Genomic DNA, 288358 nt, shown 5'->3' with positions numbered 1-288358 from the left:
GCCTTTGGTTTTAATAGAGGAGGTGCCACGATTCATTTCTCAGTGCGAGCTGTGTAATTTATTTGGAATGCATTGTGTGTTTTTCATCAAGTGCTTGCTCAGCCAGACCTTCCTGTGTCCTGTCTTTGCCTTGGCGCCTGGGCCCCAGCCCCCATCTTGCAGCCACTGAAGAAAGTGCACCCAGCCACCCCTGGAGAGCCTGGTGAGGGCTTGGGGCCACAGAAGCTATGTCTGGGTGGGATCGTGCGACCCATGGGCCTGGCACTGTCCCCAGGCAGTATGGCTGGGAGCTGGACACCCCACAGTGTGCTGGGAGCAGGGGTGTAGCCACAGCCCCGGGGGTGGGGGGGCTCCTGTTCAGTCTGAGCCTAGAAAGAACTGGACTCGGGTGGGGGGGCCTCTCCAGGTGACGCCTGCCCAGACCCTCTGCCCGCATACCCAGGAGCACATGTGCAGGAGGAGCCGGCGTGGAGTGTCAGCCCTGCTCCCCGGGCAGCGTGGCTTCTCCCTGGTCTCTGACCTCACAGAGCTTCGGATGCCGGTTTCCCCATGTACCGAGAGGGGCAGGGGTGTGGGGGCTTGTAGAGCCAGCAAGGCACGGAGCAGGTTCTCTGTGATCCGGGCAGACGGGTAGAGAGTCCTGGAGCCCTCGGCAGCTTTTCAGGCTTTTATTGAGCTTTTTCCACCATTTGTAGTGTGGCACCCAGGTACACGGCAGGCAGGGGGCCCAGGAGGCTGGCAGGCTCCCAAGCCCTGGCGAATCTTCACTCTTTCTGGCCTCTGGCGTTCTGTCGCGGCCTCTTCTCTGCTTCTCCTTTGCTGCTCTGCTGGCTCTGCGCCTCTCCCGGCGTCCCCGTGATGCCGCCCATATAAGCCCAGCCTCTCAGCCCAGGTGCACCCACTTACGGTGCCCGCACCCTATTCCAGGAGCCCGCCACCAGGCATGCATGTAGGACCGCAGGGATCCGTCATTAATGCTATTGGCAGGAGGGCGGAAAAGCCTGATACTTTTCACTCACCCTACTGGGCTGTTTGTTGGATACCCAGGCCAGAAACAATAGATTGGCCCAGGATTGCGGTCATTTTCCTCCCATTTTCAGTTTTTTTTTTTTTTTTTTTCTTTTTATAAACAATTAGCTAGAGTAGGTCTGCAGGGGCAGGAACAGGCCACAGGGCAGGTTTTCTGACCCAGCAGACCGGGTGAAGGAGGAGTCAGAGTCCTCAGTGGCTTCTGCAGGTCTTTTATTTAGATTTACCAGGCATAGGGCAGGCAGGGGTGCTGGGGGCCCCGGAGGCTGGCAGCCCCCAGCAAATCCTCACTCTCTCTGGGCTTTCTGGTGTGCTCTCGGCTTCTGCTTGTTCTTGGCTTCTGCTGGCGTCCCCGTGACGCCGCCCTTGTAAACTCCGTCTCTCAGCCCAGGTGTACCCACTTCAGGTGCCGCCATCAGGCATGCGCTCAGGAGCGCAGGGTTCCCTCATCCATCCTAATGGCAGGAGGGCAGGAAAGCCGGATACTTTTCACCCTACAAGGCCCTATTTCAACCATCCCCAGAAAGTTGACTTGGGCTGCTGGTACTGGGATCCCTGACGTTGCAGAACAGTGTTAGGAAGACTCGTAGACGGTTGGCATCGTAGGCCTAGACATTGAAGCGCCTTGGATTTAACGCTTTGTTCTATTTTTGTCAGATGTTGTGGAACAGTTACTCAGACGGGCTGAGATGCGCGTCTGCTGTGGGGGAGATGCGTTCCCTTAATTGTGAACAGCTAAAGCATCGCGGGTAGACGGGTTGCCGACCGCCCTCCGCAGAGGGGGTGTTCGCCCCGGGACAGGTGGGGGGGACTCTCCTCCAGGTGATTAGGCTGTTTGCCGTCCTGGGGAGGAAAACCCGTGTCTGTAAACCTGTAGCTTGGGCTCAGATTCGAACACAGTCTTTCATCAGGAAGCGTGGAATGAGGCTTTAGTGTATTTGAGGATTGGGAAAGATCTGTCAATTCTTTGAGCTAACTGGAGACAGTTGCTGTTTGAGGACATGCACCTGATGAATAAAGGTTTGGAGATCTTAAACCAGCCCCAAATGAACTAGTGTATATGCACACCCCCTTGGGGACGAGAGGCACAGAACTGGTGTGCGGGGCCGGTTACTAGGTGGCTGCAGTTGGGGGGCAGGGAAGGATGGCAAAGGTTCCCCCGGGGCACAGCATCAGCCTCGTCCCTGTGCTCTGGGAGAGCGAGGCCCTGTGGCTGGGGTGCCGCGAGCAGCTCCTGGGATCTGGCTTCTCTTGGTTCAGAGAGCTGTGAACAGAAAAGACATCCTTGGCGCCCCCGCCCCCCATCGTGGCCAGAGAGGAGCGAGGTAACTGGTGTGAGGATCCTGTTTCAGGTGGGAAAGCACGAAGCCAAGCAGGAGCTGCTCCCTGTGGTTCCCAGGCAGCCTGGTACCCCTGTCAGGGCCTTGGGGGGACAGCCCCTGCCTCTAGGCATCACTTGAGGTCCATGGCCTGTTGGTAAATTGGACAGTTGTTCTGGGAAGAGGAAGACTCAGTCCTTGTGTCCGGCACTGGGGTGTAGAGGTGAGGAGACGTGGTCCTCAGTGCCCTCGGCCTGCCACCCAGCAGAGAGGTCAGCGGCGGGGGCTGGCCAGTTCAGCAGGGCGGGGGGGCCTTCCGGTGCAGCATGTTGACCTTGTGAGTGAGAATTCAAGAGGCAGGACTGGAGCAGACATTATCAGTAGTTGCCACATACGCAGTAATTTGAGCTGTTTTCCCTCCAGTGTCTGTTCATCAGCATCAGTTGGGTTTTTGAAAAATGTGGGTTATGCCCCACCCATGTGTCTGCAAGTGTTTTGGGGTGACTGCTTAAGTGTCCCAGGTGTTTCTGATCAGCCAGGATGATCAGAACGTGGCCCCAGACCATGGAACTGTCTGGTGAGTGACGACCCTGGGAGTGGAGCAGAGAGAGGGCGGGCGGCTGAGCCTGGAACTGGGCCTCGGTTCCCTTGAAGACCGGGGCTCGGGCAGCACAGCTGGGGTAGCCTGGAGACTCTGGGCCTCAGGGACTGAAGATGAGCAACAGCAGGTTGCAGATGCTGAGGCTGGGCACTCAGGAGGGGCTGGTGTGGCTGCCGAGGAGCTGCTGCAGGGCGCTACCCAGTTGGCCTGGGGCTGCAGGCCACTGCAGAGGCCGGTGAGAGGCTGGACAGGGGGCAGGTCTCGTGCTGTCTGGGCTCTTTGAAGGAGGAGGTGGCCTGGGTGCACGCAGCGGGTGCTTTTGTGTGTTCAGATGGGGGAGAACTGAGCACACTGTCCCAGGCAGGGGCAGCTTGGACGAGGGGCCCAGAAGAGATTATTGATAAAGTCACATCCCAAAGCACAGGATGGATTCAAAAGCCCAGTTTTTAGGACTGTCCTTGAAGAAGAGGAGGGTGCCTCCCTCCTCCTGCGCAGGGAGGTCAGGACACAGGGTATGAAAGGCCTTTCTGAGCCTGCTGAAGACGCACGTGGTCTTTTCTTCCGTGTGCTTTTGTCCCGGGAGCCCCAGGGCGCATTTCTCACTGTGGATAGACCACAGCCGGCCTGGCACACAGCCCTTGCTCTGTTCATTTTTGCTGACAGTGTTGGTGGGGTGCCTGTGTGCGGTCTCAGAACAGGGCCTCTTGCATTGCTGGGCCCCCAACTCAGCCAGGTATCTGGGCTTTCTGGGATTTGTGCTGGGGCGCCCCAGCACGACCCAAATATCGCAGTGGCTGACAGTCCCAGCGTGTAGGGCGCTGTTTGGGGCTGGTGGTTTCCACCCTGAGAGCAAGTCAGTGCTCGCCTGGGTTAGCCCCCGGCTCGGGACGCAGGACGCTGCCCGCGGCACAGCTCGTGACTGTGGGTCTTCACGGACCGGCGGGTCCCTCCTCTTCCTGCACCTGCTGTTCCTCCTCCTTTTCAACTCTCTTCCTCCTGCCTCTACTCGCTCCTTTTCCTGTAACAATTTCAGTTTCTTTTTTTTTTTTTTTTTTACAAGAATCGGGATACAGGCAGAGGCGCAGGAGAGTGAGAGGATTCACCAGAGACAGAGCGGGGAACAGAACAGGCAGACAGACCAAAAGCACTGCTGAGGAGAGCAGCGGGCGCAACAGGAGAGGTCTCCCGCGCCATGTGGGGATCTCCCTGGGCAGCTGGGAATGGAACCCGCGCTGCAGAGGCTGCAGACAGCTTCATAGTGCTGCGCTCAACCTGCTGCACCACCCGGGAGGCCCACAATTTCAGTTTCTTCATGGAACTAGCAGACTTTGTGGACTGGCCCCTTTTCTGTGGGGTCAGCGGCTTCCAGGCTTCTCACTCTGGGGGTTCCAGGCGGAGCCTTTGGCCGCATCTCCTCCCAGTGAGATGGGGAGCATCCTCGGCTGCTCATTGTTGGTGTCATCCCTTGGTATTTGTGAGCAGCACCCAAACACCACTTCTGGAGGCCCCTGAGGTTTGTCAGTTTGTGACTGAGGGGTACCCAGGGACCCCAAACTGAAGGGATGCTGTCTGTATACAAGGACAAAGGAAGCAGGCTGTGAGTGTGGAAGGTGTTTAGTAGCACTGTTGAGGGGGCTTAGTAGGTAGAGCAGAGAAGAGAAAGGATTTCAAACAATAGATTCCCTGTAGAACCCTCAAAATTACGCCTCGTAGGCGAGTGACCAGACAAGCAGGCTTGGTCTGCAGCAGGGCCACTCAGTCCTGAAGCTTGCCACACGTCTAAGCACCTTCTGGTGGAGAACCACAAGAAAGGGGTTTGGGGGGAGGGTCCCAGATAGCAGGGACAAAATTAAAAAATATACCACAGAATCCACTGCAAGGTCAAGACTACAGCTTCCGTTGTGTCTGCCAAGGACCGGAGCAGCCTCCCATGTGTCTTTTTGCCAAGTGCCACTACCTGTCTTCTCCACTTGGCTCCTCCAGTCCCCTCTTCACGTGTGTCTCCTCTCTATATATCCATCGTGCTCCTGCCCAGCTGTGCTCTCCACGCAGGAGGTTGGGTTCATAGCCGGCTGGCACTTGCAATCCAAGGGGGCTGCCTGTAAGTGTGGGGGGGGAAATGGCGGCTCCCCTTCAAGGAACTGGGTCTGTACTAGGATGGCAGGTGAGGCCCACTGAGAATTCAGGGTTCACTCACTTCTCTGGTCAGGGAGCCCTTAGGATGGGGGGCCCTCTGGTGTGTGCTGTTGCATGTTCAACTGCTCAGGTTGGTGGTCAAGAACTTGCAGAAGTTGCTAAGACATTGACACGACGAAAGGAGGCAGCTGCGGCTTCTCTGGGACCTGGTTGGAATTTGGGCCAAGACAGTGGCTCTCGTTAAGATGCTTAGGACAGTATTTGTTGGACTTTAAAACAGGGCCTGCTAAGGAAGTTAAGTTTGGGGTATAATTTCCCCCTGTTAAAAGAGAGGTAGCTGGTTAACCTATGTTTTAGTATAGACCATCTTAAATTTAGAAAATTTGTGGGGGAGGAGAGAATAGGTAGATTTATTACTTGGCTGGATTAGAGTGATTTTTCTGCTGGAAAATTAATATCTTTTATAACACATTCAAATAGATGTTTTGATATTTGTTTACTTTCACAAATGCTGGCGCCTTACCCAGTTTGTATATCCCAGCTGGGTCCTTCCTCTTGTTCTGTCACTTGCTGTGTTTTGTGGTCTAAAGCACACACGAAGGGGAGCCTTGGAAGTCTCTCCATCCTGCCCAAAGCCCCAGGCTCACTGCCAGCCTGTCCCTAGGTGGGAGCACACCAGCCTTAGCATACCATGGTCTGGACCCTAAGACAGGGAATAACAGTCACGGTACTGGATTATTGAAGTAAACCTCCTTTTTCTCTCTCCTACAGAACCTGAAAGCGGATCCAGAAGAGCTTTTTACAAAACTGGAGAAAATTGGAAAGGGCTCTTTTGGCGAGGTGTTCAAAGGCATTGACAATCGGACTCAGAAAGTGGTTGCCATAAAAATCATTGATCTGGAAGAAGCTGAGGATGAGATAGAGGACATCCAGCAAGAAATCACAGTGCTGAGTCAGTGTGACAGCCCATACGTGACCAAATATTACGGGTCCTACCTGAAGGTAAGGCTTAAAAATAACGCCGTGAATTTCCATGATGCGGCACTTGAAGGAGAAGGCTTCAGTGCACGGCAGGTTTTCAAAAGGAAGGAGAAAGGTTTTGACCTTTGCAATCAATAGAACCTGGCTTTGATGGTTTCCCTCATCTGAAAGGTCACCTACAGAAATTTATTTTTGGTAAAAGTATTTGATGTTGAAATTCCATTTTAAATAGGAGTGTCTCCGATAGGACATTGTCATCAAAAATGCATTTAAGTTGTTGTAAAGATAACCATTAGTCACCTAGTCTTGACATGAGTTATGAAAACTCACGCCAACCTAAGAATATTGATCTTTGGATATTTTGAGTCTTCAAATATAGCTTAATTTAATGCTCTTAAAAAAAAAAAAAACTGCTGGCAAGAATTGATGTTGATTTTTGAGAGTAGTTTGCCTACATTTGATTTTTAAGAATTCTAGCTAAGTAAATGATTGTTGAAGTGAAATACTAGTTACTGTGCAAACTACAAATTGTCTGTGATCTTCACCAGTTCCTTAAGAGGAAAGAATAGTATTAAAAAGGGTTTTCCATCCCTTCCTGAACCATGCCACCATTGTTGATGTAGGTTGAACATGTTATTCCACTGACACTATGCCTGTGTTTCAATTTCCTTGACATACACTTGTTTCACTGAACTTAGAAATGCGGTATCTTTCAAAATGAACATTTAGAAATCATAAGACTTGGTAAAAAAAAAAAGAAATAATTCTTGTGGAAACAAAAGCATCATAGGTAAAAAGAACTATTTATTTTCCTGAGGGAGGCAGCAGTCAGCCCAGATCTTGTAAGAGTGGGGCCCTTCCTGTCCTGGGTTTCTGCTCTAAATTCTCGGCATTGCAGCTCAAAACCCACTGTCATGTCAAGGGGATAATGCAGATGTTGATCTTGCGGAAATGTGACAGTAGTGGAGGGATGGGAAACTTGAGAACCGTAGAGTCACTAAAATGGATATTTGGGGGACATAAAAATTGTGTCGGGTGCAAAAAGAAACTACCCCCACCCCTCTGGGTTCCTTCTTGGGCTGGGCAGGTCATTAAAACAGCATCAGGCAGGTTTGCAAGGAAAACAATGACTCCAGTATCCTCGGGAACTCACATGGTTGTAAATTCCAAAGAATAGTGGAGGGGACCAGGAATATTTATCCTGGGTTTTAGAACCTGGGGTGTCAAGGATGAGATGGAAGACTCCACATGACAGACAGATAAGAAGAGGCTGACCTTATCCTTCCTCTGAGAGTAAAGGTGAGGTTCTTAGAGAGGACATGTTCACTGATAAACCTGGAATTGGATGGAGCCCCCAAACTACATCCTCCCAGCTCGTCAAAGGGGAAGCAGTGATTGATGCTTATCCAGTTAAGAAGAAGGCAGACTCTTAAGACTTGGTCTCCATTAAGGGAGGGATGAAGGACCTGGGCAAAAACTGAAGCTTCTGCTCAATTTCAGGGCTCACTGCTCTCTAGCAAAACACTACACGCCCTTTAAGTTATGGTATTGACCTCCAGCTCCCACCAAGTCACAGGAGGCCGAGCTGTACCACTGAGAAAAGTTTGTCTGACTTTTGGTGGAGGCGACCCCGCAGGTGGTAATTCCTTTCCCCCTTTGCTCATCGATGAACCGTGGCAACCTCTCATGGATCACACATAGCATTTTGCAATGGAAAGTCTTAAATTCCGGAGTCAGATGTCTTGCGCTGGGATCTTGGTTGTCTGGCTCTGTTGTTGCCTCGAATCCTTTGCGAGGATTTTAAACCTCTCTCCTCCCTTATTTGCAAAATAGGAAATTATGGTGCCGACCTCCTTGTTGCAGAGCTTAAGTGGAACGAAGTAGGTGAAAGTAGCCCGGCAAGTAGTAGGTACTTAAAGTGTTAATTTCTTTTATTAATTGACTGAATTCATTCCTACTTCGTCCCTGTCATTACTTTGCACGGAAGGACATTATCCGTTGAGATCCAGCAAGCACAGCGGAGCAGGAGAGGGACATGCCAGCAGTGACAGCTGCTGCTGCTGGGGTGGGGGGATGTGCGTCCACTTTGGGTCTTTTTTTTTTTTTTTTTTAAAGATTTATTTATTTATACAAGCACTGGGTACAGTCAGGAGCGTGGGAGGGTGAGAGAATTCACCAGAGCCAGAGCCGGGAGCAGAGCAGGCAGAAGGACCGAAGGACACTGCTGAGGGGAGCAGCGGGCGGCAGGAGAGGTCTGCGCGCCCTGCGGGACCCTCCTCCGGTGGCCGGGGAGCAGCCGGGGATTGAACCGGTGCTGCAGAGGCTGCGGGCAGCTTCGCAACCCAGCGCTCAACCGCTGCGCCACCGGGGAGGCCCCACTTTGGGTCTTGATTGAGCAAAAAGGGAAGTGCCCCGTCTGTCCTGTTGTCTTCATACGACGAGTGGACACACGCCACTTCCGTAGGGGAAAGCGGAGCTCGAGTTCTACCGAGGGAAGACAGACAGCTGAGGAAGCTGGGCTCGCGCCCCGCCTGCCCATCACTCACTGTCCTCTGCGAGGCGACTCCATGACAGCTTCCTAGTCCCTCTGAGACGGCCTCCTAGTCCCTCCGAGACAGCTTCCTGTGCCGGCGTCGCGCTTTCCAGTGAATTATGGTGCCTTTGGTAAAGGAAGTGTGGGAGCTCCTCGCACACTTTTGGGGATTTATACCAGCTAATATTTTATGGTGGGGATTAATGGTGGTTCACAAGTAACCTTCCTCAACCCCAGTCCTAGTTCCGCCGGAGCAGACCGCTCCAGAGACTCCAAGTCCTCCTGCCACTGAGCAGGAGTGGCCCACGGAATCCATGGTGTCAGCTGCTGGAAAACTCTCCTCGCTTCCCGACGGCTCAGACTCCGCGGCTGGAGCTCACTGCTCCCCTGCCCTGAGGGCCGTTTCCTCCCAGTAGGGACTCGGGAGCCAGCTTGCTTTTCTCTCCTGCGCCTCCTCCTTGCACCTGTCTATCCTATGTCTTGGTGGGGGCAAAAAGTGAGGCTCCTGGGCCAGTTTCCATGAGCCCAGGCTGCCCCTGATATGGAGCCCACAGTCTTCCTGGCCAGAACTCGGTTATTGCACACCTGGCCGGGAGGCCGAGCCCCATGTTGGCCCCGAGCTCCATGGCAGAGGGTGTGGGTTCCGCTCAGCCAGCCGTGCCGTCCCGACGCCGCTTGGTCTGTGGGGCCCCTGGCTTGGCTTCTCTACCGCCTGCCCTCTGTGGTGAAGACCACCGATGGTTTTGTCTACAGTGCCTGACAGGCGTTGTCCATGTGACCGTCTCCAGAAGGTTGGGTGGTCCCCACCATTGTGCTGAAAGGTCACCCTGAATTTATTAGTTACAGCAAAGATGGTTCTAACTGGCCAGAAAACTCACCAGGTGGCTCTTGCCCAAGGACATGAACAGTTACATGTAGTCAGGACAGCCCAGACCGTGATCCCAGCTGCCTGTTCTTGTCTAATGGAGTTTCCTGGCGCCCTCGGCCTGGAAGGAGCGTCCTGCGTGCTGAGCCAGGGCTGATCCTCTCTGTGCAAGGACATGCAGTCAGTCACGGAGTCCCTCTGTCCAGGGGGGTCGGAGGGAGGAGACTGTGAGGCCACGGGGCTTTGGCACGAAGATGAGAATGACTCTGCTTTGTGTGGTTTTCATTGCCCTTTTAAAATGGCCTGTAAGGTTCGATGTTGAGTGGTGATGGAAAAGGGCTGAGGGTTTCACCTTATTTGAGGGACTTTTCCAGAAGGGAGGGGCAAAGAGGAAATGAGCAGAAATGGGTTCTACATCTCTGGGTTTGTGTTAGAAGGCCTCGTAATTGTGTTTTGGTTTTGATGACCTAGTCTAGAAAAAGTGATTAAAAACAATCGGTATGTGGTCTAAGTAAAATGTCGCTGAAGGTGGATTACAGACTTGTTTTGTAGCATGTTCCCTCTCTCCCCCATCTAAAAACTAAGACAGCAATGATTTAGGGTGGAGCTGGGGTGCGGGGGGCGGGGGGAGACACAACATTTGTTTATCCTGGTGAATCTGAGACTTGAAGAATTTTATTCGTTGTTTTTTAGTCATTTAAGTCTTGGGAAATCAAACCAGCTGGAATATTTAACCCAAAGCATCCATATCCTAAACATCCCACTGGAGTTTTCTACCACACAAACATCACCTGCAAGGTCCTAATAAAACCGCGAGGGTGCAGGCTGTGTGCAGAGAAGAGAACTTTGGGGATTTATGTTTCTGTTGGCAGCGAAGGCCTCGCAAGGCCTGGCGTGGTCAGGCCGTGTCCAGAGGATTCTGCGCCCGCTTGTTCTTTATGCTGCATCCATTCACAAGCACTGCTTATTCTCCCTCTCGTGTGTGTGAGTATGGGAGGTTGCCAGCCTGTTAGAATCTCCACTTTGAGATTCACTTAGAGTTACAACCAGGATTTAATTCAGGTTCTTAGTACAGGCACTTAACTGGGTGTTTCTAGGCCTATCAACTTCCTCATGGACAGGTGCAGGCGGCTCTATTGGGCTTGCCCTGTGACTTTAAAGACTGAGCTCACAGGTACCTGATGTGGGAGATTGCTAGCAAATGATAATTTAAAAGGCATTTATTTAAACGGGACAAGTTATCTGCACCAAATGAGTCACAACTCATGCGTCTTAAAGGCAGATTATTGAAATACCAAACATGAGGTTTGTCATTTTCTCGTACAGTTTTGTTATTTTCAGACATCAGGCCAGCTTTTCCAGAGCAAATTGGGGCCAGGCAGGACACCAGAAAGGGCTGTTCTGGTGGTTTCTGTCATGGCATCAGTTTTCAGGACAGCAACCCACGGAGCCTCCCGGCTTCTGTGTACGTGTTCTTCAGTTCCTAGAACTCTGCGGGGTAGTTCTGCCTCTTGGGTTCACCAGAAAACTGGTGCAAGAAAGTCCCTGGGTGAGGTTTAGAGAGGGAGGGGCTGTGTGCAGGGGATTGCTGCCTGCCAGTGTCACAGGCACACCGCGGGCCGTCCTGGAAGCTTTGTTCTTTGGACCTCAGATGTTTGTCTTCCTTCCCCAAAGGGGAAATTCCATCGGGAGTATTTCCTGATGGAAATAGAAAAACCGATCCTTGTACCCTTGCGGAAAGCTGTAAGGAAATAGTTATCCCAGCGGCCGGCACCTCTGAATGAGGCTGCAGGTCACCACTCGCTCACCCGCCCACCTGCTCCCCGCTCACCAGCCCCTTCCAGCTAGAGACTGTGCTCAGCGCTGAAGATCCATTCTAGACCCCCCTCGGCTTTCAGAAGCATCTTCCTTTGGACCAGAGAACCTAATCAGCCTGTGATGTTTTAACTCCAGAAAATACTAGCATGTTCTCGTGGAGATGGCGTGAGCTTCAGGTAGAGCGTGTGGAGAGACCACCTGCCGCTTATGGACCGGAAACAAGCCAAGTTCAGAGGGCAGAGAAGGAAGAGCTCTCCCCACTGGCCACGTCCACGGGCACTGCGGTGCTGGGGGGCTCGGTGGTTCTAAGAGAGCACGTGACTTGGGGCCGAGCCCCAGTGCAGTACCTGTGCCCCTCTGTACCTCCTGTGAGGAGGGGACAGGGGAGAGGAAAGCTACCCGCATGCACCGCAGAGGTGATCACCTGAGGCCGCCGGGGAGAAAGCTCTGCCCTGGGCAGCAGCTGAGGTCTCCGGCTGTGTTTCTCGGGCTGGTGTTTGGGACTGTGGGAATACCCCGAAGGGTATTTTGGGCAGGGCGTCTGGAAGCCTGTGGTTGTGGTTCTGCCCACTTGATTTTCGTGGCTGGTGCAAGGACGAGCTGCTGGGCGGGGAGGCACTGCGCAGCCCAGGTCCTGTCCGTCCTGTCTGCCAGGCTCTGAGCTTGCGACGACTCAGACAACATTCTGGGGATTTGATGTTGCTTTCCTTCTGAGACAAGATAAAGCAGAGGCTGCGGGCTCCCCCGAAGGGCAGGGCCGGAGAGGCTGGCTCACAGCACAGCTTGTGTGGCTCCGTGACCCTCTCTAGTCCACGCGCACGACAAAGCCAGCTTTCCCGAGTAGCGTGGGAGAAGCAAGGCCGGTCTGCTTTCCCAGGGACGTGGTCGCCAGTGAGAGCGCGGGGGTGCACCCCTCACCGGGGCACTGCATGGGAAGAACCCGGGTGTTTGATGCTTTCCAGCAAAGTGACGCTGACCAAGGTCAGAATAATGACCTGGTTTTAATTTGAGTGGGCTCTAGAGTGCTGCTAATGAATGATAAAGCAGGTGAGATGTTGCTACCTTAATTTTTTTTTTTTGGTGTATGTGTGTTAAATGTATGCGTTTTAAATTTGTTGTTAAACAAGGTGCTAAAGCAGAGTGAGTCCCTCTGCAAAAATTCTGAGGTGTGGGCCATCCGCCTAGCCAGGACAGTGGCCTGTGTTATCCTGTTCAAGCAAATGTTGGTTGTTTCCTTCTTGTATTTCCCCCATTTGTGGACCTCGGGCAAGGGAGGTCAGCCCCCCCCTAGATTCTGAATCTTTGTTCTCAGCTGTGGGCTTGTAAGAGCTTCCCAGGGGATTCTCACGAGGCCCGGGAAGGAAGGCCACCCAGAGACGCACCACAGAAGGTGGCTGTCCCTAGGGATGGTCACTGCTGGAGAAAATGGGTATTTCCCTACGTTTGGAACTTCCCAGGAGGATGGCAGCCCTAGCTGGCAGTTGCACTGTCACTGAGGATCCAGGCTCTTCTTCCTCTTTTTCATTTTCAGTCAGATTTTGTTGGTTTGCTGTCCTTCACAAAACTGTGATTTCACTGGTCACCCAAGGTCTAGTGCCACCACCACACTGTCAGACGAGCCCTGACCTCCCCTCCGGGAACCACCCTGTCTGTTGGAGTCTAAGGGTGGTTTTTGTTGTCCGCCTTTCTTTTCATATTGTCGTCCTGGGGTCTTGGCTTTTTCCGTGGGCAGATAAAGTGCCTTTTGGTTTTCTTTGAAGGTTTGGGAACCTTTTTTCAGAAACGTCCCTTGCCCTCCTGTGGCGGTCGCAGGCTAATTCCTTAACCAGCCCCTGCCTGGGGGTGATGGGGACCCCTAAGTGTCCTTTTAGAGTGTCTGCTCTCTAGTCAGCACCTGCTCACGAGTCAGCACTTTACAGGTGCCGGTTGAGACCCCACCTGGCCCCAGTAGCTTCCTGGCTCGTGGTCACATTTCACGCCACCTTGGATGGCGGCTGTTCAGTATCACCTGCATTTGCTCATGTGGTTGTAGTGCTGGGTTTTCATTTACTGCCGCCTTCTTGGGTGGTTCTTCTGGATAAGTTCCTGCCTAACGTGCACGTGGTATAATCCATTCTTGAATGCTGGGGTGCCACTCCCCTCTGAGGCGCCTGTGTGCTGGCATCGATCTAGAAGTCTCCCCAGCATCTGAACCTCTGAAAGTCTTGCTGGGGCTGGGAAATTGGACTCCCTCGAGATAATGGGGGCCAGCTTCAGCTGTCACAGGAGTGCAGCGGGCTGTCCCCCTCCTTTGCTCATCCAGTGTCTGCCACGAGTCCACTTTTGCTTCGTGGTCTTGTAATTTTCCTGTTGGCGTCTCCTTCCTGGCCCTGACCCAGGATGGCCCTGGGGTGGCCCTAAAGTACTGCCCCCTCCCGGCAGGTCAGTGTGCCCTGACCTGCTGTCTGCAGACCCGTCCTCCCCACAGCGGGACTTCTGCTGGGCCCTGGCCGCCTCGCCGGCCCTGTGCGGTCACGTTGCTCTCCGTCCGGCAGCTGAGCCCCGCGGCTGACCTGCTGGGCCGTGCATTCTTGCTCAGCACGGGAGGGGTGAGTGGCTTACGTGTTTGCCTTTTGAAAACCTACCAGACTTAAAGTTTATTTTGGACGTGTTGTGATGATTCATCTTTAGAGAATAATTCGTAGGTGACTCTTTTCCCTCCTCTCTGATTGAGTATTTAAAGCCCATTTGAATCAAACTTATAACTCAGTCCCCTCCCTCACACGCTGAGTTGATTTCTCTTCCCCTCCATGTGCTTCATGCGCAGGTAGCTGGGTCTGGGTCTTGTGATTTCTGTCACGCACATGACACTAGCATGGGATGGCTTCAGGCGTGTCTTTGCCCAAAGGAGGATTATTTTTTTAAAAGCAACTGGGAGACGCAGGAGGTGTATGCACACAGCGGGGCGGGCACAGGTGGCATTGCTGGCTGTGGCTTGGGGGGAACGTACTGATGTTTGGCCCTGGGTGGCTGTTGGCCTGGGGAAGATTCAGTGGCTAAGAGTAACTTACACAACCTGGGAAGCAGACCAAGCCTAGTTACCCTGGAATAGGTACTCGGCGTACGGAATTTTGACGCTGGTCCGTGACTTAGCACGAGGTTGGCCTTCTGGTGCTAGGCTTCCGGCGGGCCTGGCGACTCATTACAAATCGAACAGCGGAGCTGGGGCAGGGGAAAGGTCGATTGCAGACCAGTGCTGTCGGGGCGAACCTCACGCAGGGTCCATGTACCTACATGCCTTTCCTCCTTTCCAGCCCGGGCTGGTGGAGAGTGGCTCGCGGCCTCTAGGCAGACGTGAGGAGGCGCAATCTCGTGTTGAAAGGTCTGGTCTTGAAAAGGAGCCTTTCCTGCATGGCGCAGGAGCTGCTCTGGACTTCTTTCTGCACCGAGGAATGGCAGCAAGAGCCTTGCCCTTCGGCCTCCTTCACAGCTGGGTGGAGCTCTCCACTGGTTCACTCCACTTTCCTTTTTGAACGTGAGCGCCATTCAGAGGCCCCGCCCTGGCTCCTTCCTGGGCCACGGGGGCATTCACGCGGGGCATGCAAATCCACACTGATCTCTGTGATTGCAGGGACCTTGGGGCAGCGTGCAGCCAGACCTTGCCTGCTGCACCTCCCCCTGCGGCCTCATTGTCTACTGCTGTGCTGGTCCGTGGCACTTGCCTCTAGAAGGTGCTTGGTTCCCTTCAGTGTCTGGCTCTCCGCAAGGGCGTGGCAAGCCTGTCAGACAGTGGGCACGTGACCCTGGCTTCCGGGAGGTAAGCGCGCCCCAGTGCCGCCCACTAGAGTGCACCTTCCTGGTCCTGGCCTGGCTCCTGTCAGCCTCTCGTAGGCGTCCTCAGAGGCCCTGGAGCCTCTTCTCTTGCTTCCGACGTAGCGTTCACTCACCCAGGTAACAAGTAGCCCTTCTTCCGAGGAGCTTAGATGAGCAAGTGAAAGAGCTGTCACTTTTTCCCAGCTGAGGATGGGAATCCCCCGACATGGTGCTCTTGAATCAGGGCCCACCTTTGGCTTTGAGTGTGTCCTGCTGTGTGGTGGGCGTCATCTGGCCACTGGGGACCTCTGCCGCCTTGTTGTGGACACGTAGGGAGAGTCCTGCTCTTCCCCCACCCCTTGCTGCCCCTACTCTCTGTGGAGGGTGGCTGGGAACTGCTGTGGCAGGCACTCCCTTCTGAGTCTGGTGCTCGTGTGTGCAGATTTCTGATACCAAGTTCTGAATGTTCTGGAAGGTGTTGCTCCAGATCTTGAGCTGGAGGAGGCGGGACAGACCAGAGACCTCCATGTCCCTGGAGAGAGCATTGCAGCCTGCACAAGCTTGATTGTCTTGGGCAGAATCTGTGCCCTTCTGTGATACTGCTTTTATTCTTGAAGGAATAGGTACATCGATAAACTAGTGTGTTTCGTAGCCATTTCTGTTACTGTTTTAAATGTTTTTTTTGTTTGTTTTTTTAACATTTATTTATTTATGCATACAAGAGCTGGGGTACATGTCAGAGGTGTAGGGGCATGAGAGGATTCACCAGAGACAGAGTGGGGAGCAGAACAGGCAGACTGACTGAAATACACTGCTGAGGGGGCAGCAGGTGAGACAGAAGAGGTCTGCTGTGGCATGTGGGTAGCTCCCTGGCTGGTTGGTAATTGAACTCATGCTGCAGAGGCTGTGGACAGCTTCATAGTGCTGAGACTTAACCCCTTGAGGCCCCTTGGGGTTCACTCTTGATTTGCACATTCTATAGGTTTGGCCAAATGGAGAATGACACATAGCCACCATTAGAGTTTACAGAGTCGTTTCACTGCTCTGAAAATCCTTTGTGCCCCACCTAATCGTCCCTCCTTCCCCCAACCCCTGGCAACCACTGACCTTTTTTTTTTTTTTTATGAATACATATCTATTTTAAAAATAACACAATACTAGCCTCTAAATGCATTTTATACAAGGAATTTTCACATCAATTAAATGTTTTTTTTTTTTAAAAGATGGTTTTCTTTTTATTTTTTAAAAGCATTCATTCATTCATTTATGCAAGCACTGGGTACAGTCAGAAGCGCGGGAGGGTGAGAGAATTCACCAGAGCCAGAGCAGGGAGCAGAGCAGGCAGAAGGACCGAAGTACACTGCTGAGGGGAGCAGCGGGTGGCAGGAGGGGTCTGTGCACCATGTGGGACCCTCCTCCGGTGACCGGGGAGCAGCCGGGGATTGAACCTGCGCCCCAGAGCAGCTTCGCAACCCAGCGCTCAACCGCTGCGCCACCGGGGAGGCCCGAGGATAAATATATTTTTAAGATTTTTTTTTAATTTATGCATACAAGACCTGGGGTGCAAGCCAGAGATGTGGAGGGTGAGAGGATTCACCAGAGACAGAGTGGGGAACAGAACAGGCAGATCGATGAAGTACACTGCTGAGGGGAGCAGCGGGCACGGCAGGAGAGGTCTGCGCACCATGTGGGACCCTCGCCGGTGGCCGGGGATCGAACCAGCTCTACAGAGGCTGCGGGCAGCTTCGCAACCCAGCGCTCAACCGCTGCGCCACCGGGGAGGCCCTACTGTTTTAAATGTTTTAATGGCTTCCGCTGAAAACATGAGAAAATTTAATTTGTCTCCTGGGGAGGAAAGTCTGCTGGAAGGGAAATGTCCCTGTTAATGTTAACTTGAAAGTTTGGAAGGTGAGGTAGGACGGCCTAGAGAAACTGACTTCCCCCCAGGGCTGGTCCCGGAGGTGTCCAGTGGGAGGAGCAAGCGCTTGGGTGGGGCAGACGCCCCCCCGCCGCCGGAGTTTTGGGCCTCATTGGGGCTGTCCCTGAATGTGGTTCAGGGGCGACAAAGTTCAGTTTGTGCCATGTCTGATCACACAGGCCGGCTCTGTACACGCTCCCCATTTTCAGAGTTTACTATTCTGGTAACTTTTTCTGCTCTAAATTAAAAAAAAAAAAAAAAAAAAAAAAACCTACCGAAAGGTTGACAGGCTCCGGTTGCTTCTCCTGGTCTCCCCAGGACCCCCTCCAGGGCTCTCTACTCCCTGGGCATGCGGGGGCTGGGGAGGGACGGTCCCTTGGCTCCAGCCCCCCTCCTCAGGGACTGTGGGCCTGTGCAAATGAACCCCGCTTCAGTCCTGAACACTGACCCGTTTTTAATCACTTTGGTTAATTAGAGGCCCAGGAGTTTCAAACCACACCCGGGAGGTGTGAATAATGTGATATAAATACTGTTGGGGCCGTCTGTTGTGGTTTCCTTTTTTTTTTTTTTCTTTTTCCCTTTCTCTTCCTCTCGTGTATTTTCACTTCAGAGTTTAAACAGAAACTTGAATGACCAGATTGGTTCTAGAAGGAGTGTGTTGGCTGCTCTGATGTGGAAATTTGTTCTACCTACCACGTGTGGTAAGGACATTGTGGGCCCGAGGCCACCGAGGTGTGCGGCTCTGAAGGTCCAGATGTGTGATGAGACACACACGAGCAGCTCATGGGTCTCTTAAATGATCACCTTTGCCGTGAATAGCCTCAGGCTGTATTTAAGTTGGGCCTGCCCCGCCGCTGTTGCAGGCTTTTCTCTCAGGCACAGAAATGGGCTCCTTCCCCATGGGGTGGGAGGGATCTGTCCCATGGAGGGTCTCAGGCTGGTGAGCTGATGGACGGCGCCGGAGGTCGGTCTGAGCTGAGGTCCCGTTTCTGAGGGGCTCTCGCTGATGAAGACACTGGTAGGTGTGAGCTGATGAAGTGAGTGTGGACATGTTGGGGTCAGCAGGTGTCTGTGTTCTCAGCGCTGTTGGGTCTCAAAGGGAGGTTTAATACGCAGCGTTTCCCCAAGGTGTTTCATCAGGGACCCTGCTCTCTCTCTCTAATGGTTCTCTTCAGTCCTACCGCCAAGTCCCCGGTGGTCCCTCATGAAGTGGCTTCTCCAGCCAGCACTGCTGGGAAAGTGACGTCAGCGGGCTAAGCACCTGCGTCTGGAGACGCCAAGTTCCCACTGCAGGCTCGCTTTCTGCGCGTCTCCTGCTGCGTTGCTGTCTCTTGAAAAGCATTCCTAAAAGTGTTTGTTTCTAAAACTGGATAAATTGACAGAGGACCATGAAGCATTAAATGAGAGGCAATTACTGAAATAGCATGTTCGAGTTTTAAAACCTTTTCCGTTTCAGTACATAGTTTCAGAGAGATGCTGTGGGGTGGAGGGCAAAGGAGCCGGGAGGGCCCTGCAGGTCCTGCTCCTGCAGACAGTGATGTCAGCGCGGGTACAGGAGCAGCAGCCTCGGCAGGTGAAGCCCCGGGATGAGGATCGTGGGGGCCCAAGGGCGTTGTGATTCATACCATGTCACCCTGAAATCTTTCCTTCAGTGTTTCTCAGAATCCTCCTCAAGGTTATTCCCAAGGTTCCTCATGCCCCAGGTCAGTGTGATTTGATATTTCTTCATTTCATGAACCATTGAATATTAGTATTAATAAACATTCTGGGTTAGGCCCTGTGGGGGCCCTGAGGAGTGTGGCCGTGGGCAGGCTGGAGGGGCTCCTGCCTTCTGGTCTGGGGACCAGGACAACTTTCCCGAGTCTCTGGCCTCCACTCTTTACTGTGGCTGCTGCCCGTGGTCGGCTGGTCGGCCCGCGTTTCCTGCTCCTCCTTCCCATGCTCACCCAGTGCGAGCGTTTGCCTGCTGCCTAGGTTCAAACCTCAGTGCCTGTCCTGGCCCCCACGGGCCTCAGATCCACTCACGCAGGTGTGGGGACCTCACTCCATGGGAGTGTTCCTGAGAACCTCACCGTCAGCTTCCCAAAGCCGTCGGTGCTCCGATGAGATGAGCTGGCCCTTGGTGCCCCAGAAGCGCCCCTGTGCAGGGTGGTTAGAAAGCGCGGGTTTGATCCAGGTCAGGGACTGAAGGGTGGGGGCTGAACTACAGCTGCCCTGCCCCTCCAGGGCTGCGGACTGCAGCCTGATTGTGGATAAAGCCAGGCCAGATTTAAGCCCCCCAGGAGGGGCAGGGCCCCTTGGGCAAAGGCAGCGGGGCTCTGAGATTCGTTTGTGCTTTGTCAGCAGGAACAGGCTGAGAACATTGGGGCTTTTCTGAAGCTGTTTTCAAGGGAACCCTGTTTCAGGCCCTCATGAAATGATCTCTGGTTTCTTGGAGACAGAGTTACCAGAACATTCTCCTCCAGGGGCTGTCTGGGGTGCCTCTGCTGTCCTTCACTGCCGCTGCCCGTGGGGTCCTGGCCCATCCTCCTGTGCCACATGCCGTCTCTGTGGCTCCCGGGCCTGGGATCGTGGGTGCTGCGGCCCTTGATCCCGGGAGGGGGGCGGTGGCGAGGTGGCCCTCTGCCCTTCACCCCATGCCCGCCGCTCAGTGCTCCGGCCTGCTGCTGAGCCATGCTGCCCACCAGGGGGGCTGGACTCGGTCAGCACCCTCTGCATGGCTCTTGGGATTGAGGATGGAGCTGATGCTAGGGGGAGCAGAGTCACCCAGCTCCACCCTGTCCTTGAACCTGCCCAGTGGCAGCAGCTTTTTTATCTAATATTCATAATTATTAGAATCTACCAATAAAGACAGTGATAACAATAAACGTTTGTGGTGTTCTCGGGCCACCCCGGTGCCAGCTGGTCTCTACATCTCAGTCCCCACTTCTCCTGGGACAGGGAATGCCGCCTGCTCTCCTGTCTGCCAAAGTCGGGCAAGCCGGCAGGCGGGGTGAGGGCCAGGGGCTTGGGGTTCTGTGGAATCTCAGGGCTGTGGCCGCAGGCCCTGGTGGTGTGCTGGGGCTCTCCCTGCACCTCAAAGCTCTTCTGCACTTTGGCTGGGGTGTGGCAGTGGAGGTGTGTGCTGCGAGGCTTCTACCTCTCCCGTGTGGATTTCTGTGGGGTCCCCACTGTGTTTTGTGGCCTGGGAAGTTAAGAGGACAGAAAGTCCCGGGTGTCTTGCCGCATCATCCACCTGGTGGGAGCGGGAAGCAAGGATGATGTGCTTTATGAATTTTGTTGATGGTCCTCATGGGACCAGAAGGGAGCCCATGAACTGTCCCCGGAGCACAGCCCCACAGGGGAGGTGGTTTTCGAGCAGAGTCTGAGGGGGAAGCCAGGGACCGCCAGACTGCTGGGAGCAAGGGTGCTGAGAGCAGAGCATGCAGGAGAGGGCTCCCCGTGCTCCCAGAGGCCTTTGCCCGTCTGCCAGTGCAGTCGGGAGGCTCCAGACGATGCCGTAGCTTGTAGAAGCTCAGGGCCTAACCTTGTGGGACTTTGAGGATGTGGAAACTTGGAGGGGCAGAGACTCGGGTGCTGGGAAACCAGATGACCTGTGCATCCTGCATCCGTTTGTGATTTCTCTGGGCTGTTTTCTTAGGTTTTCGGCTGGCTGTTGTAAACGCAGTTGATTTTAAAGATACTTCCACACATCTGTCTTACTTCCATGCTGCTTATTTCTATTTCTTGCTATTTGTTGGCTTCATTTAATCTACTCACAAGAAAATGGACTTGGACTGGGTCCCACTTAACGCAGAGGAAGTTCTTGCATATTTTAATAAACAGGATCAGATGCACAGCCCTTGAGACCTCCTCCTTGAGGATTTCCCAGATGTTTGTGAGTTGGGTTTTTATTTGGGGGTGGGCGGGCGGGCGGGGGGCACAGTATTGTTCCAGAACAGCCACCACATTGGTCAAGTTATGGATCCCCACCCAGAGGGAAGCACAGCCTCATCCCCTCCCTTGATGGGGGCGGAGGGTGGGGTTTTGTCCCTGTGCCTTCTGTCTGGCAGTGCAGGTGTAGGTGACTTCTCTTTCTTCCACGAGAATTTCCTTTCTCTGAGCAATAAACATATGCCTTTATTCTCGTGATTTAAGTTAGGATTTGAACAGTTCTCTCTTCTGCTTTTGTTGCCTGGTCCAGGCTGAGAGGTCATCCTTGACTCCAGGTTTCCTTGCAGAGAGAAGGTCTTGCAGTCCTTGCAGCAGCAGACTTGTCAGTTCCCGGCCTTAATGGGCCTCATCTGCTCAGCCACGCAGCCCAATGGGCTCCTGGGTGGGATAGCAGAGTCTCCCCCCGCAGGCGCCCACGCAGCGGCAGCCGCCCTGCTGGGCTTCCCGAGGCGTTTGGAAGCCATCGGCTGCCTTCTGCATTGGCCGGGAGCAGCTGCGGCTTCTGGGACGGGGAGAAGCACATCTGTGTTCTCTGGGAGTGGTTTTTAGTCCGCAAGTGTCTGTCCCCATGTTTCTGGGAAAAGCAGAAACAATACCCTGAGCTCGTATGGTCAGGCTGCTGGGGGGACCCTGGGTGGAAGCAAAGCTACTTACTTTTCTTCGGGGTGATCTAGAGATCCCCGCCAGCAGATCTTGCTTTGAAATCACAAGGGAATGCATTTTATTTCGCAATCGATCATGGGAAAAACATCGCAGGCTCACAGCCAAAGATTATATAAAAGACGTGCTTTGAAATGTTTCCTCGCATGGGGACTGTGGATTCCTGTCTCTCTCGAACACACTGTCCTAGTGTAATTGAAGAAAGTCCCTGGAGGCGGGTGGCCGCTCCAGCTCGTGTCTTTCTAGCCAGAAAGTTGAAATGAATTAAAATTCCGATGAGGCTAAATATTTTACTTCCCCATAAAGCAGCTCAATTCTGTTTTCTGGCAGCCGTTACCTGTAGCGTCAGGTGTCGGCTGCTGTTTGCAGTTCCCGAGGCCCCGCGCGGGCCTGCACGTGCACACTGTCGGCGCAGCTCCGCGCGGCGGTGTCCTTGGGGAGGACTGTGCCCTTGCTCCCTCTTCGAAACTTCCGAGTGTCGGAGCCCTTTTCTAGGGGGTAAAAAAACTTGTGACATAGTAAATGTCAATTATGTAATGAACCGCTGGATGTACAATTGATGAGAAGACTCTTCCCGGGGGGGGGGGGGAGCGGGGAGCTCTTTCCAGACCACTAGCTTGTGTAGCACAGTGTCCCCTTCAGGCGTGCGGGTCGAGACCTCTGCTCCCGAGTCCGATGACGAGAACCAGGCCTTTCGCCGCGTCTCTGTGGTGGCGGGACGTCGTCACGGCTGCGGCTGCCTGCGGTTCTCCAGGTGCCCGACTGAGCAGTCAGGTGCCACGGGGTGGGAGTCGGGCTCTCGCGTGTGGTCTTATATCCCACGCCAGAGTCTTTCTCACGAGGCAGAAGCAAAGCCAGGGCTGCCCACCCAGGCCTGGGCCTGACCTCGGCACCCAGGGCTGCCCCGGGTTTGCATGTCTAATCCAAGTGTAGCGCAGCTGTTTTCAGAAGCTCTTCATTAAGAGACCTCAGGTAAATGAGAGCGTGTGCGGGCATCAGACGGTTCACTCTAGACTAGAACTGCGGAAGGTCAAGGTTAGCAAAGTGGCCAAACGGACGGAAGGAAGAGAGGCAGAGAGTTCAAATAGAAGCATTTCCCTAGTGCACAGGGAGAGTCCTCACGAGCATCTTGGAAAGCCCCATCCTTCGGAAGTCTGTTGCCCCGAAGCTACCTTCCACCTCCGACAATAGAAGCATGAAGAGGAGCCGCCACCCACGCGCTGAAGCACAGTGTTTGTCTGGTTGGTGAAGCTGCAGGTCGCCTTACAGTGCTCCGGGCGCCTCTGCACTTTTTGCAAAATGCAGCTGTCAGCCTGCCCATCCTCGGATGTGTCTCCTCTCATCTCTTGGGCCGAGGGTTTAGCCTCCGTAATGAATGTCGTGACATTTCTGACTTGCTGTTTCCTGACCACGGAGATCTTCACGGGGGTGCCAGAGAGCCCGGGCGCTGGAGGAGAGAGCACGTCGTTGGGGTTGGTGCTAGGTCAGGGCCCAGACCTACTCCTGACTCCAGGTCAGGAGACTGATGGGTGGTCTGAAGTGAAGATCGATGCAAGGGAGGAGAGAGAAATCCTCTACCACCCTGGGCATGTTAAAGAGAATTTTATTCATCTGAGTTTCAACCAACTTTTAGCATAGAAACTTTTTTCCATTAACAGATTTATTATTGGCTTGTGCCAAATTTGTGCCGAATCAAGAGAGGAGCTCTCCGCATCCCCCGGGGGACTTGGTCATTGAAGCACACACATGCAGGCATGAGAGGACACACGTCCGAGGAGGGTGGGCCGACAGAGAGCAGACTGCACTGCATTTTGCACAAACTGCAGAGGCGCCCTGAGCATTGTAAGGCGACCTGCAGCGTCACCAGCCAGACAAACACCGTGCTTCAAGCGTGGGTGGCGGGTTCCTCTTCATGCTTTTATTGTTGTAGGTGGAATTTAGCTTCAGGGCAACAGGCTTCTGAAGGAAGGGACTTTCCAAGATGCTCCTCAGAAGGAGCACATGGTGCCTCGCTCCCCCGGAATGTAGGGCTGGGGGGGCCCTCCAGAGCAGGGCTCCTGAAATTCCCGGCTGTTCTCCCCTCCTTGGTATCAACCTGAAGAATGAAAAAAAACACTGATCTGAGGGAGTGTCTGCACTCCAGTCTTCACTGCAGCAGTGTCCAGGCTCCAGAAACAACCCTAGTGCCCAAGGACTGAGTGGGTGGGGGAGACGTGGTCCGTGTACACAGTGGAGTGTTACTGAGCTGTGGAAAACATGAGATCTTGCCGTTTGTGACAACATCAGTAGAGGCGGAGGGCGTGATGCTAAGCAAATTAAGTCATAAGGAGAAAGAAAATGCCGATTTCACTTGCATATGGGATACAGGAAAACAAAGGAACAGAAAATGAAAACAAAGCAGCCCCTGAAAATGTGAACTCCTAACTGTGCATCTGGAGCAGACCTGCATGGGCTAAAGATGAATGAAGTGGCTGAAAGTTAGCACTGAGGCTGTGGCATGGGGGAGAGTTGGGAGGGGCTGATGGGTGCTTGTGTGTGTGTGTGTGGGGGGGGGGGTGTAGTCACAAGCAATTGGAGAGATGTGAACCTATATCCCTAAATCATATACTGGGTTGTAACCTGGGTTCCCATATACTGGGTTGTTACTTCAATAAAAATACACAAAAAGTAGTTGCTAGAATATGCTCTTCTCTCAGAACTGGTAAATCTTTTGATTTCTTTCCCCCTCCCTTCTCATCTCCCCCTTCCTTTAATTTTTTTTTTGGGGGGGAGACTCATTGATCTATCTTCATCCTTTTCTGCTTGTAGTTCTTGTTCTTTCTAGAGTACATTTTAATTCATACTTTACAAAGGCATTGTCTTTTTCATTCTAGATTTTAAAATTTACTATCTTAAAAGATACTGTGGTTTTTTTCCATTTGCTGTTTGAGGATCTTCCCTGTCATAATGTTCTTTGTGTTGCTGAATTTGCAAATCAGCATGCCTCTCAGTGGGCTGCAAACGGGGGACACTCTGCAGAGACTGTAGTCATAGCAGCCAAAGTTCATGGCACCGACTGCCTGGCATGCCCGCTGACCCGGTGCACAGAAGGAAACTGAGGCTGAACGTGCCCGCGGCACTGCTGAGGGCCACAGAGCTGGAGCGAGGCAGGCTGCACACCTGTGCTCATGCACACCCTCGTAGCAGAAAGGCATCTTTGCTTTAAAAACCGTTTGTGTGTGTGTGTTTTGTCATTGTGGTAACATTGCTTTTATAACACTATGTATGATTTAGGGGTAAAAGTACACACCCTGAGATGTCTGTTACCACAGAGGCACCCACAATCCCTTGGAACCCCTCTCCACATTGCTCCCCTTCCCTGACCTTCCCCTTTTGGAAGCCTCAGATTTGCAGTCACATTTCTGGGGTTTATAAAAACTAGATTTGCACGAATGTCTATGACCCCAAGTTGCTTTAATAAAATCTTGTGCCTTGTCGATGCCTCTTGGGTAATAGGATGGAGACCTGCAGGCAGTACAGAGGTGAGGCAGCGCTTACCTTGACAGAAGCTTAGAGCAGAAGAATTTAGGATGGAGGAAATATTAGTCGTTTACATAACACCGACCCCACTCCAAAGTAATTGCATCAGAAAGCCATATATACAAGGGACCTTTTGCTCTGGAAAGTGAACCTCGTTGCTCTCCTGTGGTCTGTGCAGGTGTCTCTCAATAGACTCGCTCTGTGCCAGGCAGCACTTTGCCTGCTCGTGCCCACGGCTTTGCTCCAGCAGCTCCCCGAAAGGCACGCGTGTGAGGTTCTTCACTGATAGCAGAAGAATGGAAACAGCTTACTGTTGTTTGACCTGTGTGCCCTCACCCACCTCGGCAGCCTCCCCTCAGGCTCGCAGGGTCTTGTGCAGAGTTTATTTTGCTCAGAAACCCCCATGCAGGGTAGTGCTGTTTCACCTGTTAATTGGGCTATTGGGCTTTACCATGTGATTCTAAGGCATGTCTGGGTGATGATGCTGATGAAGCTCATTGCCTGCTGCTTGTGTTGGTGCCTCCAGCGGAACTTCGCAGAGTGCTTTCGCGTTCATTATCCCATTTTATAGGCAATTGACCTGTGAGTTGTAGAAGCCCAGAGATTATTACCATCTCGCTATGGATGAGAGGAATCTGGGCCTCAGGTGTCTCCCTGCGAATCAGTGCCAGTCTTCAGGTGACGTTTCAGGGCAATCCCCAGACTGGCTCTGCTGAGAATCAGGACAGGCCTGTCGGCACCCCCAGCTTACCAGTTAAATATGTAATTCCATGTTTCCCAGCGGGCGTGGCTTTGGGCTCCAGACGGCATTGGTTATATTGTCGATGATTATCTGCCACTGGGTCACTGTCCATTGCCAGCCACCTCCGTTACCAATGGTTCCCCCACCCTTTGCTAGTGACCCACCACTGCGTTACTGAAGGGTCACCCCCTCACGAGTTGTCCCCTTGCTTGTTTCCTGTGGCCAGGCCCGTCAGACACCCAGTTACTTTGAGAGGAAGTAACTTCCGGTCCATCAGGCTGTCAGGAGTCTGGCCTGGCCGGTCCCCTGCTGTGGCCCTGCACTCCGTGTGGGCATCGGCCTGGGCAGCGTCGGCTTGCTGGCCGGCTTTCCGTGAGGAATGTATTTAAAAAGTGAACTCTGGAAGTCAGAGGTGCTGAGTGGCCTCATAAGAGACGGGAGAGGTTGTCACAAGGGCACTGAATGCAGTTTGTGAGGTGGGACTGAGCAGACACAGACACGAGGCTTTAGCTGGACTCATTTTTCTGGAAACCCCCTGAAGAGAGTGCGGAGGCCTTTGGGGTGTCTGGAGCGTCATTGCCCGCCCTCTGCTCAGAGGGGTGGGTGGAATGGTGACCCTCACAGCTGTGGCCCCAGGATGGCTACTGACCTGTCCCTGTGGCTGCAGGCACCTCCGCTGACCAGGCCCAGGACAGGCTGTGTATGGCCGCTGCTGGCCTAGGCTGGGACACTGGTTCCCAAGGTCCCCTGGGCCCTGTTAGAGGTGCTGGTTGAGTAGATCTGGAGCCCAAGCGCTTTGATGCAGGGACCTTGGCCAGGCCGCCAACACGGCGTGGTTTCCTGCGCAGAACAATCCAGATGCACTTTCCTGCTGACACGTACTTTCAAAATCTAGTTTCAAAATAATATGAAAACCACCCTTGGATTATTAAAAGAGGAATTTTTTTTCTGGTTTTGTTTGCTTTGAATATAATTTCCTTTTCTTTTTGCAGGATACTAAATTATGGATAATAATGGAATATCTTGGTGGCGGCTCTGCACTGGACCTGGTAAGTATTACTTTGCATGCCTGCCCTGCACCAAAGCTCTTCTCAGTCAGTTTTGGTGTTAAAGATAATTCTGTGTTTATCCGTTTCTCTTTCCTCTTAAGTTGCATGAAAAAGGGGCTGAGCTCTCCCTTGTAAGAGTATTTCGGCTTGCCGGAGTGTTGAGAACTGCAGGTCTGCTGCTGAGAACACCTTTGTTGTTCCATGGAGACCAGCGAGTCCGTCCCCATCTGACCTGGGAGCGCTCAGCCTGTTCTCCCCAGCTGGCTTTGTTAAGCTGTTGTCCCGTCATTGTATATATTTCCCATGGTCACTCAGCTTGTAAAATATATTTACAGTATTTCCATTTACAGTTAGAATTTTTAAACTTCAGATTTTGATGGCGGCTCCCAGAGACAGGTGAGGGGTGTGAGTGTAGTTGGGGTCACAAGCAGCGGTCAGGCCCCGCAGCGGGGCAGCCTCTCTGAGGAAGGCCCATAGCCAGGGCCTGCGAGCCAGGATGGGGTGGCCGCTGTCATCTGTGAGCTCAGCTGAATCGGCACTTTCCTGCCCAGCCTACGGCCTGGACTCCAGGTGGGAGGTGATTTCCCAGACGGGCCCGCCCTCCATCTTCATGGTCAGGGGGTCCTGCTTGTGGGGAGTTGTCAGGATGTAGGGCTGGCACTTCCACTGCCCCGGCAGCCGGAGTGGAAGAGGCCACGTGCAGGGGTTGTGTCAACACAGGTGCTGGTCACTGAGACTTGCTCGCAGTGACGGAAGAGGTGGCGGGTGTTCTGGAAGGTAGGCTGCTAAGTCTGCACGTATCTCTGAAAGGCTGTGGGTGCCCACTTTAAAAAAAAAAATGTCTTTCTGTCATAAGCTGTAAAAGCAGTGGGTCAGATTGGTGTTCAAAAAGGAAATGCCCAGGAAAAAAAAAATTAATGTGGTATAAACAATTCTATTAAAATGAAGCAGCAGCAGAACAGCTGGATACGCTTTCTGACTAGATTAGCTTCCTTCCCATAAGTATACACATTACAAGCATCTAATTTTTTTTTTCCTTTTGGGAAATACCACAGGAGTGTAGAAAATGGTCTCATTTTGTGAAATTAGATTTACTGTTATCCTAAGTGAATTTCATTTGTGGCATAAAGTGGTTCGCGGGAGCCGTCCTCTCTGGCCGTGGGTCCCTCAGAGCCGCAGCGCTCGTCTCTGAATACCTTAGTTTGTTCTTTCTTACTGCCACGGCAATGTAATTTATTTGCTGATCGCTGTCCGTGGGACTTTGAATTTTTAGACATTACACTTGGAAAGAAGTTTAGAACTCACCACTTAAAAAAAAAAACAACAACAAACAAACAAAAAACCATACAGTGTGAGTGCCAGCAAGCCGCCTCCGCATCAGTAGCTCCTGGGCGAGAACCCGCCGACCCTGCTTGGGAATCGCTGACCCCCTCGTTTAGCCCCTGCGTGTGTGGAGACCACCCAGCAGTGAGGTGTCCGGGCCTGCTGGACCTTGGACCTATTCTCTAGCAGCTGCAAAGCCTGTGACCTCCCCTGACCCCACACTGCTGGCTTCCCCCAGCCATCCAGGAAAGGGCAAGCTTAAATAATGGGATCCAAGTATTCTTTTTGAGTGTTGGAGGCTATTGAGATGATTTTCAGTGTCTATCATATGTTTATAAAAGATTTTAAAAATCAAGGTGTTGTGACATGAAAATTCAATACCATGTTGCTGAATAACACAGACTCGGGGCATTTCCTTGGAAAATTCTACCTGGCTCTATGGACTGTCTCCCTGTTAAGCTAAAATTCACTGTGGGTGTAGCTAACAGGTCCATATGTGACAGCCCCCGGCTGGAGGGAAAAGGTTGGGGTGTCTTGTTCAGGGAGTGAGCCCTCCCCGACATCTCACCATGCTCATTTCTTCACTTTCTTCTCTCTAGATTCACATTTCTCTCTACACACTCAGTAATTGTCTTCGTCCCCTGGAGCTGCTGTAACAAAATAGCATAGGCGGGTGACTTCCGCCACAGACATTGATTCTCACAGTTCTGGGAGCTGGGAAGTCCAAGGTCAAGTTGCTGGCGGGTCTGGCGAGGTTCCTGTTGGTAGATGGTGGCCTTGTTTCCTTGTGTGAGGGAGAGCCGAGGACCCAGCACACGTTCCAACCTCTGCTCGCTGGACCTCCAGCCCTCAGGACTCAGTTGCTTCCTAAAGGCTCCACGTCCTGACACCATCCTCTTGAGCGTTAGGATTCCAACCTCTGAATTTATGGACCAAATATTTGGTCTGTAAGAGAAATGAGAATTCTCCAAGCTTTCAGTCTTCTCGGTGATAGCAGCGCTCTCTCTACCCCATGCCCTGCCCCGTTCCTGATCACAGAGCTCATGCCGTTTCACCCTACCCTGTGGGGTCACGTCTTCTACGAAGGCTGTGAGATTCTTCCCACTGAGTCAGAGGACACCTTCGATGGGATGGGAAGGTGGCCGCTGTCCCTCACCTGAAATTGAGCTCACATGGCGGTAGGCTGCAGGTGGGGTGTGGATAGAGGTAGGATGCCTGGATGTCCACCTGGGAGGGCAGAGTTGTACAGGATGTAGCTGGCGAACTGCCTGGTGTCCCGTCCTTTCTCATGCCCTCACTGCCGAACCCTCCTGAGGCGCCTGCAGTACTTAGAGTCTGATCTGGAGATACCTGAGAGTCTGTCACCCCCGCCCCCCCCCCCACCACACACACACACACACACTTTACACATGCAAGGTAGCCTCAGAGAGGTGTGACTATGTCCCAGGATTAGGGATCTAAATCTGATCGGAATTCTGGACTTTCTGTTTCATAACATGAAAAAAATACGGGGCCCCATGAAAATCAGACAGAATGAGGGACACGACAGGAAAGTTTTAATCCTTCAATTTTGGAATTAGCCCAGATTTGCTTTTTGTGAATGACCGAGACACAGTGGCATGGATGCCCTTCTAGCTCTGCCTTCTGGGCGCAGGCATCCCGTAGCTGGCTGGACGCCCGACCCTTGGGAGGGGGAGTGTCCTGGCAGCCCCCACTTCTCTTTGCTGGGGATGTTTCCTTTTTGACTTCCAAAAAATGCAATTGAGGGGCTGGGGGCTGACCAGTGAAATGGGTAAAGGTGGTCAATTATAAGGGGATAGATAGAAACTAGAATTTTGGGGGTGATCACATTGTGGGATATACAGCTAGCAAATTATAATGTACTTAAACTTACAAATTATAATGTCTTATGTCATAAACCAGTCCGCTCTCAAAAAAGAAATCACAGTTGCAACAAAAATAAGTCAGAGCTGGGCTTAAGCCATTTGTGGACAGGGAGAGTGGAAACAATTGTCGATTTTATTTAATTTCACTTAACTTACATGTGTATCATGTATTAAAAAATTAACCTGTGTGATTCAGTTAGCAAAAATTTTAGGTTGGTTTGCAACAGTTTGGTTATGTCGATCTAGTCTTTCAAGTATGTTGATCTGTTTTAATTTTATGAAGTCTAAATACAGAACAAGTATTTGCCATGCATAGATGGCACACCAGGTTTTAAAGTCTTAATACCAAAAAGAAAAGTATGTGAAATAGCTCAAGAATTCTTTTCATATGGGTTATGTATGAAGTAACATTGGCCATATTGACTTATTAAAATATATAAAGTTAAATAATGCAAAGGATACCTCTAACTGCAGTTGGTGCTGTAACCCATGAGATTTAGTATGAAGAATAGATAACTTGGTTGTTCACAGCCACAAAAATTAGTGTAAAATAGGCATATTTTATATTCAACATGCACCTTTTTTTTTTTAGTTTGAAAGAAAATTAATGAATACATTGAAATGAAATTGCATGCAGGACCCCCAAGGCCACTCTGAGGAGACACTGGGTTCTCTGGAATACAGTTTGAACACCTGTAATTTCTCCAGGTCTACCTTTTGGGGGTGCCAAACTCAAGAATGCTAAGGTAGCATGCGTGCAGACTTACTTGAATGCTTTGAATGCGATAAACTTTGGCTGGATTCACACCTCATGCAGAGGATGCTGGCTCATGCTGTCTGCTACGCATCAGGTGCTTTCTGGCCCTGGGGAGTTAGCGTTTGCAGCGCAGGGCCTGGGACTTAAGTAGTTTATCCAACTGGAAGGTCTCATTGAGGGTTGCCAGAGAGTCTCAGGGACCACTGTGGAATGTGATAAGGACCAACCAGGCTTAGCAGTCCTGGACTCAGGCAGAACATCTGACAAGCTTCCAAATGAATCTACAACGTGGTTTTTAAGGCGGGGCCGCATTTTCTTGAACATCGAGGTGAAGCTGCCACTGCGGTGGTCCCAGGTGTGTCTGCACCTGAGGCAGGAATGCACTTTTGTCCTGTTTGTGGGGCCGGTGCTCTGTGGCCCACAGGGTCACCTGGGCCTAGCACTGGAGGTGGCTGCCTGCTCCGCCTGTCGCCCCAGCCTCCCATCTTTTCAGTCATTGTCCTCACCTGCCAGGAAGCTGTGTCCCTGCTCACGTTCCGTGGGCGCGAGCTGACGTCTCCACCAGGCGAGCTGCTTCAGGGGCCGGCGGCTGCGGCCTCCAGATGGTGGCGGTGGACCAGGCTGAGCCTCCCCAGTACAGAGGAAGGCAGAGGAGTGGATTTGGGGGAGTAGGGCCAGAAGGCACCCTGAGATGAGGTGCGCTCTGAATTTATTTTAGGAAGATTTTGGACGATGCCATAGTCCTCTAAGCCAGAAGGCCCCCTTCTCGCACTGCTCACAAGGGGTGGCTGTGGGGAAAGCTTGCGTGTGACCCAGAGAGCGCGCTCGGCTCCTGCGAGGAACAGCGGACGCCCTTTTAGCTTTTACAGGGAATTTTGACACCAGCAAGGCCCCGGCGTGAAAGACCTTCCTTTCCTTCCCGCGCGGTCCCTTCCATGGCCCGTGAATCCCTGGTGGGCGGCGTTTAAGCCGGATTTGAGAGGACGCAGCCATACATTTCTTAACCAGCTGCTGCCCTTAATTATCCAGGGGAGACATGGAGTGCGTTTCCTCTGCTCTCTCTTATCTCCCCGTGCGGATGACACCAGGCCGCCCCGCTGTTTCTTCCCAGACTCGATAATAGAAGGGAGGCGGTGACTAAGCGCGGCCTGGCCAGCTATCGCTGATTATCCGCTTGGCGAAGCCTTGCTGGAGCCTGTGCTCTGTGATAAGGTTTTGGGGGCTGGATCCTTGCGTCCTGGTGGTGGGAGCGAGATAGGCCAGCCTCTCGCCGCCTCTCTCTCCTCCCCCACGTGGTGGGAAAAGCGTGTTTTCCTCATTTTGAACCTTGAAATTCCTAGCCCAGAAACACTCAAAGGTAGACGTGGAAGAGGCGGGCAAGGCAGGCGTCCTGGATGTTCTTTGGAGCATTAGTTGAGTCTGTGTTCCTTGGAAATGAGGCCGTTGGTCAGGTAACGGGAAAATCTGGCTTCTGCAGAGCCTGAGTCTGAGGTGATGTTGGGACAGTGTCTTCATTGGAATTTGGGCTAATTCCTGGCAAGTTAGCTGACCAAGCAGTCGTCTGGCTTTCTCTACATGTCCTGCACCGTGGGCAGCCCCTGCTTACACCTGTGTCCTGGGTGTGAGAAGCAGACAAGCCTGAAGCCCCGAGGCCAGCGTGTGAGGGGGAGACCCCTGGCTCCCTGCCCACCCGGCCCCTTTGTACACTCTCCTGTCACACTGGGAGGAGCCCAGCCCTCAGGAAGTGTGTGTGTGTGTGTGTGTGTGTGTTGGGGGGTGGGGTGTTGGCTGTACCCACGTGGACCCCAGTAAACAACTGCTCTGCCACCATCCAGCTGAGCCTGGAGCCCCAAGCAGGCCCCTCTGCCTGAGGGTCGCATAAGGTGGGGACTCTCCCCTGGGGTGCCTGTGTTCCACCCCCCCCCCCCCCCCGCCCTCCGGCTTAAAACACACTCATCTTTTCAAAGGTCCTTGGTGGGCGTCTGGGGCGCGGGGTCTGCCTTGCTCTTCCCTGAAGTGTGTGACCTGGGGCTGCAGTGGCTTTCACTGTCAGACTGGAAACATAATTAATACCTGGGATCGCTGTTCAGGTGAAAAATCAGTCTGATTTATCAGTGTTTCACCCCCTCCCTGGTGGATCCCTTACAAGTCCTTTAGGGAATGTCCTTCAGGGAGCGCGGCGTTGTTTCTGCTGAAGTGATTTATGTGATTATTAGTTGTGACTGGATTCCCTGTCCTGCAAGTGAATGTGGGCTTGAATCGAGCTCCAGAGCCTAATTCTTTTAAAGTAGGGAGTCCGTATTGATGTTTCTCCTTACCACGTTGTACAGTTAAGAAGATTAGGAAGTCAGGAGTAACTGCTCTGCATTTCTCAGAATCAAAGTTGGTAGAGGCAATTAGTATCTCATTTGGGAGGATACAATGCTAGCATCTTTATTATATAACACACGCTTTCTATATTATATAACAAAAAAGCTTCTGGGCCATCAGGAATTGAGCTCTGTCAACTCCCCACCTCCCCACCCCCAGCTTTCAGGATTCTGATTGTAGCAGTTCTGCCAGAGCGGCCCCAGGAAGCTCTTGGCTCCCAGCCTCTCTCTGTGGCTCCTTGTGTTCCCGTAACCACACGTGTGTCTCACAGGACCTGGTGGCCCTGTCCTGCCTGGCTGGCGCTGGGCTTGCTGGGCATTGGTTTTCCTGCCTGAAACCCTCCTGGGCCCGGCTGCAGGCATGTGGGGCTGCCTGAGGGCTTACTCGTCAGCCCCTCGGAGACCCTTAGCCAGCTCTGCTTCACCCAGCAAAATCATTTCCTCTGGTGCTTTGTTTTTTATTTTTATTATTTATTTATTTATTTTTAATTAATAAATTTTATTTTTATATTCCCCATACAATTGCAATCCCCCCATTCTGACCCCAATCCCTCCCCTCCCGCCCCCCACCCCCCAAAAAGTGTCTCTGGTTCATAGTTTTTGTTGATTTTGATTTTCACTTTCTTACTTATACAAGAACCAGGGTACAGGCCAGATGCGTGGGAGGGTGAGAGGCTCACCAGAGACAGAGCAGGGAGCAGAACAGGCAGACTGACAAATAACACCACTGAGGGGAGCAGCGGGCGAGACAGGAGAGGTCTGCGCACCGTGTGGGACCCTCGCCAGCCTGCCGGGAGGAAACCCGCACTGTAGAGGCTGCGGACAGCTTCACAGCGCTTGTGCTTAACCACCTGTGCCACCAGGGAGGCCCCTTTGTTTTTTATTTTTTAAGGGCCCTTTAAGTAGGTCTCCATTGTTCGGGCAACATGTGTTCTTTGGAGTGAAGTAAATTTTCTATTTTAATTCTTGTCCATTTGATTTGACATCGCTATCGACTGTTTCATCAGCTCAGCTTTCTTGAGCGCACTGAAGTAACGGCAACGTTTTCTTTGTTTCTCGTTAGTTAGAACCTGGCCCCTTAGATGAAACTCAGATTGCGACTATATTAAGAGAGATACTGAAAGGACTGGATTATTTGCATTCGGAGAAGAAAATTCACAGAGATATTAAAGGTAAGAGAGCACCTTGATTTACTCCCCAGAAAGACCATTCGGTGGGGAGGAATGTGCTGAGGAGCGGAATTCCTGCTCTCAGGGTGGGGGGCGGGGGTGGTGCAGGCATTGTGGAACAACGTCCACAGGCCCGGGGGTGTGCTGTCTCTGGGAGCATGGACAGCACAGCTGAGCCCAGCATCCCGCGGCCCCCTCCGGTTCTGTTCGCAGCTGCCAACGTTCTGCTCTCCGAGCATGGGGAGGTGAAGCTGGCCGACTTTGGAGTGGCAGGCCAACTGACGGATACCCAGATCAAAAGGAACACCTTCGTGGGCACCCCTTTCTGGATGGCGCCCGAAGTCATCAAGCAGTCGGCCTACGACTCAAAGGTAAGGGTTGCCGCACGCACGCGGGGCCGGGGGCGCCTTTCAGAGCCTCTAAGCTGGTACCTCGGAGTAGGTCATAGGGGTCAGGCGGGACTTTGGTTAAAAGCAGCGTCCTTTGTTCATTTTACCTTTCATCTGTCCAGGCCACAGTTGTGGGGGTTTCCAGCTTCAACAGTGTATGTTTGGTGGTGCTGGGGTCCCCAGGAGGAGGAGCGGCGTGTGGGGAGGGTGTGGAGCCAGAGGAGTCAGGTGGCGCGGGCGGTTCAGGGCCCTGTTGAGCCCTGTGGCAGGAGGGGGCAGGAGAACTCCACAAGAGTAACTGTTGAATCTGTGCGATGGGTCCATGGGGGTGCAGCCCATTAAAGCCTCCACTCTAAGCGGTGTGTGTTTGAACGTTTCCGTGAGAAAGTTCTGGCACATGAAGGCGCTTGACACAGCTCCGTGTCACAGACGGGACGAGACAGGGCAGGCGGCCTGTGAGTGTCGGTGGGAGAGCTGCCGTTAGACCCCCGCTCTCTGTGCCAGGTGCCTGCTGCCGAGCATGGGGACGGGTGCCTCTGCCTCCTGCCGGCCCCCTGCTCCCTCTCGTCACCCCTCTGCCAACTCAGCTGCTTAGCAGCATGGGACACCTTCTGCCCACAGCAACATGTGGGACAGGTGGCCTCGGGAGCCACCCTCGGTATAGAGCTAGATGATTCGTCTAGTGAACGTTCTCCTGTGTGTTGGAAGTTAAACCCAAGGTGTAGCTTGTTAATTTTCAGTCTTTGCCAAAACCTTCGGGGCACCGTGAGGATTCTCTCTCCCTGGGGGTCCTTTGGCTTGGCTCTCTAAAGACGCTTTGTTGTTGCAGGCAGACATCTGGTCCCTGGGCATAACGGCCATAGAGCTCGCCAGAGGGGAGCCACCCCATTCGGAGCTGCATCCCATGAAGGTTTTATTCCTCATTCCAAAGAACAACCCCCCGACGCTGGAAGGGAACTACAGCAAGCCCCTCAAGGAGTTTGTGGAGGCCTGTTTGAACAAGGAGCCCAGCTTTGTGAGTTTCACCAGTTTCGAGTTTACCAGCTGTCTTCATGACCTCGGTGCTTTCTCTTTTTCTTTTCTTTTATTTATTTTTTTTTTATAGAGGCATGTTTATTTCTTTATTTATTTGTTTTGTTTGTTTGTTCTGTTTACACATGCACTGGGTACAGTCAGAAGCGCGGGAGGGTGAGAGAATTCACCAGAGCCAGAGCGGGGAGCAGAGCAGGCAGAAGGACCAAAGCACACTGCTGAGGGGAGCAGCGGGCGGCAGGAGAGGTCTGCGCGCCATGTGGGACCCTCCTCAGGTGGCCGGGGAGCAGCCGGGGATCGAACCGGCGCCGCAGAGGCCGCGGGCAGCTTCTTAACCCAGCGCTCAACCGCTGCGCCACCGGGGAGGCCCTCTCTCTCTTTTTCTTTTAAATGGGTGTTGCTAATTTCTCTGAATGTCAAACTTCTTTGCATTGTCCTTTCGTCTTTTAAGTAAAGACCTATTTATTTTCTTTCAGCTTTCTTAGTGTCTCGTATCTTTTTGAGCTTGAAAACTACTCTCCTTAGTATTGTATGTGGGAACATAAGTGTTCGGTATTTATAGTGGGGGGTCAGGCTGTAGACGGTGAAGCTGTTTTTAGTAATCGCAAAGTCTGGCCTGAAAAGTCACAGCTAAGTATGCCTGTAAATGTTTTCAGTTCCTTCCTGGCAAGTGTTGGGAAAGAATAGACAAATATAATACAAAGGCGCCACCACCTTCCCGCACCGCCCCTTCTAACGACTGGCAGGGCTCCCCCGGTTGTGACGACAAAGCTTTGGCGTAATGTCTCTGCACGGGGATGTTTGAAATTCACCTTGTGTTGAGCCGGCGCCCTGTGTCCTGGTTCTGTTTTGACTTTTCCAGCCAGGTTAGCTGAAGGCAAAGCCTCTCCATTTTTATGAACTTTTATCTAAAAATGCGTGATTTTAAAATGGTTTTCTAAATGATGCCCGTTCTGGTTAAGTGGGGGATGCAACATTTTCTCAGAACCTCTAGGGGTACCCCTGTGGCTCTGCTGGCATCATGTTAGCCCACCAGGCATCTGGGGCTGCTGTCCCACATGTCCGTCCATCGGGAGGTTGTCTGTCCAGGGTGCACCCGCGGGTGAGTGCTTCCCCCCACTCGGACTTGGTTCTGGTATCGGGTCCTGCTGAGATGGTGAACACTGCCCCGGCCCGGGGCACCCACCTGCGCCCCCACCTTGACCTCAGACTCTCTGAGCAGGAGAACAAGAAGCTGGGCCGGGGCACCTCTGAGGTCTCAGGGTTCACAGTTAAGTGCACAGGGAGTGAGGAGCCCCCGAGCTGACCCAGGGTTTCACAGGCTTGACTTTGAGAGACGGGCCTGACCCTTGAACAGAGCTTTCGGCGTTGGGAGGGCGCCCAGCCCAGCCCGGCCCAGCCTGTGTGACGCTCCTGCCGCCAGCTCCAGTTGGACACGCTTGTTCGCGCTCCCTCTAGCTGGGTTTGCCATCCGCTGGGGCCAGGTTCAGAACCTGCCGCGTGGCTATGGCCGCGCCGAGCCCCGGCTTAGGTGACGTCCTCGCCCGCTCACAGGAAGCAGGGTGGGGCGGGGAATCCGCGCTGCTAAACTGGGGAAGCGGCTGCAGGAGAGAAGGCAGGGACTGGGCCGCCGAGGGGAGGGCCTCTCCAGGCTCCTTTCTGGCTTCTTCTGGGCAAATCCAGACTAACATTTATCTCACTATTTTTTGGGTGGGACCAGACATTTATGTAGAAAGTTAGCAAGACAACACAGGACAAACATGTTTCCTCTCCTGCCACCAGCGTAATAACGTGTATTTAGCAGTGAGGCAGCGTCTGCTGGTCTCCAGTGAGTTCTAGGGAATCTCTGCCACGTCTGCTGCGTGAGCAGTCTTTCCAGGGACGTTTGGCCAGGTGCTCGCTGCCACCCACAGGTGCCCAGGGAGTCAGTCTCAGGGGACGTGGAGGGGAGATCTTGACCTTCCCCGGTCGGTGTGGCTGGCTGAGGGTTTGAGGTGGACGTCCCTGGGGTTGCCTCGGGGAACGTGGGGACCTGCATCTCACACTCATCGTTCTGTCTGGCGGCTTTGTTCTCAGAGACCCACAGCTAAGGAGCTGCTGAAGCACAAGTTTATAATACGCAACGCCAAGAAGACATCCTACCTGACAGAGCTCATCGACAGGTATAAGAGGTGGAAGGCTGAGCAGAGCCACGAGGACTCCAGCTCTGAGGACTCAGACACGTAAGGCTACCCCCGAGACTTTGGGGCACACACGTGGGGGTGTGAGTGTGCACAAGGGTGTGAGTGTGCATGCTTGCAGGTGTGAGTGCACGTGAAGGTGCTTCCTGCAAGGGACTGTTGGGGTATCTTCTAGCAACAGCGTTTCTCCAAGTTAAATGGTATGACAGGACTGTGCATAAAGACCTTGACCTGGTTTCTGTTTCTCCTCTTGTACTTCCTGCTCTTAAAATACCAATCTGTTGAAACTACTAACTTAAATGTGCTTTTAAAAAGATTTTCCTGTATGGTTTCGTGACTCTTTGTTGGTTCTGCTTGGCTGCTTGGCACTAGACAAGCCGTGCACCAGGAGGTGCTCATAAAAAGTGGTGTTAGGTTAAGCTTGGGGAGTCCTGCTTGTGACAGAGACGTGTGAGGTCCAGCAGCCTCGTCTGTACCGGGGGCCAGGCAGCCGGCATGGAAGCATCTGTGATGGAGGTTCCCACAGGTGTTACCATGTCTCTTCCCCCGTTGGCTTTGAATTCAAGCTGCTCACAGCCAGGTCCACACGCCAGGGCAGCTGGATCAGAATTCCTGGGCAGGAGACCCAGAGTGTTGTTTTAAGGTCCCCAGGCCATTCCATTGTAAAGCCAAGAGTGGGAACCCCTGACGGGAAGTTGCTTAGAGTTGAGGGGGGACAGCCTTGGGGATGGAAGATGCTCAGGGAGGTCAAATGGGGCTGTGCATTTGGGTAGAGGGGCGGGCACAGCCCGGCTTCAGCAGTGTGGCAGCTGCCGTGGGGATGATACGGGAGGAGCAGCTGGTCTGGGGCGGCCAAGGTACAGGAAGCTCAGCTTGACAGGGGACAGCAGGTGTCCATTGTGAGTGGCATCGAGGTTGGGCGTTCAGGCACCACTTCCAGGAGTACCACACACATTAGAGCCACCACTCTGTAAGGGTCGTTGGCGCCACGAGAATGAAAGATGTCAGACTTTGAGCTTCTCTGCAGTGAGATGGGGCCGAGGACCAAGTCCTGGAGACAGCAGGGAGAGGGATGCCCCGGTGCAGCGTGAGCCCTGGAGTCAAGTCTCGGCGGAGGGGCGGGGTCAGCTGAGGGCTCCGCCAGATCTGCCAGACCAGTCATGCCCTGGTGCAGGGCCTGGGGTTCCCCACAGCAGCTGGGGAAGCGGAGTGAGTGCGAGTTGTGAAATGGAACACGAGTGTAGTGATGCACCTGGGAGCTGGGAGGGAGCTGAAGGGTCTCCTTTGACATGTTGGGCGGTGGGGGACAGGTGGCTGTCCCGGAGCAGCGGACCTCTGGGGGATGGAGATTATTCTGCAGGATTGTTCTCATTCCCCTGGAGGTGGTGGGAGTGAAGGGCGGGAGCCCGTTCCGATGTCCTCTGAGGCAGAAGGATGGGAAGGGGCGCTTGGTGGGTGCAGGAAGCTGAAGCTGGCAGGGGCAGGGTTTGGGGAGATGGACAGAGCCTGCTAGGGTGGCCTGCAGGTGTCGGTGCCTGGATGGGGTTGGAGAGTGGAGATTCAGAGGCTGCTGGTGGGTCCCCCTGAAGTCTCGGCCCCCCTCACAACAGTCACCCACATTTCTGTGTTCAGGGAGACAGACACAGATGGCCAGGCCTCCGGAGGCAGTGACTCTGGGGACTGGATTTTCACCATCCGGGAGAAAGATCCAAAGAATCTCGAGAACGGAGCTCTTCAGCCTTCGGATTTGGAGAGGAACAAGGTGCGTCCCCCCACACCAGAGAGACTGACATCCCCCACCACCAGGGCCTTTTCTGAGCCCTGTGTGTGAGGCCTGCCACAGTAGGGAGCCACCTGCGCGCCCGGCCGCCTGGCATGAGCTCTGCTGTCAGAGGGTGGCCAGATCACCCCGTCTCAGGTTCTGTGGCTCCCGGGGATTCTGGCCTCGGATCTCTCTGCCCCGCAGCTCACTTCTGAGGCCTGCTGCTGCCAGAGAGCCGGTGCGTCCTCGTACCTGGACATGCGGCGGTGTCGGGTGGGGTGAAATCCACGTGGGACATGACTTTTTAGCGGTTTTCTCCTCATTGGGGTTGTTCGGATAAATTCCCATAGTTTGGGGATTCTTTTAACGATCTTAAATACATTACTTTTGGTACTTAAAAAAACTTTATTTTGGTTAATTGGGTTCATGCCTGTGGAAGTTAATGAAAAGCTGCCTTTTAGGATCTTTTTAAAGCAGAACACTGGCAGTTCTTGGGCAGTGTGGGCCGGTGGCTGTCCCCCGGGGGGACCGACGGCCTCTCTGCGAGGCAGAGGGACAGGAGAGGCTCCTTGGTGGGCGGGAAAGGCTGAAGTCAGCATGGGGAGTGTAGAGGCCAGTCCCGCTTGGGTAAGCAGAGGGGAGAGGCTCAGTGATCAGAGCCAGCTGTAAAAATAGGACTGAGGGCACCATCACGGCAGTGGCCCCCTGGAGTCGGCGCCGCTCAGGGCTGCCCCCGAGAGGCCCCTACACAGAGGGCCTAGGGGAGCCAGGAGGCGCTGTCCACTCGCATGGAGCACCCTCCCGGCCTGCGTGCTGCCATCGCGGAAGCCCAGCTGGCGGTTTTGCACGTGGCTGCGAGTGGCTTGCTGCGGTCGCCTATGGGTGGGCAATGCAGACAGCACTGAGATATGTGTTGGGGTCCAGTGGGATTGTGGGAAACATGATTGCTGAGTGCTTCTGACTGATGTTTTTTCTCCCCCCCAGATGAAAGACATCCCAAAGAGGCCTTTCTCTCAGTGTTTATCGACAATTATTTCTCCTCTGTTTGCAGAGGTAAGACCCCCATTTCACTTTTGTGGGGAGGTGAAACGGGAGGGGGGGTAGAGCTAGGCACAGCTGTGACGGTGGGACTAGCAGTTTGGGGGTCTGCGAACCGGCAGGCGGGGTACCACCAGGGGTGCTGGCCCATCACAGACAGGCCTTCAGGGAAGCCCAGGTGCAGGTGTGATAGGCTCTTCCCCTTCCCCCGAACTGCCTCCTGCTTGGTGCAGGTGGATCCCTTGGCCTCAGGTGATGCGAGATTTCATTTGAAAGATGTCGGACTCTTGCCGACACAGAACATTTACAGAGCAATCCGGACCACAATGGCGGTTTGCCAGAGTCTGAAGAGCCAGGCTGTGGCTCCCATGAGGAGCTAAGCTTTTGCTGGTCCACACAAGTCATGTGAAATTGCTTTTCTGGTGAAAGGGGGAGGTTGAAATGGACTGACCGCCACAGTGGGTTCAGGAATGTGCCCTCTGCTCTCCCGCGGGGAAGGCACACGGTGTTCTCAGCACCCAGAGGCCGTCCGGCAGCAGGAGTCAGTGAGGGTCCCCCGGGGTACCCCTTGTTCACGCACATCACACTCTTGTGTGTTTTCAGTTGAAAGAGAAGAGCCAGGCCTGCGGGGGCAACATGGGGTCCATAGAGGAGCTGCGAGGGGCCATCTACCTGGCAGAGGAGGCCTGCCCCGGCATCTCGGACACCATGGTGGCCCAGCTGGTGCAGCGGCTCCAGAGGTAACGGCTCCCACTCCAGGGCGACGGCTCCCCACGGGCATCTGGCCTTGCTCATTCTGCTTCCTTTGTCGATTTGGTGCTTCCGCCCAGTTCTGCCACCCTCCAGGCCTTGGGGGTGAAGCAGAATCAGGTCAGACTCAGCAGGAACAGGGCTGGGGCCTGGATCCACTGGTCGGTGAGGACCCAGCGCTGCACACAGTTGTGGCTCTTGTGTGTCTGCTGAATGCCCCTCGATCCCAGCCTGTTCTTTGTGATGCAGCCTCATTAATTACCCTCCAGATGTTTCGGACTTTCCCTTTGGTTTTACGCTTTCAAGTCAAGTGTCCAGAAACACCAGGTGTTTTAGCTGGGAGCTCACTGGGAGGGGACACGGGCATCTCGAGTGGCTGAGCTGTCTTGACTCTGCCTCGGCTTTGCTGGGGCTCAGGGTCCCTGCAGTGGCCTTGGGGCGGAGCAGGTGGAGGTGATGATTGTCGTCCCCGTGCCTGTCCGCCGCCCCCCCTCCCCCCGGTTCCCAGCTTGTGTTGGGAGTTTCCTTGTGGAGGGTTTACTTGAATTGCCCTCCAGCATAAGTGTAGTCATTGGGGGGGAGCCATCTTTCTGCCCTGTGCCCCCAGTGCTACTCCACACTGCCAACCTTCGTCACTCACTGAAGCACCAGCTGGGTGGCGTGGAATTCTCCTTCCATTGTGCAGGCAGCAGCCCCTCCCAGGAGGCTGAGGCCTGACGGGGTGCGTGCTGGAGTCTTCCCGGGTCTGCACTCTTGGGCCTGTGAAGCAGTTTGGGGCATGTGGGTTCACTTTGGCCGCTTTGCTGCCCTGTGATGAGTGCCTCGAAAGAGGGGGTTGAGAAGACCCATTCCAACACACGAGGGCCGTTCTCCTGAATTCGGGCTCCTTCGTAAAAGACACCCCAGCTCTCCAGTTCAGGCTGGAGACAAACTGTTCACTTGGCTGCCTTCTGCTTTGAGGCAACAGGAGGAGTCTGTTGTTACCTTCTACTTCTCCTCCCTTAGGTGCTAAGGAATCACGGGAATAAAGTTGACAGGATAGAAACGTCGCCCTGTGCCCCCAGACAGATGTGGCCATCTGTCCAGGGCGTCTGCGGCCACGTTCCCAGCACAGTTCACTGCTTGTTGGACTCTAGTTTTGTCACACCAGCCTTTCCTCGGTTACTTAACGGTCCACTTTTCTGATTTCTCAAAAAACAAAAAAACAAAAATCATTTAGCGCCGTTCTACCTTCCTCCAGTGGCATTTGTTTCTCATTGGAAAGAACCTTTGACCCAAGCAGATAGCGCTGAGCCAGAGCCGGCAGTTCTGGTGTCTTGTTTGGCTTTCTTTCCTGCTTTGGAGTGTCACTTTCCCCCATTCTGTCCCTAATTTTCTGAAATTATTCCCGGTGATTGGTGTGCCTGACTGGTCTCCCCGCAACTCTGGGGCCTGGTAGAAGGACAGCGTGAGCCCCTCCACGACTTTCTGAAAGTAATCACATCAAATAAAGGAAACAACAGAGCCGATGAAATTCTGTATATTTTAATCCTCTTTATCCAAAATGTCTCCATTTTGGAGACATGTAAGCAACACAGACAGTTGTCAGCTAGGCCTTTGCATTGTTTCGGCGTCGGGTCCTTGCCATGGTGTCCGTGACACTCGCAGCCTTGTCGGTGTGAACTCACTGTGTCAGGGGGTGTTCCCTCACCTCGGCGTGCAAGTGACCCTCCCCTCCTCCCTGGCCATCCTGGCCATCAGCATCCTGGGTCCTGACCTGGTCTCCGCAGGGCGTCCATGTAGCCCTGGGGGCCCCAGAGCATTGCCTGTGTGTCCCCATCGGAAGCTTCCACCGCGGGCAATGTGACCTATACCTGGGCCTGTTTTTCTCCCAGCATGTTGTTTCGGTGGATGGTCTCAGCTGGGCGCGGCCGGGCCGCTGTCTGTGTCCGAGCTGCGAGGGGGGCGGGTCCTCACATGAGGCGCCAGCTCGCCCCGGGATCGGGCGTCTGTGTTTCTTGAAAAGTGAATCCCAGCACCTGTGACTCGAGTGAGTGAACCTTGGACCACGTTTCTGAGACAGTTTTCAGAAGCAGATCAGTTGAACACGCGTCGGTGTTTCTGTGGTCAGCAGGGGTTTTTCTGCAGTCACTCTGGACCCAGCCGGTGTGTCTGTCCCTAGAATCTGTCACTGGGTGTTGAAGATTGTTTACTTCTGACTGTATGAAAAGTTGTGTTGGAATTAGAATTTTTCTTAAATTTCATGAATTCTTCCAGGAACCCATGTGAAATTTGCTCCACTTTTTATGGCTTTTTCATGTCTGTGAAAAGGGATTTGGGCTGTTGTGTGGGATTTCTGCACTGGGTTTAGAGAACTGACATTTACATTCTTCTTCTTTCTCTTTTTGTTTTTTCCTAGATATTCTCTAAGTGGTGGAGGAACTTCAACCCACTGAAATTCCTTTGGCATTTGGGGTTTTGTTTTTCCTTTTTTCTTTTCATCTTCCTCCTTTTTAAAAGTCAACGAGAGCCTTTGCCGACTCCGCTGAAGAGGCAGGCGTGCCGCTGGGGGGGCAGCCCCCAGCCGGGACCCTCAGGGTCTTCCTCGCCGGCCGGGCCGAGGCCAGATGATGTCTCCAGGCCGGATGGCCTGGGAGGGTTGGCCCCTTGAAGCGATCATTTTATTTTATTATTCCTGTTTTTAATTTTAACCATAGTGCACATATCAAGGAAAGTGTCTTTTAAAAACAAAAGCAAACCCTGAAATGTATATTTGGGATCATGATACGGCAACTGAAGAATCGAAACCTCAGGTACCCTGCTTTAAGTTGACCCCTCCCCCCGGGGAGGTGGAGCGTCACCCCGGTGGATCTGTGTACAGATTTGTATATAGCGTCATTTTTACAGAACCTTTTGGCGTGCGTAAGGAATCACTGTGTACAAACTGGCCAAGTGCTTCTGTAGATACTGTCGGTGGAGTAAATATTTGACAGGCCATAACTTGAGTCTATCGCCTTGCCTTTATTACCTGTAAATTTTGAATTATGTGACCAGTGATTTGGGTTTATTTTGTATTTGCAGGGTTTGCCATTCATAATAATTCATGTCCCTCTCCTGGAACACTCCTATTTGTACCTCAGCAGATGCACAGCTCCCCTCTCGTTTGCCCTGCAGCCCTTTCGGTACACTTAGAAGTTGGTTTCCGCTCCCTCGATGGTACTGTTTCTTTGTGTTTTCAATTGGAACATATCTTGCCTCATGAAGCTTTAAATTATTGTTTCAAGTTCCCCCTCAATGACGAGCTGTCGTCCAGCGTTTGTTTGGAGCCGTGCCACCCCCGCGCCCCACCCCCCTTCTGTCCGTACCATCTTCTGTTGCGCCTCGTAGTGAAATCTGCATATCATCTTGCCCACCTAAAAACTGTCTGAAATGCTTACACGAATAAATTTTATAACACACTCATTTCGCATACTCTCCTTGAAGCGTGTCGAGGGCAGCGCCTGGCTGCGTGTGCACGCTCACGTGTGCTGGACGCCTGGGAAGGCCCCGGGACAAGTGTCCATGCTCACGGAGCAGCGCTCACGTAGCAGGTGTTGTACGGCGCTGCCCGGTGCAGCCGCCCTCCTGTCCAGGACCTCGACCGAGCTTGGTTTTGTTCTCAGAGCGGCCCATCGGGTGGCCTGTCCACCAGGTGTGTGTTTCTGGGCCTCTGCTGGGGCCTTGCTGGCCAAGGGGGCCGTGGTCTCTGGGTTTCTGGGCCGGCCAGCACGGGTCTTCTTGCAGCGAGGCTCAAATCCACCACCGGTGTGTCCCCAGGGTCTGTGCAGCGGCGTGGCCGTGGGGCCGGAGTTCCTGCAGCAAACCCAGGCTGATCTGAGGGCAGGTGGCGGTCTCTCGTATTCGTGGAGGCTCATTTGTGCATGTGTTGTGGAGTACAGTCTCTGAGGGGGGAGACAAAGGACTTTGGAACGCGAGCACATTACTGGGTGACTTGGGTCAGCCCGCCTGGGGCCTGGAAGGTGCAGGGGGAGGGGCAGAGGCCTGTGCATGCCAGGTGTTATTGAGACTTGTTCATGGAGGCTAATTTTCTACTCTAAAATGTTTTTTTTCACCTTTATTTTTAAACAGAAGTAGATTTGGGTTGAATTACTGATTTCTCTAAGGGATCCATTTTTGATTAGGCGGCTAGCTCGCATGGGACGGCTCATTCCTAGCGCACGTGTTGTTCTGCAGCAAGAATGTGAAGCCAGTGAAATCCAAGGCGCTCACCCTGTTACTGCGTGTTCTGCGTCAGGTGTGGAGGCCGGAGATGGCTGCTGCGCCCAGCGCAGGAGGGGAACCGCTAGAGCAGTGAAGCAGCGTCGCCTGCTTGGGCTGCTGCTGACTCTAAGAGCAGATTCCTTCAGTTTGCCAGTGGGTAGCAGCGTGAGGACTAGATGCAGAAACCACGAGCAGAGGTCGTGCCGGTAGCTGGAGGGCCCTGGTGACAGGCCAGTGTGAACCGCCAGCAGACACTGCTGCCACAGGGCCCCCAAGCCGAGGCCCTCTCAGGTTGGCAGAGGTCAGTGCAGACCCTTCCAGGGCGTATCGGAAATGTCTTCTGTGGCGTTAGCTTCCTGGGGCGGAGGTGGTGGGGCTGGATTTTAAAAGTGGATCGCTGCGTCCTGCCATCACTTCCAGTTTGTCCTTTCTGTGGAGACACGTTCAGCTGTTGCTGTGTTACGAGCAGCTCTGTGCTTAGCTGAGGAGCTCAGTCCATCCAGGAACAGTCCTTGGTGAAGGAGGCCTGTGCCTGGGCTTCAGACCCTGCCTCAGTGGCGACCCCTGTTGGCGGCCAGCAGGCCCAGCCGTTGAGATGGAGTGGGCTTACCTGCGCCTGGTCTCTGGGTCCCAGCCTGAGGGTCCGGGCTTGTCTCCCTGGGGGCTGCAGGCAGTTGGTGAGTCTGGGGGGAGACGGTTCTCCAGGGGGCGGGCTGGCTGCCTGGTGGTTTGTGTCTTTCTGAAATCCCCACCAGTGGCACTAAGGGAGGCGGCCCCCGTGGGCTCTGCCCCCTGGTCTCGGGAACCAAAGGCCACATAACTGCCCAGGGCTGATGGTTTTGTTCTCAAGCTGGTTTCGTGATGTGTCTAACTCAGTTCTTTGTTGTAGTATTTTGTACCTTTTGTTTTGGCAAAAATACATGGTCTGTTTTATAAGCTTTTTATATATTCCCTTCCCTTAAAAATACGGCTTCTGTATTTTGGCTATAAACTATGGCAATAAACGGGCAGTGCCGCACGGCGTGTTCTGAGGCACAGGTACTGTAACGTGCAGGGTCAATAAAATTCACAGAAAAGTGATTTTTTTTTTGGTAATGTCATTTCATGTGTAGAAGGTACCAGAAGTGGGGGGTTTCTCAGTTTGTGATGACCCCCAAATTTAGGTTGCGGTCTTGACCCCAGTGTGATTGATCATGGGAGGGGGCCGGGGGTGGAGCTGAGACCTTATGAAGGTGAGGGCCGCCCCCCTTCCACTTTAGGACAGAGATGCAGGGAGAGGGTCTACCTGGGGCCTGGACTCCAGCCTCCAAAACTGTGAGGTAAGTTTGTCATTTGCAAGTGCTCAGTCTGTGGGGTTCTGTTGTGACCTGCAGGGCCTGGGGCAGGGGTGTCGCCGAAGCCCCATTTGTTCCTGGCGGCTCGGGAGTGCTCCCCGCTGCCCACGTGACTGGGACTTGGGTGTCTTGACGTTACGGAAATGGGTGCTGGCCACAGGTAGGCATGGCTTGGTGGCCTTCAGAGACATGGAGCTGCCCGGCGCGGGCCACAGGATTTAGGGACAGGTGATTCTGGGAGTCTTCCCGCCCCTGGGGTCCAGTGCATCCTGCACCCCTGATGTGGGAGAAGCCCTGCCGTCTCTGCTTCACTCGCGGCCCTGGGGCTTAAATGTTTTAAACGTCCAGCCTCCCCAGTACCGAGGCGGCCAGGAGCAAGCTTCCCCGAGGGTGGTGCTGGCCTGGTCTCCGCGAGCAGGCGATGCCGCTCTCATCTGGTCTCACCGCTGCCCCCACCCCTGGTGAACGACCCCCACCCCCACCCCATTAGAGGGAAAGAAAGACAGGAGACAAGGTGGCTTGTTTTGCCTTTAAACTTCAATATGCTGGATTGTGGCGTGAGGTATTTTTATTCCCTTTTGTTAGTACTTAAAACCATCTGGTACATGTTGTAAGGCAAATGATTAACACATCTCAAGCTACTGGTCCATTTGTACACTGTTTCCATGGTCACCAGCCACAGCTCCACAGCCGTCGGGGTCAGGCCTTCCCACCCGAGGCCCCGGGCACTGCAAGAGGACCGCGGGGCCGGCCGCCCCTCGGAGGGGCCTCGGGCAGGAAGGGTGTGGTAGCCGCCCGGTCACCGGGGGCAGGTGGCCTTGGAGTCCTGGGCCCTGCAGGTCCTAGAAACCGTGTCCCCTGCGGAGCCGGCGGCCACGATGTGCAACCCCATGCACGGAGGAATGAGTTTACAGGAGAGAGGAAGGTAGCTCTGAACAGGCACGATATACACTACTACTGAACGAGCCGTGTCGAGCCGCGGCCGCCCGCACGCCTCGGTCGGCTCACAACTACTCCCTGGAACGAAACACCACAAATGGCCCTGATTACTGACATACAGGATTTCATGCTTGTGAAACAGACAGCAACACACCACAGCTCAATATCGTCCCACTGTCTACACCACGCATGGCACGGCGGCGGCCCCCCGTGGCCCTGGACTTCGCTTCTCTGCACAGAAAACCGCCCGCTACAGTTTGCAAATAGGAATCACGGCAACAAATTTGGTCAACTTGCACCAAGAAGTAGGGCTGTCACCAGCGTTGGGTGGGAACACAAAACCCCAAAGTGGAGTGTCGGGGCTGCAAATTGCTTATTCGTCAAGGAAGTCAGTCCCACTAACCTAGTATTATAAAAGTAGAAAGATTGAAAAAAACGAAATCTGAAAATGATCTCAGTTGCGTTAAGACTGTGCCAGGTGTATTGCCAACACTGCAAAGTCCAGTTTTTAAAACGCAGCAGCCTATAAATGAAAATAGGAGTCTCTTTAAGAAAAAGGGAGCACTTGCCCTGTGTCTCGGGTGAACGGACGTGTCTGCAGGCTCCGGGGGCAGCCGGGGAGGAGCCGCTGTCATTTGGCACTAGATCGAGGACCACGTTTTAACACTGGCACAAGCTAAAAACAGCCGGCCGCGGGGCGACGGCCGGACGCCGCCAGGACGGCGGGGGGAGCACGGTTCCTTCAGAGGCGGCGGGAACAGCGGGACAGGCAAGGTGAGAACACGTTCTGCGGAGACGGGCGCGCGTGGCTGTGGAGCCCGGACAGGCGGTCATTTTACTAGGCCGTGGTAACACAGAAGGCAGGCCACGTCTCCCGGGAAAGCCGCCGCGCCCGTGCCGTGCATCCCGCCATCAGTACCCGTGCGACTCTTTGTGACTCAGCATGTGGGCCCGGGTGGCCGAGCTGGTGGCACTTCGGATCACCTCCATCCACCTGAAACGAGAGCGCGCGGTGACGGCCCCCGCCCGCCTCTTCTGGTTTGTGACAGAGCTTTTAGCACCCACGCCGGGTCCCGTGCAGCAGGGCTGAGGGTTCTTCTGGGGTGCTTGAGGAACCGCCTGAGGACCACAGTGGTGCTCTCTACTGAGGAAACTGCTCCCCGATCTGTCTCACAGACAAGGGTGTGGCCCGACATCTTCGCAGGACCTCCGTTTTATGCCTTTGAGTACCTGGGGACCCTGGGGCTATCTAGCATCGCCACAGTAGAGGGTGCATGTACTGGGTGGAGGCCCAGGGGGCTGCTGCACACCCTACAGTCAGTGCACAGGCAGAACTCCCCCCTCCAACTTTCTGGTCTCATTGTATGGAGCTGAGAAAGGCTGGGGTGTCCCCAGCTCCCTGCTTTAGTTACAGAGTCCCTAATCACAGTTCTTTCTAGGTAACAAGAACCCCACTTAGATGAACCCTCAAGTTCAGTCCTGAGCAGACCAGAGAATGGCTCCTGGGCTCACTGGTCCAGCAGTGAGTCTTCGAAGTACTTGGGGTGCCGTGGGAGGCGCTACTGGTTTTTACCAACCCTGTCCATGGAACAGACTCCACTCGGAATTGCGCCCGGCTCAGAAGCGGCCCATCCGTGAGAAACCCTGGTGGTGGGGTCAGTAGCAGTGAGGCCTGTCCTGCAGCGTGGCCAGGAGAGAGCACCTCCCTGGGGGTGGCAGCCCCCCACCACCCCGCGGTGGTCAGTGACACCTGCCACAGGAGAGCACTTCCCAGGGGCCCTGAGTTTCTACTTGAAATTTCAGACTGGAAGAATTACTCGGTGATAGCCCGGCTCTGTCCACTTCACCGCATGGCTGCGTGGACACAGCTGCCCCTGGGCCTGCCCCTGCCTGCAGCAGCCCCTCGACCAAGGGCGCCCGATGGGGCTTCCCGCATGCGCACGGTCACGAGCACAGTGGCTCCGCAGCTGCCACGGGCGGCAGAGCACACAGGTTAGGCGCTGGGGGGCTCCCCCACCTCAGTACACCTAAAACATGGACGTCACCCCAGGTCTCGGCGCACATTTTCTTCCCCGCATCTGGCGGGGCTAGCAGGGGCAGCGTCCAGGCCCTCGGCGGGGAGCACTGCCAGGGGCCTTTGCCACCCGCTGAGGCGAGAGGGACACTCACCTCTCGAACGTGTATTCGCTCTCGGCCCTGAAGTAGTACACGTGGGACTTGAAATGCAGCTTGAACACGTAATCTTTGTGGATCTCCTCCGACTCCGAGGGAATGGTGAGCGAGTACCCGAGCAGAGGCAGGCTGGCGAGGGGGTGATTGTCCTGCCAGGGAGGGCCACAGACCCTGGTGAGCCCCGGCCATCGCTACAGTCGCCCGGTCCCCCCCGCGGATGCAAGCCCCCCCCTTTCCAACTGAGGGGCTCCCCAAGGCCCATAGCAGGACCCTCCGGACAGGTGATTCAAGGGAGGGGGGTACCAGGAGGGGGTCGCCCTGCCCGCCCGGCCCTCACCTGGTGCGACTTGTAGAAGAACAGGCAGAAGTTGGTGAACACCACCCACAGCTTCTGCCACCCGTTGCTGTTTTTGAATTTCCTCAGCAGGTTTCCCGACAGCTGATTCTGAAAGACAAATAGGCCCGTGAGGAACATGACACCGGCACGGGGTACCCCTGCGTCCCTCACTGTGGTGCCTGGGTGGCTCCCCACCTGCGCTGGGCCCACAGGTGCTTCTGGGAAGAGGTTGCCTGTGACGGACAGGAAAACGCATAAGGAGAAACCCTGGAGTTCCTGTCGTCTGGTCGGGCTGAGCGGCCCCCGCAGAGGTCCTGTTGAGAGGACATCCTGCTGGAGAAGGGTGGGCCCTTGGGACAGACGGCCGGGGGGAAGGCCACTGTGGACACGGAGAGGGCAGAGCGCTGCGTGTGCAAGGCCCGTGTGCACGCCCAGGGCGGTGGCATCACCGCGGCAAGGAGCCTCCCCAGAGGGTTCTGCAGGTGGTGGTGTCAGCAGGGAGACGTCTGCGCCCTGAGTGCTGCTCCCAGCAGGGAGGGGAGGAGCCCCTGGAGGAGCCGCTCTGGGTACCCCAGCCCCGCCTGCAGCTCCTGGCCGCCATCTAGTGGCCCTGGCGGGACGCTGCGGGCTGCTCCTCCCCGGGACAGAAAGCCGCGCGCTCGGCTCAGACAGGCCCTCCCGGGAGCTGCTGGCGCCCGCACTCCCAGGCAGCCGAGAAGGGGAGAAGGGGCTCTCCAGCCAGGAAGACAACACGGGGGCGGCCACTCCCCGAGGGCCTGGTGGTGAGGGCCAGCCTCCACGTGCCTACTTGTTCACGGTAACGAAATTGTTTGCTAAATGGGCAACTTCACCGCAGTAAAAAAGCTTGAAATCCTTCCTGAGTCTACTTTATTCTGTCCCACTTGGTGCTGTCACAAGAACTACAAGTGCTTGTTGGGTCAGTCCTCGGTGCCCCCACCTAAGCCGGACCGCTAGGCCAGGAAGACGGTCCATGTCTGCCCCTGCGCCGCTCAGTCCGCCGGGACGACACGGACTAGGCTGGAAAGCGGCTGGGAGCAGACACGGGCCGTGGGGACTCGGCTGCGCCCCGCCTGCCTCTCCCACTCTCTCAGAAGGGGCCAGGAAAAGGGGTGTCCTGACAGTGAAACGGGGGGGGGGGCACCTCTGCAGCATCGTGAGAGTCCACGTCACATGAGGCCAGGTGAGCGCAAGGCTCCCTCCCCACACTTGGGGGCCTACTCCCCCCAGCACACGCCAAATACACCAGGGGCTCCCCCCGGGGACTGAGCGCCCCGCCCGCCTACCTCCACGGCCACGCTGAAGTCCACCATGGAGACGCTGGTGTTGCGGTGCCAGCACACGTGCACCATGGTGTTGCCGCGGTGCGGGGCCTGGCGCTCCAGCGACGTGCGCGAGGCGCTCAGGTCGTCCTCCGACTCCTGGTCAGCCACCCCCGCCTCCTCGGGGGACTCTGGAGGCGCAAGGGCGACACATGGGGTCTCTGCTCACCAGGAAAGGGCCCTGTGCCGGCCCCTCCTGGAGCTGGAAGGTTTGGGGGCTCAGATTGGCCCTGGGGGACACCGGGTACCCAGGGAGCAGGAAATCGCACTGCCCTCTGCTTGGTCAGGGCCCACCCAGGGGTGCCCCCACCCCAGCCCTTCTGCCGGGACCCCCTAATGCCCCCAGGCCCAGTGCTGGTCTGTGAGTGGGCGCCCTTGCTGTCTCCCAGACGCTGCCGTCCTGTACGACAGGTGCCGGCGCTGGCCCCCAAGCAGGACTTCCCCGCGCCCGCACGCTGTCTCGGTGCTTTTTATTTGTTAGGAAAAAAGTTCCTGATGTTCGGCTTTAAACACAGCGTAGGCCCCGGGTAACAGGCCTGCAGTGAGCGGCGCGTGGGCCCATGGAGCCCCCTGGGGACTGGCCCCCCACTCACTGTTGTCAGGGGGGCTGCCAGCGAGGAATTCGGGGGTGGGGCTGCTGCTCTTCTCCGCCAGGTCGATGGCCATCTCGATGTCCTCCACCCACTTCTCCATCTCGGACCGAGAACTGAGGAGATACGGGTGTCAGTCAGGTCTTGGGGCGGCAGGTCAAAGGGTCAGGGGCGGAGGGGGCGGTGAGAGGTACCTGGCGGCCACGATGATGGACTGCCGCTGGCCGCGGAGGGTGAGGCAGTGGGGGACACCCCACTCGTCTTCCGTCTTCTCGATCTGTGGGGCAAGTGTTCATAGTGTGAACGGGACGCCCAGTGCGTTTACACGTGTCCACTAGGCCGCCTACAGGCCCAGGCTGCGGAGAAGTGGTTACTGGGGGGGTGGGGGGGGGCAGGAGCCCCTGCTGAGGACAGCAGCAAGTCAGAAGTTTGGGGGGACGAACAGAAGTTCAGCACGTTGAACGGTTCTGACAGTCCCCAGCTCCCCTCTGCTTCTCCTGTGGAGTGTGGGGTGCGCTAGGCCAGCAGCCCTGTGCCCGTGGCCCCTTGTGTGCAGCAGCCAACCAGAGGCCGCAGAAGAGCCCTGTGCGCCAGCACACTCGGAGGAACCCCCCAACCCCCCAGTCCCTTGTGCAAGGTGAGGAATATCTTCCTGGCCCCGCATTGTGATGCAAATTCACAGCACAGGCCCTGTCCGGCTTCCTCTTCACCTGCTTCTAGAAGGAACATGCCTACATGCTCCTCCCTCGTGCTGGAGGAGAAACCAGGTCTGGGAGGGGGCCCAGGGGAGCCCCAGCACCCCCAGGTTTCCTGGAGCACCTGCAAGGCCCCCACTGCCATATTTATCCCCACTGTTCTTGTCACTGGCCCTAGTCCCTGCAGGCACCCCGAGGGGAAGGGCCCCCAACGTGCCTGCCAAGTACTTACCGTCATGCCATAGAGGGGGAGCTGCCCGTGGACTTTGAACTGATTGGAGGCCGTCAGCCCCCTGCTCGTGTACAGCAGCACGTCGTTGAACTGCGGGAGCAAGGACAGGCGCTGAGACCAGCGGCTCGTTTGCAACCACCAAGTGCAGAAAGTGTTTGCAACAGTATCTCAACCCGTGCAGCCGGCTCCTGCCCGCCCCCTGCCAGGCCCCGGCCCAGCGGCCAGGCCCGCAGTCACGATGAGTACAAGCTCCGGCCACTCACCAGGAAAAACATGCGCTGCTGCAGCCCCTTCCCCGAGAGCTTGCTGAGGCTTCCCAGGCGGATGAACTCCTGCGGGGACAAGAGACCCAGAGGTGGCCGGTGCCGGGCAGTGCCGCGCTCACACCTGCTCACACCTGCGTGCTGCGCTCGCCGAGAGGGCGGGATCATGTGCGCAGTCACTGCTCGTTTGTGCTCTGCCTCCAGGCGCCTCTTCGCCCTTCAAGGCAGCTGCTCCCACCGGCTCCAGTCACAGGAAACACTCAGAGGCCACAGACCAAGCAGTCGGGCCTAGCACTGTGCCAGCGGCTAGTGCCACCAGGGCACACTAGCCCTGGCAGGAGTTAGCGGGGTTCTGCCTGGAAGGCAGCGAGGGCTTCGGCGGCAGGTCACAGGGGCCCTGGTCCGCTCAGCTCTGCTCTCAGCATTGTAATTCCCTGTCAGAGCCGGCCTCTGCCCACCAGAGCCTTCGTCTGCCCGCCAGGGCCTTCCTCTGCCCACCAGAGTGCCTGGTAGTTTAAAATCCTTCCATGAAAGCTGTAATCAATGAAGCCTGCGTCATGCTGTCAGCCACATGCCAGTCTCCGTGAAAAGAAAGAAGATGAATGCGTGGGAATCCCTTGGCCGAGGGGTGTGAAGTGTCCCTTCCCCAGCACTCACTCCCTGGGGGTCTCAGACCCCTCCTCCCCATTTTATTCCAGGTTGACTTGACCAAAAAAACAAAAACACAATGGAGGTGAAGCAGGTTGATGAGTCAGATTTTGGAAATGCGTCAAATCTGCTGTGAGGAACCAGCACCCCAAGTCTGATAGCCCCTTAATAAATAATAATGCCCCCCACTTGATTTAGCACGTGGGTGAACTGGGCACATCCTGGGTGCTGATCCTGCGTGCGTGAGCTGAATGGACATGGTCCCCATGTTACAGAAAAGGAAACTGAGGAGCAAGATGACTTAAGAAACTCGCCCAGGTAGATGGTGGGTGGCAGGGCCCGTGTTTGGCTACATGCGTATGAGGCCTAGAATATGCTGTGACCCATAACCTGCTGAGAACCGTTAGTCGAAGCTGCACATGAGGGGCGGGGGAAGGGCAGCCACACTTGCTGTGTCCGCTGGATACAGAACATTTCGATTGATCCTTACACCCAGCAGGGAAGGGATCAGGTCCCCATGTTGCAGAAGGGAAAGAATATTCTAGTAGGTGGGAATGAGCCCAGGCCCCCCTTCCTTAGGTCCGATATGCTTTCCACAGGACCGTGGAAACCTTCCTCGAAGCAAGGAGCTCCTTACAGGTGCTGTGAGCCCCGCAGCATAATAGCTAAATATTTCCTCACGCCCAAAGGGAAGCGGAGATGACACTCAAGCCTCCGCAGGGCTGGGGCTGGAGGAAAGGCGGCGGCCATGGGCTCTTGCCTACGGCATTTCTACCAGCAAGGCCCAAGCAAGCCCCAGCTGCCATGTACACCCAGCGCCTACCACGTAACTCCTGACAACCCCAACACACAGGGTAGGTCCCCATCTTCCCGAGTTACACAGATCGGGGTTCTGGGGCAGCTGCCGCAGGTAAGACCGAGTGGCCCCCACGACGAGATACTTGTCTGAAGGAGGTGGCGGGGATCAGGGATCAGGAGGTCGAGCGCATGCTAAACCTGGGCGGTGTATACAGCTGACGCTCGGCAGTGCAGGGGGAGGGCTGCAGCTCCTGGAAGCCAGGAGTGCCCATGTAACTCTGGCTTCCCCTAAGACTTAGCTACCAGGAGCCTCCTTGCCATGACGTCTGCTTTACCAGGAGCCTCCTTGCCATGACGTCTGCTCTCATCTCTCCACTTCGCGGCTCAGCCTCGCCTGGCCTGGAAGTGGTGACTGTCGCCTGCATGGATTTCGGGTGCTCATGGCTTTTTTTTTTTTTTTTTTTTGGTATTTCTAGGCTATGAGGTTCATCAAGTTATGTATAAATTGTGGCAAATCTTCAAAAAGGTTTTCCAACCTAAGTTACTGAAAACAATTCACACAGAAGTGAGCTCACTTCGTTCTGCCCTGTGTTGTTCAAAGGTCAGCTGCCGTGTGAAATGGGGGTGCCGGAGGAGACGGATCCCAGAGAGCGAGCGAGATGCGGCAACTCATCTGAGTCCCTGGCAATGGCAGCGGCTTCGCAAGCACCGGGAGAGGTCCCTGGTGCCTCTGCTGGGCTGCGTGCCCCCAGCGGCTGGCAGCGGGGTATGCGGGTCCCCAAGAAGGAGCGCTGCCCGCTGACGGTGCTGGGAGGGTCAGCGCTCAAGTAAACCAGCATCTCTCCAGGAATCCTTTTGTGGCTACATGTTATTTTAGTTCCTAAAAAAAACTATGACCAGAAAACTGCATCTTTGGGCCTCCCCGGTGGCGCAGCGGTTGAGCGCTGGGTTGCGAAGCTGCCCGCGGCCTCTGCGGTGCCGGTTCGATCCCCGGCTGCTCCCCGGCCACCGGAGGAGGGTCCCCCATGGCGCGCAGACCTCTCCTGCCGCCCGCTGCTCCCCTCAGCAGTGTCCTTCGGTCCTTCTGCCTGCTCTGCTCCCCGCTCTGGCTCTGGTGAATTCTCTCACCCTCCCGCGCGTCTGACTGTGCCCAGTGCGTGTATAAATAAACAAATCTTTAAAAAAAAAAAAAAAGAAAACTGCATCTTTGAAAAACACATTTTGCACGCACTGTTGAAATCACCATTTTACCCAAATCTTAAAAAAAAAAATTAATCTTCTGTCTCCATTCACCTCAACTTAAAAGAAGCTACCTCGAATCCTCAGAAGAAAAGAATAAGCAGATCAGCCAATGAAGAGGAAAAGGCGGCAGCGGGGGGCGCTCCGCGGGTCTCCTAACACGGTCGGGCGAGGCTAGGCTGGGGCCCTCGCCGGGCTGCCCTCCGGATGGAAGGCCCCTGTGGGGGGGGGATGGTGACTCCAAAGGTACTGAAGTGTCACCTGTGTGGCTTCCCGTAAACGCACACGAGAGAGCAGGCTACTCACCCGCCCCGGGACCACAAGATTGTCGATGCCAATCAAATCCTTCTTGAGTTCATGCAGCTTCTGGAAATTCTCCATCTTGATCATCGTACCGTGAAGCTGGGCCACCATTTCCGTGATCTCTGCCAAGGCCGCTGATGGAGGGAACACACGCGGGGTCTCTGAGCACTAACAGCGAGCAAAGGTCACTCTTTTCCCTGGGTTCTCCAGGTCCCGCCCCCCCCCCAGCCCCCCGCCGCCCCCCAGCCGCACTGTTAGACGCTGTCGGTCTAAAGGACACAGTTCTGCTTCTCCATAGCGTTGAGTGATTCAATCAGTTTGCTTTGCTTTGATTTCCCAAAAGCATCTTCCGCTGTACATGACCCCGTCCCAGCCACAGGGCTCAGCTGTCCTGCCACAACAGCCCCTTCTTGGCAGACAGGAGAGGAAGCAGGAAGATCCACTGCCTGGAGGGTGTCCCCTCCCCGGGCAGATCTTTTTCTGCTCCCTGCTGTTACCTGGAAGGAGCAGAGCCCAGCGAGCACCAAGTAGCCACAAAAGAATCTGAGGCAAAGAAGGGCTTCTTTTTTGGGGAGGCTCTAGTTGGGATCAGGCCGGGCCAGAGAGCGCAGGCGACAGACCACGTATGACCTGAGACAGCAGCTCAGGTTCAAGCCCCCGGTGCGCGGGGAAGCGCGGTCTAACAGGCCAGCTCTTGCCTTCTGCTAACTGAGGACACCCCTGACCCCTCTGACTCTCAGTCTTCTTGGCTGTAAAATGGGACAACTCTTACCTCGTGGGGTTGTGACAGGAGTAAAGCGCTGACATTAGGTGCCTGGCCAGTGCACGGCCCTGGGGCTAGATGCTCACCACAGCACCCTGGGGTGGGGGTGGTCAAGCACTTGGGCTCTGGGGGTGGGTCCCAAGTTACTTGCTCTTCTGCTGTGACCCTGGGCAGGTTCTTTAACCCCTCTGTTCCCAGCTGTCCCCCTCTGTGAAATGATGTCACCCCTGCCTCCTGGGTTGTCAGGAAGATTAAGCCTAAACACCAGGGAAGGGCTTATGAGCAGGGCTGGCATGGGGCCAGCACCCAGCAGCCACACGCAGGGGCACGGACAGGTCATTTCCCTGCCGGTGCCCGGAGGGTGATGGTTTTCCATCATGAGGGCAGAGGAAGCTTTCCTGGAGGGGATGTTTCTTAGGGAGCTCCTCCAGGTTCCGTGCACCGAACCACCCAGGACCAACGGGGGAAATGGATGTGAAGCGGAAGGAGAGAGGCGGAGGACCTGGTGAGCCTGGGGAGCCATCAAGAGGTCACAAACACAAGGCAGGGCTGCCCCGTCCGGGCCCGCGCTCACCTCGGCAGTCCCGGAAGTCGGCCTGGCTGGGCACCTGGTGCTTGCACAGCCGCTCCAGCACCTGCTTGTAGTGCATGAGCCGGTGCAGCGGGCGCAGGAGGAAGGTGTTGAGCGGCAGGTAGCACACCTTCTGCAGCTCGAAGTCCCTGCACACGTTCTCCAGCCGCCGCGAGCTCCGGATGCTGGTCTCCAGCACCTCCAGGGCCTCGCTGTGCTTCCACAGGTGAGCCACCAGTTGCTGGGGGGAGAACACAGGACGGGGAGCCACTCAGTGACCCGAAGGCCTGGGCCCCACACCGCCTGCCTGCGGGGGGCCCCTTTGCTTTCACCATTTCATCCCGTCACTTTCAGGCCGGTTCTCAGGGTGCAAGAGGCAGCTCCGCGCAGGCGCTGGGCAGCGGGGAGACTCGGGGAGACTTGGAACAGGGGAGGTGTGGACAGCGTGCGGCCTCCCGGAGCCGCGACTTGAAGGGGAACGAGGTAAAAGGAAAGCGGGCCCTGGAGGAGTCCTCTCGCTCCCCGGGGCCAAGACTGTGTCTCTCGCCAGCGCTCTCAGGAGCCAGCGTCGTCGGGCGCCGCCGCACGTGCTGGTGAGGCACGAGCTTTCTGAAAACACCAGCGAGGCGGAGGGAGCACGAACAGGAGCTCCCGGGTGGCTTCCTCCACATGGCACGCGGCCTCCAGCAGGCCAGCGCCCCCCGCACCCCTCACAGAGTGCGCGCCCCGTCTAGAAAGCCCCGCACAGCAGCTGCCGTCTGCACGCGCCTCCTGCCCGCCGGCTCCCGGCAGCGGGGTAGAAGAGACGGGCCCGGGGCCGCTGGGGTCAGAGCAAGAGCCTTCGCTTGACTAGACTGGCTTCAGCCCGGAGCCTTCTCCCAGGCCGGCTGTGCAGGCCTCGCCCAGTCCAGCTTCGGCAAGAACGCGGCTAGGTCAGCCTAGCCGGAGCCTCCCCCCGTGGATATCCGGTCACCCTCGAAACTGGGGTCCTCATCCCTCGGGCTCCACCCCCGATCCCCCTGAAGTGTCGAAATACCCTGGCCTGCCTTCAGCAAAGCCTCCTGCTGGAGCCCTTAGCCAGAGCCTCCCCGGCCCCTGCTGTTTTCTCTTAGTAATTTTCCATCCACTGACCCCTGCTCCTGCCCCTGCATTTTGGCTGCACATTCTCACGTGTCCGCTGCGTTTGCAGCCGAGCCCACCTCTCTCCCCCATAGTAAAATCCTGTTGCAGGGACTCCACACCTACAATTTCCCCCCATCTCTAGGTCACGAGGGACAGACACAGGAGCGGGCGTCCAGTGAGGGCGGCAAGAGAAGGCTTGAGATGGAAGGGGGGCCCTTCTCTCCGTGCGTTTTGAGCCTTTGTGCCTCTGGGCAGATGTTTGTAGCTGGAGTTGCACAGCGTGGGCGAGAGCTCATGACCTGGGTATCTAACTTCAGGCAGGGATCGGGGTCCCCAGCCCAGAAGGCAGGCCAGGTATTCAGACACCTTGCGGGTGGGGGTGGAGCGTGGAGGGATGAGGACCCAGTTTCAAGGGTGACGGGATATCCATGGGGGGAGGTTCTGGTTCAACTGACTTAGCAGTGTTCTTGCCAAAAGTGGATTTCAGGCAGGGATTGGAGTCCTCCGTCCCCCTTGGGGGAGGGCCTGGAACAGCCAGTGGGGCTGAAGCTACTGACAGCTCCCCTTCAGGGCCCCTGGAGCTTCGGGCGGTGCAGAGGTGGGGGTGGGGGTGGGGAAGGCACTGCAAGATCACTCAGCCTTGTGGACAGAAGCGCTCACCTGGCTTTCTACATCTCTAGAACTTTCTGCTGTTCCCCTTTACACCTCATAAAAATTCTTTAAAACCAACACGAACAACCACAATTAAAACAAAACAAAAAACAAAACAATTTGCAAAAGGCTTTCAGCGGCCCTCCAAGCCTCTCTATTTTTATTTTGCTCACACAGAGCTTCATGCTATAAATGCTCGTGGCGTCAGCTCAGTAACTAAAATGCCAGCACTGAATGCAAAAATGCCAACTCATTAGACCAAGTAGAAAGACGTGCTCACAGCAGAAATCAGGTGTATTTTTAGGAGCCCGGGGCGCTGGGTACCAGCGAGGGGCCGGGAGTGCGGCACGTGGCACACGGTCCAGAGAAGACCTTGAAAGCAGCTGGGACACCTCTGGGGACCGTCCCCAAGGGCGGAACTGCTGGTGGGTGTCCCAGGTGTCTCCAGAGGAATCGCAGGCTCTTTGAGGGGAACAGAGCAGATGGGAGCCCCCACCGCAGCCTCTCACGTGAAGGGACCCCATGAGACGGGGTGAGAAGCCAGTGGGGCGGAGAGGAAGTGCAGGAGGCGGGAAGAGGGGCTCGTTATGCGGGAGATCACTTGGGAAGTGACACGAGCACGTCACAGAAGAGAAGGAAAGGGGCATTTTTAACAGCGGAGAGGTTACATAGCACAGGATCCCCACTCTGTGCCGTTCTGGAAAAGGCAAAACTAGGGGGAGAGGGACGAGAGGATGCCAGGGCCTGGGGGAAGGAGGGAGGCTGGGGCGAGCCGGGGTGATGCCCAGGACCCTGCCCTGGGCCACGGTGCACGCGTCGCCAGGCACACAGAATGCCGGGCACCAAGCGTGACTCCCTGTGGGGCCCCGATTGGCTGAGACACGCACGGAGAAGGGTTTATCACGTGTGACGTGTCCCGCACCCGCGCAGATGTCCGCGCCGGGGGTGCGGGGCGGGGCATGGCTTCCTGTTCCGTTTCTCTGTGAACCTAATATTGCTCTAAAATAGATCAGTTAATAAAAACATTAATAAACATTATAGCGTGTAATTAAGTGTAAGGTTAATAAACGCCATGGAAAGTAAAATGACGCCTACTACTGTCAGATCTGAGTTTTGTGCCTCAGCCTTTCTGATGGCATTAAAAATACTCATGTGCGGAACATCTTAGATAATTCCTGCGCCACCTCCGCATCTGCATAGGATCCACAGCCCCACTGGCCCCCAGGCGTCTCTCTGATCTGGCCCTAAGAGGGGAGTTTTGCTTTTTGGATACAGTGAAAAAAGCAAGTGAGAGCCAGAGGGCTTGGTCTTTGTTAAGGGGAGAGACGGACAGGCAACCTCCTGAGTCGCCTCAGGTTCCAGCTTTCCCAGTAGCAGCCACCCCCCCACCTCCTCCTTGTCCTGCCTCTGTTCTCAGGGGAAACAATGAAATGCCCAACAACTTAGCCAAGTTCTTGGGAACTGCTTCAAACCCCTATGGTGATTTTTATTCTGCAAGTGCCATATATGTGGCAGGTGCTCAGCAAGTACTAGATGGATGGACAGACGGACGGACAGATGAATGGATGGACAGAATGAAATAGTGGCAGTATGAGCAAGTGACCTCCAGGGGGGTATTACCTTGCTCTTAACTTACCAGTTAAGAAAATTAAGCCCTGGACAGTTGAGAGACGAAAGATAAATTGTGCGAATTAAAACTTTCTAGAGGAAAGCAATTATGAATGAATGAACAATGAAAACTTCAGATAAGGCCCCCCCAGTGGCGCAGCGGGTTGAGCTCAGCACTGTGAAGCTATCCACAGCCTCTGCAGCGCAGGTTCGATCCCCGGCCAGCCAGGGAGAAATCCACATGGCAAAGCAGACCTCTCCTGTCTTGCCCGCTGCTCCCCTCAGCAGTGTGTTTCATCAGTCTGCCTGTTCTGCTCCCCACTCTGTCTCTGGTGAATCCTCTCACCCTCCCATGCCTCTAGCCTGTACCCTGGCTCTTGTATAAATAAATAAATCTTTAAAAAAAAAACCAACTTCAAATAAAAGAAATGGGCAGATTTAAAAAAATGAGGTAGAGCATCATCTCAACACGCTGGATTCTCTGGTAGCTTGGCGAGGTGGCTGGATGGTTAAAAATACACACACTGTGCGCTCACTTAGGGTCATAGAACCAACTGGAATCCCCACACACCTCCAAGCTTGCCAGAAGCCAAAGGTGAAATATTTCTTGTACCAAAAAATGTTTTGTTTGCATAATTTTAAAGTTTTAAATGACCTGGTCACAGAAAACACCTACTGCTTGGGTTACAACACAGAACTTTTGAAGAGAAAAAGTACTAAAACTGCTTCCCCCACAGTGAGTGGATTTTCCTTTATGCTTCCCAATAAAATCATCAGGGGGGACAGGTGTGTCCTGGCTGTGTTGGGTGCCCAGCCCTGGCCGCCCCACCCAGGCCCCGCGCTCACCTTCATGCCCTGGATGTTTTTCAGCATGACGTCCCCGATTCTTTGGTAATCTTTGAGCTGGGCATTGGATCGGCCTTCCCTGGGGGCAAAGCACAGCATTAGCAGCGAAAACTGCAGGGAAATGTCCCCCCCACCCCCTCCCGTGTCACACGGCATCGCCCCTCACGACCCCTCTGCACCCTCACAGCATCTCAGTGCCGGAAGGAGACTTGGAAATCACCCCAGTCGTGCTGCAGACAAAGAACTCGATTTGTGTTTTGTAAGAGACGAAGAGGAACATTTTCTGATCTTTTTAGTTTGGTCTCATGTTTTCTTTCTGCCCCGTCCACGCGCAGGATCTTCGTGTCGTGCCATCAGCACAGGGACACTAGCAGTGGGAGGCCCATATAACCCGTTCTGCCCACAAACACTTGTGAGGAGCCAGACTCAGCCTCAAAATCAAGGTTTCTGCTCCCGAGAGCCCAGAGCCTGAAACGAAGATTTTGTGGGAAGTTCTTGAGAAGAGAAAATGTGATTGACGAAGTCCAGGAGATCCGGGCATGGGGGGCGGGGATGGGACCGTGACCCAGAGGGCAGAACGGCTGACCCAGGCACACAGGGGAGGGCCAGAGCCTCCCAGACCCGCCGGCAAAGATGCGTGTGCTTCCCCCAGAGCATGGGGGTTCACACTCATATTCCTCACAGCTCAGGGCTCAAGCCGATGTCTCAGCCACGTCTGAGCCCCTGTCTGAGCCAGAACAGCCTGATTCGGACTATGCACCACACGTCTGCACAAGGAGACAGGACACCGTCTCGACTGGGTGTGTGGGTACGTGGCTCTGATCTGGTACTGTAACAAGGGACCCCCAAACTTTCAAAAGGGAATGCTGCTCAGCACACAAAGGCCTTTGGTTCATTCAAAGGGTGCAATGTAGATATTTTCGAGTCGGCAAGGGGAGACCTGGGGACCTCCCACTTCCACTGGCAGTGAGGGAGGGACTTCCTCCCCACAGATGAGGGCGCAGGGACTTCCTCCCCACAGATGAGGGCGCGAGGGCCAAGAAACACTTTCACAGCTGCAGGCGCAGGTGGGGCAAGATCACCAGGATGAACCCCCGCTCACCCCCACCCCAGGGCCAACATGAAGTCCACGAGTGGATTTCCAGTGGGCAGACGGCCTTGCTGTAGAGACAGGCCCTAACCACGGCTGACAGTGCCGGGCACCCCAGCTAGGGAGGGACTTCCTTCTCCCCACAGATGACGCCCTGACTCCAGGGGACAACAGAGTCCTGGAGACACAGGGGACTGGAAGCAGGTTCCGCTGGCCTCGCTTCCCTTTTTCTGTTGTCAACTATTTATTAAAAGAAAATGCACTGATGTTAAAACCCCAAATTCCAGGGGCCATTCTTTCCTGCACTGGCTTGTGAGTACAGCCCCATCTCTTCCTGCAAGTCTGTTACCTGAGAAATGGCGCTGGTTAGAAACTGCTCAACAGTCCCCCATGCCAGACACACAATATAAAGGGGACCCACTCTGGGGGCCTGGTGAAGCCAGGGAGTGCTGGGAAGTGAATGCAACCTGTACAGGCAGCTCCACCCCCTCTGTCCCCTTCCCTTCTTGGTTCTAGAACATTGAGCCAGTCCTTCCTTGAAAACAGGGACAAAACCCAAAATCCCTCCTGCCTCAAAAAGAAACACTAGAAATACTGTGGAGTTTTTCCTCCACATTTTAATGCTACTAAATCTACAAATGCAAACCATCTGCTTGAAGAGCCAAAAGGTCATTTTATTATCAAGAACATGAAAAAGTAATTATGACTCTTCCGGAACATCCTCTGGATGTTAACCTCATGAGAAAAGGGTCCTTCCTTGCTTGGAGGATGGCCACGTATTTGTTGTCTGTGTAATTCCAGAGGGAACAAAGCTGGAAAGTCTTGTGACAGTTTTTCAGAAAACCATGTTCTAAGAGGCCTTCTCAATGCGAAATTCAGGAGCCAGTGCACGTTATTACACATGAACACAGTCTTCAAGTCTCACACGGTCCTCAAATCACACACAAACACACACACACACACACACACACACACGTGTCCCTGAGTCTTCTGGAACCCGTGTGAACGCTTCATCCACCACTACTTGACCTGTCAGCGACTCAGCAGATAGGGCAGAAAAGGACCAAAGGCTGTGAGGTCTAAGGCCAGGCCTACTGGGGGAGGGGCTGATGCGCCACAAGACAAGTCCACTAGGCCTGCACCCAGCAGCTTCAGGAGGGCCAAGAAACACTTTCACAGCTGGAGGCGCAGGTGGGGCAAGGTCACCAGGATGAACCCCCGCTCACCCCCACCCCAGGGCCAACACGAAGTCCACGGGTGGATTTCCACTGGGCAGATGACCTTGCTGTAGAGACAGGCCCTAACCACGGCTGACAGTGCCGGGCACCCCAGGCCGCCCCTCAGCAGGACGCAGACCTGGCTCTGGTCGGGGCCAGGAGATCCCTTCCCAGAGAAGCAGGCGGATGGGGCCGTTGGTTGGTCCGGCAGCCCTGAGCTACGCCAGGCTCAGTTACTCAACACCCAGCCTCCCCTGCCCCCCCAACGAAATGGGGGCTCATCTCATTAGACTGAGACACAAAGACCAACTGAAGCTCAGAGCCAGACGGGACGCGTCCACCTGGTCTACCTGGGCATTCTGACCCCGGGAGGCGGAACGAGGCCCGGGAGCCTGTCGCTGTGTGCGTGTAAGAACAAGAACAATGTGTGGCTCAGTAAACTCCGGGACATCAACCTCCTGTTAATACGTGGGGTGGTGAGATTCAAAAACAAACTAGCCAGAGTAACAGGTTATACTAACATATGCTGACATACAACCTCATATGTATATGTGCACACATTTACTATATTAATATCTATACAAATATAGTGTGTATCTGATGTAATTATACATGTTGTAAGGCTATGTTAATATGTATTTATACATATTTATATTTTTAAAATGCTTTCCCTTACATGCCATGTTTACATATTATTTAACAGTTGTGTATATTTAATGTACTCGACACACAGTCTAGGCATCTGTAATATGATCTATGCACGCACGTACTCTACACATCAGCAAGACGTACTGTGTGGATTCTGCCTCCCTTGCTGGACTTCCGCATCCTTGGGAATTCCGGAAGGGGAAAATCCACGCATTAAACACTGACTCGGCCACTAGAGGGCAGGAGTGGGTGAGAGGCGCCTCCAGGGCAGGGGACTGGGGTGCGTCCGCAGCTACAGGTTGGAGGACTCATGCTTAGGGCTGAGACTGGGGGGAAGGATCCGGTGGGGGAGGCAGGAAGTTGTTCTCCTGTTACAAGCGAACGGCTCTGAGGCTGCTGTTTTGAGTCCTTTCTTGTTAAACGTTAGTCCTAAAGCTCCTAGAATCACAAGCAGAGAGACAGCCAGACAGTCCAGATTTCAAAAACCACTTGGTGTCTGGAACCCACTGAGTTTGCCAACTTACCCTCTGTAGGGTAAGGAAAAATGTCAGGCTTTTCTGCCCTCCCGCCATCAGGATAGACGATGGATCCTTGCGGTCCTGAGTGCATGCCTGATGGCGGCACCTGGAGTGGGGTGTGGGCAGAGGTAGATGGGATTCACCTGGGCTGAGACTGGGCTTTTAAGGGCGGCGTCACGGGGACGCCTGCAGCAGCCGAAAGAGAAGCTGAGAAAGCAGCAGCAGAAGCCAAGAGAAGCAGAGAGAGCCCAGATAGAGTGAGGATTTGCTGGGGGCTGGCAGGCCTGCCAGCCTCCCGGCCCCCCAGCACCCCTGCCTGCCATATGCCTGGTGAACCCCAATAAAAAACCTGCAAAACCACTGAGGACTCCGATTCCTCCTTTACCCGGTCTGCTGGATATCAGAAAACCTGCACCGTGTCCAGTCCTGCCTCTACACCCTCCCTAAGCCTCGTCTCCCTACCTGTGAGTTGAGAAAACAGCAAGAACAACGATCACCTAACGGTGTTCCGTAAGGATGAACAGTACGAAACACGAACCACAGTGCTGGGCACAGAAGACATTCACAGGAACCAAAATTGCACCCATCAAATCCTAAAGCCACTCCTCTTCCAACACGGGAGGGTACCATAGAGGTCCTCCTTACCGCTGTGCCCACAGAAGGGGCTGGGGTCAGGCGCACTGGTCCTGGCATCTTTGGGGTCCAGCTACGGTGAGACAGCCCAGCTCCCCCAGGCCAGGAGCCCTGTGCCTCCGCTGGAGGCGGAACTATTACTGTTCAAGAATTTCCCCCTCCTGGGGGGGTGGGTAGCAGGGCAGGGGGAGGGATCAAAACGGGAGGGAAGAGCACACAGGACAGCAGACATGGATCCCGGGTGCTGTGATTGTGCGAGAACTACGCGGATAACACGGAGGGGAGAAATCAGATTCTTTCTAAAAGTTAAGAAAGATGTAATAAAATGAATATTAAAAAAGAACTCTCCCTCCCCCCAGACACTACAGGGATGTGAAGGAAACAGACAGGAACTGTGGCTGCGCAGACGCTCCTAAGACAGCACACCTGGGCCAAAAAGCCAGCGAGGCAGGACACAAGCGCCTCCCCCCTGCAGGGGAGAGAGAAGAGGGCACAGCTGACCCTCCTTAACGGCGTGATGGCCGCCTGCTCCTGCAGCAAACACTCAGTGGATGCGGCTTCCAAACGAAAACTAAAACAGGTGGCAGAGCAGCCCTGGCCAGGGGCCGAGTGGGCAAACCCCAGTGTTTGACGATCAAATGGGACAAGCATAGCGGTCATTTTCATTTTGATCAATAAGCCAGCTTTGCCAAGGTCTATTGTACACAGAGTTCGCACACAATAGCGTAGCTTGTACTCGTGCCACGTATGATTTCCGTGCAAAAGCACGGGGCATCGTTGGCCAGTCACCTCCCTGCCCTGCTTTATAAAAGCCTTGAGCCTTGGAAACATGACAGAAGCACACTTAGTGCTTCAAGATTTGCCCTGGAGAAAAGCAAGGCATTTTGCTGCATGTTTTGTGGTATTTTGAGCAGCTCTTGTAGGAGCAGCTGTGTGTGTGTGTGTGTGTGTTGGGATAATTCTGTGACGACGGCAGTGCGTCCTCTATTGCTAGCCATGCTGAAAACCAGCCGCACGTGGCTGACGAGCCCTTGTTACAGGGAAAAATCTCAACTTAAATGATTTTAAATTGAAGTCGCCACAGGTAGCCAGGTGTCCTTACTTAACCTCCTCTTGCTGTTTTGCATTTGTGAATGGTCTCTGAACTGCTTGAGAGAGAGAGGAGGCATCAAAGGATGTAAAGCCACAACAAAATGAATCTTAACAAGAGCTGTGAGGCTGTTGACAAAGGAGAAATCACGCAAACAAGCAGACCTCAGACAGAGCACCCATCTAGAATAAGGGGAGCAGGCAGACATGGGCCCCCAAAGGCATCTAGTGTCTGCAGAACGTTAACAGGTGTGGAAGGCACTGAGCTTCCAGGTGGAAAGTGATTAGTGATCAGAAGGTTAGCTAGTAACCGTGGCGGGAATTCTGGGAGCTGGCGGGGAGAGGGGTAGGAGGCGGGAGGCAGGGATCAGGGCTTCCACTGGGCTAACTCCACCTGACAGGTAGAAAAATCAATGCAGTTAATTGACTTTGCGGGATTAAAAAGTGGCTCAGGATTCCAAACACGCGGCCGTCACCCTGGCTTCCTCGTCACGTCTGAATTCATGGCTGGGGCGCAGAGAGCATTTCAAGTCAGCGAGGCACTGGGATTCCTCACACAAGAAGTTCCAGAAGGGGGTTGGGGAAAGGAGGGTTGGGGTCAAAATAAGGGGGTTGCAATTGTATGGGGAATACAAAAATAAATTAAAAAAAAAAAGAAGTTCCAGAAGAAAAGGCACCGTGGCTGATTTACTCCAAACCAGTCAAACGCCCTCACTGCTTGCCGGTGAGCGCACCGCGGTGGGACGGGAGGCCTCAGACGCTCCCACGTCTGCTAGGAATTATCCATCTTGACCAAGTATGTGGGGCCGCGATTATTCCCCCATGGAGTAATTACAGATCTTTCCAGTCAGCCTCCACAAACATTCTCATCTCGGCAACAGCAAAATAATGGAGTGGTCGGATCCTTTCCTTATGGAGACGTAGTCCACCACATCAACCTTTCGGGGGGACCAGAGCTTACGGCCAAGCACGCACCTGTGCAGGCAACGCCGGCCTGGAGCTGAGAGTCTGCCACCTACAGCCATGGACGACCTTTCAAAAGTTCGGTGCCGGGGTTCCGAGGTGACATAAGGAAGCCATTTTATAAAAGGGGCCCCTGGCGGCCATCACGGCCACAAGATGGTGCTTGTTGTTTAGACCGGGCTGGCCGGACCCTTTGGACGGGCCCAAACCAGCAGATGAAGAAACCAGCAAGAACGAGGTCTGCTCCGCCAGGAGGACGTTCACTGACTTGAGACCCCGCCTGCCCGTTTGACCTTTGATTCCATCTGTTCATCACCAGCCCCGTGACCTCGTTCTACTTCTTCTCTATAAAAAATCCTGACTTGTCCCTCTCTTCAGGACATGTATTAGGTTTCTTCCTCCAGCTTTGTACCCCGAATTGCTGTTCTCTATCTCCAAGTGAATGCGCTCTGGCGTGCTGGCTGACCTTGCTACTTTTATTGAAGGTTAACAGGGGTGCAGAGATGAAGTGGGGTGTTGGCGACTCCCAAAGCCCAGGGGGTGGGGGGAAGGGGTGGGGAACAGGGCAGGTGCTCAGGCCTGGTTTGAACCCCTGGCCACCAGGGGACACGGCCTCTTTGGAGAGCAGACATTTTAGGAGAAATTGCTTCCAGTTTAAGGGGGAACCACTTTGTGGAGTGATGTGGGGAGGTCCGGGTGGCCCTCAGGGGCCTGTAAGGAGAGAAGCAGCCATTGCCCACCCCACATAGGGGGAGCTCAGGTGTGCGGCCCACTCAGGACCACAGTGTCCAAGCTCAGGAGCCCTTCTGGGCGTTTCCCACAGTGGCCCCATGTGCACAAAATGGCCGGCGCAGCCATGAGTTTTAACATCAACAGGGCCAGCAATTGACCGATGGGGATGGCTGCCCACCACACCCCCTTCTGGCCCCACTAGCCAGGTAAACAGCCTGCTTTTACTTCCCCCCCGTTTTCTGTAAAGCCCCTTCCACCTCAGAGCTGTTGGGCAATAATAGAGGTGGGAAGACAGCCTTCCCGAGAGCCAGGAACCTGGTAGAGTGAAATGCAGCCACTGTGAGGTCTGCCGGCAGATGAAAAGCACACGGGGAAAGGGAACCCCTACCTTCCCCCACCCCACAGGGTTTCAATCAGGTGTTAAGAGCTGAGCTCTCCTCTGCGGGATATGGCTTCAGCCTGAATGGGGCGCCTCCCTCCCATTTAACTGTCCAGGCCCGGCAATGTGCACCTGGGTGAGAATGGGGGTGATCCAACCCCCAAACACACTGCCCTGCTCCCTGGCCACGGCCCGGGGTTCATTCAGGAGCCCGGGCTGTGCCTGAGGCCTCCCGTGCCCAGTGCCATTTTGATGCTGCTCGTCTTTATCCAGCACTGGATTCCCCAGGCCTTTCCAGTTTAAAAAAAACTGTTAAGGGCCTCCCTAGTGGCACAAGGGGTTGAGACGCAATCTATGAAGCAATCCACAGCCACTGCAGCACGAGTTCGATCCCCGGCCAGGGAGCTACCCATATGGGGCAGCAGACATCTCCTGACTCGGCCGCTGCTCCCCTCAGCAGTGTGTTTCAGTCAGTCTGCCTGTTCTGCTCCCCACTCTGTCTCTGGTGGATCCTCTCACACCCCCTCCACACACCTCTGGCCTGTACCCCAGTTCTTGTATGCATAAATAAATCTTAAATCTTTAAAAAAAGCTGTTAAACCAATTTAGCATCTTAAGCATCTATTTTTTTTCAGCTTCACCACATCTTGGGGGTGTGTGTATGTGTGTATAGACCATCCCCAGGCCTGTAACAGTTCTAAGCGCATAGCCTGGCGACATGAAGAACATGCCCACTGCGTGAACCCAGCCCACCCTCCACCCCCGGACTGTGCCACCTTCCCCACTTGAAACTCCAAGTCCTTAGACACAAACCTCCCACCCCAGGACGCTCTATTTGAGTTCCTGTCTCCGTGAATTTGCTGTCACAGAAGTGGGGTCACATAGCATCTCTTCCTGGCTATTGTCTCCCTTAGCTTAATGTCTTTAAGGTCTGCCCCTGTCGCAGCGGGTGTCAGAAGTCGCCTCCCTTTCAAGGCTCGGACCCCGGGGTGCGGCTGCACTGCACACTCAGCCCCTCACTTGTCAGAGCACGTTGGCGATGCCTCCACCTGCTGGCATCGCGGGTAATGCTGCTCTGAGCCGCGAATGTCCAAGTGTCCGAGTCCCTTTGAATTTTTTTGGCTGTCTACCTAGGAGCGCAATGACTAGGTTGCACGGTAATTCCACGTTTGTTTGCGAAGAATATTTCACTTATTTTTGTTCTCTGATTGCTCACTAACGCTACTCTAAACATGCTCCACTTCGGGGAGGGAGGGCTGTAAAGGAAAAGCCTTGTTTTTTCCTTCCTCCTATACAGGAAAGTCCAGTTCTTCCTCTGTGTCTCCTCCACTTTCACACAGAACACCTCACCCCGGAGCTTCTGGCCCCCAAACATGGAGCTCTCTCCCCACACCAAGCAATTCTCCCAGCACCGGGTGGGTGTCCGACACTGAACTAGGTTCTAACACCATCACCTGGAGCCAGAGTCAGAGCCCACGGGCGAGGCTCCCCCCAGACTGCCCCCCACTCCCGCTTCACATGCCAGTGGCAAGCTCAGGTTGTCAAGCTGTGCTTCTGAGTAACCGGTTACGGATGGGGGATCCCGAAGGGTAAATGAAGTCATCAGGCTTCCCCCCTCCACCGATGGGGCCAGCATGACGCCCCGGGGCCAAGGGCGTGTGCCTGATTGAGGACCCCTGGGTCCACAGAGCATGGGCACGCGCAGGTGTCACTGCTCTCCTGAGCCTAAGGAGGGGTAAAGGCAGTACTGACAGCACCATGACAGGAAATGAGACAGAATGCCAGAGAGTGTGAAGATTTGCCGTGGGCTGGGAGGCTGGACCCCTGCCTACCTCCCAGGCCCCTGCGGCCGAGCCTGCCTCCTTGCCTGGTTCTGGAACTGGGGCTGAAGCCAAAGATGTTACAGGTGGCACCCCCTGGAGGCGGGATGAGGATGAAGAGCCCCCCGAGAAACAGGAGCACAGTATCACTGGCGTGGAGACTCTGGCAAGAAATTGAAGGGACTGCAGAAGCAGCCCTGGGATCGAGTGTCCGGGTTTCAGCCTTCTCCGGTCTCCAGAAATTCTGGGGTTAGCGACTTCTGCCCTCACCAAGCCTATCTTGCAGAAGGCTGTTGTGGGCCTCAGAAGGACGTGGAAAGGCTCCCAGCAGCCAATCTCAGAGAAGAAACGTTCAGAGGCTTTGCAAGTGGCTGAGCGACTAACACTGTTCCCAGCTTTGCTGCTGTTACAGCCTGGAAGGGAAGGACCCGGAGTTGGCCCCTCGCTGAGCTGCGCGAGTGGAGCTGTTCGTCGTGTGGATCGGCAGCTGCAGCTGCTGTTTTGAGCACTGATTGCCTGGAGCTGTGCTGGGGCATCTCGGCAGCTCTGGTGAGCATCTCCTGTTGTGTCTCCTGCTATGCTGGTGAGTTGGATCTTGGCCTGTATTCCGGCTGCCGCTTGCGCCAGGCCCTCAGCGGCAGGAAAACGCAATCTGGGGAGTGCGGCCTTTGTGTTTAGGACTATAGAACACTGCACACTGCTTTGGCGGAGGTATGGGGCCATTTGGGGCCTCAGTGACTGTTTTTTCTTGTTTGTTAAATAAATCCCATTATTGTTGTCCCCTAAACCTGAGTAGTCTTGCAATTGTGCATGCGGGTGAAGAACTCTCATCGTAAACTACTTGGGCACGTCCTTGGCCAGTTCGAGCGCCCCTTACTGCCCTGTGTCAGGTCTCTGGGAGGGCAGTGAAGGCCTGTGAAAATCCACTGAAGCCCCAAGATTCCTTTACCCGTCTGCCCGCTGCCTGGTTTGCCGCTACGGGTCCCAACGACCCCCTTGAGTTCAATTCATTTATTCAGGACTCAGGGAAACGCTTGTGTTTACTAGTTTAAAGGCTATGACGTAGGATACAGATGAACCCCAATGGAACAGATGCACAGGGCGAGATGTGTGGGCAGGAGGGCCGAGTATCCGTGCCTCATGGGAGGCACCACCCTCCCAGCACCTCCAGGTGCTCACCAGCCCAGAAGCTCTCAACCCCACGCCACTGGGGTGTTCACAGAGAAGTCACCCCATAGCCACGCTAGATCATGAACTCCACTTTCAGGCCTTCTCCCATCTCAAGAGGATGACGAACAGGGCAGAAAATTCCATGAGGCTTGTTCTGCTAACCAGTGTCCATCCAGAAGCCACCTACCCGGAGCCAACACAGAACAAACCACGCTCCTGCCACCCAGGACCGCAGGGTTTTAGGAGCCCTCTGCCAGGAACTTGGGTCAGAGACCAAGCGTTAGAACAAAAGATGGTCCTTGTGCTTTTATTACTTAGGACTTCACCAGAATTTTAGGAGGGCTGTGTTGAGAACTGGGGGCAGAGACACATATGCCTACTCTTATTATAAATCACAATTATCAGGGAGTGAAACAATCTTTGGACACACATGGCTGTCCCCTCCGATTCAGACACCGGAGCACGAGGTTGCTACAAAACTGCACCCTCCCCCACCCCACACCCCTATGAAATCCTTGATCACAACCTGCAAGAGGGCCACAGCCTAAAAGGGCCTCCTCCTGCCCTTGAGGGGCCTCTGATCCCTGTTGGCTGCACCCCTTGCTCCCTTTGTCCTGCAGAGTTTGCTCCCACCTTGAGCCCCCCACACCCAGGGAGCCTCATCTCTACACCACCTCCGGCCCCTGAGCTCACGCTCCACGGCACACTCTGCCTGGGCACCCTCCAGCTCCGCTGTTTTCCACTCTGATGGCTTCCTCGATTTCCTGCGCCGCTCCTGCTGCACCTTCGCCTACATTTATAGAAAGGAGTATTCAAAGAGACGCCGCCCCTGGTTCTTGTCTCAACATGCTCTTCCGTGAGGATTTCATTCTTGCGGCTACTTTCTAAATCCACATCATTATCTGGAGTTCTGGCCCTGGCCTGAGACGGGCATTGCCTATGGCCTGGGGGGCTTCACTGTCACCCCTCAAAACTGACGTGCCCAGAGTCAGCACATCTTCCTCCTGTCGTAGTTACGTCTTTAATTTCTCCAATTCAGGTTCTTCCTCCCAGTAAACCAGGCACAAAGATGGCTTCCCTCCGCCTTCCCTAGCACCACGGAGCCCCACTTGTTGGCTGCCTTCTTGGAAGCTGTGTTTGCCCCTGGCCCATCCTGAGTGCCCATGGGCATCTCGCCCTGGCCTCCTGGCTCCCGCCAGCTGCAGCCAAATCCCATACACTGGTGTAGGGTAAGGGAAAATGGCAGGCTTTTCTGCCCTCCCGCCATCAGGAGAGATGACGGATCCTTGCGGTCCTGAGTGCATGCCTGATGGCGGGCACTGGACTGGGGGGTGGGCACACAGAGGGGGGATACACCTGGGCTGAGACTGGTCTTATAAGGGTGGCGTCTTGGGGACGCCAGCAGAGCGAAGGAGAGAACCAGGAGAACCAGCAGAGAAGCAGAGGCCACGAGAGAACACCAGAGAGCCCAGAAAGAGTGAAGACTTGCTGGGGGCTGGGACGCCTGCCAGCCTCCCGGCCCCCCGGCACCCCTGCCTGCCGTGTACCTGGTAAACGCGCAGTAAAAGCCACCAAGGGCTCCAGGACTCCTCCTTCACCCATCTGCTTGAATCACAGAGCTCTGCCCTGTGCCATCCTGCTGCGACAACATATGAATTCAAGGCTGGCCTCTTCCGAGCCGGCATTCATGGCTGACAAGTCCTCCAAGGCAGGACTGACCAGTGACACCCTGTGCCCATACGACATGGTACGAATGCCCACGAGCAGGCCCGGCCCTGCTCACTCCATGTGCCTGGCCCCCTGAGACTGCAAAATCCCAGCAGACAAAGCCTGACACTCCTTCCCTACGCACGCGCGCGCGCGGCCTGTAGACTGAAGCAGCGAGCTGTGCCCGGCTGTGAAGTGCAAGTCAAGGGCTCGCGGACATTTAGGCTGTCGGGAGCCCTCCACATCAGTTGTTCCAGAAACCATCACAATCATCCCATAAAAGCGCTTTGAAACACACATTCCTGAGCCTCAGCCCAATGATCTGACTTAGGGCCGGTGGAGCCCTGGCCCGCGCCACCCAGGAGGCCACCCAACGGCGAGGTACGGGGTTTCCCCCAATAAAGAAGTACCTTCTAGAAATGGGCAGCCAACCCCATCTCGAGACCCCGAGGGGGTACTTCACTGCGGCGAGAGGCAGCTCTCCCGCGCCAGGAAACCCTCTCCCGCGTCCCGACACACGCGTCTTTTTGGAAACTCACCCTTGGACCCGAGCCATCCCCCGGGACAACTAAGCCGGGGCCCTCCACCTCGCCCCCCCCACTCTCCATTCCCAAAGGGACACTCGGAACTGGGGAGTCTCTGCAGGAGAGCAGGGCTGAGGTCCCCGCCGGAGGGTCATTTGCCGGGCCCTGGCCTCCCCCTACAGGGGCAGCCAACCACCCGGCCTGGCCCGAGCGCTGGCACCAGCGGGGAGGCCTTAGAAAACACCGACTCCGAGGTCCCGCCGCTCGGGAATTCTGACGTGGTTCCGTCAACAATCCCGGCTAAGGGTCTTCAAAGATTCCAGGTGGTTTTTTTAATGAGCGGCGAATGTGGAGAGAGACAGGTGGTGGCCGGCGCCTGTCCGGGTTAGCCTGCCGCCTCGGACTCCGCTCCTTCTCCCTCAGCCGTCCTGCCCCCAGTGCCCGCCAAGACGGGCCCTCCTCACCACTCACTAGAGGGAGCGATCGGCTGGGCTTAGACGCAGACTTTGACCTTTATTCCCTAACGTCACCAGCCTGGCCTGGGCTGATGGAGCCTCAGGCTGACTACCTGCTCTCGATCAGGCTTTCACATGCTTCTGGAACCTGCATGTAAGGCCTGAGTAAAATGATTGATTTTGTGAGACTATGTGGGAAACAAATGACGTCAGTTACTTTTTAAAGCAACTGCTAAGAGCCGGATGTGACAGCATGATGGAGAGCCTGGCGTGCGTCCCGAGAGTGACACGCTCACTCTGGCGGCAGGAGGAGCCTCCACGCTGGGCTGTCAGGTCTCTGCCAGTCAGTGACACTGCCCAGGTGTGCCCTTGCCAACGTCATGTGGGCCCGCAGCCACGTGGACTGAGCTGCTGTGGAGGTAACGGCTCGAGGGGCCCAGCCCACTGGACATCTGCTTAAATCCGTGCGCAGCTCACTGGGCAGAAAGCAACCTGCGCGATGATCCTCGGGAGTCGTAAGGCCTTGGACCCCACCCCGAGGCCACGACATGCACCTTTGTATGAACGAGGCCACTAGGCAGGTCACAACCGGGAGTTTCCAGGGAAAGTTTAGGAAGGTAAAATAAAGTTGGATTTTGTCAAAGGTTTTTTTTTTTTTTTTTTTTTAAACGTTGATAAAAGTTCTTCCTCTTACATTCACAGCACCCAGCCAGAGGCAGACTCGGAAGGGGCATGTCCAATTGCCCCCCTTTGCAGTGAGGCTGACGTCATACCTGTTATCTCTCAATCCTGGCTGTATCTCCTCTCTGAGGCAATACAGTAAAGCCTCCCCTCCTATCCTAGGAAGGAGAACTGCACGTGAACGGCCTCCCATGAATTTTAAAGCACACAGAGCCACCTCAGCAGCTGCTGTACCCCAGGGAGCAGCCCCGCTAACATGGCGCTGAGCCCCCGGGCCAGGGTCTCCAGGGGCATGAACACCTGTCAGGTCTCCTTCCATCCCGAGAGGCCCCAAATGCCTCTGAGACTTCCTGAAATCAAATTCCAACCAGCAGTGGAGATACATTAAGTGGTTTTCATTTCTGTCAAAAACCCAGTGGAAGTCTTTTGCTATTTTTCTCCTGGTATTTTCACATTCATATTTAGTACAGTCAACTCCCCCTGTGTTGCTCTACAATGGTCTTTAAAAATTCCGTAAGAATTTCCTGTAAAAGGTTCTATTTTAAGCAAGGGTATGGCAGATTCTGCGTTTGACAGGAGACGCATTCTCCTTCTCACAGGTTAAAGTTTCATTTTGAGTTTGCTGGGCATGCTCGACACCGTGTTTAACCAACCTGCTATGCACAGCATTTAGGTCATTTCCAACCTTTGGGTATCTTTGATACATGTCATGTCACATATTAAAGTATACCCTCTTAAGGTAAATTTCTACACATCAAAGCCAGTGCATGCATGTGGGGTACAGGGCACGGTATTGTTTAAAGCACTGTTGCAACACTGAAATGCAGCTCCGAACACTGCAGGAGACGCATGCTTCACGAGTGACTACAAAGCAACTGCGAGTGAAATATTACCAACACCTCAAAGAGTCTCTTATCTGCCCCGACTCTTTATAACCCTCACCGTCACCTCAGAGGTATGTACTATCTTTATTGGGTGACACCCATTTAATTATCAGAAGGAAATGCGCTTTGAGAATGGTAAGCCAAAGGGAAAGAAGCTGGCGATCTAAATACATGTTGAGTTTAACTGAAAGTCATTTGTAGGCTGACTTGTCTTAAGCCAGTTTCTTGACTGCTGCGTGTCAGTAGTTACAGCAGGAGAGGAGCGGCTGGGCGTAGGACACCGTCTAGACACAATGGTTATACTCACCACATGGCTAGTCGCTGCTCGATTTCCTTGAGAAAATTTGTATGAAATTTGTGCAAAGGTTCAAAATTCGGGAATATGAGACTCTTCAAAGTTTCGGGCATGGAGTCCTCTTTGCTCACTGTGCTTTGGAACCACTGGGAAGAAAAGGGGACATGCTCAGAGGTGGGAAAGAGGCGGGGCTGCAGCCTGCCGTGCAGAGAGAAGCTGGGGCCTCCCTGGGCTGGAGGGCAGGGCTTGGGCTGTATGGGGGAGCCGGGGCTTCCTGCCGGTGCCTGCTTCTGCACCCACCTCTGTTCCTGCGTCCTGCAATCTATTATTAATCAGTGGTGGAAGCCACCAGAAATCTGTTAACGGGGCAGCCGAAACTCCCAGAGAAACCCACCCTGGCCACGTCCCCAGTGCTCACTGAGTCACTCCCCCTGGCTCGTCCTGCAGACACCTGCCATCTTGGCTCCTCTGTCACAACGCTGAGCACAAAGGTGGCTGTGCAGGAGGGAGGAAGCCAGAGCAGTCACTCCCGTCCCTGAGAGGAGGCTAAGTTACACCTGCGGGTCACGTGCACCCACACCCGAGGCAGAAGCCAATGACCTCCTGGGGGCTCCTCTCTCCCAGACTCCAGCGGGCAGAGACAGCTGCGAGGCTCTGAAGTCGTTTCCAGGACTGATGAAAATGATACAAAGCCGTCTTCTGGCAGGTTTGCCGACGCGGCTCCACTTATTAGCCAAGAGGAAGGAGGCTTCTTTCTATCTGCGAGGGCTCCCCCGGACCACGGCAGGCCTGAGCCCCACGCGCGGGTGCCCGCCGGCAGGAACACTTAATTTTAACTGCCTCCACTCTAGACGCTTCCTCCCTTTGCACTTAAAAGCACAATCATAAAAAAAATCTTACATATTCTGAATCAAATACACGGTGACTGTCTAATTTTATCGCCGAGGACCAAAACCCCCGTCTAATTGGAGTCTGAGAAGCCGGCATTTAATTAGATTCAGCTTCTCCCCTAACGCGGAGCATTAATTAAGAAAAACGAGGTGATGTGCTGCTCCAGGGGAAATACGACACGTACCGAGGTGATAACTTCAAGGTCCTTCAGGTAAGTCCTCTCGGTGGTGGACACCTCCTTGGCGATGAAGTACGCCTTGTCCGTGGGGAATCTCTGCAGGGCACCGGACAAGGAGACAAGACATGATGATCGCGTTTGCGCGCGAGGCGCCGGGAAGCCCTGGCTCTAAGAAACCGCTGCCCACGGCCATACACTGCTGGCTTCTGGCCCCGTATCAGCTGGGGCTGGGGCTAAATCAGCTCTTATTTATTCTCCTATTGTGTGGAGAGGGTGCAGACTAGGGATGGACTGCAATGAGGAGAAAGTCGTCTAGTTTCTTGCAGGTCAATCTCACCAGCGGATCAAGGGTCCTGAGGAGTCACCTCATCAGCCCCCACTGAGAATGAGCCCCCCCAAACTGGGCCTGTGCAGCATCAGAGGGAAGCAGTCTGGAAGGAAGTAGCTGCAAGACCAAACCACAGCGGCCTTTGCCCCGGAGCAGGGGGCTGAGGGAGTGGGTGCCCGGGGCATGGAGCAGTGTGGTGGGGAGCAGGAGGGGCCCCCACCTTGCGGCGGCCCTCCTCCTCGTCGTCCGTCCGGGGGCACGCCTGGTCGTTCAGCAGCGGGCTGACCAGGGGCGACGCCTGCTTGGTGTCGGGGCTCAGGTTGGGAGACAGGATGACGTGGGGGGGCAGAGCTCCTCCCTGCGAGTTGATGGACAGCTCTGAAAGGTGAGGACTACCGGTCTGGGAGCCTGTGTGGGGATGAGAAGTATTAAAGAAAAAGAAAGTAATCTCTGCCGGGACCTGATTTCTACTGCCAACGTTGACCTTTTCAAATCTTTACAGCCTTGACTGCCAGAGAGCAAACGGAATGCATTCACCGTGGTCTAGCTAGCTGGTGTGGGGGCGGCAGCCTGACTGCTAGAGACACCCGGCTGGCACTAACTCAACGGAGCCTCGGTCACGTAATGAAGGACGAGGTAGCGACGGCTGCCGAGAGAACAATGACGACAGTTAGAAGCACATGGAAGCCCCAACAGCATCTTCATCTCCTAACTAGTGCTTCGCTGCTAAGAATGACTGGAGAATGACACAGAGTCGCTATCACAGGAGACGTGGGGAATGACTAGAAAACAGAACTAGACACTAACAGAAGCTACAGGTCAGGAGCACGCAGGCCAACTAGGTCTTGGGGAGCACGGGCCCCCGCTAAGGAAAGCGCTACCTCCCCACTCTACAAAGGACAGAAGCGAGCCGGTGAGTACCTGGTGGTGTCACTCCACGCGTGTCTCGCTGTTTGGAACAGAAACACTCGCGTCACATTTACATGCAAAGTGATGATTTAAAAATGCAAAGCTGGAGGCAATTATGTCATCACAACTCCCCTTGATGAGTCAGAAAGTGACAGGTCCTTCATCACTCCTCTGAAAAGGACACCATATTCAATCACGTGAACATGTGCAACACCCAAAGGTGAACATGGGCGACGGTCAACGCAGACATGCACATGAAACTCTTGGCCGACAGAATTTTGCAAATATCGATACCTCGATCCATGAGAGCTAAGTGGGATGCTTCAAAGCAGACTTCTACCCGCTGCGTTTTGACCTAAGCCTTCTGCCAGATTTGCCACCACTAGGGTAACCAAGTGCCAGCAGGCTCCCGCCCTGTTTCTGTGACCATCCTAAAAGAAGACGACGTAAATGCCTTCTCCATTCTCCACAGTTTCAGGCTCCTTGCTACTCGGCACGCTAGCAAGGATCTCTGAGAGGAAGGTGAAGTGAGGTGTTGCAGTGTGACCCCATTTTCTGGATCTCTATCCTCTCCCTTGGGATTCACTCCGATCCATTTTGAACCACAAGATAGGACAGCGTAGAATGGCACCGGAGAAGTGGGGTGGTGACCTTGGTCCTGGTCTGAACGGGGAAGGACAAACCACCGCCAGCCCCGGCCCCAGCCCCCGCGTGATCAGCTGCCTGGGTCACTAACACAGGCGTGAAAATCCACCACTCCTGGAGAAACAACAAGCAGATGTCCTGCCCCCCGACGATGGGTCAGTGCAATGATCCTTGAAGAACAGGTTAGAAATAGTAAGCAAAGGGCAAATCTAAGAAGTTAGTGCTTTAAAAACCCATTTTTAAATCCTCATTTTTCACATACATATGCCACTGACATGAAGCCCTGGTGTTAGCAGAGACCCAGTCACCCCACACACCACCAGACCCAGCACCGCCCGGAGAAAAAGGCCAGAAATTGCTTCACAAATGTCAATTTTATTGACACTAGTGCACAACTGAATACAATGATTTTGCAAAATCGGAACTCGTCAAATAGAGTTGACAACAATAAGAACTGCAATTGTTTCAAGGTGCTACACTAGTCTCTCTTTTTTTTATAAAAAAGTCACAAAAGAGACAAATGTTATCACTACAAATAGGAATTAGAAAAGAGAAATTCTGGCAGTCTGTCTGGAGGTGAAAACACGTCATGCATCTGTGAGGTGCTTCGGGAGAGGCATCTTTAGTTGTTCAGCGCAGCCTGGCAACCCCGGGGCTTACCTTCAGCTCTCACACTGCGTGCGGCCAGGGGAGGCTGTTTTAAGGGAGCTCATGCTCGGCCTTGACTTTGCAGTGATGTGGAACAAAGTAGTCACCTCATCATGGAAAGAGATGGAGCCAGGAATAAAAAGCAGTTAGAGGCTAGACGAAAGGAGTGGGGGGTGAGCACACAGTGCCTGTCAGGCCCCGGACAGCACTAAACAGGGGGCCACACACTCAAGGATCACCCCTCCCACCTCCCGAAGGTCAAAAGCTACTACCCTTGGGAAGTCCTGGGGGCACTTCTTTGCGGAGCAGACAGAGGATGAGAGAGCAGAGCCAGGAGAGGTGCCGCCTGCTAAGAAGGCAGGACACATGTCAAAGACACTAACAACCTCGAAGAAGCCCCCTACACCACGTGGAGAACGAGCGGCAACGTGGGGGGACATGAAAGTGAACTTCATGACAAGCCTTGGCCCTGGGGACAGTTTCGGGAGAGCCTAGATGCGTGCAAGCCCTGACTTAGTACGAGCAGCGCATGACAACTTCAGCTGGGTTTGTGTCCTCCCTGGGCCTAAGAAAGGAAGGGGGTGGTTGATGTAAACAGTTGAGGCCACGAAAGCCCTACACACCAAGCAGCCCGGCCTCAACACCCATCAGCAATTCACAGAAAAGAAAGGTCTGAAACCCTGAAGCTCAAGTTTGCTAATTTGAGCTGCATTCATGCAAAAACAGCTGTCTTCTTCCCTGGTGAGAGAATCTACTCCAGGCTGAGAAAATGCATAGGTGACGTGATGCAAACAAAAACCTGTGACTCGTTTACCATCCAGTCATGAACAAGATGTGCTGAGGAGGGTAACGAGGAGAGTTTGGCAGTTTGATAATTAAAATTCTTCTGACTTTGCGCCACAGTGTGTGACGTGGTTCATAGCGACTGGGGTCTGCTTGGGGCCTGCTCTCGGCAAGTGCGCAGAGCGGGGCCTAAAGCCAGTGGCTAAGGAAATTGCATGTAGTAATTTTCACTGGAGTTGTCCATGTCACAAAAATGTCAACAGACAGGATAGTGGTTCAGAGAAAACGTATCCACTTGATTTATAGGGTCTCAGAAAGCCCGTTCACCTCATGCAGCCTGTCACAGGCTTTAGCCACACAGCCCGGATTGATGGAGAGAAGAAATGGTGACTCCTACTCGATGAACTTATTCATGGCGGGGTATGTTTATCCTTTTTTTCCCCTTGGTGACAAATGAACACAAAAGTTTCTTTCAGCAAGGGACTCTAGGTAAACAATTTTGGAAGGATCTTTTGAGAAAGCACCTGGACATTAAGGCAATAGGTAGAAAGAAATTCAAAGAGATTAGAAAAAGATCACTCATACCCTGAAAGTCTGGAAGCTTCTGATTTTTTTAAAAAAAATGACTTTTCCTATTTCAATAAGTCTTTTTTTTTTTTTAGGCATTCAGTTGTATTTACAGATATCAACTCTCAAAAACCTCTTCCAAATGATTTCAAGACCCACCCCTCCCGACCACTCATCTGTCTCAAGAAAATTGAGTTTATGACACCCCCCGGGCCTGGAGATGCTCTCAGCGGCACTGCTCACAAGGGAGGCATTTCTGATAATTGCTTTTTAGAATCTCTTTAAACGTGCACATTCTTGTGGCACAAACAATTATGGGACTTCAAATGAGCATGGCCATATTTATGGATTTCAATTTATCACCCAGCCCAGAAACTGGTGGTGCTTCTCTGTTGTTCTAAGATACATTTGTAATGCTTTTCTCCTGCCAGCTCTGGGGGGCTGAATCTGCAGGATCAGCCAGGTTGCGTCCTCTGGGCCAGCCCCTCAGTGGAGGTCCCAGTGCCGGGGCGCAGAGGTCGAGATAGACAAGCCAAATCAGGCCCCTCTACTCCCTTGGGGGTGGGGGGCGCTGCAGAGCAGCAGCCCACCTCTTCCATTGTATGGAAGGTTAACAAACTCATGCAAATCTGGGAAGACAGAATTTCTAATGCATTTTTCAAGGGAAAATAAAAAAGGCTTTTCCAACACTTGTTTGTTGCTGTTTTGTATTTTCAATGGGTCAATAAATTGGTCATTTCCATCTTTTAAAATTAAGTTTTCTGCCTGTTAAGGAGGGAACTAGAAAATCTGACCCAAAAAATAGCAATCCACAGTTGGTTTCCGAAGTATTTAAATATTTGAGAATGAGAGTATTGATGAAAATGAGACTATAGATTGCTTTCTCAAGTATGGTTTTTAAAAATGTCAAAAGTGCAATTATTAAGAATTACCTAAGCTGATTCTACAACAGTCCCCAAATAAAGCTATTTATTTGGCAAATGTCTAGATGCCACTTAGCGATCACGATCCGTCTCCCTTTATTTGGTTCTGAAATGGGAGGTTTTTATCTTTATGTACCCGGAACATGCTCTGAGGGCATGTGCAGAAAAGATATTACAGATGTGGGTTTTAACTGTTGTTTTAAAAGGCTCTTTTTAAATCCATAATCACCTCTTAAAAGAGAACACAATGAATTCTCTTGGGACTGTCAGGTTTTGAAAACCGGTTGTCAGAAAGGCCGGTATCACATTGAAACCGGGTGTTCCACAGGGGTGGGCGGAGTCCGCTCCGGCCTGGAAACTAAGCTAGGCCCACCCTACGGACTACGTGAAAAAAAGCAACGACGTTTCATTGCATTGACGACATTCCACAGAAAACCAGGCCACAGGGCTCCCAGCACAGCGATGCTATCCTCTTCTGGAAAATTTAGGTTGGTGAAGGTAACGCACACGTGCTTCTGAGACCAAGTTCCTTCAAGAAAAGCTTTACAAGCAACTAAACACCAACTTCGCCGCTCATCATCAAGCAATTCAGAAACAACAGCGGTGCAAACTGGCAGAAAAATAAAAGGAAATGCTATGAATGGGGAAAAGGATGGCAAATGCACTAACTTGTTCTCACGTATGGGGAAAAGACAAAGGAGGATTCTCCTTTGTCTGAACACAGTGATGGTGGTGGCGGCAGGCTCTGGGGTGGGGAACACGGTGCTTCGTACCAATGAAAAATACCATCTTGTACTCGGGGCAAAGCTTCGGCCATCAGTGGGAAAGAACAGTTACAATGGACAGTTTTTACAGCAAGATACCTGTTAGGACAAGTAAAAGCCTCTTCAGTTTAAGATCAACAAGAGACATTAGTACCATGCACACGGTTACATGAGCGGGGCCTTCCATGCTGCAGGGAGCACCGAGCTCACTGTCGCTGGAGAAGCCAGAACATTCCCGGGGTGTAAATCCATGCTTTATTGAGACCCTGCACTCGGGCCGTGGGAGAAGGGGAAACTGGACAGCATCCGAGGGAGCCTATATTCTGGGTCCCCATCCAAGGTAAAGCAGCTACTGGCCGTGAGAAGCCACCGAGCTGGGCGAGGTCTTCTCTATTCCCGTCCTCTGCCTTCACCTACCCTCCCCGACTACAAAACAAAAGGGCTATGCAAAGTTTTCTATTCCTGCTGGAACAGATAGTCCGAATCAAAACAGGAAGCCAAGCCCCTGGCTAGGTGTCTGAGCTCCCCATATATGCTCCCGCCACGGATGCCCTCCGTTTCCACAAGCCTCCTCCCCACTACAGTGATCCTGCTCGCTTCCCCGGGTGCCCGAGCCCCTGGCACTGCCCAAAGTGTCAAGGGCAGCACGTGAGAAGGTGAAATCAGAAGCGCCAGCACCCCAGGCACCTTCTGCGTCCCCGCCCCTGTGTCCCCAGCTGGCATGGCCTCCTGGGAGGCCTGTGTGGACACGTGCTGCTGAGTGACCAGGATCACTATATTCTAGAGGAAACGGGTATTCCCAGTACAAATTGGTATTTAGCAGTATAAAAAAAAAAGACATCAGACAGTGCTCCAACAATGCAGGGAACAGAAAGGACACCATGCTTTGAGGGTAAAGACAGAATGTTGGAAAAAAGCTCTTCGTCCTAGAGATACATGCTGACAAAAGTGCATACAATGGAACAACAGAAAAATGTTTTCTCAAATTTATTAAACAAATGACAAAAATGAGCATGAAGTCCCCAGTCTTTCTATTTGAAAATTGATTTGGTGTATTAGAAATTTTTAATAAAATATTTTATCTATAGTATTAATTATACACACAGAGAGAACAGAAAGGAATCGGATTAATAATATAGGCCAAGCTTGTGAGATTTGGTTAGTGAGGGTTTCACGGCAACTTTCCAGGCAGAAAGGGGTGAGCATGAGGGGCTGGATCCTCGGCCAGGGCAGTGCATGTGGAGCGAGCAGGTGCGCGTTCTTCACTCAGGAAAGCCTATCTTTGGTCTTTCTAGAAATCACTGCAGGCAGATGGCAAGTGCTTTTTTTCTTACAAAGGAACTTTCAGCTCAGGGGAAAGGAGTCATTAGTTCAGTTTCATGAACCAGGGAGTTCATGTGAGTAATGACAAGCCTGCCACCAGGCCACCGCCAGCTCCCAAAGACCCTTGTAGTATATCTACTTGGGAGCCAGTTAACAAACCAGCCTCATGTTTGAGTAGAAGCACCAGCCTCGAAACTCTGACCACTACACCACTTCAGCTCTTGCTCAAAAGTAGAGGGCTCACTGTTCAATCCTCTCTCTCTCTGTCCCTATCCCTCTCTCTCTCTCTCTCTCTCTCTCTCTCTCTCACACACACACACACACACACACACACACGCACAAACACACCCCCCACCCCCCACCCCTGCTCCTCCTCCCACCTAGAGTCCCTGCTTTCAGTTGCATCTTGCAGCAACGTCTAACCAGGCTGCAATATTCTGAGAGGTCGCACCTGGCCCCCAAGCTCAAGTATCTTCCAGAACCATTTCCATGATTGCATTAAAAGCTCCCGCCTGGCCCTTAACCTCTTCTACCGGCTTTTAACTACCCATTAGATCAGATATCTGTGTCAACAGCTGACCTGTAATCCTTCCTATTTTCAAATATGAAGTCACCCCAAGACATCAGAGTAACCAGATCTGGAAGCCGCACAAAGATGCAAAATGAGCTGCCTCCCCCAAAGTTAGAATCCAACACCAAGAGCCAAGAACACTAACGAAGGCTGTTCCCGGCTGAGCTGTGACGTCTGTGTCGTTCAGTCAACCCGCACTGAACTGATCCTGAACAAATCACAGGCTAGTTAATGTCTCAAACCTGCAAGAATAGAAGGTTTTCTAATGCTTCCCTAATTTCCACCAGGACATTTCATTGCTTTCACTGGAAAAGATGAAAAAGTTCCTCAAGAGAGGAGTCATCTATGCTTTTTGGAGAGACGCGCTGTTTATTCAATGAAGCAAGGCTTTAAAACACACTCCTCCCAGCTACCTCCTCCAGCATTTACCTGGCATAAAATCAACATTTACAGATTTTTTGCTCAGAGGGAAAACTACTCGGAAATCGCAAGGAACCATCAAATAGTCCTTTTCAAGCACATCCCCCAGCAGCTCGCTCACTTCTGATCTTTGATGCCCACAATGCTAGGCCAGATCATCATGGAGAGATATATATATATATATATAGCTTTTTATCATTATAGTTTTAATAAAAACAATTGCTACATTAAGTGGCAGGCTTATTTTGGTCTAAAATCATGGCTTCATTTTAAGTCCCAACAACTGGTGTTAGAAGTATGTACAAGTGTACATTAGAGGATCTGGTTCCCTGGATTAAGTTTCACTCAGCTGAACAGAAACAGATGGAATTAAACTAACAAGGAAAAAGCAGCGCCAGTAAATTCTTCTCATGTCGCCAAAGTTCTTTAATCACTCACTGCTCAGAGAAGTTGGTTCCCTCGTACCTCTGCTTCCAAATGTCCTCATGGATCCGCCTAACCCGGCTGAGGGTAAAACTCTTTAAGAGTGAGCAGCAGTGGGTTACCTACAGAGGCTCACCTCTTTAAGGTTCAGAGAAGCGTTTGCAGGGATTGCATAGAAAGGCTTTGTGTCTGACTTGTAAACTCTCAGCATTATGCTGGTACTTAAAACTAGAGACCAGTCAGAGGGTAATGAAACCCAACTGCTGAAGACTGCAGGGGGAAGATCCAGAAAACAGTGTATTTCTTGGGAATACAACTCCAAGATCACTTTAGGTATCGGTTAATGAGAAGAACGGTCTAGGCAAAGAGGTGTGACCAAGATGGCAGCAAATACAGTCCCAGGTGACCTAAGGATGAAGGGCGCCCCAAATTTCTTACTCTACGGCTAGGTCTACCTGCAGCCCAGCGACACAAATGGTGACAGCCAGCCTGGACCCATTCTGTGTTGAAATGTGGAATAACATTTGAAATGGAAAAGCTGGTGAAAGCATGTGCACTCAGACTACAGACATGAAGACGAGAGCTGGAGACATGTGCACACCATTTTAAACACTTTTTAAAAAAGAGCACTGAATATTTAAATTTCTTCCTCTTAGGAACTACTGGGCAAGACAAATCTAAGTGATCCGAGGGCTAACAGGCTAGTGTGGTTTCTCATTCATTGGACCCAGACTGGATTATTTTGTCAACATGAAGTTTTCACCACGAGGCTCTCGCTGTATTTTAGTTCTGTGGGCCGAGCAGACCTAAAATTTTTAGCACTGCATGATTTGAATCTTCAGAAAAGTTCTTGAGAATAAAGTCAGAATCATTCCCATTTTAAGGGCAAGCCACGTGGCACAATTTAGTGAGATGAATCTGAGAAATTCCCCAAGATGAATCACATGTGTGGGAAGAATCTGGCCCACAGACTTCCTTTAATTAAATGCCTGTCTAATAAAAATAACGGCAATGGCCTACAGATGACCGTTAATGGGGCCGGAACGGTAAGTTTTTAAGTTCTGGAACTCATTAAATGTATTTCTTCATGCTCAAAGAATTTCTTGCATTTTCATTTTGTCCTGAACAAGTGGCAACAAAATCAACCACAGAAGGGTCTACAATTTATATATTTTGAAATACTATCTAGCAAGAAGAAATATTAATGCAAGGAGCCCTGGGCAGTCCTGAGTAGCTCAATAATTTTTGTTTCTATTTATGGTTTGTCTTCTAGCCTTGGCCTGAAAACACCATTTCCCAGAGCAGTCACCAGCTGATGACCGGGGTGCTGGGTGATGTGGGAGACTTTTCCACTAGCTACTGAACTAGAGATATTTGGGGGACAGGTCTGGGAAACACGTTTGGAAATCTGAAAGACGCATCAGCCTCTATTCTCTGCTACCTATTCCTTACACCAACTCCAGTCCTTGGTATCCCTGCAGGCTTTGTTTACCTTCACGCACCTGCGTGCCCTTCGATGAGACTATGAGGCCGGTGAAGACCTGAGGATGTGAGTCTCACCTGAATGAGTGGGTGTGGAAGGTGGGATGGTGAAGGCTGGTCATTTCCCCGAGCCCTGCACAGGGAAATCATGGCGCCTCCACAAACCAGACTCTACGAACGCTTACATCAATCTGCCACAAGTGCTGGGAATCCTTGCTCCCCTAGAAACAATCAGTGCAGGTTCTCAGCCCTTTAGGACATGCGGTATTTGAACAAACTCTATCCCCTTGCTTTAAAGCACCATTCATCACACCGAGGCTGCTGCTTTCCTAAATACTGGCCAAGCGGCAGAAATGCAGGCGCTTGGCTGGTATGAGAACCTCTGTGAGCAATGCTGGACGTGGAGCATCTAGGACTAAGTCCGCCACCACTGATCAGCTGCTTTTTAAAACACTTTTGATAAAAATCATTCCTTTAGGGAAAAGCAGAACAAACCACTGGAGCCTGCTTTGCTCTGGAGGTTGACAATTGATTTGCATCCTGCACTGGGTAAGTTAATATGCATCACTCACTCATACTTTATTATCAGACTGCTGTATAATTAGAGATAAAAAAAGTCATCTGAATAAATCACCTTCACAAGCAAACCACAGAATTTCAAATGTGACTCTAGTTAACTCACATTTGACTAAATAGACAGTAAATAGACATCTTTTTCTAACTCCAAAACAGAAATTGCAAATGCGTTATAACTGCAAAAACCCCACGATGTAAAAAACAGTAGTACTCCCTACCTATCAAGAACTGTAATTGCCTAATTCAAGTCTACAGGAATTCGGTATCCACAAGACTTTACTTATTAATCCATATAAGAGTCTCAACAATTAAAATATTGAATCAAAAATGATCCTATTGCATACAGTGTCACAGAGTAAAAAGCTGACGTCTAGAGAGGAAGCTTCTAGCTATAACTTTGTCATGCACTAGTTGCGAATCTCTTCGTCAGAACAGGATTTCTCATCCATAAAAATCAACGTAGAGGAGCTCCAAGATCTTTCTACTTTTAAAATTCTATGATTCTGGGCAATATAGAAATCTAAAGCAAGACATAAATAGATGACTTCAATGAACATCTCAAAACTACACGATAATCGTTTTGATTCATCAATCATGCACTGAATCAAATGACTAAGAAAAGTCAAAAAAGTCTATAGAAAAGTGGATTAAGTTGTCATAATCTATAAAACCAACTTCTTGATTTCATGTGAACAGATAAACATTTGTGAACTGCAAGGTCAGTCAATGCTTCCACTCGTGACACCCACTGCCAAGTTCCACTCAGTTTCCTCAGCGTGGTTTGCTCTCCCCGCGAGAACGTATCGTGGTGAGTTGAGGGAGGCCCCGCACGGCTGCCGATCAGGGTTTTATCATTGTTACAACTCTTTTCAAAAACTTTGCAGTTATCTGGGATCTAAAAGTGTCATTCTACAATTTTTCCTTTTTAAAAAAAGTACCAAAGACCGAAAAGTACCAAATAATAGTCACTAAAGAAAGCATTTCATTTGTGATACTTTTCTTCCTCAGTAAGCAAGCCCAATAATTAGCTATCATTTTCAACATCTACTAGATTCTAGAAAGGCAATTATGCCTGACTGAGAATTGGGCCTGGCTGCCCAGCAGATCCATCTGGGTAATCGACGTGGCACTAATTAGATTCAAATTTCTAGGGTCAGGACCCAGGCATCACGAAGTGTGAGAATGTCCCAGGAGATTCCAATGTGCAGCTAAGGCCAAGAAACAATGAAAGTTACACTGGATTCTTCTAAATTGCAGAAACGTTAGGTGAATACACTAGCACAATTGGGTTAGATTTCAAAAGAAATCAAACCTCTCCCTGCTTACACCTTCATTTTTCCTGAACAGGGAAACATCTGGAAGTCACCATTCACAAGAGTGCGAAAATTAAGAACGTGTGCGCATAAATGTACATACAAACCAAAAAACGATCCTTCTCTGTGCTAGGCATGATTCAAAGGCAGGCACTTAGCATGCTCACCTCCTGGACAAGAGTGCTTATTGCAAGGTCTTACTTACTTTCCTCGCATCATTGCTCGAAGCATTTCTGTGTTTCACTGAGATCCTGGTCACCCGAGTTAACATTTCTCAAAACAAAACTACTAACTTGACTCACCAAGACAAACCCAAAGCACACCAGCCATCCCATGCAAATTCAGATCACAAAGATTTGACAACCTTTAGCTCTTTCATATGAAATCTGGAGAGAAGAAATAACTTCAAATTCTTCCCATTAAAGTATTCATTATTTTTGACTACGATTTCACCCATACTTGATCTCAGCAAACAATCAGCTGACATTTGGCCTTGAATTTTGTCAAGTTCTCACTTGAGGCACAGAAAAGCAGCCCTCCTTTTAAAGAGAGGGGGAAAAGTCAAACCAACACCTTTCCCGGAATCTCAATGATACTCAGCCCAAACGCCCGGCCAACAAGGAGGGTCATGGACAGAATCAAACACAACAGAAATGCCCGTGTGAACACCACAGACCAGACAAGTGATCAGGTTCGTCATAAAGACTGTCTTCCCAGTCTTCACCCTGAAAGACAAACCAGCTCCTGGCATTTTATCATGACGTTTATCTTGTCCACCTTTTTTTGGAAAGCAAGCTTTGTTTTTCTTGAACATTTTCGTAGTCAGGCAGGCCCTCTAGAACCAAACACGTGCCTGTTCCAAACTTTTTCACAAACATTGACTAAAAATTAGTAAGTCACTACAACATAGCATCTCTATTGAAACCCTGGACTCCTGACTCCCGGTGGCCAACACTTCAAGACCCAACGTCTAATCTCACTCATCCTCCGCTGGTTCCTCACGCAGACGCAGGCCACCCAAGGGTTTCTTACTTCTGGGCATGGAAGGGGAGCTCAGCGCCCCAGGGTTACAGAACATCAGATGCAGGTTCGATGGGTTCACCATCTCACAGTCTGAATCGCTGGATTCAGTGCCACTGCTGGTGGAGTCCTCGGTCACCTGCAAGGGCACCGGCTGGTCCCCCGTGCTGCGGGCACACGCTGACGGCAGGGAGGGCATCTTTGAGATCGGACCCACAAGGGCATCCCCGTTAGCCAGCACCCGACCTTCCAAACCAGCCAGGCTGCCCAGCTCCGCCCTTCCGTGGCCATCCAGGTGACCCAGGGCCTCTGGGGTTGCTGCTGCCTGGCTGAGGATGAGTGGATCTGTCTCGGACTTATTGTACCTACTGGGAAGGTTCCGTAAGTATGGCCTTTGAAAGGTGGGGGAACAGTTTTCGTAGAGAGGACTCTGGCTTGGGAGATTGTCTTCCCCCAGGTTTCTCTCTCTCGGGTCCTGCCCGTTTTCAGAAATATAGCCTTGAGACCCGGTCCTGTCCCAACTCATATTTGGACTTGAACTTCTGCTGCTGGGAGACAATGGGGTGGCCAGGGGGCTGCGACTACCCGAGGCCCGGAACATCTCGTCTATCAGAGAGCTATGTCTGGGGAGCCGGGGGCTCCCGCTACTATCAAAGGTGATGTCTGCTGAGTCATCATCGAGGAATTCTCTGGAAGCAGGCCGGGAGGACTTCACAGATGGGGGGGAAGCCCTGCGCCTGGCCTCTACTCGCCTCTCCTCCCTGGAGAGCAGATAAACACCACTGGTCAAATCACCCTCATAATTGTCATTTGTTTGGGAGCGCGACCGGGACGTGGGCTCCCTGAGCAGGTCGTATTCGCTATCTACGTCACTGCAGTCAATGAAAGGAATGGAGGTGCTGCTGCCCCGAGCAGCCCGGGATGCTGGACCTGTGCTTGGCTGCGGGGGCTGAGCTTTACTCTGCTGGGTCCTATCCTTAACGACCTCCTCCTCTTCCTCCGTCGTGGCCGGGGCGGCTCCGTCGGCCGTCTTGTTACCCCCTGGGCTGTGGCGTGCAGCGGGGCTGGCGGGCGGCCCGCCCTGGTCCTGGGACACGTGCGGCTCCGTGGCCCGCCGGCCGCTCTGGCCCCCCGGGGACTCGGCTCCGTCTCGGAGTGTGGGGCTGGCGCTCTGCAGGGCCTGGGGGTGGGCAGGAAGGGCGAAGGGAAGGGGAGAGAAGAGGGAGGCGGTTATGCCAGAGCTGCAGAGAGAGCACAGAGTCTGAGCTAGCGGCATCTTCCCTGTCAGGTGCAAGTGGCCCAGAAGATGGTCAAGGAAAGGCTCCCCACGCCGCACGGCACCAGTGGCCAGGAAAGTCCTTCCAGGGTGTGGAAGCTCTTTGGCAATGCAGGTCCCCACAGCAGCAGTGAGGGACCATCTGCTTCCCAGGACCCACCACTTCCAGTTTCTAATGAACAAGGGAGCACCTGTAGCCCAAGGTGGGGCTTCCTGAGGCAGGAGCGGCAGGGCGAGGGACAGAACCCACCCCAAAGCCCCCTCCCTCCTCCAAATACCAGTTGACACAGATTTCAGACAAATGACAAAAAGCTGCTTTGTTTAAACTTCCGAGGGCAGAACAGACAGGTTAAGGGCTCTGTCTTTGGACTCACACAGTGAAACCTGCTTCACGTTCTTCCCCCACAAAGTTCTTATTCTCTGGTCAAGAAAACCCTGACAACTCAGGCAGAGACCAGCTCCAGGGAATACAAGCTCCTGGGAGCAATAGTGATAAGGTCTCTGAGGTCGCTGTGTTGTAACACAAACCCTGGGAACTCACCACCCAGCTCTGCCAGCAGGAGGCCTTGATCTTGGCCCAGGGCAGGAGCTGCACCCATAGGTGGCACAGCAGGTCCCCCTCACTTAGCACAAACACACTCATTTAACTGGAGGGTGGACTCAGCTCTGCTGGTTCCCAACCAGCTTCCACCACTATGCAGAGTTCGGGCCAAGAGAGCACAGTTCTTGTGGCACAGAGCAGGGGATAGAAGACGGGCGGTCAGCTGACAAAGGACATGGTGTTCAGCTCAGCTGAGCCCAGGCTGGGGTGCACCGGGGACAGGGCGTATGTCTGGTCAAAGCCAGGGGCACGCAGCTCGACTGTCCTCTCTTAAAACCCCTGTAAAGGGGAAGGCCCAAGAGCTGCAAAGCATATTATGAACACAGAGCTCAGCAGAGGACACTGGGGGAAAAGCAGAGCTGTAATGTCAGCGTGCACGGCCGCTACTGACTTGCTTTGGCACTTCTGAGTTCAGCTCCATAGGCTGCGCTGCCAGGCTTCGGATGGAGTGGATCTTGCTGTGTTTCCTGGGGACATTGCAGAAGATTGTTGAAGTTAGCGGAGTGGGTTGTTTTCTTTAAATGAAAAATAACAGCATTAGGCCCCTTACTCAATCATAAAGACACCCAGAGCCGTTTTTATAAACATTGCCAATGGAAAGTCCCACAGTGTGGGAATCTTTTTACGATGCGGATGGCTGAGGCATGACCTAAACCTCGAGAAAGTTCTCAGCAAGGCCCTTTCCCAGGCACAGCGGGTGAGGACAGGTGTGAGGTGCTGTGCTAGCTCTCCAGGCGGAGGGCAGGCACGGATGGGGCGAGCTGCCCCACATACTCTCTGAATCACAAACAATGGCCCATGACACGGAGTCATGTATTGAGGGTAGTGATTTTCTAGACTGATTCTACAATGCAGACAAGCACCACTGGCAATTGAGCTAACTCACAGCACCGTCCAGAGGACAAGCTCTGCTGGAGGAGGGATTTAGAGACTCAACAGCAGAAGGAAGTGGCTTTAATGCCAATGACCCTCTCTTTTACCTGCTCTTCTTTCATCTGTGTCCCCCTCCACCCCAGTGAATAAGCACAAGAAACTTTTCAGGTTCTCAAACTCGTAGACTAAATTGCAATGTACATCTAGCTTTTCTTCAAAATTCCCCAAAAGCTTGGGAGCACCACCTGCTGAACCAGAGAACGTACTAGAGCCACTTCTATGAGCCTCAGAAAGCAGCATTCCTGGATCACCAGGTGTATCATTGGTTGGTTATAACTAAATAAATACACACCAAAAAAAAACACCCCCAAAACTCTACACTTCACATTTTTGGATCCACTGTCATTCCTTCTGCATCGGTATCAGGAGGAACAGACAAGGGTGGTCACAGCCAAGGCCTGTTTCAGCAAAATGATTACCAAACACCAAACAGCCTGTTGACCAGTAGGAACTCAGATAAATAAATTATAATTCTTGCATATCACAGGACGCTTAAGAGAGATGGCTACGGCAGAATGGGGCTTAAAAAGCACGATGTCCAAAATGGAAATGCATACATTGCTCAAAAATGAAAAATGATGGAAGACATATAAAATAATTTAAAAAAAAAAACAAGGTGTGGAATTACGGACAGGATGGTTCTACTTATATAAATGAAGACCCCACCCACCCTGCCCAGTAATGCTATGTATTGTTTTTGGAGGTGCAGGCATGTAATAGGAGGGACAGGAATCGGGGATGTTGCCTTTGGGGAGTGAGGAGGAAAACACAAGGGCTGTTGGTAAAAAAGGAATGAGGCCCATCTGTAACAAAGGAAAAAGGAAAAAAATCCAGTAGAAAAAAAAAAATCCAGTAGCTAATTTGCTTGGTTGATCGAGTTATTCACGTCAAGGAGTAGCAGCGCAGGTGTCTGCTGTATTCCCTGTACATCACTGTAATTTATAAATGTATTCAAATGAAAAAGAGGTTGGTTTAAAAAAAAACAAAAACAAAAACCAACCCACATGCACCCCCATGGGACTCGCCCCCCACCGTCTTCTTTAATTCTTTTACCTTGGCCCCCTTGGGGAAGGCCAGGTGACCAGCGCCCACTGACCAGCCCGCCGCTCAACCCCTCCGAGCTGCAGGGCGCCATCTTTAAAAACGGACTCCCACAGCACCAGAGCTGGGTGAAGACTGAGTTAATATATAGATAAACTCATAAATACACTCTTACATACACATACACATTCTATATGCATGCATAGAGCTTGGAACAGGGCCTAGCAGGGAGTACGAACTGTAAACATGAGCCCACGGCAACAAGGCATCCTGCTTGGTGTTTTATGATTTTGCTGATACAACACATCTTTTCATCCCCGCCTTCTTTCATTACAAAGTTTATAGAAATACTTTCAAGTCCAATGCCCAAATACTTAAGGCCTCAGGGCCTCCCTGGTGGTGCAGGGGTTAAGTGTCAGCGCTATCAGGCTATTGCAGGTCACTGCAACATGAGCTCGATCCCTGGCCAGCGAGCAGCCCACATGGCGCGGCAGACCTCTCCTGTCTCGCCCGCTGCTCCCCTCAGCAGTGTATTTCAGTAGCTCCGCTTGTTCTGCTCCCCACTGTCTCTGGGGAATCCTCTCGCCTCCCCCCACCTCTGGCCTACACCCCAGTTCTTGCATGCATAAATAAAAAAAAATAAATCTTAAAAAATGCTTTAGGCCTCACCAATGAGCAATCTACATGCCTTCACCCCACTGATCTCCAGCTGCTCTCCCTTCCCTGTCCCTGGCAGGTTTCCTTGATGGCTTGGTCCTCTTTGTCCACCCTTCTCATCGCAGACCCTGGCCAGGGCCCCCAGCTCACCAGGCTCCTTGCCCAGACTGAGGGTGCAGCAGTGACTCTCTCACAGGGCCTGGACTGGGTGGCCACACCTTGGTACATGGCAAGAACGACTCTTCTCACATGAGAAATGGCAGCAAAATGACCCTTACCTTTCAAACTGCACTTTCTTATGTCCTCCTTCTTTAACGTAGTCGAGAACCTGCTTCTGGGTCCGGCCACTGAAAGCAGCACCACGTGGGGGCAGGGGAGAAGACACCAAGGCTTTCTTACTTATACACACAGCGAGTGCGCCATCATTTCAAGCCCCTCCTGCCCTCCCTTGGAGATGTGGGTTTTCCCAGGAAGGAAGGTCGCCTAAGGGAACCTGAATTTAGTCTCTCTTTTGATATTTCCTTCTGAATAACAGACGATGTTCAACTCACTGAACCCCGTCACCACTGTATGTTTGTGCATTCAGCAGCACCCCCACCCTGACCCCAAGTGACAGCGGGGAGTACTCTGTTTGTCTTCGATGCCTTAGAGGGTACTGGACACGCAGACACTTCGATATTTGTTGAATGAATGAGTGAAAAAGCAAAGCAATCACAAGTCCATGCAGCATTTTGTGAAGACACAACCCAATGTCAGTGAGGCACTTTTGCATCTACAGAATCTTTCTGAATGAGAACTGTTAGGAGCTACTGGGGCTGTGTAGATGGCCCTGTGGCTAAGGATGTTCCTAAAGAGCCAGGTCTGCCAGGGACCTATTGGGTGGGCCCAGCCAGCACTACTCCAACCGCCATTTCTACCTCACCAACTCACGTGAGGCAAACGCAGAGCCAGAGGGGGAATCCTCACCTGAATCGGAACGATGACCCTCGACTGAAGAGGACGGGCTTTGGTTTGGGTTTGGGCTCTTCAAACAGTCTAAAAAAAGCATGATGTTCAACACAGATCTTCCAGAAGGACTTGCACAAGTCTCGACTGGCCATGAGGAATTCCAAGGTATCCTGGTACGAGCTCTAGAAAGAGAAAATTCCACTCACTTTTTTTTTTCCATGACCTCCCCTAACATTCATGAAGTAAGAGATAAGGAACAGAGAAGAAATTTGTCCAATAAGATTTCAGCTGTCTATTTTATTACAGCATGACCACAATTTCACAGACTGAGTAAAATGAACGGGGCTGTTCCTCATGATAAAATACAGCAATCATTCAATGATTCTTCCCACAGAATTCCTGAGAGGAACTAACAGAAAACAGGGTACTAAGCAGAAGTCAAAACATTTCTCTTGACAGAATTCATAAACAAATTGTGTTTATTTGGCTTACATTTCCCTGTTAAAAAAAAAAAGTGCAAATACTGAAATTTTCTTTTTTTTTTTTTGCCTCCTTAAAATCACAAACACAATTCTTCTTTCTGTTTTCTCCTTCATGACTCATGCCAACTTTGAATCTTGGCCTTGAGTCTTTTCATTATCAAAAAGCATATGGTCGGGCCTCCCCAGGTGGCGCAGCAGTTGAGCACTGGGTTGCGAAGCTGCCTGCAGCCTCTGCAGCACCGGTTCGATCCCCGGCTACTGGGCGAGGGTCCTACATGGCGCGCAGACCTCTCCTGCTGCGCCCTCTGCTCCCCTCAGCAGTGTACTTCGTCAGTCTGCCTGTTCTGTTCCCCACTCTGGCTCTGGTGAATTCTCTCACCCTCCCATGCTTCTGACTGTACCCTGTGCTTGTGTAAATAAATAAATAAATCTTAAAAAAAAAAAAAAAAAAGCATATGGTCCCCCCACTCCAACCCCCGGTGGCTCCAGGGACCATACAGGAAATGAACATACACTGGGGAGCCTAAAACTGTCACTCAAAGTGGAAAATTTCATGTCCTTTGATTCTGGAAAGGGATTCTGGGATGTTTCTACTCCCAGCCTGAATGCTCCCAATTTAGGCAGCTATATATATAATAAACAGAAGTGACCACAGGCCTTAACAGTCCCAGCAGTTCCTACTATTTTAGGGGCCCTGCACTGCTTCCGGCAGAACAGTCCCAATGCACAATTCCCGCTGCAATTCTTTACTTGCAATCCGGTCCTCTGGAACGCAAAAGCATTTCTCACGGAAAACCACTCATAATGGGTGTCTGATTGCCAGGCCAGAAAAGTCTATTCAATCCACACGGAAGTGAAAATTTCAGCCTGAACTGCCATTTACAATCTCTTTTCCATGGGAAAAGGTACTCTAAGTTCTGGCTGAGGACCCCTGGGGCACAGGAGCCGTCTCCCTCACTGCTATGTCTAGCAGACGAAGATCCTGCTGTTCTTCTTTGACCCACTTTTGGCGGGAGTGGCGTCCAAATTTAGGGCTTTCTGGGGGATGGGGGAAGGGCTTGATAAGGCTCTGACCAAGTGCTGTCATGGGAGCGGGGACAAGAGCAGGGATGGCTACTGCTTGGACAGGGGCACACTGGAAGAGTGTGGAATGTTCTATAGGGCCTCCACGTGGGCCAGAGGCTGGAGATGCAGTGGGGGGTGGGCGGGAGGGGCTGATCTGCAGTCAGTGACCTCCCCTGGCATACAAGGTGCACCTGTCCTTTGTCTTCCTGTTATCTAAGGTGACAGTCACGCAGCTACTTAGACATGTCTCTCCCCATAGACACCGGTGACACCCAAACAGCTGCCAGCCACCTCCAGGGGCCGCCCTTTCAGCCCAGGCCTTCCAGGGGCCCCTCACCCCTGGGAGCTACTTACATTTGCATCCGGGCGCAGCTTGATGAGAAAGCGCTTTCTCTTGAAGCTCAGCTTCCGCACTTTGGCCCAGTTGAAGGCGTTAATCTTAGTGAAACCCTAGGAAGAAAGGGAGCAGCCGCTGAGCTGCTGCTGGGGGGCAGCGCGGCTTGGTGGGCTGTGCTGTGGGGAGGGCAGGGAGGGCTGGCGCTGGGAGGAAAGGCCTCTGCTGGAGAACCACAGACCCGGTGGCTGTGGGACGGTTCCAGTTCCCGGATCACGGTTTCTCACTCACGATACACTGGCGTTCAAACCAAGCTGGTCTCCAGGGAGAAAAGAGGCAGCTCAAGGTGATGGTAGAAAGATTCCCAGAAATAAAGACCACAGCCACCGGCACACTAACAGCGCCCGGGGTGCAGGGTGCCAGGCGCTGTCCTTATCCAACCTTAGCGCAAAACTCAGCAAGAGGGATTCATTATCGTCATTTTACAGACGTGTTAATGGCAGCACGGATGCTTTAACCTGCCCAAGGTCATTTGGGGCATGTGGCAGAACTAGGCTCCGAGCATGGGCCTTAACCAGTAGCTATTGTTAAACCCTCAGAAGCAACACACAGGTCAGTTATCAAGCCCCATATCCACACTGGCCAGGCTGCTGGTCCACGCCTGCAAGGGCACAGGCCTGTGGTGTGTCTTCCGACTGGAGAACCGCCGTGGGACAGATTTCTGTAGCTTCCTATGATAGTGAGGTTTGTCCCAGGGGAGAACTATTTGCCAGACCCCAGCTTCCATCTGTCCTGTCAACTCACCTGAAAATGAGGATTCTTCGAGGATTCACTAGGACACTGGAGCCACTTATTTAAGTGAGAAGGAAACCCTAGGGGGGCACTGGCGCAAAGACTCATTCCAAGATTGGCCGCTGTATGTGATTAAGTCACAGAGCCACGCTCAGCAGCGAGATGGCATTAGACATGATCCAAGCCAGCGTTCAAGTGTGAGGCGCTTCTTCCTCCCTGGATGATTTTTAGGGGTGCTTGAGGGCCCTGATGTTGACTTTCAGTGGTCAGACTGAGAACCACGTTTGGTGTGACGTTTTTCTCACAGAGGCCCATAGAGTTGGTGCTGGTCAAACACCGGCTCCCAGTGACGCCCAGTGACGCCCGCCTTCACCGCTCTGGGGCGGGAGACGTCCTCTCAGTGGCAGCACAAACACCTGATGCGCCAGCACAGGCTCCCAGGACTATCTGCAGAACGTGCAGGGAGTGTAACCACACCTGGCAGTGCTCAAGAAAGAGCTTTAGGTCAGGATGGTCCCCTCCAAAATGGGTAGAATCTGAGCCTATTTCGTGAGAAAGTCCGCTCCTTTCTTCACACCCTTTTGAAACCAAAACACAGATTAGCCCCCTGCTGCTTCGAAGAAAAGGAAAGTTTGGGAATGGGGTCCAGACACTGACTGGCTATTGCGCTGTGGGCTTCGCAGGATGTAGACATACAGGAACAGGCAAACCTCACATCCCTCACATGGGCATAACCTGTGAGTCAACCATCCTGCCATGAACCTGCTGGGGAAGGAGATGCCGGGGCCGACAGCTAGGTGGCCGAGAGAACATGTCTCAGATCACTGCATCCTTCGGGAAGACACAGGCAACGACCCAGTTCAGCGTTCGCTTTGCTACAAAACTGTTGCGGCACATGGACATGCACTGATGACTTTCTACCTCAGCCATAACTTCAAAGATCACCGACGCTTCTCTTGCTCACTTAGGCAGAGCTGAGTCATGAATAAGCTGGCTAGGTAAGACCTAAATTAGGTTAAAAATACACCCAACTAAGAAAGCTGTTTATGTGGGGGTTTGAAATCTTGATTCCATTATACTTTGTTCTAAGCCTGGGCCCGTGGAGAGAGACAGATTTCTATCATGTTACATAGTCACTAAATGCAAACAAAACTATAATGAGGGAGTCCCCCAACTAGAGCAAGAGCAGATGGAATGGAATCTGGACGCTGAGGGCCTGGAAAGCAACACGTCCTGAGATGAGGTGAGATTTCCCTGTTCAATCACCATCTGAGGCCTGAACTGGGCCATCCAGCCTGGGAACCAGAGTCGAAGGACGGTGCTATCGCTCCCTCACCAAGGGGACTGGGCTGTGTTCTCACCTGAAAGACTAGAATCCCAGTGTTGGCAACGGCCAGGTTGATCTTAGTGCCTTCCCTGTCCTTGGCCGGGTGCAACCGGATCCCGTACATCTCCAGCCGGCGGGCAATCTCCAGGAGCTGGAAATCCGATTCTGCTGGTGTTTGTCCACTGACAAAATGAAAATTAAAGCCAAAGGCCAGAAGATTTGAATTCCCTGTGTCTATTAATTTGAGTTTAAGCAGCTTCTCTTAGGAAATAAAGAGGCACTTCATGACAAACAATGGGGCGCCCTGATCAGATGACACCCAACCTTTCATTCATCACAACCCAGAGTTAAGGGGCTGGGTCCAAAGCTTTATTGCTCGTGTAACACAAAACCCAAAAGTCTATCTAAACTTGCCCAGTTTTTTTGAATCTCAGAGTTGCCTTTAATGTCATACAAAAGCAAAACACTGTCATGTTCAAACAAGTTTTCAATCGCTGACAATAGACCTAAACCTTCAAGCCACATTCAAGGTGCACTCTTTCACACTGTCTCCAGGCCTCGCACGCCTTCCTTAAAACAACAAAAACAAAGGCAGAGAGAATCCTGGGACCATCTTCTTTATTGATCAAAGTAAAAAAAAGGCAACTTTTAGCTGTACAAAAATTCACAATTTTCACAAAATCCTAACTATGTCCCCAGCTTACTTCTGATGTTTTCTTTCTGTATTTCCTGTTAATTGGCCTTATGCTCTCCCTTCGATTCCACAGCATGAGTTTCCTCAAATTCCAGGCTTACCTGGAATCACAGGGAAGTGAGGAAGGAGCGCAGAGCTCGGGACTTGAGTGGCTAAGCTGTGACTCCACGGTGAGTAACTACCCCGAGAGCCCCTGGTCTCTTTCACCCAGTATGTATTTCTTTCCAACAGTGTGTGTGTGTGTGTGTGTGTGTGCGCGTGCGTGCATGAGAGTGTGTGGGTGTGGGTGTGTGTTTGAATGTGCTCGTGTAACAGGGTGGTCCCCAGGAAAGGGGGAGGTTCCCTGCCCCACCCAAGGGAGGGTGGAGCAGAGCAGGGAGAGGAGAAGTTGCAGAAGAGACTGAGGAAGGAAGCAGGATGGAGCCAGGAGCCCTGGAGGAGGCGCATGGAGCCTAGAGACACGTGAAGAATCTGCGCTTGTCTTTTGGTCGTAGACTGGGTGACACAGATGTGGGTGAGACCCGTGGGGAGGTGACCATGGCGGCTTTTATCTTGATGTTGATTTTGCTCTTTTCCTTCCGGGCTTGTCCGGTTGTTTGTGACCCTTTTCTGTGGGTCCCCACTGGAAGGTGCTTTAGACTTGGGGCAGGCTTTGGGGCCTTGCTCTGGGCCAATCCCATTTGGATGGAGTTTTACCCACGAGGGGACGGGTAACTTTGGGTGCTTGAATTAGAAACTAGATTCTTTGCCTTTCCTGTATTGTTTCCTAATTGTATTAAAGCTTCTTCCCATTAAAGTCTCCTATGTTTTGTGTTGATGCGGCGGATGGTAGAACCCATTTAGAACAGGCAGGTTTGCAGGGTTTGGGCTGCCCCTCTCCCTGCCCCATAACACTTGCACCTATGCATCAAAAGAATAGAGAGAAAGGTTCAGAGGAACTGGAACCTGCGCATGAGACTTACATGTGGTTATGGTGAAATTCCACGATTTTGTCTTCTAGAGCGTCTTGCTGAGGTACATACTTATTTTTTGCTAAGTGCTCTCTGTCAGATGCTTCATCAAAATCCCCAATCTCAGCTACAAAGAAACAGAGGAGGAAGCACATATAATTCATTCAATTTACTACATTCCCAGTGGACTATTCCCCAGCTAACCGGAAGCAAGCTGAGGACAAGAGGCCACCCCAGCTGGAGGGAATCACATGGGTTAGAGGTCGGGAGACATGGATGTGAGGATTTACTTATTTATAAACCATATTATATTTAAATTGAGGTAATGCTGGTTTACAACCCCGCATATGTAGGGATATAGGTACATGTCTCTTCAGATGCATGTCACCTCACCACACCCACCACCTAAATCCCATAAGCGAGACCATATTTAACAACCGTAACAATGTAAGATGAAGGGTCCACTCATCTTTAACAGTTGGAAAGAAAGCTTCGGAATCACCCAGCTTTTGCTTCCTCCACGCTCCTGGATTGCTTTTTTCTTTCCTACCCAAGTTGGGGTCATTTCTGTTCTAGCCAGAAAATTCTGTATCTGAGGACTTTACAAAATCAGCTTATGAAACTCTTCGCTAGAACAATTAATTATTAGTCACACCTCAAAAGCTCTGTCATGTACAGATAAGATGATTGTAAATGAGTGTAAAGGAACCTAATCTAATTTGGTTTAAAATAATTATTAAGTTTCTTGTAGTCCTGTTGTCAGTAACGACAGGTCAGATGGCAAATTCTTATCAGTGTTTATTAGAAACTGGAAGCATGTTTTTCTCATGTAGTCTCATCAGTCTCCAAATTGCTATAATCTGGATAGTCAAAGGCTAGAGCTTTAAAATAGTGGCTGCACCTTCCCAACATGAGCCAGTTCGGTTTCTATCGGCGCAACACCCTGGCATGGCAGCCCTTTTTTATATCATAAAGCCTGTGTGACAAGCTTAATAAAGAGTACCCCGGCGCAGCTGTTCTGAGTAAAAACAAGTGAACTGTTACTGTGACACTTGTCATTCTGTCATATGCAGCAGGCGGCCACACTCTGGCAAGGCACTTCCAGCTACCATGAGGGATGCGGCCTCGATGTGTCACCGATCACACCCCTGGTGAATATTCTCTCTGCACAAAACAGGGCTCACTCACCTGCCCCCCTGCTTGGCCACTGGAATAATCACCCACTCACTAGCTTCCTGTGCTGATCAATAACAGGCCAGGAATGCTATTCTAGAACTGTCTTTTCTGGATTAACCTCTCTCTCCCTAAATAAGTAAAGTTGCCACAATTTATCACAGAAAACAGTGCAAAAGTGGGGCCTCATCGTCACTGGTCCCCTTGATTACGGTGGCACTGATTTGACTGCAATTCCTTCATTCTGGACCCAAGAAAGCATAGCTCGTTTTCATCATTTGCAGTAGCTGTACTTCCTAAAGTTGCCCTGATACTGAACAAACAAATCCTAAACCCTGTCCTGGGGGAACACAGGGCGGTGGGTTTCTGCCAGACTCCCGAAGCACCCCCTTTGCTGGGTTTCTGCCAGATTCCTGAAGCACCCCTTTTTTGCCAGTCGGCCTTTCTGCATTCCTACTGAGAGACAATGCATTTCACATCCTTTGTCGGTCCATTCCACAGACTATGGCCAATAGCACTATCGCTCATGCCTGAAGGAAGCTCCCCCAACACCCAATACATGTTTACCTGCCCTGAAGGCATGTCACAGCCTTCTTGCTCTCAGAGAGCACTCAGGAGCCCTCCGCCTGGGGCCACCACAAGCAGGGAAATCACCACCGAAAGCATAAAAACACAAAAAGCATGGAACTAAATAGACCACAAAGGACATCTGTTTACCTAGGAAAGCTGCAATGGAGGATGTTCCATGTCAGTGGGAAGGTGTGTGTGGATCACTGACCAACAAAGCATCCCAAGTGCTGGTTTGGTGGGGGTTACAAATGACTGTGGCAGATACAGACACAGCCTGCAGACGGCAGCCCTGCTGGGCTCCAAGCTATTTTAACATCAAGGCTCCTAGTGCTTTGTGCTCCTGTTCAGCTTGTCCAGCTTAACTGAGACATAGTCAGAGAAAAAGAAAAGTTTGAAATACTATACATGAGCAGCAATAGAGGAGCAAGTGAAGAAATATAGATGCCTGGAAAATGGCTCCATAAATTCCAATGAAAGAGAGAGAAACTGAATCAAACAAATGGATAATGAATATACAGGTGAGAAGAACAAGCTCATCTGGAAATAATGTTCCATCCGTGTCCACAGAGCAGGAAAAGGGAGACAAGGGGAACCCCTCCTGCCTTAGTATAACAGAAATAGTTATTAATCATTTAAATCAACACCTATTCAAAGAGGACTCTGTGAAATCCCCCCTTCTGTGGCTGGGTATATGGGAAGCTTAAAATGCAGAAATGGGGATTTATAAATATCTTTTTTTAAAAGATTTATTTATTTATGCATACAAGAGCTGGGGTATGGGTCAGAGATGCGAGGGGTGAGAGGATACATCAAAGACAGAGCAGGTACAGAACAGGCAGACAGACTGAAATACACTGCTGAGGGGAGCAGCGGGCGAGACAGGAGAGGTCTGCTTTGCCATGTGGGTTTCTCTCTGGCTGGCCGGGGATCAAACTCATGCTGCAGAGCCTGCAGATTGCTTCATAGTGCATTGCTTAACCCCTTGCACCACCAGGGAGCCCCTTATAAATATCTTAAGCATATAAAAATATTGTGTGTCTCAGGACTGAGTCTCCAATACCATGTGAACAGCAGGGGTACTTCTGGCTAAGTCTTTGGAGGGCACATTCTCAGGGCCTCTCGGGCCCTTGTTGGTGTCTGGGGAAGCAGGAGCTATTAGATGGGGCACATAGTTTTCTGGGAACTTGTGACCCTGCGCTCCCCATATGTGTGAGAGCCACTGTGTTAAAAGATGAAAGGAAGAAAAAAGAAAGAAAAGAAAGAAAGAAAAGAAAGAAAGAAAAGAAAGAAAGAAAAGAAAGAAAGAAAAGAAAGAAAGAAAAGAAAGAAAAGAAAGAAAGAAAAGAAAGAAAGAAAAGAAAGAAAGAAAAGAAAGAAAGAAAAGAAAGGGGCGCATCTACACGGAATCAGGAATATTTGGGCCACATCAATTTCTCTTCTTATGCTGGCCAGAGACATTTTAGCAAGTTCTACTCCAAAAAGGAAGCTTCAGACTTAAGTTTTCCATTATTTGGAAACGGAGGCTACAGGTAAGCAATGATAAAGGAATGAGAGTAATGTTTATTCAACACCTGACAGGTCTTGGTATTATACTATCATTTAATTTTCAAGGTCTTATGGAAAAAATCCCATTATCCTCAAGTTCTAAAAAGAGATTGAGTTAGAAACCTGCCATGATCATCAATTGACTAGTAGATCTCAGGTCTGCCTGATTCAAAGGCCTCCTCTTCTTCCCACTATCACCATGTGAGGTGAGGAGACCCTACACGAAAAGGCAAATGGTAGGTGACTTTTTGTCCCATAGCTTTCTCATTTGTGAAATGAGCTAATAACAACACTGAGCTCATGAGGTTGCTTTGAGGATTAAATGAGATAATATGCAGTGCTGGAACACAGGTTTAATAATGGATACCTCTATGTGGACTGCTTTCTCTTTCTCACATCATTTTTCCAAATTGATAAGAAAATATCCATCTGCTAAGTCTGTCACACATTCAGTAATTCCCATACACAAAAAACAAGATGCTAAGCAGCATATATAGAAATGCCTCATCCTATCAGACTAAGGTAATTGCTGAATACCAGCAGTGACACTTCCTATAAACCTCTGGAAGTTTTGTCAACTGGGTAGGTATCAGATGGTGGGGACTGCTTAGCACGTGATGGAAATTTGAAAATGGTAGGCCAGCACAACACTTTCTTTTATACTTGAGTTTATATATGCTGAGCAGGGTCTATACATAGACTTACTCTCCTTGAAATGTAATGTGTATATTCCACTTCAAGTGACTTCTGCTGTGGCTAACTGGGAAAACAAATGTGCAGGTATGTGGGCAGCCTTAGAATTGACATCATCTAAGTTAGTCTAGACTGAGAAAGTTAAAATATCTAGTTTCAAAGACCACTAGGATTCAGACCAGCCTCCTGCGTCTTGGTTCACTGAACTCTACAGAGAAGACAAGAAGTGAAACCTTCAATAGGTGTATGTCTTACGGCTAAAGTGCACATTCACTGAAGACAGTTAAACCCAAGAACAGGGCTTGATCTACTTGACTGTCATCCATCCCAGCTCCTCCTTTGAGACAAGTAGGCATCAACAATGTGTACCCGACCTTGGGAGGAGCAGAAGACCAGAGGGCAGAATGCACGGGTTAAAGTTGGGGGGTACCCCCACTACAGAAAGCTAGGAGCCTCACTTTCCACCCAGAGGCACCCACACCAAAACAACCATCATGTCCTTGTGTAAATAACACAAGGACATGATGGTTGTTTTTAGAGGGTGTGACTGATCCCCTTTCAATCCAGTCGTGGTGTTATTTCCAGCATGACGTGTGACGGGAGCTAGGAGGACTTACACTGTACAATGTGCGAGATCAAAAGAGCAGCGCTGGTGTCGTTACACGTCAGCCGGCCCTGAGCCAGGTCCTGCTTCACCTGAAGAGCAAACAGGTACCTGCAACACAAGCAGAGAGGGGCATCAGTGGAGGGCGGGGCGGTCCTGGCAGCCTGTCTGCAGGGAGGAGCTGAGAGCAGGCGGGGACCAGAACTCCCATGGCAGGGAGTTCCTGCAGCCACTGACTGAGGTGTTAACACTCACTCCACTGAAAATAAAATGAGACACAAGCCATTGTCTTTTCACACAACAAATAATACACTTCACTTTATATGCAGATATATCAACCTAAGCACCTAAGACTATAACTTACCCCTACATATTTTTGCAGGATACAGCAAACATTGAAATTAAAAATATTTTCCCCTGGTTTTATTGTATCATGAGGCACTGAAACATCTGAACAAATCAAATTCTGGGCAGTGAGGCAGCTGCTTTCCCCTTCACCTCTCTGGGTTGCCAGAGCAACTTGTCAGGAGATTAAAAAAGAAAGAGAGAGGCAACCTTTTGCACCACTTGAGTCTTTCCAAAGTGGGCACTGGTACAATGCAGGCATCTCCTGTCGGATGCAATTGGTCCAGCATCCAAACACCATGCACAGTCCCTGCGGGGCGGCAGCACACACACCCACTCCCAGCAAGGCTCTGCCAGGTGTCTGGAGCATCTGGAGGCGTGTGAACAGCACCAGGAATTGGAGCGCGGAGCAAAGAGTATGAGCACTGGGCTGGGAGGGGGTCAGCCTAAGTCGTGCCCAGCAAGCCTGAGCATGTGGGTGATGCGCCCCAGGCACGGTCTATGTTCTTTAATTGGAACATCTGGTGGGACCCCAGGATGGGGTCTTCATTGGCCCTGAGCTGGCTCACAATCACGCTGACGATCTGCTGTGGGCTAATGGTCCTGAGCTGTGCTGCTGTGCTGGATTTTCTGGAACAGAAGGCTAGACAACTTCATCGCCTTGACAGCTCCCCCTGGAATTGTTGCTCTGCCCACGTAAGGCGTGATGTTTCAGTGCAAGTCACGTCTAGTTGGGTCTGGTCATTGTTGAATAACTGGTACTGATGCTAAATGAAGCTGGAGCCAGTCTGCTCGCACACTGGCTGGTGTCCATTCTGGAGTGCTGCTTGGCCTCGGTGAGACCTGAGGGACTTCCACAAAGGTGGCAGCTGTGGCGGCAACCAGCACCCATTTAATTTTTTTTAACAGTTTAAATATACTCAAAAATGGCTTTATGGCTCAGACAATAACAGTATTTTATTGTGATAGGAAGAGCTTTGTCAGTGGAATAGGAAAGGCAAAGATACCTTTCGGTGTGTAATATTTACTTAGCCTCTTTCATAAGCCCCAGGCACCAGAGCTGCAAAAACCAATTTATTAACAATTTTTCCCCTTCATATTGTAAGAAAAAGGAAACATTTTTGGTGAAAGAAAAAAAGGATTCCTAAATTAGAGAAATAAAGTGAAACAGTGTGATGTTATGACCAATTCAAAAATATCAAAATGAGCACAAATTTTTAGAAAGATATTTACTTGTTTTGTTCAATGCCAAGAGCAGGTCTCAGAAGCAACCTTTAGTGACCTGACTTTTGGCTTTTCCAATTACCGCTGGAGGGACACAGACATAAATCCTTGGAGGAATGGCAGATGTGCATGTGTGGCAGGAAAGGCAAAACACGAACCTACACTATCTAGCTATGCAGAAAGCAAGGCAACTTTCCAGAGTAAATGGGCTGTATTAAAAAAGCAAAAGAAACGTATCAAAAGGGGTATCCACTGGCCAATGTGGTCACTGCTGGGTAGTAACAGGAATGATTAAATTGATTCAAAACACAAGGAATGATGAAAATTCATGAGTCTACAAGCAGTACTCAAAAGAAGAGAAAGCAGGAAGAAGGGAATGCATTACTGCACGAGAATACTAGTCAAGCAATTTCATACTCAAAAACTAGAAACCCAAGTGAAAAATTGGGTACATCACCTGCCACCTGCTGTGCAGCAGGAAGGGCCACATGGCCAGGCAGTCCACGTGGCTGAAGCCAAGGACTATTTTACAGGGATGGGCCAACTCGTGCCAGAGCAGGAATAACAGAATTAGAAAATCCTGACTCCACAGCCTTCCAAGAAATGATTCATTCGACCAAGGTTCTCCCTTGGTGTGAGACCACGGAGAAGCGGGGCATTCGCAGAGACAAAGCAGCAGGGCTCCACTTCACCGTGGAAAGGTCGGAAAGTCACCGTGTGGACTCCATGATGAGCCCCAGCATCATGAATGAAACATTAAGCACTCAACAGGTGAGGGCTCCAGCCAAATACATTTAACTGAAATTCCCCCAGCCTTCAGAACTAACTTCTAGTTTTCATGAAATACAGGACAGAGGAGTAAACAAGAGAGGACAAGGAGGCCATCCCCCAAATCCTGGAGTTAGAATGGGTCTAGTTTCTGCAACAAGGTGGCATCATAAATTAAAAAAATGAGGAACTCTGCTGGATTCAAAGCGCCCACGAGCACAGTAACTAGACACACGACAGGGACCTCCAGGGGGGTCTCATTTCAGATGAGCTGGTCTAAATGGCATGTGGGGGACAAATGGAGAAATTGGAGTTTGGCCAGGGAGTAAGATGAGATTAAAAGTACATGGAGAGGCCCAGAAAAAAAAGCAGAGGGGAAGTCACACTGACGTGTTAACAATGATGTCATCTCTGGGTAAGAGGAAAACAGTCTATTTTGTGTATGTATTTCATAGCCTGCCCCAAATGTTTTTTTTTTTAATTAAAAACAAAAAGGGCTTAATTAAACAAGACCAACCGCAGAGGTTTTCATAAGAATGAAATGAGGTGGCATATGGAAAGCACATAGATTAGAACAAAAACATTCAAGAGTTAGCAGTTTTTTAAATGAAAGTAAAAAAAAAAATGCATCCCTTCCAAATGACCTTTCAAGTCATTTAGAAAATGCCATTATTAAGAACTAAAAAAACTACAGCAGCAATTCTGTAACCAGCAAACAAACAGAAAAACAAAACCTAAACCCAAAGAAAACCACCCCCAGATCTACCAGCGGAAAAAAGTGGACCTTTGTCTAACCCCCTGGGTTAGGACAGCCACAGGCTCCCACCTTATGATGGGGTTAGCTCTTTGAGAAGCAGGAGCATTACTGCTTCTGTTGCAGGAGCAGTATGTTTCCACGAGCTGGTCCAAGAGCAGGGTGCTGTGTTCACAAAGCAGCCACTAGGGACACGCTCGAGACTGGAGTCTGACAGCCTCTGGGCGGTCCCTGCTGACCTTTCCCGTGGGCTTCAGGAATGTGCTGTTCAGAGAGCCATAAGTTTATGTCGAGGAAAAGTGCCACTGACAAGCACTCAGGGGGTGCTAGTGGACGACGGGTGATTTGGAGGTGGGTGTGCACCATGGAGGTAATACCTGGTTGGGGTGGGGGGGGTCCTCAATGTTACCGCAGTTAAAAAAATAAACTTATAAAAATAAATTGAAAAATAAATGCCTATTTTATTTCATTAAACACCATTTGGATGGGCAATGCACATTATTTACAACTCCTCTTCTAGCCTAAGGAAGCGGTCCCACAAATTCTGAAGGGGGGTGTCCACCTCCAAGAGCAATACAGTTAAGTAGACATTGGACCTGGTTAAAGACAGGGGGCCTAGAGGGAGGGGTGCCTGAACACAGCAGTGCAAGAAAAGTTATTCCGGGCTCTGCCATCAGAAAATGGGTAATTTCTTTCCCAAAGCCCCTCTCCGCAGCTGTTCTCACCCTGCACCTAAAAATCAGTACTTTTCCTTTTCCAGGCCTGGGCTGTGGTGTCAACAGGACAGAGTCCCACCAAAAGTGCAGACCAGTAAAGAGAATGGAATTCAGCGCCTGGTTTGAAGGACAAAGTGCAATTTAATCTTCTATCTGCATGAATAGGAAGCTGAAGCCATTCCTGGAGGCCCAGGATTAGCCACAGAGATGGTCACTCACTCCCTGCTACACGACAGGTCAGAGTTGGCCTCGCTCTAGTCCATGCCACCTCGCCTGAAGAACCACAGACATCTGCCCCGGGCCTGCCTGCCCTCACCATCTGCTGAGAAAACTGCCTGGAACCTCAAGGGCCTCATCATTAAATTTCTGCTTACACAGGAACTTGAGAGCATGGAGTGAACCCTGTGGATCTGGGAGGTCCCCTTCACGGGAAACCTTGTGACAACGTGGAAAGCGACGGGGAGCTTCTGAATTTCCTATCAATTTAATTCACCCTCGAGCCAGAAGAATTCTCCTCTTTGAAAAGATTTTGTAAATGTCAGTGAATACTGGAGCCAGAAAATAAAAACAACAAAAACCCAAGCCTGCTGTGTCCAGCTGAGCTTGTGTAACTTGAGGAAGTCATCAGATTGGATGGGGCGGCTGGCCTGATGCCAGGCCCACTTGGCAGGCAGCTAACAAGTTGTATGGAATTTTATAACCAGGACCAGGACGGGAAAGAACTAGAAACCTCTAGAGACAATGATTCACAAAAACAGAAAAGGTGCAAAACTCAGTTGCAAAGTAAGATGGGGAGAATGAAATGAAGGGGAAAAAAAGATTTATGCTTCCAACTTCCTAAGCAGGAAAGAGGCCCAGGAGGACCAGTCACTGATCTGTGTTTAGATTTATTTCAATACTGTGAGCTGGGAACAATGCATGTTCCAACAGGAGGAAAATCAGCCCCGGAAACTGAGACACAGTGGCCCAACAGCGACAGAGCATAAGCCCTGGGCTCCCCACCTCCTGCAGCTCCTCCTGCACGTGAGGCCTTTCAGCAAACCGCACGGGGCCCCCAGGACACAGCGGCTTCTGCCACTCCTGGCCACCTTCCACTGCTTCACCGATGGGAGGGCTGAAGTGGAGACAGACTATTAGTGGCAACTCATTGAAAAATAACAGGGCCAGGGAAAAAGCTTGGCCTTCCCTTCACCTTGGAATGCGAGTTCATGTCCCCAGTGGCCCGGCGGACTCAGCCAGGTGATGTCTAGGGGCATCTCAAATGCGGGACCCATCCTTGACATTCCACCCCTTCCCAGTCCTCTGCTTCCCGCTACCCCATCCCAGTTTCACTGTCGCATCATCACCACTCCAGCTGCTCAAGTGAAAAATCTAAGCCTCCCCCTTGGAGTGTTCTCAGGCCCCTAACCCATCACCAAGACAGACCAAGCCCACCTCCAGCACATTCCCAATGCAACCCCTTGGCTGCACTTTCCCTCCTGCCATCTTCTTAGCGTCAGCTGGGCCTGGACGACTATCCTATCTTCTTCACTGGGTTCCCCGCGCCCCACAGGGCACTCGGTCTTCCAACACTACATACCACGCGCCTCGCCCCACTCATTGCACCCGCCTTGCCTGCACTCTTACAGGACTTGCACATGGAAGAGGCTTGCTCCTGCCCTGGAAACAGCATGAACTGGTCCTTCTTCCAGGAAAGCTCTTCCTCAGACAATGACTGACATATCCCAGTCACATCCTCAGAGGGCCCCTCAGCTGGCCAAGGTAAAGCCACCATCCGATCCCCTTCGACCACAGTGCCCCCTTTCAATTATCCAAAAGCTCCAGGCACAATGTGATTTCTTTTATGTCATCTCATCATTTTATCTGTCCCCGAGGGTCTGGCCTTGTCTTCACCACGCTGGGTCCAGGAGCAGGAATAAATGCTGGCACACTGAACAAACACTGTGGGTGGGACGTCTTTACCCATCTGACAGATGACGGTCACGACCCCAGACCCTGGTCTGTAGTGAGAGGCAGGAGAAAGCCATTGGTCATCCTCAGGAGACAGCCTCAGTCTTCAGCAGCTACTGCTTGAATGACACGGGTGGTAAAAACTGGTGGCCAGGCCCAGGGACTCTTGAGAGGCATTAACCTTCACACGTTCTCACAGCATCTGTCTGGCTGTGAGTTGTAAAGGAACAGTGACGGTGCTGTGGACGGCTGTCACAGCTCCCCGTGGGCATCCAGTGGCTCATGTGTCACCATGCTGATCCGGAAAACACCCCGGGAAGCACAGGGCCGCACTGACCCAGGAATGCAGAAAGGTGTGGGGAGCATGAGTCAGGCCAGTCTGACCCGAGGCTCCTGCATCGCCCACTTGGCCACATGTCCAAAAGACAGCCTGACCCGTCTGTGTCCACTACCCACAGGGCAGCAGCCAAGAGAAACTGAGTTGAAATCTTGATTTCACAAAGTGCTTCCCTTCTCAAAACTGTCTGGGGTTGTGCAAGATAGAAGAGGGGAAATCTGACCTTGATGCTTATAAGCCCAGTTCGCTTCCTAGCATAGCCTTGAAGAAACCAGGATCCAGGAGACACGTCTGCCATGTCTCTGACCCACACAGGGGCTGGGCTGAGATTCCTGAGCACAGACAAATGCTGGTCATGGAACCAGTGCGCGCATGCCCAGTCTGCTCCTCTCAGCACCCCACACAGTACACCCCCAGTCTCGCAGCCACTCACCTGGTGAGCTCTTCTTGGAGTTGTGTATGGTCAGGTGGAAAGAACTTCACCACAAACTTAACAACAACATGCTTTGGCCCTGAGGAAGAAAAGAAGCAGTAGAACATTCATGGATTAGCGTTTCCAATACCATTAAAGAAAACAACCTTACAGGGTCTGTTCTACACCAGATAAGGAATCTGATCCCAAGCTGCCAGGAGTACATTTGTTGCTCAGTTACTGATGCACACATACAGTGGGGAGACACGTGTCTGTTTCAGAAATACACCCCAACAAGGGCCTTATATTGAGGTCGTAAATACATTTTCTTGATATTTGTGTCCAGGTTTTTAAAAAGCATAATTGCCTTCGAAATAGATTTAATTGCCTACTTTGTCCAAATAGTAACTTTAGATGATGTATGAAAGTGATAACTGGAAATGTAACTCTGTTATGTTTGATTAAAAAATACAGCTGTTGATGTTTTCCTCAAATATCCATCTACGTGCCAGGTGCTCTCCTGAGCTCTGGAGAGAAAATATAAACAGATGTGGCCCTGTCACCATCAGTGGAAGTCTTACATGTGTCTTAGGGACCATCGTACAGATGAGTTCAGACACAATCGGGAAGCAGATCTGGGAGGGTATAGGCAGGAACAGACCAAATGAAATAGTTTTCCTTCAGAATTAAAAAAGAAATAAATAGAATAGAAAATAATCATAATGCTCCAAGTCAGAGTTGACTTTTTAGAGCAATCTTACAATAAAGGAGCAGTTCTGCCATTTGGAATGACAACAAGTTTGCATTCTACAAAATGAAAGGTGCTACAATGACACCCATATTCTAGCAGTAGTTGATCTAAGCAGAAAACGTCCTTTGCTCTACCTCTCACTGTCGTATAAAAACAGACGTTGAAGTATAACTTCCAGGATGGCACATTCAAGTGAAGAACCCCAAAATGATACATCTTAAGGTGAAGATATTGACACTGATACAAAAAAAAGGGGGGGGGAAACTGAAGGCACAGAAATAATTGAAGCCAAGAGAAGCGGAGCTTCTTTTCCATAATCACTAAAAATTAACTGAAACCCTTGCATGTCCCTCCTGGGTCACAAAATTAGCGGTAGCAAAATTGGGGAAGATGAGGAGACATGTTATCTCCTCTCACCAAAACGTTCACAGAGAGGAATTAAGCAAAGATGACTCAGGCCCTGGACAAACCACGGGACTAAGGGCCTGAAGAAGGCAGGACTAAGGGCCACGGGACAGCTTTGCCATAGGCCAGGGACAGCAGCACCTGGGGCCGGAAGGGAGAAACATGCAGCACAGACCTGATCCCCACAGACGCTGTCCCTCCCTCTGTCTCTGGTACCCGGCAAGAGGCACCACTGACACTTTCCAGGCATCTCAGGGGGACAAGTCATCGTTTAAACATGAGTCACCTCCACCCATCACCATGGGGACTTCTCTTACCAAAGCACTTTGCCCCACCTGGGCACTGGCCAGCCACCCACCGAAAGTTTTACCAAACAATGGCCATTTCATTTTCAGCATCAATAATTGCTTAATTAATTAATTAATTGATTTTAGATTTATTTGTTTGTTTGTTTGTTTATACAAGAACCAGGGTACAGGCCAGATGCACAGGAGGGTGAGAGGATTCGTCAGAGACAGAGTGGGGAACAGAACAGGCAGACTGACAAAATACACTGCTGAGGGGAGCAGTGGGTGAGACAGGAGAGGTCTGCTGTGTCATGTGGGGCCCTTGTGGGCCGGCTGGCCAGCCAGGATCAAACCCACGCTGCAGAGGCTGCAGAGAGCTTCACAGCGCTGCGCTCAACCGCCTTCGCCAGCTGGGGAGGCCCGATTGCTTAATTTAAATGGCAGAAGAGTGACACCCACTTCAATCGCTTAAGGGCCTACAGACGCTGAGGCCCCTTTATTACATCTACATAAATTGCCACAAGTGGCCCAGAGGGGTTTCCTAATCAGACATAAAAATGATCCCTGAGGTATCCTTTGCTTCATGTTGAACTAGAGAAACTCTATTTTGCTGCAGTGAGGGGCCATTTGGGATGACTTTGACACCAGAGTTTGACCCTGAACTCGACCTCAGAGCAGAGAAAGGAGAGGGATGGTCCAATGCTGAGGCAGGATGAGAAGGAAGACAAAAAGCAAGCATTCTCTTGACTTTCTAACTCCTCTCCCAGATCCTCCTTAATCTTTTTTCCAACACAGGGTCTAAATGCAAGTCAGAGCCCTTCAGTTCTACATGCTATTCATAAACACTCAGAAACACACACACACAGTCTCTCTCTCTCTCACTCTCTCTCACGGGAACTGTATTTTTCCAGACCACAATTACATTCTGATTTGCACAGGCTCTGAGGAGGTAGGACAGAAAACCTAATGCCAATTTTTATGAATAAACGTTTCCCCTTCTCCCTTCAAAAGTGACAGCAAGACACATGGGCAGACATGATGAGCCCAATTATTCTGGGGTTTAATAGCATGCTCTGGTTGTTAATCAAAATGATATTTGATTTCTCCAGCAAGGTTTTGATTACAAATTGTTCTACGTTAAAATTGCAAAAGACAGACTGCAATAGTGTGTGGAATTAGAGGATGATGGAAAGCAATCATCGGGGTTAAAAAAAAGATTCAAAGCCCCATGCTTGATGGCACAGGGCAGGCAAAGCCTTCAAGATGAAAATGTGAGGTTTTCTATTTAAAACACACCATCTATACTTACTTCTAATCTGCTTGACAATAGGTTTTAAGAGATCCAGCCACACCTACAAAGGAAAAAAGAACAAATTAAGACATAAATTCTCAATGAAAGGGAACAAGTTATCTTGAGACTATTTGGAGCTGCTTCAAATCAAAATAGTTTTGAGTATTTGCAGTTGTCTGTTCCTTTTATTCCTCCAGAATGCCAAATCTTACGTCATCTACCACTTTTATAAAACACATCTGAATTTACTAACAGTATCTCTGAACTTCAAAATTAAAATCTTTGAGAAGGAAATGGTTAATTCAGTTAATTATTTTTCTACATTCACTTTATCATTGTTATCTGCTCAGCAAATATTAATGAATAACTGTTCATCGGACTATGAACCGAGTGAAGTATACACGCTCCATCTTGAAACAGCACCCTTAGGTGCATGTATTTACAGACCAGCACCTCTGTGAGGGAGAGGGAAAGGGAGTGAATATTGACAGAATACCACCATCAACTCTACCCTCTGAAAACAAGGCCAGAAGGATTCCTGTTTCCTGGGAGAAAAACTGGGGCATAAGTTTAGTAACTTGACCCAGGTCCCTCAGCTCAAGGGTGCAAGAGTTAGAGCTGAAATCAGATTGTCCAAAGTCAAGTCCAGACTCTTCATCCACATGCACTTCAGCATGTAAATTCAGTAGAAAATTTTCAGGGGGTGGAGGGGAGCGGAGGAAGGAACCAGCCACCCTTATTAATAAAGCACAAGTTAACATATCAACCCATTTCACAACATGCTTTTCTTCAACCTCCCCTTGAACTTGTAATCATTTAGAGAGGATTCTACTCAAGCTCATAGTTGCAGGTTTCATAGTTGTAACCAAGGTTGATGTGCTTAATATAAACAGGGTTTTATAGATAAAAAGCCAAGAATGAGGGTTTTATAGGTATACATTAAAAAGAAAAACACACCTACAGAAAACTCTGCAAAGACCAGGTAATTGATGATGAAATAAATCCATGACTAACTGGTAAGTGTTCAAAATCAGTAGTAATTTACACAACATGTACAGATTTCAATTATCAAATATTATCATCCACTAAATTTGCTTCTAGGTAAGACTGTAGGCTAGTACATGTGTGTCTGTACAAGCCAGCAAGGGTGCAGGGAAGCTGGCTCTGTCTTACTCCAGCGGTGGACGGATGAACTGGTACAGCATTTCTGGACAGTAACCAGGGAATAATTAAAACCCAAAAAGTATGTGTACTCTCGCATTCAGCAATTCAACTTTGGTAGACTCTGCATTTAAGCACACAAAAATTAATGTACAAGCAGTGTTGATCGTGGTATTTTCTTTAACAATAGTAACAAATTTTAAATAACCTACTTAAAATAAACAAGTAATAGTCTTCCGTACATCTGTATGACATTATCAGGCATGCATTAAAAATTACATTTTTTTATAGATTTATTTTATTTATGCATACAAGAACTGGAGTGTAGGCCAGAGGTCCGGGGTGGTGGGCTGAGAGGATTCACTAGAGACAAAGTGGGGATCAGAACAAGTAGAGCTACTGAAACACACTGCTGAGAGGAGCAGTGGGCGAGACAGGAGAGGTCTGCTGCGCCATGTGGGTGACCTCCCTGGCTGGGGACCAAACTTATGCTTCAGTGGCTGGTGATAGCTTGACAGCAGTGAGACTTAACCCCTGCGCCACCAGGGAGGCCCTAAAAATGGCATTTTTGATGAATATTTAAGAATGAGGTAAAAAGTGCTTGTGAAGTGAGATGATTTATTCTTCTACCTTTCTGCATTATTTGAATTATTTGTGAGCACTTGTCTCGTAAAGAAAAAACTAAATGTTTTAAACTCCTACTTATTCAAGTTAATCTTCCCCATCAACTTTTCAAATAAACAAGATTTCATAATGACATTCTCATTTCTATATTCCCCACGCCCCTCATGCTCTCTTGTTAGAGAGAATAAACAATGGCACTCAATGACCCAGGGTTATCTCCACTGCCATATTCATAAGCCCCAAACTTGAGATGAGAGTATAATCATGCAAAGTCTCAATCATCATTTGCGAAATATATTATTTCCCTTCTAAGAATCCTAAGAGATGGATAAGGAGGCAAAGTACCTCCATTCGATAAAGAAAACTGAGATTCAGAAAATAGGTTCCCAAAGATGGAACTCAAATCCTGTTCTTCAAACTCATCTGATCATTCACAAAAAATGACTGTGTTCCTAGGCTGAGCTCTAGAAGCATAATGAGGAGAAAACTTATCACGGTCCCTGTTTCATGGAGTTTCAAGTCTAACAAGGAGGACAGAGAAGAATCAAAAGCCTCCTCACAAAAGTAGAGAAGTACCTGAGACAAGTCCCAGCAGACTCAGTGTCTGCAACAAAAAGGTTTGGCCAAATCACGGAGGAATGGCAGCAGGAGGAAGCTTCCCTGAAGGGACACTGTGCGGAAGTGTGAAAGCAGGAGGAGTAAGAAGGACACGTGAGGACAGGCATGAAAACCACTTGTCTAGATACCTAAGGTGAAAGGAAACCAACATGGCGGCAGAGCAAGGAATCAGGAAGGGGCCAGGCCCCACCAAGGCCTTCTTAAGAAACTGTCTTTACCCTAGAAGCAAAGTAAGGGTTTTAAGTGTGGGACTAATTAACACTAAGATTCCCACATCGAAACAACTAGCCTGGCAGGGTGAGAATAGAGGCAAGGGCCAGAGCAAGACAGGTCGATCTATTACAATTGTCCAGGTAACAGAGGGTGGCATTTTGGACCAGAGGGCAGACATACAGTTGCAGACGGACTGGATATGGCATGTGTGGGAGGAGGTAATGACCAGAACCACATGAAACTTTCTGCCATGGGCATCTGGGTGATGTAGGTGCATTCTCAGAGACAGGAAGCACTGGAAAGAGGGCCAGCATGGAGGGAGTCTGGACAACTTGGTTTTATGAGGTGCTCTTGGATTTTATAAGGAAGAAAACATATGACAGCAGTAGGACACTCCTGGCCAGGGCTCACAGGAGAAGCCTGGGCAGAACTGCCCTGACTCCACAGAGGAAGACAGATGCAGAGTGCAGAGGGCAAAATGCATCAGCACTGAAGACAACACCACCATGGAACAGCGCGATGGACAGAAGGAGAGTAAGGAGCGAGTTACGTCACAGGAGACTGTTTTCAGAAGGAAGAATACCCAGAACTGTTGAAAGCTCAGATAAGATGGGAATTAGAGTACCTACTGGTCAGTTGGCTCAGTGATGGGTCTAAAGTGATGGGCGGTGAAGAGGTAAGAAGGATGAATGGCATTTTTGAGAATCTTGTCTCTGCAGTGGAGGCCAGAGAGTGGAGCTGAAGATGTGAAGAATCGAGGAAGGGTACTGTCTACGTGACTGTCTGTAGCAGGAACACCTGGGTGTGTTTCGAAAGGGGAGGGGTCAAGAATGAGAGTAAGAGGGCTAACTGGTGTCTAAAGGGACCGAGATGATGGAGAAGAGAACCTCAAACAGGGTGCTGGCTTGACATGGAAAGACACGCTCATCACCGGCGAGAGGAGCAGCTCTGAGAGATGAAGTGTCTTTCTGATCTCTGTGAGGAAGGTAAGAAAAATTCCTCTTCCATGCCTCCTGATCCCTCTGTAAAATCTAGAGAATTGAGGCTAATGGAGAAGATCAGAGACACTTGTGTGATGTGGGACCGCGAGTTAACTGGAAAGTTCCAGTGGGGTTCCCAGGGCTGCAAAGCACCCACTCACAAGCCTGCCATCCCGGCACCTTCAGCCTGCAAGGCTGCCTCCGCGGAACCATGACTGAGATCCTTCCCCACTGCCAACTCTGCCACGGAATCTGCCTAAACTGCAGCAAACCACTCAGGACGAAACAACGAAGCTCTGGCAATGCAGCTGCCAATTTTATCAACTGTTTTAAAACATCTCTCTTCTGTTTTTGGCATTTCTGTGGAAAGCATCAAATACAAGCATCAATCTGAGCCAACACAGCATGTGGTTTTAGAACATGGCGGTCTGGGACCATCAGATGGCCTGAATCCCTCACCCATTCAGCACAGCCTGCAGCTGCGATGCAACCGGCTGGGGTGAGAACCTGGGACAGCCGAGGACCTATCCATTTACCAGTCAGGCTGTGATTTACAGGCGAGAGGAAAGGTCTTCCACGCGCAAGATTTAAAGCACTGTAAATGAATGTGCTAGAAGGAACAAGAAGAAAGATAGGGCTGCTGCTTGCAGAGTGAAAGGACCATTGATCTATAGAGAGGGCTGCAGGGAAGGAACTTCTGAACCAGACTTGGTCACCCCAGACAAATCACATCCTCGTTTAACCCAAGCAGAACAGAACAAGTTCCAGATGCGTTAAAAGGCAACAATGGCTCCATAATCCTTCTTTTCCTACAGACAGAGCTCTGGAAGGCCACAACTGAAATAATCTATCTCTAAGCCCGCCTCACCCTTCGACCACACGCAACACCATTCTCACTAAAACCACACTTGGTCCCCAGGGCAAACCTCCACCTCCACATGGCCTCACTTAAACTGAACGGACTTGGAGAAACGGACTCTCCAGTCAGGAGAACTCAAGGAGCTTCCCTGCCGAGGTCAGAAGGCCTCTAGTGAGAGTTTCCAACGGTTGCCACAAAAAAAGGACCACAGACTGGGTGTGTGAACAGACATTTATTTCTGCCCGGTCCTGGAGGCTCGCGGAGTCACAGGCCTGGCTTATCCTGAGACCTCCCACAACCCTTCTCGTTGTGTCCTCACGTGGTGCTCTCTGGTCACACAGGCCCCTGGTGTCTCACGGGCATCTCCAAATTTCCCCTTCATAAAATGAAGCTGGTCAGACTGGATTAGGGGCCATTCTTAATAGGCTCATCTTTACTTAATCACCTCTTCAACGGCCCTGTCTTTGAATAAAGTGACACGTGAGGCGCTGGGCTTGAGGGCTTCACATGGCACCAATCTTCCACAAACTGGCTCTGGCACAGCGATCCAGCCCCATCTTCCCTCCCTCACTTACATTTCAGTTGGCTCCCCATTCTCCCTCCAACCCCTGCTATGTCCCATTTTGGAGTATGACATCCACACAGAAATCCCTGAAGAGAGAGGGAATGCCTACCTGCCCAGGCATCAAAGGCAAAGCAAGAGGAGTCTCTTCCCACGTCATTCTTTTCTTCCTTAAGCATCTTTATCCCTAACATTTTGCTGTGTGGCATTTTAGGTGGATTTTGTAGGCGACTGACATATTTGAAGTATTTTGGAAAGGGTCTTATTAAAAGAGTCAGTTACTTGACATCAGTGGGCAGAAAAGGGACTACTTATTGAGCACCTACTATGTCCCAGGCATTGGATAGGTGCTTTATACATCTCATTTAATATTCATAACAATGTGGTCATTTTTAACACAAAGAAGCCAACTTTTAAATTTACGGAAGCTGCCCAAGGTCACACACCTCGGGACTCAAAGCCCAATAGATCTGACTCCATTACTGTGCTTTTTCCCTACAACATACTAGACTTTTCTAATGGACTCAACACAAGGTCACTTTCCTCTTCTTGTTTAAAAATCAAAACTGCATACAACAAAAATATGTCATCAACTGTACTATATATAGGAACCAAATATGTTACAGAAAATTACCCAATGTTTAGAATTCACTGGGGACAAATTAGCCTTTCGGCAGGCTGATTCCTAGAGGAAATTACTTTGAATTTTTGTTTGTAGTAATTTGTTCCAATGTAAATTTTCAGGTTGAAATTAATTATCTTATTAACTTCATGTCTGGTTAGATTGAAAAGATACATTAAGTGTGCTTCTTTTTATAAACCTAGTAATTTTTTAGAGAAATGTGATTCTGGTTAAAATAGAGTAACAGGGACTGAATTTATTCACATGCAACAATGCCCCCAAAAGGGAAATATTATATAACCCGGGCCACTAAATAACGAGAAACAAGGACCCCTGAGACAAGACAGTATATCCTGCTCCCTGTGACTTCCCCTTGTGGGACGGTCCAGACTGTAGTATGGGAAGAACACAGGCAGAGCCTGGGAAAAGAAGGGGTTGGAGTGCAGAGGACGGAGGCATGAGAGCTTGTTAGGAGAGCACAGGACTCATCAGCTTTCCAGAAAGAGCATGGAGGAGAGTGGTGAGGGCTACTCTTGGCAAGTGGAATATTGAACAATGAGTGCTTATGAGGACGTACCCAAGATGGAGGGAAAAGAACCCCACAAAAGGATTAGAGGTCTTTCAGACAGGGCAAGGATTGCTCACTGTTCTCACTAGCCAGGCTGAAAGACTTCCGGATTCAAGAGCAGTGAGCACAGCATTGAAGAGTCACCCTTGGCAGTAGGGGGTAATTAACCCCAGAAGGTACACCACACCAGTTCACCCAATGCCTTAAAAGTCAGATCTGCAAGGACTAAACTGTTTTCCAAATGACTTAATTGCATCCAAGAACACTCAATAAAAGTGACAGGTATAGAAAATGACCCAACATTCAACAAGGTAATAGTCACAATGCAAAGATCACCAGGCAAGCATGACTCATCATTAGATAAAAAGGGAACCCATCTCGGACCTAGGACTGACACAGGTATTAGAGAATTGCAGAGAAGGACGTGAAGACATGGAGCTTAACTGTATTCAACTGTGTTCAAAAGGTCAAGATGTAGAAGATATTAAGAATACCCAAATTACGCTTCTAGAGATGACAACTGTATTGCGTGAGCTTTAAAAAACACACACAGACATGACGGATGAGATTATCAGTGGGTTAGTCATTGCAGAAGAAATACTATGAAGCTGAAGACCTAACAATAGAACCATCCACGCGAAGTGCAGAGAAAAGTCACCAAGACATTAACAGACCATCAGAGAACTGCAGAATAACTTCAGATAGTCTGATATTCATGTAATTGGAATCCCACAGGAGGGCAGATGGCAGGGAAAGGGAAAAGAATGGGGGGAAAGTATTGAGGAAATTTGGGGAAAATATGGTGCTAAAATTTCCTCAAATTTGATGAGAATGATAAGCCTACAGATTCATGAACCCCAATATAAGAACTGTGATAAAAACATCAAGGAAGCTCATTGTCATCAAATTGCCCAACAATATTGATAAAGAGAAACATCTTAAAATCAGCCAGGAAAAGACATTATGTACAAAAGAACAAAGATAAAGGAAGACTTTTCAACGTGCTCAAAGAAAACAAACTCATTTTAGAATTTTATGCCCAGCGACAGTGTTTCTCTGCACAAGGAGAGCTCAGCCTCCCCTCTGGCACCTGCCCATGGAAACAACCACTGTTGGCTCAAACCTGTACTGATCTCTATGTGTGACCTCACCTCTGCTGGCTTCCCAAGCGTCCACACTGCCCGTGGTTCTGCAATACCCTTCATCCGTCCTCCCCAGCATCTTTTACAAAGAGCCCCTCTTCACTTCACAAGTCCTTAGAACCCACGGAAGAGGTGAGATCAGCAGAGATGAGCAGAGATGAAGGCAACCCCTAATGCCAGTGGGGCCAGTGAACCAGACAGGTATGTCACCCCAGGTAGCCATCATTTCTGTGACCTCATGTGCCAGATATCAGGCCCACTGCCAGGGAGTAAATGTGTCCCTCCACCTTCAAAATTCATGTCAAAGCTCTCCCCCCATGATGTGGCTGTATGTGGAGATAGGGTCTTCAAAAGGTAATGAAGGTTTGAAGAAGTCAGAGAGGTGGGACCCTGATCTTAGAGGGCTGTGGTCTTATTAAAAAAAAAAATGGAAAGATGGTTCTCCCTTGATCCCCCACACCCTGTTCCCCCCCCCCTTATCATCATGTGAGGACTCAGGGAAAAGGAGGTCTCTACAAGCCAGAAAGAATCTGGTCTCTACAAGCCACCAGAACCTGACCATGCAAGTCCCTGACCTTGGACTTCCAGCCTCCAATACAGTGAGGAAATAAGTGTCTGCTGTTCAGGCTGCCTTGCTGATGGTATTTTGTTATGGCCACCCTAGCTATGACACCTATCAATGGCAAGGCTTTTTTCTTGTCATGAACAAGAATATAGAATGATCAAACCAAGCCTATCTTTTCCCTAAACTTTACAGTATTTTATTTATTTATAAGAAACCAGAATTGTTTTATTGGGTCACTGAGCAAGGCAACTTTAATAGATCAGTGACAGGCCTCATTGCTTTCCAAGCAATTGTGCAGAAATGAAATAAAACAGGTGTCCTGCTGGACTCATTCCTGTGAAGTATCTGAATTAATCCTCACGATTACCATGTAAAATAGTTTTGTATTCATCCCATGTTTTCGGATAAAGTATAAAATCAAAGACAGCCAGAATCTATCAGCTGCTAAATGACAAAGCAAATGTTTAAAAGGAGATTTATAGGCCCTAATGCAGCATTTTCCTCAACAGGGCAAGGAGATACATCTCACTCATAGCGTTTCAAGATGGGGCAGAACGAGGAACAAGCTGAGCTGTGGAGACAGCCAGCCTATGTGTAAATTCTGTAACAGTTACAAACCTGGTGTCACAGATCACTGTCAAACACCAGGCAAATTCTCTATCTGATTTTGCTCACCGTAAGACATGGATGATAAAACACCCACCGGGGAAAATTACTAGAAAGCACAGATCGGCAAATTAAGGGCCTGTGTTTAAAATAAAATAACATGAGAGGCTTGCTGCCTTTTGGGGGCTGAGTAGTATTCCATTGAGTAGTGGCCATACTACACTTTGTTTCTCCATTCAGCTGTTGATGACATTTAAGTTGCTTCTACCCTTGGCAGTTGTGAATAATACTCTATGAATAGTGGGTGTGTCCTCGCTGCTTTTCAATGCTCCTCCAGCCCCAAAGCAAAGACTGGCTTTTGTACCTGTAAGTGATTGGGGAAAAAAAAAACAAATCCTAGCTCTGTATTTCATGACAAGCAAAAGCCCGATGAAGTTCAAATATCTGTGCCCACAAAGTTTTATTAAAACGCAACCATGCTCACTTGTGTAAGACATGCACGGTCTGTGGCTGCTTTGGAGTGATGGTGGCAAAGCTGGGTGCTGCCATGGAGATGACAGTCCCTGCAAAGCCTAACATATTGATATTTACTACCTGTTTACCTTGTTTTTTGTTCTTTTCAGAAAAAGTTTGCGAACTCCTGATGTGAAGGGCAAATGAAATGCATTGAATTTAGGGCAGAGAGAGTGATCCTGAACAGAAGCTCTGGAGTTCACCCCCGCTGGTTCCTCAGTGTCTTTCTGGCCTCTTCTCAGCCTTCAGACTGCAGGTACCAATTAGCTGGTATATTAGGTACAAAGTCTTGATGCCTGAGATCAATAGTGTTTCTGCCATGGAAAGTGCCAACCATAAGAAAACCTGATTGAAAGACTTCTCTGCTCCTGAAGGGCCGTCCCCTGGGGACAGCTGTCTGGACGCAGGGATGACAGTCAGCCAAAGTGGCCAGTGCACAGCAATCAACCTCCTAATTGACAAGCCACCAGACACGTCTAGCCAAGAGGAGAGCATGATGGATCACTAATGATCACTAGTTTGTGTCTGCTCTGGGGAAACTTGTCTTATACCAAGAATCCATTCATTCTCCCCATAAGCTTTCTAAAGTCCTTCTATGAAGGATACTCTGATGGCAGTTTCCAGGACAGGAATGGTGAGGAGAGGTGGGAAGGGTGGGCTGGAATTGGAGCTGCCTGAATTCACCACCCAGAGACAGGGGTGCACAGCCTTGCATTCCAAGGACTTTGGGGATAGCTAGATGCCCATGAGTCATGAATAAATGGGCTACCCCAGTGTGACGGCCCCTTGTTTGGGCATCTTGGGACCCAGGGTCCTCCTAGTTTAACAGACAAGTGAGTAGCCTTCCAAAGAAGACTGGCAAAGGTAATGTAGGGGCACTGAAAAACAGCGAGGACACACCCACTATTCATAGAGCACTATTCACAACCACCAAGGGTGGAAGCAACTTAAATGGCATCAACAGCTGAATGGAAAGGCAAACTGTAGTATGTCCACTACTCGGTGGAATACTACTCAGCCCCCAAAAGGCAGCAAGCCTCTCATGTTATCACGTGATGTCCTTGAGGACATGATGAGTGACATGAGGGAGTCAGAGAGAGAGCAAGAACTGTATGATCCCACTCAGATGGGGCACTTGGGGTCAAGGGTAGAAAGTCAGATGGTGGGTGCCAGGGCCGGGAAGAGCAGGAAAAGTGAACTGCAGTTTAATGGCACAGAGTTTCCATTTTGCAAAATGGAAGTTCCAGAGACTTGCGACATTGTATTCAGAGTTAACCCTGCTGTCTGAGCCACTCCAGAATGGCGAAGGGAGCAAATGTGACGGTCTGTGCTTTTGACCACAGTAAAAAAACGATGGCAGTGACGATCTCAGCTTCCATGACTAGTACTTTCTGAGCACTTGGATAGGCCCCAGACACTGGACTACATGTTGTATATATCGTCCTGTTTGATCTTTTCAAGACCCCATGAGGTGGGCACTATCACCCTATTTTTCCCAGGAGCAAAGTGAGGCTCAGAAGACCAGCCACCTGCCCAGTCCTCCTGCTGTTAAGAAGGAGGGGGTGACTTTGGTACCAGCCTCTGAGCTTGTTCATCTGCTCTACAGTATAACACCTGGCTGGACATCAGCATTTCTATAGAATCAGGGAAAGAGACAAAAACACAGGGCACAAAGCTTAGATTTATAAGCAGCCTGTCTGGGCGCATCTGAGGATATAGCCCAAGTTGTCCCACAAAGACTGTCCTTGATGTTCCCTATGTAGGTCCTGTGACCCACCTTGGAGCCTGCGTGCTTCCACATTGCATTTTGGGGGGCAACTTTTATGGAATACACAAATGTGCACATGAGAGTACAGCTCACTGAATTTTTACAAACTGACTACACCCATGGAACCAGCACTGAGATCAAGGAACAAACGTGGCCAAACCCAGTAAGTTCTCCTGCACCCTCTTGGTGGCTTCCCTACGCCCTCTATCATCACAGACCAATTCCATCCAAACAATTTACTTTTTAAGGTCTAGGAACTCAGGTCTCAGGTGGGGACTCTGACTGACAGAGAGAGATGGTCGGAGTAGAAGGGGACCGAGAGCACAGTGGTGTTTAGACAGATCTGAACTGGAATCCTGGCTCTGTGACTTCCAAGCTGAGTAACTAGGTAAACATGGCCACCTCTTTAAGGCAGAGCTTTATCAGACAAAGGAAAGAGAAAAGGCCTTTCTGGAAAGAATACTGGGAGGAAGCCGGATGCCGGGCTAGAGCTGAGTCACACATTACTCTCTGGAGCAGGTGTTAGTTCGCTTCCGTTCGGCTGCTCTGCATTTCAGGGCAGATTGAAGAGCTGCAGCAGAGACTTCACCTGCAAAGCTGGACTCAGCATTTCCTACAGGCCCCTCACTGAGAAGTTTGCTGATGCTGGCTCTCAAAAGTGGGTCATGTTCACTGCTGTGTCACAGAGCCTAGAACATTCTGGCACCTGGGAAACACTCACATGGTGACTTTCACTGGGATAAGGCATAACAAATAAACCCAAATCCTTTATCATAGATGGCTTTTCCGTACTTTGCCTTTGAACGTATTCCCAAACAATATAAGGAAGTTGTAAAATCATGAAAGATCAAGGCCTATAAAAACTGAAAGAAGTCAGACCTTGAATGACCGAGGAAGACTAAGAGGCTCCTAAAATTTAAGCAGAGGAGGAATGCTCGCTGTTAATCCAAAGACATTGAACTTGGGTCAACAGAATATGCTGAGAATCTGGCTGTGCTGTCAGCAGCTGGTGGAGCTGGACAGAGCTGGACGGGGAGCGCTTCTCAGAGCGCTTCTCAATGGTCTGGTGGCTGCTAGTTTACACTTTAGGAAGCCAAACTCCAACGACCGGAAGAGGGAAAGGGGCCTGGAAAAGTCCTCACGACCTTGCAGTAGTTCAGGCAGGGTGGTTAGAAACCAGAGACAGCATCTCCCAGTGTTAGGAGAATCACTATTTTAACATAATACACAGAGGGAGACAAGATCCAGGTCTTGTGGGCCGTGTTCTGTGTTGCATCTGGCTAAGCAGCTCACTTCTAATGAGTGGGAGTCACTACCTGTTATTTCTGTCACTTTTAGCAAGTGTCTTCCGTAGTATGAAGTGTCACCTGACCCAGTGCAGGCTCACAGTCGCTGTGGGATGAATTTGTGAATGTGGAATTAGGTAAGTGTGTGGTCGTCTGCCATGTCAGCACGATGATTGGGAGGTGGGTGCTGAGACTTAACACCAGCAAAGAACATGGCCCAGGGGGCTTGGAGGCAGGAATAAGTCAAGGACATCATCTGCACCTATTTGCAGGTGTGTGACAGATTCGCATGGACCGCCTCTCCCGCAGTCTGCCCCTCCTGGCTCTGTTGTGGGTATGCACCTCTCTACCTGCCCCACATTTGCAGGTGCTTCTTCTCTGTCCACCCCTTCAATGCTGTCTTCCTCTGGCTGCCTCTCATCCAGGCTCAGAGTGCCCACTGCTGTTTAGTTGATGATTCTTGAATCCGAACTTCACTTCTGATCTCCTTGCTACCTTCTGGGAAATGCATCTAAGGGTGCTGCCCAAGGGCGTCCTGACCGGGATGTCCACTGCTGCCCAAGTCCTCATATCTGGGATGGACTCACCAGCACCACATCCTCAGGGCCTTGGCCTCTCTAGTGACTGGAACCGCTGTCTCCTGGGTGGAGAAGCCAGAAAGCCAAGCTGCTCTGAACCTGCCCCACTCACCAGCCCCTCACTCGTATTCCCGGCTACCCCCGGACTTCAGCGTTCGTCCACCTTCTCCTAGCGCCCCTCAACTCACTCCAATTCCAGCAGCATCGTTCTTGCTGGGGCTGCAAATCTCTGGTGACTTCCCCGACTCTAGTCTCATCCTGTCCCTGACAGGTCACTGTTTCCTTTCTAAGCCATAAATGAGCTCCTCTAAATCCCCTTTAAAATGTATCCATAGTCCCCAAACAGGGGGGTACGGACTGAACTGAGAGGGGCTGTGAATGCCGAACGCACAGCAGAGTCTGAGACCTCACGTGAAAAGAATGAAAAATACCCTAGTCCTAGCTGTTGAGATGGCTACATGTCAAAGTGATGTTTTGGGGTATTTCCGATTAAATATATTTCTAAATGAATGTCACTTTTAAAATCACCTTGTGACATAACTCCTAGGAGTCTGAACTGACACACGCGCTCCTGTTCTATTCAGATTGGAAGCCCATGGTGTAGCAAGTGCTGCGAGACCCGGCTCCCTGCTCACCTGCCGACTTTCCGTCTCTCACCTGTGTCACCACTGCCCTCCGGGTCTCTCCACTCCAGCCTGACTTGCAGATATATGAATACTCCACATTCTAATCTCTGTATGTGGGGTGTCCCCTCACTCTAGAACATTCTTACTATTCAGTCACCTCCTTCTGCAATTTGGGGGATCCTAAATGTGGTTTTTGTCTCCACTGCCTGATGCCTGCGGGCTCTGCAGACTATATTACACGCCTTGCCTGGCTGCTGACTGGAGACCTGACGCCCCACCTGGGTCACACATTCTCTGTATCTTACTATTTTTGGATTCTCAGTGCAGGGGCTCATAAAGCCAAAGTCCAGGGTGTACACTCCATGAAAGAACAAACTGAATTGCAGTCAGGGAACTTGCAGCCTAAAGCGTGGTGAACAAGACAGTCACTGTTCACTGTGCTTTAAATGTTGCGTTCGAATGAGTGAAACCTTTAAAAAATGTTGCGTTCGAATGAGTGAAAATGTTGCGTTCGAATGAGTGAAACCTTTAAAAAACTGTCCACTTAAAAAGGCTGAGCCCCCTCATAAGGAATGGGTCTGAAAACTGACACACTTGGTCCTAAGTGCAAACATGATCTAGAATGTACCAAAATGTTCACTGCAGCATTATTTGCAGTGGCAAAAGATCCAGAAGCACCCAAGGAGCCCACCTTCCCAATGGAGGTTACAGATAGTGGCATACCCTTGCAGCAGGGCAGCATGAGCTGTGGGAGAGAAGTGGATTCTACAAGCAGAAAAAGAAAGGTCTCCGGGATGCATTTATCGGGGGGCCGGGGGCGTAGGACACTGATTCTTGTTTCCTTGCCTTCCTGTTTTTCCAGCACATGTGTTTGCACATACGTGTATGCAGCCTTTTATCACAAAGCTGGTGATGGTGGCTCCTGGAGGGAGAGGTGGGGGGGAAGGTGCAGGAGTCTCCATGCACATTCTGCTTGAATGTGTACCTGAAATGCACCTGTTACTTTCATTCTTTTTTTAAGATTAATTAATTAATCTTAATTAATTAATTAATTAATTAATTAGTTTATACAAGCACTGGGTATAGTCAGAAGCGCGGGAGGGTGAGAGAATTCACCAGAGCCAGAGCGGGGAGCAGAGCAGGCAGAAGGACCAAAGTACACTGCTGAGGGGAGCAGCGGGCGACAGGAGAGGTCTGCGCGCCATGTGGGACCCTCCTCTGGTGGCCAGGGAGCAGCCGGGGATCGAACCAGCACCGCAGAGGCTGCGGGCAGCTCTGTACCTTTTCTTAACTTTCCTTTTTCCCCTTAACTTAACCTTCTCCCCTTTTCTTGGGAGAAGGACTCCCTTCTTCCAAGTCCAACAGAGGATCAAATGGCAACATTAATTTGCGGTCACCTACCGTGATCTTCTTGTGGTCAGGAAACTCGAGGCCAAAATAGTCCCCCTCCACGAGGTTGAGGTGGTTGCAAACCGCATCCAGCAACACTTTTCCTGGAGCTCTTTGCTGGGAACAGAAAGAGCAGAAGTTACACCCTCTGGGACAGGCAGCAAAGGCGATAGACACCACAGTACGCCTCTTCATTCCCGCCTCCGGAGACTTCCAGGCATTGCCGCCCATGACCCACACCCGCGGCCGAGACCAGCAGCCCCCGGCGTGCCTCTGGGCCTTATGCTGTTCTCACACTCGGCTGATAATCTCGGTCACTTCTCCCCACGGCTGGCCCTGGAAGAACCCACCTCCATTTTAAAATAATAGACTTTAATTGCTAGAACAATTTTTAAATGGTTCATAGCAAGTTTACTTCTCCCTTGTACACTGCAGGTGGACTACAAATCAGTAGAGCCATTAGGGATTGCGAGGTGGAGAGTTCTCAAAAAACTGAAAGTAGAAATGAAAGATGATCTATTTATCTCACTTGTGGGTATTTATCCAACATGGGCCCTGGGTCCATGTTCTCACTCCTGGCTTCAAAGGGCTTTGAGAATAACTACAGCCCTTGTCTCTGTCCAGGAAATCTGCAGCCATTAATAAGAACATCATAAAAATAGGTCAGGGGATAAGGAGAGTGGAAGAATTCCTACATCATCAGATGCTTTAAAGAGAAGATCACACTCCAGTTTCACTATCCTTTCTCACAATTCTCCGCATTTCCTACTTGTTACAAACGAACCACCAATTATCTGACCAGCTGGCAGGCACTCCCGTTTCCCTGGAATTCCTGGAGCAAAGTGAATTTGATAACTTCAACTAGATTTACAGAATCTGGGAAATCAGACTTTACAAACCAAGGCTGGGAGTCTAAACAAGTAAAAAATCAATATACAGTGGATGTCTCAACGGACATGCTGGAATTCGGCTCAGCACCACATGGAATGCAGGAGAGGCGCAGTCAGCACGGGAACTGGCCAAGATGTTTGCCAAGGCCCTGAACACATTTGGTAATAAAAGATGCTGGACTGTAATACATACATGCTCTAAAGCTGGTGTCAATTCTTACATTCCATAAATTTTATTATTCTGTACAAACCCTTTATACGAAATGACTAGTCTATGATGCCAAATTCTTATCTACAGAGAATTCAATGGAGAGTTTGAAGGATATGACAGGCCCTGTAATCCATCCACGAAATAGATGCCTATAAAGCACTGCATGAGTTCCCCTGGGAATGCTGGTTACAGTCGGGGCATAAGGAGAGCCAGCACATAGTATCGCCACATGGTATTTACGACAATCTAAACGTCACCTCGCAGCCACTCCACGGCCATTTCATGGATAAATGGCACCGTCGCAGGCTCGGCAGAGACTCAGCATCCAATGTGAACAGGGAGCTATAACCCACAGAGCTTCCAGGCAGTGGCACCAATGGTCAGGGATCCTATGACCTTTCTTTAGGGGCTGGTGTAGAACTTTCTGGATGAAGCAATGCACCAAGGGCTAAAGGCTGTTCTAGAGAACACATCCCAGAGATGGTAGGCACGAAGAGTTTTGTCCTCAAACTTAAAGAAAAACGAACCCTCCCTTCTATCCTGCAGCAGATTTATGTGCTACATCCACCTGCAACCTCATGTCTGCACTGGTCTCCAACGAATTTTTTGAACTTCACACTAAAAGGGGCCTCCCTGGTGGCACAAAGGGTTAAGACGCAGCACTCTGAAGCTATCCACATCCACTGTAGCACGAGTTTGATCCTCGGCCAGGGAGGTGACCCACATGGCTCAGAAGATCTCTCCTGTCTCCCTGCTGCTCCCCTCAGCAGTGTATTTCAGTAGATCTACCTGTTTTGTTCCCCGCTCTGTCTCTGGTGAATCCTCTGCCCCCCTGCACCTCTGGCCCATACCCCAGTTCGTGTATGCATAACTTAAAAAAAAAGTAATTGTTTAAAATCCTATCACCCACTAGCACACGCACAGCACAGCAGTGGTGCATGCATGACACTGTGAACGTATTTAAGGCCACCGAACTGTAATTTAGACATGGCAAATGCTATGCTGTGTATATCCAACCACAAAGAAGAAAATGCAAAACAAAAAGACAAAGTCAGCCAGGATGGAGTTCACAGCTATGAATGGCTGGAGAGGGTTACTCACAATAGAATCTGTTTAAACTCTTTTTAAGAAGAAGAAAAGAAAGCAGCTTTTTGTTTTTTACATGAGATCACAGAAAAAAAATCGAGGGGTAGAACCCAGGTCAAGTGAAGCGTTCCCAGGAACCCCCACCCAGGTATCGAGTGTGAGCACAGAATGTTTGCTACCATTTCTCAGCACAAAGAGCTCTTTTCCCTGTCTGCTGGGGGGAAAAGGCATAAAATGAAAATCACAGAAATAACCAGAAACGGGCCTCCCCGGTGGTGCAGCGGTTGAGCACTGGGTTGCGAAGCTGCCCGCAGCCTCTGTGGCGCCGGTTCGATCCCCGGCTGCTCCTTGGCCACCGGAGGAGGGTCCCACATGGCGCGCAGACCTCTCCTGCCGCCCGCTGCTCCCCTCAGCAGTGTGCTTCGGTCCTTCTGCCTGCTCTGCTCCCGCTCTGGCTCTGGTGAATTCTCTCACCCTCCCGCGCTTCTGACTGTACCCAGTGCTTGTATAAATAAATAAATAAATCTTTAAAAAAAGAAAAAAAAAAAAGAAAAGAAATAACCAGAAACACACTCGAGGCAGATAGAAGGACAGAAGCTAAAACCCACCGAACCCTGATGGCTAAAAACCTTCTGTAAATAAGTCAATAAAGCCTGAATGGAGGAAAAGGTGTTCACAGCACAGGTGCAGCTCGCAGGGCACAAGGACCCCGAAGTGAGTTCATGGGTAAAAGCATTTTCTCAAAGAGTAACTTACTATAAGATACACCTCTCTCCCCGACACACACAAGTGCACACACTTCATATGTAAAACTGCACAAAGCACATCCAAGGAAGGAAAGCCAAGTTGCATGGTCATCATTTGAAAACCCGCATAGGTTAGCAATGGCTTGTAAGAAAGCTCTATCACAAACGAATTTTTCTAACCATTCTCCTTCAGTCTCTAAGAAACAGTGACTCTGCCAGTCTTGATTAAAATCTTCTGGAAGTGCACTCCTTACAGAAGAGAAACCTAGTTGTAATCATGGGTTTTATTCTGAAGAACAAATCAGTGATTAGTGAAATTACACAATCAAATTTTTAGCAGTCTTTTCTGATTGGCTACTCTTAACCAGGTTCCTGAAGGCATTTGAATTTTACTTAGACACACAAAAGAGCTGGCTGATTTCAGACTGTGGGCCTTAAGTTTTTTCTCCATTGTGAAATGGTTTTTCATGAAATCCTATAAAATTAAATTTTAGGAGGAGGTTTACATTCTTAGGGAATGTCTGGCAACTAAGTGTGGGATTATAAATAGTAGGAACATTCACAGAGAGCTTTAAGCCACCAAAGCTTGTGAATCAAAGTTCTTTAGTTTATTGTGCTTTAAAATGTCTGTGCCTTCAGGTCATTTCTATTACATCAAGTTTTATGCAGGAGTATTTTCTTTCTCCCCCCAAAGAATAAAGACACAATTCTTTCTGTAGGGTGCGGTCTAGTCTCCTCCAGCTTCTCCCCACCTCCTCAGGGGGTGCGAACGAATAATCACATACTTGTTACCAGCTAAGGCTCCGCCTTTCTGAAATAATCCGGGAGACAGCGATCTATAAAGATAACTTTGACCAGGTGCACAAAATTTGCATCTGCTGAGATTTCAGAGAGCGGTTTCATTTTTTTCTGTTTTGGGATTACCGTCACCATGACAACCTGGGCATGCTCTTACCCAGCAGAAGGGGCTGGATTCTCTCCAAGGCTTTCTTGCCTACCATTCATAGCTATTAAAATATCACTCAAAATTTTATCACCCAGGAACCCTCAACATGTTGAGCTTAGGGCATTAGGACCTTGCAGGTTTCTTCAGAAACACTGGCAACTTGCGTGCAGGAGGGGAGACGTAGCAGTAACTAGCAGGCTTCAGGAGCCATGCGCTGGGTAAGAGGAATACAAATCGTGTGGCAAGTGCCTCTGAGTTGTGGGTGCAGACAATCAGCTAAACTAGCATGTATGGTTAAGTCATATGTTAGAGAGATGAAGGGGCGGGATCAGAGAGAAGAGAGGGAAGGAGAGAGAGACAAAGAAGGGACAGGAGGGAGGTAGAAACAAAATGGGAGGGACAAGCAGAGGGAAAGAGACAGCAGAGGCAATGAGGGAGGGAGAGGGGGGAGGGAGGAGAAGAGCAGGAAGAGAGCCGTGTGCTCCCCCCTGCAGGACCCTAGACCTGTCCATCAGGGCTGCACCCTTATAACCTCGTTTGACTTTTAATTTCTTCCTGGCTCCAAACAGAGCCCAGCTGGGGTTGAGAGCGTCAACACATGAATCTTGAGGGGACACAATTCTGTCTCAGCACATGGAGTTGCACAAGCACTAGAGATCTTATCACCTGCCCCCAGGCTCAGTGTGGGAAGGACTGGAAAGTAGAATGGCCAGGTCTAGCCTGGGACTCAGGCGGTGGTGGCTGCGCTTTGGGGATGGGGACATGTTAACCGTGGAGTGAATGGGGGGGCACGGATTGACATGGAGAAGGAGGTGCCTAATTTCCTTAGACATTTTAGCACAAATGACTCCCAGACTAGGCTGAAGATGAACGATGAAAAGAATGCCTGCTTGTAGCCAGAGAGGGCAGACTGCAGACACGCCGCTCCTCTCCACCCAGAAACCCCACTTAAAAAAAAAAAAAGGAGTAACAGAAGGAAACGTGGAATCAATTCATAGAAAACAGAAAATAAAAGAAATGAGAGGAAACAGCAGGTGAGAGATACCCCTTAAATTCTAGAAGATGGCAGAGGGGGAAAGCTGAAATCTAATTACAGAGGAGGGGAGAGAGCCAGCCACAGGAAGCAGCCAAATTTCACAGAATTCCCCCCAAAGATCAGATGTGTGATGAGGCAGGCTAGCGTAAGAAACACAGAGAAGCACTGTCACTTGTAACCTCACATAGCTGAGTTTATAAAAAAGAAAAACCCACAGAAGGTTATAGTAAGAAATATGTGGATAACAAGAGCTTTCAGAAATAAAAAATAGTACAGCAGAAATGAAAATTTCACTGGAAGAGTTTAAAGTGAGAGCCGTCCTCGAAGCTGAAGTTAAGGGAGGGGATGATGGCGTGCGAGAGATGGGGGGCAGGAGGCTCAGCTCAGGCCTACGGCCCAACACAGGCCATGTGGTTTCCAGGCAGAAAGGCCCAAGAGGAAAGGAAATTATGTAAGAATGATATAAGGAAATAGTCCAAAACCGGAGACTCTGACTTTCCAGAATGAAAAGGGCTGGTGGGAGACTAGCTCACAGAATCTGAGCACAGTCCCTTTCAGGAAAAGTTATGGGGCCCAAGAAACAATAAGAAGACTCTAAAATCTTATGAGAGCGAAAGGTAAAGGCCAATGAATCCAAGGGGCAGAGGACTTGCTGACACAAGCCAGAGGCAGAACAGAGTCCCTGCCATTTTCCCTTCGTGGGACATCAGCAGTGTGGTCAGTGTGAGCTGCTGGGAAATCAACACACCACCAGTGCTGTGGGGAGGCCACCCCGATTGCAAAAGGTCCATGATTTGGGGACATCAACCACCCAACTGAGCTAATGCCCGGGACACTGCAGGCTGGAAGACAACGGACTTGCCAAGGCCACTCTTGCCGCAGAGAATCTGCTCCATCAGGCCTTCATCTCTACTTTCCTGCTCATCCCTACACCTGTCATCTGATGACCCACGTAGGTCTAGAAAAGCTGCAGATGAAACGTGGGGGAGGGGCCGATGCTCGGAGATGCCATACATCACTCAGGGCACAACGCTGGGAAGCACAACAGGTAAGTATGATACAGTTAGTGCGACCCCTGCAGGAGGGGTGAGGCCCCTGGAAGCTGACCAGGCGCCTTCACTGCCAAGGGCAGGATCCTTGGTTGACAAAGAAAAGGAAGAGCAGAAATGTGAGAGCAGTTTCTCCATAGGCTCCCCAGCCGGGCGGTAGGATTATTAAGACTACAAGCTGAAGCTCCCCGCCTTCCCGCAACCCTTCTGTCTTCCACCCACGGCAGGGTGGCCCGGTCGCCTCAGCTTCCTTTTGGTGAAAGACTGAACCAGCTCAGAGTGGTGGGCAGCGAATGGCTTAGCACATCCACTCTCCACCTAGAACATTACTCTTCGTCATCGTCAGTGCAGGTGATGGTGACCACGACGAAGACCAAGACAAGGTGGGGAAATGACTTAAAAGCCCACATTAAACTGAGTGGTGGCCATCTCAGCACACAGTGGGACCACTGCTGCTGAGAAATGGCACGCAGAGTAAAGCAACTACCACTTTAAAATAAAAATGTGGGGACCCAGAACCAGGCTTTCACAGGGGAGGAGGCAGCTGAATGTTCAGCCCTTGGCCCACAACACCAGGATTCTTCCTTTCGCTGTGGCACCAAGGGTGGCCCCGCCGTCTGTGAGGACACACTGCACCCCTTGTTCCCCTCGGCACTGAGCCCCAGGCTTCAGAACACTCACTAAACACACTTCAGATTGGGTTTCAGAGTCCCTGACTCCAGGCCTGCAGGAGAATGAGCCCTTTCAGCAACCTCACTGTAACTTAGCTGCGCTATAACCACGGTGTCATTAACACAGAGCGGCCTTCTTCCTGCCCCCAAGACTGCGTGTGTACATGTGAATGTGCGTTTGTGCAGGCCGTGGGGGATTTCTATTGCTTTCTTGCAAACCTGTAAGGCATAAGCAACAGGAGAAACTGTTTATGGAAATTCAGTTCTTCATAAAGCTGGGTTTGTCCGTTCTGAATTTGAGCAATTCATTGTCTTTTGATCACTTTTAGAAGTAGTGGACTGAAAAATTCCAAAATTTACTAAAATAAAAATGTTGCTTGACATATTGGAACTTAAAATACCCATTAGGCAAGGAAGAAAAGATCCCACAAATAATGAATAAGGCGAGTGTGAAGCAGGTTAAGTCCACCCCAGGGAAGATCACACCCTTTCCAGTAATAGGAAAAGGCTTGCATTTTGCTGGTGTCTATTTAGCTTGGCACGTTCTCCCTGGGCTCAGTAGTCTGGTTAAGCCTCAAAAGTGCATTCAGGCTGCTGTGCCTGACTTTTCTGAAATTACACCTGATATCATACACTTGGCCTCCAAAGTTATTATCCCAAAGGGAGGTAGAAAGTAGATATTTTATTGAATTTCGCCTAACATTTGAACAGAAAGGTGAAGACTTCATAAAACAAAGTCACCCAGTAACCTAAATGATCCCTGGTCTCATCATCTGTTCATGTGCAGACAAAGTCCTACCTTGTTTTTAAAACACATTCTTCCCCCCTAAGCACCAACCTCCAACGCTCTTGGAGAACCTCCAAGAATATTACATGACAGAAAAATTATTCTTAATGTTTATACTTTCGACAGAAAACATGTCTAATGTTTTTCTATTAGTCTGTATGGAGAATGGGAACATTTTCTCAATCCTTAACAGGAATTTTTTAAATTATTTTTATGCATAGATTTTAAGATTAAAAACACGTAAATCAGGTGAAAGTGTGAAAACGTAGTATTTAGGACCCTTTAGAAAGTCTTGGCCCTGGAGTCCCCAGAAAGCACCCCCCCATACACATTTTTTGAAAATGTACTTTTCACTTTAATAATCGTTACCAGTGCACATGCCTGGGGGTGGGCTCCAGATTCGGGTTTGTGTATCTGCAAGGAGGTCCGAGTTCTAGCTACAGAGTTAACACTTCTTTCCCTTTGAAACGCTGGACAGCTCAAATGAATGTAAATACACAGGCTCCAGGTGTAAGGGAAAGAAATGTGCAAATCGTATACAACGAAAGCACAAGCAACATATCCAACAGAGAGCAAAAGGGTAACCACCAAGGGCCGGGGTGGGGTTGGGGCTGGGAAGTCACCATTTAATGGGCTTGGATTCAGTGTCAGAAGATGAAGATGGATGAATGCGTGGAGGCAAGGGTTGCACAGCCTGTGAATGTACTTACTGTCACTGAACTGGGCACTTAAAAATAGTGAAGACAACAAATTTTATGTTAAGTATATTTTACTACAATAAAAATATGAGAAAATATATGCAAAAGGGCCTCCCTGATGGCCTTGGGTTAAGGGGTTAAGGCTGAGCACTGCTATGGCGGCTCATCACTACAGCCTGAGTTCAATCCCCAGCCAGGGAGCTGACCCACATATGGCGCAGCAGACCTCTCCTGTTTTGCCCACTGCTACCCTTAGCAGTGTATTTCAGAAGATCTTCTGAAATACACTGCTCCCCACTCTGTCTGCTCCCCACTCTGTCTCTCGTGAATCCTCTCAGCCCCACCCCCACCTCTGGCCTATACCCCAGCTCTTCTATACAAAAATAAATAAAATCTTTAAAAAAATAAAATAAAAATGCAATTAAAATAAAAAGAAAATATATGCAAAAATGCTGATGATCTACTGAGGAGACTGGTAAATTTATGTGGGTGGACGGCTAAGAAAAAGTCAAGCACTATAGAAAGTATTTTCATTATAAAGAAATACAGAGGAAAACCTAACTTTTGTGCCATTTCCAATGGGTATGGATATTACTATTAGGTATAAAAAATATGTGAAATTCTACTTGGAAACAGCAGAGTCAGGGAAGGCTGGAGTTCTAAGCATTCTGATGTGACTTTGATGCCTGGCTTGTCATTTATCAGCTGTGTGGCCCAGGAAAGTTATGTGGTCGCCTGGCATTGGTTTTTCCATCTAAACAATGGGATAATGACACCTCCCTTCAAAGGTGGATCTGGGAATAAAATGAGACAATACATATAAAGTACCAAGCACCAGGCAAGAATTTAGCTGGTAATCAATAAATCAGAGTTAACCAGTCTGCTTCATTTTTGGCTGAAACATTTTCCAAGTTACCTCCAACTTTACGTAGTTATTCAATCTCCTTCAGCATTTTTAAGGCTTGCTACACTTTCACCACTACAAAATAAAACCTATACTTTCCCTTAGGTTCCAGTGTCTTCTGATGAGGGGTTGGGAAATGAGATAATAGATATAAGAAGAAGGAGGAGAAAAACAAAGTCTGTGATTTACTAGAAAAACCACTAAAAAGCAAACAAATTATGAGTTCATTACTGATGAGAGTCCCTTCCTGCCCACAACTTGCTAGAATAAGACAAAATAAAGAATAAGCACCTAGATCCTAGAGTTAGGAAACGAGACTCATAAATAGGTATATGACAAAAGCACAGCAAGAAAGCACGTCCAAAGATACTGAATATCTACCGGAAGTACTGAAAGAGCAAACAAATACACATTTGTCCCTTAACTGCAGTATTAGACAACAAGCTCCTTGGGTGTTAATAAACCACAGTGCTGACAAACTGGATCATTCTGCATGGTTTATATTACAGATTTTTTAAGTTCTTACAAACTTAATAAAAAGGAACACAGATCAATAGTTAGGATTTAATTAAGGTGTGAATTCTAGTACAGCACTGAAAATCAGGTTCACTTGGAAACTTAAAATCATTCACATCCTTGGACAACACATACAAGGGACACCTCGGGCCCTTAGATGGATGAAGAGTTTGGAAAAGTTCTCCCCCAGGACTCTGATTCACACACACACACACACACACACACACACACACACACACACACACGCTCACTCACTCACATATACGTGCACACATGTTCATGGCTCTCAAGAGCTTGAAAACCAGTTTTCATGACATTCTTTATTTTACCAGTTGAATTCACTTGAAATTTTTTTCATGACCATTTCCTTGTATTTCTCTGCAGCATATGACATCTACCCATAGAATCACCATCTGACTTGCCACATCATTTCCAAATAGCTTTCAAGTCAGCTCTGTCAGAAAGAGTCATCTACTGTTTTCTGATGGGCCGCTTTTCTGTTCAAAACTCAGAGTAAATCCTAACCTTGGAAATCAGGGCCCCAGGCCACCTGCCACACCCAGCTAAGCTGGTAGCTGACTTCTCTGCCTCTTAGTGCCTGGGCTCCAGCTCAATGGCCTCACTGAGCTGGATTTACCAGGCATACACTGCCTCAGGACCGTTGTACTGGCTGCTTCCTCTGCCTGGAAGGCACTCTCCCTGGAAATCTTCATGAATAATTCCCTCACCTTCAAATCTTTACACAAATGTCAGCTTCTATGAAAACAAAGTGTTGTTCTCTCCTCTTTAAAGGCACCATTAGTTAAACTGCTGCCTCTCACTGATGTGGGAGAGAAGACTTGGGAATGAATTTGCTGAAAATAAGTGGGGACCAATTTGGCGAAAGATGGAACTGGAGGAAGGGAAGGTGGGGTTAGTGGGTACAGAATTTTGTTTTGGGGCTTCCCAGTGGTGCAAGGGGTTAAGACGCAACCTAAGAAGCTAACCGCAGCCTCTGCAGCACAAGTTCGATGCCCGGCCAGGGAGCGACCCACATGGCATAGAAGACCTCTCCTGTCTCGCCCGCTGCTCCCCTCAGCAGTGTATTTCAGTCGATCTGCCTGTTCTGTTCCCCACTCTGTCTCTGGTGAATCCTCTCACACAAACCCCCCACCCTGACACCTCTGGCCTATACCCCAGTTCTTGTATGCATAAATAAATAAATCTTAAAAAAAAAAAAAAGAAATTCAGTTTTGCAAGATGGAAAAGTTCTGGCTGAATGCTCATAACAATGTGAACACTCTTAACACTACTGAGCTGTACACATAAAAATGAGTAAGAAGATTAAATTTTGTGTGTGTGTTTTAACCATAATTTTAAAAAAAGAAAGAAAAGCAAGTAAGGAAGACTCAACGTCCAAGTCTGGATACAGGGCCTTTTCCTTGCTGACTCTCTGGGCCAGGCTGCTATAGTAATTGCAAGAACAGAAACCTACAGCAGAGATTTCAGACTCTGGGGATGTGCACATGAAGTGTTCTTCTGGGTGCATGTATTCATTACCGAGCACAGAGAACATTCCAGATTTTATGTCTAATTTTCATTCATTTTCCAAAGCAGCCCTCTATTGACAGATTGCCCAATGGAAAAATTTCAAAAGCATTTATTGTATCGTTAACAGCTCCATTTTTAACTCAATGTACTACCCAGGCTGTCAGGCAATCTAGGAAGCTCAGTGATAAGACAAGTTTTGTTTTTTTCTGCAGAAATGCCCTGTGACTGTTTCAGGCTCTGAGGAACAGGGGAGCTTTCACACCAGGGTGGTTTCACTATTTCTATTTTCAAACATGAGACTTAACTCCAACCAGCTCACAGCCTTAAACCAACTCCTGGAACCACAAATTCCTGCTGCATTGACAGCTCGCTAACAACCAAACTGGAAAAACCACAAAATGCTAAGATAAACATTAAACATCTCCAGAAATGACAGGAATGTATGTGCCATAAGGTGCACCCATGCCTTTGACACACATGTGTCACTCTGAATTATGGAACCCCATTTTGCATTCACAGGGATGAGACGGGATTAGCAAGATGGACAGGATTAGCATTTCTCCTTGACTTCAACTTGTAACCCTCCACCCAGAAAGCACCACTGGGTCAGCAATGAAGAATCTGGTATGGTGCAGGCAAAACCCTACTTCAAATTGTTCAGACCCACCTGAATTTAATCAGCAAGTTCCTGACACAGACAGGAAATCACACTACTTTACCTGCTTCAGGGTGCTTTTCTCCCCCAAATTCCAGCTATTGGTTCTTCTCCCTCTTTAGTTTCTAGCTTTTTTCTTATTCATGGGTAGACTCAGGGTTAGAGGAGTTTTTGGTGTTTGTTTGTTTGCTTTTTTTAAAAAGATTTATTTATTTATTTATTTATTTATGCAAGAACCAGGGTACAGGCCAGAGGCACGGGAGGGTGAGAGGAGTCACCAGAGACAGAGCGGGGAACAGAACAGGCAGATTGACGAAACACACTGCTGAGGGGAGCAGTGGGCAAGACAGCAGAGGTCTGCTGTGCCATGTGGGACCCTCACCGGCCGGCCGGGATTAAACCGGCGCTGCAGAGGCTGATGACAGCTTGACAGCGCTGAGCTCAACCGCCTGCACTACCAGGGGAGGCCCTAGAGGAGCTTTTTTATGAAGAAAATGTACAACTCTAAAACATACGGTGAGAACGGCATATGCCAACGACTGCTTAACACGTGTGAAGGAGCATGTGTAGAAAGCAGGACCCTCACACTGCTGCTGGGAATGCACACTGGTGCAGCCCTTTTGGAAACCGAGGTGGCCCTTCCTTGAAAAACTAAAACTAGAACTGCCCTATGATCTGGCAATCCCACTTCTGTACCTCTGTCCAAAGAAAACAAACCCATCATCTTGAAGAACAGTAAGCACCACATGTTGACCACATTATTTACATCAGCAAAGAGCTGAAAGCAGCCTCAGCGCCCACTGGTAGCTGACCGGATAAAGGAGATCTTCATCCATGGTGCAGGCAAAGGTCCAGCCACACCATGGAATACTGCTCAGCCATGGAAAAGACAAAATGCTGCTATATGCAGCAAATTGGAAGGTACTCCAGGGGATTATGTGAAGCAAAATTAGAAAGGTAAAGACAAATATTGGATGATTTCACCTACATGCGCACAATATAAGGAAATAAAGGCAACAGATGGACAAAACAAACATCTAGTGGACATCTATGACCCCACTGAGGTTATCAGAAGGGGGGGCAGGGGGCAAGAGGGGAGGGGGTATGACAGAAGACAGTGGGTATTCTGATTTTTTTGTCTTGTTTCTCTGTTTTCTTTTATATATCATATCATATGATATCATATCATACATCCTATCATATATATAATATACAAAGATACACACTCAGTAGGGTATTCCCTAAACTGATAAGCTCACAGGTGCCACTGGCCTCTGAGAGTCTGTGATCCAGTGGGGAACTGGAAAACCACTTTGGAACGGTGTGGGTTAAGCAGCTTAGAAGGAATAAAACAGGGCTGTGGATTAATGCAATCTACATGCATGTGAGGTTTTGTGTGCATGCGCCCACAAACTATTTGCACAACAAAGTTTCCACAGGGCCTACAGATCTCTATCTCCAGGAAAGATGTGTTCTGTAGGACACAGCTGGCTTCCTCCGCTGTTGGCACTGGCTGCTGTGCAGGCAGAGGGGGTGCGGGCTCTTCATGCAGGACCCGGCTCGTTCCACACATGTCCCCTCCCCCATAAGATGGCACCATCACTATTTAAAAGACATTTGGCTCGAGTGGCCGCTTTTGGCAAAAAAAATTCCACCAAAGCTTGAGGTTGCTGAGATGCCACAAAAAGTGAAAGAACTGAAAGCACATCATATTAAAGAGACATCTGAAAAAAAAACAAACCTTAAGATTAGGAGGATTAGCTAAAAAGGAGAGCAAAGGAGGACAAGGCCTACAGTTTGGGATTTCCCATAAACTAGATCAAATTTTGGCCTCGAGGGACAGGAAAGAAGACTATCAAATGAATTGTGTTTATGAAAAGAATAAATCCCTTCAACGTTTTCATAGTTTAGAGAAAAATGTACTGAGGTTAATCACGGTCATTTTGGTCAACGTGACAAGAAGCCACTTGAAGTTTCCAGTATCCTGAGCTCCCCACAGCATTTCAGTAGAGAGCTACACACCTACACACCACACAGTCAACATAATGTAACTAACTCTGTATTAAGCAGGTTAGATGTCATTCTTTAAAAGTATGGTATCTCACAAAACACACTCTGTGGTTCTTCCTGTATGAGGTACAAGCATAGTCAAACTCAAAGAAATATAAAGAAGGGTCGTGGCTGAGGGTTGAGGGCAGTGGGGGATGGAGAGCTGCTATTTAATAGGCACAGAATTTCACTTTTGCAAGATGAAAAAGCCCTGCAGATTGATTATACAATAGTGGGAACATACTTAACATGTACTTTAGAATAGGTTATATGTTGCATATACTTTACCACAATTTAAAAAAATAAAGCATATTACTGTTTTGAGGAAGACAGACTATATCAAATACTGGTGCTGACATGGAGCAACTGGAACCACTGGGAGAGTAAGCTGGTGCCACACTACTTGGAAAACTGTTGGGCAGTATCTAAACTGCACGTAGAATCTGATCCAGCAATTCCACACACATATTGCAGAAACCGGAATCTGTAGTCACTGATGACAGGTTAGAAACACTCCAAATGTCCATCATCAGAATGAATGAACAAATTGTGGTGTCCCTTGCAGTGAAGAGAACAAATCCAGATACATGTCACTTAACAGCAGGGATGTATTTTCAGAGATGCTTTCTTAGACAATTTTGCTGGTGTGTGAGTCACAGAGAGTACTTACACAAACTAAGGGCACAGCCTACCACATGTGTAGCCCATCCACACAGCCTCTTGGGACCACCATCATCTATGAGGCCCATGACCAATGGAACTGACACGTGACCAGGTGCTATTACGAGAGTAACCCCCTGGACAGATTCCTCACACCATGCCAAATAATTCACACGAGGCCTCCCTGGTGGTGCAGGCAGTTGAGTGCAGCGCTGTGAAGCTGTCTACAGCCTCTGCATTGCTGGTTCGATCCCTACCAGCTGTGGAGATACACACATGGCGGGGCAGACCTCTCCTGACTCGCCCACTGCTCCCCTCAGCAGTGTATTTTGTCAGTCTGTCTGTTCTGTTCCCCTCTCTGTCTCTGGTGAATCCTCTCACCCTCCTGCACATCTGGCCTGTACCCCAGTTCTTGTATAAATAAATAAATGTTTAAAAAAAAAGAATTCACACGAAAGATCACACATTATTTGATTCCATTTATCATGGGGCCATCTGCAAGGGGATCTTTGGTATTTAATACCAGGTCCCTTTTGGGGAAGGAGAATGGCCAGGAGGCCATTCTAAGGAGAATGACCAGAGGGACCTCTGGGGGAGTTAGATATCTTTTATTGCTTGATCTGGGAAGTGGCCAGAGTGTGTATCATTATGACCAGGCCATGTTTCTGTCTGTGTATCATGCTAACTTACTGCTTAAGTTCATAATTGCTCTAACTCTATACTCCTACAATTCGACAAATATCTAAGTCCTGGGTTATTACATTACTGCAATGTAGGGAGCTGTTTTACGTTGGCTGCACAGTTCTTACAAACTTCCTAGAAATCGATAAGATGCTGATTTTTGCCTTACACGTTCTCCTAAAGCAGTCAACGCTCCCTCCTGCTTCTTTTCCTTCCCTTAACTGTTGGGTCTGGGAGAAGGAGGATGATCATCTAGGCAGGTAATGTCCTGTGGGTTTTTGTCAAAATCATTCCCAGGATCGGATAAAAATGAGAATGGAGAGCTCATCCTATGCCACACTACAGGAATTCTATTTCCTGTTCATGCTGCGTGGAATAGAGGAGCCATGCAAAGTGGATAAAGGGTAGAAGAACCACCCGCCAAGCACTAATCTTCCACAGAAATTTCCTGGCATGCAAAAATGGTAAAAACCATACTCCAAGGATTTCTGGTACAAACAAAACATACACAACTGGCATATCTGCCATGACATGCAGAAGGAAACCTCATCACCTAAGCAGGCTTCAAGATGGCATTGGTTAATTACTCCATGCCAATAATTGCTACTCTGTGCAAACAATTATTCATTTATTTCGCATAGCTTCCTTACAAGGTATTTAGCAATCAGGCTGGGAAATCATTTTTTCTCTGATGGTTCCTAACACAGTATCCTGAATTGCTTTAACAGTATCTACTTAACATTCCCTATCCAATTTGGCTAAGAAACTTCAATTACTTTGTTCAGGTCTCAAAAAAGAGAGGAGTAGGCAGGCAAGAGCGAGAACTCTTCAATGCTTTCTGTAAGCATAAAGAAAGCAGTCAGAGAGGGGGCCACGGTCCAGGCTGAAGGACTGTGGGGGCCTCCGTGGGGGCTGGGAGGTGGTGACATGCATCTGAAGAGGCGTAAACCAATTCCCCTGAAGTATACACAGTGTTGTAAACCAATGTTACCTTAAAAAAAAAAATAAACACATCTTTGAAAAAAGTAACCAGGAATGGAGGCCATAGCTCAGTCCTTACTGGAGGGTGAGAAGCAGAAAACCAGGGTCCTACAGACCACGTAATGAGCTCTGGCTCCTTAGGGCCTGATGCTTCCAGGGGTCTCTATTGCCCCAAAGTATAAAGGAAAGAAGTTTGGACAAGGAATGGTTAAGAAGGAACAGGCTGTCCAAGATGCTCAGACACAGGGGCCAGATTTGGTCAATACCTTTTGACCACAGAAAATGGAACAGCTAATTAATGCTTTGTTTTTTTTCTGGTGATGATGATGGTAAACGGTTTTTTTTTTTTTTTTTTTCATTTGAAGACATTAGAAGAAGAGCTTTGTCCAGGGAACCTATCAACACACAGACTCTTTCCAGAAAATGTTCAATCACTATTCCATTAAATTCTTCAGGCCCAGTGACAGATGATGAATTTCAGCTTGGTAACCACTTGTAGACAGTTATAAATTAAATGTGAGAACTCTGAATACCAAGGTTACCCACTACAAAATAAATCTTATATAAGAGCAGCAAGAACTGTACTTTCCTTGTCCCTATTGCCAACACATACAAGCTGGATCAGATGTGCCAAGATTTCCTCATGAAAGTGGGCTCTCCTTCGTGAGCGGCGGGTGATAAAAAGTGAATCACAATTTAAAACCGAAAGAAAATCCAGAGCCACCTGGAATTGAAAAAACATCTTCAAAAGCACTACACAAAAACTTTAATTTGTAAATGAAATAAAGTGGAGGATGGTTTTCTCCCTTAGATCACAACCTGAAGAGCAAATTTAGGGAGTGATGGGAACATCTCAACCAAGGAATGCAACTGATTTCAGTGCAATTCTTTCTCTAGGCCTCAGTTCACTGTGATACAGAATGTAAATATTATATACACAAAGATGACTAAATTCTATTTGGTTCTTGAGTATTTAATTGCTCTGAAGTTAATTTCCTTAGAGGCTTAACAAAAAGCTGATGCTTCTCAGAAAGACCAAATTATGGCGTTTTGCAAATATCCCTGGAATTATTCTAGAAAGGGAAGACCTCTACTCCCCCAAAGACTAAAGTTAACTGCAAACAGTATATAAGAATCTGAGTTTTTGTGTTATCCATATAGTAGTAAAAAAAACTAGACCTTTTTTTGTTTGAAGATGCATTTTCTAGTCTCTTTTAGAAGTTAAAAGTTAATAACCAAAGATGTGCCAATTAAAAGGTAGCCGTCAAAAACTTTCCTTTAAAATGGAGCCATTCAGAAAGAGCAGACAAACAGATCAAAACAAGCATGCAGTATTTGCATGTGTTAGGAAATAGCTAGAAGAAAATTCAACAGGCATAAATTCAACATATTGATATTATAATTGTGGTCTCAAATGGGAAACAAAGATTTCTATCTTAAATAACCACCTCTTCAAAGCCAGCAGGAGACACAGCAGGAAAAGGAAACACCTTGTGAAGCTGTCATTTATTTACACACCATAAATAAAATCTAATGGCCTTTCTGATTCCACTACCTGGGCACACCTGCTTCCATTTACCCATGCAGATGGCAACAGCAAGTCCAAGACCTTGTTGTGCAATCTATGTGTGGCCACCATTGCCTGTTCCCAACCAGAAACCAAACCCCTGTCAAGGGAGCTCAATGAATATATTTATTGATCATCTTGCTGGCTGGAAGCAACAAATACCTTCTTTCATCGCAGATGACTGCGGTGCTGTTGCTGACACAGTATGTGTGAGTTGTGTAGGTGAGTGTGTGTTTCCACTTGGTTGCATCTGGTTCTCTTTTATTTCATTACATCTACTAATGAAATTAGAACTGGAAATAGCATAGTACTAGCAATCCCTCCATTGAGCCTGGATCCTGGGATAATTCACAAGCATCAGCCTCTACACAGAGCCTCCCACGATGCTCCTCCTCAACGGTTTCCTCTGTGCCCAGTAATGGTCACTGAAGCTACATCCTGATCTGGGTCCCCTGGCATTCAGAGAATCCCACCGTCTGCCAAGGAGCACTGGCCACTGGGAAGGAAGACAGCACAGCCCTAGGGCTGTCGTCAAAGGGGGAGATAGCTCAGTCCTCACTCTTCAGCTGGCCTCTGAGTTGGGCTACTCAGACTGGCATCCAATCTGGCAACTGATGTCCAACAGGGAAGATCTGCACAGTAACAGTAATTTTCATAAAGTGTCTTGCAGGTGTTGTCAGTTGTGTTCTGAGCCCTCTGCCAGGCACTTTGCAAACATTCATACTAGAAAGCAATGGAGGAAGAAAGGCGCAGGGGAGGTCACCCACCCAGGGGGATCTTGCCTCAAAAACAAATTTCCTTTCCAAATACATTTATGGAGTTGAAGCCTTCCGTTCTTAGTAATGAAGCCAACCATTCAAAACAGAGATTTCTTTTTAAATCTCTCTTGTTCTCTGGTATTAGATTTTCTTGATGTTTGGTTTTGTTGAAAATAAGAACCTATCTTCTCAGAGATGATGGTGGGACTAGGGAGTGGACGCTAGAAGCTTCTCTGCAAGCATTGTGGCTGTGGGGTTTCCAGGTGCTGAGAACCGAGCAGATCGATTTCTGAGAGGAAGCCCTACACCTGCCCACAGAGATTCTGCTGCAAAAACCGTAATTTGGGGAGTAGTTTTAGAATCAGTCTTGCAGGTTTTCTTCCCAGACTTACTACTCTACCAAGAACAGGTAGGGAGACTCTGATGGGAACATTGATTTGCTTTTTGATCAGATGCCTCCAGGCAGGAGTTGATTCTTCACTCAAGCCTGCTGATCACATAGGAGCAAATGTCAGGTAATTGTCCTCCAGTGACATCATCTCTGGCCACCAATGCAACTTAAGGGGACACAACCCATTGGCGATTCTCTAAATCACCCAATAATCTAATCCTGGGGTCAAACTGTAAACACTGAAAGACCAGTCTTTGGGAACCAGCTTGTTGGTTACAGAACGTTGGCTGGGGAGAGGAAGTAGCCAGGACGGGGTGAATAGTAAGACTGGGGAGATCCCAAGAGGGACAGAAGTTGAGACTGTGCAAATGTGTGGTTGCTTGAAGGGGATCTCACATGTGGGGCACAAGCATTGTGGGCCCTGTGTTGGGGGTGGGGGCAGCACCTGGAACGTGGGGTGTGTCTCACTACAGCACAGGGTCTGCTCCCGAAGAGCTGTGTATTCCTGAGCACATTCTTCAACCTCCCTGTGCCTTCCTTTCCTCATCTGTATAATTGGGGATAAAGGCACTTAGCCAGCAGGGTCCTCAAAATTAAACAGGGGCTCATGACCCTATTTTTTTAAAAAATTAGCCATTGTCAGGACTCACAGAAGCTACTGGTGAGACCTTGTCGCTATGAGGCAGGATGAAGCCTGAGCAGGCCTCCCTGGGAAGGAATCCCCAGCAAAGCCTTACCATAATGAAACTGTTGCAAGACAGAAAGGTCCAGGGTCGCCTTGGAGGCCTGGACCCAGGATTAGTACCAAGGCCACCCAAGGGCAAAGAACGGCCCAGGGGCAGTGCGGAAAGGCTGGAGCTGCTAAGAAGTGGAAGCTCTTGCCTTAATCCCCAGAACAGAGTCAAATCTGTAGGAAGGAGCTGAGCTGGTGAGGGGGGCTGCATGCCCACCCACCCACCCCCACCCCCTCCATGACAGGCTGTGGGCCCCAAGCAGGTGAAATGGAACTACTGTGTGTGCTGGCAGAGTTCACCTTTTCATAAGTCATCCACCCAAAGGGGAGCCTTTCCAAACTCACACAACTGTGCCGAACAGCCTCGCACTTTCCTGAGACCGGCTGACACACATGCTGAATGGGAGAGCCCCACACCCGCACAGCCCGGGACTCCAGGAGAGCCACAGGCAGGAGAATCCAATGGAAACTGTCTTTCGTGACTCCCCCGCCTTCCGCAGCCCGTTACATAAGGTGGGGTTTATTTTTACAGTTGGAAAGCGTCCTTACTATCTGTAGGTGGGATAGACCCGAATCTGCTGAATATCTGAGACTATTTAAGATCGCTTAATGACATTAGATGCTGAAAGATGTAACGTTCTAAGAGCTATTCTATTTGAGGATAATAATTATGACTCAGCCTTGAAACAGAAACGGCTTGACATTTCTTAGTCCCCGGCTGCCCATCCGCTGAACCCAAAGCCGGAGGGCCGGCAGCGAATGGCCCCAAGGGCAGTGTGTCAAGGAGTAAGAATCACCTGCACGTCTCTGCTGCGCCCGAGCTGCATGGGGGCAGGGGCGGGGGGAGGTGTGTTCCCGCCTTGTACCAGTGCCTCTGCTCTTGGTCTTCCCCAGCACAGCCTGATTTTTCAAGAGCATGGAGTCCTTTTGTAGAAGGCTGCATGTTCTCCCTACACGCCTTCTGGAGTGGGAATGAGCACGCACAGGCAAGTCAGGTCCCGGAGTTCACAGGCTTAAATCCGGCAAGCACTTGGTCCTGAACAGCCATGTTGGTCCTGCGAATCTTCGCTGAGAACACTGCATCCTTAATGCGCACTCCCTCGTTACAGTGCAACCCTCTGAAAGGTGCAAAGGGGTCCGCGAAGGCACCCCAGAAGTGTCCTCCTCTCTTCCATCTGTCGATCTGCCCCGGGAGCCCCGTCTCAGCCTCTCTCTTCCCCCCATGTGGCCCTGGTTCCTTTCCAGGTTCTTGCTCCAAATCTGCAAACCATCTGCTGCCTCCAATCTGAGACTCCGGGAAAACAAAAAGTTTCTCTCGACAACACATAAACACAATATGTACCGAGGGTCCTAATCCTCTTCTCTCCTAGTCTGCGCATTCCCCTTCCCCAGGGGTGGCCCAGCTCCCCCTCCAGAGGGCCGGGAGCCAGACTAGTCACGCTGGCCGGCTGCCTCTAAAAGGCGGGCTGGGTGCAGGGGGCCCTGAAGTCTGAACCCCACTGTCCTTTGAGATGTTCTTGGAGCAAATACAATGCCACTGGCTCCATGGGCAGACCCTCTCCCTGCCTCCTTCCCCCCAAGGATCTCAGTCCCACACTACCCCATTACAAACATCAGCCATCAGCGCTTGGCAGGTAGCTTGGTAACCTGGCGAGGCCTCAGGACAAACAGGTGAAGGACGCGCCAAGAGGTGACCCCTTGTGCTAAATTCAGTCTTGGCTTAGACTACGCTGGCTTTCAAGGTATTTTTTTTCTATGCACAGTCCGATTCTTGAACCCCGAGGGAGTGAGGAGAGCTGATTCCTACACAGTCAAACATCCCCGATAACTCGGAGTTGCCCCACATGTCTGTGGATTCTGCACCCACAGATTCAACCAACCACAGCACGGGAGGCTGAACCCAGGCAAGTGGGTCTGAGCACAGACAAGCCACATGGTTAGAGGTCAACTGCAGGCTCTTCTCTAAAAGCAAAATATTGTGGGAGCTGGGGCGGGGTTGTGGGGGGCACGTGGCACAAAGAGGAGCGAGAGGGAGGAGACTGGCTTCTCTTCTCCCTTCCTGCAGTGAGTGCTGTTCTTTCTTCTTGTTTCTTCCTGAAGGACACCTTCCCCTCTGGTTGCCAGAACAACACAGAATCACGCTGAAGGGCTAGTTAACATAAGCCAACCTTTCCATTGCGGTGGAAGAGGCTGTAGGGAGAAAATCAGGCCTACAGCCCCTCGTGTGAGAGACATGCGTATCAGCTTCCTGGAGCTGTCAAGAGAGTACCCTAAAGTGGGCTGCTTGGAACTGTCTTTTCTCACAGCTCAGGACACTAATGTCTGAAGTCCCGGTGCCGGAGGGGTTGGTTCCTACGGCCACTCTGAAGAAGAAGCTCCAGGCTTCTCTCCTGGCTCCGGGGCGGCATGGGGGGCGGCCAGCGATCCTTGGCCTGCAGCCACGTCACTTCCATCTCTGCCTCCCCTGGCTTCTCCGTGGATGTCTCGGTTTTCATTGTATCTGGGTTCCCCTGTGTGTCTCTTCCCTTCTTACAAGACACGAGTCATGCTAGATTAATGACTCTACTTCCACGTGACCTCAACTGAACTCACATCTGCAAAGACCCTTTATTTCAAACAGGGTTGCATTCGGCTACCAGGGGCAAGGAGGACAGTGTGACTTTGGGGGGCAAGAGTCAACCCCTAACAGCTAATCATCCTGAGCATCCCATAAAAAGTTCACCCCTTCCTTCTCCTGCCAGTTTATCCAATTTACGTGGATAAACTGTGCTGACGTCTACAATGACAACGTCAATGTATCAGCCGAGCCGGCAGCCCTGGCTGAGAGCAGGCAGAGAGCGAGCAAGCACTGATGAGTCTCTGGGCAACCCGAGTCTCAAGGTCACCGGCTCTCAAGGTCACCAGCCCTCGGCTCTGCTCCCAGTCCAAATCTACTCTTGCCCTCAGGCAAGAAATGGTTGCTTTTTTTTTTTTTGCTCCTTATAAATAATGTCTCCATCTTTCAAATCCTCTTATTTTTAAAACAACAGTCGTGTGCAGCTGGGTGTACTAATTATTCCTCTCAGTGATGTCAACCTCTTTACAAATGGGGAAAAAAAAGCATTTCAAAATTTCTCCCTGTGTCATTAAAATTACAACTAAAATCCACATTCTCTCCATCTCAAATCTTTACAGTTTGCAAAGCAGAGTTCGTGAACCGTGGCAATTCAGCAAATTCCATCCTAAAAACAGCGCTGCGTTGGCAAGCAAGGCAAGCCCATCATTACTGCAAGCCAGTCTTGCTCAGCGACGTTTATTTTTTCGAGTACAAGTTCTCTCTGGAAGTTGAGAGACACATTTCAAAGAGTTTTTTAAAATTATCTACAAAGATTTTTAAAGTTGAAAAGATTTACCAACCAAAACGTCGGGATTGTATTTTTAAAAGTCACCATTTGCACACACACCCTGATTCACCATCTGTCAGTTTTCCTTGCTCTCAGCTGATCAGGAATGGTGAACAGAACTTCTCATGGAACTAAATAACATGAAGCACTTGAGAGGGTCAAATCCCCTGCCCAATGGAAGGAACACACGGGCAGGAGGGGGAGTGGGGCTTTTCAGACTGGCCGGTACTTTGTCAGTCACATTCCCTTCAAAGATTTATATTTTTTGTGCATACAAGAACTGGGGTACAGGCCAGAGAGGATTCACCAAAGACAGAGTGGGGAGCAGAACAGGTGGATCTTCTGAAACACACTGTTGAGGGGAGCAGCAGGCAGACAGGAGAGGTCTGATGTGCCATGTGGGTCAGTTCCCTGCCCGGGGATTGAACTCAGGCCGCAGTGGCTGGCGATAGCTTGACAGCGCTGAGACTTTAACCCCTGTGTCAGCGGGGAGTGAGAAAACCTAGGGTAAAATTCGATGCACTGGGCCACTCCTTTAGTTGATGACCTGGACGGATACTGATTTTTAACCTTCAGTTTCTTCCTCTATAAAGTAAGGATGACACAACTTCCCTTCTGCAGGTTTGTAGTTAAAGATTAGAAATATTCCACATAAAAGGAATTTGGAGGGCCCCAGGCCCATGGTGCTGACCTCCGAGTACTGATGTTTCTGCTGGCGTCATAACCGGCCCTGATGTCTCTAAAGAGCACTCACTCCTTGAACTGGTGTCCTGAATTTAAATACTTCCCCATAGTCATCAGACTCACAGATGAAACCTATTTTCTACTCCAAGAACTCTGACAACTTCTGGGAAGACCACTGCCCCTCTTTCACATCTCCTGGGGTAACTGGCGAGACAGAGGGGTTGACTCCTTGTCCCCAAGGTCCACCTGAATTTCCTTTGAAAGAGGGGAGGGACAGGAAGAAGCATAAACTGTGATTCTTCTCAAACAGGAAACTGCATAAAATCTCAATAAACAATTCGAGTGCACTTAAAAATAGCGTATTTCTAGGGAGATAAAATTACTACTGGAAACATCTATGATGTGACCCATTTCACCCACACCCCACCAAGCCACAGATCTCATTTCTTCCCATTGTCTAAAATAGATAAAGTTCACATATTTCTAATCCATTGTCTCACCCACCTTCGAATATCAGAGTAGAACTTCCATGGTACAGAATCCATGAGTTCACAGCATCACTTAAAAAACTTTAATCAGCAGCTCTTGTGCCCAGTTCTTGTATGCATAAATAAATAAATCTTAAAAAAACAAAAGTAATCAAGAATAGTTTCTAAAAAAAAATTATTTTTTAAGATTTATTTATTTATTTATACAAGCACTGGGTACAGTCAGAAGCGCAGGAGGGTGAGAGAATGCAACAGAGCCAGAGCGGGGAACAGAACAGGCAGACTGACGAAGTACACTGATGAGGGGAGCGGCAGATGCGGCAGGAGAGGTCTGTGTGCCATGTGGGACCCTCGCCGGTGGCCGGGGATCGAACCAGCACTGCAGAGGCTGCAGGGCAGCTTCAAAGCCCAGCGCTCAACCGCTGCGCCACGAGGGGAGGCCCCCAAAAAAATATCTTTAGCTTCAAATTCCTCCATACAATGTGTTCTGGCCATGCTGAAGCAGGTGCTTCTAGGCACGGGCACAGCTGTACACAAGGAGAGGGTTGCTTGTCTTGAATCCCTAATTATTGATATTCAGATTTATAGGAGTCCATGCTCTAATCCTAAGCAGGAGCAAGGGCTCAAGCAGTGGAATTTGGGGAGCGCCACTAACTGGGAGACACCTGGGGAGCACAGAGGCGCTGTCTCTCCAGAGTTAATGGACCAGAGGAGGTAGGCCAGCAAATACTGCTGTCCCCTTGGGAAGAGAAGCTGGGAAGGGGCTCAGCCTGCACTGTGTCAGTGATTTGCCTCTTCACCTTTACTTTCCAGTAGTACTCCAGCAACAATGATCTTACATTTAAGGCTACTCTAGAAACACATTTCATCTATTAAGTGAAACAGAAAAGCAGATTCTGAGAAGCATCTGTACCTTTTCATAGCATCGTTTTTAGAAAAAAACTATTCTTGATTAAAATTTTAAAAACTACGTTATGAACTCAAAGGTTCTGTAAATGGAGGTCTCATTAGCATAACACCCAAACAAAGATTGGATGCACAGAAAGACAGATGCACAGAAAGACAGAAAGATCTGGAAGGTGTGAAACATCAGGACTCAAGGGGATTGTTCCGAAGTCCTGCAGCCTCGGGGAGAGGAGTGGGTTCTCTCCTTTTTGCTTACTTCATTCCCCAATGATGCTCCAGACAACAGGAATGACTTCACCACAAGCACAGTGGAGTCCCTCCACTGCTGGAGCTCAAGCTTGCAGGGCTGGGGAAAAGGAAGCTGAGCTCCACATTCCTTACCCTAGGGACAGCCTGCATCTTCCTTCAAACACTCTCCCAGTCCCTGCTCTTCCCTGCTCTCCCCATCATGACAGTCCCTGCTCCTTCCTTCACACTTACTCTTTTTCAAGCAATGAGCCTGTGGCTGCCTCTTAGCTCCCCCCACCCTTTTCTTTCCCACAGTTTGTGCTAACCCAGCCATGCCAGAGAAAATCATGTGAGCCCAATGGAAAATTTAAATTTTTCCAGTAGCAATATTTTTGTAAAACCTGACAAAATTAATCTATTTTACTTAATGCAATATATATGAAAGATTATTTTAGCGTGCAGTCAGAATTTTAAAATTGAGTTCTTTTACTAACTCCTTGAAGGGATGTATTTTACACTGGGAGGCCACATGAGTTGGGACCAGCCACATTTCAACGGCTCAGGAACAACGCGTGGCCCACGGGGTTGTATTGGTCCAGCTGTAACCCCACCTGCTGTCTTCATCCACCACCTTCCTCCTACTCCAGTCAATACAAGAGGTTCCCGGACCCCTCGTTGCAGTCAGTCCCCCCACGGCACAGTTCTCCATGTCATGGGGATCAATAAAGGGCGCCTTGTACAACTTGCACCTGGAGCTGTAACACACCCCAGAGGAGCACCAGAGATCTTGAGTTCTAATCAGGCAATGTTTACCCATTACCAGACAGATGACAAATGCAAATGTCACAGGTGTTGTCCTGGAGGTCTGTACGCAGCCTTTGGGGAAAGTCGTGTAAACACAGCCAAGTTTGGAACGCGCTCCTCCTCTGGGCATAAGGCGCTATGGATCCACAGGGGCAGAAAAGTAGACTCTGGGTTTTAGAGAAATCTTTGGAGCCTGGCAAGAGCAGAGGAGGGAGGGAGCAGAGGCCAGGGAAGACAGCACTGGCGAGCTTGCAGAGACATCCCCCCAAAGGACACAACACATGCAAAAAGGGTAGGGGGTACTTTATGCTGGAAGTCAGACCTAGTGGGTTCCCAGGCCCTGTTCGGTCATTTGAGCTTTATCTTGTGACCATGAAAAACTCACTGAGACGTTTTGTAAGAGCGAAGCATCAAATGTGGGGCTTAGAAAGCCCATCAGAAACTATGATGATAGCAGAAGTGAAAGACAAGAGCAGAAGGAAAGTAGTTAAGTCTCATCACTTCCAGTTGGCTACTGTAAAGAGAGAAGCAAGCACGGCAGCAGAGACAACTGAGAGCAAACAGATGTGAAAAATATTTACTTAGCAAGAGGACCGCTGGGACTTGTCCAGGGGTGAGGCCGTGAGGAAAGAGGAGAGAATGGAGACACTGGTGTTCATTCACTTGTTGCGTGTCTGGTGTGGAATTGTCTCTGGGGTGGTGATGTCTCAGATGTGAGGCCTGTGATGTGAATGAACAGTCTGGAGAGAGCCAGGCCCACAGTTCTGGGCTCTGGGGAACGAGAGTGGGGGTAGGAGAGGGAGGAGTCAGAGGTGGCAGGAAGGCCTGACCTCAGGCATTGCACACGTTTCTGTGGGAAAGGAAGTGACTTTTCATAGCAATTAGTTCAATAAGTTCCATCTGTAGCATACTCTGTGCAAAATGTTTGAATTCAATATCTAGTAAGTCGTGTGCAATTCCGAACCTAGGTCAAAAAACATTCATCATTTTCTATTGACCAAAACTTTTTTTGAGAAAAAATTTGGGAAGTCAAACCCGAAAGCTTTTCCAGGAAGCTTTCCCAGTTTCTTCATCTGTTGAGCCACAATTTATAAACAAAGAATTGAACTACAGAATCAAGCCAAGGAAACAGCATGCTAGTTGTGGGGAGAGGGGTTAGGGTTGGGGGGAGGGAGTTGGTCACTAAACTGTTCACAAGTAACCTACAGGGTGACTCTCGGCTCCTCTGGACTCTGCTCTATAACTTGGGGACAACAAGGGGTGTGACGGGCTGTGAGGAGCAGGCATGAGCGTGCATACACACGAGTCCCTTGTTTAAGAAATATCAGCTTCTTACTCTAGTCCCTCAGCAACATTTGGTTTCTTTTCCAAAGAGTGATAGGCAGCCCCACAGAGCTTACTGTAGGGCTTATTGGCCACATACATGCCATAGAGCCCAGGTGTGCCACAGCCCAGGTGTGCCGCAGAGCCCAGGAGTGCAGTGTCGACTGAACTAATGAAATGAAACCAAGCCAGGAGGTAAACTAACTCCCTCCGAAAGTCTTTAATAATTTATAACTATTTAAAATTACTTTGTTTACCTGCCTTTAGAAAAATAAAAATCACAAAGAAAAATTCACAGTGAATATGGATGAAAAGAAGAACCTTCAATTAAGCAACTAGAAAATCCATTACACAGTACTCTCATTGGCTTCCAAAATTCAGCTGTGAGAGAAGCTTCTGGAAGAGGCTGTGGGTCCTCTTTGTCTGGGTTGCACACCGAGACGAATAGCAGAAGTGCAGCTTATAGTCTGTCTTCACCAGACCTGAGCAGACTCTCAACAGCCTTGCTAATAATCACAGCATTTTCCCAAATAAATACAGGAGACCCCCAAGGTATAGCATTTTCTCAACACCAGAAGAAAAGGAGACTTGCAATTAAATTTAGAACACCAGTATGGTCAAACAGTGTGCGCCCTGAATGCAGCTTTTTAAATAAAGGGGCACACCGTAACACTGAGGTCTTTGGATCTGTAAGCCAAACACAGTTCAAGAGGCTTTCAATTTCTTAATTGTCTGCTGTTTTTCACACTATCCATCCTCCTGTCACTACCCTTAAAGTCCTTTCCAACCAGAGACACTGACGAATCTCTTTTTACACACATAAATGTTACTGAGCTAGACTAAACTCAAATATCCAAATTAGTAAGCTTTTCCTGTATATGTAAATGCATATCTGATACATAGGAACTATCTGTTCTTTTCTAAGTATTTCAATGATGAAAATGGGGTTATCCAAGCTACTTACTAACACTGGGGAAGCTAGTCCAGAGAGGTCTTGTCTGAAAAGCCCCCACTCAAGTTAACAGCATTATCCAGGCGCCTGTTTCTCCATTTCAGAATTAGCGTCGTGGAAGCAAGTCTGTGCCACAGGATTTTTTTTTTTTGTAGGCACTTACGCCTTTCACAAGCCCTAAGACAAAATCCAAATCAAATCCAATCATTTCACTGAAGGATAACTGGCATTCTGTAAAATGCAGCCTCTATTTATAAGTGTTCAATTCAGCGATTTCTCGTAAAGCGATTTCTAGGACAGGCCCGTGAAAGCACGATTCAGTTCTCAGACATGTCCGCCTTCTCCACACGTTCCCTCAAACCAGTCTGCCATCGGCTCCTCTCCGGCTCTCCGTCCGGGACACATATGTGCCTTTGGCCTCTCCACACTGCTTCATCTAAATGGAATCAACCCATGGCCATTTGCATGTGGCTCCTGCACCTGGCGAACTTCAGCCCTGTCCAGCGTGACCATCAAGGGCAGCTGCACTGATGCCCCCTTTCCAGTTAAAAGAGCCTGTGACCCGCACAGCATGCCCAGGGGTTCAACCTCAGGGCTCCCCAGGGCCGCAGGTCCCCTCCAGAGGTGGCGCAGGCCCCGCACAGCGACTTGGCTTGGTTCTTGGCCTGTCTGGGCCACTCTTTATCCAAGTTCTCTGTCACTCACCTTGACCCTAACAAAGCCCTGGATTTCCAAGCACCCACAGCTAAGGGTCAGACTCCAGCTGTGCCAAGTGATCAGTCCACATAAGGGTTCTCTCTGGGAGGATCCATGTTTCCCTGTAACTGGGTAATCCTTTCTTTGGGGGCTGTTCTGTGATTCGGGGATGCTTAGCAGCACACCTGGCCTCTACCTGGGAGATGCCAGGAGAAGACAAGGCATCTGGAGACACTGCGGCAGAGGACACAGGTCTGCACGGGAGATGGGTCAGCTAGTCCAGGGCTAAGGAAGAGGCCAGGGACTCCCTTGGAGGCTGACAACTCTCAAGGCAAAGAGCCCCTCCTCCGTGGAGCACAGACCCCAGCCCCCATGCTCTGGCACCCATGCGGGCCATCCCTTGGGAGACTTTCAAACAAATAACTGACTATCAAAAACATCATCCATAGTCAAAACCACTACTGAGTTAATGAAATAGCATCAATAATGCTGGTCTGCCCTTTGTTATTATTACATTTTTATTATTGATATTATTTGTTAAAAGCACAGTGGAGGAAGGAGACCATGGCCCCACAGGGCGGGGTGGAAAGTTCTCCAGCTGCTGAGATGGCAGACCTCACGAGGCCAACCTTCAGAAGACAAAAATAGTTGACGCCTGCAGAATACATTTAGCCTGTGTTCATAAACTTATTATTTTATATCATATAAAGATTTCCCTGGGAAAAACCCTCTCGAAAAAGAATGTAGTACACATATGTGCTAGGGGCTGACCAGGAAGGTCATCTGCCGGTGGCCCTTCACCGCCTTATAGAGAACAAACAATCTGTTAAAAATTAGATAGCGACGTGGTTTGGAGAAATGCTACCAAATCCAGAGAGACAGGGGTGCACCGTCTGACAGCGAGCAGGCCAGGACCCTCGGGGACGTCCGGTTACTGTCGCCAAGTGATTTAATGTAAAGCCTGATGCCACCGCTCCTCACTCCTGCACCCCAGATCCAAGACGGCCTTCCTCTCCCACCTGGGCACCTTAATTCAGACAACGGGACAAGGGTACGGGCAAGACCTGTCTTTGCCGGGGTTCCTGGCAGATGACAGGGACCGGGAGGTGTTCATCAACACGTTCTTAAAATATTGTTAGTCCCAACTGATGAGCACCCTATACTGGAAGCAACACAGAATCTGGGAAGCAGAAACCCACAGACACATTAACAAAGAGGAGCGATTTAAAAATCACAAAGAGCTATTGAAGGCCCCAACCATGAACATCGCAATGACTTCAGCCTCCTGCCTTGTGCACGCAGTCAGCCACTCCAGCACGACTCTGGGCCGCTTCTTTGCCGAACCGCTCAAGCACCATGATTAGAGAATTACATTGCTTGCTAAGGCCGGTGGGATGAAGGGAGGCAGGGAGGGAGGAAGGGAGGGAATAGGGGATGGGTGGAGTTCTTATAATTGATGAATTCGGGCTTTCAAGTTGATTATTGCAGCTGAGGCTTTAATGTAGTTCTTCTGGGCCGCGACTGTATCTTTATTACTATTTTTTCCTTCTTTAGCAGTCATGCTGCCTCCAGCGCACCTCCTGGGAGCATAAGTTGATATAACACTCAAGATCATGAGTCGCCTGTAGACTAGTCTATGGGATCCACAACGTCTTGCCCTCATGTCGGCAGCGGCAGTGGTGCGCGCTTTCACACACCTCCCCCCAGGGAGCCCCTCCCGAGCTGGCCAGGGCAGGGCGTGCTTTCTTGTCTCCCAGCGGGTGCCCGCTTTATTCTCAGAGATGTCGTGAAGACAGGAAGAGAAAAGGTCAAGAGTAATAGGATACCCTCTACAAGGGAGACCGAAACTAGACAACAATGGTCAACTATGCAGGATGGGATTTCTTTCCCTTTTTTTCACTTTCCTTGAGTTTAATTTCTTTTTTTTTCTTTTTTTTTCTTTTTTGATAGAAACAGGCATTGCTTCCATACTCAGAACTGAAATCAACTTTTTTTGTAGCAAAATATAATCCACATTTTCTGAAGCGATGAAGTGTGGCCCCGGGCTGCCACAACACTCCCAAAAGCAAACCTTGCTTCCCCTTCCAGGCCTCCAGCCAGAGGACTCCTAAGCAGTCGCCGCCCACTTCACATAGAGCCTCATTTAGCAGAGTCTGAAAATTGTCACAGAGACACAGTCAGGGCACACCCAAGTCACCTCCTGAAGGCTGCGCATTCTTGGTTCCATCAGAGCCGGAGCACAGGCCACACAGGAGGGCCTCACCTGTCTGCTCCACATGGAGCAGACACAGGGGATACCAACCCAGGCGCTAAAGGAGAGCAAGGCCTTCTCGCTATACTCTGAGCCTCTAGCAGGCACAAGGGCTTCCACTTCCCACATGGTGCTCAGCGCCCATAACCACAATTAGTGTGTGTGACGTGGAAGGACAACACACGGACACGCAGACTCCCACCAGGTCCCTGCATTCCTGGGAGCAGCTGGCAGAACGAACACAGAGTAACTGAAAACCAGGGGTCAGCCAAGAGGAATCCGCTGAGAGCCACATCCCCACCCCATCTTTCATGGAAGCTGATGGGACAGAGGAGAAACAAGTGGGGCTCCCTGAGAGAGGATTCCCCATCCGCTGGGAATTGTGTTTTCTAGGCTAGTCAGCCTCACTGGACAAGTCCTGCCGAGCCCCATCTCTGTGCAGGGATGTGGGCCCCCCAGACAGTCCTGCAGGCAGCCCCCGAGATGCAGGAAGTACAAACATGAGTCACTTTTTCTTGGTAAATGGGAATAACCACCTCCTTCTACATGCTGCTAGGAGGGCAAAAACTGAACGTGAGAGTGAGTGTCTGCTGTGTGAGAAGCAGTGGGGAAGGAAGGGTGCACCCAGGGCCAGCATGCCCAGCTGAGGGTGGGTGCTGGTAGCATTCCCACCTTTCTCCTGCATGCCTAACGGGGAAATCCCGGATCGCCCTTATTTTTAACAGCCTGCCTTGTAGTTCACTTCATTTTCCACTTCTCTGCTATTTTTCATTTCAAAAGTCGAGGTCAAAATGCAAAAGCATAGGATAGGCAAGCAAGACACAAGGCGAATGGACCATTTAGAAATGAATTGGGGCCTCCCTAGTGGCGCAGGCAGTTGAGCGCCACACTGTGAAACTGTCCGCAGCCTCTGCAGCACGGTTCGATCCCGGCTGGCTGGCGAGAATCCCACATGGCGCAGCAGACCTCTCCTGTCTCGCCCGCTGCTCCCCTCAGCAGTGTATTTCATCAGTCTGCCTGTTCTGTTCCCCGCTCTGTCTCCGTTGAATCCTCTCACCCCCCACACCTCTGGCCTGTACCCCAGTTCTTGTATAAAAATAAATAAATCTTAAAAAAAAAATGAATTGGCCTTTAGGTCAGGTTAAAAGACTAGGAGCTCATTCACAAGCCAGACACTGCTGATGCCTTCAAAGAAACATACAACAATATTTCATGCTCTCACTCCTCTCAGTCAGTGGTGGGCTTCCATATGAGAGAGTTTTGAGAGTTTCATGAAAGACAGAAACTGTCTCCTCCCAAATGCACACGTATATCCAGCTTCTGCTTATATTTCAGACCACACATAAACACATCTCCACGCAAGCCCTTCCCCCAGAGCAGTAACGAAAGAGGATCAGGCTGACCTTCTGACTTAGTTTAAATGCGGAATAAGCTGACTTGTAAAAATCTTTGTACATACATCTGGCTGCAGGCCCAACAACCCTCTCTCTGTAGGTTGTGTTAAAATTCCAAAGAACGGAACGGCATGAAGGGAGCCTGGGAAGTCGGTGAAGCCCATCTCCGGTCCAAAACGAAGCCATTACTTCACCTCTGCTGCACACCTGCAACTCAATTGCTTCACAAAGGCGGGCTCACAGATGCTCCGAGAGATGGGCCCCCACCTCGTAAACGTCCGCGGTGGTTCGGTTATTTGGATGAGGTTTGGGATGACGGAGCTGCCGCCCAAGGCAAACACAGCATCTAATTAGCGCCGAATGATTAGCTGGGCAGCACTCTGCCGTGGACTGCGTGCCTGGCTACCTCCCATGCTGCCCTTTGGGAGGGCGGCCTGGAACCCACCTGGAGGGCAGCCAGACTGGGTTGTCAGCAATAAATGAGGCACAAGGCCCCGAATCTGACTTGAAGAGTGCAGTGCCCATTTGCCGTCACTGTGAGGTCAAAGCCAGTGCTCACCCATGAACCCCTTCATATTTGTAGAAAGCTGGACAGTGCACGGGGCTTTCACATGGCTTCCTACCTCCCAAGAAAGGCTGATACTGTTCCCAGTCCACTCAATCAGGATGAGATGCTTTTGGACGACACTTATGCTGGGTGTGGAGGACACACTTGAAGAGGGGGTGCCTGTCTTCCAGGGGCTGTGGAAATGGAAAATGCCAAGGCTACCTTGGGGAAGAAGGAGGTTTTGCAAGGGAGGAAGCACTGACTGGCTTCTTTGGGGGGAAGTAGTTTTGTCCTGGGAACTAAACAGAGAAGAGATTGGGGGAACAGCACTCAAGGCAGAAAGAACAGTGTGTGCACACGCAGAGGCGAAAGTGAGGATGGGTGGGTACGCGTGGCCCAGTGTGCATGAGCCTGGGAAGCCTGAGAAGGGCTGCGCAGTGGCTGGGGAGGAGATGGGTCAAATCAACAAAGATCTAACTGGCAGAGGGGAAAGGTAGTGTTTAGTTAAGGAAGCCAAAGCACAAGTTAGTCTCAAAACATGAAGTGCATTAAGACCACATGGGGAGCTCTAACAAATGTGCTGGGCCCCACCCCCCAAGGACTTGGATTCCATCAGTGTTCTGCTGAAAAAGCTCCCCTGGTGGGTAGAACTGCAGTGTGGCTGCAGCACTGGGTCAGTGGCTGGCTCCTAGAAATGTAGAAGTGCAGGGTAAGTAAAGTATCAGGCTTTTCCGCCCTCCAGCCATTAGATTAAATGCATGCCTGACGGCGGACACCTGGACTAGGGAGTGGGCATGCACAGGTGGGTGCACCCAAGCCAAGAGACTGGGCATAGAAGGCCAGGACGCCAGAGGGAGCAGAGCCACCAGAAGAACAAGTGAGAACCAGGAGAAAGAGAAGCAGAGGCCATGAAAGAATGCCAGGAAGAGTGAAGATTCGCCGGGGGCCAGGAGGCTGGTAGGCCTGCCAGCCTCCTGGCCCCCCGCACCTCTGCCTGCCGTGTACCTGGTAAACTCAATAAAAGCCTGAAAAGGCCACCAAGGGCTCCAGAATTCTCCTCCTTCACCTGTCTGCCCAGATCATAGGGATCTTGCTCTGTGCCTTCCTGCCGCTACAAGCAGTTATTTCCCTTTAATTTTTATGTCCTCTTTAAGGATGAATGAAACAAAAAAGAGACGGCAATATGCTTACACAGCCTCCATCTCCCGGTATAGCTTGTTATGGAACGTAAAGAATTTGTTAGCAAGCATCATCTGCTATCGGCTATGCAAAACATCCTCATTCACGAGGTCACTGAAAAATCCAAACTGACCTTTCTCTTTGGATTATGCCTTTAGACTGGGTAGAAATAAAATTCTGAGAGTCTACTGAAGCCTTCCTTAAGGCCATGCCACTTTGCCAAACAAGATCAGCAAGTCAAATAGGCTTTATAAACTGACTTTCCCGCCAGCACAATGCAGGGTAAGAACTGTTTAGAAAAGAGCTTCAATGCTTTCAAAGGTCAGTATTGACAAATTTGGACTTTATAAACAAACTGGTGAGTCACAGGTGTAACCTAGTAAGCGTCCCTAGATTCTAAGAGGCTGGCACTACCGAGGTAACAAGGTCAGCAAGTCAGCCATGCTTACTGTCCCTTCATCCTTCCTGTGTCTAAAAGGCTAACGGGGGTGCCAGCTCTTTCAACTCGGGGCTCCCTCAATCACCATGAATCCACTGGACTCAGCATTGGAAGCCAAATCAACTTATGATCGCTGCCCCATAATGTAAATACCACTTTGAAAAGAACCACTCATCAGGCTACTTGGAAGTACCAATTAATACCCGGCAAGAAGCCCAAAACATTGATTCCATTCATTTTAGCTAACAATATGGCCTTTTAGTTAAATAGAAGTAGACTTGCAAAAAAATGTTTGGGGATATAAATTTGGAGGGAAGAATAAAATGCTTTTCACTCCTGCTAGATGATGAACTAAGGGGGGAAAAAAAACACCCAATTTCAAGAGAGTCCTTAGCACTAACTTTGAAGATGCTCTCCCCAAAAGCAAGACTACTGAGAATCCACCTTACACCAAGGGCTGGGTTGGTGTCTATTTCTTTATGTCCTTCTCCACAATGACTCACACAGAGCAGTGAGTGGTGTTTTTTCTTTTCTTTTGTAATTAAACATTAGGACATCTAGGCAAACTGTTAGCAGCATGGCATGCTACCGAAGTCCTTCACTAAAATAGTGCAATAACACTTAATGATACGTGTTGAATGCTTGACAAGTGACGGTGGGCTCTCAGGCTATCCAATAACCTACCTTCTCAAAGTTAGTTGCTTTTGAAGCCAGTAGCTCTGCTGGTGCTCATGATCAGCACCAGGAAAGTCTCACAGGGTGGGGCTCCCCACGGTCCCCATGAAGACAGCCAAGGCTCAGAAGGGAGTTAAGGGGCCAAAATGATGCCATAGAAGAGATCTGTCTACTCTGTCCCTTCAGGAAATGATCAGCTTGCAGAGAAGGAACAAATCTAGGGGAAATCTGGTTCCAGTCTAGAGGAATTTCATATGATGAACTACATGGGTAAGTGCACTTATTTTGCAAAGAATAAGACCAACTAGATCAGGCAATCTTGAGGGATTAAGTCATTTACCTCGAAGTCGGAAAAATATCTGGAAACAGCCACCAACAGACGGTTGGCTGATCAAGGATGAATGTCAGGGGTCTGGGTCAGCTACATCATCCTCCCATCGGCCAGCCAGACCCTTCTCTGCCCTGCCTCCCTCTCGGCTCAGGGAGGCAACATCCTCTGGTGTGGCTGTCCCTGGCACATCTTAGCACACACTCCTGATAAGCTGTGAATGTGTACATTTCATTCCTTGTCATCTGGACCTGGCCCCCAGGCATCCCGTGGGTGGGCTGCCCAGAGGTGACCCATGACTTGGGATGTCAGAGAAGGGCAACCTTTCCCTAATGGTCTCAATTGAGAAGACACTTCCCTTCTGACAGGTGGCCTGTAGTTCCCTGCTCTCAGGTACAATGTGAGAGCAGGTTACCTGCGTAACTGAGCAGCAGTGTGAGCGGCCCTGCTAGGAGAGGAATGCCACCTCCTCTGACACCCCACCCAGTCCTGTTCTCACAGGCCTAGTCAGCTCAGTAAATATTTATCCAGCATGCCTGGCCCGGGCAGAGGCACTCGCCACCCTCTGCCTGCTCTTCACACTGGAAGAGAACAATCAAGTGTTTAAAAGTCACTGACAAAGAGGGCAATACCATGTGGGCAATTCTCAATGGAAGAAAAGATCCCTCCATCTGGTTAACTTTCACCAAAGCCTCTCAGCACTTTCCTACCCTTAGGCCCTGAACTGGAGCGCAGTGAGTCAAGCGTACAGTCACAAATCAGAGATGGTTCTTATACTCCAGACCAGCTCCATCCAAACCAGTCTTCCACGACAGAGATATTCCATATTCTGAACTGTTAATACAGTGGCCACCAGCCACCTATGGCCCAAGGTGACCTTGAATATGGCTACTGAGCCCTAGAATGTGGCTAATGCAGCTGTTATCTTTCTAAGATTCATTTTTATTTATGCATATAAGACCTGGAGTGTAGGCCAGAGGTGAGGGAGAAGATTGACCAGAGACAGAATGGGAAGCAGAACAGGTAGACCTACTGAAATACACTGCTGAGGGGAGCAATGGGCAAGTCAGGAGAGATCTGCTGCACCATGAGGGTCAGCTTCCTGGCTGGGGATCGAATTCGTGCTGCAGTAACCGGCCATAGCTTGATAGCGCTGAGACTTTAACCCCTGCGCCACCAGGGAGGGCCCCCTGCAGCAGTATTCTTATTGGATTTAATTTAAGCGTAGATTGCCATGCGTGGCTACGACCCTCTGTACTGGATGGCTGCTCCCAGACCACGAGACAGGAATCACTGCCTTGTTTAGTCTCCCTTGTCTGGCAAATGTATCTCCCCCACCCTTCTTCACCTCTACCAAGAACTCATTAGCAACTTCTATCACTTATGGAGCCCACACCCCTCCTTCAAGAAGATGTGACCAGTCAGTTCGATGGTCAGTTTGACACCATCAAAAGGCAGGTTTCCAGTGACAAGCATCGAATACCATTTATCCAGTTCTTTGTTCCTCCCCACTTGCGTGATAAATGGGTCCTTTTTAATGCCCCGCAGGGTGTGAGATGCTTCCACAAGCACACACTTCAGGGCACACACTGCACTTTGTTATAGAGCCGGAAGTGGCCAGAGAAAAGGCCCCGCAGAGGAGGGTAATTACATTTCACTTCCTACTCTTGGAAGTGTCTTTTCAGTGTCCACCCACCCAAGTTTAGTTTGCTCTCCAAAGAGGTTCCTGTAAGAACACAGAAGCTTATTGTTTCTTCCTCAACAACTGCCCTGAAATAAGGCTTTGTCTGGATGCTAGAAAATGCTGCAAATAACTAGGCCAAACTGTGTCAACTTGGTGGTGTTTACACAGACTATTCCCTGAGTGACCTGCAGAGAGGGGGCAGGGCAGGTCACACCCCGATGGGAGAAGGACTCACCTTGGATCGGCCCGGCCAGGGCAACGAGCTTGTGGAAGGACAGGCAGCTACCTTTGTGTCAGGAAATCTATTCAATACACATTAATCCCCCTCAGTCTCTTTCACAAAGGGGCTGTGTACTCTTCCAGGCCAGCACCAGACCTTCATGATACTTACTTCTGGAAGACTCCATGAAAATAGCAAGATTTGCCTTTCAGGCTCACCCTGCAACCCAGTGCCCAGAACAATGACGCGGTTCGAAGAAATGTCAACTGAGCAAATAAAGACACAGCCCTGAAGTGGGAGGCTCTGAGGATGGGTAACTGGTCCCCATGGGCCTTAGGTTAAGCCGGTTCTATGGCACATCAGCACAGGGGACAGACTTTTAAATTTTGGAGAGTTGAGCCCCTAGCAGAGCGTCCCCATTTATTCCCAGGACAGAAATTACGTATCGTATTGACGGTGCATGTGGTCCTTCTGTGCAGGCTAATTTTGCTTTCAACTGGGTCCCTTCCTAATAGATGTTGGCAGCCCCAGATGCCAGGGCCCCAGTAGAGCATCTGCTTATCCCCTCAGGATTAAAGTAAATGACTTAGTCTCCAGGATAGCAAGTCTTCCTACGGCTTTTTGCAGACAAGAAAGCAACAGCTCAGGCCACATGCCACGTGGAAATCCCGGCCCCGAGAGCTCACAGCTCTCTCTGGATGGCGATCTCCCCGAAAGCAGGGACCCTACCTCATTCATGTTGACCCAGGTGCCTCACACAATATCCCAGGCATAATGAAGACTCAAGAAAAGCCTGAAGAATGTCCCTGGAGGCGGTAGGTACTGACCAACGGAGCATGACAGCTAACTAAACATTTTATAGATTGTTTAAGGCACGATGGTGGTTCTGATACATGCTTTTCATCTACCACTGGAAACATGTTTATTTTTTTAAACCATCACACTATGGTGTAGAGGAATTCACATTAAGTATCTGGTCTCAGATACCACACATATGCAGCCAGATTTGCACTCAGTAGGAATAAAATTGTTTTCTATTTCATGGGGAACCTCTTAGCATTTCCTATGTTGTGCTTAATTTCCTTTTGATACTCTGCATTAGCCAAACTCACATTAAAGTTAATTCATTGTTTACAGAAAGAAAGTCTTGATTGGATTTCCTTCCAGGCCAAGCATGTGGGGCTCATCTGCCACTGGGCTCACAGGCTGCTCTCTGCTCGGCACAGGGCTCAGACAGCGCAAGAGAACTTCCTGACCGTCTGCAGGGTCAACTCCGGTGGTGGCTGATGGCCGACGCTCAGTATCTGAGCACAGCGATCACGAAACATGAATGGCGACAAAATAAAACATTACCCCACTGTGTCAAACTGCTCGTATGAAGAAAAAGCACAAGGACAGGGCGTCTTTCATACCCAAAAAGAGAATTTGTGATATGACAGTCCAATTAAGCCATGTGCAAGCTTGGTCAAAATAAATAATTATGTAATGAAAAACAAGCAGTGACGACTTAGAATCAGAAAATTTAAATGCCACAAGGACCCATATCCCACCAAATACAAAAATCTCATTCATCAGATCTCTCACAGCGGTTTGTTTACCTACATACCTGGCTTGAACACCTGTGGAAACCCGGTGTGATGACCACCATCACAGCAACCTCTCAGGGCCTCCCTAGTGGCGCAGGGGTTAAAGACAGAGCTATCAAGCTATCGCCAGTCACTGTAGCATGAGTTCGATCCCCGGCTAGCCAGAGAGCAAATCACATGGCGCAGCAGACCTCTCCTGCCTTACCCGCCGCTCCCTTCAGCTGTGTACTTCAGTAGATCTGCCTGTTCTGCTCCCCACTTTGTCTCTGGTGATCGTCTCATCCCCCTGCACCTCTGTCCTACCCCCCAATTCTTGTATGCATAAAGAAAGAAAAATAAATCTTAAAAAAAAAGAAACTCAAGAACTAGGTATTAGGGACAATAAAGTGAAGTCAACTCAGTTTGGGGGGTGTCTGATGTCTGGGGAGCAGTGAAGCTTTCAAGTCTGTTCACGTTGCAGAAAAGTGGCCGGTGAGGGGTCTGTGATGGCCATGAGGTCACGGCCATGGATGCAGTAGTGCAGAAAAGGATGCAATCAAGATGTTCTGGAAACTGGGTTGGGCTATTGCCAAATAATGACTCCCATCAAGTCCACCACTATTACTGCAAAGCAGTACTGGAAAGCAGCTACTGCTCTCACAGAGCTATTCATTCTCAGCATTTAATCTTCAACTTTTCAGATTGCTAATAACTGAAGCATATACTAGATCATCTGCTTAACGGGAGGCTGGCATCTGAATGTTGTCTATGGGGTTAAAAAGCAGTAGTGAACAAATATGCATAACAAAATCACCCCAATGTCAATGTAAAAAGGGCTGGATGTGATTCTTTTCATTACAACCAAGATCCACGTAGGTTTTGAATTTCTGCCACGATGGAATAGTCTACAGGAAAGATGAGTACATTTTGATGTCTACCATGCACCTGGCTAGCTCCAACTGCCAGTGACATCACTAAGCAGCCAATGACATCACTAAGGAGTGACATCACTAAGCAGCCATGCATCCTCCTAGAGCCTCTTTGAGATGAAGAAAATAATTATGCATGAAATCAATGAAAGCTGATCCTGTAAGAAAAGGAAAAGTCACTATTGGAAAGAGGCTGGGATATATGAACAGAAAATCTAAATTACTCTGTCTTATTCTGATTTTGTTAATTCCTTAAAAGTAAAACAGTCTCCAGGTTAGGGGAAGGAGACACAATTTCCCTTTCAGAACAAATTTAGGAAAAAGTTCTTAATGTGTACATGTTGCTTCCTTTTTTCCTTGAAAATTACAACAGAGGTTAATCTGGCCTATATCTACTTCTTCTATGCATTAATAAATAAATAAATACATCTTTTTTTTTTTAAAGAAATTATGATAGAAAATTGAAAACAAAACAACTTCCAAGAATCCCATAAGGATCTCAGATGTGGCCACTATCAAGCCAATGACTTGGGTTCTAGCCAGTTGTGGCCCCTCCTTTATTATCTTGCCTCTACAAAGTCTTCTGGGTGATTACCCAACACCTCCGAAAACCCTGCTGGTTGCATGGGATTTAAAGTTAACACGAAAGTTTTCATTGCAATTCATGGTATTTTCCAGAAGAAATGCTTACTGCATCCTATTGTTCTGAAGAGCTGGAGGATAGGTCAAAACCCCAAGTAATTTTAATCATTTTTTTCTCAATAGCATACGTTTTAGGAAGAGAGCTTTATACTGCAACATCTGTATATACTACATGGGGATCAATGCCCAAGTCCAACTTTCAATTTTAGTATTTCTTGACATTCATTTTGTATAAATGGTTTCCTCTCAAACTTCCCTTTGGTTTTCTCTTTGGAATGGATAAAAATGTCCTCATTAACAAAATTTATAACTAAGTCAAATTACAGGAAAGCCATTTTCTTTCACCAGAGTGAATACATGGGTTACAGCATTTAAGTAGCTATCCTGTTCAATCAAGCCAAAACAATCCTTTGTAAAGAAAGACAATCTCTTAAGTGCACAGAAAGTCCTTTATCATCCACAGAAATGCATAACACGTGCAGACTTAGAAACACATACAGTAAGGGCCTCCCCTGGTGGCGCAGGTGGTTGAGCGCCACGCTGTGAAGCTGTCCCGCAGCCTCTGCAGCACTGGGTAGATCCCAGCCAGCCAGTGAGGGTCCCACATGGCGTGGCAGAGCTCTCCTGTCGCACCCACTGCTCCCCTCAGCAGTGTATTTAGTCAGTCTGCCTGTTCTGTTCCCCGCTCTGTCTCTGGTGAATCATCTCACCCTCCCGCGCATCTGGCCTGTACCCCGGTTTTTTAATAAATAAATAAATCTTTAAAAAAAAAAAAAGAAACACGTACAGTAAAATGCATCTTCTAAGACAGTAGTACGACATCTCATTTTAACAGCAATACCAAAAATTAAAGCCTTCAGCAAAGGGGAACTTTCTAGAACTTTTCTTTTAGGATCAAATTTCTTACCTTTAATCCTCTTGGACTGAAATTATTTCTAAACACGTGTATAATTCCTTGAGCTCTTCAACAGAGAATAGAGCTTTAAATACTTCACCGAACACCAATTAGAACTATTTGATAGAGTATTCTAAATCTCTGTGCCTGAATTAAGGCCGCTGGAGGGACAAGGAGGTGGGGAGAGGAACAAAATGGGGAGGGGGCCCAATGGTCTAGGGTCAAGGACTATGGGTGCTTGGATGGTGGGGTTGGGGTGGTGATACACATCTGAGGGGTGTGAGCCTATTTTCCTGTATCACGCGCAGTGTTGTAAACCAATGCTACCACAATAAAGAAAATAAATAAATCTATCTCTGGGCCTACACTTGAGGCCTGTTTACTTCTTCAAAGGCAGAGTTTCAGCTATTAATTCCCACAGCTTGCTCTGCTCAATCATCTGGTTTATAGCTTCCAATTTTCTATGCACTAGAACAATAAGTAAGCCTTTGTAGGTTAACTGAGTTAATCATGCTTTGAAGGAGGAACCCAAGAGGAAAATGCAAGGCTGCTGGGCAGGGGTATTTCTGCCAAGCAGAGTGTTCAGAGGGGCTCCTCCCTGCTCCCTCCTGGCCTTCCCCCAAACTAGAGTTTTACTTGTGGCCAGAGGCAGAGCCTCCTAATCACGACTAGCATCCCAAAACTTCAATAAAATATATTCACTGGATATTTTAGTATTAAGAGGAATTAAGCTTTCTATAAAACTCTTGCGCTAATCAGAGACGCACAGCGCCTTCACACCTCAGAGAGACCTCTGCCATTATTTTCCAGTGCCCGAGAAGTATCATCTTGAATGGTGGCCGCACAGACAATTTTCTGATTGCAGTCAGAGCCATTTAATTTTCCCCCATGAAAATGAGCTCATGCCGAAAGCCTGCTGCGCCAGAGGACAGGCAGCTCTACTTGACTGGGAGGGAGGTTAATGAATGGACAAGTGAATGCCACTCTGAAAACTCTCTTTTGAAAATTATTTTTATTACCAGCTGTTATTAATACATGCAAATATTCTCTTGCTTAGCCTTTATTATAAAGATCGCCCAAACATTTAGGAAAAACAACATGACATTAAGTCTCTTAAAATCTCACTTATAACACTGGCAACCTGGTCTTTATTCTCACTTTCCATAAGTGGGCAGTGACAGGCGCTGATAGATCAGGCCAGAGGAGAGGTTGGCAAGACCAAGAAAGGCACTGTCCACACGTGAGTGAGCAGGACACTGGGGACTCATGAAGGTGAGATCATGGAGGGGGTTTGCAAGTTCTCTGCACGACCTGCATCCTACCCCACCCAGCCATTTCCTGGGGTCTACATTCTTTCTCAAGGTCACTCCTAATGAAGTCTCTACAAGGGCAGGGGACGGAGGGACACAAGCCCTCCTCGGGAGAAGACACCTCCAGGGGCACAGCTGCCAACTCTTTCTCCAGCCTTGACACTGCCCCTCGGCAGCCACTGAGCCTTACTGGGACAGGAAACCTGATCAGCCTCAGGACCCCAGGGACGTTCTGGGAGAGTGCTGCTCTGAACCGACTCTGTGCAGGATTTGTTTCAAGCCACCCATGCAAGGAATGAACAAACATAATCTTATTCATAAAAAGATTAAAACTTCTCCGCACTGTCACTGAGGATTTCAACATCCTTAGTGAAGAGAATCAACATGGCACATGAAAGTAAACAGTGCTCAACCTTCTCTTGAATACACGGAATATTCAAAGAACTGTAATTGAAGCAGTAAGTTTCAAATGCCAGCAGTTAGCCAGAATGTTTCCCAGACATACATAATCTTCATATTCATTTTTTGTGCTGTCAGTGTGGATAAATGACATTAAAATAAGAAAACACACTGCAACCTAGTCGTAGTCGACATCAAAAAAGTCTTCGCAAATGTTCACGGTTCCTATTTTAAAACATATGACGTGTTCCATGACACCCAAAGGTGGAAAACTAGGCTGAGTTGCTGAGTCTAGCACTGCAGAACCGTGTCATCCAGCAAGCCTAGGGGGCCCTTCACCCAGGTTTACTGATGGGTGGGAGCAGCTATGCCAGTAAAGACAAACGAGCACTCAACCAGCCACCCTGGTGGCAGCAGGGGCACAAGTCATGAAGACGTGACCTCATCCCGTCTGCACAGGACAATCATCTGGGTCACAGACACGCACACACACCATTGCCCAGGTCAGGACCTTCAGGATGAGCTGGGGGTGGGAGTTGGGGACGCCTCTTTCCTAAGAGTGCCTGAGGGGCGCTAAGGAGCAGACAGGATGGAAATGACTACTGTTCTTTTACAGTTTTTGCTGAGTTAATACTGGTTTACAACACTGTGTATGATCTAGGTGGATAGGTCCACAGCTCCTCTGATGCACGTCACCACACCACCCCCACCACCAAAGCCCCCACAGTCCTTCACCACAGACCCCTGCACCCCCCAGCCTCGACTCTGCAGCAGCAACGCCACCCCACAGCCTGTGCTCACTATTGAAGTCTCATGAAGGATGTGAGGGCAAACGCAGTCCCTTAGCACGCGCTCAGTGATGGTTTCAAGTTCAATTTAAAACCACGTCTTGTGATCCGCCAGGCCGTCTGTCAGGACCAGCAGGAGAGCTCGCAGAAAATGTGGACGCTCAGGCCCCGTACCGCTTGCTGCATCAGGATTTCTGGTGGTAGAACTTGGGCGTCTGTATGTGGTACGCGGTTTCTAGGCGGCTCTAGGAGGGAGCCATGAATGAGAACCCGTGTTAGACGGAACAAATGCCTGGTTTCCTGGGAAGGTGAAGCAGCAGCCACGTGTGCAAAACAAGCCAGGAAATCAGCCTCACTCCAGGGAATCCACCTGAGGCTTTGCTGCCTGAACATTAGTTCAGCCACGGGCTGCTGTGTTGGGTGCTTTCAACACCCCCCAGCATCCCTACCTCTCAGTGTACATGGCACGTCTCAGAGCTCAAAAGTTGTGTGACTGGGCCTCCCCTGGTGGCACAGAGGTTAAGCGCTGGGCTGTGAAGCTGCCTGCAGCCTCTGCAGCGCTGGTTCCATCCCCAGCCACTGGGCAAGGATCCCACATGGCGTGCAGACCTCTCCTGCCGCCCGCTGCTCCCCTCAGCAGTGTACTTCATCAGTCTGCCTGCTCTGCTCTCCCCTCTGGCTCTGGAGAATTCTCTCACCCTCCCGCGCTTCTGACTGTACCCAGCGCTTGTATAAATAAATAAATCTTAAAAAAAAAAAAAAGTTATGTGACTATGTCACTTGTTCTAGAGGAAATCCAAGAGCTCAGATACGGTCAAGGACCAGATTCTAATATAACAAATCACTGAACAAAATAAATATTTGTGCTTATAATGTCTTATCAGGAAATCTTAAAAACAGAATAGCATATAATGCTTCCTTTTCTAATCTTCTGCTCAGTCAAGCCTCCCTGCTGGAAACACCCCCAGTGTGGGTATAGCTGGCCGTGGCTGGGAGTCCCCAGTACACCTGGCTTGGGAGGTGTCATTCAGGCCCTGGCAAAGGTATGGGATATGCTAGACCCTATGCAATTACATTATGGGTCATTCATTCTTCCTACAAGCCCAATCACTACTGGAAACACTGCACTCTGAAAGGAAAATTCCATCTCCAATGGAATTCTGAATACCAGTAGCTTCTTATTTTAGTTTTTCCATAAACAAAAATCCAACTGCAAAAACAATATAACATTAAAGGCTATTTTAAACAGGGAAAAAACATTACTCATATTCCCTTTACCCTACCACAACTATTTATAAATTTGTTTGGGTCTTCTGTTTTCTTAACTGGTACAAATTCCTCATATACCCTTCGAAATCAACATTTAAGTATAAATTCTTACTCTGCTGGGCCTCCTTGTGGTGCAAGGGGTTAAGAAGCAACCTATGAAGCTGTTCGCAGCCACTGCAGCAGGAGTTTGATCCCCAGCTAGGGAGATATGCACATGGTGCTGCAGACCTCTCCTGTCTCCCTCAGCAGTGTATTTCAGTCATTCCTTCTGTCTGTTCCCACTGTCTCTGGTGAATCCTCTCACCCCTTACACCTCTGGCCTGTACCCCAATTCTTGTATGCATAAATAAAATAAATCTATAAAAAAAATTCTTACTCTGCTTTTCCTCTGGCACTTTTAGGCTGTAATCTATGAATCGACAGCTCGATAAAATGGGCAGAGGAGATGGGGTGCTCGTGAGGACATCTCGTCCACAATGTGGTTACAAATCCTGAACCCCTCAGGCGAGATGAGCAGGCTCCCACGCTCCTAAGTGTCTCTTTTAGAGACTCTGAAACACTCAATAATCTAGGAACTGATCTCATTCTTGGCATTTGGGCACTCACCCCATCAGCTCCACTAATAAAGGGAAGGCTGAACAGTTGCTGTAGCCTCCAGGTATGCTGAACGACACTGCCCAGTGACAGCCGAGCCAGCAGTGCCGGCCCCACCTGCCAGCCTGTGCGCCTCTGGGAATGTGACAGAGCTGTCAACGCGGACCAAAGTGGAACTCCACCTGCCTGAGGCCTGAGCAGAAGGAAGAAGCGGTTTCACTGATCCGTGATAACATCCATCGTGTCCCCTACCTCTGCTAGTTGCACAGGCAGATCATAATTTTTGCAGCCTCAATGAAAACATACTAAATTCAAAACTATGTCTAAATGTTACACAAATCACACTGCCCTCCAGCCCAGAAAGTGATGGGAGGTGAGGGGGTGGCCATTCATCTGTCTAAGGCTTTATTCTCCTCTCAGGGCTGAACTCACTCAGCCAATACTCGCTGGGGAAGGGGGACATTTTATGTTAACTGTCACAATGGTTCAGCTCAGCTTTTAAGAGCTACAGGGAAGACTGAGGGGCCCTCACAGGTGTAGAGATACTCTGGAAAGATCTTTGCCTCATCAATGCAGCCACGTACCAGAAGCAAAGTCACACATATTTAAACCCAATATGTCATCCAGTGTTGCCCACGCGAAGAATTTAGGGCAACCTAGAAGCGTTCTCAGGAAACAGGCACCAGAGCACATTTTGTGGGATGTTCTGGGTAGGTGTTGCTGAGGATCTGTGGACACTGCAATATCTGGGGAGACCTGTGATCGTCCCTGACCACAAGGATCACCCCCACCCAAAACACATACTCCTAGTAGTCAAAAGCAGAACGTGCCGTTGAAAAATAAGCTGCATCTTCCTGGGAATGATTATTTGGGGCCCAAGATAAGCACAATACCAACCTCATGTATTTCCCCATCTGTAAAATTATCTGTTTGCAAAGTCTTTCAATCAGGAGGATAGCCGGATCCATGTAAGTCTTCACTAACAATTGCCTTTTATTCTTCCCTGAAACCAGATTCTTCATGAACACCACTCTCCCCTCCCCTACGCAGGCAATATGACCCAAGTAATCAACTTTAAAAATTTTTTTAAAAATGTTCACTTTCCCCAACCCTTCCCTTAACAAACAGCATGACAAAGAATGGCACAGTCGCTGGGAAGTTTAGGATCATGTTGGCCCAAGAGCACAGCAGGATGAGGCCACTGCCCCCACCACCTTGTGCCGGTCAAGTCGGGTTTCATGGTACTGGGGTTATGGCCCATGGGATACACTGCAGGGTATGGAAGGGGGAAGACTCGGGAAAACTCCTCAAGTTGGGCACTCGTCACCCGTATACTCCTCTGTATGTGTGTAGTTCAATTAGGAGTTTAAGAAGAAACAGTGAACGATCCTGATGTCGGTAACCTACTTTGAAAGGTTCAACAAGTAAGTAGCTAAGTTTGCAGGCAGTGGCGTTGATGGACAGATGAAGGATGGGTGCCTGGGTGGGTTGACAGGAGAATGGGCAGGTAGCTGCATGGGTGGGTGGGTGAACAGAGGTACGGGACGGACGAGGGGGAGGGTGGATAAAGCAATGATGGCAAATGTTAATTGTTGCATACAAGGAACAGGCGCACAGGCGTTCACTTTTCCATATGCTCTATGTTCTTATAATAAAAAGACTTACTTGAGTTTCCTATGTGTTCATGCAAACAGCTGATGTGATTAACCGGGGCAGCCCTCACTTGCAGACACGGAGCCACTGGTGAGAAAGGTAAGCCTGATGACACACAAGTGCTGCCAACAAATTCTAGAATTTTCTAAGCTTAGAAGGGTTTGTACACAGCCTCTGTCTCCAAGCTCAAGGAGGGAACTGGTATGATTTGCTTCAGTTATGTAAAAATTGGAAACAGGAAAAAATACAGGCAGAGAGAAAGGACAGTGACTTGAAGAACTGAGTGAACCCTGGGGGAGGTGGAGGGTTTCTCCCAAACAAGACAGTAGTAACAGCATCAAGGAAAAGCGTAATCTTCCTGATTTACGAGTAAAACTCACACGTCCATATTCATATTAGTTTTGAAGCAGAATCTTCCCGGGGGGGGGGGGGGTAGAGAAGGGCTGTGCCTGAGCCTCTGGCTCTTACATGAGTGGCAGCTCCAACTCCCCCACATTATAGAGTCTGGCAAATCCCCTTTGAGTCAAAAGTTGGGTACAGTATCTGCTCCATCCACCTGGGGGGCTGCTGGGAAGGAGCACATAGGTAACTGGAACCCTCTTGGGGGGGAGAGCACTGGAACATGAATTTACTGAATGAAGAGGGTTCACTTTCTTTTCAGATTAGAAGAGGCCAGTAAACTGTTACGCTTTACACTGAGGCCACCCATGCAGCTTATGCAACTCCTTTTCACAGATCCTTAGAGGGAGGAAGGGAAAAGCAGCTCATTGCATTCGCCCACCGAGATTATCCTTAGATTTACAAGTGAGGGAGGTTCATTTCTAGGGGTTGATGGATTCAGACCAAGTAACAGGAGCTCACTGTACCATCATCTTAATATTAGAGCATATAGTCAATAAACCAACACCATTGACGAAATACCACAGCTCCACAACGACGCTCTAAAACAGGGCCTTTCTGACGAGCTGTGAGAAAGAAGCAACAGACCCTGTGGGCACGAAGACTTGCTCTGGGGTCATCACACCTCTTCTGCGAGAGGCCAAATGGGGCACATTTTGGACTGTGTGGTCCACAAGGCTTCACCTCAACCACTCAGCTCCTGCAGCAGCATGAAAGCTTCCAGGGGCCAGGGCTGGAATCTGTCAGTCTTTATTTGTGGATACTGTGAATTCCATGTCATTTTCAAGTGCCATGAAATATTCCTCTTTTTTACTTTTTCAACCATTTAAAACTATAACCAGGCACAGAGTTTCATTTTTGCAAAAGGAAAAGCTCTGGAGATGGTCTGGCTCAAGGATGTGCATGTACTTAACACTAGCAAACTCCAGCCCTAGGGCAGGATCTGGACTGTGAGCTGTGTTTGCCGACCCCTGGTGCCTTCCCACCTCAATTTCATTTTCAGACAGCATGTGAAGAGCCCTGCAGGTTAACTGCAGAGGGCCAGAAATCAGTTAGACGTCACTCGACAGTGGTTTCCATCACAAGCCATGGTGAACCAGGGCAGCCTGGGGTCCTGTGTACGGGGGTCTGTGCAGTGAGTATTCCAGGGTTGTGTGTGTTGGCTCTGTCTGGTGAGACTCTTGGGGTCCTGTGTGTGGGGTCTGCCTGGTGAGAGTCCTGGGGTCCTTATGTGTAGAGTATGTCTCAGCATCCTGGGGTACTGTGTGCAGGGTCTGTGAGGTGAGAGTCCTGGGGTCCTGTGTGTAGGGTCCGGACATCTGTGAGGTGGGGCTGCAGACATTCCTGAGATTCCTCTCATATTTCTTTTAGGGACTTTGAACTGTGAGGCACATCCCTTTACTCTGAGTTGAAATCCTCTCCTACAGGGAAACAGCTGAATTTGAGGAAGGACCCATAGGCCTCCTCAACAGCCACCCCGGCAATGTACCGAGGCTGCTTGTGTCCTAGCATGCAGAGGATAGGGGTTTCTACACCCCCTTGGCCAAAGCACCGGCCCCAGAGAGACGCCAACAGAGGATTGCCCTCGAGGAAAGGTGGCTGGGCCACAGAAGGCACCCACACTACCACAAAAGGGAAAACTGAGTACTGACACCTCCACACTTCCTGCAACTGCCTGATAACTGAGGGAGAGACAGAGGCCAAGTTCAATCACAGAAGTGGCTGTGACACAAGAAGCCAAGCCCGGGGGACGCCACCATCTGCCTGCCCCCAAGGCCACAAAATCAAAGTTCAGGTCACAAGGCGAGTGATCCCTTAAGAACCAAACAGTGGTCCTTGCTTCAGAATGAGCCAGCAGCTAAAACTCACTTGAAACAGAGACAGTTTTTCTTACTACGCTGTAGTCGACGCCTAGATGAGTAACAGCCCCTTCCCTGCGCCTCCACTCCGGAAGTTTCCAGGGTGGGCTTTATGACTAACTCAAGAGCACCTCATGGCCCGGTCACCGCTGCGCTTTAATCTGCATGTGCTGTCTGCAAATTCTGGACACTGGTTTGGAATCTGACTTCAGAAAATTTCCCAAAGGTGGTGGCTCCAGAGGGCAACTTAGCTTAAGCCAGGACGGGCGACTCTCCGCCCGGTCCGTGAAGGAGTGAGCCCTGCAAATGGTTAAACGGTCACATCAAGCTCCTGAGCAGGAGCTGCAGGACGGTGTGGACACCCAGCTGGGGCTGGCATTTGGCTGCAGGAGTCTCTTCAAAGGACGAAGCCAGTGCCTTGGGTCCCTTTTTACAGAGCAGGACAACGAGGCCCAAAGGCAAGACCACACAGCTAGTAAGAGGCTGCGCAGGGATGTGAGCCCGGATCACTAACACCAAGAGGGAGACACCCCATTCTGCCTTCCTGCCTTTCAGACACATTAAGCAGGAAAGGGATTCATCAGGGAAGCTGGAAATGCACTAAAAATAGGCACAAGAACTTGGTGACAGTCTTGCTGGGCTGCACTTGCCTTTGACATAAAGGAGCAGATGCAAGTGGTACCTGTCAGTCTGCCCCTCTTTATCTGTCCCAATTTTATTCTCATAGGGCAATATTACTTCTCATGGGGGGGAGAAACAGAAACAAAAACAGAAAAAAGCACATAAAAGTCATTTGGTTGTGTTTAGCTTATTTTTGTTGTCACGTAGAATGATCTGCATTACCCTGGGAATCAAGCGATTACTCCAGAAGGCAGAGAGCCTGACAGCGGGTCACAGAGGAGGCCGACTCATCTCCGGTACCACCTGATGTCTGTTCTCACACACGGGTTGCTGTTTCCATGCTCCACTCCCACTGGCCCCCAGCAGACTGTGAGTTCTGGGGTGGCATCCCCACCCCCACAGGGTCCAGAGCCTCGAGCAGTCAGAAGCCAGGGGGCAAGTGCTGCTTGAAGCATGGTTGCAAGAAACACTTTTAGAAAGAGCCATTAGCAGCCGGATGGGGTCGAGCAAGAGCAGCTCAAATCACCTAACTTGATGAACCTCAACAGCTGGATGGAAAGTCACAAGGCCCGAGTAAATGCCCTGGAGGGCTGTGTGCCAGGCTGCTACCAGCACTGCTGACACAGGAGGTCACGTTCTATTGTCCACATGACACGTGGATGCACCCGGGGATTGGAAACATTCGACACGCTCAGGGGCTCCCACTTCCTGATGCTGGGTACTGTGCACTCTTCCAAGTGTCCACAGATCTTTTCCATACTTTCTGAGCAGCTAGTTTGGACCTGGGTCTGTGTTGGGCATCTAGGAGGGTTACTAAGTTAACCAAGATCAGGATCTTCCCTTGAATAAGCTAAAGTCTAGAAGGTACGGTGTGTAAGTAGATACTTACAATGTGGTTCTAAGGTTCAATAACAAGTATAACAAGTCGGATCTTAGTTACAAAGGTGGACAGGCTTCCTGAATGAGACTTTTGTTCAGGCAAGGGTTGGAAGGTCGGAGCAGGGGGAGCTACAGTGAGCACAGAGGAAAGCATTCCAGAAGGAGCAAGCAGTACATACTGAGGCCCCGTCCTAGCGTGCATGGAACCGGAGACGGACTTTTTCCACTGAAGAGGAAAACATGAGGGAGAGATGAAAGACAGACTTTGCCAAGGTATATAAATGCCAAGGGCATTTCCCTAGGGCCTCCCTAAATTGCCTGTGGGAAATGAAGCAGGTGTTACTTGCTTGATTTTTTAGACATTAGGAAATCAGGACAAAGGTAGGAGGATTGAAGGCACCATGAGAGGCAGGCTCTGTGGTTCTCCACCCAGGGTTTGGGTCTTAGTGTGTGGTGATGCAGTGAATGATGAAGGGAGGTGAAACCCCAGTGAATCAGGGACTAAGTTCCAGTTAGAATTAGAATCAAGGACGTCCCAGTGTTTATACCAAAAGTTCCTATTTCCAAACCAGTAGAGAGAATGACTAAAAAGTTGGGGGAGAGGCCGGGGGAGAAACTTGAAAAGAAATGACACAAAGGAAAACCAATAGGAGGATGTCACGGTATAAAAGGGTCCAATTCACAATCACACACGAGGTCCAGCTAAGCAGGTGCATGTCATGCAGAACACTGCTTTATGCCTACCCCATGACCCACACAGCCGGCACCGCTGGGTGTCCACACACGCTGGAATTTTGCACCAGACTTAGCTATTCCTTCAAAGAGCAATGGCTAATCAAGAAAGTATGTGTTAAAGTCATGTCCTCTTACATGAGATTAAGAGTGATTTCTATTTTCTTCTCTACAATGTTCAATATTTTTCTGAATTTTGAATGGGTAGAGATTTTCTTGAGAAATTTTAAAATAGAGTCAATGGTAACAGTAACCACAGTGGCAGGAGAAGTGACAGATAATATTTTCTCACATTTGTTTCAGGGTTTTAAGTGATAGAAATAAAACATTATGGGTGAAATTATTCCCATTCTATTTTCTTAATCTAAGAGACCAATCGCTATCGTGTACTTTATGTATTTTTCCAATCTGTCACACACACACCCTTCAGATATTTAAGAATTTGGATGTGTGATTTTTAAAATTAAGCAACACTCTTGTATCTCTAAATGTTATGCTCTTGGAATCAATGTGTCAATGTCCTCGAACCATAGTTTCTGCTGTCTATCTCACCTACTTATGGATACTTAACTTGTTATCAATGTATGAATTGTTCCCTAGCAAATCAATTTAGTAATAACTATCTTTGGATTTGTCTTCCTCCAGAGAGCCAGAGATTTTACCTACATTGCAAATAAAAATAATGTTGAAATGCTAGGAAATCATGTGAGGAAAGTAACAAGGTAAAAATTGCTTGCTTTAGTTTTATTAGTTTCTTTGTTTTATTTCTCTATATTCAATGAGTGAAATTATCCAGTAATTGTCTTTCTCCCTCTGCCTTATTTCACTTAGCACCATCCCTTCCAATTCTATCCCTGTTGTGGCAAATGGCAAGAGTTCATCTTATTTTCTAGCTGAGTAGTATTCTATCTTGTCTATCTGAAGCAAAACAAAGTCTAGAAATATGACTGCAGAATTAAGGCTAATAGGAGGGGGCATGTAGGGTGCAGCAAATTGGGGAGGGGGCCCAATGATATATGATAAAGGGGTGTGAGTGCTCTGGTGGTGGGTGGGGTATCTGAGGAGGTGTGGACCTGTTCCCCTGAATCATACATAGTGCTGTAAACCATTCTACCTCAATAATAATAAAATAATAATAAAGTAGTTGAGAAATATAATGAGGGTACTTGCTTTATGTCTCTTTTTCTACATATTTATAATTATGATATTATACCATTGCATATGATATCATGCTATGATATTATATCATATCATTGCAATATTTTAATCTATCAGTGTTCATATGATACCAGGATACTATTTAGCTTCTTGCTAAAATACCCAATGCCTCCTCACCCTACTGTAGGGTAAAGAAAATGTCAGGCTTTTCTGCCCTTCCGCCATCAGGATAGATGATGGATCCTTGTCCTGAATGCATGCCTGATGGCGGGCACCTGGAATAGGGTGTGGGCCTAGGTAGATGGGATTCAACTGAGCTAAGACTGTGCTTTTAAGGGCGGCGTCACGGGGACGCCAGCAGCAGCAGCAGAAGCCGAAGCAGAAGCCGAAAGAGAAGCCGAGAAGCAGCAGAACGAACGCTAGAGAACCCAGATAGAGTGAAGACTTGCCAGCCTCCCAGCCCCCCATCCAGCACCCCTGCCTGCCATATGCCTGGTGAACCCCAATAAAAGACCTGCAAAAAGCCACTGAGGACTCTGACTCCTCCTTTACCCAGTCTGCATGGGATCAGGAAAACCTGCACTGTGTCCTGTCCTGCCTTTACACCTACAAACCCAGTAATGGAAATATGACTGCAGAATTGAGGCTAACAGGAGGGGGCAGGTGGGGTGGACCAAATTGGGGAGGGGGCCCAATGATATATAATAAAGGGGTCTGGGTGGGGTATCTGAGGAGGGCGATCTGATTTAGTGAGTTAACCTTGGGTCTGATCAATTATTGGGTCAGTTAATGTTCAAGATCACTGTTCCAATTTTACTTCTTGAGAAAGAGTTCAACATATATGCATGCGTCCTAACACTATCAGGACACCATCATTAACACAATAATTCAATAATGGTAATACAATCAGGTCACCTCCAATGAATCAAAAATGCGTGAATTCTAGGAACAAATGCCTGGAATGACCAGTTTCCATTAAACCTAGAGTTTAATATTTTCATTTCTATTTTAACGCAACTTAGCCTCCTCAACAAGCCCAGTTTTCTATGATCTTAATGGAAAAATACTCGACTACCCCACACAAAGGGAATGTGTTTATCAGCTACTCTCCAGCTGCTTAAGTGTCCCTAAAATGAGCCAAGTGGGTCATGGGTTCCACGTTTGGATCCAGGAGGAAGGCAAATCGTCAGCCAAGGAGAATAATGTGGGCTCCACCTGTAGGGAGCTGACTTAGCACAAAAGGACCCACTAAAGGCATCAGCCAGCAGAAATTCAAGACCCTCCCCCTCTCCTCCATGAGCATGTTGCGTATCAAAAAGGCAGCCTCTGGATGTCAACTGTGATATTTTCACAAACATCAATAAATGTTCTTCCTGTAACACCATCAACTCCTTCCCACACACCATCCTTCCACCCGCCCCCACTCCAGTCAAAGCAAAAACCAAAGTTCCCCGGCATAAAAGCACACAGCCTCAGGCTTGCGGAGGCTGCTTTAAATCCCGAGGGAGAAGGGTGTCTGGGCAAAGCAGAGAGGAGGAGCCGTGAGAGGAAGAAGCAAAGGCTGTATCAGAGGGAGCTGACAGATCAGGAGACCGGGGCTGCTCCATGGAAGGCAGGAATTCTTCCTCCTGGGATGGGCCAGTGGACAGTGAGCCCCCATAGTTGTAGGCACCTCTCTCTCACCCTGGGAGAGCCAGCACTTCCCCGTGGGACCCTGGGCCAGCCATCTCCCCTCCCCACTCCATGCCCCATGCCCCAGCCTCATCAAGAAAACAATCACCCAAGCAACATACTCCATCAGCATTCCCACAGGGGCAGGCTGTTGACTCCCGCCTTCCCGGGAGAACCCCACACCTGTCACCCCTTGAGTCAAAGATGCCTTCACAAATGCCCCCAGTAGAGCTGGCTTCAGGGGTGAAGCCAGGTCCCGGACCTGGCCCTCTCTTTGGGCCTGTGTGGAGCTGATTAACATGGAGGCCTAGCTCCGCAGGGCGCCCCCGGCCCTCTGCCTCCTGTCTGCGGCCTCATTTAACACCACTCTCGTCCTGGGAACCCTGGCAAGGAGCAGATGAGGAGAGAATTTCAAACACGGGCCAGCTTCTTGGCAGAGCACGGGGGTTAAAAGCAGCAGGGAGTTTAAGTGTTAGAACTCAGTGCCCGGGAGGATAGGTAAGGGCAGCTGTGGCTGCGGCAGCAGAGTCCCAGGACACAGGCCTGATGGCAGGTGGGGAACAGGACACTGGGCAGCTTTATTAGAACAAGTTCTTGTGGACAAGCTCAGGTTTGGTTCCTGCTGGCCCACGCAGAGTTGGGCTGAGTTGAGATCCAACCTCTGGGTACCAGTGGCCCCATCTTTCAGACACAGGGAGAGAATACACACGATGGCTGGGGTCAACACGGATGGAGGTGCTCACACTGCTTGAAGCTCGCGTTACATTTTAGAAATGGATTAAACAGAGAGGAGTGAAGGACCATTTTAAAGGAAGCGGTGTTTCACCGCTCAGTAGGCAACACAGGGAATTCTCACACAGATTATGAGCATTTTGAAAGTTAAGGTGAGCTGTATGTATTTTAGACAGTTGAGCAATGAAAGCTAAATTCATACAAAATAAGAATACATTATGCCTTTTGCACGATGTCCAAAGCCACCGGAGGCAACTCATTAGAATCCAAAGTCATGAATTTATAACAAGAACAGGCATAAGGAAAGATTTATTCAGCCTGCTCACACTGGGCGCACAACTCTTTTCAGGCTCATAAGAGACCAATCACTTTATTAAAATTAAAAGAATCCCCTCCTGCAGCATGCATTGAAGTACTCAGAATACAAGTGGACAGAGAAGCAAAAATTGCATCAGGAAGATTGAAATGTGATTCTTGAAGCTGCATTCATTCACTCACTACAAAGTTTGGCTAATCTAGAATTGCCCTTGATAGGGGCTGCCCACTAGCAGATGCGGTTTATAGATCTAGCACAGAACCCTCCTGGTTAACAGCGGGGAAGACCCTTGAAACACCCTATGGCTCCCATTCCCTTGTTTTATAAACTCGACAAAAGCTCAGTCAATGGCCCCAGGTCACACTGCACTTTTTCGCTCTCTCCTCACATATTTTTATATTTCCCATTTCTATGACCCCTAGGCTCTCCCCTCCATCCAACTTGAATCTTTGAAACACCAAGGACATCTCTTCCCCTTTTCTTCTTGAAAGGCTGCAAAGGTCAGTTTTCAAGAAGCATCTTGGAGTACGGATCTTTTTACTGTACCGCTGCCATTTTTATCATTGACACTGAAACCTGGTGAAGAGACTGGTCAGTGGCCTCAAACCTGCAGGGACAACCCTCTGGTCTCTTGTGCTCAGTCAGGGGAGGCCTGACACTGGGGGACAGGTAGGCATGAAGGCTGCCCACAAATTTCTGAGACTCAGTACCGACTAGCAAACATGTACTAAAGACTGAAAAAAAGAGACTGGAAATCAAAAACATCTTGACTTTTTTGAATCAATTATCAAATGTGACCCCTACATACACTTGAGGAATTCTACCAAACATTCCCAGTGGCTTGATCTAGAATTTGCTTCTCTTCACGAGGGCAAGAAAAAGCAGCGAAGCACATGAAAAAATGCTGATTGTCACTTATTATCAAGGAAATGCAAATCCAAACCACAATGAGCTACCACCTCACACCTGTGAGAATGGTCCATGCCAAAGATACCAGAAACCCCAAGTGTTGGCGAGGGCTTAGAGAAAAGGGGGCGCCCTCACATGCTATGCTATGGGTGGGACTGTCCACCTCTCCAGCCTCATGGAAAACTGTCTGGGGGTTTCTCAAAATATTAAAAATAGATGAGCCAGATGATCCAGCAATTCTACTCCTCCCACATACCCAAAGATGGGTGTGGGGTGGTGACAGGCAACTGAAGAACATAAAAACATCAATTCAGAGGGGTACAGGCACACCTATGTTCACTGCAGCACTATTCACAACAGCCGAGTTATGGAAACAACCTAATTACCCAAGGACAGATGAGCGGATAAAGAAGATGTGGTGAGCATATTCACAATGGAATGTTACTCAGGCTATTAAAAAAAAAAAAAAAGATGAAATCTTGCCATTTGCAACAACATGGATGGAAATGAAGGGGCTTATGCTAAGCAAACTAAGTCAGAAGGAGAAAGACAACTACCAGGTGGTGTCACTTACACGTGGGATATAAAGAAACAAGGCAAAGGAACAGGCAAAACCAAACCAAAACAAACCCTAGAGTTCTGACTGCAGGACTGAGTCTACCAGAGAGGAAGGGGTCCCGTGGACTGTGCAGAGGGACTGTGGGTGCTTAGGTGCTGGGTGTGGGGTGGTGACAGGCATCTGAAGAGACAGGAACCTGTACCCCTAACTCATACACAGTGCTGTTAGCCAAAAAAGAAAAAGAAATCTGATGTCTAGCAAGGAAAGAGGTGGGCTAGGGAGGCTGTTGGTGGTTGACTTGGGCTGCTTCTTTCCTTCACAGCTTTCCATTATTCAGGATTATCAATTTGACCAGGAGTCCTGGAAATGTTACATCTCAGTGTAAAGGAGAGCTGTTTAAGGTACCAAGCTAGCAAGCATGATGCCCCAGGGGTCTACCTTGACATGAAACCATGCCAGTAGTGACTGTATCAACTCTACTTACTGGAGTTTTGAAAGGAAAAAGTACTGAGTGGCTGGGTGGGTCTCAAGCCTGCTCCTCCAGGTCCTGCTCGTTATGCAAATAAGGAATAAGACCTCAGAGTCCCATAGAGCCAATGCCTTTGTGTGGTTATCTTCCTGGCAGCCCCACATTCCTAGAGCTCTACTTTCTGAAAGGGGCTTCTGTAATTAGGAAGGAGGCAGAAGAGGAGTAAATGGAAAACAGAAAACATGTGTTTTCACGTGACATAATTAAACTGTGCAGGTAAAAAGAAGAGAAAATCCTATCACACCCCCCTCCCCCTTCATAAAGTTCTACTACATCCAAAGCTTCCAGAACACATTTCTATCATATCAGGTTACTGACACGGCCAATGGTGTTCTAGATAGAGATGACCGCCTCTCCAAAAAAGATCGAGGAAGCTGTGGAGAGTGTAAATACCACGTTTTCAATTTAATTTATTTATATTATATTTTTTATATATTACTTTTATTTTATATTTTTAATCAGAATTTTCCATTGCATTCAATTTTAAATAAATTTTTGATAGTGTTTGATGTTATAAATGACTGTGTTGACAAACTGATCTTTTGAGAGATACTTATTAATATGCTTATTAATTATTGCTTAATTCATTAGAGGTAATCATTAATAAGAGATACTTATTAATTATTGCTTAAAACAAGTTGACTTCGGAAAGCAAAGCTTTTCATTCATAAGTGATGGCCACACATAGAATTTTAAACTAGTATTCATCATGCTTTTTAAGATTACCTGTTCTTTTTAAAAATGTGCAGTAAAATGACATCCTTTTACCATCTGACCATTTGTAGGCATTCAGCTCAGGGGCATTAAGCTCATTCTCACTGTTATGCAGCCATCACCACCATCAACTCCAGTGGGTTTTTTTTTCATTTTGCAAAAGATACTTGCGCACCCATTAAACAACAGCAACCCCTTCTTTGCCCAGGCCCTGGCCCCCACCCTGCCACTTTCTGCCTCTACTAGCCACGCATTTTAGCAGAACTCCCTGAGTTTCCTACAAGCACAATTAACAACATCATAAAAGATACCTCTTCAGAATTCAAATATTGACCCTTTACTTCAAATATAACACACACAATGCAATTTTATTTGCAATAAAAGATCAACATTTTAACAGTTACACAGAATTCCATGTACAGATAAGTAACTTAAGTGAATTTATGGTTTTATTAACATTCCTTTCATGAACATCTTTTGATTTTTTCCTTTTCCTGCTAGCTCAGAGCCCTTCCTAGAAGTAAAATTTCTGGAGCAAAGCAATGCACATTTTTAAAATTCTTGACCAGCTGCCAAGCTGCCCATCGAAAGGGCTGTGGATTTAGCTGTTAGTGATGCTTCTAATATTCACATAGATGCTTCTGGCTCTGGGGGGTGCAGAAGGGACTACATGCTTGAACAATGATTCAAGTTTCTGCTCAAAGTCGCTACTGCCCTTCCTCGCTGTGAGACTTCCCCATATCCTCTCTGCCAGACAGAGCAGAGGAATCTACCAGGTCAGGAACAGCCACGGGCCAGGTATCTGGCTTTCTGAAGGGGATGCTCTTTAATTATGGAAGTCGAAGACACGCTATCGCCCTCATGTTAATGCTCAGAGAAACGTTCTATGGATGAAGACGTGCTCTAGAAGGATGTAAAGAGGCAATCAACAAAACACACATTCCTATCTTATTTTTAAGACTAATAGCTTTTAAAATGAACCCATGGAAGTCATTTCAAAAGAAAAAAAAATTTTTAATGTTCAGCAAATCAGTGCACCTAATGACACAGCAATCACTTCTGCATTTACAAGAAAACTGCAAAACCAACATTTTTGAACACTTTAATCATATGCCTTGCCCATCAACTGAGTGTAGTTAGGGTGGACGAGCATGGCCTGAAGAGACCTATCCACTCCCCCTACCCCCTTTTCACATCCAAAGTCTTGCTTTTGAAATGAAGCTAAATTCTCTTGCTTTGGGAGAGTCATAAATTTCTTCTATAAATAAAAATTTCTTCCTTTTTTTAATGCAAAACAATCTTTATTAAAAAAGAGAGCAAGAGCAGGCCATAAAGGGAACTCTATACAAAACGTGTCTTTTTCTTTCCCCAACTGTGGCCAAACCAACAGTTCTCCATGAAACGGGGCCTCAAAACCTCGTGGTTAGACGTCTGTTAAACTAACATGTGTTTTCACTTATAGCATTATGGATATTCTCTAGACAGTGAGTCTGTTGAAAAGAAATTAATCCAAGCAGTGAGCTAAGATCCTGAATTCTCAGCAATTTCTTGTGAATTCATGGCAAGGCTGTTTATGCTCAGGCTGAATCTGAACCTGGAACAGCTGACCAGGGTTAACCTAATATGCATGCAGCTTCCCGGGCTTAAATCTGCCTTAACAGCAACATGGGCAGAAGAAATGCATTTCTGGTTAATAGATTCAATACAGAGACAGCAAACAGAATTCCTCCAGTCACTTCACGTTCACATCACCATGTCTGCTTTTCACAGGGCACCTACCAGCCCACTGCCAGGGACGGTCCATGATTTTATACACTCAGGTCAGTCACCGTGAGGCACTACTACCAACTCAGAAGTAGCAGGTATCATGCTCCTCATGTTTCACAGTGATGTAACCGAGACTCCCCAAGTTATCATTTGTTTGGGGTCACACAGTTATTAAGAGAGCAGCTACAAGTTTGAACACTTATCACTATCATGCGAAACCCAAAATGCCAGTATGACACAGATACCCCTAATGGCCTGACTTCATGCATCATTTCAACTATTTGGAGACAGCGCCTTTCAGAGAGGCACACACCCTACGAACACCCTACTGAATGCCCACTCACAGTCACGTTTCTCAGGAATTCAGAGGCCCCCATAATGACAGGTAGGTGAGTTGAGAGAGTCTCAGGACACAGGTAACTGGAATGATCACATGGACAAAAAGTACAAAGAGTTCTTTTTCGAAGATGATCAGAACCCATTTGCTCAGTCCTATCCTGTGTTGAGACAAAACCACCTATCCATTTGGCTCAAATCCCACATCAAAGTGTGTTTGCATACACAGAGAGAGAGAGAGAGACAGAGAGAGAGACAGAGACAGAGAGACAGAGACAGAGAGAGAGAGACAGAGACAGAGAGATTGAGATTATAACCTCAAACCCAGAAATCTTTTTTTTTATTTTTATTTATTTTTTTTTAATAGAGGCATGTTTTTATTATTTATTTGTTTGTTTGTTTGTTTTGTTTATACAAGCACTGGGTAGAGTCAGAAGTGCAGGAGGGTGAGAGAATTCACCAGAGCCAGAGCAGGGAGCAGAGCAGGCAGAAGGACCGAAGTACACTGCTGAGGGGAGCAGCGGGCGGCAGGAGAGGTCTGCGCGCCATGTGGGACCCTCCTCCGGTGGCCGGGGAGCAGCCGGGGATCGAACCGGCACCGCAGAGGCCGCGGGCAGCATCGCAACCCAGCGCTCTACCGCTGCGCCACCGGGGAGGCCCCAAACCCAGAAATCTTGCCTCCACCCAGCACTGTAGTCATCGCAGCAAACCTAAAACCAACCACAAGAACCAGTTGACACAAAAATCTGCTGAGACGCAGGACTGTGGCAGGAAAACTATTTAGGAGCAATGCACACCTGGGTTCCAAACAGCTTCACCCTCACAGCGGTGACCCAGGACCCACCAAAGCCCACCTGAAATCAGGCCTGCACAAACAATGGGAATATCTAAGTCAGAAGGATGGGATTCCTGAGAGAGCATCTAGAAAGTTCTCTGCAGCAGCACTCAATAAAGAACAGCTACTAATTATTTCATCAGCTCATCATCATCATCATCATCGTGTGATAGAAGCTAAAACACCACACGCAGGACAGCTGCCAACACATCGCATAGCCTCCCTGAATGCCTCAAATTATTTTCAGCTCCCTAAGCACCCTTTCCAAAGATTAGAAACTTCACATTTTTCCTTGCTGAACAAACTTGGCTTGAAAATTGCTTTTGTTACTGCCTAAATCAACATACAGCTATTAATCCATCTTTCCCCCCACTTACAGCATTAGTGCCAATCTTTGGAATTCTACTTACTCACAACCAAGTAGCTGGCTTTATTTTGATAAAAGCTACTTAAAAATCTCAGGGGGCCATGCTAGCCAAAATCAAGTCAAAAAATGCTGGTGTCAAACTGTTTGGAAGTTTTCTAAAAATAATACTCTGGGAATCGGAGGCAGATCTCTTTTCCTCTGAAGTATAAATTGTCGCCAGGGTTCACCAATTCACAGACTTGAATTTGAGAACAAGACAGGCTGAGAGAGAACTTTCTTTAAAGAATAGGAGTGGATGTTTCTTTCACACTCACTGACATCATTTCAGGCCCTCAGAAGGCACAGGCAACTAAAATCTTCAAAAATGCAAAAGATAAAAATCTTCAAAAGTGTTTTAAGTACAAAGAACAGAGATGTTGGTCTTTTCAGAGAGTGTGTTCCAGTGCAGCCTGTGAGTGAGGAAGGGCCGAGTATTCTGTAGCACCCAAGGGGCAGAGTCTGACGCTCTGCCTTCACAGCTACCCTGGCCGTCTGCTGGGCAACCCTGGACTTCACACTGAATCATCTACAAGTTCGGACACTCCAAAAGTATGTTCCAGGGCCTCACCAGTGCCGCAGCGGGTAGAGCGCAGAGGGTGTGAAGCTGTCCACAGCCTCCACAGCACAGGTTCGATTCCAGGCTGGCCAGGAAGATTCCCACATGGCACAGCAGACCTCTCCTGTCTTGCCCGCTGCTCCCCTCAGCAGTGTATTTCAGTCGTCTGCCTGTTCTGCTCCCCGCTCTGTCTCTGGTGAATCCTCTCGCCCTCCCGCGCATCTGGCCTGTACCCCAGCTATTGTATAAATAAAAAATAAACCTTTTAAAAAATAAATTACAGACTTTTAAAAAAATATGTTCCAGAAAGTAGTTTGAAAATCTGACAATAACGTCCTCTAATTTCCTATTACTCTAATATATATATATATACACACACACACACAGTACTAGTATATTTTATGTATATATATATAAAATCTTAACTATATGTGTATATATTTCATATACTGTATATATATTTTATGTGTATCACAATCTAGTATCTTTGTTGATTAGGGATTTTATCAGATTGTATGTTAAGGTGAGAAATTGAGGGTTTTTTGTAGTTGACCTTTTACACTAATTTTTGAGTTTTCTAAGCCCTGGAGTGTCATGGCCATAAGGACTTAACAAAGGATGGACCACAGGCAATCAGCAAAACACACATTCTATCTTATTCTTAAGACTAATATCTTTCAAAGCGAACCCGGCTTCATTTCTGGTCTAAATGTCAGATCTGAGTTCCCTGAGAATCGGTTTGTTCTTATCACACAAACGGCGGCTCAGCACTCCATGCTTCAATTTCACAAGGATGGCTCCTGGCCACATTCCTGGCTTTCTTGGTGGCATCATTTCTTGTGAACTGGCCTTACCCTTGGATCCATTTTATATCTTGCCTCTGTTCTCACTTTGCTTTAATTTTTCAAATGTACACTGATTCCTTAGAACACCTTTGTATAGTAGGAAGGGGTCTATAAAAAATCTGACCTTAGCTCTCCACCCCAACTTCTCCTAGGGTGCTCTCTCTGCTACTTCGGATCCCAACAGGACCCTGACTTATCTCCTCTTGTGTCCTTTCTCCAGCCTATGTTCCAGCTGCTCTTTGTGTTACATGTGGTCATCAGCCTTCCTGTACATCCCACAGTGCAGCCCTGTGGACAGTGACGGCCTACACTAAGCGCACTAAGAGTTGGGGCATCCATGCTGGTGATCTGGCAAGTCGTGTAGGGGCCAGTATGACTTTTCTTAAAGACCAGCTAGAGAAATCATGTGGGGGCCAAAGAGGGCACAGACAATGTTCACAGGAGGCATCTTCAGGTGTGTAAAGAAAGGGCTGTCTCCTTGAGAAAGCAGATGCACAAAACATAAAGAGGCCCGGAGCTATGCAGAAAGAAAGCGCAAAGCAAGGATACATGGGTTCAAGAACAGCCGAACTCTTTAACCTAATTAATGTTCCCTTCCAGTGGCTGGTCTGAAAAAATACTGACAAAGCCCCTATTCACTAAAGTGCTGTGATGTCATCCTGTCTGTTTGCAGTTTAAGTGCTTGGTTAAAATTAAACTTTTCTAAATGCCCCTCTTAGACCATTGTCTCTCTTTCTGTGATTAAGGACTGAGTTTTCTAAATTATCCCCTAGAAAGAAAAGGGGTCAGAATAGAGTATGTAATCAAACACTACACCTCTTCCTCCTCCATCCCCACCGCCTCCACATTTTGGGTAATTATCTAACCAAAAATGATTACAGTCACCTTTCCAAGACAAAAACTAAAGGATCTGTTTTCTTAACAGTTAAAAGATTGAGAAGATTAACTTATTGTCCTGATCTATCAAAAAAATTAAGAATTTATTTCAAAAGTTGAAGTATAGGACTAATCTCTGTATTTTCTGTTGTCTGAAATTGTTACTGTCAGAAAGACACGTAAGACCTTTGTAACTACAAAACATATTTTCCCTAAAGAACTGTTCCTTTAACCCCAAAAGATTTCTCATGTACTAATGCTGAAATAAACAGTTGCTATTGTAATTAGTTCAGACTTAATCATCCACTTTACTCTGGGAAGGAAACTGGGGAAGGCTTTTTAAAATAAAACTTTTGAGTTTGCACAAGTAGAAACATCCCATGGGTTACTCTAATCATGTCTCAATTAAAATGTTCTTTTCCTATTATTTAGATAATGTGAATTCATCATATAAAACACTGAATTAAAAACAGGATCTGAAAATCTTTTCTCATCAAAATTAACTGTTCTCAGAACTATCCTCTAAAATGCTATCAAGAAATTGGTAAGAGAAACATGAATTAGAGTAGATGTTTTATTTTATTAGTCTTTCTAAAAGGCTTTACAATTAATAATCCATTATTTGAATTAGAAAATATTATGCAAATATTGTCTGAGATTTCTTGGAACACAGTAATATGGCAAATGAGGTGTTCCTTTTAAATTTAAAACCTTTCAGGAATTGAACTTCAGTAATTCCAATTAACATTTTAAAACTAATGAATCTAATTAAGAGACCACTTGGGAATGGAAGTGGTTTTTAACTTCAGCACCAATGATAACAAATCCTTCCTCTCTTTGATCTAATTTATGGTTGGAATACAAGGAAATCTTTCCCAAGTATTAAACAAAAGCCATCTCATTCCCTTTTTACAGGTTCCAAATCTGGGGGAGACAGTTCAGGTCCCCAAGACCTAGCATGGGTGGGCCCCTTGGTAAGGCAACTTGACTCTCTGAGATCACATCTGCATCTCTGCCCATCCAGCAGAAAAACAATTTATTTGGCCCAGAAATGTATTCATATTTCATTATTAGAACTAGTCATTGCTGATCGTTTTCTTTAAACTATAAAGAGTATGAAGTTGTTCAATAACCATCAACTCTAAACAAGCTCCTACTTCAAGCCCAATTTATGTGTAAACACATTCCTTCCATGAGAGCAAATGCAAGCCTTTCCAAACTTGTCAATTATGTGCAAATGGTAACTAAGTGCTTGGACAGCCAAGAGCCACAAAAGTCCTCAGGTGAATGGGTGGAGGGTAGGAGGATGTAGCACGAGTCCTGAAAGGGGCTCGGACAAATTCTAAACCCCTGGAAAGGGATTTGCTGGAAAATCCAAACTACTAACAAATCATCAGCTAGAAGTGTGGGGTTGAATGTATTTCTATCAAAGATGTACCTTATTCTCTCCCACTTAAAAATTATGTGACATTCTCTAGCATTTATGTAAATACATTTCATTAATAAAAGTCCTCTCTGCCTCCCCGGTGGCGCAGCGGTTGAGCGCTGGGTTGCGAAGCTGCCCGCAGCCTCTGCAGCGCTGGTTCGATCCCTGGATGCTCCCGGCCACCAGAGGAGGGTCCCACATGGCGCGCAGACCTCTCCTGACTCACCCGCTGCTCCCCTCAGCAGTGTACTTCGGTCCTTCTGCCTGCTCTGCTCCCCGCTCTGGCTCTGGTGAATTCTCTCACCCTCCCGCGCTTCTGACTGTACCTAGTGCTTGTATGAATAAATAAATAAATCTTAAAACAAATAAATAAAAGTCCTCTCTGAAACTTTCAGTTCAAATTCACCCAAAAGAACTTGATCAGTGACATTCTTTTTAAGCAACTGTGACAAAAGGAAAAAAAGATTCTAGAAATAAAGTACTGGCGGGGATGACTTGCTTCCTCTGCAATTATTTAGTATAGGACAACTTTCATGTACTTTTGAATATTTGGTTTAAAATTACACTAAATCCAACACATGTGTGGGGTAAAACTTTAATAGCCCTCTCAAAAAAACCAGCAGTGAGATCAAGCATAGGTCCTGTTTTCACTAAGAAAGTAACTGGCCCATCCTGAGTTCTTTTATCAGGCTGGGGAAAAAAAGAATGAATTATCTAAAAGGGCAATATAGGGCTTCCCTGGTGGCACAAGGGGTTAAGCACCGCACTATGAAGCAATCCACAGCCTCTGCAGCATGAGTTTGATCCCCGGCTGGCCAGGGAGAAACCCACATGGCGCAGCAGACCTCTCCTGACTCGCCAGCTGCCCCCCTCAGCAGTGTACTTCAGGCAGTCTGCCTGTTCTGTTCCCCACTCTGTCTTTGGTGAGTCCTCTCACCCCCTGCATCTCTGGCCTATGTACCCCAACTCTTGAATGTAAAAATAAATAAATCTTTAAAAAATAAAAGGGCAATTCAAGTTACACAGCTTCTTCTTACTCAGTGGAATATGAGAGCAACAAGAGTCTCTGCAATCGATTTTTCATTGCACAGAAATGAGTGATACACTGAGGATGGCACATGGTCTTTAATTCACACAGGTCTAGTTGATCTGAAGTGGTCCAAAAAAATATTCCAATGAATGAACAAATATTCCAAAACTTAAACCTAATCTTAGACTGGGATTCAACACAAGTGATCATTAACTTTCTGGAGTTGAGGCAGCTTTACCCAGCATGTGCTTTTGTAACAGGGTGGTCCCCAGGAAAAGGGGAGATTCCAGGTTCCCTGCCCCACCCAAGGGAGGGTGGAGTTGAGCAGGGAGGGGAGGAAGCTGGAGAGGAGACTGGGGAAGGAAGGAAGCAGGATGGAGAGCCAGGAGACCTGGAGGAGGCACGTGGAGCAGAGACATGTGAAGATGCTGCACTTGCTTCTTGGTCCTGGACTGGGTTACACAGATGTGGGTGAGAGACCCTTGAGGAGGTTAACAATGGCAGCGTTAATCTTGGCTTTGATTTTGCTCTTTTCCTCCCAGACTTGTCTGGCTGTTTCTGTTCCTTTTCTATGGGTCCCTGCTGGAAGGTGCTTTAGACTTGAGGCAGCTTTCAGGCCTTGCTTTGGGTGAACCCTGTTTGAATGGACTTTTACCCACGAGGGATGGATAACTTTAGGTGTTTGATTTGGAAACTCTATTCTTCCCCACACTTCCGTTTTTCTGTCGTGTACAGTAATTGCATTGAAGTTCCTTTCCACTGAAGGTCTTACACGCCAGAGTATGTTTTGTCTTGATGCAGCAGATGGCACAACCAATGTAAAATGGGCAGATTTGGGGGTTTGGGGATGCCCCCGCTCCCTGTCCTGTAACACTTTTACAGTCTCTCATTAAGCAACACTGAATGCCAGTGCTCACTACCCACAAGTCTGGAGAGAATGGGTCACAGTTCCTCATGAAAACAGGAAAACCTTTTTACATCAGGTTTCCCCCGCCCCACTGTAGAAACAACAGGAGGCTCGTACAAAAACATAAAAGTAAAAAATGAGCAGGAAAAGTTTCCTTATCACTTTCTCTACATTGATTATCTAAAACCTAAGTTCATTCCACAGAAAACACACTTTAAAGACCTAGCAGCTTTGACTTATTAATGAAATTCAGACAACATACATATTAAAATCCCAACCTCATCTCAAATATAGCTACATAATGGAAGCTGAATCTTCATAAAATATTCTTGAATAGTGTTTTTTGTGACTGTGCTTTTCTATATTCCTATCTTTGAAAGAAACAAAGATACTATTATATACGTGCATAGCTATTTTCCTACGCCCTTAACACTATCTTGAGAAGGAATAAGTCTAGTTTCTAAATAAAACTGAACAGTTTGAACTAGCATAGTCACATGCTGTGTATCTATATATGCTGTAGCAGATGACTATGTTAGAGATATACACACAGTATATAGCACGAAACACACACACAGTGAACTAAGAAAAACCCAGATCTTAAAAAATCCTCTTCCTGGGGCCTCCCTGGTATCCCAGGGTTTACGTCTCAGCTCTATCACCACTAGGTTATGTGAGTTTGATCCCCGGCCAGGGAGCTAACACACATGGCACAGCAGTCTCCCCGGCTGCTCCCCTCAGTAGTGCATTTCCTCTGCCTGCTCTGCTTCCCACTCTGTCTCTGGTGAATCCTCTCACACTCCGTACCTCTGGCCTACTCCCCAGTTCTTCTACACAAAATAAATAAAATAAATAATAAATCTTACAGTAAAAGGGGAAAAAAAATCTCCTTTCTGAAAAATGACCTCTGACGTGTTTCCTGTTCAGCCAGGGGCTATTTAGTACCATTCCAGAGGAAAACACTTAGAGCACCAGTTTCCATGCAGGTAATGGACACTCATTTTCACTATTGCCTAAGAGAAGGGGAGACGCTGGAAATGTTTATATTTGAAAAAGGTATGTTTCTCTAATAGATCTCAAACATGACTTTGAGGGTGGTCCTGCAAAAACCAGTCATGTTCAATACAAATGACTTTAAACAGAGCCAGCTCACAGAGGCACACTGCTACATCTCACATCAAAGAGAGCAATAAACATGCTGGAAGGAAAAGAACAGAAAGGCGGCTGTGTTTTAGCCCAGCTGGACAGCCCCAAAGAGATCCCCTGCCGTTCCCACGTGGCGCAGTCCAGTCCATCAAATACAACATGGCGGAGCTGGAGGCCGCAGCCGCCAGATAGGCCTTCTCAAAGGCCCTTCCTGGCCACTCAAGCGCGTGGTCTGCATCTCAGCCTCCTTCCTGCTAGCACACACTCTGAGGCGCCTGGAACTCTGCCCGCTTCCCCCTGGGGTCTGCTTTAAGACTTCAGTCAGGCCTTATCTAAGGCAGAAATCCACCCTAAGCTTTGACTCCACCCAGCTCTCCACACTGCCAGTCTTTGCATTCCCTCAGCACTTAATTTTAGCTTCTTCCACACTGGGGTCATTTATATTGCCCACATTTTTGCACTGTGACTCTCCATCAACTGTTCCCTGCGTCCAGTGGAGACTAGAACCTTCACCAGGGCAGGGATCTTGTCCTGCTGGTTCCTTTCTGCTGGTTCACTTTCCAGAGTCCTGCCCCAGCATCCAGGACAGTGAGTGGGTTCATACCTAATTCCCAGAAAGTCAGAGGAGAAAATGCCACGTCTCTCGTAAAGGAATACTAAGTCTCCTGGTTCCAGTTTTCCATCCTGCCGTTCCCCGCTCCTCCCATCCTGAAAGTTTCACTAGAAAACAGTGAGGAGGAGAAAACTTTACTAAAGCCATTTCCACTCTCAGGGGTAGCATCTGTCAACATGGTGGTTTTGTGTTTACATGATTTAAAGTAAAGTTCTTGACTGAACAGAGAGAAATGTCAGGGGGTACGTGCAAGTTTCTCAGCCACAGGCTCATCTCTGGGTGACCCCACTTTCCTCCAAGCCTTCTTAGCAAATGACTTTCCCTCTTTACTTCAGCTCTAATGTTTTCATTTTCCACCAAAAGACTCAAGACCATCTGCTAGTAAAAGAATTGCACAATTACTCATAGTTGTGCTAACTCGTCAGTCATAAGAGTACTGAGATCGCATAAGTTCCCTTTACTTGCCCGCCCCCCCATTTCTTACATCTTCATTCTTCTCTCAAAACACTTGAGAGAGAGAAGAACCCCTGGTGGCGCAGGGGTTAAAGTCTCAGTGCTATCAAGCTATCACCAGCCACTGTGGCTTAAGTTCAATCCCTGGCCAGGGAGGTGACCCACATGGCGCAGCAGACCTCTCCTGTCTCCCCGCTGCTCCCCTCAGCAGTGGATTTCAATGGATCTGCCTGTTCTGCTCCCCACTCTGTCTCTGGTGAATCTTTCGTCCCCGCACCTCTGGCCTACACCTAGTTCTTATATGCATAAATAAAAATAAATCTAAAAAAAAAAAAAAAAACTTGAGAGAATATACACAAATCCCTGTTTTGACAAACAGGAAATCTCCACCTCTTTCTCCTGCTCTGCCCCAGCACATCCCATAAGCAATCACCATGGAGAAACCAAGTCATAACAAAGCTAAAGCAATCTGAGCTCCGCCACTCACTCACTGGCCCTTACAAGGCCTGGATCTAATTTTTAGTTGTCATTTCTTGTTTATTTCTTAAAGGCAAGACACCAAATGTGCCTCTATCCTCTTATTAGGCTCTTGCTTTAGCACCAGAGGATACCAGAATTGTCGAGGCAACCTGCCCAGGATGCAGGATTCGTGGGGGGGTCCCTTTCTGAACACAGAAGGAAGCAGAGAGGCCCCCCCAACCTCCCATAGACTTCCCTGGCTTGGTCAACTTCCCTCCCTGGCCCTGAGTCGTTATCTCCTCTTCCTAAGGAATGAGTCCTCCTGATATGAGTCCCTGTCCAGTGGGTCCTGTCCCTCTCGTCCTTCCTCCTGCAAGGCAAATCACAGCCCCTTTTCTTCTCTCAAGAAGCTCGAGCTGAGGACAGACAAGCACCCCAGCAAAGGTCCAGCACACCAGCTGTACAGTCCAACCTGGAGCGACGAGACACCCCTCACCCTCAACAGCCTGAACTCAAAACACCCTTAATCTCCAACTCGGCTATCTCCTTGAGCAGCTCCTCATGTCAAGGCCATCAGCCAACGAGCAGCCCACTGGAACCCTGAGCATTCTCTTCTGCCCTGCACCCCGAGCCTGCCAAATCCCCCAGAAATGGCCTCAGCCCCTGCTGTCCCCCACCGTGAACACCTGCAGGAGTCTAACCTTGACCTCAGCCCATTCCATGCTGGGAGGATCAGTCCTTCAGCTCTGTGTCTCCACTTTCTGAACCACTTACAATTATGGCATGGTTCAGAAATCACTCCGGACCCAGGGAGCCGGAGTGAGAAGCAATAAATAAACAGAGGGAAAAGGTGACCCTTGTCCTGAGGGTTCCGGCTAAACCTGGTGACTCAGGGCTCCAATTTCCAGAGAGGAAAAGGGAAGCAGCACACCCAGGGCCTGTCCAGACCATGAGTCAGCATATATGCCTTTGAGATCCTTTCTTGATGAATATTTTTTTTTTAAGTTTTCCAGCGAACTCAATTGTGATGTTAATTATTTTCTCGAGACTGCCCAAAAGCTTCAAAAATACACAGAAAACAGTGGGAAGGTTATTAGCCCATAAGGAGGGACAATTCCTTCCCTAAGAGGATTAAAAGGTAAGATGCCAGTCCACACCTCTAATCTATCCTCCCCAGTCAGGAAATCAGGTTTCCCCCCAAAACAGCAAAGGCGAGCATACTTCTTAGTCATCTGCTTTTTGCCATCCCAAGTGTTTCTAGAAACACATATAGATGTTGGCAACGTTCATGCATTTTCTGTCCCAGTTTAGTGAGTGTCTGACCAGGTATAACAGAGCAGGTTGATGACCTTATATGGTTTTCATTCAATTTCCTCCCCTTGAGTCTTGATGCAGGTGACACTGACACTGAGTTCCTGACATCTTAGCAAAGTCAGTTTTTCCTGTCTACAAATTAAGATTCTTGAAGGAAAAAAAAAAGGAATTGGGTTGAAGGTTTGGGGTAAGCAAACTTTTATTATGCTTTGTTCTTCAGTTACACGGTGAGTTAATGACGGCTTGTTAAGGCCTTGTGGAATCAGTCACAAACGACCACATAACATATGATTCCACTTAGAGGACGTAGGCCGGAACAGGCAGATCTCTAGAGAGAAAGCAGGTCAGCAGTGGTCAGGGCTGAGAAGGGGTAAGATTTCTTTAGGGGTGATAAATATGTACAGAAATAGGCGAGGATCTTCCCACTTGGTAAATATAGGAAAATCCAGTGAATTACGTGCTTCAAAGAAGTACATTGTTTGGTTTGTGAATTACATTAGGCATCTTAAAAACTGGACCTGGATGGCTGCTGGGACTTGGGGGAGATGGAATGGGGGTTCCTTCAATGGGTCCAGTTTCCCTTTGCAAGATGAGAAAGCTCAGCGGTGGGGCCTGGCTGAACAACATGGTGGTGACTAAGCTGCACAATTAAAAGCGGTGAAGATGGTAAATTTTATTTATTTATTTTTGGCCACAATTCAATACTTTAAAATTCTCTTGAAAAGGCAGGGGTGGAGGGCCTGGAAAAATCCACCCTCCGTTGCAAGGCTGCCATTATGCGTCCTACTTACCCACCCCTGGCTGGGAAGGCTTCCCACACCATCCACCCTCCCCCCTGCCCCCCTGCAGCCCCAGCTCAGCTCTCTTTACCACATTTCCCCAGGAGCACTTTTATATTACAAATATCAAACATAATCAAAAGGTTATACCTAAATTACTTCAGTAGAATTACTCCTCAGATGGTGCCTCTCAAATCACCAGTGGCTGTTTTAGGACTTTTCATTTCTATTGGAATATTACATGCTTTCCTTGGGCCAACAGCCTGGCTAGTGCAGTGAGGTTCATATGCCTGCAAATGTAGCCCTGGGGGCACCATGTGGGGAGAACCATAGAATGGTCTCATAAAAAGGATGCCAATATAGGGCATGGGCAGTTGTGAGTCCAGCAGCCCAGGGACCCTACAGGTGCAGCTTGGACAGGGACCTGGGGGTTAGGTGGCCTGGAGCAACTTACTTAACCTCTGGGCTCCAGATGTTTCACATCTGTAAACTGGAAATAACAGCATCCCTCTGAGCTGAGCATGAAGAACAGTACCTGGCTCTGTGCATGCAAGCTGCTATATTATTATGTTATTATTAAGCCATAAATATTTTTAATACTGTTCTGTTCCCAGAGTACTCAGACCGTGATAGCAAAATACCATAGGCTGTGGGTTTCAACAATAGACAGTTATTGCTCACAGTTCTAGAAGTCTGGACACCCAAGATTAAAGGGCCTACTAAAGGGCCTACAGGCCAGCTCCTGGGGCGGCACTATTCCTGGCTGACCAATGACCACCTGCTGTCTGTGCTCACAGGCAGAGGGAGAGTCAGCTTCTGGGGTCTTCTCAGAAAAGGGCATTAATCCTGTCAGTCAGGGCACCAACCTTAACATCTCATTTAAACTTACTTCCTTACTCCAAAGAGGGTCACAATGCAGGGTTTGGGAGAGACAATTTTGGGAGAGACAATTCGGTCCACAGCATATGTCAAAAGTGGGCCACAGGTTCTGTGGCACAAGGCAGTCGCAATAAGAGTGTAAGTGTATGGTTTCCCTACCCGGTTTAAGGATGGACACAGACACACACACACACACACACACACACAGACTCTAATCATGTCAGAAAGAACTCTAAGCCCTATGTACTTACTTAGGAGGGTTTAATTCATACAGTGTCTGTTCTTACTTTATGTAGATTTTAACATTTGCTCTCTTATTTTCCAAATCATAGATTAGAAGCAGCAAATTAGAGGCTTAGACAAAAAAATGTTCTAGGGCCAAGTACATGCACAACCACCACCCAAAAAAGCAACTAGTGATCTCTGAGAAAGAGCTTTTCAAAAGCTAACCCAACAGCTAGAAAATAGAAGCAGAGTCATTTCATTCTCTTATTCAGCATATGGTTAGGTACCTGTTACGGGATGAATTATGCTCTGTCCCTCCCCCAATTCATACACTGAAGTCCTAACCCCCAAGATCTCAGAATGTGGCCTTATTTGGAGATAAGGTCCTGGAAGATATAATCAGTGCACATAAGGTCAGACTGGACTGGAGAGCTCCAAACCCCTTCCTAACACAACAGGTGCCCTGATTAAAAAAAGGAGCATTTGGACACATATGTGCACACAGGGAGAACGTTCCCTGGAGACTGACGGAGGCTGCCACAGCCATGAAAGCACAGAAGCTGATAGAGAGACCTGGAAAGGCTCCTTCCCTAGCATGGCCCTGCCACACCTTGATTTTTTACCTCAAACCTGCAGAATGGTGAGAAAATAAGTCATTGTGTAAGCCTCCCACTCACAACAGCCCTAAGAAAACTATGCAGGACTACATTCCAAGCACAGACCTAAGGAATAGGACACAACAGTGATCAAAACCAGACATGGCTTCCAGGGGAGCCCGGAAGCTACAAAGCAACTACCAAAAAGACACCCACTGATGGTAAGTTCATTTAAGGGGTTTTTGTAAACCAGCGCTCTTGGAGTATCCTCTCCAATATGTTCTTCATAATCCCGCCTCAGAACTATCCCAAATGATTAGCTGATGTTCAGAATAATATGGTGGCTATTACAAAAGAGTGTGGTCACAGGGAAATAATCAACTAATATCATCACGAAAGTTTCTGTGTTCTCTATCATTGTTCATTCCAGGACCACAAATAAATACAACCTGCTTTCTCAATACAAGCCACCAAACCTATCTCCTCCTTCCCACTCCAAAGCCAAGACAAAAATCCACCCAGTAATGTTAATATCATGGATGCCAAAAAGTCAAAAATGTTTAATCTACTTTTTATTACTCAATGAGGAGGCATGAGAAGATCTCTAATTTCTCTATGATTATCCTCTAAGTAAAAATAAATTTGTATCATTTGGAAAGATATCCGTGATCCTTGAATTCAATGTTTTTAGAAAAGATTAAAGAAGTTCAAAGATTTTGGAGTGTTTTGTTGATACAAGGGAAGACAGTTTAGTGGGGTCTCCCCGGAACTTCTTGAGTCAATTTGTTGTCTCCTGATGAGGCTCTTTTGTTTAAGATATACTTTCAAAGAAATACTACAAAATCTTTGAGCTGCATCTTCAGCTCATTGCCCATAGGCATTTCTTTCTTATTTTATTTGGTCCTTGTCAACACTTCTAACTCAAGAGCGACATATTGCAGGTTTAATTTTATGGAACAAATACTCCACTTGTGAAATGACACGTTATTTTAGTAACAATAATATAATATCACTTCATCAGATTTCACTGTCAGAGTGCTATTAATTGGCTACGTGAGGATTTTTTTTTCTAGATGTTGGAGCAGTATTTAATGATGCTTTGTGTCCTTTGAGCAAAAAATTTTGAAGTTAATTTCAGCAAAAAGACTTGATGTCAGCAAATTGGTTTAGACAGGAAAAGTCACAGTATTAATAATAATAAATCTATCTAATCATGCCTCTTTACCTATTGTTAAAACCAAACAGCCTGCTTTCCAGTTATGGGTCCCAAAAAAGAAAGAATAGTTAAACGTTTGATTTTAAACATACTCTGGCCATCTTTCAAGGGTGCTACCCTTAAGCACACTCACATTTTTCTTTTTTTTGGGGGGGAAGCAGAATTAAAAGACAACCACCCAGTGAATCTCAGTGAACATGGAATCAGAATGACTGGATTTATTGAAAGACAGTATTTCATGTGATTTTGCTGTTTTGATGACACTCAATAGTTCTAATGACAAAAGGCAGATGCAGAGGCACTGACACATCTACTTTTTATATGCAGCTATTGTTCAGGCCATGAAATATTTTTCAGGACATTCTTTCCCACATAATCTTTTTATTTTCATGCAATCTTATTTATACAATTAATTTGATTAATGTTTAGCAAATCCTCCTACTCCACAATTAAAACATAAACATTGGTGGTATCTTGTCAGAATTAAAACTCACACATCAATGGAACCCATATTAATGAGCTTTTACTGCAGGAGAAAACTGTAAATTGTGTGGATGTCAGCTTTCTGCCCATTCCTTTGAAGATATTTTTAGCAACACTAGGTTTTAAGTTTCAGTAACAATAATAGCTACTAAGTGAATTTTTTTTTTATCTACATATTTATTTATGAAAATGCAAACTATGTTCCTTATGTCAGAGGTCCTCAACCTTGAGCCTGCAGAAACACAGGCTGGGGAGCTTCTGAAACATAGGTTCCTGGACCCCACCCCCAGGCATTCTGATTCTGTGGGTCTGGGGTACAATCCAGGATTTGCATTATTTTTCTAACCAGCTCCCAGTAATGCAGGCGTTCCTGGTAGATGGACCGCAGTTTAAGTACCTCTGCCCAATGCTGTGTATGTTTGTTATGCACTTCAACCTCCTAGGAGAGCAAATGCCAGAATGTCCTGAATAAAGCAGCATGCTGATAATGGAAAGAACAGAGATTTCTGGACTAGGAAAGTGTGATGATTAACTTGATAAGGCAACCTGACTAGGCCACCAGGGGCCCAGATATTTGGTCAGATACTATTCTGGGTGTACCTGTGAGGAGGTTTTTGGATGAGGTTAACATTGGTGTCAGTGAACTGAGAAATGCAGACTGGCCTCCCTAACGTGGGGGAGGCTCATCTAATCAGTTGAAGGCCTGAATCGAACCAAGGTGCTGACCTCCCCTAAGTAAGAGGGAATTCCTCCTCCAGACAGCTTTCCCAGTGGGAGAGTGGCTTTTTCTCTGACATCAGACTCAAGCTGAAAACATCAGTTAAGTTTCCTGGACTTCAGACAGGAACTTACAGTTCCCCAGGTGCCGGGCCTGTGGATGGGGACTGGACTACCCGCCACGGACTCTCCAGGTTCCCCAGCTGCCTGACTTACCCTGCGGATCTTTGCACTTTACCAGACCTTATAATCACCTGAGCCGGTGCCTTACAAATAAACCTCTTCCTCTATATTCACATGTACACATCCTATTGTTTCTGTTTCTCTGGAGATCCCTAATATAGACAGATTGGGTTAAGCGCTCAGTTTTGTTATCTGTTAAGACTGAGGCTATACCACCCATTTTGAAAGTTGGGCAAGGATTAGAGAGAAACCACGTTCAGCCACTCAGGCCTAGGGGCAGGGTGCCTGACACCCCAGCTTACACAGAGCATGCCCAGCTACAAGCCATGCCCTGTACCCAGAGAAGCAAAAGCCGTCTTCTAGAAGTCCAAGTGTTTGATTCTAACAAATGTATTGACAACCCAAGAGAACCAAAGAATACAGCAGCTCAGACCACCAATCAGGCCCCAGCCGTCCCAAACACGTAAGGGGCAACATGTCACTCCAGAACCACAGGTAAAAAGGATGAAAACATTCTAATGATGCTGTTTGTGGATATCAATACAAGGGGAATTTTCTCCACTAACTGGTCAGCAGTTAGCATAAAGTATTTACGTCTGTAAGGAAACAAGGGGTAAGTGTAAACAGTATCACAGTTCATCCCAGAGAACACTTTATTGTTTCCATGTTGCTGCTGCTCCTATGTTATTCCAAACAAAGGACAAATGCCACTTTCTGGGGAACTTGAACCACCCCAATCACTGAAAACTACTAACAATACTAGCTTATCATCTTACAGTGATCATTGTGAACTATCCCGTTCATCTGGCAGGAAGCTGGAAACCCAAACCCAAAGAGCTATAGGGGCACAGAAGCCTCCCCCCAAATCAGCTCTCTACATGGGGTGTGTCAGACAACCCTCAGCTCCAAGGTTGGTTTGGACCCTACACTCCAGGAGCTGACCCTTGGAGTCAGCTCCAAGGTTGGTTTGGACCCTACACTCCAGGATTTCTGCCATGCCTCCCATAACTCCATCTTGACTTGGAAGATAAGATCTCTAGATTCTTATCACATAGCACCTGGTGTTCTTAAAGCCAAAGCATCTAATTAATGGCTATAAAACACTCAAGAGTCCAGGCTTAAAGTCTTCTGAGGCCTCCCAGTGCTAACTGCACAAGAGCTGCCCCAAGCTGCTCCCAATTCCATGTCCTGACCTGACCCCACTGGGCTCCTCCCCGCCCACAGTGGGGTGCTAGTTACTCCTGAAAGGGGCCAGCACATCTCCTGGAGGTGGGCCTGTTTTCTCCCTCCTCCTCCCAGAAGCACAGGCCATGGAAGCGGATGGGATGCCTTGGAGACACCGCACCTCCACGGCCCTCTCCAACCTGGGCGTGGAATCACTGTGCATTCCCCTGGGCACCCAGGGCCGGGGCTACAGGCTGGAAGGGGGGAGATAAATGAGCAGGCTCTGTCCCCTGCCTTCAGCCAAGATGCTTGCACTGCGCAGGCCTTTCTTTGTAACAAAACAGAAAAGGAGTAGCATTCTAGAAAGTGCAGGAAAGAGATTCAAGGAAAAACGCCTCGTTTAGAGCAAGTTCCAGAGAAAGATGGGGAAACTCTGAGATGGTGAGCAGTTGAGGGTGGGGTTGAGGGATAGAAAACCAGTCAGTAGGAAGGGAATGCCATGACCCTGTATTTTCAGGATGCCCTGGCAGCTGTGCTGCTGAGCGCAACCTGGGTCTTCTTCCTCCATAGACATGAGCTGCAGGCTTTGAGAAGGCAGAAAGACGAGACAAAACCAGAATTCCAGAGCCCCTCTTTTGTTTCTTTCTCAAAACGAGAAGCAAGTACATGTTCTGACTTTTCTTTCCTGCCCCTCCCCCATTAAGAAACACCCCTTTGGATGCCTCCACGCAGACTCTGCGGCTCCCTAATTATGTATAACTGAAAACACAACTGCTTGCTATTTTTAAGGAACAGTGCCAAGTAATTAAGGCTTCCATTTTAAAATATGGCACAAAATATGTGTATATGTGTATGTACATGCATACTTTCCTCAGAGTGTTTTCATTCTGCTAAGGATTACTGGGCGTAAATTCCAAATATTATCAGACACATTCCTCCGTTCAGCCCAGTCCAGGGCCTCCCCCTCCTACTCTTACCCACCCCTGCCCCCATCAGCTCTCATCAAGCAGCATGAGCTTAACTGTCCAATAAGACCTGTTAGTGCAAATAAATAGACATAACAAAGCAAGTTGAGAGAATAGACGGCATTTTCAATCAGGCTGGACATCGACCATCTTAGAGAGCTGATAAGTCCTTTGTGTAAATAAAGGTCATGATATACAGGACAGTCTGAGACTCTGTCTGCCAAAGGCTGTGGTCTATTCCATCAGGAAGGATGGGAAAAGGCCGTAGCTGCCCGGAATACTTGGGGGAGGTGTGGACAGGCACACTTTAGTTCTTAAGTCAAAAGGGGCTTTTAATTCTCAATTTACCATCTACATGATAGGCTCCAAGGGTTAGTTATAATTTTACAGTTATTAATGGAATTTTAGTAATTATAGGGTAACCCAGCAACTTTAATTCCCTCCAAGAGTCTACAGTATCCTCATTGATTTACTTTACTGACATTAAAAATGTTTGTGAAACATCTGTAACATGGGGAAGTAATTACTATTCATATAAACTGATGAGGCCCTATCAATGTGTCCTACCTAAAATCAGCCTGGGGTTTGCGTGGGGAGCAATCAAATTGGGCTGCATCAGGTGTTATCTGTGGCGAGAAAAGCAAATTGAATGAATGAATCATAATAAACTATTAACTAAACTATGAACCATTAAACAGCTATTTAAAAGAAGGCATTAGATTGATATGCATTAATCTGGAAAGCTGTCTGTTAATGACAAAGAAAAAAATCCACATGAATGAAAGAATGACGAAGTATATATATATCTCACCCATTTTTTTCCTTATGGTCTCAGCTTCCTATACAACCCAAAGGTGATACAATTTACCAAATGTTTTCCTAATGCATCATTTTTACATTTAGAGCCACAGCATTAATTCATCTGATAGATCTGGTATAAGACAGAAACACCCATTTTTTCCTTCCGAAGGGACAGTTACGTAGCCAGCACAGCTTATTGAAGATTCTTTCTCACCCAATTTCAATGCACTTTTACATGCATAATTTCCCAATTGTATTCGGACTCCTCTATTTCTGTGCCAGTACCTGCTGTTTTAATTACAGTGGCTCTGAAATTCTAACATCTGAAAGAGCAAACCCCACTTTACATATTTCAAAAGCATTCTGGTGACTCACATTCTCCCATGTGAACTTGGAATCATCTTGACTGCCTCCCCAGCCCCAGCCCTCCCCCACCCAAGGGGAAAAAAAAAACAGTCATGTTTTGACTGGAAGGGGATAAGAGGTACAAATTCCTTTGGAGAAAACTAGCATTTTATGATAGCATAAGGTTTGCTATATTCCCTCCTAAATTTATTTCTAAATATTTTTTACTCCGGTTACAATTTTGAAGTTGGAACATCCCTGATTGTTTCATGGATGAAAAAAAAAAAACCCTGGTTCTATGTACGTCCTTTATTTTACAACCTTTCCAAATTCACTTAACTCCAAAAATATTTTAAAGGTCATCTTGAGTTTTTAAGTATTTGATAATGACCTTTGGAAATAGAAATAATTTCTTCTCTTTTTCCCTCAAGCTTTTCAACTTTTATTATATAAATTAAAACCTTTAAAATAATGTGATAAGAGAGAGCAGCCCATTTTGGCTTATTTTAATAGGGATGGCTTCTGTTTTTCAGCATTTAATTGAATGTCTGTTGCTGGATTTTGATCGCTGGTCTCTAGCATATTGACTTATTTCCATCTACTCTTAACTCTATTCAGATATTAAACATCAGGGCTAAGAACAACTATAAATTTTAATATCTACTGATGTTTTTTCTTTAATTTGTTTATTTTGAATGATTCCTTTATGGTGAACTGCTGTCCTTGCATTCACAGAATAAACTCAGTCATGCAGATTTTACAATAGATAGCACACCACATCTGATTTGAAGGTAGTAATATTTTATTTGTAACTGTTGCTTCTATACTCATTAATAAAATCCTTCCATACTTTCCTTTTGCATATGCTATTATTGTCCCATATATTATCTTTACTGTCTGTCAGGTTTTATGATTACATCATATTTTTTAATAATATAGAAAGTACATATTTTTTGAGACTGGTTACAAAAGGATCTAAGCTTGGAAATTTAAAAAATAGATGTATAAGGCCTCCCCTGGTGGCGCAGCGGTTGAGCGCTGGGCTGCGAGGCTGCCCGCAGCCTCTGCAGCGCCGGTTCGTTCCCCGGCCGCCAGCAAGGGTCCCACAAAAAATAAAAATTAAAAATAAAAATTAAAAATAGATGTATAATGGTATATTCATCCTGGAGAAATAAAAGGGCTCAATCAGTATAAAAGAATTTTTTTTATATAGGATGTTTCAACTGCCATGAAAGTCTAGAACTATCTTAAATATCCATCAACAGGAAACTAATTGAACAAATCATGACTTATCTAAACAATGAGCTATTGTGCAGTTATTAGAAAGAACAAGTTAGATTGGTATCTCCTGATCTGAAATGTTGGTTATGTTGCTAAAGAAAAAGGAAAAAAATCCAAACATACATGTCTATATGTCTGTATGTTGTTAGAGAAAGGTGTGAGCTGATTCACACTGAGCTCTCAAGTCACTCAGCCTAGGGCAGAATGGGGAGCTGCTCTGGGGGAGAGGTCATCATATTTTAAGGGAAAAGATATTTCTTTATTAAAAGGAAAAAAAGACTAATGTGAAAATAACACAAACTGTTCCAATCATTCTCTCTCAATGATGGAATCATAACGGTGGCTTCTCTTGCCAATTTTTCCGCATTTTGCAATTTTCTATAATGGGAGTGTTTTTTGTATTATGTCTACAATTGAAGACAGTGAAAGATTAAGTGTTTGGGGGTAGCAGTCACAGAGATTATGCCTTTACACTTGTAAAATGCTCATTTTCCAAGTGTCCAATTTTGACGAGGGAAATCTAAGTGACACCTGAGAGTCAAATATTGGCAGGAGATATCAAACCAGCAAATGCTGTAAAAACCTGAATCCTAAATCATTCCTCAACCAATCTTTGAAGTTTGAAAAGCAGTGAAAATACTCCTTAGGAGTTCAAAATTTCCCAATAGAATTGAGTGGTGAGTTCCTGCACTTTCTCCCCCATGAAGTCAAACTTCTTCACACATATAGAATCTTCCCAGCTGTAATAACATTTAGCACAATTTCCTTATCATGGTTTCCCATGTGGGGACTGAGTCTGGCCTCTCCCAATCAACTCTTCACTAGTTCCTTCCCTGGGGTGGATTTCTGTTTATTTGACAATTTGGGGGGGGAGGAACTAGGCCTTCTGGGATCAACTCTTTTCCCTTTCCAGTCAGCTCTGCATAATGGCAGAGAGCAGACATTCTAGACAGTTCTCTCTGAGGGGAGCCTGTAGCTGCCCCATAGGAATGCCAGTGATCAGGGGGTGAGTCTGCCTAACTCAGGGCAAGGTAGAAAGTCCTCCACCCATCTGGCCAGCACCTAAGCCTGGCATTTGTCAGTCAGAGGCTGGCACTGACCAGATGTGGCCAGTGTGCCTCTTTCTCAGTTGTTCTGGACTCAAGAGAAGAGGAGGTTCTTTATGCATACCAGGTCCCCTTAAGGCCAAATAATCCATTTATTTTAACAAAGAACTCTCTATACAAGAAAATGCAAGACACTCGGCCAATGCTCTCAACCATGTGCATGTGGAAATGAAAAGCCAAACCAGGAAGGCCAGGGATGGAAACACAGGAACACCGCACATGTAGCAGCACACACCTGCAGGCATTGAGCCTAAGGAGACAGGAAAACCCGCAAAGAGCAGCCCCTGGCTAGCTGAGCTCCCAAATGACCATGGGTACCACGAAGGGTTTCCCAGGTTCTCGCTGGTATGCATTGATGGGAAATTGTTAGGGACTTTTTTCTGAGAAAATCAGATAATGCTATCAAAAACTCATTCACTCTAAAGCCTCAATGCCCTGCCTGCTCAGGAGACTCGTCATTTGTAAGCACACGATCTCCACATGCCTTAGCAGTTAGGCACACGGGTGCCAGTTCATAAAATCTACCCTTGCAGTATGGAAATCTGAAAACTGCTTCTTATAAAAATGATTATCCCACAAGCCCCAGCAGTTCACTCCCAAAGAACAATAAGCAAAATCCAAAGTGACTGCAGGCCACACTGGTCTGTAACCAAACTGACTTGGAAGAGCAGGATGCGAAGGGGAGACCACGAACAGGGAAAAGAATAGGCCCCTGGGGCCTCCCTGGTGGTGCAAGGGGTTAAGCAACGCACTAAAAAGCAATCCGCAGCCTCTGCAGCAGATTCCATCCCCAGCCACCAGGGAGCAACCCACACGGCGCAGCAGACCTCTCCTGACTCACCCGCTGCTCCCCTCAGCAGTGTATTTCAGTCAGTCTGCCTGTTCTGCTCCCCACTCTGTCTCTGGTGAATCCTCTCACCCCCTGTACCTCTGGCCTATACCCCAGCTCTTGTATGCATAAATAAATAAATCTTAAAAAAAAAATAGGCCCCTGAAGATTCATAGATTAGTCAATCAAAACAACTGAGTGAAAGGGCAGATATTAAAGAAGATATTTTATTCTCTATAAGAGAAGAATATGCCCTTAATGAGTCCTAGGACTGTGCTAGAAATAGATTACAAATGGTCTCTAAACTGGAGACCACAGGTGTTGCCCTAGAAATTGCTTTGCTGCTCCTGGTCTTCTCCCTTGATGGCCAAGTTCTGTTGGTCTGCCATCTCCCTTCTAACTCTCCTTGACCCAGATGTTAAGAATTCATTCTGTGTCTTCTGTGTGAACATTAGCTTGGCCAAGGAAGTAATTTGGGGGTTACCCAAACCCATCAGAATGAACTGCTAAATCATTTCATTAGCCATGTGGCTTGCAGACTGGCTAGAAGTAATTTTTCTGTACCCCAAGATTCTTCTTCAAGTCCACCCCTCCAATGGTCCACAACAGTATATTTTCCCACACAGAAAGAATGAGGAAAACGTGGTTCATACAATGTTTTCTTTTTTTATGGAAGGAGACCCTAAAAGATGACAAGGCGGATGCCTCGCTCAAGTAACTCACTTCAAGCTTTGTCCACGGGAATCTGCCCCAGTCCCCCTTTGGCAAATCCTGTTAAACTCACATTGGCCAGAATAATTTTCTGCTGATGATAACCCCAAGGCTCTTATTTAAGCAAACTTAGAAAATAACTGTGTGGAAATACCACTTAATAGCAATGGCTTTGTCTGGTTGAATGATAGTGACTTTTCTTCTTTGAGCTTACACGTTTTGCTTTGTTTTTTTAAAGATTTATTTCTTTACGCATATGAGAGCTGGGGTACAGGCCAGAGATGCTGGGTGGTGAGAGGATTCACCAGAGACAGAGTGGGGAACAGAACAGGCAGACAGACTGAAATACACTGCTGAGGGGAACAGCGGGTGAGTCAGGAGAGGTCTGCTATGCCATGTGGGTTGCTCCCTGGCCAGCCGGGGATTGAACTCGTGCTGCAGAGGCTGCGGATTGCTTTACAGTGCGATGCTTAACCCCTTGTACCATCAGGGAGGCCCAAGCTTACATGTTTTTGGCAATTTTCTGTGATAAATGCAGATTGCTTTATAGTATCAAGAGACTCGTAAGCTTTTTGGCATTAATTTCTTTTAAAGCCCAAATGTTTCTGCATTCTGATTAAATCCATACTCTATTCAAAGATGCCAAAACCTCTAGTGCTCAAGTCATAATGTTAACAAATAATGATTAAAATGAGCTATTATGACAGCTTCATGAACAATGACAATACTCAGCCAATAATACCCAAATCTCTCTTCTTCCTTTCTTGTTGGGGGGGGGGGGCAGTGTACCAGTTTGCTCAGGCAAGTAAAAGGCAATAACTCATTTATCCCATTGCCCTGTGTCCCTTGGGCAGGACCAGTGCCCAAGAGATGTCCTTATGCCATCACAACACGGATTTAAATAATACTTTCATTCTGAATAAATTTTTAAACACTTATACTAAAATATGTCCAATCTATTCCCCCTCCACTTCTCTAGCCTGTAATGAGCAGTAGAGAAAAATGAGGTCTCATAAATCAGGTGAGATATCAAAAAGACAGATGCACCTCTATGTTGAAGGCAGAACTACTCACAACGGCCAAGACATGGACTCAATCCAAATGCCCACTGACAAGAGGACAGGATAGAGAAAACATGGTAGATACACTCAATGGAATACTACTCAGCCATTTAAAAGATGGTATCTTACCTTTTGTGACAAGAGGGATGGAACTTGAGGTGATGATATTAATTGACGTAGTCAGAAAGTGAAAGACAATTACTGGGTGGTCCCATATATGGAATGTAAACAATCAAAGGAAGCAAACATGAGAAACACACCAAAAATAAATCTCAGACTCTGTAAAACATAAGGAGGTTATCAGAGGGGGAAGATGAGAGGGGAAAGGGGGTGAATTTGATAGTGTGAAGGTACTAGGTCCTTGATGGTGGATTAGTGAAACACACACATATTGAGGGATGAAACTGTATCCCCAAAATTATAGTTTTAAATGTGAAAAAAAGTAATGATAAATCAGGTGAGATGTTGGAAGTCCTATACTTGCCACCTCTTCACTGTCTCCTCCCTCATAGATTTTACAATATGTTGTGACCTTTAGCTTCTAAGAAAAGGTTTCTCTTGAGATTACACTACAGGTCCCATCGCTGCTGTAAGTTAATACTATTTTCGATTGCCATTCAAAGACCTCAAGTTGTAAAAAAATATTTCATAGAAAGGATTTCATAATGGAAAAATCGACCCAACTGTTAAACTTTTAGGGCATAATTTTATAATTTCTTATAAAAATTTTGGCTATGGGCCTTCAAATGCTACCGCACAAGCAGAATAAATATTATCCTGGACTTGTTTCATCTTCACTGTCAGATGAATCTTTGCAAAGGAGGGAGAAATGTGGGTAGCGGGGCAAGAATAGAAAATTTATCATTTGCAGGGAATTAATTAGAGCAAGGTCCAAATGGTATGTCTTGGCAGCTCTCTACTTGGAATGTCACACGTTACTTAAAAACAATATTTAATTGCAGATCTGCTTGCCAAGTGCAGCAAGGAGATAGTGTGTGCTTGCTTACTTGCAGATATGTTTTATGCAAATAGTAAAAGATTCCATGCCGACGATTATAAGAATCTTTTTATTCAACAGGTCAGTTCACATAGAAAATAACTGAATGCTAGAAAATAAAGAATGTGTAACACCTCTGGTAACTTCACTCTATCTTTGAAGTTTTGTCTCTGCAAAGTGACCCCAATCAATCATCACACAGCCTAATACCAGTCAATAATGCAACTGGAGGGGAACTAACCCTTAAAATAAAGTGATTCGCTAAAGATCCCAAGAGGAAAACTATGGGTCTGTCAACTTAGCTACTCTTGGTTTGTGCTGCAAAAACACCAGGTGTGGCTGCATTCACAAAGCACAGGTCCAAGCCTTGCAGGAATTTAACATCTCTCGGGGAGGCCAGAAACATCAAATGATAACTAATGGTAAATAAACAAAAGATAAACACCAAATGCAGTGAAAGCGAGAATTTCCATGTCCCCCACACCTGCCCAGCTCACTGCTGGGATTCAATTGCAGGCACATGTGGGAGAAATGAAGGTCTAGACTACTTTTCTCAAGAACTGAAAGCTGTGAGCTATTTTAATGAGTTTTCTGTTTTAATTGTGGTTTAAAAAACGTACATAATATAAAACTTAGTACCTTAAATGTTTTTATGTGTACATTTCACCCGTGTTAAATATCCCCACACACCTCCAGAACTTTTTCATCTTGAAACTAAAATGCCATACCCATTAAATTACAACTCTCCATCTGCCCTTTCCAGCCAGAGGCAATCAGCAGTCTACTTGCTGTCTGCACCATTCTACTTCCTGTCTCTATAAATTTTACTCCTTTAGATACTTCATTTAAATGGAATCATGCCGTACTTTTCTTTTTGTGACTGGTTTACCTCATCCATGTTTGCCATGTTGTAGCATTTGATAGGGTTTCCTTACTTGAAGAATGAATTAACATTTTATACATCACCTTTTAGCCATTCACCCATGGGGGCACATTTGGGTAACTCCCCCCTCTTCACTATTGTGAATAATGCTGTAATGAACATAGCGACACAAATTTTTCACCAAGATCCTGATTTCCATTCTTTTGGATATGCAGCAGGAGCTCCATATCCTACATCTGTGGATTCAACCCATCTCAGATAGAAACTACTACTATGGGGCCTCCCTGGTGGCGCAAGGGGTTAAGACCCAACCTATGAAGCTAACTACAGCCACTGCAGCATGAGTTCAATCCCTGGTCAGGGAGCTACCCACATGCTATACCCCATTTCTTTTTTTTTTTTAAAGAAAGAAAAATAAAGAAAATACTATGTAGTTAGACCTATAATGGTTGTGTCTATACTGAACAAACACAGACTTCTTTATCATTATTTCATAAACAATATAGTATAACAATTGTCTACAAAGCAAAGCACCCACATTGCATTAGGTAGTATAAGTAACATGGAGATGATTTAAAGGGCATCAGCGATGTATAGGTCAGAGGCAAATATTACACCATGTTATATCAGGGACTTGAGCATCCGTGGGGTTTGGGATCCTTGGGAGTGGGAACAACTAGGTACACAGAAGCAGGCTTGCTGGACAACATGGTAATTCTGTTGAATTTTTTCAGCAACCACCATGTTACTTTCTGTAAGTTTCCATTTTACATTCCACCAACAGGGCACAAAGATTTCAAATTCCCCCCTATTTTCCCCAACACTTGCTTCTGGTTTTGTGGAAGCAGCCACCCAACGGTGGGGGTGTATCTCACTGTGGTTTTGCTTTGTATCTATCCAGTGAATAGTGATGAACTTGGCACAAGGTTCTGAAGACTGAGAGAAGAGGGGACAGCAGTAAAGGCTCATTTCTCCAGCCTAGACTAACACATCCAAGGAATGGATATTTGCCAGAATCTAGCGCATGATGTTAGAAATGCAACAGGATGTGCTGGGAGGCTCCACACAGTGACTTCAAGTGGGTATTGAAATCCCCCATGACTGAGTCCCTGAAAAATGCTGGGGGTGAGCAGTGGTGAGGAGAGTTACCAAAGCCAACCCACTTCTACATCCTTGTTGATACAAACAGCTAAGATTTCTGAGCTAATACGGTTACCCATGCTGGTCTTATTTTAATGATGGCATTTGAGAACGTTCTGGGTGATAAAGGCCTCCTCCATTTCCTGGGACAAAGTCTCATGCTACACTGCTCCACTAAGGGACGGGAGCAGAAGCCTGGGTATATGCACTAGCTGCCTGAAGTCACAGCAGCAAATGGCCTAGCTGTCTCTCAAATGATGTTTCACAAAAACACCAAACAATGAAGGATGCTGATGCTGTGAGTATGGGCTGAATTGGGTCACGCCCCGCAAATTCCTATGTTGAAGTCCTAACCCTCAGCACTCAATGACCTTCTGTTGGGAGAGGACCTTTGCAAATGAACAAGACAGAACAGGGGTCAACAGGATATGCCCCAATTCAACATGACTGTGACCTTATAAAAGGGGGAGAGTGGGAGACATGCAGCGACCATGCCAGGTGACCATCAGAGATGCATCTAGAAGCCACTGGACATCAAAGAGGCCCAGCAAACCACCAGAAGCTGGGGGCAGGCCTGGGACTGATTCCTCTCCACACTCTGGAAGGAAGCAGCCCTGCCAACACCTGGATCTCATGCTTCCAGCCTCCAGACCATGAGATGCCATTTCTGTTGTTTAAGGCCTCTCTGTGGCATTTAGTGGAGGCAGCCACAGCAAATAACCACATGATATCTGGACAAATGCAGAATTGAGGTGTCAGGATGTGGACTAGCCCAGGAAAACAGGCTAGGGCTGAAACGCTCGCAATGCCACAGTGAGTGTGGCCGGCAGGACTCACTCCCGCCCGAGGGTCACATGGGTCCAGGGCACAGAGGCAGCACTTGTTTTCATCTGGGACCTCGTGTACCACTGGACAATGAGCAGTCCCCGGTGCCCTTGCTCAAGCATGCTGGAGCCAGACAGAGGGCAGAAAGAAGTCTGCAGGGAAGCCAGGCGACTCGCACCCACACAAAACCTCTCTCTAATCAGCCCTGGGTTGGCAGGACACCGGCCAGAGCTGCTGGCAGGTCCTGGTTCTGGTGAAGCGGTTTTCGGGAGCAAATGAGGACTTTATTTTCTGAGATGGCTGTGTACCCAAAGGGGAAGCAAGGCAGCAGGGGGCAGGAATGGAAAAAGCCCATCTTAGAGAAGCTGCACCTGGGAGGGAAAAAAAAAAAAGAAAGACTGTCTTTTTCATTCTGGAAGTTCACAGTGACCAGACGCTCTGGCTCTGATGGGAAGGAGGGTTTTCCTCTCCAAAGTGAGGGCCGGATGAGAGCTGAGCAAACCGCAAGTGCCCTCAGCGCCAGGGGGCATCATCACCTGCTCACCACCACCTGCGAGCTCGATCATCACCTCCACACCTACCTGTGCAGTGGGCTGTGAAAGGCACCTGGAACCGCGTCACTAAAGAAAGTGCAGTTCTCAGCACTGGATTGTGAAACCAGCCATCCCTTTGAACAGCCCTAATAAAATCCATCATCTCGGTACTTAGGAAAATAATTAGACGAGACTAAGGGCTGCTGGGTGGCTCACGGCTCTCCGTGCTGTGCAGCTCCTACCTGTGACATACGCCACAGACACGGCACAACTTCCCCTTTATCATTTGGATTCTATGGATAAAAATCATCTGCAAATTAAGTAAAAGCATGGCCGTGAACCCTATGATTTATATGTGAAAAGGGTGTTTTTGTTGGTGCCTACTGCTGAAGCGATGTCCTGCAGAAAAGAGGATTCTGGGGTGCAAAGGGGAGCCCTTCACCTGAGACTGCAGGTGACCAGAGAAGCAGGTTTAGAAGTACAAACTCGAGGAACCCACACCCTGTGGCCTCATCTTTCTCTGAGGGTGGAAGTCTTGGCAATCTCCTGAGAGGGAGGTCCTGTATTCTCACACTGGCCCCCTGACTGGCCTCTGACTGTCCCCCGTGGCTCCTGTTTGGGTTCAGTCAGTGGAGACACTGGCAAGGAGTAGATGGCCAGGGGGAGGGGAGCTGGCCATCACCCACCCTGCCTCTGCTGCCCTCCTGGCACTGCTGTGACCAGGGCGTGACCTGCTGGGCACCCAGATTCTCACTCCTTGGCGACCAAAGGGTGCTGCCTGCTCAGGCTGCAGCATCCCTGCCCACCAGGAAGCCTGCCTGTCCACGCTGCTGTGCCCTGTCCTGGCCGTAGATCCTTGTCAGGTGAAATCTGTTGAAGGTGTCACTTATTTCCTGCCATGAAACTAATGGATGGGGCAGCAGGAGCAAAGAGCTCACCGGAAGGGTCTGGGAAGGGCACGACCACCGCCATAGGACACGAGAAAGCAGTGCCGAGGATGCCGTTACACCAGACCCCCAGGGACATCTACAGGGCAGGCGTCTCTGCTGCCGTGCAGGCGCGCCTGGCTGTGCACACTGCTTCACTGAGCTGCCAGACCACGGAGGGGTTTCAGCACAGAGGCGAGGGTTCACTGAAGGTTCCATGATGGTCAGTATTTTTAGTAATAAGGAATTTTTCAAATGAAGATATGTACATTTTGTAGACATAAGGCCGTTGCACATTTAACAAACGACAGTATAAAGATACCTTACATGCAAAAAGCCAAACACTTCGTGCAACTCACTTTATTGTGATACCCCCTCTGAGTGATGGTCTGGAAGCACGCCCGCATGTCTCCGAGGTGCCTGTCTAGCATTTCCCGGTAGCTCTCAACTACCTGATGGGCTCGAATGTTGAAGTCCTAACCCCGATGCTCTGGAATATGCTCTTACTTGGAGATTGGGTCTTTACAGAAGTAATGAGTTAAAATGAGGTCACCAGGGTGGGTCCTAATTCTCTAGGACTGGTGTCCTTATCTGAGGAAATTTGGAGACGAACACCCACCCAGGGGTGTTCGTTAGGGATAACACCCCCTAAAGATGGAGGCAGAGACCTACCCACGAGGCTGACTCACAAGCCAGAGGGGCCAGCAAGCCACCAGGAGCTGGACAGAAGCCAGAAGCACTCGCCCTCAGAAGGAACCGACTCTGCCAACACTTGATCTCAGACTCCAGCCTCTGGAACTGTTGCAGAATAAAATTCTTCAGGTTAAGCTACCCAGTTGGGGGTTCTTTGTTACGCAGTAGTGAAAAGTGAATGCAGATATTGATCAGGAAAACATACTCATGTGATAGCCTCATGACCTAGTAAACGCTCTTTGGTCTTACAGCCAGAGTTCACCACGCAAGTAAATTGCATCAAAATTAAACAAGCTAATCAAGGCCATCACCCTACTTTCCAAGGATTTTGAACATGGTCCAGTGGAGGTGCTGGATTTAAACGTTCCCCAACCTGGTCTTCACTCAGGTGTGACTGCCTGTACCGAGTTTCCGGATCACAAAGAAATTGAAACTCAGCAAAGAGTAAATATAATTTTCCTAATATAAATGCGAACCAAGCCATCAACCTCCACTGAATCCTTCCAGTTTGTACAATATACATAAATCACTACGAATCTTGGAAGTTCATCGAAAGCATCACAGAATCTTCTTTGTAGTTAAAAATAAGGCAATGCGGGTCTCCCCGGTGGCTCAGCGGTTGAGCGCTGGGTTGCGAAGTTGCCCGCAGCCTCTGCAGCACCGGTTCAATCCCCAGCTGCTCCCCGGCCACCGGAGGAGGGTCCCACATGGCGCGCAGACCTCTCCTGCCGCCCGCTGCTCCCCTCAGCAGTGTACTTCGGTCCTTCTGCCTGCTCTGGCTCTGGTGGATTCTCTCACCCTCCCACGCTTCTGACTGTACCCAGTGCTTGTATAAATAAATAAGCAAACAAACAAACAAATAAATAAATCTTTAAAAAAAATAATAAGGCAATGCCTTTTATTAGCAATGTTAGCAACACTCATTTCCTGTCACCTAAAGGAAGACATTCTTTATAGTAAAACAATTGTCACAGAAATGCCTGTGCCTATGGGCTCCCTGGTCCCGCGTGGCCCACCACCTGGGCTGTCAGCCCACGTCCGATCTGCACCCTGCTGCTCTCGGTGCTCCCATCCCATGCACTGCCCAGCCCCAGCCCTTCCACCTCCTCCCTTTCTCTTGTGTGTCCATTCCTGAGCATGCTCTCTGCAGTCTTTAGTCACCAGCAAGTGTAGATGATACTTGGAGGTGCTGTCGCAGGTGCCCCTCCAGTAGGCTCAGCTCTTCGATCCATCCTGCCTGAGGTGCTGGGTCACCCCCCTCTAAGAATTTCTTTCCACCCTTATGTCCACTAAATGACAGGGGAAGGCAGAACTTAGTGTGGGGAGGTGCTGGGCTAGGACCCCTTCTCCTTGTCCCCAGCTTTGGGTCCCTCTGCTTCTAAGCCTCACTGGGGTCGTTCATGCCTCCCCCATCGGTTCCAGATCAGCCACAAGGTGACAAGGTATGTGCAGACTTAGCTCAGTCCCTGGTGCACAGAAGGCCTTTTTAAGAGGATGGTCCTTATTTTTACTCATTTTCTTATCACCAGCAGCACCTTGCCACATGCATTCATAAACATTTGTGGAACTCATATCAGGTTCCCAAGATCGCAGCCCATGAAATGACACAAAGCTGCAGGATCCCACGTGGGGAGCTCGTCTCGCCCCCGACTTAGGTCACCAAGAAAGAGAAACCATCAGGCTGTAGCTCATAGTTCACGAGTATGAAAGACTGAAAGGTGCTCTCTACAAGATCGCTTCATCCACACAAGCTCCCAAATTGGTCAAATCACTTCGCGTCCTTTTTAGACATTAAAACCATGATGTCCATCCAACTCAAATGCCGAAAAGGTGACAAGTGGATCCAAAAAACAACAGATCAGTTAAAAATCAGTCTTATTTATAGGTCAGCATGTTCCCCATTAACATTCAGCCACAGGCGTGCGTGGCCGGGAAGCGCCCCTCCAGAGGGACCTGCAGGGCTGGCAGAGCCCTGTCCCCGGGGGTCGCTGACTCCCATCCACCTAGACACTCTAGGGCAGGCGACAGGAGAGGGGGCGAGGAAGGAAAGCGGAGACGCTGGGTGGAGGAGACAGGAACCAAGAATTCAGCAAAGCTCAGAGAACTCCCCACAATTTCACAGCTGATAATGTGGAGCTCAGCGAAGCTGCAAAAACTTCAAAGAAGGAAGTACGTGTGCTTGTAAGAAATTGAGGTTTCATTCCAAGTGGCTCTTCATTCCCACAGACCTTCCAAGGCCACCTGGGGCCCAGCTCTATTTCAGGAATGACGCACCCTCAAAGCCAGCTCATGTCTAACGTGAGACTCTACAGAAAGGAGAAAGGAATGACTCCACCTGACACAAGAATGCTATTTTTTATTTTAAAGGGCTTTTCTACGCTTTACTTTCTCCAATTCGCCTACCCAACGGCTCTACAATGAAAGCAGGGTCTCAATTCCATTAAAGAACAATAAAGAAACTAAAGCTGAGAATGAAAGGAAGAAAAGAGAAGACTAACTTTTGTGAGAACATAATATGTGTCCAGGACTTTTTACAGAAGGCGTTTCATCTGGCTTCACATCAGCCCCAGGAAGAAGGCACTTTCCATGTCAGGGGCGTGAAAATCGACGGACAATAGGCATGGACTCATCCAGCACCACCAGGTGTAAGTGACACTTGGAGGTCCTGTCCTGTCTGTCCCTCCAGCAGGCTCAGCTTTTCGACCCATCCTGCCTGCAGATGTGCAGCATGTGTCTCAGGACCAGCAGGCCTGAGATGCTGGGTCACCCCCTCTAAGAGTTTCTTATGGCCCTTGGGTACCCGAATGACGCAGGGAAGGCAGAACTTAGTGAGGGGGGTGCTGGTCCAGGTCTCCCTGTTCCTTGTCCCCAGTTTTGTGACCTGGACCAGGTCCCCTCTGCCTCTAAACTTCACTTAGAGGCACCTCTGCATTCTCCCCTTTCTTGTAAGAAAATATATTGTTCCCATTTAAAAGGTGACTTCTCCTACTCCCTCTGCTGTCTTGGGGTGCTGGTCCATCTTACTGTCAGCTACGGACATTCTCGATTGGTTTATTATTTGCATTCAATAGGGTCTACTGAGAGATTCTTTTATCTGGGAGAAAATGGCAAACAGCTGTTGGAGAATCCCGGCCATCATGTCAGGCTCCAGAACCGACTTTGATGACACGCATGTAAACCAGAGTTGAATGGGTCACACGTCAACATTTCAGGACAACATTTCAATTCAACTCTCTCTTCCAAGGAACTGGAAAAGAAAGCTAACAGTATTTAGCTGAAATGATTTATGAAAAAAAAAGTTAATCTAGTAAAATTGCCTTTAAATTTAACCTCGGGAGGCCAGGCCCAGACAAGCCCATTCATCATTCAAGTTAAATAAAACAGAGCAAGGCCCATGCGCAGCAAAGTGGACATAAATACTGTTTCAGAAATTCTGCTCATCAAAGGAGCCAAAAGCAACTTTGATAAGGAGGAAGAAACGTTGAGTTATTTTTTAAAAGGCTGCCTGAATTTGTGACACTCCCTCCCTTGCATCTGGCTCAAAGAGCCGCTGCTTCTGAGGTTGTTAATAGGATTCTGGGCAGACACATCCTCCCTTCTGGTTTTAAATGGCCAATTAAATTTTATTTAGTCACCAGTCCTGCCACTACCTCTTATTGCATTTCATGCCAAAGGAAAATATAACTCTGGAATTTGGACCTGCCAGCCAATACTGCTGCTATCTCTATGATCAGATCAACTTCAGGGCACCCTACTGCCAGGGCCCCAAAATTCCAGGGGAGCAGGAAGCAGAACGCATACAAGAAAGGAGCCACAGGGGCCTCCCTGGTGGCACAGGGGGTTAAGTCTCAGCACTAAGAAGCTATCCGCAACAACTGCAACACGAGTTCGATCCCCAGCCAAGGGGGTGACCCACATGGTGCAACAGACCTCTCCTGTCTCGCCCACTGCACCCCTCAGCAGTATGTTTTGGTGGATCTGCCTGTTCTGCTCCCCACTCTGTCTCTGGTGAATCCTCTCAGCCCCCACACCTCTGGCCTCTACCCTAGTTCTTGTATGCATAAATAATAAATCTTGGGGGGAAACAAAGAAAGGAGCCACATTCCCTCCAAAACCTTCAGTTAAGTATTCCATATATATATATATATCTATTCTTCACCTCTTTGAAGACAAAAAACAAAGCAAAAAAGAAGCAGACTTTCAGCAGATTGTCCAAAAGAGCCCCTTCTCTAAATGGCTGAAACAGAAATCAAAATGGGACACAGAATTCATTCCAAGTAAGTGAGAAAGACAGAAAGGGACATGCTTTCCTGAAGACACGGTTGCTGTGTGTAAGCATAAGCTAGTTGGAGGCCCACAAGAGGAGAGCTTTTTAAAGACAAATTTCTCTAAGTCCTTTTGCTGAGCTGAAGCTTGAGACAGCTTGAAAATTCTACAACCATCGAAGCCTTTCTGTGAACTTACAATGCACTTGGGAGAACAAGCTCTCAACTGATGTCAAGCTCAGGCTTCAAGTGAAAATTATAAAAATTAAATGACTATTTCATTTCAAAAGGGAAGAAAATGAAATGTTTGGTCATTTAAGATTTGACCATAGGAGACTCCTAATGAGGTCTCTGAGGTAGCACAAGCAATTTTGCCTCCAGGGGAAAAAAAAAACAACTCTGCCTGTTTCAACTCTGCCTGTTTCTTATGACGTGCGAATTATTTTCCTTAAAAATTTTAACAATCTTTATTTTTAGGAAATGGATTTATTCACCACTAGTAAAGTGCTTTCTAGAAAATACTCTTTCTGTCTTCTACCCCCACTGTCAATAGGCATATAGTTTCGTCCAATTTAGTTCAATTAGGTTTATGTAAGCTACACACACACAGCACTCCTGACATTTCCTGATGTTCCAGGAGTATCACGTACAGCACGCTTTTCACCCACTTGAGTTTAGCAATTACCAAGTACACAGCAACTACTGTGACTGATCAGGCTTCGAGGATCCAGAGGAGAGGGTTGGGTTTTTTGGGGTTTTTTTAAGGTTAAAAATCCCTTTCTCAGAGTTTGGCATCTACACCTGGGAAATTAATAAAGTAACTCATGAAAAGGCAATTAATCAATAAAGATATCAATACAAAGTCCCAACTTCCCAAAAAAAGGAAGGAAAAAAGCGTTTATCGTCTCATCTGGATGAGACACCTCATGTGCAGGTAAGCAAGCTGAATCTCAGCTAGCTTATAAACCAACTAATTAGGAAGGAGGCAGGCCTAGCGCCCATGATTCAGAGTAATTAGGGTACAGACAATAAGAACAGTAGAAGGAGAAATAACCCACAGCAACAGCTACAGTGGGAAGGCCTGGCCAGTTGGTGGGATTTTGATCAATTTGAAGTGGTCAGGGGTGTTTAGAATGGGAAAAGGAACCAGAACAGCAGGGAGGTGAGAACATGGTGAGCTTCCTTCTCATTGGGTGCAAGTTTGAAAAGATCCAATGGGCTGAGACAGTGGAAACCCAGAGATTTTCTAGGGGTGGCTGGCTCAGTGCAGGGGGAAGGGTGCAATGGTGGGGTCATGTGTGCAAGGCTCCAATCCAGTCCTTGCTTAACACTGTGCAGACAGGAGGAAGTGACTTCAGAGGGGCTCCTGCGGGTTCCCTCCTCTAATGGAAGGAACCTCCAACCTCCTCCGCAGGGGACAGAGTGGAGGAGCAGGCAGCTGATTACAGCAGCCAGTATCTGCTTGGCCCAAGCACCATTCAGGTACAGGATTCACCAAAACCACAAGGAAAGAGGCCTTGCTCACAGGGAGCTCACACTCTGCCCATGTGTAAGAGGCAGGAATGGGCATGGTGCAGGTTTTCTGATCCCATGCAGACCGGGTAAAGGAGGAGTCAGAGTCCTCAGTAGTTTTGCAGGTTTTTTATTTGGGGTTCACCAGGCATATGGCAGGCAGGGGTGCTGGCTGGGGGGCTGGGAGGCTGGCAGGCCTCCCAGCCCCCAGCAAGTCTTCACTCTATCTGGGCTCTCTAGCGTTCGTTCTGCTGCTTCTCGGCTTCTCTATCGGCTTCTGCTTCTGCTTCTACTGCTGCTACTGGTGCTGCTGCTGCTGCTGCTGCTGCTGGCGTCCCCCCGTGACGCCGCCCTTAAAAGCACAGTCTTAGCTTAGCTGAATCCCATCTACCTATGCCCACACCCTATTCCAGGTGCCCGCCATCAGGCATGCATTCAGGACAAGGATCCATCATCTATCCTGATGGCGGAAGGGCAGAAAAGCCTGATATTTTCTTTACCCTACACCATGGGAGGCCTAAACCAGCATGTGAACAAGTAGGAGGACGTTCTGGCATGAGTTGCACGCAGAAGACACACCTGGGCCATGGAGACACCGTGCAAGCAACTCAGCAGCCCCACCGCCCACAAGATCTTCAGAGGGGGGGCACGGTGCTCTCCCAGTCTCCCCAAATTAAGAGAACCAAGGTTTACCCCCAGGCAGCTGAAAGCTACGGAAGTTTCCAAGTGACACAATGACAAGTCAAAAGCATAAAAAAGCACGAGCATTTCCTGGGAGGCTGTGGAGGCCACAGCAGCATGGCAGTGCCACCGCTGCAAGCCGGCCACTCGCTGGGGCCAGCCACTCCAGCTAACTCTTCAGCTGAAACTGGATGGAGATCTACTCATGTGGGGGCATCCTTGCCAGGCTGCACACAAGCAGCACCAAATGGCTCCCCTTGATTTCTTCTGCTCTTCTCCCCTCTTCCTAACGTGACCCTACAAACACACAACTGAACAAACACTTGGAGGAGAAACCACCAGCTTCACTCCACAACCATAAGGAAGAAGAGCGTTTGTTTACTAGCGGGGTCATGAGGACAAGACACAAAGAACCTTCTCGGGGCCTGAGGAGGGGCAGGACACAGGGGTTAGGTGGACAGCTGGGTGTATGTGTGTTTAACTGACCCTCTCATATCCTCAGGAATGACTTCACTTAATAATCTGGTTGCAGAGGAAAGCAGCAAATCTCATAAAGCATGGGGGATGTCTATTTGTGCTGTGCTCTCCACAGAAAGCTGAAACATCTTGAAAGAATGGTCTCTCTCTCTTTTTTTTTTTAATGTTGTTATAGAGGAAATATCTAAAAAGGCAGTCCAAGATCAAGGGGAAGGTGGTTCTGGAACTAGCTATGCAGAATAGGAAAAACAGACATCACTGCTAAGGACCTTCAAAAGGTTAGTTCTTAACTAATCTTTTTAAACTTTCATTTTATTGGGCTTCCCTGGTGGCGCAAGGGATTAAGACGCAACCTATGGAGCCTCCCCGGTGGCGCAGCGGTTGAGCGCTGGGTTGCGAGGCTGCCCGCAGCCTCTGCAGCGCCGGTTCAATCCCCAGCTGCTCCCCGGCCACTGGAGGAGGGTCCCATATGGCGCGCAGACCTCTCCTGCCTCTCCTGCCCGCTGCTCCCCTCAGCAGTGTACTTCGGTCCTTCTGCCTGCTCTGCTCCCTGCTCTGGCTCTGGTGAATTCTCTCACCCTCCCGCACTTCTGACTGTACCCAGTGCTTGTATAAATAAATAAATAAATCTTTAAAAAAAAAAAAAGAGGCACAAGGTAGCAATTTAGAATCGGCTCCATCAATAAAAACGCTGTTATCTGCCTTACTACAGGCAGTAATGGAAAACATCTGTGGCCCACTGGTTGAAAAGGAATATTCTGAACAAACCACAAAAAGAAAAATAGGAAAGGATGGTAGGTGAAAAACTAGCAATGACAGACATTGACTTGTAAGATAAACTCATTCTAATACTCAGTCAGCAAACACTCAATGTGCACCTACTTCATGCCAGATGAGCGGATGAGCCCACGGGGGCCAGGTCTCTGGCCTGTGGCCACAAATGCATATCCATGCTGCTAATCAGACTTGTTTAAGCAATTTGTAGGTGCCAAGATGGCTGTTCCAAGCACTTTCTTTGTATTGTTTTGATTGTCATAATAGTAGGAGGTAGGGTTTATTATTTTAGCCTCATTTTACAGGAGAGAAAACTCAGCTAGGGAGAACTTAAGCACCTTGTCCAAGGTGACCGATGAGTCGATAGAGGCTGGGATTTGGATCCAGGCAGCCCCGTTCAACCTTGATAGATACCAAAGAGGTTTGAGGAAGGAAGAAAAGGATTCCATTCAGGGCCTCAGGAAGTTAGCATCTGGGTAAAATTGATAGGGCCTTTAAGGGTACATAGGAGTTTATCAAAGGGAGGTTGAAAAAGGTTCCTTCCAGACAAAAGGGTTATAAATGCAAAGCACAGAAATCAGCAATGATCAAGTAACTCTCAAAGGTGGAAACACATCTCTACTACTGTTTCTTAGGCAGTGAGTTCCAAGCTAAAGTGCGAGCAGAGTCGGGTATTCTTTGGTTTGGGGAAACAGAAGAAGTGCAACTGAATGCAGGGCAATGCTGCCTGTAATCCATGCGCACAACAGCCTTAGCTCCTAGACCAAACCACATACAAGAAACACCATCTAATACAATGTGTTGCTGGAGACCTGGGCTCTGAAGTCCTTACCAGCACGAAGAGGAAACACTGAAATTAAATACCTCACCAAACCAGTCTGGCAACAAAGAAAAAAGTGGAAGGTGGGCGGAGGAGAGAGCAGGACCTATGTTCCAGAATGTCTCATTCTGAAAGCTGGCAGGTGCACTCAATTTTAGTTTTATAATTTCAGTGGATTAGCAATGACTTTGTTCACCAGAATAGGAAGACATTCCCAAGTCCTTCAAAGATAAGAATTCCACACGAATACAATTAGAAAGATACAAAGGTTACCTGCAATGTGCAATAAAATTGCCGGTTTTAAACATAGCTCTGCTGAGGTTTATCTTTCCCTGAGACACTTAATGGTAATTCGCACTCTCTGAACAATATTCTTTGAAATGAATATAATTTAGTGAATCATATCATATAAATGATTAAATGATGGGGTACAGGCATTAATGCTGACTATTAAGTTTCAGTGGCTCAGGCCAACGGGAGTAACAGATGGCTGGTCTCCACTTTAACAACAGGTTGTGTTCCCAAGGTTTTGGAAGTTGGCTCTTCAGAATTTAAGAATTATTTTCTGCCCCCATGGATAACATTAAACGTGGCGCTTAGGGCCCAAGATAGAAGGCAGAAAACACAATGCAGCGTGGGCCGCAAGGGCAGGGGCCCATCGCTGTGTATAAAGGCCACCGCGCAGCAGCAGGAGCCGTCAGGGCCCTGGAAAGTCCGATAGGCCTGACCCTCCAGGGGAGGTTCCCTACCCTCCAGCAGGAAGGGGTGGGGGAGAGGGAGGACCCAGGTGGACAGGCAGGGACGCTGAAGAGCGCCAAGACTAGGGGCTCCCAGGGACGGAAGCAGCTGGGGCTGCTGTTCTCTTTCAGCCCCCTTTTCACTTCCCCGCCCCTGGGACGGCGGTGTCTTCAATTCCAGGCTGCACACCCCTCGCTTCCCATAGTGAACAAGGTGTCCACTCCTCCCCAGACGAAAACACGACGGTCATCTCAGGTTTTCTTGCCCATAACCTAGAGAAGTGGCGTGTGCGTGCACACACGTGCGCACACACATACACATACACACACACAAGGAGCTGCCTTTGATAAGCAAATTAAACTGAGATCATCCAGAAGACCACAATTCCCTTGAATGCGAACATTTATATACATATAAACATATATAGGTATATAAAAGACATCGATATACACTTACATATAAATGTATATAGGTGTATAAAAGACAGCCGTATGCGCATGTGTACACAAGTATATTTGGACATGGAAAGTCATAATGAAATTCAAGTGACATGCCCCTGATATCACCAGACAGACTATCCCAGCAGGAATCAACAATCTGAGAGCTCAGAACAGATGGGCAGAGCAGCGCATTGCGGGTGGGGCAGGCGGCACTGACTACCCAGCCCCCCACCTCATGTCATGACCCAGATGTATCGCCCCAGCCCAAAGCCGCCCACGCCTATGAGCTCACAGCTATTCCCCCAACTTACTGGAACTTCAAAAGCCTCCTGGGTGTCATCCAGCATCTGGATTTTGATGGACATGAGTTTCCCTGAAGGTGTTGGGGGCGGCTTCTGTCCATGTTCCAAGGTACTGATCCCCGAATTTTCCGGGGCCCCCAGTCTTGCACCCGGAGTTGGCTTCTGCTCTATTTCTCCCATGATGAAAGCAGGTTATATAATATCTGCAGGAAGCAGTGAGAAAGAAAAACACGTCAAAAGAGACTTACTTCAGCCACCTAAGTGGCATCTGCCATCCATTCCCAGCATGGCAATCGCGCACGAGGAGGTTGGTTCATTCACTGACTCGTCACCTCTATCCATGCGGACATTTATATTTATTCGTTAGCATCTTTTAAACCAATTGTATTCTTTTCTACTTTTATAGTCAGCTCTTACTTCTGCCGTGCTCAACCTATTATTCTGTGTCTACAATAACTAAGGCACAACTTTTCACACATCGCGCATCTGGTGGGAAGATGATAAACAGAACCGGGGCTGTATTATTAGCATCCATTAATTACCTCTTATGGACACAGTAACACACCGTAGATGCTATAAAGATAAACAGGTAAAACACACACTGCAGCTCCCAAGTTATAATCTGTCAAGAAAACTAAACAGACACTTATGCACAGCGGCAGCATCAGGCAGGGCCTTTTCTCGGGATTTCTTCGGCTCGTTTCTATGACAATAACCTCCTAATGCATGCTTTCTACACACAGCCCCCCTCCCCAGGGCTCCCCTTTTCCCAAGAAGCCGTTCTCTATATTTCAGCATCAACAAAGCCATTTTCCTAAAAACAAAACCACCATTTTTCCTCTCGGAAAAGTCTACCCTTGGCTCAGACCACACCCCTCTCTCTAACCATTCTCCTCCCGCGGCCCCCGTCGTGTTCACTGAGGCTCTCAGGCTGACCACTTTGCACTCCTTCTCCGCCCGGAAACTTCTTTTTTTTTTTTTGTATTTTGAGTATTTTATTTTCTGGGTTAAAACCACTATTATGAGAAGATAAAGAACTCAAAAGTGAAGAGGTCTACGGCGAAGAAAAGGTTACGAATCCGTCTAGGTGGGGGGCTCCAGAGACCCAATGCCACCCTCCTTCCCTCCGTCATCTGTCCTGGGTGCATTTACCCCACACACACCCTCAGCCCCTTATGGCCTTTGGTCCTGGTGAGATGGACAGGGGTGGGTGTTGGGGTGCTCTTGTAACCGAGGCTAAATGGTAATATTACTTCCGACACGAGAGCACAAAAGAAAATAAGCTTATCTAGCCTTCCCCGAGGCTTGCTTTCACAGACAGCAGAGCCTGAACCTAATTTACAAAAACACAGCCTGAGCAAGCGAGTGACTAACCTTGAGCTGAATTCCAACACCAGCTGGAGCTGGAAATACAAATGCCGAGGAGGGGGTGCTCCCCAGAGGTGAGGGGCCCATCACCAGGAATCCAAGCACCAGCTGACTGAAAAATACTCCCCCCTGCATAACTACCCTTTGACCAACTCCTTTATTCTCAATTCTGCTCTCCAAAACCTAAATAAGCTCATTCTTTTTCTTAGCCAGGGAGACAGATTTGAGTTTTCTAGCAGGCAAACTTGCCAATCAATTTGCAATAAGGCTTCTTTCTTTTCTCCAAACCTAGTATCGTGGTACTGACCTCGATCGCTGCCCTGTTACACCGTGACGCCAACCTCCTGTCCTGACCACCCGGGAACATCACGACCACCTGACTGAAAGAGCCAAGTCCACAGCAGCCTTTGGACCTCAGTCTCTACCAAGGCACAAAGCATGGCACCACGGAGTTGGACGATGCCTGCTGGATACTGGACCAGCCAGCCGCACATTCAGACTCCAGGCCGTACGCCGAGGGTCCAAAGGCACCAAGGAAAGATGTATCAGGGAGATGACGTGGTTTTTAAAGATCAGGGGTGAGGGGGTGGCTCCCATCACGAAGAAGGGAAGAAATGAACTCACTCAGACTCAAACATCAGGTAATACTTGAAAAAAGGTAAACTTCTTGTGCAGAAGACACACCAGCAAACGCCAAAAGCACGGCGAGGTACAGGACCGGGAAAAGGTGGCCCGCAGCCAGACGAAAGAGATGTCACGCCCCAGAGTTCAAGACGGAACTGGAAAATTACCACCGGACTATCAAGGACCTTGGCTACCTGGGGGAGCAACACGGTCTTTATCCTGCGGAGCCGCTGGGACAAAAGCAGTGACACAACAAAAAAGTAGAGTGTGTGACGTAGATGTATACCACGGACTGGAAAACGAGGTGGGATGTTGGGGGCGCCCCATTACAGAGCTAGTGCATAACTGGTGCTTGAGCCAGTCACTTGGGACACTGGTAATGGAAATAAAAAGGTGATGCTATAAAACCCACTATTATGGGAAAATCAGCCGAATACTGTAAATGGTTAGCTACTGAGAAAGCAGATAAAAGTGCACAAGGTGAGAAAGTTTTAAATCAGTGCCGAATGGAGGAAGTAGAATCGGGGAAGCTTGAGTTTGACTGTTAGGGCTGTTCAGAGTTATAAAAGCCTGTGCGGGGAGGGGAGCAGGTTTGTGCTGAGGTTCAGAGTCCATCTTACTCTCCGGGACAGTCAGAGCATGAATCAAAGAGGGAGACGTGCAACTAAACAAACAAAAGAAGTGCCAGGCATGAGGGCTGTTATCAGCATCCCTGATTTGGGTCTTCCCCAAATTCATATGTTGAGGTCCTAAGCCCCAGTATCTCAGAAGGCGACTGTATTTGAAAATCAGGTCTTGAAATGAGACCGCTGAAGCTGGACCTCGATCCAGGGAGTTGTGTCCTTGTAAGAGGAAACGTAAGACACACAGACACATGGGGGTACACATGGAGAAAGACCCCACTCGTGGCACAGGGAGAAGGTGGAATCTGCAAGCCAAGGAGAGAGGCCTCTGAAGAAACCAGCCCTCCACCACCTTGGTCTCGGACTCCAGCCTCCAAAACTGAGGAATAAGACACCCATCGATGGTACTTGGCTCCAGCAGCCCAAGTGAACCATAAGAGAGGGAAAGAAGAAGGGGCGGCTAGGGAAGGGCCACCAGGCAGGACTTAGTGGGTCAGAGGCCCAGGAGGGGCACTGAGGGGTCACAGGGTATGAGGTGCGAGGTGCGGAGCACAGCGCTGTGTCCTACTCACACTCCTGAAAACCACCTTACTGTGGAGGTTCTTCTTGTTCAGCTTAGTCTCATCCTGGCCCTGGTCAGGTTCCCAGAGTTCCCCACTAAATTCCACATGGAAACCCCTCCCTTCCTGTAACATCCTCACCCTGACAGGGCAGGCCCTCCAGCCAGCACATAGAAACTTCCAGCAACCTGGTCCCTGACTCAAAGTCCTGTGCCTGAAGAGATGCCTCCTCTGATGCTTCAGGAAAAGGCCCCTCTCCCGCCTAAGAAGCCCCACTTACTACTGGCTTCTCTCACACTCATTTGCCCACCAACTTTCCAGCAAAGAGTGTTAGGATGATTCGTTCCATGAGACCCTGTTGACTGGGCTCTGTGACAAAGCCCGGGAGGGACTGGTCTTGCTAAGACCTGCCCTTACTTTTTACAGCTCCCCTCTGTGACTTCACAATGGTGTAAGTAAGCACGTTGCTCATTTCCACCCCAAATGGGCTTTTTAAAAAAATCTAATTCCAATCTATTTGGCTGTGTGATCTATACCTTGATGAAGTCTCTTCACAGTCTTGAGAGACAGGGCTAGGCCTTGTCCACCTGGGACGCCTAGCATGGCGTGCTACACCAGTGCGGGAGCACGTCAATCAGTATTTGCTCAGTGAGTCGAAGGTAGGGGGTAGACATTAAGGATGGAATCAGCTGCATTTAAAATCATCTTCAGAGAGAAGGCCAAATGACTTCCACGGACATTTTCACTTCACTGTCTCATGCCTAAAAATAAATGCAACCTCTAGAGAAAACTATGACATCAGTCCTGTATGCCTTCCCCATTCCCCTCCTCTCCTCGGGATCTTTTCCTACTTTGGTGTTCATCCTCCGGGCCCTGGGAGCACCCACCCAGACAGCCTCGCCTTCCCTGCTCTCCGCTGGAATGGCCAGGCCCTGGCCTGTCAATGCCTGGTCTGCTCTATCTCTGGGCCGCAGAGTCAAGGAGGTGTGGCTCTGGCTGTGACTCTGACCCCCACCCAGGGAGCTGAGGGCAGGGAGCAAGGGGCCTATTCTGCCATGCCATCCATCCCAAAGGCTCCCTACAAAGGCATTTTTGCATTGGCCTAAGCAAAAGCGGGGGCCACTCATGCCCAAAATAGAACCTGTTTTTCCCCCAGCCCAAGATCCCCCAGAAGGGTGTAGTATAACTGTTAGCCTCTCGGCATTTTTGTTTTGTTTTTTAAAAAGTCATTTATTTGTAACAGGTATCATTGGGGTATCCCCATCAGGTATTATCACCGTAGTACGCCCATTACCATTATTACTGTTTAAGCCAGTAAATTTTGTGATAATTTCTTGTACAGAATAGATAACCTAAATTTATTAACTGCAGCACCGTGGCATTTAAAAAATCAAAACTGGGGGCCTCCCCGGTGGCGCAGCGGTTGAGCGCTGGGTTGCGAAGCCGCCCGCAGCCTCTGCAGCGCTGGTTCCATCCCCGGCTGCTCCCCGGCCACGGGAGGAGGGTCCCACATGGCGCGCAGACCTCTCCTGCCGCCCGCTGCTCCCCTCAGCAGTGTCCTTCGGTCCTTCTGCCTGCTCTGCTCCCCGCTCTGGCTCTGGTGAATTCTCACCCTCCCGCGCTTCTGACTGTGCCCAGTGCATGTATAAATAAATTTTAAAAAATAATAAATCTTTTAAAAAATAAAAATAAAAAATAAATAAAAAATAAAAACTGGGGCCTCCCTGATGGCACAGGCAGAGGAACGCAGCGCTGTGAAGCTGTCCGCAGCCTCTGCAGTGCCAGTTCGATCCCCGCTGGCCACGGAGCACCCCATATGGCGCGGCAGACCTCTCCTGTCTTGCCCACTGCTTGCTCCCCTCAGCAGTGTATTTCAGTAAATTTGCCTGTTCTGCTCCCCACTCTGTCTCTGGTGAGTCCTCTCACCCCCTGCACCTCTGGCCTGTACCCCAGCTCTTGTATGCATAAATAAATCTTTTTTTAAAAAATCAAAACTGAGTTAGTGAATAACAGCTAGTTGGTACCTAACTCCCCTTTCCTATAGTCTTTTAATGACCTCATGCTTGTATTATTTCTACTTCTGGATACTGACATTTTACAAAGTAGGTCACAGTTTTTTCCCCATGCTGGCATGCGGACCGTTCCTGTACATGGAAAGCACTGTTTATTTCAAACAAATCCAGCCTAGAGTTTTGAGCTGGGCATCCCAGGAATGTCAAGGGAATAGCTGAGAAGCACTGGCAAGTGGCAAGTGGGTACGTGCAATGGAACGGACGCTTGATGTCGCACTTGGTGAGCCTGGCTTTACAAACACGGCCTCTGGTAAACAAGTTTAAGAAACCTAAAGTCTCCTGTTTATAAACATCAATCATGCTGTATCCTAATTTCCCTCCATGACGTCCTCTGACTTCTGATTTCTTAAAAGAAGAGTCTAAGTAATGGCAGTGACTTCTCTTGGGATCCATCATTACCACCATCACTCATTACCAACCTAAAGGAGAACACTGAAAAGCCTTTATTCTTTACATCTAAAGTAAGTCCTCAAATAACATTGCTTTATTCAACCTTGTTTCATTATAATGTTTATTTAAAAAAAAAAAAAAAATCCCAGCCAACTTTGACTGAAATAGGATTCCAGGACCTGCTTTCCTTACACATCATTGCACTTGAACTTGTAAACTTCCAAGAACCAATCAGTGCCATTAAGTGAAGACTTCGCTGTACTTGAAACTTTCTTAAAAGGAAATAATAACTACCATCAAAAAAGTAATAAAATGCTTGACTAGCAGAGAAAGATTTAAAAACTGGAGTTGTCTTGTCATAATATCCTGGCTTAAAGACTTCCTCTTGGAGTTCACCCAAGCAAGATAAGGAGCACACTCGAATGCAAACCCCGCCTGTGAGGAAAAAGAGGACATCTGTAGCTCTAGGCCACAGAACCACAAGACCTGTGAGCACGTCCCCAAATGGCAAGGAAGGTCGGCAGAGAAGGGAAATGGTTGGCAGGCCATCCAGGCCTGGAGCACCATGCTCCCCCAAAAAGCAGAACATCCTTGCCACAAACCCAGCAACACTATCCTGAGACCAGGGAACAGATGTGCAAGTTAGTCCCAGACACAGTGAGATAGGAGATCAAGCAGCACCAGCAGTGGAGAAAAATGACAAAGAAGAAGCAGTCTACTGAGACTACATTGAGAATACTACCATTCTCAGCAAGCAAGAGAATAACGAAGGCTGATACACACACACACACACACATATGCACACGCATGCACACACACCTGCAGGTCACAAGAATTCCTATAACTATGGGACATGGCTCGTTCTCTTGGCCTGTGTAAATAGCTAGTTCAAAATAAAACAACAAATAACTCACTGAACAACAAAAGAACTTTTACAAAGATGCTGTTAAAAGAAAGAAAAAATGAACGACAGATGAAGAACACCCACAAAAGAAATGTTACATGCAACAGATTGAAATCTTGTTGAACATATTGTCATAAATTAATAATGAATAACTGACACTGTAAACAAAAACACAAGAGGATTTACAAGAGTTCAGGGAAACTATGGGAAAACAGAAAGAAAGAAAGCATGAGGTAGACTTCAAGGGAGAAATGGAAAAGTGAGTAAAAATGTCCCTGCTATAAAATGAATATTTGTATCACCTCCAAATTCATATTGAAACCTACTCCCCAAGGTAATGGTATCAGGAGGTGGGGTCTTTAGGAGGTGATTAGGTCATGAATAGAATTAGAACCCTTAAGACTCCAGATCTTCCATATGATCAAGCAATTCCACCCCTTGGCAATGATTCAAAGAATACAAAAATACTAATTCATAGGCATATATACTCCTATATTCACTGCAGCAATATTTACAACCTAAATGTCCAAGGTCAGAAAAGTAGATTATATAGACACACACAGTGGAATACTATTCAGCTATTAAAAAGATGACCTTTTGCCATTTGCAATAACACAGATGGAACTGAAGGGGACTATGCTAAATAGGAATAAGTCAGAAGGAGAAAGACAAGTACTGGATGGTTTCACTCATATTTAGAATAGACCAACAAAACAAAGGGTCAGAAAACACCACCAAACACAAACTATAAATCTGAGCATAAAACTGAAACTACCAAGGACCTCCCTGGTGGTGCAAGGGGTTAAGACGCAACCTATGAAGCTATCCACAGCCTCTGCAACACAAGTTCGATCCCCGGCCAGGAAGCTACCCACATGGCACAGAAGACCTCTCCTGACTTGCCCTCTGCTCCCCTCAGCAGTGTGTTTTAGTCAGTCTGCCTGTTCTGTTCCCCACTCTGTCTCTGGTGGGTCCTCTCACCCCACCCCCTGCACCTCTGGCCTGTACCCCAGCTCTTGTATGCATAAATTATTAATTTAAAAAAATGAAACTATCAAAACTGAAACTACTAGAGGGAGTGGGTAGAGAGGAAAGGGCGGGGGTAGGGGGAGCAATGAACTACAGTAGAGGACTATGTGCCCTGGTGGTGGGTGTGATAAGGCAACACACACCTGAAGAGGTATGTGTATATTTCTAAATCATATACAGTGTTGTGAACCAACGTTAACATAATAGAAGAGAGAGAAAGGAGAGGGAGAGAGCGAGAGAGGTCCCAGAGGGCTCCCTTGTCCCTTCTACCATGTAAGAGCACGGCAAAAAAAAAAAAAAATAGGAAGCAAATCCTCACAGAAACTGAATCTGCCAGTGCCTTGATTTCAGATTTCCCCATGAAGAACTTGAGTAATAAGTTCTTTGTTTCCAACCAACCCAGTCTATGGTACCTGATCATAGTAGCTGTCTAAGACAATCCCCCAGATGGAAGCAGTTGGTGAAAGTAGGAAGGTCTTAAGGAGAACAGTTGGCAAAAATGAGAAGAGATACAAAGATAAACAGAGGAGATCCAACATACATAGAACGGTGTCCCTAAAGAAGATAAAACAATGGAAGAAAAAAACTCTCAAAATATAATTCCAGAAAACATTCCAGAAATAAGATAATGCTTCATAATAAATGAACAAATCACATCTCAAGAAGAGCTCACTTAAAACGGTGAACACCAAGACCTGACCTATCGTTATTCCTGACCTTCAAAATTTAGAAGGAACCACTGGGCACCGAGGCCAAAAATTACCAAAGAACCACAAACAACATGAGACAAAAGTCTTCTGCCTCGTCCACAATGATATTCAATGTTTAAGTACACAAAATGCCCTCCAAGAAGAGGAATCTAAACTTTAAAACCAGCTGGATTTTTCTTCAAATATAACACCCAAATATTTTCAACAATAAGGATACAGAAAAATATTACCCAAGCTCTTCTAGAAGAAACTGCCAAAAGGAAAAGCTTTATGAATACAAGAAGCAAAAATAAGTAATAAAACAATGAAGTACAATTACTGGTAAATGTGAAGTCCATTTATACTGTAAGAGGAGGATCAAAATAATTGTAACATCTGCAGGATATTGTATCTCTTGACAACACAAAAATAATGAAACAAAAAAATTGGCAGGGGAAGCAACAGAGATGGCTTAAATTATTAGCACAGGTTTTAAAAATAATCTCAAAAGAGAATTTTAATCTCCAAACATACATAAATAGTTAATAAACACATGGAAAGATGTTAAACACCATTTGCCATTAAGAAATGCAAATTGCAATGAGATAATATTTCACACCCACTACAATGGACAGTAATAAGTGTTATGGTACTGTGAGAAAACTGGGACTCTCATATATTGCTGATGGCTGGTGGGAACAGGAAAAGGTACAGCAACTTTAAAAAACATTTTGGGGGCCTCCCTCATGGCACAAGGGGTTTGGCACCACACTATGAAGCAATCTGCAGTCTCTGCAGCACAAGTTCGATCCCTGGTCGGCCAGGGAGATACCCACATGGCGCAGCAGACCACTCCTGCCTCACCCACTGCTCCCCTCAGCAGTGTGTTTCAGTCAATCTGTCTTTTCTGTTCCCCACTCTGTCTCTGGTGAATCTTCTCATCCCCCGCATCTCTGGCCTGTACCCCAGCTGTTGTGTGCATAAATAAATAAATCTTTAAAAAAAAAAACATTTTGGCAATTTCTTCAAATTTTAATCATAAACTTAGCATACAACCCAGTCATCGAGTTCCCATAGTGACTCAACAATTCCACTCTTAAGCATCTCCCCGAGACAGATGAAAACCTATGTCCACACAAGGACTTGTACGTGTGTTGATGTTCACAGCTGAAAACCACCCACAAGTAGAAAGAATCCAAATGTTGATCAAATGGTGACTGGATAAACAAAATGTGACATATCCATACAAGGGAGTATAACTCATCAACAAAGAGAATTGAAATACTTATTATCTGCCTCAGAAGAGATGAACCCCATCTCCCACCCCAAAACTTTGTTAAGTGAAGAAGCCAGAGGCAAACAGCTACATAGCACATGATCCTGCTAATATGAGGAGAAACCTAGAGAAGGAAAATCCACAGAGACCAAAATGGTTGCCTGCAGTGAGGCAAGAGCTGGGACTGATAGCAAAGCGTCCAAGGGATGGAGCTCCTTTTGTGGGTGATGCACAAAACCAGGTTGTGAAACCAGGCTGTAGTGATGGTGACAGAATACCATGAATTTACTAACAACCTTTGATGGTACACTCAAAAGTAGGTCCAAGTTATGATACATGAATTATACCACAATAATAATACACACACACAGAGAGAGACACACACAGACACACACACGAATACTCTTGTGAATATACAGAACTCTCTGGAAGGACAGAACCACTGGCAGGAGAGCTGGCTGCCAACCAGCCTGGTAAAGGACAGGCATCAAAGGCCCCGAGACACACTTCTCCCTGAACATTTTCTGGATCTTTTAAATTTTGTAATGCATCATACATATTATCCACTAAGAAATAGTTAAATATCTTTAAATTGTTATCTACTAAAAGGACATACTCCTGCTGACTATTCCGACCCACTTACAGCATGAAATCACATTTAGGAAATGAAATCACAGGAAAGGGTGGCAATTACCAAAACAGGTTGACCGAGAAGAACTTCTGCAAGTCTTTTCTTTGCTGTTTTAAATAGAAGCTTCTTAAAAATTCCAGGTTAAGTATAAGTCATAGAGCTCAGCAAGGCTCTAGAAAATTAAAGGAAAATGGAGGAGCCCAGAAGATACCACAGCAGCTGAGGATTCTTTTGAGAAGGCATTTGAGCTTCTGGGATCTCTTATCTGCCTAGAAAAGGTGAGTCTCCCGAAAGAACTCTACTGTCACAAACACGGTCCCTCCCCAGGTGCATCTGGGAACATGTGGGAGCATCTGGGAAGATGGACTCTTATCACCGAAGATGTGACGTCTTCACACACCCAAACTGCACTGTCACAGCAGATCCTATCTCCTGCCTCGGAAGCCGAGGCGCCATCATCTTCCCAAAGACATTTGTGCTCCTCTAAGCTCCTGTCCTGCCTCCCGTTCCTGGCTAAGACGGTATGTGAGCACCGCATTCTAGCCACATTCTTAGGTCATATTATTTTCTATGAACTCCCATATGTCAATGATTAAATTTGTCTTTTCCTTGCTAAAAAAGAATAAAGAAGTCATAGAAAGCTGTTATTCATAGAAGCAGCTGCCCAAGAGTAGATTTGTAGGAAGCCAAAAGGCAGACTTGTCGACACCCCAAAGCACTTCCAGGTGCTGCAGGTAGTGAAAGGCTCACGTTTGCCTCTCTGTGGGGACAACAATCAGGTAAGTCAGACGCCCGGGGAGCAAAGGTCAAAGGGGGTGCGATCAGCAGCTCCAGCTCTACTTGGACACACAAAGCCACCTTGTGTTCCTGTCTCGGGGAGAAGGGGGATGGGGAGACACAGGCCAAGGGAGGGAGGGAGCAAACACCCCAGAAAGGCAGCTCTTCGGGGGCCGAAAGGGCCAAGTATGGCTTTTGCTGGAGACTTAGACAAATGGTTTTGAGAACGTTCAAAAACGGCTATCTTGCAGACAGATTTGCTTATTTCCAAAAAGCCTGTAAGCAAAAGAAACAAGTGCACCCAACTGTTTCACATCCAGCAGACAGGTCCAACGGGGAGGGATTATTCCTTTGGCCTGTTTGACGGTTTGGGCGAAGGAGTCAGGGCAGGAGCCACCGGCAAGGAGGCCGCCCCCCTTGGGCTGCAAGGTAAGGAAGAAAGACGCGAGTCTGGGAAATGCCATAAAGATTATGTCTTTTCCCTCTTCCCCACCCTAGTTAAAAATTTCCTTAATTAAATAGCAAGCTATCTTAACTAGCCCTCGAGAATCTCTGGAAAGCACTTCAAGGAAAACTCAGAGCAGAGAAATTGTCTCACTGCGCAGAGGTTATTTCTTAAGTCTAGCTTTGAACACACACCCCTTTTCTACTCAGAAGTACGAGTCTCATCAATACCGAGATAAACTGTGAAAATTCCCTGCCAAGCATTGCAGTGAACTGCTCCGGTTCCCCTCAATAAATCAATCGTTTTCTAACCCGACTGGACTCTGGCACTCAGCACGCCTGCCTTCTCCGGGCGCCGTGCTCAGCTGGGAGAACCTCCTCATTCCCCAACACTCACCATTCCTCAGGGCCTTGCTACCCCTCCCTAGTGCTGTCTCCGAAGTTCAACCTCGACAAGCTGAGCAGGGGAGCCTGGGGTTTGGGAAAGTGGCTTTACAGCTGTGCATATGTGCTTCAAGGTGAAGCCAAAACTATTAAGTGACGGTTCACAGGGAGAGGCTGCAAAGAGCACAATAAATAACCAAGATGGCAGCCTGGAGGGACATCAATATTCACACTCACGCAGACGTGGTGAGCGCATCATAGCTGGAGGGGCTTTGGGAGAGCACCAGTGCCTGCCTTCTCCCTGGTGGATGAACCCCATATTTATGAAAAGCAGCCTGAAAATTTATTCTAAAATCACAGCAGGAAGCCAAGGTGGCATGAACGCCAGGAACCGCGATGTGAACACTGAGTGGCCAACCAGGAGGATGAGGATTAAGGGAAGCTCATTCATGAGCTCTGGTATCATCGGGAAGCCTCTGTAATGGAGGGAATAGGCAGCAGGGGAGACATGGAGGCAGAAGCCAAATGACTTATTAGTAACACCAATGACAAATATATTCATCTCTACTCATCTTTTTTGAAGACTTTATTTTTCAGAGCATTTTTATGCTTCCAAGAGCATTCCTAAAGACCTCTTGGCCCACACATGTCCGGTTATTACCATCTTGCTTTGGTGTGTACATTTAGTACAAATAATGGAACAATGTTGACACATTATTATTAACTCGGGTCCACAGTTTACACAATGGTTCACTCTCTGTGCTGTGCTTTCTGTGGGTTTTGACAACTGCCTGATGTCACGTGTCCACCATTACAATATCATATGGAATAATGGCACTATCCTAAAAATCTATTCCCCATCTATCCCTCCCAATCCCGACCCCATCTCCTAGCAACCTCTCATCTTTTTACTGTCTTTTGCCTTTTCCAAAATGTCACAGGGTTGTCATCAAGCAGTGTGTAACCTTTTCAGATAGCTCCTTCCACTAAGCAGAATGCAGTTCACATTCCTCGGGCTTTTTCATAGTTCGATGGCTCATTTCTTTTTATCACCATATAATACTCCATTGCTGGACACCACTGTGTATTCACCCATTCACCCACTAAAGCACATCATGATTGCTGCTTTCTTCAGTTACATAAATGGGAGGATGCAGAGGACACCTTCGCAGGTACCCAGCTCAGCTTGAGGCTGGAGATGAGAGACAAGGGGCCCAGGTTTTGATACCTGGCTTAGTTAAACCCACATCTTGGCAAGTAATTCAGCTTAGCTCAGAGGTCCTCCAACAGAACCCTCCTCCTTCATTTCATGAGAAAATGGCAGGACTTAATACATAACTAAAAAACAAACAAACAAAAAAAAAAACCTAGGTACTTCCCGGTGTTATCAGATCTCAAAACATTAATTTTCCAATGATGACAGGATGTTTCTAACAGCCTCCTTATTTCATGATGTTTTCAGTTAGAAGTGAACCCATACTCCATCACTCTGCTGAAGTTTCAAACATTCGGGAAATGATGTGAAGAAATAAAAGCCAAAATTCGAACATGCCTATACCCCGAGTAACATTACACTGACACCTATTCTGGATGAAGAACGACATTCTCTCATTCAATGTTGAAAAAAAAAGAACGCATTTCCTACAGCTGACCAAATCCAATGAATCATAGCGGACAGGGCTTTCCTTTAGGGTGGGAAACGGAAAGCAATTTCTATGAAGTCATTAAAGAACAGACTATTAAATTCTCTCACAATCTCAATATTATTCAAGAAATAACCTGTGCAATATAATTCCAGCTCCAATGAAACCATATTACAACAGAAGAGGAAAGGGTATCGCCTCCTGGAACATTTTCCCTAGAATTAATTATAAAAACAGTGAAATGTCAAGGGGAGAAAAAGTACATAGCCCCTTCTAAAAAAAAAAAAAATCTGAGATATTTAAATGTCAGTCTGGTCACAAACAAGGTATTTAATTAAACAATGTTGTCCAATTTAAAAATTTAATGATATAAACAGCCAATGTTTGTTGTGGATTGCTGAAAGAGAGGAAAAAATATTGAGGTGCTATCAGATTGATCCTCAAACTGTGGTTGTTCCCAGCACCAGAGAAAGAAGATCCCCAGCCTGCGAGGCTTGGTTCAAATCCTAACTTTTGGCATGTTTGAATATATTATAAAATTAACTTAATCTTTCCCAGATTAGAGATTCTCCTTCATAAAATGTGGGGGAAAAATGTTATGATTATCTTAATTTAACCAACACTTATGTGGCACTTGCTAAGACAGAGCAGGTACTATTCTCCAAGTTTTATAAATAACAATTTACTTAATCTTCACAACTACCAGTTGGTAAATACTATCATTGGCACCTTTCACAGGTGAGCAAACCAAAGTGAGAGAGATTAAGTCAACCTGCCAAAGCTGTCCAGCTAGGACGGTGGCAGACACGGAGCCAGGATGCAGACAGGCTGGTGCCGGAATCCTCCCTGGTTTCCACCTGGCCATGGATGCTCCTGGACAAGACAGTCTCTAAACTTGTCACCCTCCTTCACAGGCACTGGCCTTCTGAATCAGTCTCTGTAGATATAATCACACAGTCTCCCCCTCAAACCTGCCACCATTTCTGGCCAATCCCACTACTGGGATAATCACTCATGTAAGTTACTAGGGAGGCCAAACGGGAAAATGCATTATGTAAAACATGTTTACCGAGTTACTACTATGCCTATAAGAAGCATGGTGCACTGTCTTCTTATAATGCTAAATTATGTGTTTTTTAAACATCACAAGGGCCTCCCCAGTGGCACAAGGGGTAAGTGTCAGCACTATGAAGCTATCACCAGCCACTGTGGCATGAGTTTGATCCCTGGCTGGGAAGCTGACCCACATGGCACAGCAGACCTCTCCTGTCTCGCCTGCTGCTCCCCTCAGCAGTGGATTTCAGTCCATCTGCCTGTTCTATTCTCCAATCTGTCTCTGGTAAATCCTCTCACCCCCACCCCTCTGGCCTGTACCCCAGTTCTTGTATGCATAAATAAATAAATCTTTAAAAAAAATAATAAGCATCATAGAACCTTTTTCATTTCTAGGAGCAGGGATCTCCCACAGACATCTATTTATAGGGCAGGTCAGAGCGGCACAGAATACCTGTGATTAGATTTAGTTCTCAGCCCCAAAGATGCTGAGAGCGCAGGCAAAGGCACCCCCTTTAAAGTCACTGACACTGCAGAGTTTCTGGGGATAGTGGACACAGAGTGGGCACCACTGGGAAAAATCAAATAAAGCCCAAGGGAAAGGTAAGAGAACGCTCCCCTCTCACAGGAGACGCGCAGTCTCCACACACCGCTGCCTTAAAACAGGCACGGAAGGGCCTTCCTGGTGGCGCAGTGGGTTTAGCGCAGTGGGTTTAGCACAGTGGGTTTAGCGCAGTGCTGTGAAGCTGTCCACAGCCTCTGCAGCGTGGGTTCGATTCCCGGACGGCCAGGAAGATTCCCACATGGCGCAGCAGACCTCTCCTGTCTCGCCCACTGCTCCCCAGCAGTAATTTCGGTCTGTCTGCCTATTTTGCTCCCCACTCTGTTTCTGGTGAGTCCTCTCATCCTCCCGCGCCCCTGGCCTGTACCCCAGCTATTGCATAAATAAATAAATCTTAAAAAAAAAACAGGTACCAAAGCAGACATACTGCTCACCTGAGGCCATGTGGACAGTGGATGGAGAAGTGGATTGAGGATAAGTTCCAGATCATTCTCTGGCTCAAAGGACAAGTCACGGTGTGAAATGAGACATCAAAGCCCAGTTCTATTTCTGCCACTGGTGAAAAACACAAGTTTTTGATTCAAACCCTTTCATCTTCTTGCAAAGCACTTTCACCAGCTAACATGTACCCTTCCTTTGTTACACACTTGTTCACGTAACTTCATTTATGACTCACAATTCCACACAACCGCCCCATCGAAAATTCATCACAAAGAGAGAGAAAAATGGAAAGCCAAGTAAGCTCTTAGCTGAATTCCAGGTCTGACCCTTCCCTAGCAGGGTTGCCCCAATTCCCCCCACAGTTAAAAAGTAGGTGCCATGAGCTCTGGTTCCCTGCAGTTCACTCAAGTAGCGCCCAAATCTAAAAAGCACCAACATGCTATAATCCACTTGAGCAAGCCATTACTTAAGGAAATACAAACCTGCCTGCAATAAATAAGGGCAGAAATAGGAATATGTGAACAGCAAGATGTGGCAGATAAGACACATTTCCAGTATTATACTCCAGTTTTTCAAATAATAGTTGTGCTGGAATAGAATTTCTCTATATACTGTATACATTCTCAGTCACAAAGCATATCATTGGAAATAAAAAACAAAGCAAAACTCAATCATGTACAAGCGCAAATACCCTAAAGTACTGATGGGAATAAAGTTACCCATTTTTAAGTCAATTTTAAAAGCATTACTTTTTAAATTCACTAATATTACCACACAATCTATTATATTGAAAATGTAACTAACTGGTATTCAACCAAAATCCCACTGAAAGGAAAATATATTGTTCTCTACACCAATATAAACAAGAACAATGAGTGAAATCTTTAAAGAATTTGCAACAGAAGAATACAAAAACAAAGAACAAGTAAAAATTAAACAACAAAAAGTACATCATGGCTTACAGAAAACAGAAAAACCCAAAAAGGGAAAACTCAGAAAATAATTATGGAATGTTCCTCCCCAAATCTATATAAATAACCAGCCCTAGGAAATTATTCCAAACTTTGAAAGATAAATTTTCCTTAAAAAAGATGTTATATTCCCAAGCTCATTTTATATGAGTTGAAGCAGAACAAGAACATTATAAAAGAAAGTCTGGGGCCTCCCTGGTGGTGCAAGGGATTGGGCACCACACTATGAAACAAGCAGTCCACAGCCTCTGCAGCACGAGTTTGATACCCTGCTGGCCGGGAAGAAACCCACAAGGTGCAGCAGACCTCTCCTGACTCGCCCGCTGCTCCCCTCAGCAGTGTATTTCAGTAGATCCGCCTGTTCTGTTCCCTGCTCTGTCTCTGGTGAATCCTTTCACCCCCCGCATCTCTGGCCTGGCCCCAGCTCTTGTATGCATAAATAAATAAAATCTTTTAAAAGAAAAAGTCTGTTCAAAATTTCTTACTAAAATCCTACTATGAAAAACTTAAATTGAGAGCTCTGAGCAAATAATTCACGGAAGACTATCCACTTAATTCACTAGCACCTGAAACACTAGTATCTTGTAGATATCGAAAAAGACATTTATTGACCCTATATTCTTTCTTAATATTAATACCCTTATAGCAACTGAACAGCAACTGGGAGAAGAAGCTACATTAAATGGGTTTTCTTTGGAAAATGAGATGAATAAGTTTTACTGTTGAAGAAAAAGTCAGAAGTCAAGAAGAAACGAATCCTTATCTGGAGCCACTGCAGCTTAGACCTTCTTCAGGACATGTGGCAGACTTTCCTGGAGGCAGGGCGAGGCAGACACATGTGTGCCTGTGAGGACTATCCTGAGACCTGTCCAGTCACCCCCCAGAGCAGGTGACAGACAAGAGTCCCCAAAGGCCTCCATCACTGTCAGAGGTGCCGGGGAGAAAACTGGGCATGCAGAGGAGGTGGTCGGTCAACTCAGTGCCACCCAGAGGCCACCACGAACCCTGGACCCTGAGCTTGGGTGTTAGAAATCACAAATGAAAGCCCCACCCCCACTGTGCTACAGAATCAAAGATCAATATCATGTCTTTTAGTTGTCACTGTTTTGAAATATAAAGGAGTCTAAATGTCTTCATTCCAAAGGCGCCATATCCAGAATGGAGACAGTTAAAACAGCATCAGAATAGCCCAAGTACAGACAGCAGTGACCTCTCTTCTCAAACCCCCTCAGCTTCCACGTCCACTTCTGTACAATCAGACATTTTGTGTGCACTCAAGCTCCCCTGAGGGGCCATCCTACAAAGGAATGATCTAGAGCTCCATTCCTGACTAGCAACAGGGATCTAAGCCCCAGCGGCCAGAACTTTCACTGTGGCTTACAAGACAGAACAGGTTCACAGCTGAAATCCTCACAGTTCTATATTTACTAGGGCTGTTACCAAAAATCAGTACTATCTGAACATTATTTTATTTCTATTAAACTTATCAATAGTGATGACTAATTATCTTGATCACTGCTGTTCATCCATGGTAGCTGTGGCTAGTTAGTTTAGAGATGGGTAGATGGTAAGAAAGTCCTGCAAGTGTCCAGAAGAAATGGACGTGGTACTTAGAACAGTCTTCTTTAAGTGATTAGATTTCTGCATTCAAAATCCATGGAGAATATTGATAAAACATGACAAAGCAATGGAAAGTTCATCTAGGAGATAAACAGGCAGTGAAACTAAAGAATGTGTTTTTATGCAGTCACAGAAAAAAATGCAGTGCTAAGGGACAATTGTCAAAATGGGTGGTGACAAATAAGAGGGCTTAGGAAAGGAAGCAATGATCGTTAGAAGCTGAGATAGCTTCGTTAACAAATCAGGCCCCAACCACCTCCTTTTGTCTTTGACAGATTTCTTCTCTGGGCGAAAGGCGGTTCTAAGAGCTGTAGTAGAGTTGATTCTCAGCATTTGGGAGGACCGTTTGTGACGTGGTGATGCAATAGATGGGACTCCAGACCGGGTGACAGTGCAGTTAAGTGAGCTGCTACTGAACAACACCCAAAAAGCTTTGAATGACTAAAGAATATCCTTCTAGATGCTGCATTCCAGAAAAAGATTCCACCCTTGTACCTTACCAGGTAATTTTTTTTATGAATTGCATTAATGAAGGTTTAATGTCATGCAAATCACATTTATGGATGACAAAGCACTAACAAGGAGAAGTGCTAGGAGGAAATTTAATAGGAATGTACCAACAGTCCCACGTTACATCTCTTCAAGGTGTATGATACCAGCACTCTGACAGACCGCTCCAACTAAAGAAGTCAGCTGGCACTTTATACTTGAGCATACTTTTTTTTTTTTTTGAGCATACTTTTTCTGAGGGAAAAAGAACAAATATAAGAAGAGACTGGCTTCCTGGTCACTTAGCCACCATGATTATCAAAAGACTAGAGTTAGCAGCAAGGCATCTTACTGTGAAAGACTGCTAAGTGCTGGTTGACATCTATCTCTATCTATCTGTCTATCTATCTATCCACCCATCCATCCATCCATCTACCCGTCCTCCTGTCTGTCCATCCATCCATCCATTCACCATCTACAACTTGCTGCTTACAACTATCTACCCACCTATGAACAACTTGGTACTTATGATTCTCTATGTATCTAAATATGTATATGTATTTATCTACCTAGCTACCTAACTACCTACCTACCTATCACCAATCACTTCTTGCTTAGGTAAAGGAATGGAGAAGCTGACATCTCCTAAGATCTATGTTGCTTGGATAAAACACCCATTGAAGATTAGAGGAACAGAATCCTTTCTTACTGCTTTTATGGGCCAAGTTCTCTGGTTTCTCACTTGTCAGTTTAAAATATCTGCCTATAGTCAATGGTTTTCTTAAAATGGTATAAGAAGTTCAATGTAGAGTAACAAGTAAAACTCAAAGTTACATTGCTGATGTTGATGGAAATGTGCTCTGACATTTTACAAAACCAGAAAGCATCAATCCCACCACCACTGTAGAGTCCCTGTGATTTGTCCTTCAAGGGAATTTATGTTTGGGAAATCACTCCAAGGAAGGAAGAGGCACAAAAGGGCTTATTCTTTACTTAATGTAAATTAAAAAAACACACACACACACACACTCTCTGGATTTACAGGGGAAAAAATCCGAGCACTCCCAGACCCAAAGAGAAACCCATCCAAATCTTACTGCCAGAGATGCAGCAATACTGTACAGAGTCAAAGACTAATGGAAGATCTTTGAATATTCATTTATAATGAAAGTATCTCTAGGAAAGAATAGCTGAGGCGAGAGGAATTCTTTCAGAATATTGTCATTTATTAATATGCTATCAAGGTCCGACATATGAATAGAATGCATTTTAAAAGTTTTGCAGAGTAATTGTTCATGGATCAATGCCAAATAACCTTGGAGAAAGGAGGTCATTGTAAAACATTTTTAAAAGAAAGTAACAAAGAAGTGCAGGTTGCTTTAATCCCACCAACACTGCAGACATCTAGGCATTGCTAGGCAACAGTTCTTCAGCAGGTGGGCTAAGAAGGAGAAAAGTTAACATAAAGGCTACTTTTCAGACAGGGTCAAGAAAACCAAAGGGGGAGGAAAAAGAGTGACTGACACAATGGAAATAGGCAGTTCTTGGTCACTAAATCTAGACATTTCCAATAAAGGAAACATCTTGTAATAAGAAGACAGAGAACTTTTAAATGAGAAAGAAAAATATAATTATGCTTCACAAGAGGAATCACCCAAAAGGTTTCTGCTATCAGCAATCCCAAACCTCAGTTTTTGTTCCTGAAACTGTGATGACATATTAGCTATAGCAGTGACTCCATCTGATACAATGACAAATGAACCTGTATCCTCCATGACCTTGGCCTAGAGCAGCTAGTGGTCATCTGACAATGAACAATCACTTAAAATGCATTAAAGATTAAAGGCCTTGGGCCTCCCTGGCGGCATAAGGGGTTAAGACGCAGCCTAAGAAGCTGTTTGCAGCCTCTGCAGCATGAGTTCGATCCCCTGGCTGGCCAGGGAGCAACCGACATGGCGCAGCAGACCTCTCCTGTCTTACCCGCTGCTCCCCTCAGCAGTGGATTTCAGTAGTTCTGCCTGTTCTGCTCCCTACTCTGTCTCTGGTGAATCCTCTCACCCCAATCCCACCACCTCTGTCCTACACCCCAGCTCTTATATGCATAAATAAATAAATCTTGAAAAAAAAAGATTAGAGAGGAGCACAGGGGACTGAGGTGATGGTGCATGGGTGCATTGGGGAAAGAAACTCTATGGGGACTACACCTGAGGGGGTGGGGGGAAGCAATATTGTTTAAAAATGAACAATGATGTAAAAAATTGTTTAATTAATCATTAAAAAAGATTAAAGGACTTAAAATATAATTTAAATGCTTTCTTGTACTGTTGCATGACTACGAAAACAATGCTCCTCTCTGGCCATCACGACCTTGAGAAGTCTGCAGGGGCTGCCCCATCTACTTCAAGCCCCTCAGTGGGCGTGAGTTCTTGCAATTGTAGTCCAGTCCCCTCTCTCTTGCTCTGTCAAGGAGCCCACCTCCAGCAGCCAGCACCCCTCAGGCTGACCAGCCCCGGTCATCACTGGGAACACAATGGTAAGTAGCCCTCGTCACATAGCAGGAGGAAGAGGAAGTGCTACCTCCACCTCCTCTGGGGACAGGGAGCAGCAGCAAGTCAGGGAAACGTGGCACTGAGGTGCTGGCAGAGCTCCCCAACTACGTCAGCTTACAGCTAACCAGAGTACCAAGCCCAAGAAACTGTCTGATGCAAGAGGCTGAGGCTCCTCCCAACACAAATTACATGGATGTCTGTTCATGAGCCTGGACACAGTTGGTGCATCTGGATGACGCAGGACAAGCTCTCCTGTTTAACACATGACATTTCTGAAAGAGACCACTGGGGACTCATCTCTGGGCTCATCAAAGGGCAAAGACTGTCAGCAGCCCGCTGAGGACCTCAGGAAGCCCTCAAGACACTAGGAATGGCTATGAACACCCAGGGCGTCTGACCCCAACCTGTATCTCTAGAAACTTCATTCAACAAATGCCAATGAAAGCTTCTTCCTTGCAGTAACCTATCTAGGTGATCAGGAGAGAGCTGCGCTGATGGATTCTGCCAAAATGTAGCAAATGGGCCAGACTTACGGAAAAAGCCTCACATCAAAACCACATTCAAGTTGGTAATTTTGTCAACTCACATTCTTTGTCAACTCATGTTCAGCAGAACAAATAGTGCATTCCGGGAAAGGAACTTCAGAGCCTGAAGAGTATTTACTTTCGTAGCTGGGACTAGCCCGTTGTATTGTAATTCCTCTTAGCATTTTATTTTCCTCAAGTGATAGTTAATTGCTTGAACGATTTGACTGACTCCCAAAGAATGCTTGATGTCTATATTATCTCTCATATTTAATACATGGTTCAAATAAAGGTAACAAAAAAGCAATAGATGAAAATTAAACACAACTCTGGGCATAGAAATTATATCAACAACAGCAAAATGGGAATAAGAGAAATAACTTTCCCTCCCCCCCTCAGATTGCTCTGCTGGTTTATTGCAATAGCCAATTGGGTTTTGTTTTGTTTTGTTTTGTTTTTAAGAGGCATGTATTATTTATTTATTTGTTTGTTTGTTTGTTTATACAAGCACTGGGTACAGTCAGAAGCACAGGAGGGTGAGAGAATTCACCAGAGCCAGAGCGGGGAGCAGAGCAGGCAAAAGGACCGAAGTACACTGCTGAGGGGAGCAGCGGGCGGCAGGAGAGGTCTGCGCGCCATGTGGGACCCTCACCCAGCAGCTGGGGATCGAACCGGCGCTGCAGAGGCTGCGGGCAGCTTCGCAACCCAGCGCTCAACCACTGCGCCACCGGGGAGGCCCAGCCAATTGGGTTTTGCAAACAGTCTCCAACCCAGATTAAAATGTTTCATCTCAACTCTGCTACTCTCCTACCGAAAAGCCTGTCACAGAGCTCCATTACCTACAAAACCGAATAAATGATGTAACCTGACATTCAAGGTCCTCTAAGGTGACCTGTACTTACCTTTCCAGACATCAATCTCTCAAGACAAAGCTCTTTACCTCTGCCTGGACCACCTTTCTTCTTCAACTCTCTCCCTGGAAACATACTGTCCCTTTATCAAAGATGCTTTCAAACACCACATCCTCCATGAGCTGTTTCCTGTTTCTCTTCATTTAAGCTTATTTATTTCTCTTTTGGCACTGAACATATCATGCCTTATGTTATGATAATGGCTTTAATTTTAATTTGATTTGCATTACACTTTAGACATTCAAATATATGATGTGTGAAAGAACACCACAGAAAGACATACTATCTTTAGACATTATTTCCTGCATGGCAAGAGATATAGTCAACAAGAATGCAATCATTTTGGAAAGTTATATTAATTTCCAGGTCAAAAAATAATGAATGGGGGCCTCCCCGGTGGCGCAGCAGTTGAGTATTGGGTTGCAAAGCTGCCCGCGGCCTCTGCAGTGCCTGTTCGATCCCCAGCTGCTCCCCGGCCACTGGAGGAGGGTCCCACATGGCGCGCAGACACCTCCTGCCGCCCGCTGCTCCCCTCAGCAGTGTCCTTCGGTCCTTCTGCCTGCTCTGCTCCCCGCTCTGGCTCTGGTGAATTCTCTCACCCTCCCGCGCTTCTGACTGTACCCAGTGCATGTATAAATAAATAAATAAATCTTTTAAAAAATTATAAAAAAAAAATAATAAATGAACTATGGAAAGTGGTATGGTGACTTTTCAAAAAAATGTAGCATTACCATATGATTCACCAATCCCACTTCTGGGTGTGTATATACAGAAGAAATGATACCTATATCTGAACACCTGTATTCATGCGTGTCCATGAATAGGTTAGTAGACACACATAAAACAGGATCACACCATACCTATTACTTACAAGCACCTGTTAATTTAATATAATACAAACACTTTCAATATAATGTAAACTAATTTTCAATTATTAAATAGCTTCCCACACTCTTATTATCACATGTAACTAAAATGACACATACAATACTAGGTAAAACTAAAGGAAGATTATTCTTCTTAAGGTAAAAGAAATAGTAGAATTGGCAAATAAAATAATGGATGCAATGAATATTTGTAGATGTTTCCTGATACTTCCCTCCCTAGTCTTCCACCCTCAACATATCTCACACAGGTTCTTCTCAGCAAATAGCTCATCCTCCTTCAAAATTGAGGAATCATGGCAGAGGAACGCAGGCAAAAGGCAGATGATAACATGCATTGTACAAGTAAGAAAGACATACTAACTTTAGACATTATTTCCTGCATGGCAAGAGATACAGTTAACAAGAATGCAAGATTTTGGAAAGCTCAAGGGGCTACATGATGAAAATGCAGGGCCCACTGTTCAAATATTAAGGATTTCAAACACGGACAGTGGAGCCTTCATCCAAGCATGGGGATCCAAAGCAAATATCCATGAAATTGGTCATAAAAAAAATTTTAAACCCCACCAATGGCCAGACAGGCTGGTAAAGTTCTACACACCAAAAAGAATGAAAAAATCCTCTGTGTACGCCCAGTGGAAAAGTCAGCCATGGGTAAGAGGTGCATCCTAACCTGGTCTCCGCATCCTCCACCAGAAACATCCAAACTAACGCCCAAAGCTGAAAAAGAATGGGAAGCAGTATCTGAAACTCCAAGAACAAGAAAGCTTGACCCAATAACTTGCAATTCAGCCAAATCACCCTTCAAATATAAGGAAAAGAAACAGCCAGTCTTAACCACTTAAGAACTCAAGATCTAAGAGGACTTTAATCTGATCATGAAACCCAGCCAACCTCAATTGAATGCAAATTTTAAAAAACCCAGGAATTGCAAAACCCTAGGAAAAAGACTGCTGATAAGCAGCTGCATCCATCTCCAAAATGGACTGAGGAAAAGAGCTATGAGAACTGTGGTATCACCACAAAACATAAATATTATCCTTTCCACTATCAATTCCATGATTAATAAAAATTGAGAACTGGGGAAAGAGAGGTGGCAGAAGGACAGGACTAATATTTTTACTTTTCAAAAGAAGTAATCAGTATGTCTCCATTTCAAACAAGTAGTTCATAAAGAATAATTCTAATCTCAACATTTTTTATCATCTTCGCTCATAAACTTAGCTTCTAAAAGACAACTCGAATCTCTCTTATGGAGAAGTCAGCAATTCTTTCAATGTCACTTCCGATTATTTTCCTTTGTTTTAAGTCATTTGTGTACTGTTAAATATAAAAGTCCTTCTGACTTTGCCTGTGGCACATTCTAGACAAATTTCACAAAATGATAACATATTTCCAAATGGTAAGCTTTGAGGTAAGTTATTTTTTTATTTCTTCTTTGTACTTGTTTGCATCGTGTGACCTTCCTATAATAAGAATTTATCATTTCCCTCAAAATAAATGACTTTTAATAATTAAAAAAAGCCTTATTGCTACTAAGAAACTATTTTTATTGGTTTTACTCTTCTGCATTCCTGCCAGTGAGGCAAAAATCTAAACTTAAGTCTGCTCAGTTCTTATTATTTTTATTACCTCCACTTTTTAGGGGATGAAACTAAAGCAAAATAATTAAGTACACAGAACAGTGACCAATCCACTCAAGGCCAGGCCAGCAGGTGGGCACACGAGGGCTGACAGAATTAATGCAGATATACTGGTTCAATCCAAAAACTTGCCCCTCGTCTTCGCTCAGTAGGTACGCCTGAGCCTGCAGTGGCAGAGAGACGTGAGACCAGCAATAAGATGGGTACTGCTCATCCATTCTGGTAGACATGCCAAAAAGATGTGTGTAACCTCTCAGCCTCATACTAGTAAGTAGAGAAAGCTTAAGTCTGAAAAAGAAATCAAGAAATGACATCTACATTGCCTTCCTGGGAACTATATCTTGTGTCGTGTAAGTTTTCATCAGGAACACAGCTCATATCTCAGTGCTGGCCGTGAATTCCTTAAAGACAGAAGCCATGTTTTACACAGCGGGTCCTCCAACAATGTCGTTTCAAGACCCTTTTGTTTTAAGTTGAGGAAAAAGCATCCTGGCAGATGAGCAAAACTATGTGATTTGAGAACCTGGCTTCATTATACACTGCTTAAAGTCAAAGTTTCCAAGAACCTATGAACAGAGTTAAGTGAGAATTTACCAGACTAGCGGTTTTTGAATGGTCAACAGAACAGGAACGTCAATAAAGACTGGTTGGCTAGTGCCAGTTCATGAAATCAAACTGCCCAGCTGCCTGAGACCCAAACACCTGCTAAGAGAGCTCTTTAGTAAAAAGCTCAACCTGACTTTAACCCTGAGCCCACCCCCAACCCCTACCCCCGCCTCCACAGGTCCAGGCTCTAGTCAGGGGCAGGGTAGTGGGTTAAGGACACAGAAGTGAGTGTTCAAGGCACCGCTCTACTGATCACCAGCTGTGTGACTTGGGGCATGTTGCTTGACCTCTCTGTGCCTCAGTTTTGTCATAGTAAAAACATCCATCTCTCACTGGTGTTTCGAGCTGGAAGTAGACTAATACAGGTAGAGGACTTAGAACCATGTCTGACATGTGGTGTATGGTCTAAAAGTGTTATTTTTATTCAAGAAAGAAAATGGCAAATGTCTAGGAGACAACACAGGTCGTTCAAATGCCCTGCAAAAAAGTGAGTTATTTCACAGCTTTCTCCCAGACCCGTGTGTGTCAAAGCTAACAATACAAGGCTTCCAGACTACGACTCACTGCCCCCCTCCCTCCCTCCGTTTCTGTCAGTTTTGTCAAAGGGCTATTTTATCCACTTTCAAGTTTCCCCAAAACATTTGGAATCTACACAAAAGAAAAAATATGAAGCTTTCAGGCAGCGGTAAGCAGAATTCTAAGCTTCTGCTCCAGGGTTTCCCTCCTAACTCTCACCAGTTTCTGTCACAACACTTCACATGCTGTAGACTCCTAAGGCGTGTGAGTCTCAGCGACACCTGTGAACTTTGTCAGGTGCTCCAAGACAATGTAAATATGCACTCAACAATATGCACTTTGTCGTGCTTTCAAATAACAGAGTAAGTCTCATGAATGATCATTTGCAAAATTAAAGCAGAAAGTCACTGCTAAGCTAAATCTGAGTTACCAAATTTGTTTACCAGTGTTGGTAAACAAGAGTTGTCAACCTTCTGACCGATTTTCTTCCAGCCTTTATTCTATGTATTTTTGATATATGAAATAAGGGCTCTAGGGTCAGGGCTGTCTTGCACAGGCAAGCTGGCGCGAAAGAGGCTGTGTGGGGAAGCTTGCCTTTGGGTAGGGCTGTGGTGATCAACAATGCTTTATTTTATCTGGACCAGGGTTCCTTGAACTACCCTCCCATCACATCACACCTCAACGCCAATCTCAACCAAAAGGGCACACCTGCGTAGCTGCAGTTGGACAATGAACTCGACACAACAGCCAAGATAGAGAACAGATGAGTGGATAAAGATGTGGGTATGCATACACGGTGGAACACTACTCAGTAATTTAAAAGAAAAAAAAAAGATGAACTCTTGCCATTTGTACATGGATGGAACTCGAGGGGGCGATGCTAAGTGGGATATTTCAGAAGGAGGAAGACAAATACTGAATGATTTCACTTATTCTTGGAATACAAAGAGAGAAAAGCATATGTACAAATAAAACTAAAACAAACTCTTAGACTGACAACAGGGTATTAGTTACCAGAAGGAAGGGGAGAGGGGACCCCAGAGGGACCACTGGTGGGCTCAGGGTGGGTGGTGGTCCTGGGGTGATAAATGCAGTTGCTGAGGTGAGCAAATGTACTCCTGGAACCTTTACAGTGTTGCAAACTAACCCTAACTGCTAGAGAGAAAGAAAAAGAGCGAGCAACTAACCCTACTTCCTTTTTTATTCATTAAAGGTCAATAAATCCTCTGGCCAGCATGAGCTAGTGCTACCACACCCAGGTGAGGACGATGTGGCCAAGCTAAACACGAGGATGCTGTAATCTGCAATGACTGAATGAGTTGTTCTCCACCCCCACTCGCGCCTCCCAGCCCCCATGACTATGGGATTCTGGCAATAGGCTTCGTGAAATCTTGAAAATTCCCCCAACAAGCCTGCATTCTAGGCTCACACGCAAGCCCTTAGCATTCCCAAGACTCGAAGAGGCAAAAACCGAGAGTTGGTGAATATCATATCCTGCAGAAATTTTACCCAGATTGATCGACATTCTGGAATAAATCAAATTCCTCCTAAGGAATTTTCCTCGGTGCCACCCAAAATTTCACCGAACCCTGGAACCATTCCATTGACTTTTCATGTATGCTGACTGCCCATGAAAAATCCTCCACTGTTTTGCAAGGACAGAACTCTCAAGGAAAAATGACCTAATTAAACAGGAGATTTCCTGGCTCAAAGGGAGGCAGCAGGCTAAAATGCAGTGAAATAATGCTGGATTTGAAAGGGGCTGGGAGCCAAAATGATTTAGTGCATTGGGTTGGCGTTTTGCAATGTGCAGTTCCAAACGCTGGAGAATGACAGACATCCTTAACTACGTTTATTTATGAAGCAACCAGAATGCATATTTTCCCACTTATCTACTGCACATTTTTCAAAATGTGATAATGCAGCACGATGAATGCATCTTTTTGGCACCATTTGTCGGGCCTGCCTTCGCTATTGGGCCGCTGCCAGTGCCATTCAATGGAGTGGATCTGCTGTCTCTGACTTCAGCTTTCAGAAATACACTCAATTATCCCATGGCCTCACTGGGCTCTCCACTCTCCACCCTATCTGATTTTGCACAGATGTTCAAGGAGAAAGAATGTTTTTTCTTTAAATGAACGTCAAGGACCCGGCAAAACACCGTACAAAGAAATGCAAAAGTCAGCACCTGCTGAAAAGCTGGTTAGCTGGTTATCAGCTTCCCGCCTTCTCTTTCAGCATCTCCACTTCCAAAAATATAAACACAGAAACTGTCACACTTGCCCAAAGTAAAAAAAAAAAAAAAAACCAGGACGTGGGTAGTGGCTACAAACCCAGGGGAGCTGAAGTCACAGGGACATTCCAAGGGGGTGACATAACTGCTCTGTGGTGCAGGTAAATGAGCTTGAGACCAGTCCCATGACACTTCCTTTTCAGAATCTTGTTGATTCTGCCAGCTTCCCCTTCCTTTTTGCCATTTTATCCCTATGGCCAACACATTCCAAAGAAGCCAAAATTAGATTAGTAGCCTGGTTCTGCTGGATTCCTGCTCAGAAATGGCTACAGAGAACTGGCACTCTCAGACTTTTCCAACCCCACCCACTGCCCAGCACAGAGCTGGAAAGGCCAGAGGGGCCTCCCCGACCCAGTGGTCATTGCCATGGTCTCCTTCTTCCATCCAGAAGGGACTTGCTAAGCTGATGGAAAGCTGGCAAACACCCAGAGAGTGAAAACACCTGCAGTCAAAAGATTGTCTTCAAAATAAAACAAAACAAGACCAACAAAACAAAGCTCTCAGACAATTTGATTTCCTATGTGATAGGGAGAAAAATGTGAGCATGCACAGACACCTGCAGGGAAAGAGGTATAAGATGAACAGCAAATCTATCATCTAACAAATCATGTAGCTTCTCTTATACTAATCTGTAAATATCTAACTGAAACTGCATCTTTGAACATGAAAATTTTGCATCTTTTTTTTTTTTTTCCCACAGTTTAGGTGGGGTATTATTGTAACAGGGTGGTCCCCAGGAAAGGGGCAGGTTCCAGGTTCCCTGCCCCACCCAAGGGAGGGTGGAGCTGAGCAGGGAGTTGGGCTGCCCCTCTCCCTGCCCTGTAACATTATTACTGCCTCTATGTAAGTTTTGCCAATCATTTTATGTGGCACCTTCATGAATAAAAAGAACTTTCGGGTTGAACGTGATAGATGAACCACGTGCCTGTATGACCTCTCCCACCCAGAATCCTATCAAAGTGATAATAAGCAGGTTTTTTGGTTTTTTTTAAGGACAAAAAAATAAAGCATCAGAGGCAGACCAGACGTGGCCTTGGTGGATGGAAAGTACAGCAAAGTAACATAACATGTAGCTTAAGTGATAGGGGGCTGGAGGGGGCAACAAGTAGGCCAGTTCCCTCCTAGACCCCGGCCGGAGTTTCCCACTGAAGGGGTGAATGAGGGCAGTGTGGGCAGGACAGACACAAAGAAAATGAACTTTAGGGGGCGTAAGTCCCCTCCCCCATCTACCATCTAAGAGGTTCATTATCCAAGAAAAACTGAACCTGAGAGATCAGAAACTCACATAACACCAGGCAAAATGAGAAAGAGGATGTGATTCAGGACTGAAAACGCAGCCAGAGATGGTGGGAATTAAGGAAAAATCTTCTTACCAACCCCCACGGGACCCAGAATCCCTTTCCTCCATCCTGCTTCCAGAATACTTGGAGCTTATCCCAGGCAGGGCTGGTGGAAATATTCTCTGGAGAATCTCAACAACCATGCACCCTGACATTTGAGGGTTTCCTCTGACAGAAAGACCAGTTGCTGCTTCACTACATTAAAAGAAAAATCAACAATCTACAAGCCCTGTTCACATACAGAAAGCTGGATCTGATTTTTAGTACCTTACTCTTAATACATGCTCTTGCAGATAGTCAAGCATCAGCAAACATTTTAGGAAAGTCTGCAAACTATAAGTCGGGACCAAAACAGAGGAGGAGAAAAAGCCTTCTAGGAACATACAGATGTTACGAAGATCAGAGGAAAAAAATTAATCCAGAATTAATATCCCCAGAGAGAACATGACTCAAAATATAGGGAGAAAGGTCGTGAAAAGAGGCCAACCGTTCTTGGAAATTAAAATAGAGAGAACTGAAAATTTTATTTTGATAGTTGAAAAAGTAATTTGAGGAAAACATCATAGAAAATAGGGTAACATCGGAGAGAGTCCCAATGCAGCAGAAACCCAGCCCAGAAGACTTAAGACAAATCTGCCAGAGGACAAAACACAGGCTGCCTGAGCAGCCGAATATATTGAAAGGGATTTGGGCAAGAGGTGAAGAGTCATGGAATGAATTAGGTAACAGAACACAGACTACCTGAGCATTTGGTGAATTTGAATATATTGATAGAGATTTAGGCAACAGGTGAAGAGTCATGGAATCAATTAGGTAAGAACATAAAAAATGATGCAATGGAAAAGCAGGTAACTGTTAACTCCAGGGAAGGCAAAAGTGGGTGAGAAAGTGAAATAGCTCTGGTTATAGACGTGAGCCGCAGAGCTACAGCGTGGCTGAGTGGTCAACAGTCAGAGCTGGATCTATTCAGTAATGTTACACCAAGTACAAAGTGATTGGGATGCTTGTTTCTTGTTCTCGTATACCTGCACATCACTACCACTCATGATCATTAGAAAAAAAATGTAAGTTAGAACCCATAATACCCTTTGAACCAAAGGAAATTTTTTTAAATAAAGCACAAGGGCCTAGTTGAAAATAGGAGATTTTAAAAATGGTCTCAGGCTGGGTCTCACTCATAGCAGGAATTTAGAAAACCTAAATAAGGGACCAGGAAAAAGACTAATTAATACAAAGTAAAAATCAAAATCAACAAGCAACGATGGACCAGAGACACACTTGGTGGGGAGAGCGGGGAGAGGAAGGACTAGGGTCAAAATAAGAGGGGGGGGCCTTCCCCTGGGGGAGCCCTCCCCTGGTGGCGCAGCAATTGAGCGCTGGGCGCGAGGCTGCCCGCAGCCTCTGCAGCGCAGGTTCGTTCCCCGGCCACCGCCGAGGGTCCCACAAAAAATAAAAAATAAAAATAAAAAAATAAGGGGGGGTGCAATTATGTGGGGACTATAACCAAAATGAAAATGCATACATTGTACAAAAATGAAAAGTGATGTAAGAATTATATAAAATAAAATATTAAAAAAAAAGGTCTCAGGCTGAGGAAGATCTCTCTAAAGGAGACCGAGATGCCAGACACCGAACAGGAAGAGACTGCAGAGAACAAAGCAAACTACAAAGCAGCACAAGGCATCTGAAATACATTTGGGAATGTGAATTTCCTCCATATGCAAAGGAATTCCCACAAATCAACATGAAAAATATTTGCAACCTAAAAGAAAAATGGGCCAAAGGCAGGAAACAAGTAGGGAGAGACAGCTAAGACATCCAAATGGCTTCTCAACATTTGAAAATGTGTCCAACCTTGACCAGCAACAAGAAAAGACCCAGGACAACAAAAAAACTGGGATCTCAGGTTGGGAACGGTAAAAACCTTTGACATCCCTGTGGTTGCTCTGAGGCCACAGGCCGTGAGGCACAGTGATAAAGAGGGGACCGCGCACCCTGACTGCCTGGGTTCAAACCCAGCCCACCCCCCTTCACTGGATGTGGCCCTTGGGCAGGCTTACCTCCAACACCTCAGCTTCCTCATCTGTAAAACCACATCAGAAGAGTGTCTCTAAGGGCTGCTCTGAGGATTAAATAAAGATTCCTATTTGTGGAGCCCCCGCAGTAGTCCCCAGCACAAAGGAAGCAGCTATGTGAGAGTTATTTAGTAAAGTCAGCGAACAAACAGGTACAAACTCTGGGAGGGCACAAGGCAATATGAAGCTATATTAAAAACAAATCTACCCTTTGACCACAGACCCATGTCTAGGAACTTCTATATTTCACACAGATTCATAAAGAAACATCAAATACCGTCACCGCGGCTTTGTTTTTAACAGTAACATATTTGAAACGGTATTTTACTTAAATGCCTACCAATAGGGACAACTTTATAGCTAATTGATAGTAGCCCTAGAGGGGGCCTCCCTGGTGGCGCAAGGTTGAAGTCTCAGTGCAATCAAGAGTTCGAGTCCCAGGCCAGGGAGCTAATTCACATGATGTCGCAGACCTCCTGTCTCACCAGCTGCTCCCCTCTTCAGAGATCTGCCTGTTCTGCTCCCCACTCTGTCTCTGGTGACTCCTCTCACCCCCCTGCACCTCTGGCCTACACCCCAGCTCTTGTGTGCATAAATAAAATAAATCCTTAAAAAAAAAACTGCCCCTAGAAAATGGAATGTGACATGTCAATTAAAAGGAGACAGAGGGCCTCCCCGGTGGCACAGCGGTTGAGCACCGGGTTGCGAAGCTGCCCGTGGCCTCTGCGGCGCCGGTTCGATCCCCGGCTGCTCCCCGGCCACGGGAGGAGGGTCCCACATGGCGCGCAGACCTCTCCTGCCGCCCGCTGCTCCCCTCAGCAGTGTGCTTCGGCTCTTCTGCCTGCTCTGCTCCCCGCTCTGGCTCTGGTGAATTCTCTCACCCTCCCGTGCTTCTGACTCTACCCAGTGCTTGTATAAACAAAACAAACAAATAAATAAATAAATAAAACATGCCTCTATTAAAAAAAAATAATAAAAAAAATAATAAAAGGAGACAGAACTGTCTGTATTAACACAGAACATCTTCAGGGTACACTAGCTGAAGAGGACAAGGTAAGACACAGTAGAGAGCATATGCTGCCCTCTGTGTTAACTGTCTATGCGTCAAGTATTTCTGGGGGGATTTCTTTTAATGATAGGAAATTCTATCTGGTTTGTATCAATGAGCAAGACTCATGAATGATGCCCAAGTGTGGGAAAATCCCATTTCTTAACCAAAGTCAACTTTCCCCATGTAACTTTATTTTCACTATTTGCTTAACAACCCTCGTTCCCAGAGCTTTGTGTTAAAACAAACTTCTGCCTGACAAAGTTCAAAGTGTCCTGAACTCTGACTGAGTGGGGTTTAAAATGCCACACCAAGGCATGTTGGTCCACGTGCAGAGAGGCACACCCACAGCACCCGCTACCATTCCAAAGGCCACCAATCCTAAAAGACAGACGTAGCTTTATTTCCTTTAAAATCAGCGAAACATGATGGATCACAGGACCATTTTAAACTTTTTTTAAAAGATAAATAATACCGGCTTTAAAAACAGATAGAAACAAAATCAGATTATTTTTAATTTACATTTAATCTAAATTTCAGAGTATTTTTTTTTAAAGATTTATTTATTTTATTTATACAAGCACTGGGTACAGTCAGAAGCGCGGGAGGGTGAGAGAATTCGCCAGAGCGGGGAGCAGAACAGACAGACTGACGAAATACACTGCTGAGGGGAGCAGCGGGTGTGGCAGGAGAGGTCTGCACACCATGTGGGACCCTCGCCCGGTGGCTGGGGATTGAACCGGCGCTGCAAAGGCAGCAGGCAGCTTCGCAGCCCAGCGCTCAACCACCGAGCCACCAGGAAGGCCCTCAGAGTATTTTAAAGAGAAATTAAATGATTAATGAAGAATTGCACCATTCACTTTAGACAATCCTGGGTGCTAAACCTCCGGACCATCCAGCCTGGTTCTATTTCCGAGACAGAGAAACGTCCAGCTCACACAACAATCCACACATTCAATGACAGATCAGGTACAAAACAATGGCAAGGAAGAATGCCACATAATTCTTAAAACAATTAAGAATAAGAGCATGTCTGATATTTATCAAAAATCTAAGCTCTCTAAGAGATTAATAACACCCCTACTGGATTCACAGGAGGAGGTAAAAATGCATGTAGAGCCAAGGCCTCCAAAGGGCCTCTTTGTTGTGTAATCAAACACAGATGAAAAGGGAGGAGAGACTCACTCTAGGGGGACCTAGAGATGGTGCCTTCAGTAAAAACTCACAAGGGCAGCCCAGATTTTCTGGCTCTTTGGTACCACACTGAAATGCCTTTTTCCATATTCTCAAAACAAGAGTTCCTGAAGGCTGCTCAGTGGTGGTGACAGGGTAAGTGTCCAGATGTTCAAACAGCCCGCCTGAGGTTCAGACAAATGGCACTACCTCCAAGTGACAGGGCAGGGAGCAGACCAACAGGGCCAGCAAGCCCCATGTGCTGGTCTCTCTGGCTCTTCAGGTGCCCACGTGCTAATAACTGTGTGGATGGGGGGGGGGGTGGGAAATGGTTGGAGAGGGGGCAGTTTACTCAACATGAGACTGTTCACTGGACCTGGTGCCAACAGCATTGGCCATCCTGTCACTGAGAACTGAGCTGAAGAAGGGTAGGGGATGTCAACAAAAGTGCTGCAGGATTAATTTTTAGGCCACTTGTGGTAGCTTCATAGGCCCCAGGTTTTTCTTCTCTAATTTTTTTTTTTTTTTTTAAGATAAAGTATCTCGGGCTTCCCTGGTGGCGCAAAGGGTTGGGGCGCAACCTATGAGGCTATCGGCAGCCACTGCAGCATGAGTTCCATCCCTGGCCAGGGAGCTACCCACATGGCGCAGCAGACCTCTCCTGTCTCGCCCGCTGCTCCCCTCAGCAGTGTATTTCAGTCAGTCTGCCTGTTCTGTTCCCCGCTCTGTCTCTGGTGAATCCTCTCACCCCCCCCCCCCCCACATCTCTGGCCTGTGCCCCAGCGCTTGTATGCATAAATAGAGCTTTAAAAAAAAAAAAAGATAAAGTATCTCAGCCCTTCACACAACACTGTGAAGAACCCCTGACTTCACACGAAGCCTAAGTGGCTGAACCAGAGCCAGGCTGACAGGAAGTCTAGAGGCAGGAGTAGCCACGAGCAGGGTCTGAAGGACAGGGTGGTGGGTGTACTTCGATTCACTGTCAATGTGTGGACTTAAATTCAAGGCTTTTTGCAGACAGGGAAGGGGAATCCGAAGGGGAACTGGGGGCAGGAGGACGGGCAAGGGAGGTGACAAGGGGGGAGAGGCAGTGGGGGGTGTAGGGGAAGGGCAGAGCAAACACTCTAAGAGGGTCAGCCCCAGTTTAAGAGAATCAAGGCAGGTTTTTACCACGAAGCTCCAAGGAGGTGGGGGGGGGGGTGTCTCATTTTCCTTCATTCAACAGAGATTTAAACACCGAGGGCCAGGCTCTGAGAGACAACAGGCCCCCTAGCAGGGGCCTCCCCAGGAGACGGGTTTTGCTTTAACACTCAAGCCTTCGGCAGACACTCCCAGCTCAGTTTCTCAGGCCTGAGGAAGGCTGAGCACTGGTAATAGAAAGTGCTTCCCAAACCCCCTCCTCCAAATGCCAGAGAAAAAAATCCAGTGATAAAAGAGACTAGAGGGTGGGGGCGGGGCAGTCACTGCCTCTGAACCCTTCTAAGAACATTCTGGGAAACCTCAAGAGAAATACTCCTGGGGCGAGTCGCCTGGGCTGACCCCCACCCCCCTCCCCCAGCTGGGCCACATTCCTCAGGGAAAAGGTCAGCAGGAAACGACCTCACAAGACCGCTGACCTTAATCACATTAATTTAAACATTACTGAAGCTGGGTTAAGGGGTGAAGAGAAATTCAGAAAACATGCACAATATATTATAATTCGGGGGGAAAGACAGGGCAAAAATATCCAAAATATAAGAAAAACGCCAGATGTTGGGGGGGAGGTGTGCCTGGTGGGGAGGGGTCACGTATGGGGCGAGTCCTCTGTACGCCCCCTTCCATTTTGCTGTGAACCTAAAACTGTTCTTAAAAATAAAGTAGATTTTTTTAAGTAAGGAAACTATGCATATGATGAAATTCTGTTTTGCTAGGGTTTTTCCTTCATTTTTCAAAGCTTTTATGATGATCTTATATTTGTAATTAAAAGGGGGGGAAAGCAAAGTTTATTTTAAATGATTAAAAAAAAAAAAGTGAACGTAGCCAAGTCCCAGGTGACATATACCAGGCCAGATTTGGGGTCTGATTAGACCCCCTCCCCCCCCCCCCAGCCAATCAAGGGAGACACAGCTAATAGGCCCCTGCACCAGGCTGAACCTGGCCTTTGGGAAGGAAAGCTCATTTCAGTTCCTTTATTACGTGACTTTGTAACAGGGTGGTCCCCAGGAAAGGGGGAGGTTCCCTGCCCCACCCAAGGGAGGGTGGAGCTGAGCAGGGAGAGAAGAAGCTGCAGAGGAGACTGAGGAAGGAAGGAAGCAGGATGGAGCCAGAAGGAGCCCTGGAGGAGGCACATGGAGCCTAGAGACACGTGAAGAAGCTGCGCTTGTCTTTTGGTCATGGACAGGGTGACACAGATGTGGGTGAGACCCATGGGGAGGTGACAATGGCAGCTTTTATCTTGATGTTGATTTTGCTCTTTTCCTTCCGGGCTTGTTTGGTTGTTTCTGACCCTTTTCTGTGGGTCCCCACTGGAAGATGCTTTAGACTTGTGGCAGGCTTTGGGGCCTTGCTCTGGGCCGATCCCATATGGATGGAGTTTTACCCACGAGGGGACGGGTAACTTTGGGTGCTTCATTTAGAAACTAGACTCTTTGCCTTATCTGTATTGTTTCCTAGTTTTTATTAAAGTTCCTTCCCATTAAAGTGTCATATGTTTTGTGTTGATGCGGCGGATGGCAGAACCCATTTAGAATAGGCAGGTTTGCGGGGTTTGGGCTGCCCCTCTCCCTGTCCTATAACAACTTCAGTGTGAAAACAGAGTTTCTTGCCCTCCTACACACTCCCAAAAAATGACTGGGGTTTCTCTCCTATCCTAAAAACTGACCTTTCTTACCATATCTTTCCTCTTTAGTCCTGGTGGACATTCTCAGCACCTAACTGTGCTCCGCAAAGTGAGAGATTAGAGAATGGCGAACTAGACCGTGCCCACCTTTCAGCCCCTCCAGGTAATACCCAAAAAGCACAGGTGATACCCAAAAAGCAGCATGGCATGGCTAGAAGGCAAACAACCTGCGAGGTAATTTCTAAATAAAATCAAACGTCAGGACGATTTTGTATTCCTCCTGGTCCTTGCTAATTTACCTACAGGCCTGGGAGAAGCAGTTGTCACCATGCTCTTCCCTGCCACAGGCTTAAGGGCCTTACTTACCACCAACTTTGGACACAACAGTGCTGACTCTGGGATTTATTTATGTGACCTTGGAATTACTATTCTCAAAAGGTACCTGGAGTCTGAGTTTACACTTATGAATTATTCTACTGCCAAAACAAAAGCTCCACTGATCAGAACCCTAGATTTCACCAACCCTGAACTTCCCAAACCACAGATAAAGAAATACCTTTCAGAAACCATCTCCCCCAGAGGACCATCTCTCATCCAAATATCAAGAGCATCTATATCCCTTTGTTATGTGCCTTGGAAACACTATGCAGAAGAAAATGAACTCTGAGGAGATGGTTTCAATATGATAGTAGGGAAAAATTTGCAATACCCCCAAGTATGTCTCACTTGACTGTTTACATATGTGGGCAGGCTTGACTTCATTGCAGGGAAAAAATCTTAAAAGGTTTTCCTTTTCTTGCAGTCTCTGAAAAATAGTTTGCTTTTCTCATTTTAAATAACATGGTTTACTAATTATAAAAGCAGTGAAACCCCAATATGGGAGATTCTGAAACTAGAAAAGTTCAAAGGAAAATACAAAAGCCAAGTGTATTAATCCTGTAGGAAGAAGACCCTGGCTAATCTTTTTTCAAAGAACATAAATATACATATTAGAAAGACTTTTAAACAAATGTGCTCATCTTTCAAGTAGACAACTACTTAAGTAATCACAAAAGACAAGGTAAGTGACCCTGCAGATACAAGAGGATCCAGGAAAAGCTTTCAAAATAACCTCAGGAAATCACCTTCCTGCAGAAGGCCAAAGGGGACTACATTTTACAAAGAAATGTAGAGATATGATTTGTAACAAAGTTTACCTCTTATGAAAGCTTGAGCTTCAACAAATACTTACTGAGCACCTACTATGTGCCAGGTACTTTGTCAGGCACTGGAAATGCAGAGGTGTAAAACACTTAAGTGGAACTTATTCCCAGTAAGTGAGGAAAGACTTCCTAAGCTTCTTCCCTGTCAATTATAGGTTATGGGCCTTTTTGGAAGTCATATAACCTCTGTGACTCAGTTTCCTCTTATGAAAAATGGTTAAAAATCAGGGCAGATGGGATGATTAAATGACTTTATAAATGCACTGAGAACACAATCTGGGACTTAGAGGTGTTCCAGGTTAGCATCTCGAGTAGAACCTGGCTTTAGGAAAGGTCCCTAGGGCAAGAAAGAGGTCCTGAAAAGAGGTGGGTAAGAATCCAGTGGACATCAGAACTGAGAAGAACTGAGTAGGTATTACTGTCTCTGATTTTAAAATGAGAGGAAACCAGGACTCAGAAATTAAATTACTCGCTCTAGCTCTGAGTACCAGAGCTGGGGTCAACACGGGTCCCTCACATCTGATGGTAACCAGCTTCCAAGATGGTCCCCAATGATCCTGCCTCCTGGCATTCACAAACCTTTGTTTTGTCCCTGCTGGCCTGTGTGATCAAGAATAATCATGGAGATGACAGTGTGTGACTTCCCAGTCAGGTCAAAAAAGCCATTGCTGTTTCTACCTTGATCTCCTTATAGATCATTCACTCAGGGAGAAGCTACCCGCCATGTTGGGAGGACACTCAAGCATCCTGCCCAAGGAGTCTGTGGGATTCCTTGGAGGCAGATTATACAGCCCCAACTGCTATCTTTACCGCCAACATCCAAGTCAGAACTGCCCATACAAGCCCCACCCAAACTCCTGACCCACACAGACGCCCAACAATAAATATTTATTATTGCTTTAAGTCACTCTAATTTGGAGTCACTTGTCATGGGCAAGAGATAACTAGTACATGCCCCAAAACCTGGACTCTTTTTTACATACCTACACAGCCTTTCAGTTCTATCTGTTATTTTCTCTTTTAATTATTACTGCTGTGCATTCATATGAGAATTAACAAAAGAGTTACCAAAATCAAGCTCTGAGATAAGTACTTATAGGGGCTGACATCTGATTTACATCTATCTCTGGCTGACACTGTTACATTCTAAGCCTCAGATTTTATGTACACAGCTGTCTTTTCTGATCTACCCCTTCAAAAATAGGCAGCTGACAGGCTCATTAAGCCTCTGCTAGATCATCCAGAAAACTATTTAGGTGTGTATTTGGTTATGCCCATTCTAAAAGTGTTTTTCCACCATGATTTGTTTAAAAAAGTAAACACAGCCACACTGAGAAACTTATTTAAAAGGCTAAAAGAAAAAGTGTTGGCAATATCAAGTAAGGATTCCACTCTGGGCATCTGTCCAAGAGAAATCAAAACTATGTCCACATCAAAACCTGTATTGAGAGTGTACGTTCATGGCCGCTGTACGTTCATGGCCATTCTATTCAAAATTGCCCCAAATATCCTTCAACACCCCAGTAGCCTTCAACAAATGAAGGGCGAAACAAACTATGGTCGTCCACAGAATGGAATATTATTCAGCAACAACAGAGAAAGAACCATTGATACTCCAACCTAGAAGAAGCTCAGAGATGATACGTTGAGAGAAAGAAGCCAGTCTCAAAGGGTTACATCCCTTATGACTCACTTAGATGACATTCTGGCAGAGGGCTAACAGTGACAGAGCACAGATCAGTGGTAACAGGGGTTGGGGTAATCATCTACAAAGAAAGAGCATATGGGAATGTTTTGAGCTGATAGAAATATTCCATGTATTGGTCAAACAGGGGCGAGTGGTAAGACACAGCACTTGATAGGAAAAGAAAGTCACTTTTACTCTATATGAATTTGTAAAAGGTAAATGCACATCAACTTTTCTTGTGAAGCAATTTCAATTCCTTTTTCCCTTAAGCAATGTCTCCCTTTGTTAAATTACCTCCAGGGCCAAAACCCTCTTGACTTCTACATCTTACAAAAAACGCTGATGACAAGGACTTTTACAAGCAAGTTATTTGGAATCCCTGATTTGTATCTCAGGAGTTCACCTTCCTTCAAACAATTACCATTTTTTATTTTCCTCTACAGCTGAGGACAAATCTCTAGCTCTATGTCCTGTTAACATTCTTGCCTGGGGATGAAAGGTCTTTCAGAAGAAGGATGTAACAGTACAGGTTCACAATAAATACCTGCTGGGGGAGCCTAGGGCAGGGGTTCAGGCCCGAAGTCACAGGATTGAGCCCGATCTGTCCCCAGACTATCTGAAAGGCATCTGTTTGGTGGTCTCTGAGAATCAATCCACCCCTTCCTCCAATTTGGGGGCATCCTCTGAGCTCTTAGGTGACCAGTCATTTAGAGCCTCTTATTCCAGCAGCCCAGCGCACCTGTCAGTGAGCATCAAAGATATTTCCATTGGGATCCAAAAATATACGCTCCTCTTGAAGGCAAGGATTTTGGGGGCTGTTTTGCTAACAATGTGAAGGTCAAAGGTGCTCAAAAGATCTTTGTTAAAAGCAAGATCAGTTTTAGTCTTGTTAAGTTGTAAAGGCTTATTGAGAATTTAATGAATTGTGATTTTCCAGCTGCCTATGATCCTCTGATAAGACTTTCATTAATCTATCAAAGAAAGACTCTTTGTTAAGTACCTGGAAGATATAATAAGAGTGTGAGGCATGGCCCCTGACCTTCAGGAACTATCTCTGGTGAAAACAGCAAAATTCACACCTTGGGGAGTAATTAACAAGGCAGCGCATTGTAAGTATGAAATCAGTTATACCCACTCACATGTACCTGTATGTCCCCGCACGCAGAGCTCCAAAGAGCTGTGTATATTATCTCCAAAGGTGTGTCGATGTTATTTAGAACTAGACTTTGCTCTCCTCAGGGCTTTGAAAAATGGGCAAGACTTGAATGTGTCACAAATGGGGGCTCTTCCTTTTCACCATGCGGAACTATCAAGACATAGCCTGGTTTGCTGGGAACTGATTAGAGCTGTGAGCAGTTAACCCTTGGCCTGCTAAATGCCTCTGACCAACAACAGAGAAGAAGCAGGTAAAGATTCGTTACCAGGTAGAAAACGATAAAGCAGTGTGTACACCTCCCCGCTCCAGTCTCCTTGGGAGGCCCCTGGCCTCTACCATGGGCCTCTGTCAACCTCCAGAGAGAGGCCAAAGATGCTGTAAATTCACTCTGAGCAAGCTCTAGCTCTCCTCGGTTTTCTCTCACTCAGAAGGTATATCTGAGCACAGACGGAGGAACGATACACTACAGAGCATATACAACGAGGGATATTAATTATGACCCCCTTACAAGGGGGCCTGAGGTCAGAACTGCAGCTCTTAGCTCATAGTCACCAACATTTCTATGATCATGAACTTGCTAAGTTTCAGCACCTCCAGGTAGTAGAGGAACAGAAGTCTTTATGTTTCACCCCCTCACCCCCATTTCTGCCCATCATTCTAGTTCATCTGAAAAAGTTACTGTTGTCTGGGTCCAATATCATCCCCAGGCCCTAATACAAACACACGCATTTCGGTCACCCTAGAATGGCATTTATCTGCACATATAACATTGTTTAAGGGATTTGTGGAGCCATTATTAATCAAATATTAGTATCTTCCTTTATAAATCTGCTGGAGCTTGTGGTTTTCCAGCATCAGATCTTGGCGGGATGAGGGGCAATATTATTGGTGAAGTAAGCTTTTGGGAAATAATAGGTTTTGGGTAAACAAGAGCTTTGTCAAATTAAAAAATTACAGACAGGGGGCCTCCCTGGTGGTGCATGGGGTTAAGCACCACACTAGGAAGCAGTCCGCAGCCTCTGCAGCACGAGTTCGATCCCCAGCCGGCCAGGGAGCAACCCACAAGGTGCAGCAGACCTCTCCTGTCTCGCCCACTGCTCCCCTCAGCAGTGTATTTCAGTCAGTCTGCCTGTTCTGTTCCCCATTCGGTCTCTGGTGGATCCTCTCACCCCCCACATCTCTGGCCTGTACCCCAACTCTTGTATGCATAAAGAAATAAATCTTAAAAAAGAAATTACAGACAGGTATTGGGAGTCTGTAAAGAACAGTAATTTCATAATAAACTTAATATTAATCCAAGCAAACAAATTCAATATAAAATTTATTGCTTACGACACTAAGTCCAGATTTGTATTATTTAGCACACTAAAGCTACTATTGTGTAGTGCATTAAACCCAGATGCAGGCAGATCAATCAATGATACCCACAAAAATGCTGGTTCCATTTTCCAGCTCCATCATCCTTTGTTTTTAAGCAAGTCACAACATTGCTACTGTGGTTCCAGGCATCAAATCCAGTCTTGTCTTTGGGTCTTAGGCACAGAAACATCCCCTAGGAGACCCTTCAAATACCTCCCAGATGCTACAGGCTTCTGGGAAGAATTCTGTTTAATGACAAAAGGAGCTTCAAGAAGTCTGTGCTGCTGTTGACCTGACAACAAACGTGTGAGATATGAAGCCTAGAGCTGCAGCAGCATCAGCCATAAGAGCTAATTAGGCAGCAACAGTCTCATTAACCATCAGGCAACAAGCCCACGTACAAAAAGCAAAACACTGGGGATGGCAGGGTGAAGGTCAGAAAGAACCATGGTGCCTGATGGTCCTGTGAGCTGAGACACTGACTTAGGGGCCCTTTCTTATTAACCGAGACAGCTAAATGGCTTCAACTGTCAGTCAGACATTCTGCTACTTGATAGTGCATTCTTAAAGGTTCCTTTGATATTTTAAGGAAAGAGTACCAAGAACTCACCCACCATAGCAAAGACGGATAATGTATCAGACAGGTCAGCCTGATGTCAAGGCCAGTTCATTATTTTTGGTAACTTTCACATTCTCAAATGTTAGAGGGTGTTCATTACACGAATTTTAATTCAAATCAATCAATATGCATTGACATTCTACGGACAAGAGAAACAAAATTTAAAAAAATAATGCTTGTATGCAGTTCAGAAATGAGAATACAAGATAACAAGAAATAATTCCTGCCAAAAGAGAGGAGTTAAAGTCCTTTTATAACCGCCTACATTGCCAGACAGACCTTTTTTTTAAAATGTTACATCTTGATTTTATTCAGGGCTCCATTTTTTATTAATTTCAAAAATATTTCTTTCCCATAATCCTGTGTGCTACGGAACAAACACAATTCAAATTTGGATTTTAGAAATCTGATCACAATCTTAAACATCTGTTTCCCCAAAATTTCAAAATAACTATTTTTTTTTTCACGCTTATGTCTTTCTAACCCAATTTTAATTAAGAAAGAACAAGACCCTCAGATAAATGAAGTCTGACCTTGGAGAGAGAGATACTAATCTACTCCTCTATGCAAAAAATGTGCTATTTTTCCAAACTTGAATAAATCCCTTACTTTTATTTAGGTCAACATTAATACCATAGAACATATCTTCCTAATAACTTCTGCACTTCAAAAGATACCATTAAAAAAGGAAAAATTTAAAAAATAGACGAAGTGAAAATAGTCTCAATGCATAGATCTAAAAAAAGAATTCCTACAACTCTAAGATGATATCATGTGCAATTTGTGGTATGTCAACTTAACTCCAGAGAGCTATATAAATCAATCAGATAAAAAAAAAAAAAGGTTAAAAGACAAAAGGCTTATTAATACACACTTTACAAGATGTTCCTAGCAGCTCTATTACCAATGCCCAAACTTGAACCAGCCAGAGAGGCCAAAAAACATAGGGCAACAGTCTATGAGCATGAGAAAAGATCACTCATCAGGAAAATAGAAAATTAAATGACAATACACTACCACCTCACACCCACTAGGATGGCTGAAATGAAAAAAAGATTGACAATTTCAAGTGCCATGGGGATTCCAGTAACCGGAATGCTCACATAACAAGGGTGGGACTGTAAAATGCTACCAACGCTTTGGGAAACAGATGGTTGTTTCTTATAAAGTTAAGCATACACTTATTATAAGACCCAGCAACACAAATGAAAACAAATCTCCACACAAAGACTTGCTCACAAATATTCCTAGCAGCTCTATTCACTATGCCCGAGCTGGAACTAACCAGAGAGGACAAAGGTGAGTGGATAAACAAACTGCAGCAGATCCAGACACTGAAATGCTACTGGGCAACACCAAGGAACCAACTGATAAGAGAGTGGAGGGAAGAGAGAGGAGAGAGGGACAGGAGAAAGGAGGAGCAGGAGGGAGAGGAGAGAGGAATAAAAGGAAAGGAGAAAAGAAATGGTACCTAGACATAGTGAAAATACAGCACAGCAAAGGCTTGAAAACATCTGGCGAGAAAGGACACACTATTTACAAATAATAATTAGTCGGAGAGCTGACACTGCAGCAACAACAGAACCAGAAGACAACTGAATACAGGGAGAACAGTCCAGAACGGCATGCCCAGGTAATTCATTATTCAAGAACAAAGATAGTTAAAGGCACATAAAAAGTGAGGTTATGGCCAACCGACGTGCACTAATGGAAATTCTAAAAGTTGTACCTCAGGAAGAAGGAAAATTATGTACATGCTCGTTTTTCAGGTTAGTTTTACTTTCTTCCTCATGCTTTCACTGTCTGAGTTTTTAAATGAGTCTTTATGTTTTTACAATATTACCCGGCTAGTTAAAGCTAGTTAAACTGCTTCATTGGAGAAAAATGTAAACACAGTCAAATATCAAAATTTCAGATTCTCTGCACAGTAACCTACCAGACTAAAATTAAATTTTTCCTAAAAACAAAGACTAACTTGAAAAGACATGAAAAACTAAGTTTACTTATTTACTCAACAAGTATTTCAACTATCTGCCTAGGGTTTGCTATATGCTAAAGACTATGCTAGATCCTTGAATAAACAAGATGAAAATAAAACGTGAAAGTGGGGCCTCCCTAGTGGTGCAGTGGGTTGAATGCAGTGCTGTGGAGCTGTCTGCAGCCTCTGCAGCAACAGTTCAATTCCCAGCTGGCCAGGGGGATACCCACATGGCGCGGCAGACCTCTCCTGTCTCGCCAGCTGCTCCCCTCAGCAGTGTCTTCGGTCCTTCTGCCTGTTCTGTTCCCCGCTCTGTCTCTGGTGAATCCTCTCACCCTCCCATGCCTCTGGCCTGTACCCCAGCTATTGTATAAATAAAAAAAATAAAATAAATCTTTAAAAAAAAAATGAAAGTGATCACTATGTTACTATGTAGGTTTAGAAGTCTTCCCCTATAAATTGAAAATCAGGTCTGCATGTCAACAGTGACCCGGCTCTTCTAGAAATGAATATTATAATAAAGAACTACAAGCAATCTACTTTGGTCTATGGCTCTTCTACTTGATAATGTACGCACAAATATGACAATTTCACATTTGAAATTAATTCAGTGTAAATGATGAATTTCTACATTAATTGCCAATCTTGTGGTTGATCTATAATTTCCATCCCAATTCAAATAAAAAAGCTGGCACTGAGTTGACAGCAGCACTGAGCAAGTCTCACTTTCAGACACTTTGTACTTGACAGTCTCTGGGTTATTTCATTAAGTATCAAAAGCTCAGGGCAGCATATTTAATATGTATCAACTGCCCACTTTTGCCCTAAGTATTCACTTGGCAAGTACTGAAAGAAGGGCAACCTATGAAGGAAGGAAAAAAAAAAAAAAAAAACCAGTTGCTCTACTTTAAAATAAACATTTTCAGGGGACTTCTTGATTAAAAACAAAAGCAGCGTTTGACATAAAAGGACAGGCCAAATCAGTATTTCAAATAATGTGAATGGAAACCACTGGGCTCTGATCTTCCCAGACATGTGGAAGTGGTTACCAGTGACCTGGCAGAAACAGAGGGCGCAGCAGAAACTCTGGCCCCTAAAAGGCAAAGAAAAGGAGCTGATCCCCCCGCTCCCCATTTAATACAACAGGAGTGAGGCAGTTCAGAAACCCGAAAGCCCACTCCAGCCCCTCCCAGGCGTAAGGTGGCCAACACCTAGAATGCCTTCCCGGACAACCAAAGAAGAAAGGACTGATCAACTGGATTTGGGGATTATATGGCCCCCTCTCTCCTCTGTAGTTTTTTTCAACCAGTGACCAAAGCATGTTTCTCAAAAATACTAGGCAGTTCTCTGCAATAAGCAAGGTCAGTTTTTCAAAGGGTTTGTGGAAAACACCATGCAATCAAAGCATTAGCCAAGTACCTTCAAACCCATAAAACCTCCCTCACCCCCTGGGGTAGTGACACCAACATTCTGCCTACAAAGTGGTCAGAGGCAAAAACAAGGCTCTTGTCTTTTCTAGAGTGTTCTCTAACCTTCTCTGGCACGGAAAAAGGTTTTCTTTTTTGATGTTTATTACAAGTACCCTCCTCATAAATATTTATTTTCCAAATGAATTAGACTCCTACTCTCAAAGAATATTAGAGCTTGAATTCCATTTAGAAAAAAAAAAAAAAAAAAAACCTAACCCTTTCAATGCTATATTTCCTATCTTTAAAAAAAACATTTCCTTGGAGAGATTCTTTAATGAAAAGCAAAATAAAAACATTCACCCAGGTTCCTTTTAATCTCAAGATATTTATGGAAAACTGCTATAAACCAGAAGAAAATGGTCTAGATGTTTAAATCCCCCATTTGGTAAATTTGGTGGAGTAGCAGTATTCCATTATGACCTGAGGAATTAAATTCCTGCAGAAATTCCAGGAAGAGAGTATCAACCTGGAAAGGGACATTATAAACCTAACTCCAGGATTCCCGGGGAACAGAACTCCTGCCTGCAAAGCCACACCCCAACTCACAGAGCACCCCGCTCTAGAGCCTGTCCCCACTGGAGCTCTGCTACTCTACCACGGACTTTTTAAGTTTTCCATCCACATTAAAAACAAACCAAAAAAAAGAGCTTCTGGGAAGCACAGGGCTGGGGGCATCAACTTACTGTCTTCCAAGCTCACCCAGAAAGCCAGCCATTATCCAATAATGTCTCTATTTATTTTACCCAGAAGTAGACCTATTAGCCAGACATTCTAAAAACACAAACGTTTGGTTGTGCTTGGAGTTAGTCCAATATTGGTGCCTTGCTGCAGAACGATGCTGCAGGAATATCAAGTGAGCCATGTGGATGCTGAACCCGCGCAGAAGAGCTGGTTACAAACTGTCACCCCCAGAAGACCCCTTCCAGGGCCAGGCCGGGCGCAGAGCCCCGCACCCCAGAAAGAAGCCTGTGTGAAAAGGGGAGAAAGCCAAAAAGGGGAGACTTCAGAAGGTTCCACCTGAGCCAACAACGAGGACATTTGCAGACAACTCCCCAAAGCTCTCAGGGCCCAGGAGGCCCTTTTCGCCCTCCTGTCCAGACAGTAGGTGAAGCCAAAGCCGAGGACGTCCTGCAACACACCTGGCCCCTCCAAGCGGCCTCGCACCTTACACCCCGGCCAGCGCCGCGCCCGAGGGGTCCCCCAGGAAACAGCGCCGCGGACGGGGGTGGCGGGGAGGGAGGCCCACGACTGCCAGGCCTTGGGGTGGGGAGCTGGAAACAGGGGGGCGAGTCACAAGTGTGCAACGAGGCACTGACGAGCAGAATAAAAGGAACCTGGCGGAGGCCACCTCGGCACGGGAGGGGGGGCCGGGGGGGGGGCGCTGAACTGCTCCAGGCGAGCCGCGGGGGGCTGGGCTGCCCGGGGTCCCCGATTCTTTGTGAGCCTCACCTGTGCGCTACGGGGGACCCGCGCCGACCCCGGACAGCGCCGGGCTCCAAGGGCCATAAGCCCCGTCCACCCTGACGACGGAAGCGCACGCCCGCGCCCCCCATCTACCACTTCACGTCTCCCCACCCCCCCCCGCCCCCCACTTCGGGGCCGCCCGCCGCGCGCAGCTGAAGTTTCCGGAACTTGAATCGCGAAACCGCCGTCCGCAGCTGCGGCTGGAGGCGCCACCGCAGAGCGGGGTCCCCTCACTTAAAAAGGGGGGGGAACTTTGGCCTCTACAAAGGCGGGCGGCGGGCGCAGAGCCTGACCTGCGGGGGGGCGCCCCTTTGTCCCCCGCCATGTGTCCCCCGCGCGCGCGGGCGGCGCCGGGCCCCCTCCCCGGCGCGCGGGGGTCCCCGCGGGGCTGCGGCTCGCGGTCCGGAAGCGGCGTCGGGCGCTGTCACCCCGCGGGGGGAGGAAGCGGGGGGCGGGGGGGAGGGGAGGGGGCGCGCGGGGCCCGCGGTCCGCGGAGGGCAGGGCCGGAGGGGGGGCCCGAACCCCGCTATTGTTGCCGGGCGGCCCCGGCCGCGGCTCCCGCTCCCCGGCTCCCCGCGGGCGCAGCGCGGGGGGCCCGCCCGGCCCGGCGCCCGCCGCGCACAAGTTGCCGCCCGCCCCCCCCATTGTCCGCCGCGCCCCTACCTCGGCGGCCGCGCGGGCCCCGCTCGCGGCTCGGGCTCGGCTCCGGCTCCGGCTCCGGCTCCGGCTCCGGCTCCGCGCGCGGCTCCGGCTATTAATACCGCGGCGCGGGCGGGACGGCCGAGGTCCGAGCCGGGGGCGGGCGGGCGGCGGAGGGCGGAGCGCGGGCGGGGAGCGGGCCGGGGGCCTGGACGCCGCGCGGGGAGGAGCGGCCAAGCGGGCGGCGCCCCGTCCCCGCCCCGCGCCCCCGAGCGCCCCCGAGCCCGCGCCGCCGCCGAGTCCGAGCGGGAAGCCGGGGCGGCCGCGCCCTCCGGGCCTGGGCGGCCGCGCGGGGAGCCGGAGCCGCCGGAGAGCCACAGCCCCCCCCAGCGTCCGGGCCCGCGCGCTGCGCCCCGCCGGGTCAGGTGCGCCGGGGCCGCCGCCCTCCCCGCCCCGGGCCGGGCCGGACCGGACCGCCCCGGATCCCGTCCTTACCGGGTCCCGAGGCTGCAGCCCGGCGCTCCGCGGGCGCCGCCGACCCGGGCTGGGCGCGCCGGGGGGGGCGCTGCGCCCCGGGAACGCGCCGCGCGGTGCGGCTGGGGCGAGCGAGCCGAGCCCGCCGGGGACGAGACGCGCGCGGCTGCGGCCCGGGCAGCTGGCCGGGCGGCGGCGCGAATCTGCGGAGGTCGCGCGAGGGGGTGCCCCGCCCGTGTGCCCCCCGGGACTGCACGGAGGCGCGCGGGGAGCGGCGCTTTGCAGGGACCCGGGAGCACCTGCCCCCCGCCCCGCCCCGCCCCACCCCACCCCACCCCACCCCACCGGGCCACCCGCTCCGGCCTCCGACACCCCCCGGGCCGCGGGGGACATAATTCGGAGGGGAGGATCCAGGGTCCTCCGCCCAGCGAATCCCGGGGCACACCCCCCCCACACACACACACACACACACACTCACCGGCCACCGCCCCGGCAGGAGCAGCGCCCCACCCCGAGGAGGCGCGGATAGGTTAGGGGCTGATTTGCAGATTCCCGTCGCCTTCAAGGTTTCCCGACGCCCCCGAGGGGGCGGGAGGGAAGCACGAAGTCCCTGTCCCCACCCACCCGCCGGCAGCCGCCGCTCACCTTCCCCAGAACACTCCCCTTTGCTGGACTCCGGGTCTGGCCTTTCTTCTGCCTGCAGAAAGCGGGGGAACGGGACTTGGCGGCGGCAGGTTGGAAGCGCAAGTGCCTCTGCACACCCAGGCTGAGGGGTGGCGGCCGCCCCGGGCCCCCGGCCATTGGGCCCCTCAGGGGACTCTGCTGGCCTCACGCTGGAGGCAGGTTTGCTGGGAAAGGCCACAGAGAGGGATCCAGAGGCCCGGGTGGGAGGACGGGCTGACACAAACACTGGGTGCATGAGAGGTGGGAGGTGCTCGTGGGTAGCTTGTGTGAGCAGTTTCTGGAGTGCAGCCGAGGGAGAGACATATTGAGAGTATGAGGTGCTGAACTGTGTTTTTAAGGCCCGCTCCTTGGTGGAGGTGAAAGCAAGAGGGTCATGTGGACCTCAGACCTAAGAGGTAGCAGCAGGTGGGTAGCTGGTGGTTGGGAAGAGAAGGCATCCGCAGCCACACACACCCTCTGATATCCAAGACACTAGGCATGGACGCCCCAAATGTCCTCAGAAGAGTACCCCCAAGAGAAACCACTTGACCTCCTCAGGCTCCCCCAGCACCGAGTCAGCCATGAAGAGAGAGACCAGCAATGCCCTGTGTTCCTGGTAGATGCTCCAGGCCAGTAAGCACCAGCCCCAGCCGGCTGTGAAGAAGCTCTGTGACACATGACGCTGGTGGCCAGGGTCAAATCCTGATCACACTGATGGGGAGAAGCAGCACATGGCCCACGGGCTCCTGGCAAGGATGCTTTGGATGCTGCCAATGAAATAGGGGTCCTCTAAGCGGAGTCCAGTTAGCTGCTTCTAAATATAATTTTATTCTCCATTTAAAAAAATTCAAATTCTTTCCCTTGCCCCCATCAATTTACCTGCTCAGCTCATCAGGGCTAATTAAAATAGGCTGCCAGGCCCGTCTCTGGAGCAGTGGATCCAGAGTTGGGCTTGAGTGGGCTTTTCTACCAGGCCCTGGGGGAATTCCTGGTCTGCGCCCACACTCTAAGAAACACTGCACTGGGGCAAAGCCACAGAAACACCTAAGATGAAAAAGATGTCGAGGCTCAGATTTCACCCAAATGCATCACAATTTCTAGGGTGGGGACCAGGCCTCAGGGTTTTTAAAGTTGGCCTGGTGACTCCAGTGCCTAGGCAGGAGGGAAATAATTACTGCACAAAGCCTTTTTAAACATTCAAGTTCTGTATCCTGTTAAGACCCAGGTTCTGGTTTACTTGAGACATTGTAGCTTTAGCAAGATCCCAAGGAGCTGTGTTTTTGCTAGTCCAGCTGCCTGCAGAGTGATAACCAAGTGCCCTGCTGCCTGGCAACCAGAATAGAATACAGCAGAAATCACAGGAAGTTAGAAAAGTGACATTAACTCAGTCACTATGTGCTGCGGCACCTGTATCTGGAATCAGTTTTTATGTTGCCCTCCCCGTGCACAGGATCATAATAGATAACTTTAATGCTTTTTATTAATATTACTCCAATTTTGAGGAAAGGTGACTTTTCAAGAAGGGAATCTGAGACAGCTTGCTGGCCCAGAGTAGGGAATCCGTGAGAAGAGAATTACTACAGGAGAGAAGAGGCAGGTCTGTGGTGTCAGCTGGGAGAAGCAGGGAGAGAACCGCCCTTTCCTGCCACCTCTCTTGAACATGCAGTGTTCCGGATCTCACTCTCTATCGGACAATCCAGGGGTACTTGAACTGGAAAATCTGCAACCTGAATGATCAAACCCTGAAAAATGGAGGTGTTTCCTTGTCATTGTGTATCATGCACGCTAACTTTCAAATTATAAAAACTTACAATTCCCTAGGTCCCCCATGTGTTGGCATGGGGGTGTTTAGAAACATTTCTAATTAAGAAGTCATCCTTAACTCTTCCTTTGATGAATTCTAACTTTTTAAATTGCAACAAATGTGTGAACATAATAATTAATAAATAATCAAGCAGTATAGAAGAGCAGTAAGAAAGCACATAGGGGACCTCCCTGGTGGCACAAGGGGTTAAGACGCAACCTATGAAGCTATCTGCAGCCTCTGCAGCTTGAGTTTTTCCGGCCAGGGAGCTGCCCACATGGCACAGCAGATCTCTCCTGTCTCCCCACTACTCCCCTCAGCAGTGTACTTCAGTAGATCCGCCTGTTCTGTTCCCTGCTCTGTCTCTGGTGAATCCTCTCACACACACACACACACACACACACACACACACCCGTACCTCTGGCCTGTACCCCAGCTCTTGTATGCATAAATTAAAAAATCTTAAAAAAAAAAAAAAGAGGGCCTCCCCTAGTGGCGAAGCAGTTGAGCGCTGGATTGCAAGGCTGCCTGCAGCCTCTGCAGCACCAGTTCGATCCCCGGCCACCGACAAGGGTCCCACCAAAAAAAAAAAAAAAGAAAGAAAGAAAGCACATAGAAAGCACAACCCCACTTCTCGAAAATCATTTTTCCACCAGTTCTTCCAATCTTTCAGAAATATTCTAATCTAACACAAAAGTGCTTGTGTGCATCTCTTATGCTAAAGCCACCATGTGTCACAGTGAAATGACAAATGGCACGCTGCTTACTCCATAGTTACCATCCCTCCGGGATACCTGGCCAATGCCACCTTTGGGGCAGGGAAGTCTGGGCTTAGGGCAGCGCTGCTCTCGAGACTCAACAATACACACCTTCAGTAACATGAAGACTTGTGTTAAGGGGCCTCCCTGGTGGCACAAGGGGTTAAGCACTGCACTATGAAGCAATCCACAGCCTCTGCAGCACAAGTTCAATCCCCAGACAGCCATGGAGCAACCCATATGGCGAGGCAGACCTCTCCTGTCTCGCCCGCTGCTCCCCTCAGCAATGTATTTCAGTCAGTCTGCCTGTTCTGCTCCCCACTCTGTCTCTGGTGAATCCTCTCACCCACCCCCTGGACCCCGCATCTCTGGCCTATATCCCGGCTCTTGTATGCATAAATAAATCTTTAAAAAAAAAAAAAAAGACCTGTGTTAAAACCTGAGGCAGGGAAGAGGGCGTTGGCCCACAGCACCTCCAGCGACACCTCTGACCTGCCTCCTGATCTCATGTTCTGTGTCACCTCCTCCCCTTGAGAGGAGGCCGGACCATAAATCTGACAGCGTTTGCTTTTACGATTTCACCTTTTTTGCGTCATGCTTGCAAAGGTCTTCCCTTACTGAAGGTTTTTTTTAAAAATCACCATATTTCACACTTTAATAATTTTATTTTCATGTTATATAATTGACCTATATAATATTTATTTTGGCATAAGAAAGGAGGCGTGGATCCAGCGTTTCATCTTTCTACTAGCCAAAGACACCACTTGAATAATCCATTTCTTCTCCACTTGTTTCAAATGTCGATTTTGTCAGAGTCGAATAACTGCTCTCTCCCACTCACCTGCCTATTCTTGTTCTGGTACAGAAATGTTTGTGTTCATGGTGTCTGATATGTTTTGCTGTCTGGTAGAACATACCCTGTAGTTGTTACTCATTTTCAGTTTTTCTGGTTAGTCTTGAGCGTTTGTTTTTTCAGATGACTATTGGAATCATTTTGTCAAGTTCGAAAAATAACCGTATTGTTACTGTGATTAGAATTACTCTGAAATGTAAACCCTTAACTTCAGTTCCTTCTACAGTTTCCTTTCTAGTAGTAATAAAGGCTAGAACCTAGCTCTTAGCAATCGTTTCTCGACCTTTTGCCTAAGAGCAAATGTAGTCTATATAGCTCTCAGCACTTAGCGAATACTGACTTATTTGACTGATGGATCATCCCTATGAAGTTGTGGTTGTATTAGCCCCATCTTACAGATGATGAAACCGAGGCAGAAAGGCTAAGTAACCACCTAAGGTCATACAACTAGTAAAGGTGTAAGCACCGCATGCTAACCAGTTGTACCACAGAGCTCCTCACCCAGCTTGCAAATGTTAGAGGAGGGGATTTAAAATCAGGTAGGAGAGGATGTTCTTTGCCTTTATGCTGGGCTCTGCTGTACCTCTATTTCCACAAATCTAGGACAGCTGGAGAAAAGTGTGAAAGACACTTCTTTTAGGATAAAAACTCAAATAGGATAAAAGTGAGGACTTTTGGTCATGCCTTCCACTTCACTTTCAAAAGGAGAAATTTAGGAGGAAACCAGAGGAAAGACATTGAACACAATCATTTTGAATCTGGCCTGTGATCTTGCCTTTCGATTCTCGGAGAACAAAATGATACATAAGGGGAAAATACATCATAGTTGATGGTTACTTGAAGCATTTTCATTGTTCAAAAATGCTGAGTTGAAAGTAAAAATGGGGGAGATCACCAGATAGATGTATCCATGTGTACCCATCACCAGGAATATAGATATCACTTATCCACCAGAATATACACATACATTCACACACATGCATCTATGTGCATACACGACACAAAGACATAATCAAGACAACAAATCTCTTCATGCTATTGATCTCACGCCTGATGGGCCACGCACTATCTCTCTGATGTTTAGAAATCTCTAGTATGAGTTCCACATGTTCCAATTTGCATAATTGTCCCCATCTTTAAAGTGGGCCTCCACACATCTTAATGCAAAAATAGCGAAGAATGTTCTCTTTCTCCCAGCAGTTGCTGCTGAAGATCCCTTCACCTAATGCATGCAGAAGGGTCCTCAAAGGAGAGGCGCAAGAGGTCCCCTGCTTCCTCACCTGCACTGGATGAAGGACAGGTTCCGCATAGACTCCTGCTTCCCCAGGTCTCACTCCTGTCCTCCCCCTTATATCTCAGTGAAGGGCAATCAATTTAACCCCCAAATTACCATAAACTCTGAGGGGCACATGTTTTTGATGAACTGAAGTTAGCTGCTTCTTTATCCTCCCACATAAGGTTAAAACTGCTTCAATACAGTCTTCATTTTTGAAAAAATCAAGGTAACACTGCTTTACAGCACTATGATTGAAGGTATAGGCCCCCCACCCCTTAAATGTATGTTACCACACCACACCCACCACCCAGGCACCCAGAGTTCATTGTGTCCCTCCACACCCTCCTCTCTACCCTCCTTCTCCCCCTCTGGTAGCCTCAATTCTAAGTCAAATTTCTAAGGTTTGTCATTGGTTTAGTTCTGTTTGACCCTTTGTTTTGTTTCTCTATATTCCACTTATGAGTGAAATCATATTTCACTTATTTCACTTATTTCACATATTTTACTTATTTCACTTAGCAAACCCCTCCACTTCCATCCATATTGTTGCATATGACAAGATTTCATTTTTTTAACAATAGCTGAGTATTATTCCATTTTGTATGCAGACAACATCTTCCTAATCCACTAATCAGTCCTTGGGCACTTAGGTTGTTTCTATAATCGGCCAATGTAAACAGTGGAGCAATGAACATAAGCATGCATACCTCCTTTTGCATTCGTGTTTTTGCACTCTTTGGGTAGATGCCTAGGAGTGGAATTGCTGGGTTGTATGGCAGATCTATTTTAAAATATTTTAATATGTTGAGAAACTTCCGTATAGTTTTCCATAGGGGCTGGACCAGTCTGCAATCCCACCATAATATGTGAGGGGTTCTTTTTCTCTGCATCCTTGCTAACACTTGCTATTTCTGGTCGTGTTGATGTGGGCTATTCTCGCCGGTATCTCACGGTGGTTTTGATTTGCATACCCCTGATGATGAGGGATGAGGAGCATTTTTCATGCACCTGTTGGTAAAGCAAGTGAATCCTAACTACAAGCACCCCTTTTCCCTAAGCAGAGAGACCTTGTTTTTACTAGCAAGCAGAACCCTGTTCTTTAACTCATTAGTAAAGGAGTTGGAGGCAGACAAATGTAGCAATAAACGAGTACAGCAGGTTCTCAAATAAAATTATTTCATTATAAATTGATCATGGGAAAAAAACAATCGTGCAGAAGTTGAACAAGGTGAAAATTATTCATCACCTGCTTTCATTCAACACTGTCTCACTTAAAGTCAGTTTCCAGGAACCAATCGCAATGTGAAGGGAGGACTTGCTGTACTTGGTTGAATTTTTTTTTTAATCCTTTCTTACCAAAGGAGGAAATAAACGCATATCATTTATGAAATATCTATCCTTAACACATTAGAATCCCTATTATACATTCAAACATAACCTAAATCAATGTGCAACGCTTAATCACAAATTGTCTCTAAATATTTCTGTTTTAACCCTGAAGCCTGAATAATTAAAGAAATGGAATTAAATGATATAATTTGAACATAATTAAGTTCATATAGCTAGCAGTTATGGAATACCAAAAAAAGTTAAAATTTTCCTTTCCTAGAAATACTTAAAAATATAGTAGGTTTGTATATTATCAGCGGTTCCTCTGGACTGCCCCATAAATTAAGAGAGTAAAACTTGTAAGATGGGCAGAAGCTTTGGACAAGACAGTTTACAGAAGATATCCCAATAACTAGTGATTAAAGACTTTATTATCAGTCTGGAAGACACAAATTAAAACTACACTGAAACATCTTACCCACCCACCAAAGTCGCTTATAGGAAAAAGACACCCCACATCAAAGTTTGATGAGGATGTGGAGCAAGTGAAACTCATACGATGCTGATGAGAACGTAAAATGGTACAAGCACTTTGGGAGAAAGCCTGGCAGCTTCTTAGCAACTTAAACACTCATCGTAAGACCAAGTAATTCCACTCCTGTGAATTTACTCAAGAAGACCATAACTATATGCCCACAAAGGCTTGTACAAAAATGTTTATAACAATTATAAAACTAAAAAATAGGGGCAAGGGAGCAGGAAATAATCATGCCCAGCAAAAGGAGATAAGAGAGAAGCTGGAGAGTATTCAGACACAATAGAAAGGAATAAACTATTGATAGATACAGCGGCACTGTATACAGCCACTCAGGAATCTCAAACATTCTGCTTAGTGAACGGAAACTTCACACACACACAAGTACATATTGTACTTTTCTATTTGTATGAAGTTTTATGACAGGAAAACCAAATATGTAGAGAAAAACTCAGATGGAGGGTTGCTTTTATTTTATTTTTTTAAATAAATTTTATTTTTATATTCCCCATACAATTGCGACCCCCTTATTTTGACCCCAATCCCTCCCCTCCCCGCCCCTCACCCCCCCATAGAGTGTCT

General features: G+C 48.2%; 2 protein-coding genes across 6 annotated transcripts in view; one reads left to right on the top strand and one right to left on the bottom strand.

The window, feature by feature from the left end:
- The window catches only part of STK24 (serine/threonine kinase 24), a gene marked incomplete at both ends in the record, with an annotated part of 69802 nt that extends 25817 nt beyond the window's left edge, over positions 1 to 43985 (top strand). Inside the window, 10 exons of one of the 2 annotated variants that reach the window (XM_084235498.1) lie at positions 5857 to 6087; positions 26839 to 26895; positions 34294 to 34402; positions 34613 to 34770; positions 35618 to 35803; positions 37897 to 38042; positions 39633 to 39762; positions 40747 to 40815; positions 41404 to 41540; positions 43949 to 43985. In XM_084235498.1, coding sequence (XP_084091624.1) covers positions 5857 to 6087; positions 26839 to 26895; positions 34294 to 34402; positions 34613 to 34770; positions 35618 to 35803; positions 37897 to 38042; positions 39633 to 39762; positions 40747 to 40815; positions 41404 to 41540; positions 43949 to 43985 — 1260 coding nt within the window. The remainder of the gene's footprint in view (positions 1 to 5856; positions 6088 to 26838; positions 26896 to 34293; positions 34403 to 34612; positions 34771 to 35617; positions 35804 to 37896; positions 38043 to 39632; positions 39763 to 40746; positions 40816 to 41403; positions 41541 to 43948) is intronic. The other variant, XM_084235499.1, reaches the window with a different exon arrangement.
- Positions 43986 to 48974: 4989 nt separating this feature from the next.
- Positions 48975 to 231758, bottom strand: FARP1 (FERM, ARH/RhoGEF and pleckstrin domain protein 1; the record flags this gene model as incomplete). 4 transcript variants are annotated; one of them, XM_084234755.1, is made up of 26 exons in its annotated part: positions 48975 to 49056; positions 50232 to 50383; positions 50572 to 50679; positions 51876 to 52042; positions 52505 to 52617; positions 52696 to 52778; positions 53429 to 53518; positions 53692 to 53760; positions 56683 to 56813; positions 58017 to 58254; positions 62241 to 62319; positions 77058 to 77191; positions 78121 to 78210; positions 78663 to 78842; positions 91027 to 91989; positions 93078 to 93153; positions 95596 to 95664; positions 96284 to 96447; positions 98167 to 98262; positions 100300 to 100447; positions 101922 to 102036; positions 106508 to 106605; positions 113022 to 113100; positions 115753 to 115795; positions 130427 to 130531; positions 231588 to 231758. In XM_084234755.1, 26 exons carry the CDS (start codon positions 231756 to 231758, stop codon positions 48975 to 48977), a joined length of 3843 nt encoding a protein of 1280 aa, XP_084090881.1. The 4 variants fall into 4 exon arrangements, with proteins under 4 accessions (XP_084090881.1, XP_084090882.1, XP_084090883.1 ...); XM_084234756.1 differs by having other exon boundaries at positions 78663 to 78850; positions 91332 to 91989; XM_084234757.1 differs by having other exon boundaries at positions 78663 to 78850; positions 91740 to 91989.
- Between the last annotated feature and the right edge of the window lie 56600 nt (positions 231759 to 288358).

The sequence above is a fragment of the Talpa europaea genome (assembly GCF_964194135.1).
Source record: "Talpa europaea genome assembly, chromosome: 6".
Classification (NCBI taxonomy): Eukaryota; Metazoa; Chordata; class Mammalia; order Eulipotyphla; family Talpidae; genus Talpa; species Talpa europaea.
Note: the sequence above shows the minus strand (reverse complement) of the source record. Positions and strands in the feature narration are given on the sequence as shown.